The 288358-nt window shown below is 45.7% G+C and overlaps 1 protein-coding gene across 3 annotated transcripts; it reads left to right on the forward strand.

Moving 5' to 3' along the window:
- The first annotated feature begins 44595 nt into the window (after positions 1-44595).
- Positions 44596-177319, forward strand: KCTD21 (potassium channel tetramerization domain containing 21). 3 transcript variants are annotated; one of them, XM_078647793.1, is made up of 4 exons: positions 44612-44702; positions 113298-113368; positions 113684-113807; positions 175590-177319. In XM_078647793.1, exon 4 carries the CDS (start codon positions 175616-175618, stop codon positions 176396-176398), a length of 783 nt encoding a protein of 260 aa, XP_078503919.1. In that variant the 5' UTR covers positions 44612-44702; positions 113298-113368; positions 113684-113807; positions 175590-175615; the 3' UTR covers positions 176399-177319. The 3 variants fall into 3 exon arrangements, with proteins under 3 accessions (XP_078503921.1, XP_078503919.1, XP_078503920.1); XM_078647794.1 differs by lacking the exon at positions 113684-113807; XM_078647795.1 differs by lacking the exons at positions 113298-113368; positions 113684-113807 and having other exon boundaries at positions 44596-44702.
- The last annotated feature ends 111039 nt before the right edge of the window (positions 177320-288358 follow it).

Raw genomic sequence — 288358 nt, forward strand, 5'->3', positions numbered from 1 at the left:
GAGGTGAGGGCGTGCGGGCTGATGGAGTCTGCAATGGCTTTGCTGAATTGTGTGCGTGGTCCCGGGGTCTGTAGATGAGAGTACCTCCGAGGGTGGTCTTGGAGTCGGTGTGTATCTGGAAGTGGAGGTGCTCGGCGGTGGTGAAGGAGTCGTTGGAGTTGGTCGTGATGCGGATGGTGTTCCTGTGGACGATGGTGAATCCTCCTCCGGTCTGGTTGACGTGATCCCTCCGGGTGATCTTGTATCCGTCTGGGATGGCTAGGGCGATGTCGGGCGCTGAGGATGCGTTCATCCAGGTTTCCGTGAGGAAGACGATGTCCTGTCGAGGAGGTTCCAGAGTTCGACGGTGTGTCTGTGGACGGGGCGGGTGTTGAGCAGGATGCACTTGAGGTGGTTGTTGTTAGTGCCTGGCCTTTCGGGTGCGGTGCAGGTCCGGAGGCAGGTGAACTTTAAGGCTTGGCAGGTGAAGGGTCCGTGGGAGCGTTTCGGGGTGGCTTGGTAGCAGGCGGGATTCCGGTCGGGTTTGGGTGCGTTGAGGGTGGCGGTGTCGTAGGTCCGTCGTGTTGGCTGGCATCGACGGGAGCGTAGACGGGCTTGCCTTTGGCGCGCCTTCGGCACACAATCGGCGCGCCCGCTGCGCGTTCGTGCGGACTCCATATGAGGCGAAGTGGGAGGGAGGAGCAGCTGGGAGCGGGGCGGGCAATGGGATTACAGAATAGAAAAGGGGCGGGCCCGCGAGGGAGCAGCGGCGGGAAGCGGGGGGGCACACCAGGGGTACAGTACTAACGGGCACAAAATCAAATGTACAGACAGTAAACAGAGTACAATTACGAAATGCACAAAATGAGGGCAGCACTACAATAATAACGAGGCACAAAACAAAACAGAGAAGAGGGATTACCGTCATGAGATGCACAAAATGATGGCAACAGCGGGGAGAGAGGTAACGAGCAGCAGCGAGGGGCACCGAGGTCAGGGGCGAGCCTGTGGCGCCGGGGCAGAGGCGCGCACCAGCTGGCGAGCCGTGCGGTGTGGGGGGTGTCCTGGGGTCAGGTCACACTCGCCTGCGCCGCGCAGGCTCTATATGAGACCAAGTGGGAGGGAGGAGCAGCTGGGAGGCGGAAGTGGGGCGGGCAATGGGATTACAGAATAGAAAAGGGGGCGGGGCCACGAGGGAGCAGCGGCGGGAAGCGGGGGGGGGGCACACCAGGGGTACAGTACTAACGGGCACAAAATCAAATGTACAGACAGTAAACAGAATACAATTACGAAATGCACAAAATGAGGGCAGCACTACAATACTAATGAGGCACAAAACAAAACAGAGAAAAGGGATTACCGTCACGAGATGCACAAAATGATGGCAACAGCGGGGAGAGAGGGAACGAGCAGCAGCGAGGGGCACCGAGGTCAGGGGCGAGCCTGTGGCACCGGGGCAGAGGCGCGCACCAGCTGGCGAGCCGTGCGGTGTGGGGGGTGTCCTGGGGTCAGGTCACACTCGCCTGCGCCGCGCAGGCTCTATATGAGACCAAGTGGGAGGGAGGAGCAGCTGGGAGGCGGAAGTGGGGCGGGCAATGGGATTACAGAATAGAAAAGGGGGCGGGGCCACGAGGGAGCAGCGGCGGGAAGCGGGGGGGGGGGCACACCAGGGGTACAGTACTAACGGGCACAAAATCAAATGTACAGACAGTAAACAGAATACAATTACGAAATGCACAAAATGAGGGCAGCACTACAATACTAATGAGGCACAAAACAAAACAGAGAAAAGGGATTACCGTCACGAGATGCACAAAATGATGGCAACAGCGGGGAGAGAGGGAACGAGCAGCAGCGAGGGGCACCGAGGTCAGGGGCGAGCCTGTGGCACCGGGGCAGAGGTGCGCGCCGCACCAGCTGGCGAGCCGTGCGGCGTGGGGGGTGTCCTGGGGTCAGGTCACCCCCCAACTCACAGTTATTGGGTGACCCTGCTGCCTCCTCCCCTTCTGGGGCACGAGGGGGCGGTAGATATTCAATACTGCCTTCTACTCGATCATGAACTCGCGGAGCCAGCCAGGCCGCAGTAAAATGAATCCTGTAGCCCACGTTGCGACTGACCCTGACCTAGTGACTGGCATGGTCTCGGAGGCGGCTGACTCACACGTGCCCATCTGGTGGTACTGCGGCCCCAGAGCTGAGCACTGGGACCCCAGACTGAGTAGCTGAGGCCCGCGCGAGCTTGATGCGGCGGCCGGTCACCAGAGGCGGCTGGTGTGTAGGAAATGCTGCTGCTCTCACTGGCCGTCACTGCAAATTCAAGTAAGTGTGTGTGTGCCCTAAGCCCTAGAGTCAAGGGGATTATAAAATCATGGTTCGTTCAAGTTATGGGTACATTAAAGTTCTAAATTATTCATGTGCTTACCTTCAAATGTATTCGGAGCCTGCCAGCAGTATTAGCGTATCATGATGAAATATGAATGAATAAAAAAAAGGAGCGGTGGTTGGAGGGAGCTGTGAGTTTTCCAGAAACTAAGTTGAACAAAACCAGTGAGTACACTACAGTACCAGTACCATCTGTGTCTGCAAAGCCAGCACCAGCCGGCATGTCACGTGTCTGCACAGACTAGTGCAGCTTTTCTTATTATACAAAATTATTACGCACAAATGGCAATAATTAACACTTCTTTATTTAATTTGTTTAGAACAACCACATGTGCATCAGCCTCACTCTCCTGAGGCTTGCCCCATCTTTGCCGCAGTTTTAAGATCTTTAGAGTTTCTTGTTGCTCCAATGGGTTTAATTTCTGATATTTATATATGTTTCCCTCGTATTCATTGCTTAATTTTGCTGGCGGGAAAGTGTCAGAGGTAGTCATTGAAATGTCACTCATAATTACACCAAAATTATGAAAATGTCACACATAGCAATCTGAAACCTTTGCAGCCATGCTCATGGTACTGTTTGCGGCCCCAGAGCTGAGCACCGGGACCCCAGACTGTGCAGCTGAGGCTCGAGCGAGCCTGATGCAGCAGCCCATCACCAGAGGCATCCGGCGTGTAGGAAATGCAGCTGCTCTCGCTGGTCATCACTGCAAATGCAAGTGTGTGTGTGCCCTAAGCCCTGGAGCCAGGGGCATTATAAAGTCATGATTCGTTCAAGTTGCAGGTGATGGAGCAAGGACCCGTAGAAATGAGACTTGCTCGGAGGCAATCCGCTCCTTTAAGTTACTAATAAGCTATTAAATCGGGTGCGGAGCTTGCAGGCAACGAGGATGGCCGCTTGATTCCCGAGCTCCGCCAGCGCCACCGACAATCCTTAAATATCCTGTACCAAAGCACTTTGTTTGTCTCCCTTTCCGCACCGCAGTGCATCGGGAGTGCCAGGGAACCCTCCGATCAGGCGGCGATAGAGACTTGCGGGCGCACTAATGAGTCGGGAGGCGTCTGTCCAGAAGGAGGAGGTAGGCCGCAGACCGCGGCCTCAAGTAGATCCTGGGCCCGGAGTGCGTCGCAGTGCGTGCGGCTAAGGGAGGTGAGCCCACCCCCCCTGGATGAAAAGTGCCGCGATCAGAGCGGCGGAAATAACGGCCGGGGATAAACCTTCCAGTGCGGACCGTGGTGGACGGTGGGTGCACCCACGCAGATGTGTCGAGGCTGAGAGGAGACGGAAGGAGGGGGCCGTTCGAGGAAGGCGCCATTTTGAACCCCCGGAGCAGTGCACCGGAGCGGCGCCACTGCTGTGCCGAGTGAGGCAGGGGCTGGGCCGTGACTTTGCGGAGGCAGGCTGGTGTCCAGAAGTGCTGAGTGCAGCCGAGTGAGAGGCTGCTTCCCCCCCCTCCCTTGTCTGGGAACCCGGGCCCCCGGTTGCTTCGTTTGTGGGCCATTGCGGATGCTGAACCCTGCCTGTGGCCTCGGGTGCAGGGGCCTACTCGACACTTTCCAGGTGACATTCCCCACAGGCTGGACCCCACGTTAAGCCGGGGACCGCGTATCTGAGTCGGACGGACGGAGCCTATAGCTGGAGGATAAGTGCCCAGGCGCATAGAGGCAATTCAAACATCGGGCCAGGTTTGGTAGTCCACCCACCCTACGCTCCATTGGATCCTATTGAGAGAGGCAGGTGTGGATCTCTGCTGAGTTGCAGTCGGTGTCGGGAGGGGAAGGGACGTACATTGTGCTAAATCAAGAGACCACAATTGATCGGGAGGCGGCCTCCCTCACTCCCCCCCTCCTGCGAAGAGTCTGCCACTGGGAGAGAAAGGCTATCACTGACTACTGTACAACATGGGGAAAGGTGATAAAACGCAAAGTCGACTCCCCTTTTCGCAGCGGCGGCTCCCGGCGCAGAGCCCCCCCACCCAGCGCAACGAGGAGGCGAGAACGGAAGAGGTCCAGGTGGAGGATTCGGACCTCAAACCGATGCTTCGCTCAATGGAGTATCCAATCAAGTATAACAGCGCTGTGATCCAAGATGGATGCCATGTCTTACAGGATGGACTGAATGGCGGAACGACTGGATAAACATGCGGAGAAACATGACATGGCAGAGAGGAGAATCACGGAGGTGGAGGAGGCGCAAACAGAACTGGACACGGCTCACAGGCGAGTGGAGACCCTCATGAGATCACTGCAGGATAAGACGGAGGATTTGAAGGCGCGGTCCCGTCGCTGTAATCTCCGTATCACGAGCCTGCCGGAATCCACTCAGACTGGCAAGATGGAGCTTTTCATTGACCGGCTGCTCACCGCGCTCCTGGGGGACGATGTGTTCTCGGCAATGTTTGTGGTGGAGCGGGCGCATAGAACTCTGGGCCCACAGCCTAAACCGGGGTTACCCCCACAACCAATTATAGCGAAGCTACTCAACTATAGAGACAGGGACACCGCACTCAGGCTTGCTCGGGCCAAGGGGGACCTGAAATTTGAGGGCTCGGCTATCTCCATATTCCCGGACTTCACGGCCAGAGTACAAGAAGCACGTAAACATTTTGCTCCTCATAAGAAGCGCCTCCGGGAAATGGGCTTAGACTATGCAATGCTGTATCCGGCCAAACTGCGAGTCAACAGGCAGGGCCACTCGCACATTTTCACGGACCCGGCGGAACTGCAAAGGGCCCTAAAAACCTGGGCCAAGGAGAAAAAGAATGGAAAGTCGGACCAACAGCCGGACGCCGACAAGAGCCAACTGGATGAGCAAGAGTGATCTTGGGATTCCCGACAATTGGAGCGGCGTAGCCACAGGGTTTCTGATAAAGGTTGGGTCCCGTCGCCCTGTGGTGGGGATTGACACTTGAAGGCGCCCCACAGTCCGCCAGAGACGCTTCAACAGATAAGTGATGGTTGGGGTATGGGGGGGTGGAGCCGGCCGTGCTGTAGAATGGACAGTAAATGACTGATAGACGTAAGGCACCTGGCTCCCCATTAGCAGTCTAACGGTGATGCAGCCTGCTCTGTTGGTGGAAGGGGGAGACGAATACTTAATATCCGCAGAGCATAATGATGTGATGAATAACAAAGCTTTGATTCAGAAGGGGTGGTGGATGGCGGGGGGAGGGAGGGGGTCATGCCTCCGAGTAGGGAGGTTGGTACAGAGGAAGCGCAGACCTGCGACCTTTGCCCCCGAGCGCATTGCCTCTGGGAGTGTTGAGAATGTTGTTGGGGTGGGGTGGGTGGGTTGGGGACCGGCAAGGCCAAATTGGGGTGGGTCTGCTGTGGGAGGAGGGTGGGGCTCCGGGGAATGTTGTTGTTGCACTGTTGTTTTATTTGACTGCCACCGCGACAAGAATTGCTTATTTGCTCAGTAACACTATGCGAAGAACTGCCACCCGCATGCCATACACGCTGCCCGCTCGTCTCCTGACATGGACTGTGTGGCGATTGTGTATTAGCTTGAATTTTACAGTATTCTGTTCTGAAAATGGCTGAGGCTGCTGTGCCGATGGCGGAGCCGACCACTGATACCCTGAGGGCACTGACATGGAATGTGAGGGGTCTCAATGACTACCGGAAACTACGGAAGGTCTTAAGCTATCTACGCAGACACCATATAGATCTGGCACTCCTACAAGAGACTCACCTACCACTCACCAGTAAGATGCTCACGGCCAAGGGGGTAACTGGTAATAGTGTGGCGGCGGGATTCACTACACACTCAAGGGGGGTAATCACTTGGGTAAATCCGCTCTCTAAACTAAAACTGACATCCCTAGAGGTGGACTCGGAGGGACGCTATGTCATCTGTAGATGTCAGGGTAAGGGACATGACCTACTAGTGGTGAACGTATACGGCCCTAATTATGACTCCCCTGACTTTTACACTACTCTGGCCCAGAGATGTAGGACGTATAATTATTCCAGGATGCTTTGGGGGGGCGATTTCAACTTGGTATTTAACCTGGATTTGGATAGGTCGGCAGGGCCTCCACGGAAACCAACGGCGGCAGCGCTAGTCATGCAGTCCGAACTGGTCCGGCTAGACTTGCTTGACGCATGGAGAAGCCGGCATCCTTCTAGAGGAGGGTACACACACTACTCGGCCTATCATGAGCTCCATACCAGGATTGATTACTGGCTGATATCACAGCTGCTTATCCACAGTGTCAGGGACTTACTGATACTGCCGCGCACTTTGTCAGATCATTCCCCTCTCCTCCTGATTCTGGAGACGCCAGCTAAAAGAATCCCTCCATTTACATGGCGCTTCCCCCCGTACTCTCTGCTGGACGAGGTCTTTCGGGGAGAACTAGCGAATGAAATTGAAAACTTTTTGAGCTCAACGTGGGAACAGTAGACAGCTTCCAGTCAGTATGGGAGGCATTCAAGGTCTATATACGCGGAATAGCCATGTCCAAACACTCTAGTGTCCTGAAATCCATAAGGCAGAGACTGCAGCACCTAGAATCACAGCTGTTGGTCCTGGAAGCAAGGCAGAGGATAGAGCCAGAGGGGGAAGTCATGGAGCAAATTAAACAACTAGTCGCTGAATAGAATGCAGAGGCTGACAGGGAGGTGCAACATATGGGTAAATACGCTACTGCCCGCACCTATGGTGAGGGGGAACGACCGAGCTCCCTCCTGGCCAAACTCGTCCGCAATGAGCGACGTCCGCTGCTGGTTGGGGAACTGGTGTCTAGCTCAGGGAAGGTAATAACTGAGGAGGACGAGATAGCAGGCGAATTCAGGTCTTACTACTCCGGCCTTTATAAATCCAGATCTTCCGGAGTTGAGGAGGAAATAGATGACTACCTAAGCTATATAAACATGCCCTTATTGTCCAACTCACAGAGGGAGTTCCTTATGATGCCCATTCAGAAGGAAGAGATCGTTGAGGCGCTAGAAGGGATGCGGTCCGGAAGTGCCCCTGGGGCAGACGGACTGACAGTGGGTTTTTACAAGGCATTTAAAGAGCAGCTAATACCGTTCCTCTCAGCCCTCTTTGACGACATATGTATGGAAGGTAGTATGCCTGAATCTATGCGGGAGGCCCTAATTATTACGCTTCTTAAACCAGGAAAAAAACCCTCCGAGTGCGGCTCCTACAGGCCACTATCCCTGATAAACGTGGACGCAAAACTGTATGCCAAAGTGTTGGCAACGCGCCTGGCTCTGCTTGCACCGGAGCTGGTCGCGCCAGAACAGGCTGGCTTTATCTCTAACAGGAATCTTACATACAATATACGCACGGTCATGGGGACAATGCAACATGTGAAACCAGAGAACAAGGCCTTGGCCATCTTCCTAGACATGGAGAAGGCCTTCGACTCTGTCGAGTGGCCATTTATGTCGAGAGTGCTCAGAAAGTTTGGGTTGGGCGAACCCTTCTTACAGATGTTAGGTGCCTTATATTACAAACCTACGGCCAGGCTGCGAATAGGCGACAGGATAACGGACGCTTTTGACATTTGCAAGGGCACCAGGCAAGGTTGCCCCCTTTCCCCTTTGCTATACGCCCTGGTGGCCGAACCCCTTGCATGTGCGCTCCGAGAATACCATCGAAACGAAGGTATTAGTTTCCCTACGTATAAGATCTGTATTTCCACTTACGCGGATGACACACTACTGTATATTCGCGACCCAGAGACAAACCTTTCGCCGGTGCTAAGGGAAGTGGTCCGGTTTGGGGCCCTTTCGGGGCTGAGGGTGAACTGGAGCAAGTCGGTGGCGTTCCCGCTGACTCCAGTGACACGGCAATTTGACATGGAATACCCGTTACAGTGGTCCGAGGACCCGGTCAGATACTTGGGGATCCAACTGCATCCTGATCCCGACATATTGGTACGGGAGAACTATGGAGTTGCCTACACTAGATTGGTCGAGGATGTGGACAGATGGTGCAATCTAAAACTATCCCTAGTGGGTAGAATCGCCCTAATGAAAATGATAGTCTTGGCCAGATTTTTGTTCCTTTTTAACAACATCCCGGTGATTCTGTCTAAAGCCTTCTTTAAAACGCTAACACAGACTCTCATAAGACTGGCCTGGGGTGGTAAACAGCCCAGAGTGCAGTGGCTAGTTCTCATGCTTCCGTATGACCAGGGTGGTTTGGGTGCCCCAGATATGGAGAGATACTATAGAGTTGCACAGGCTGCACACCTGCACACATGGATCCACGGGGATCGCAATATTCCACATGTGATTCTGGAGCGTCTGTTTACGGACCCACTCCCTCCCCCGGCCACAGTGTTCGAGCCGTCCTCTCGCCGTGTGGGTTTACTAGACTCTATAACAACAACGAACCATGCCTGGCACGCATTGGTGAAAGACCAGGACTGCGTATTGTTATACTCCCCTCTCGCTCCGATTGAGTGGACAGTTTGGCTGGCTCCGTTTCGTGAGAAAGGGGTCACGTGTGCACTCAAACAGTTGGGTATCTCCACAATGGGAGACCTGTTTAGGGACGGAAAGGTTGGGTCCTGGGACCAGATTGCTCCCACCGGTGTCACGGTGACGCTATTACAGCGCTTTCACTTTCACAGAGTTCGGGCTGCCTTCCGGGAGCTTCTGGGTCCGGACATGGCCGAGCCCCCGGAAATTCCGGAGCTAACGTATGTGATTAATACGTCTTCATCTCGCAAGCTGATCACTCATTTATTTAAAATAGGATTTTCCCACAGGGAACAGCAACTCTCGAAAGCCCGGATGGCGTGGCAGCGCGATCTGCAACTACAAACAGATGATGCGATGTGGAAATACTGCTGCCAAAATACTAGGAAGCTATCGCTTAACGCCAGACATAGATTAATTCACTTTAAATTCTTGCAGCGTGTGTATTACACCCCAGAACGCTTACATAGATATGGGCTCCGCCCTACCTCCGAGTGCAAACGCTGTCATGCCCCTATAGCGGACTTTCTGCATCTGGCGTGGAACTGCCCTGGAATAAACACGTTCTGGGAAGACATTTCCTTAGAACTAGGACAGATATTGGATACAGAACTCCCTGTGGACCCGGCATAGGCACTGTTGGGACATTCCAGGATACTCCCGATGGCGATACGTCGCATGGCTGATATGGGCCTTCTCATGGCCCGGCGAGTAATTGCACTTTGCTGGATGCGTGGCCCCTTGCCGACGAAGCGCAGATGGGTCAGTGACATGCTATACTGCTGTACCCAATCCCAGAATTATAGTGACCTCCTACCACCCGGTAATAGGCCTAAGAATTTCTGGGGTCTGTATCAAACTTATCTATCCACCAAAGATAGCGCAGGCCCAGTTCGGGAGGAGACGGATAATGATGTGGAGCTGCAAGAAGAGGTAGTGGGCGGTGCTATGCACACCTAAGCATAGCTGCACACAGAACTAGAGGGTTGCCAGCGGGATCAGGGATTTGGGTAGTAGAGACGAGTGGGGGGAGGTGGGCGCGCGACCGGCATTAGTACTGACATGCTGGATTTGAGCACTAATCTACTTATTAATAGGACAAACAATGAGCGGGCAGGCAGTTTGGGGGGTGGGGAGGGGTTGTTTGGGAACGGTTTAGGCATTGTTACACGGGTAGAATCATTTCTGGCACACACTACTACTTACGGCCTAACGCCAACATGTACAATCAGCTTATCTCGTCTTTGGGGGCAGGGGGCGGTTTGGGGGGGCGTGGACACATTACGCAAACTGAGTCGACTGTAAGCCCTATGATTCACGCCGCCGGACCTCCGGGTTGTCGGCCTCTTGGCTGTGGTTGCTTGACATATAAAGCACGTTCATACTGCCCTGGTTTGCTGCCGGCCCCTTTGGGTTGTGGGCGGACAGCTGTGTGTGTTTGATGGTACCCAATAAAGGTTTTGAAAAGCAAAAAAAAAAAAAAATCTAATAAATCATGTTTCGTGAATAACTAATACGCACCACATAAATACGCGGGTCAGTGAAGCTTGCTTATTTGTTTACTAACGTGGATAATATGAACGACGGACTAATATCGCTTTAAACAGGGAACTATTGTGCGCATGCGTCAACTGCATCTACGTATAGTGTGAGGTATTAATGCTTGAAGGGAAATTCTGGCGCATGAGCAGAAGATACTAAAATGGAGTCTTGAAGACTCAAGTGCCTGGAATCTGCTTGCTTAAAACGAAAACACGCTATTTCACTAATGCTAATGCGGGAAAAGTATTAATAAGTAAAGGGGAATAGAGTAGAGGTGGGTGGTATACATTGTGACCACTTTATTTGCAAATCTAATATCCGTCTTTCTGACTTTATCACTAGTGCGTATTTGGGCCTCTCTCGTATAACTGAATTAAGCTGAGTCACGTGAGGACTGAGCATGACTGCTGACAGTTAACCCGGAATGATGACCTAGACATCGAACGGGAGTCAAGGACACAAGTGGTATACTCTGGGAATGGATGGTGAAAATTCAACGATGAGAACTTGCCATTCAGAATGTTAATAAAATGTTTCAAGGGAAATATAAATGCGAGTGAGAACTAAAATCATGAATAAAAATTAAGGGGATGGGTTTGTGAACAATAGTTGAATAGATATTAATGACATGTAAGCATGGTGTGATGAAGCTCCCCCCTTGCCTGACCAATCAGATTTAGTATTTTTACGATATTGAAACATTAATGGGTGGAACTTGCAGAATGAAAGATATAATTAAGATAGCTTTAGTTAGTTAGTCAGATGACGATTGCTGAGAGCTGAGAGAACTGAATGCTGTCAGATGGGGTCTTGCCGAACGCTGCAGAACAAGAGATGCAGATGACGAATGCGGGGAGAGATGCTGTGAGATGCTGAATCGAATGCAGAGCCTTAAGCAGAACCTTCTATCCTAATTTACTTGGGTTAGATCAGAAGATCGCAAAAGAAGCTCGAGGAGGAAGAGAGTGTCAGAGAGGGGTGCGGCGCAACCGTCAGTATCTAAGAGAGGGTAACTATAATGTCCTGAAGTCTTTGTCTCCTGCCCTATCCCGGGGGACTCTTACCAGCCCTTTGGCAAGGGGGTTGGTCTTTCACACCATCCTTGGGAATTATAAATTTCTCTTTATTTTACTGATGCACTTTTCTCTCTATCCTCTCCCTTTCTGAGCATTGATCATTGTATGAGTCTGAAGTATATGCTTGGTGTCTAATTAATTGAATTTTCTCCCCACTAAATGATGGTGACTGTGCTGTATTTTTGAAGTGGTTCACATGCTTTAACCCCTTCGATGCTGATGACAAAGCCAGCTCGTCATCAACGTTACCTGCGGTGCGCGGATGACGAGCTGGCTTTGTCACGATCAAGCCATTTTTGAAATTCCCGCGTACAGCGGGAAACCGCGGTACCGCGGTAGCGGTTAATTTAGATAAAGATTTAAAACTTTGTTGAGTCTGTGGTTATTTACATTGAAATAAAAGTATAGTTAATTTATGTCATTTTCACCATCAACTAGTGTAACTAATGGTCCATTGGCCAGAGGAAAGAACTTTTTGAACAGTGACAGGTTAGTTAGGAGTTTCAAATAACTAATCTTAAACACTGTGGAAATTATAAACTTGACCCCAGCGTTTTTACGCACTGTGAGTTTATGGGCCCAGGTGAGTATATGGTAGTAGAGTATTCTGTTGTTGTGTAACCGCTGGATCAGTTTTCTGGTAGCAGAGTTATGGTTATTATTGACTAGTTTGGTGATAAATATTGATTATAGATTTAAGTTTAACAAAAGAGTTAGTGTCTTGTTTTATGTTGTCTAGAATCCCGGGGAAATGAATAGCGGGGTGGTGACAGAAGCCACACTGCAGTGAGGTTACTTATCTGTTGGAATAATACTGAGAAGCTACGTAGGGTTGGCAGTGTTAAACTAGGGACTATTTTATATAAAAGCAGAGTGTGAGTGATAGCAGAGGGTTCGCTGGTGAAACTTTGGTCTTATTTCCAAGTAGGGATAACACTGAAGGAGTAACAGGTTCTTCTGAGCTTGAATGAAGAGTAAACAGAAGTTTTTACTCGCAGTAAAAAGGAGTAATTATGAAACTCAAGAATAAGTCGGAATCTATTCTTTGTTTAGTGGAACAGAAAGAGTAGTGAATGTTTTTATGTTGATACTAACAAATTTTTATTAGGTAAAGTTCAAGAAAATAAGTTTTTGTATTACCTTGTGAAGGGAGGGTCACTCGCCGGAGTTGAACTTACGTCACAAAAAAACGCGCTGGGATTGGTCGAAGCAGCGGGCGTGAGAAAAGAGCAGATTGTAAAGGCAAGGTCAGTGGTGAGGAGAAATACTGACAATCACAAAAGGTATTAGGTAAACAAACAGCCAAGCCTGAACTTTGATTGGTTGTTGGATAAAAGCTTTGTTAGCAAAGGTTGAGAAAGAAATTGTATACTGAATTCTGATTTGACTGCTCGTGTGAGTCGCACAGATAGCAGAGTTCAATGGTTTGCAGAATATTCTTTTATATATCGTTCATCTAGAATGTATGGAGAAAAGAGAAACGTTTCTTTAATAAAGAAAATTAAGAATTTCTTTAAGAAAGATAGGCCTGTGTTGACGAGAGAAGGAATTCCTAGTCCACCACCAAAAACACCTGCTTCATTTATGATGATGGAAAGAGGATATCATACTTGTGTATGGTTGGAGAATTGGATGGAATATACAAAAGGTAATGGAGTTTTAGCTTTTCCAGAATGTGGTACGTTTAATGGGAGAATTCTTCAGAATTTGAGAATGAGAATGATTGATTTAGAACCGAGACCTAAGTTAACTCAGTACCAGCCTTTTGAAGAGTGGGAGTCTGATGCATTTGAACGAGAGAAATGCAGAGGTGGGAGATATAGAGGATTTTTTCCCAGATATTTGCATCAGTCAAGCGAAGGTCGGATGAAGCAATGGAGTAGAGATATGGTATCAGAAGGTTTATACCCAGTGTTAATGGATGAAGAACAGTCGGGAAGCAAGTGTAAGGAGAAAACAAAACACATGTATGCGACAGGATATGGTGAATCAGATGACAAATTGTTGGATGAAATTTTAACTAAAAATCCTCCACCGTACCAAGAAGGACCCAGTAGAATCACCCCAAGGGCACCGGTAATGGGAACACCCTTAATTCCTTACATTTTACATGATACATCAGTTAAAAGGGTGCTTCAAGATAATGAGAGTGAAGCCTTAAATAAAACTAGAAAGGAAGTAGTCCAGAAAATAAGCCAATTGAATTTAAATACTGAAGCTTTGACAGTACCAGTGACTATAGGTTCTGTTATTCCATTATATGTAGATAAAATGAGTTTCCCAAAACCTCAAGCTGTAACAATTCTTTTGAGTAATTCCAGAAAAGAGGTAGTAATATCTGATGATCAGGTAGTGAGCGTGATTCATTCATTTCATTAATGGACCTTCCAATAAGGGAACCTTTAACTTAAACCCTGAAAAGAGTCACACCCGGAAATTCGAAAGAAAGAGGGTATATGGTACCTTTAGGAACTAGAGGCTCAACTGCGGTCACTTCAGAAGATTTGAAAAGATGGGCACAAGGAATAGAAAAACGAAGCTCAACACCAAAGATTTTAGTTATTTACAGATTGAAAGTGGAGTTGGAAGAGAGCTGGAAATGTGGGTATAGAAAGGTTGAGCCTTTATAGTGATGAGGAGTTGTTGTTTATATGTAGGAGTATAACCAGAAATGCAAATTTATTTCATGAGAGATTGACATAGGTTGCTTCAGAGATTTGAGTGGATATGGGGAGATCAAAATTATTACAGAAACCATATAAAGTGGACTTTACTGATAAGGATTTAGAGAATATGAATGTGTCCGGTAAAAAACTACAGATAAAAGAGTTAATGAACATTTTGCAGAAGTGGGGAGACATTGACAAGTGTAAGACTAGGTGGACAAGAAAGAAGGAGGGAACACAAGAAAAAGAAACATCATCTGCATTCTTACTAAAAAGAATCAGAAAAAGTAGAGATGTTGTGTCCCATGAGAGAGGTTCCTGGTGGTGGATATCTTCATGTTCCGTGGAGTAGACAGGATATTTTGTCATTTACAAATGATTTGCCTAGGTTAACAGAGAACCCCGTTGAATGGTGCAAACAGGTTGAAAGGTTTGTGAAAGTTTCGAAGGTTCTATTGAAGGATCTGGACGGTCTGTTTGATATTGTGGTACCTGCTGACTTAGGGACAGAATGTAAGATCACAGTTGCTTGGCCAAGTCAGGAGTACTTCATAATTCACTACTACTGTATAGCAGTCATCATCCCAGGTCACTTCGTAACAACCTGCCAGGCAGACAGTTTCTGCGTATTAGACGCAATTGCTCAACTAAAAAAAAATACAAAGAACATGTGACCTCTCTTTCTTTACAGCTAAAGGAAAAGCAGTATCCTAAGAAGCTGATTCATCAGTCTATGAAACAGGCATCCAATAACAATAGAGATGCGCTCTTAGAAGTTAATACGTCCAGGCCGATTACTTCTACACTCAGGTGTGTGAATACATTCAGTGCTGCATCCAATGGAATTCAGAAAGCCATTAGAAGACATTGGCGGTTTCTGAATATTGAGAAAGAAACTCTACCACCACCACTCTTTGCCTTTAAAAGAAGCTCTTACATCAAAGACAGTTTGGTGCACACACAACCATTTGGTAAGACCCTGACACCTTCAGAACACACAGTAGAATATGCCACCGGTTAAGGGGCATCAGCCCTGTGGGTCTTGTGCGGCTTGTCCGCAAACAAGTCATATGACCACGGTAGACATTGGAACTAAGAGACTCTGGTCTCAAGTGAGACATACTAATTGCAATAGCGAGAGACTTATCTATTTGATAACGTGTCCCTGCCAACCGAAATATGTGGGTATGATGACTCGAAAAATCAAACTTCGCATATCAGAGGATAAGAGTACGATAAGATGCAATAAGCAATCTACAAAACTGACCAGCCATTTTTTTACTCTCAAACACAGAGCAGATGAATTACAATGGACAGTTTTAGAACAACCTGCTATTCCCTTCGATGTCACAGATGTCACACAATGTCTTTTTCAAAAAGAACAACCCTGGGTGTTCAAGCTTAAGAGCGACAGCATAGATCTCAATTATGACATTCCCTGGACCTTGCTATAATCGCCTTTAAATTCAGCCTTCTATTTGAAAGCAAGAAGCTGATGAGGTTCCAATCTCCTGATTACCCAGTAAAAAGATTTTAATTTAAAAATTATGAAGTATCCGCCTTGGGTAGATTGGATCTGTAGTGACATCTCTGTACTTAATCGTGAATTTGACATTCAGCCTGCTATTCTGAATCAATAACCTTGTCAGGCTCCATTCTCCTGATTACCCAATAAAAATTCTGACGTATCCATCCTGCGTATACTGGATTTGTAGTGACTTCTCTGCACTTAATCGTGACTTTCCTGGACACCAAAATGCATTGGTGGGCAACACGTAGACATCATGTGAACACCTACTCCACTCTTTGCAATTTCACTACTATGCTATAAGTGTTCCTATGCGTCGTATGAACATTTTACTCCACTATCTAATAGATTTTACATTGATGCTCTGCATTATTTGAATACATGAATATGCTTTGGAATTGTTGCAACTGGGTACTATAGATTGAAGAGCTTCCATCACGTGCTCGATATCGCAGCAGTTGAACTGACTGCAAGTTCCATCTCCCCATGCGGGTGATAGCGTCACTGACGGCACAATAACGAGTAATCTTCAATTAGACCAGTTCACTCTACTAGCGTTGAGTTTGGTTGTCTGGGGCACTTGTCTGACCTGTACAATTTAGTAGAAACATTGTTCGAGTTTGAGCATCTATTTATTTACGAGGCTGATATTCCGGCCGCATAATGAACTACATTTCCCATCATTCAAAGCGCTTGTCCGCGTCATGTCCAACGCGCCTTTGTTTGTAATATCACCCTTACGGTATATAATGGCAGTTGAGAGCCTCACGCGGTGCCTCTGGTTGCAGCCTTGTACAGCCCGGGGTACCGACGGAAAGGTAAGTTCCTCAACAGGAGTGCTGTGCTTCGCGCTTTGCGTGGTTTGATTAGCACAAGTGCGCTGCTGCTGCTCACTAAGTTAGTTGGTAATTCTAATACAAAAGCACCCTGAATAGCATGTGGGATCAAATGCTGACTTCCTTTAAGATGTGTGGTCTTATCAGCACGAGTGTGCTACTGCCGCTCACAGCACTAGTTGGTTTTCCAATATAGACGCTCCATGAGGGGACTTGCTGGGATTAAATGCTGTTAACCTTAAGGGTTTGAAAAATGTTTCCTGCTTGAGGCCATTGTGGTGATTTTTTACTATTACAGCGCAAGGCTATACGTTGACCTTTTGAATTTAGTATATTAAAAACCAGGTGTGAGCATGTTCAATGCTCTCTTACCCGATAACAAGAGGTTACTCTTTGGCCCCTCTTCCAAGCGGGCATTATATTCTCATTTCAAGCTATTTAATATAGCGATCCTTGATCTAGAGGTCCCACTAATGCTTTGATTATACTATTGCAACATCAGATACAGAACACCTATGTTTAGGTGGTAGTCAACATATTATATGCTCCTTAGCTACCACTCCAGTAGATTTTTTGTATTCCACACAATATGTATTTTTGCTAATAGTGTAGTCTTTTATGAATTTGACTGTGACTATAGCGATTGGTTTGCTATTGCTGTAGGTATTTCCGCAAAATGGCCTAGATAGATCTACATGAACGCTATCGGTTTAGAATAATTAAGGCATTGTCTACTCGCGCTTATCGCTGAGTTAGGCTAATGTTCTTCTGAACATCACATTCCTACTGAGTAATGGGCCGCCACAAATAAGATTGTGGCGTTAGTCGAAGCTAGATTGCTCCACTGACTTTTCCAACATCGTGGTTGGAGTCTGCCTAAATTGTTTGAGGTACAGTTTTTTTGTATATCGAGTCTTTTCACTAGTCATTAGTTGTTGACATTAATAGAACACACAATGAGATCTGTAGTTACTCATAGTGTGGATTTAGTTACATCACTTTAATTAAATCAGAGTTTTTTCACAGTTGGATAACCTCTTTTTTCAGAGCGGTGCCTTCGCGTCCTGAGCTGTTGTCAGGTGAGGTGTTGTCCCTTACTCGCGAGAGACGGGTAAGGTTCTTTTGTACATCAGGGGAGTTGATATGATGCAATGTTCTATGTATGTATCTCACTAACATCTGATTAACTGATGTCCTGTTACTTTCTCTAAGCAGGTTCACTTGTACACAAGGAACCTCCATCTGAGATCTAGTGTGGTATAGGCTGTATCATATACATTCAAAGAAAATGTTGCTTACACTTCTTTTTTAGCACATATAACGCAGTAGCAATTTATATCTAGGTCCTACAGAAGGCTAGGCACCTGTAGGGTCATGAGAGCCGAAACATGTAGACCACGGTTGCAGTTATTATGTTAAAACTGCTCTATTTGCACTGTTTTTAATCCTGACATCAAGAGACACCCATTAAAGAATGTTATGCCTCCTGATAGTTAGTTTTAGTTCACGTCAGCACATTTTTGATTTAGTTTGCACTGCGCTCATCACTCACATTCTACAACAATAGCTCTTCATTCTGGGTTTTAGGAACCCCAAGATAGGGATATCACTAATGAAAACAGCCCTGTGCTCCTCCCTCACAGTGAGGGGGTTGTAGCCCTCGGCTGTACTAGGATGTACCGCCAGGAGGAGATCCCAGATAATGAAGCATGTCACCTCGGTGAGTGATGGGATTCCATCCTTTAAGGTAGGACTTCCTGTGTAGGTTTAGTTCTTTGGTGCACTTATAGGCACATAGGTCATCATAGTTTTAGGTGACTTTCAGAGACCCTCCGACTTGTTTGTTTTGTATATGTAGATTGGGGATTTAGTCAGAGCTGGTCTTTAAACCTCTCCCTTTGGCCCCCCTTCCTGGTTTTGTACTGTTGTTCTTAAGCAGCCACGGCCGCGGGCCTACTTTTAGCTTACAACATTTTTGGGCAGCTTTTGTTGACACTATTGTTCTATTGATTGGTATTTTGTGTGTCATTAAACAGTATATCGCAACATGGCTGACTTCATGGGTTTAGCCTTTGTTGATGACTTTGTTCAATCTATTCTTACTACTCCGAGCATCGTGGACACGATCCAGGGAACTAGTAACAATACCCGGGTAGATGATTGGGCGTTACTCCTGGTATTAAGGAAATCACATGCCAGCACCCAGATACATGGGGCGGTCATGACTGAATATCTGAGAGCTAATTGTGCCCCCCACTGGGCTTATTGGAACGAATAACCCTAGACTTTTTCTGAAGGATCAGAAATTCGTAAAAGATTGGTAAAAGATTGGTCACTAATTGCGTGGCGCTGCATGCGGGATTGGTTAGCGTTAATTATTAGCATGGCCAAACGCATAGCAGACACCTTACTTATTGAAATATAAGTCTGAGCCAGTCTTTAAACATCTTCCTTTGGCCCTCCCTTCCTGGTTTGTACTGATGAAGAAATATCACCAACTAATTACTTTTCTGAAAGGGAAGATCCCTCCTAAAGAAACAGATTGGGTAAAGATAGATAGAACAACTCAGGAGCCAAATGAGTCTGTACATGCATATTATGAATGGTTACTGCAAGTGTTTAAGCAGTATTGTGGCTTTGAGCATATTGGAGATAAGGATATGGGGCATTTTGTGTATCGGTGTGTATATGGTTTGACACCAGAGATTAGTCAGATGATTCAGCAGCACATGTTGTGCTGGCAGCGTAAGACGATCAATGAGATTTTCAAGTACACCAAGTATTGTGGAGATGACATTGAGGCAAGGCGTAGAAAACTGAAAGAGAAAATTAAGTGAGCACAAGTGAAATTAGCAGAACAGCAGGAACATAAATTAAATACCCAGACTGATAATCAGGTGAAAGAGCAGAATCAGAATGATCAAGTGGTGAATGGTGGTAGAGTAAGAGGTCGAGTGAATAGAGAGGAAGCGAAGAAGAAGTTTCCTTGTCATGCGTGTGGAAAGCTTGGACATTGGAAGAATGAGTGTAAGAATATTCAGAATAATAATGGGCCAAACCAAATTTTAAATCCACAGACGCAGAATGAAGTGGTTATGAATCAGCCGTAGCAGGTAGTTACTCCACAGTATCAGGTGCCACCAGCTCCTATGCCCAACTTTGTGAACACTCAAAAATACAGTATGAATGCTGGATTTCAAGGAGAAAGTGGTAAGAAAAATTCTGTGGTTACACAATATTTTTTACAGAATGATAATGACGAGACGGACTTTGTGCAATGACAGTGCCTGAGGGGGGGGGGTGCGTGCTTGGCGCATCCTTGCCGGTAGATCAGTCAGGTTCAATTATTGATGGGAAAGTGGAAGGGAGTGATATCACTTTTCTATTGGATACTGGTGCTACCTGGTCTACTGTGAGAACAGCAGACACTCCAAACTTACCCCTCTTGGGAGAATCTATCCAAGTTGTAGGAGTGTCAAATCAACAAATTAGAACCCCAATCACAAAACCAATAGAAGTACACTTTGGAAGATATGCATCGATTTGTAGTTTGTGATTCCAGTCCAGTAAATCTGTTGGGAAAAGATCCATTGTGCAAAATGAACTGCACAATCTACTATACACCAGATGGTGTTGCTTTCCAAAGCCCTGATGAAGATGTTATATACAAAATGTTGTTAGCTAAGCAAGGTTCTGAGGTAGATGAGATGTTTTCATTGATAACCGAAAGTGAATTGCCAGAAGAGTTGAAAACCACAGTGAAACCCAAAGTGTGGGATTTTACAGGAAAATATATTGGGCTAATGTCAAATGTAGAGCCAGTGAAAGTAACAGTGGAAGAAGGTGCAGTTTATCCAAACCCACGACAGTACAAAAAGAGTCCAGAAGTGAAAGCAGGAATTGCTCCAGAAATTGACCGAATGATTAAAGAAGGCATTTTGAAAGAAATAATGAGTAGTCCTTATTATTTGCCAATAATGGGACTTAAAAAGCCCAGCGGAAAATACAGGATAGTGCAGGATTTAAGAAAAATGTATAAAATTGTAGTGCCTTGTTTTCCAGTGGTGCCAAATCCAGCAGTGATCCTTTATCAGATTCCCCGGAATGTAGGCTGGTTTACAGTAATTGATTTATGCTAAGCCTTTTTCTCTATTCCTTTGCACCCAGACAGCCAATATTTGTTCGCCTTTAAGTTCGAAGACCTTGTCTTGGCATGGTACCGAGTTCCTCAAGGGCATACAGAGACTCCCTCAATTTTTTATCAAATCCTGAAAATGTGTCTAGAAACATGGGTCATGCCCAAAAATTCAGTTCTGGTTCAGTATATTGATAACCTACTTGTGGCATCAAAAACACGAGAAGAGTGTGTTACTGACACAATTGCATTACTGAACCATTTGGCCGAAGGAGGACACAAGGTGTCTCCAGAGAAATAGCAGTTTTGACAACATGAAGTTAGATATTTAGGCCACAAAATAGAAAGAGGAGTTAGAAAAGTGACCCCAGAGGGAATAAAGGTAATCAAGCAAATGCAAATACCCCAGACGCAAAAGGAGATGAGAATGTTTGTCGGAGTAGTTGGGTAGTGTATGCAGTGGATCATTGGGTTTCCCTGCTGGCAAAACCATTACTTCAGTTGACACGGAAAAGGGCAAAGGATCCGATTGTCTGGAATGATGAGTGTGTGGAAGCGTTTGTAAAATTGCAAAATTGTCTGTGTGAGGCCCCTGCCTTAGACATGCCTGATTATACGAAAGAATTTGCACTGTTCTGTTGTGAGAGAGAAGGTTGTGAACTTTCAGTTTTGACACAAAGACATGGATTAAGCTGAAGTCCAGTAGCATATTTTTCTGTTACTTTGGACCCTGTGGCTTCAGCATTACCCGGCTGCTTAAAAGCAGTAGCTGCTACCTGTATGAGTCTGGAGCAAAGTGAGTCGGTTGTGATGGGACATCCAGTTAAAGTTTATGTCTCACATTCAGTTGAGATTCTTTTGACAAGAACTCGGACACAGCACTTTGCCCAAAGTCGGATGACTAAGTATGAAAGAGTGATTCTGGGAGCAGAAAATGTGACAGTAATAAGATGCACAATAATGAATCCTGCCACATTATAGCCAGACCCATGTTGTGAAGAGGTGAAAGATGAAGTGGATCATGATTGTCTGGATGTGACTGAAATGTGTTCCAAGCCCTGTCCTGACATAAGAGTGCCTTTGAAAGAGCCAGATCATGAACTATTTGTAGATGGCTCATGCATGAGAACAGAAGGAGGAGGAGGACTTAGTGCAGCCTATGCTGTATGGAAAAGAACAGAGGTTATTGAACATCCTTTTTACCGGGAGTTAAGTCTGCACAAGTAGCTAAATTGGTGGCCTTAACAAAGGCATGCAAAATTGGGGAAAATTGGAGAATAACCATATTTATGGATAGTCAATATAGTTTCGGGGTTGTGCATGACTTTGGCCAACTCTGGATGCAGATTTATGACTTCTTCAGGATCTCCAATCAGAAATAGTAAAAATATAAAAGTGCTGTTGGAAGCAATACAATTACAAAAAGAAATAGCAGTGGTCAAGTGTGCTGCTCACCAGTCAGGAAATGACTATGTGGCGGCAGGTAACAGATTAGCAGACCAAATTACTCAATATTGTGAACGAAATAACATGGCCCTTAACAGAAAGATTGAAACAAGTGAAATCAGCTACCAACTTATGTTTTTCTCAGCTCTGGAAACATGGGATGAGGTTAGACAATTGCAGGATGAAGTTGAGGCGAAAGAAAAGGAAATCTGGATAAAGTCAGGTTGTGAAAGAAGGACAGAAGATGATGTATGGATATACACCAATGGCAGACCAGTCATGCCAGACTGCTTACTCTCTCAAATGGCAAGAGTATGCCATGGAACAGCACGTATTGGCAGGAAATCTATGATTAGACTATTCAGACAGAATTGGTACAATCCAAAGTTTAGGGTAGCCGCAGAGAGCCTTTTCCAAATGTGTTAGCAGTTAAATCCAGGCACAAAGACAGTGGTCAGTTGGGGGGGGAAATTGGAAAGGCAGAAGGACCATTCACGTGGCTGCAGTTAGACTTCATAGAGTTGCCTCTGTGCAATGGATTGAAATATCAATGCCATAGTGTGTCTGTTCTCGAGATGGTTAGAGGCATATCCCGCAAGAAGAAATTACAGTCTCACAGTTGCTAAATTACTGTTGAGGGAGTGATACCTCGTTGCGGTTTTCCAGTCACTTTGGAATCAGACAGAGGACCTCATTTTAATAATGAAATAATTTGATTAATCTGTGAAGCATTCAAAATGTAACAAAAACTGCACCGTGCATACTGTCCAGAGGCTTCAGGAGTGGTTGAGCAACTAAATGGCACAATCAAGTTAAGGTTAGGAAAAGTGTTAGAATCCACATCACTGAAATGGCCAGACGCATTGCCTCTTGTGTTGATGGGACTCCTAAGTATTCCTGATAGAAAAACAGGATTGAGTCAACATGAGATACTTATGGGAAGAGCAATGAGACAAGCATTTATTCCTGGACATAAATTGATGAATATAACTGATGATTTGGTATTGGACTATTGCAAAGGATTGCCTGCCCTAGTGCATTCAATCTCTCACCAGGTTGGAGAAGACGTAGTTGCCAGGCAGCCAACGCAGGCGCAGGATTTGAATCCTGGAGACTGGGTGGTAGTGAAGAAACACGCCAGAAAGTCGTGCCTAGCACCCAGGTGGGATAAACAATGTCCAGGACCACTTTTGAAAAGATAAGAAAAGAGTCTTGCAGTGACTAAAATTTCATCTGTATCAGAAGCGTTTCTACACGCTGTGAAAGCACGAAGGATTGGTTGATTTTATGTATCTAGGGAACCCATCCACCATGGTAAGCGCAAATTAACTTATAAGAGAACAACGATGTGTAGCACATAGTGGGTTAGGATTACTGGTTTACAAAGTGCTTTAAACTAATGATGAAACGAAGAAAGATATGTTTCTGACTGTGAGAGTAATCATTGTTTGAATGGTTTGGGATACCAGTCATGATTATAAAATGGATGACGTTTGATTTTAAAGGTGATGAAGTATTTAACATAGTTATACATGTCATCTAAAATGCATTCTTATATTTGTAGATGCCCCTAAAGAAGGAAATGTACTTTCCGAAATGCATTGGGCGATTTTAATAAACATTATGGAATGTGGAATCCTTATGGGACCCCCGAGCTTTTTTGAAACATTCATCGTCTATCAAACATTGAGTAAAATGAATTGACTATGAAATGAGATAAAATGAACTGAAACAGTTAAAAAATAATGATTAACAAGTAAGAGAGAAGCTAACATAACATTGATTCATTTGATTCAATTTACAAATGTGGCTGTGCAACCTGACGGAATCAGACATGGGGATTCCTTGTGAAAGTTAAACCATGTCAAGTCATACTGGTCACTACTAGAGCAGTGAAGTGTGCAGGTTTACCCAATTGGATACATGCCAGTCATACCAAAAGAGTTCCAGACCCCACTGAAGAAGAACAGCAACTAATTGAACCAGTTGAGACAGCTGAAGGTTGTGTGTGAAGTCAGAAAATCTAAAGTACTAGATTCTGAAGTGAGAGATGAGGAACAACCAAGCACAAGTCAGGGGGAATGGATACCAGTGATTGACATACCTGAAGAAGAACAAGATTAGAGAGACAGGAAAGTAGTGAGGATCAGATAGAGGTAGAAGAACATGCTCAGGAAAAAGAGGATAAAGTTGCTCGTAACCCTGAGCAGGATCAGACAGGGAAAGAAGAATATACTCAGACAAAGGGGAATGGAGTTATTCAAAGACCTGAGCAGGGACAGATAGGGAAAGAAGAACACGTTCAGGCAGCAGAAGAACAAATTGTAGTAAGACCTGAACAGGACCAGTTAGGAGAAGAAGAACAAGTTCGGTCAGAAGAACATCAATTGGAAATAAGAGTTGAACAGAATCAGATAGAGGAAGAAGAACAGGTTCAGGCAGATGAAATAACAAGACCTAAACAGGAACAGGTAGAGAGTGATTCAGAACAAGAACAGATTGTGCCTAAACACACTGAAAATAAAAGAACTTTAGAAAAAGACGGAGAAGGTGAAAGTGCAGTTTAGGTTAAAAGGGTCAGAAAGGGTGATAACTGGCCAGGTGTAGTGAAAAAATTGAGATATTATTCGAGAAAAACAGGCGAAAGACCAGAGCAAGTGAACGAGATTACTAGTCAAACTCAGTCTAAACAGTCAATTGAGAGAAACACATGAAGAAACCCAAGACTGAGAATTTTGAACAACAAATACAAGCCCCTGAGTGGACCTATGTAATAGTAGAAGGATTTGAGAATTTAGATTTGAGTACGGAAACAGAAGAAGAAGTAGATGCTGCACAGATTGATGAAAGAAAATTGAGGCCACCTTGAAACCAGAGTTTGAATTTCCAAGTGAAGAAAGAAAAAGAAGAAATATCTTCTTAGATTAAAATGGCGAAAAATGAAGTCACTAAGCAACCGAGACAAGGTTTAAAACAAAGATGTTGTAGAGCTTGCATATGTAGTATTTTATTAGTGATCTCAGTATGATTATTTCTAACAGTGGCGATACCTTTATTTATGATAACAAATAAGAAAGATGCAGTTACTAATGAGAAAGCAGCTACTTTAAAGGGAGACAGAGTAGAATTAGAAGCAGCAGATGAGACAGATTTTCATCACACAGTATTAGACAATGATACGTCTTTAAATACTTTTACAAAATTGTTATTTCAATAAGTAGATACAATGGAGATTAGTGATTGTTATGTCTGTATGTAATTACCAGCGTCAGTGTCAGAGGGTGTTACATATCACCATTTACCTTTAACAAATGGTATATCATGTAGTGTTCTAGCAAGCCTGTTCTATAAAACGGGTTTACTTCAGTATTATTATTCAGACTTAGATGTAGTATTTTCAGAACTTCCTATTCAAAAGAATATGAATCGAGTACTTAGTAGTCAAGATGTACAGTTCATGGGTGAATTCTTCTTAACAATGACATCAATAGATATAGTGAAGGCACACGAGAATAATTTAACTTGTATATTAAGTGAAGAAGAGAAAGTGTTTTTGAATTTAGTTGAGGAAAGGAGACAGGATTTTAAAAAGAAAGCTGCTGAACAGAAAACTCAAGTATCACCATGGGCTGGGAAAGAGGGACTTTGTACAACTGGCAAGGCTCATGCTGCAATGTACCTGGACTTTGTGAAGAAAGGGAAAGCCTGCCTCCATAGGTTAAAGACAGATATTATAATAATGTACTTATTGGTTCCAGTGAATGTGAACATAACTTCCTAATTTTGGGAGGTTGGGGACTAAAAGGGGGAACTGAGACAGCATTTCCTGGGGTTTACTACGTGTGTGGGAATAATGCTTATTATAAGTTGCCTGCACGGTGGTACGGAAGTTGCTACTTTGGGATAGTATGTCCGAAAATTTATCATGTAAAAAGAATCACTGGAAACAATGATAGTACTAATGGACTAACACGGAGAAAGAGAGCTAGTTTGTCAGAAACAGTAGGAGATATATTTGGTGCATTCAGTGAGAGTCATTCTGAATTCACATAGAATTTGTAAATTGTCGACAGTAGTTGATTGTCTCTCGACTGATACTGCTGGGGGTTTCTTTTTTTTTTTTGTTTTTGGGTTAAAATCTTTTATTGAGCAACAAAATCATGTGTACAGAGATGGGCCTACAACCACACGGGCTGGCCGCTAAGATCGGAGCATAACACGGTATAAAACAGTGGTCGCCACTCTGGCGGTCAGGCACAATCCGGATACAAAATGTCGCCCACAATATGGAACAGGATAAGACATTTTTCTTATTTTAAAGCACACCAAAAACAACAAACAACAAAAACAAGGCGAAGGAGTAATACACAGAGAGTCAGCCCTGGAGGGGGGGGGAAACGTCACTAAGCAGGAATACAAAGTCACAATCAGTAGGCTAAGTCAAGGCGGGGGGACAGCGGGGAGGGCAATCAAACCAAAGGACAGTATACAAAAGTTCAGGAACGCCAATCTAGGGTGACAAGGGAATATCAGGGGCCTCCACCAGGGGAGGAGCACAAATACATCAAACCAAAGGACAGTATACAAAAGTTCAGGAACGCCAACCTAGGGTGACAAGGGAACATCAGGGGCCTCCACCAGGGGAGGAGCACAAATATCCCCGCGATAGGCATTCCACTGACACCAGATCTTCGTCCATGCCCTAGGTCTGCCCCTGGCTGTGTAGACAGTCTTTTCGCGGAACATAGACCAGTCCATGTTTTCTTCCCACACGGAGACAGTGGGGGGCCTGTGCGAGCCCCAAAGTTGCGCTATGTCCCGTTTTGCCACCATATACCCCAGGGTCGCCCACCTGGTTTGGGCCACCGAACAATCGGTAGGTTCCCAAACATTCAACAAACATCTCCTCACCTCCGGCACCAGGGCAATTCCAGTCACAGCAGCCATCACCGCAAGTACCCCCGTCCAATAGGCAGCCACCCTCGGACACTCCCAAAGAATGTGAAGAAACGTGGCACTCATCCCACACCCACGCTTGCAGAGGCCATCCGGGGAAAAACCCATCACAACCAAACGAGGACCAGTAACATACACCCGGTGGAGGATCTTGAGCTGAACAAGACGGAGACGGGCCGGAATGGCGACCTTTCGGAGAAGATAGCGCCAATTGCCAATCCTCGTCATCCAATTTCAGCCCGTCGCCGACCCATGCCTCCCGAAGTCGAACGAGCAAGTCCGTGCGATTGTGAATAAGCTTCTTATAAATCAAGGAGATAGTGCTATCAGGGATATGACCGTCCAGGATACGATCTTCGAGGGGGGAGGACTCGGGGACAGCGGTACCGAAAGGCAGAACAGAAGTAAAGTAAAGTAAAGTCCACATTTGTAAAGCGCACAATCACCCGTAAGGGTCTCTAGGCGCTGGGGGGCCGTCGGGAAGATTAAGCGAGCTATTGCCCAGAGTCACATGGTGCTGGGCTAACCTGCCGCCGGAGCCGGGGATCGAACCGTGGTCCCCAGATTCCAGCGTCAGTCGCCCTGGCCGCGGCGCCACACCTCTTCCACTAGTGAGGGCATGACGGACCTGTAAATATCTAAAAAATTCCCTATCACTCAGGTCATAATCATTCCGAAGGGCCTCGAAGGACTTCACCTTTCCATTCGCACACACGTCACCCACTCTACAGATCCCAATCATGTCCCAGCGGTCAAACCCCTTCGTTGTCCACAGACGTCCCAAAAGCTCAGACGCGAAAAGCGGAGTCGCCAGCGTCAATCGTTCATCCCACCCTAAGCTCACATTCGCAGCGCGCCACACACGAACCGCGATCCTAGTCGGTCCCGTAAGGTGGAGCCCAGACGACCTAGAGTAAAGCGCTCTATTAAAGTCACCACCCGGTAGCTGGAGTCTGTCCATTTCAAAGGCCGGATCCGGACCCGGGGAATACATTGAATGGTTAATGGCAGACAGTTGCGTAGCCCAATAATATCTCCTGATATCAGGAAGTGCTATGCCCCCGTCATACCAAGGGATGGTGAGCTTCGCAAGTGCAAGACGTGGGCGCCCGTCCCAAATCAGTTGCCTTTGTAGACTCTCGACCTCTCGGAAATAAGTAGCGGGGATATCGTCATAGCAATTCTGGAGCGCGTAAAGGAATCGCGGCAAGGACATCATCTTGAAAAGGGCGGCCCTGCCCAGCGGCGACAAGGGTAATTTACGCCAGCGAGCCACGTCCAGCCTCAATCTATGAAGCGGGGGAAGGAGATTACGTTCAAATCTGAGCGACGAATCCAATGTAATAAAAAACCCCAAGTATTTGAAACCGGACTGAACAACCTGGATGGGAAATCTATTCGGCAGCGGGGGCAGAGCACCCGCAATAGCATAGACGCAGGATTTAGCCCAGTTTATAATCAAACCAGAATTCTTACCAAACGAGGCGAGAACGTCAAACAGGACATTCAAAGATTTACGCGGGGAAGTAAGATAAAGAAGAATGTCGTCCGCATAAAGCGAAACACGGTCCTCAAAATCTGGGGACCAACGTATACCCTTGAGAGAAGGTTCCCAGCGAATCCACGCAGCCAGCGGCTCTAACGCGAGAGCAAAAAGTAGTGGAGACAAGGGGCACCCCTGTCTGGTCCCCCTACCAAGGGGAAAGGGAGCCGACACTCGACCGTTAACCACGACCTGTGCCAGGGGGTCGGTATATAGCAGCTTCACCCACCCGATGAACCCCGGGCCAAAACCAAACTTCTCAAGAGCCGCCCAAAGGTAGGGCCACTCTATCGTGTCGAAGGCCATCGAGGCATCCAACGAAGCCAAAATGGCCGGCTCCGTCAGAAGCCCCGCCCTCGCGATGGCTCCATGAAGGCGACGCAGATTAAGAGCTGTGTTACGGTGCGGGATAAATCCGGATTGGTCCGGATGAATCAAGTCACTAATGACCGTTAGGAGGCGAGTAACCAGGACCTTGGCAAGAACCTTAGGCTCGACATTCAACAGGGAGATGGGTCTATATGACGAACAAAGATCCCGGGGCTTACCATCTTTAGGAATTACCACAATCGTGGCCAGACGCTGGTCATAAGGGAGAGCACCCCGCTCACGGGACTCCGAAAACATTGTTCGAAGATAGGGCGCAAAGCTGGGGGTTTCTTGATGATAAATACAGAAATGGTTGCAATTAGGTCAATGGTTTTACAAAATCGACTTGCGCTTGATATTTTATTAGTCAAAGAGGGCGGAGTCTGTAGAATGCTGAAAGCTCAACATTGTTGCACTTACATTCCTGACAAAAGTAAGGAAATCAGAGGGTATATTACAAATATTACAAGACTTCATGGAGATTTTAAACCACTGGAGGTTGACAGTGTATGGGAGAGACTAACAAAAAGTATTTCTTCAATAGGGACTTGGTTTTCTGATTTAGGGGAAACTATTTTAGGTCAAATAATTCTTCCAGTAGTTGGTATGATGATAATTGTTTTACCAATAATGATTTGGTGTAAATGGTGCAGAAAGAAAGGAAAATGAAAAAAATATGAAGTGAATGGGAAATGAAAAAAAAGAAAAGAAAGAGGGAATAAGAGGAAATTCAGCTGTGGAAATAAAAGGAAAGATATATAAAAAGATGAAAGATTTGAAAGAAGGAGAAACTGACAAAGATCAGAGAGAAGGAAAAGAAGCTGAGATGTGCTAAAGTTGGCCTCTGGTTGGGATGGGTAATTTTGTGATGGCTCAAAATGCCATCAGAGAGGGGATTGATGGAGCAAGGACTCGTAGAAAAGAGACTTGCTCGGAGGCAATCCACTCCTTTAACTTACTAATAAACTAATAAATTATGTTTTGTGAATAACTAATACGCACCATATGAATAAGCGGGTTAATGAAGCTTGCTTGTGTGTTTATTAACATGGATAATACGAACGATGGACTAATATCGCTTTAAACAGGGAACTATTGTGCGCATGCGTCAACTGCATCTACATAGTGTGAGGTATTAATGCTTGAAGGGAAATTCTGGCGCATGAGCAGAAGATACTAAAATGGAGTCTTGAAGACTCAAGTGCCCGGTATCTGCTTGCTTAAAACGAAAACACGCTATTTTACTAATGCTAATGCAGGAAAAGTATTAATAAGTAAAGGGGAATAGAGTAGAGGTGGGTAGTATACAGTGTGACCACTTTATTTGTGAATCTAATATCTGTCTTTCTGACTTCATCACTAGTGCGTATTTGGGCCTCTCTCGTATAACTGAATTAAGCTGAGTCACGTGAGGATTGCCCATGACTGCTGAAAGTTAACCCGGAATGATGACCTAGACATTGAACGGGAGCCAAGGACACAAGTGATATACTCGGGGAACGGATGGTGAAATGTTCAACGATGAGGACTTGCCATTCAGAATGTTAATAAAATGTTGCAAGTTAATATAAATGCGAGTGAGACCTGAAACCATGAATACAAATTAAGGGGATGGGTTTGCAAACATTAATGACATGTAAGCATGGTGTGATGGAGCTCCCCCCTTGCCTGACCAATAAGATTTAGTATTTTTACGATATTGAAACATTAATGGGTGGAACATGCAGAACGAAAGGTATAATTAAGATCGTTTTAGTTAGTTAATCAGATGACGATTTGCTGAGAGAACTGAATGCTGTCAGATGGGGTCTTGCCGAATTCTGCGGAACAAGAGATACAGATGACGAATGCGGGAGAGATGTTGAATCGAATGCAGAGCCTGAAGCAGAACCTTCTATCCTAATTTAAATTGATTGGACCAGAAGATTGCGGAAGAATCTCGAGGAGGAAGAGAGGAGTTTGTTGCAACCGTCTGTATCTTAGAGAGGGTAACTATCTTGTCCTGAATCCAGTCCTGAAGTCTTTGTCTTCTGCCCTATCCAGGGGGACCCTCACCAGCCCTTTGGCAAGGGGGTTAGTCTTTCACAGCATCCTTGGGAATTATACATTTCTCTTTATTTTACTGATGTACTTTTCTCTCTATCCTCTCTCTTTCTGAGCATTTATCATTGTATGAGTCTGAAGTATTTGCTTGGTGTCTAATGAATTGAATTTTCTCCCTAATGTATGATTTGGACTGTACTGTATTTTTTAAGTGGTCCACAATCTTTAATTTAGATAGAGATGTAATACTTTCTTGAGCCTGTGGTTATTTACATTGAAATAAAAGTATAGTTAATTTATGTCTTTTTCACCATCAACTAGTTCAACTAATGGTCCATTGACCAGAGGAAATAACTTTTTGATCAGTGAAAGGTTAGTTAGGAGTTTCAAATAACTAATCTTGAACACTGTTGAAATTATAAACTTGACCCCAGCGGTTTTACGCACTGTGAGTTTATGGGCCCTAGTGAGTATAGGATAGTAGAGTATCTGTTCTTGTTGAACCGGTGGATCACAGGTATCTTAAAATTCAAAATTATGTATGTGTTTTCCTTCAAATGTATTCAGAGCCTGCCAGCAGTATTAGCGCATCATGATGAAGTGAATAAACACGGGGGAGGTTTTATCGGATAGGGACTGGAACCTTATCCTTGAGCACCCCAGGAAAGTACCCAGGAATGTTAAATTTAAATGTATCCAGGTTAATGTGTTGCATAGGGCGTACCTTACCCCCCATAGGCTACATAGAATGTTCCCGGACTCTCCCCATCATTGCCCTCGTTGTCAGACAGACGAGGCTGACCTTCTTCATATGCTCTGGGCATGCCCGCGATTGCGTGGATATTGGGGGGAAGTCTGCAACACACTGCGTACAGTCACTGCCTTGCCGGTGTTGGAGAATGCGCTATATTGTTTAGTGGGGCACCATAAACGTCCTAAGCACCATAAGGCCCAACTGAGATTCTTAGATCTGGCTCTACTGATAGCAATCAGAGCTTTAACAATGAGATGGAAATCTCCCGGACCCCCCGGACCAACAGTGTGGCACTCTGACTTGCTGAAATGGGGTAGGGCAGAAGGAGCAGCCTTGCATAGAGAGGAGCAAAGAGGGCAGCGAAAACATCCAATTGCACAAGATTGGGAACGTATGCTACTAGAACTAGAAGAGATGGAATTAGGACCATCACAAGTAGTTGGGCCGTAAATGGCTGACTTAGTAATGGGTGCAGCGAATGCGATGCGAACGCATAGGATCCCAGAGCCACGCAGGGTTGTACTACATAGACTCTGCATGTTCTTTGCTGAGCCCCTTGAAAATTAAGTTATGGGATGTTACCCCCTAGCTTGGATATACCAGGAGACAGGTGGGGTGGGGTGGGAAGGTTGAGGGTGGAGGGACGGGTTAAGGGCTTGAGTTACTATGGTCAGTCCTGAATGACTTGTGCATACTATGATGCGTTGCATAATGATGATAAACAAATTGATGCCTTCCTGCACATAGTATACGGATGCATTTAAGTTTCGGTTTTTCTACTTCTTAAGAAACTGTACTTGTTCAGTCACCATCATTTGGCCTGTTGGGATATGTTGGGGGCGGAAAATGAAAATGGACTGTATTTTGTAGACAAAGGCAATGATAAGATGTAAATTATATTCTGCAGTCGCAAATAAAGAGTTAAAATAAAAAAATAATGAATGAATAAATGAAAAGAGCGGTGGTTGGAGGGAGAAATGAGTTTTCTAGAAATGAATTCAAACAAAACTACTGTGCACACTACAGTACTAGTACCAGCCGTGTCTGCAAAGCCAGCACCAACTGGCAACTCACGTGTCAGCACAGACTAGTGCAGTTTTTATTATTACACAATATTATGATGCGAAAATGACAATAATGAACACTTCTTTATTTAATTTGTTTAAAAGAACTACATGTGCCTAGGCCTCACTCTCCTGCAACTTGCCCAAGGCATTCCACTAGTTTTAAGTTCTTTAGAGTTTCTCGTTGCTCAAATAGGTTTAATTTCTGATATTTATGTTTCCCACGTGTTCATTGCTTGATTTTGCTCGACAGAGTGTGATAAAAGCTCATAAACAGGTAAGTAGTAGAAGGAGCTTTTAATAGTACAACCATCAACAGCAGAAGTTACAGCAAACTGTATTCACATCAATTGGAATGTAATCATTCTAACAGTGATGTCACTGTCCATGACACCCTTAAAGATATAGCAACATAACACATCCCCTATACATAATAAAAGAACAAATTGAATATTGATGAAAACACCAAAATAACATAAAAGGAAAAAAGAACAAAGAGAAACAGTGAACATTAATGCATCACATAATCACTGAACTTCTTGGGAAGCTGAAAAGATCTCTTAGGAGTATCCCTCTGGTAACTGGTGGAAGGAGGAACATTGGGAATACTGGGAACACAAGGAAGTTTGGGGCCATCACAGCAACGGTTCCTGACATCATTGCATGTGGACAGCTTAGACATGTTCCAAGTACAACCATTGTCTAAGGTGACAACATTTTTCTTAATGGAAACAATGGTGAAAGGTCCAATAAAGTTCGAGACACCCTTGTGACCAAATTTCGGTCTTTTCACAAGAACATTGTCACCCACATTCCATTTTCTGTGTTTGACAGCCATTCTAGTATCATAGCGTTGTTTGTATTTCTGCTGATAATCTGTCAACACAGCCCTTCTTCTCACTTCCCTTTCCACACTATTCTCAACCAACTTCTCCGGAAGCCAAGTTGGATTTAGCTTCGAACAAGCTAATCTACCTCTTAAAGCCTCAAAAGGAGACCTTTGCATAACAGCATTGGGAGTCGTGCGATGTGCCCACCACGTCTCCCTTAACACATTGCTGAATGACGTCTTGGACTCTAAAGCCCTTTGTGCACAACTTTTAACAACCCTATTCATCCTCTCCGTGAGACCATTTGCTTGAGGAGAGTAAAGAGCTGTCTTCTGATGAATAATACCAAGACCTTTTAAGAAGCTGTCCATCTCACTAGAAGTAAATTGTACCCCATTGTCAGTGAGTAAAAACTTGGGAACACCCTCAGACCCAAACACATCTTTTAGGAATTCAATCACAGTTCTTGAGTTAACTACACTCATGCATTTAGACACAACCCACTTAGAAGTGTAGTCAACCAGTAAAACAACATATCTCTCATGTGAGGGCATAAGCTCAAAAGGGCCGGCAATGTCTAGGCCCAACTTTGTCCAAACAGCCACAGGAACTTCCACAGGTGACAATGGGGAGTGACTGGTGGTACGTGACTTGTCATTAACCGCACACAAATGACAATCTTTAACCACAGTTTCCACCATGCGATCCATTCCCGGCCACCAATATCTTTCCCTGATGCGAGCCTTCGTCAAATTTCTTCCCAAATGCCCCTCATGAGCTAGGTTGACAATCCTCTCTCTCAATTCCCCAGGAGGCACAACTCTGTCACCTCTCATTAAATTCCCTTGAAAAAAAGTTCAATCATCTCTCACAGACCAAAAAGGCCTCAACACACTTTCTAGAGTATCATAACCCGGCCAACCATTCCTGATAACATTCCTTAGTAAAATAAAAACAACATCTTCATCAACCTTGTGTGACCATTCCTCCTCGGAAATGGTAGACTCTAAAACCCAATTTATACATGTGGTAACCTCCGTGACACAATCTCTAACTATGGGAAGCCGTGATAAGCAATCAGCAGGTTTGTTGTTCAACCCCGGAATATAATGCACAGAAAAGTTGAATTCTTGCAAACCTTCACTCCATCTCTTCAATCTTGGTGTCATATGATCACTTTGATGACATGAAAAAATTTGAACTAGAGGACGGTGGTCCGATTTAACCACAAATGGTATCCCCCATAAATAAAATTTGAAGTGACATATAGACCAATATACTGCCAACGCTTCTCTTTCAATACAAGAATAATTGTGCTCAGCTTCCTTTAGGGCTCTTGAAGCAAAAGCAACAACAACTTCTTCACCATTAACAACTTGGGAAAGCACAGCACCTAATCCTTTGAGGCTGGCATCGGTAGTCAAAATAGTCTTGAGTTTGGAGTCAAAATGACCCAGAGTTGGCATCTCACCAATCTCTTTCTTTACCAAAACAAAAGCTTTCTCGCAATCACTAGACCAGGAAAAATGTACGCCTTTTTTCAAAAGGGACCTAATGGGCTCCACGAGACTAGCAAATCCCTTAACAAATTTGGAATAAAATTCCGCCATCCCAAGAAATGATTTGACTTGATCCTTATCTACTGGAGTAGGTGCCTTAACAATACTCTCTGCTAGTTCTAATTTGGGCTGAATTCCGTTCCCCGAGATAACGTGTCCCAAATACGTGACAGACTCTAAGCCAATACGACATTTTTCCTTTTTTACTGTAAGCCCACTCTCGTTTAACTTATCTAACACAGATCTCAAGACCTTGTCATGCTCACATATATCCACACCATGAATCAAGATATCGTCCTGAAAGAACATCACATTGGAGAGACCCCCTAAAACCATTTTCATCACCCTTTGGAAACATGCGGCTGCTGAGGCTAAGCCAAACGGCATCCTCAAAAAACGGTACGCACCCAGAGGTGTAACAAACGATGTCAAATGCCTGCAGTCCTTATGCAGTACAACTTGATGGTAAGCAGAAGAGAGATCAAGAACACTAAATATTTTTGCCCCTTTAAGAATGCTGATACTCTCAGTTATGTTAGGCAAAGGCTGACGATCTACCCAGATCCACTCATTCAAACCGCGAAGATCCACACACATCCTAATCGATTTCCCACCATCCTTGGGTGCTAGAACCACTGGACTCAACCACTCTGATGATTCAATCTCTTCGATTACTCCTAAGTTTAGTAATTTCTCGATTTCTAGTCTTAGTGGCTCCAGCATCATGTTGGGTACTTTCCTGACTTTGTGTACACATGGTCTGGCAGATTTTTTAAGGATGATTTTATGTTCAAACCCTTTCAGACACCCCAATTTGTCAGAAAAAACATTAGGATAATCATCAAAATATCTACTAGACTCACACACAAGATCTACCTGAGAATGAAGATAATTGGAAAGGAAATCTTTCATCAACATGACTTGATTTTTTGGATCTTCAGCTCCCGGATTAAGAATAATCCCTAGATCATGTTGATGCCGCCAACCCAGAAGATTGTCACCTCTGACAGCTACATAAACTTTCCCAGATATACACATACCACTAAAAGAAATGTTAGCCACAATATAACCTAAGATCTCTATTTTTGACTTATTGTAGCTAAGGGGAGAGATATCAGAGGGCAACAATTGAACATTTTCCAACCCAACCACTTCATTAACGTAAAAGGAGAGCCAGAGTCTGCCATGAGTTTAAATACAAACTTGTCAATTTTCACATCACAGAATGGCATAAAAATACGTTCTGTGTCGACCATCGCATCATTAACATTGGATACCACAAGTGTACGTACAGTATCAGAGGTTGGCACAGAAATGTATTCTGTGTCGATCATCGCATCACTAACATTGGACACCACAAGTGTACGTACAATATCAGAGGTTGACTCACTAACTTCTCTCTTTTTCCCAGATCTACATACACGTGCATAGTGTCCTTTGATACCACAGTTATTGCAGACACTATCTTTGGCGTAACAATGGGGAAAATTAGAAGAATGAGAAAAACTCCCACATCTGAAACAGCGCATCTTTTTGTTACTTACAGGGCGTTGTTGGCGAGAGTCATGCTCCTTAGAGAAAGTGGACTCTTTGGAGGAAGAAGGGCGATTATCAAGAGTGTTTTTCTGAGTAAACGTCTTTTGGATAGGTTTGCTCTTAGAACTTACACTGACTTTAGCCACTTCATCGTGATATTCACAAAGTAGATTCTCATCTTCTAACATATGTACAGAGTCAGAAACTTTCTTTTTACCATCACTGACAGTGTGACTATCATCCTCTTTATTTTTTCTTATTTCCTTTACCCATGTAGAGGTATTCTCCATACCTTCCACAATGTCCAAAGCTTCTTTCAATGTAGGATTTTTGGATAATAACTTTTCCTGAACCCTCGAACTGTTCGTGCATCGAACTAGTTGGTCTCTAACTAGAGATTCGGATAAATCACCAAAATCGCAAGTTCGAGAGAGAGTTTTTAGAGCCGCGACATACGTGCCCACACGTTCACGAGAACCTTGGACACGAGTAAAGAACCTATGTCGCTCTAAAACAACATTGATCCTTGGACCAAAATACTGTTCCAGCATAGTCATAGACATCTCAAAAATGTCTGCAGGTTCCCCATCAGCCCCACCAACAGGTATGCTGTCCATACTGTCGTAAGTGTGTCTGCCTTCAACTCCTAAATTGTGCAGTAAAATGGCTTGTTTTCTAACAGCCGAAAACATTTCTCCTCCGATGGCAATTAAGTATGAATCAAATAGATTTCTCCATCTCTTCCAAGGAAGAATGGGTTCACCCTCCTCCGAAAGAAATGGAGGTGGTTGTGACATGCTAGACGTAGTGGCCATAGTGAAGAATTAATACAGCTACTCTAATGATGTCCTAAAAACAATCAAAGAATAAAGTCAAATAGGAAATAGAATATAGGTCAATTGAATGTTTACCACATACCTAGATTAGCAGATAACCAATAAGAATTAAAGTGCACTATAGAAACTGAGGGTGATAGAAATAAAAACTTTAGAGTGCACAGTAACGTGAAAACATTAATCCAAACATATTATATCTTTATAATTACTTTTATGCACAACCAAGTGCATCGGGTGAATAAAGATCGATGACAAAGTTTTGTTCGATGTACTGCGCAGCTGTGCGCATCAGCGTGAGTGAAAGAAAGTTCTGTTTTGGCTGTTGTGGATTAAATGGTTAATGTGCGCTGCCGTGCGCATCGGCGTAGTTAAATCCGTTGTTAGGGTAAATGATGAGCATTGCCGTGCACATCGGCGTGGTTACCAGGGAAGTCCAAAATGGCCGCTGCTTAGTGACGTCACGCGTAGGACGTCAGACGTCAGAAGTCAGAGTTCACAGCACTCGCGCAAGGTGCACGCTCGCCTTAGGCTGCCAGAGCGAGAGGGAGAAGGCTGACGGCACTCGCGCGATGACACGCGAAACAAGGGTACACGCGATGGTACACACAATGCGATTCAAATGGTAACAGGATAACGGTAAGCCTCGGGGAGGAGGTATTACCGATGGCAGTACCTGTTTTCGAAGTTATGTATGTATTCTGTTGTAGTCACAAAACCGCAGGCAGGCAGGCAGAGCAAGACGGCACAGCCGAGTCAGTCACAGCAGAAGTAGAATAAACACCATGTGATTTCAACGCAGTCCAAAACGATATAGTCAGCCAAATCAGTGCCAAAAGTCTCAAAATGCAATCCGATCTAAACAAGGCAACAAAGCCAGACTGTTGAATGATGATCCAGATGGTAGAAACCAAGTCCATAACCAGTATGCAGTGTCCAATGAGTCCAATGCAATCCAATAGTCAAAAAAACGAAAAATCCAAGTCCTTAATGAAATTCCAAAGGTAGGGGAATTGATGGTTGTAGGTGCTTGTCCCCAATCAAGCCTTGACCCTCGTCGCCAGTGATAAAAGCTCATAAACAGGTAAGTAGTAGAAGGAGCTTTTAATAGTACAACCATCAACAGCAGAAGTTACAGCAAACTGTATTCACATCAATTGGAATGTAATCATTCTAACAGTGATGTCACTGTCCATGACACCCTTAAAGATATAGCAACATAACAGAGTGTCACTTAGTCATTGAAATGACACTCATAATTACACTGACATTTTGAAAATGTCACACATAGCAATATGAAACCTTGGTAGCTATGATATCTCCCACTTCCCGCTTCAACAATGTTGGCTGCGTGTATGCAAGAGGCGTGTGAAGTGAAGGTAGTCAACAAGATGTAGAAGGTGAATATAGCATTTATTCGAAGTAATAGTAAATAACAGATGAGAGCCAGGGAAGCGATGTCCTTCTCTCAGCAGCTCTGTACAATGCCCGTTCCACATGGAACTATCAAACCATTACACTCTATGTTCTAACCTCGTGGACTTAAAGGAACAACAACATAACACATCCCCCCCCCCCATACAATAAAAGGAAATTGAACATTAGAAAAAAAGAGTAGTAAAGGAAATAAAAAAAACAAAAAGAGAAATTAACCATACTACACAGCGTAGTCTTTAAGCCATTTAGGCACAGATCTTGTTCTTTTATCAAGTAACACACTGGTCTTATTCTGGGTAACACTTGTGTCCAAACTTGTAGAAGTAGAGGCATTGATGTTTGCTTGGACCTCATGACTGCAACCTTCGCCCACTCCCCCCTCAATATGCAAAGGAAGGCTGGATTGCTTAGGTTCAAAAGAAACAGACGCAAAATCATTACCAAGTTGAGACTGAACATGACTATTCTCGAAATGATCTTCTACCCAATCAAAATTGTAGACATTGGAGTCAGGAAGCACCTCTACACAATTCTGATCAGGGTTAAAGGCAATATTCTTAAGATTCCATACCCTTCCATCCTCCAATCTCACAGAATTTCTTAAAACTTCAGCTACTTTACATGGGGGTTCAAAACGACTCACATCCTTAGGTACCTTAAAAGGTTTCTTAACCCTTACCCAATCTCCAACTTTGATAGAAACATCTTTGGTGTTGTGATGAGAGTCATAAAACTCTCTGCTCTTCTCGTGATTGGACAGTAACTTATCTTTGACATCTACTGGAGACCAACATGCAATTTTTCCATCAAAAAGCCATCCAGGATTAAATTTACATCTAGCTGTTCTGCCTCTCATCATGGTGAACGGGGACATGCCAGTGCTGTTCTGCACAGTAACCCTATATGACCAAACCGCTTTTTGTACTTGTACTTTCCAATCGAGTCTACTATGCACAGAGGCCTGAATGATACCTTTTATCACTCTGTTGAACCTTTCAACAGTGCCGTTCCCACTAGGGTTATACAATGCAGTAGTCTTATGTTTGATGCCACACCTGTCGAAATACTCCTTAGCCTGCTTGGACGTAAATTGGACACCATTATCAGACAGCACACAAACCGGCAAACCTTCCACCATGAATGTTTTATCCAAAAATCTAAGTACTGTTTGAGTGTCAACCCTTTCTACAATTTTGACAATAGGCCATTTGGAAAAAAGGTCAATTGCCACCAAACCATATTCTTTAGAGTCCCCAACAGGTCCAAAAATATCAATGGCGATGGTGTCCCAAGGAAAGTTAGGAATTAAACCATCACTCATCTTAGGCTTAAATGTCCTAAGAGTCTTGTCAGCGGACATGCAAACCACACACTTCTTGACAAACTCCTCGACTTCACTGTCAACTCCTGGCCACCAAAACATCCCTTTGACAATTGATTTGGTTCTCATAATCCCAAAATGCCCCTCATGACAAAGTTGCAGAATTTTCTTTCTCAATAACACAGATTCTATCACCTCTAAAAAGCATATCATTTTCAGAGGACAACTCCATGCGGATTTGCCAAAAAGCATCCAATCCAGGAACACTCTTCTTCTTGGGCCAGCCCTTGCAAATATATTCTAAAACATTTTTCAAAACAGAGTCTTTCTCCTGTTCAGTCAACCATTCCGTTTTACTTATGGCAGGCTCACCACAATCATGCACTAAAGCCACACAGTATTCGCTCCAGGGATCATCTTCACATTTCTCAAGAGGAGGTGGAAGTCTCGACAAACAATCAGCAATGCGGTTATCCCTCCCAGGTAGGTAAACCATTTTATAGATATATTCTTTCATCCGCATAGATAATCTAGCTAATCTCGCGGATGCACCTAAAATGCCTTCACATGATAATATGCGGATCAACGGTTTATGGTCAGTACGAATGGTCACAGGTTTCCCCCAAACAAATGCTCGGAAATGTTCCAACGCCCATGCACACGCAAGGGCTTCTCTTTCGATGATAGGGTACCTACTTTCAGCAGGGGAAAGGGCCCTAGAAGCAAACAGAATTACCTTTTCTTTACCTTCCCCATCATGTTGTGACAATACAGCACCCAAACCCTTGTCACTTGCGTCAGTTGTTAACAAACAGTTGATATTGGGGTCAAAACTGGCAAGAGCATTTACATTTTGCAGTTCATTCTTGATTAAATTAAATTCTTCTTCACATAACTCACTCCATATGAACTTAGTGTTCTTCTTCAATAGTGCACGCATATTGTAAACCTTTGCAGCAAAAATTTTTATAAACTTGGCACAATACTCGGCCATGCCAAGGAACGCTCTCACCTCATCTTTTGAAACAGGTGCAGAGAATTTAACTATATTCTCAACTAACATTGGTTTGGGTTCAACACCTTCCTCACTTATGATATGTCCCAAATATGAAACACTTCTTTGACTGAATTTGCATTTGGATAACTCTACAGTCAGACCAGCTGACTGCAAGGTTTCCAAAACTTGCTTTAACTTAGAGTTATGGCTCTCTTTGTCTTTAGCCGCGACAAGGATATCATCTTGAAAAAATGAGATATTCTCCATATCTCCAAAAAGTCTGTGCATCAACCGCTGAAAAACAGCAGCGGCTGAGGCCAACCCAAAAGGCATACGCCTGAACTGGTAACAACCAAACGGTGTTATGAACGCCGTAAGGTTCTTAGAGTCGGGATCTAACATCACCTGGTGGTAAGCGGCAGAGAGATCAACAGTGGAGAACCATGTAGCACCTTTAAGGGAAGATACCATTTCATTGATTCTGGGAAGGGGAAATTTTTCAACCACGATGTTATTGTTCAAGTGGCGCAAATCAATGCATAGACGGATTTTTCCATTGGGTTTCCGGGCAACCACAATCGGAGAAATCCATTCTGATGTTTCAACTTCCTCTATAATGCCTTTTGCAAGCAGTCCTTGAATTTCCCTTCCTCTCTTATAAGTATAGGTATTGGTCTCACTTTGTGAACTTTGGGTTGTGCGTCAGCTTTTAAAATTATCTTATGTTCAAACCCCTTCAGAACACCTAACTCCTTGCTAAACACTTTTGGAAAATTTTCAGACAGTGTTTCTTCCATTCTACTACAGTCATCTAAAATCAATACTTTATCCTTAGAATTAGGATCTAAGATGATGTGTAATTTCTTCTGATCAAACCACCCTAATACAGATGGTCCTACCTTTGCCACATACAACTTCGCTCTCGTGGAACTGCCTTTAAACAAAAAGGTAAGCCATCTAAAACCAATCATTCCAATTCTATTACCTGTAAAACTGATTGGGCAAACATCTGATGGATACAATTGCTCACCAATCTTATTTACAAACTTCTTCCGCCAAACTTCCTCATTTATAATCGTGTATGGGGAACCGGAGTCCGCATACACACTTATGACTACCCCACCAAGGGATATCTCACAAATTGGTTTTCCTTTTAGCGAATCCTCGGAAATGTTGATAACATAGTTTCCACGAACACTTTTTATGCAACATTCATCCTCAGTTTCTATTTCATCCACACTCTCAAACTCATCTTCATACACATACTTCACATTACTGCGTCTGCGACACATCTTGCTAAAGTGACCTAAAAGTCCACAAATACCACACTTTTTCTTTAACGCTGGACACAGTCTACTAAATGCTAGATGTTCTTTACTATCACATCTATAGCATCTCCTATCTTCCATGTTCTTGTTCTGAACCCTTGCAGGCTGACCAGTCCATCTCCCTTGTTGCTGCTGCTGACGAAAATTTCTATTGGAAGCCTGAATCTTACAAACAGTTCCCGAAGCCTTGGACAAATCTTTCTCAGTCTCCTTCACCACTGTGGCACACCTCCCTGACATTTCAGATTTTCTCATGATGGCTACAACATCATCAAGAGGTGCATCACCATTAACCCAAAGACGATCTTGTAGGGCAGAGTTGTTGTTGTGCATTACCAACTGATCACGTATAAGATCATCATGCAAATTGTCAAATTTACAATCAATGGCTAGTTTTTTGAGGTCATCCATCCATTCATCCACAGTTTCCTCTTTAGTTTGTTTCCTTTGGAAGAATTTGTGTCTTATGACCCCAATGCACACCTTGGGTGCAAAATATTTATCCATATTTTTTATCGCGTTTTCAAACTCATCTAGACTGGAGTCATCAGACTTACTCATTCTTGAAAATGTCTTTAATCCTATGGGACCTAAAGAATGTAATAAAAGTCTCTTTCTTTGCTCGGGTTTCATTTTCTTGGTTTCATCAACGGCTTCCAAATAATTAACGAAATATTCTTTCCATTCTATCCACTTTAAACTAGGTTGGGTACCTTTAACCCAAAATGGTTCAGGAGGACTAATTGAAAAATGTTGTTGTGCCATGTTTCTGTCCTTAACCACAGTACTTACACTGGAATCACCTTCTTCCATGCACAGTGAAGTGCAAGTTAAATTAACAAAAACAACCTTCTCCCGACCTTCTCACCTGTTATAATGTTCCACACACAAAAAAATTATTAAATAAAATATCCGTTTCACCTTACTGTGCTGTCCGGAATGTATCTTCTGTGAAATGTAAAAATTGTCTCTTTCGCGTTGCACTACACGACCTTAGACGCTTATTTCAGAATGTGCCAGATTTTTTTTTAATTTTTTTTATTACTTTCCGAGAAGTACTCGATGTAAACAATGGCTGCAAAATGGCCGCCACGTTGGGGGTCACGCTGTGTGACCTGCGTCCGACGTCAGATCCTGAGGGTATTGATGCAGTCGCGTTATGAGTGACGCGCGCAGTCCCCCTCGCAGTCGGCGCACGCAGTGGAATGGCAGGCACAGTCGAACAATGCAGGTAGACGCTGATAAGTAACGGTTGCTTTTAAGCGGCGCTGTGTTTACAATACACAGTTAGTAATTTATATAACGCGTAGTCGGCGAGTGGTGGCTACGTCAAGGTAAATGTAAAAAAATTAACTCACAGAAGTTTCTCGTTCCAGTCCGCTTTCTTTTCTTTACTTTTTTTTTTTTAAATGAAATTTCCTTCGAAATATTTCCAATAAAATAGTCTGTAAAGATGACCAAACGCCAGTTTCCCTCGTCGCCAATTTGAAGTGAAGGTAGTCAACAAGATGTAGAAGGTGAATATAGCATTTATTCGAAGTAATAGTAAATAACAGATGAGAGCCAGGGAAGCGATGTCCTTCTCTCAACAGCTCTGTACAATGCCCGTTCCACATGGAACTATCAAACCATTACACTCTATGTTCTAACCTCGTGGACTTAAAGGAACATCAACATAACAGTGTGTCGCTCTAACTTGGCCAGGGCTCCAAGTCCAGAGCTTGGCAACTCTAAAAGTATCGTCTATTTTAAGCATGCGAAACTCTGCTCTGAGAGTACCTAAAATCCATAAATCATGTGTGCTCGGTGGAAACACTGTCTGCTCCTCGTACAACACGATCAGTTGAAATCACTTTGATAAATAGGCACTGAGCACGCTCACGAAGCAAGCACTTTCTGCCCCACTCACACAACCACACATCAATGTAAACAACCCGGGCCTGCGCACCAAAGACCTGCAACGTCACCAGGTAACGTACCACGTCACACGGACCCGGCGCCGCTCATTCTGCAGAAGCCGCCTTCTCGCGGAGGAGCAGGGGAGCGTTTGCGATTGGCAGCCAGGGGGAGCTGCGGAGTTTCTAGCCCCTTCTGGAAGCAGGTGAGAGGGGCGCCCGCCGTGCATCCTGGGAGTCTGAAGGAGGGGATAGGTCTTAAAGCGCCCTGACAGGCGCGGCTGCCGCTGAGTAATTCTGTCAGCAGAAGGAGACAGTGCCGGCCGCACCGCTGCGTGTTAAAGGGGGCTGAAGCTCACTGGATGGGTCAGGAAGCACAGAGCGGGGACGTGCAGCTTGTTGTCTCCTATTCCGCCAGACAACCGCATCATCACCTGATGCGGCTTGAACAGCTGAGCGCTTGCTAAGTACGCATTATACGATGGGGCAGTGGCCTCATTTACACTGGAAGGGAAATGATTATCTAACTCATAAGTGGCCGCGGCTGCCTGAACATGAAGAAACTCAGGGACGCGCAGATTCATACGGCGAATTGAAATTATATTCAGATGAAAGTCAAATTGTGACTTTTGACTTGAATAGATTAATGTTTTGTGACGCTGAATTGATAAGGACCTATTGATAAAAATTGAATCCCAAATGTTGTAGGAAATAAAACCATATATATTCAAGTGTCCCATGGATGGAGACTCCCCACGACCACCCCAGAGGATAGGTTTGTGTGTGTGTGCATATTCACACGCACACACGTGCATGAAATGAGCAAGGCATAATCCGTGTATGCAGACTAATATACTTTTTCTTACCCAGCGTTGTGGAGGGAGTGAAAGTGTATCATGAGACACTCAAGGCTTGCCCTTTCTTATTAATGGTGCTTCCCCACACTCAACAATGCGAATCTGGGTCGGGCTAGCGCCAAGGAAACCCTTCTACCCATGGTCATTTATAGAAAAAAAAACTAACGATTTATGGGGTGAAAAAGCTTTTGTGGCTCCAATAATATTTTCTTATCTAAAATGTCCTGCTAAAAGTGTGGGCCAAATAACGCACTGTTCCCAACATTTATTTGTCAGAAATCTCTGGCACTACCAGCCAGTGACATTAGTCTTACTATTCTGCATTCCCACAAAGTCAAAAGTCAAAGTCAAAAAAGTTTATTTGTACTGGTACTCAACAGAGGACCACAAAATATGCAAATTACATATAGATTAAAATTCAACATTATCAATACAAAGATAAGAACGATTTTAAAAATTTATACAAATTAAAACAAACAAATTCATTCGGAGGTTGTTTGCAAAGAGCAATAAGTTCACTTACTGTCGTGATTCTACATGAACAATATATTGGAGCTAAAAATCTAGTACGCGCAGAAATTACAATTTGGCTCGGGCATATAAAAAGAACATGTTCCAGAGTCTGATTACCCCCCGCGCACAATGTACATAAAGCAGATCCCCCCGGGGACCATCTAGAAATAAATGCAAGTAGGGGAAGAATGCCTAGTCGAAGCATAATAATTGTTCTCCTAGCTCCATGTGTTAGAGTTAGCCCAATATAAGGCCGACTTTGCTTGAATTCTAAGGAATCAGCGAATAGTTTATAAGTGGTTAATTTGGTGCAGTGGCGGGAATCCATTTCGTAACTGAGCTTTGGGGTGAAGCATTTTAAAAACAGTTTTAGTTGTGCTGGTGACCAGTTTTGCAACATATCGACTGTAATATTTGCTACGCGAAATGCTTCTGCCATGTTCCCTCTAAAAACCTGCTTTTTAGCATCGGACTCAAAGGTTTCTTTTTTCAACAGTGACCTTAATGTGTTCTCTTTTGCATGCAATAAGTTGTAGGCCCACCTTATTACACTTGCAATAGCTACTGCATAAGAACTGGTCACTGATAGTTCTAGTCTCAGTGCTTGAACAGGAACTGCATCAGACAGTTTCATAATTTTCCTTAAAATCTTCCCCTCTTTCCGATCCATAAAAGCCCATTGTTTTGTGGGAATGTACTCCGTCGCGTAAGAAAGTACAGGAGGTATTTTTACTTTATAAATGTTTATCAGAGAAGAAAAATGTCTATTCCCTGTTGCGCTATATAGTCTCAGGAGGGCCGCTACATGTATATCTGATTTTCTTGACAGATTATTCAATTGCGTGATGTTAGATAAATTTTTTGAGAGGATCCTGCCAAGGTAGGGATAGTTCTTAACTTCTTCTATCTTTTCCCCCCCCAGTTTCCAGGTATATTTCGCACTTTGTTTCTTCCCTGAAAAGGCCAATACTTTTGTTTTTTGTATGTTTGGGACTAGATAGTTTTCTTTGGAGTATTTGTATAAAATATCTAGTGACGTTTGCAATCCGAAGGGGGTAAGATCCAACAGCACTATGTCATCAGCGTACAGTAAAGCACTTATTTTTTGATCAGCAATTTTTGGAGGTAGGTTAGAACCCAGTTGCAGGTAATGGCACAAGTCGCTTAGGTAGAGGGAGAATAGTATTGGGGCTAAGAGGCACCCTTGCTTTAGTCCATTTTCCGTTTTAATTCTTTCCGTGTAACCTCTTTCTCCCCCCATTTGAACTTGACACCAAGTGTTGGTGTGTAAGCTGATTATAGACTGTAGTAGTTGTTCATTAATGCCGAGTTTCCTCAATTTTTCCCACAGGGTTGGTCGGTCCACCCGGTCAAACGCTGTAGTATAATCTATAAAGGCAGCATATACAACCTGATTTTTCTGTGTTATATATTTGTCGATGATGGTTTGAATAACTGCGATGTTGTCAGTTACCGAATGTTTGGGCCTGAAGCCTGCCTGATACATTGGTATCCGGCCAGTCGAAAAGGCCCATTCTTTAAGACGATGTAAAATTTCTGCTGCAAATACCTTGCCCACGGAGTCCATAAGGGCAATTTGACGAAAATTGCTTGCCAGGGTTTTACTTCCCTTTTTGTGAATCGGGATGATTATACTTCCCTGCCATGATTTTGGGATATGGCCAGTATCTAAGATGTAATTAAAAAGGGGATATAACAACTGACTCCATTCCTTTGGGGCAATTTTTAGTGCTTTGATCGGGATCTGATCTGGGCCGGACGCTCCTGTTGATCTTGCTTTACGTATGTTTAATTCCACCGATGTTGCGGTAATTTTATTTAATGAGAGTTCATCTTTTTCTTTGTTATAGACCCCGCTGCTTTCTGATGAGGCTATAGAGTTTGATCTATAAAGGTCTGTTAGAAAATTTTCCCAGGCACCCGGAGGAACCGGTATTGGTTGTAGTTTCTTTTTGGATCCGGTGAGTTTTCCTATTAGGTACCAATAGTTGCGCTGGTCGTTCTTATTCGCCGCTATCTGTATATCTACCCAATTGCGATCTTGTACAGTTTTTTTATGTCTCAGATTCTCACGTCTTAGTTGATTTTTGATTTTATTTATTTCCTTTTTTATTTCTGGAGTAGGATTTATATATTGGGCGCGTATATATTTGTTTAGTTTTTTCTTTACCTCGGAGTTCTTAAGGGTACGATTATTTTTATCTTTTTTCTTACTGTTACCAACTGAATCATTTACTATCATCTGAAGAATAAGAGATCTGTACTCTATTATAATGGATTCAAAATTTTTGATGGGATTTTCTGAGAACGTTCTCGTTAAAAATTTTGAATGATCAATCAGACACATAATTTTGTCGATGGTATAAGAGTTCCAGAAAATGCGTCTCTTATCTTCATTTACAACTACATTACTTTTTAAATATGTTATATGACAAGGTGCTGATGATTTGGGTAACCAATCTGTTGTCAAGTGCATTTGGGAATGATCGCTCTCTTGGCAAAACTGGTTAAGCAAATATAAAACTGTTTCTAGCAGGTCATAGCTTGTGATTACATAGTCGATTATAGATGAAGTCCCATTTCCCCGTCTGGTATAGTGCGCATTCCCACACGTCTCTTGCGATGAATGTACCCCATATGTGTGAGTGGGCCTACCGCATAAGTAGGAATGGACCAAGGGGCAGATTTATGTTAACTTGCGCATCCCCAGGGATGCGCCAGTTAATGTGCGCCACAGCTCCGCCACCCATGGTGCGCCGCATTTACAATGCGGCGCACCATGGGGCAAAAACGGCACAGATGCGTGACGCATCTGTGCCGTAAAGGCGGCGCATTGCTGGAGTCGCGTCGCAAGCGCGACGCAGCTCCAGCAAGGCTCGGGGGTGCCCTATCTGACCAATGCTGCATCAAGACCTACGCCTGCTTCAAGCAGGCGCAGGCTTTTGACGCAGCATTGGCCTGAAAGTGACTGAGTGAAATCTTATAGATTTCACTCAGCCACTTTTGTGAGGCGCACCTGCCCCAGAACGCCCACCCTGCGCCGGAACGCCCACAATCGGCGCAGGGCTTTACAACGTGACGCATCTGCCTAGATGCGTCACGTTGTAAATCGTTCGTAGGGATGTGCCACGTTTATGCCGCCTTGCGTGACGCAACGGCGGCGTAAACGTGGCGCAAGGGCCTCATAAATCTGCCCCCAAATTTGTAATCATGCGTAGACTACATTGACTTAACATGATCTAAGTTTTGATTGGTTCCTGCCTGTACATTAGCCCTACTCTCCCATTTAGGGTAACTTGTCTAGTTAGAAAGTGTTGGGACCCTGGGGGTAGGACTTTTGTTGATTTCCCCATACATTCCAAAACTTTCCTTTTCAGGAATGTAATGAACATCTTTTATTTGGAATGTCTGCAGGGAAATCTGGGTAAATAAAAGTCGGATCCACGTAAGCTACACCACCCTGGATATGTATTTTTTTATAAATGTCTTGGGTTGGTAGATTTCCCTCCGTGCTGGCCGCCGTTGGGCCCAAATACTGCTGCCACCCATATTTTCAGAAAGATTGTAATTTCAAGGAAAAATCGTGGGTCTCCATGTTGCAATTTGGGGCCCGTCCTCTCGCAGGTGGAACACCCGCACCCCCAAGTGGGATACCATTTTTGTTGGGAGAAGTATGGAATGCTGGATGGTAGGAATTTTGTCAGTCCAGAACTTTCCTGCTCAGAGTTGTGAGGAAAATTAATTTTAGCCAAAGTTCAATGTTTTGGATAAAAAAAAAGTGGTGCCACGCTATCCTGTAATCCTCAGAGTGTCTAGTTTTCAGAAATGTCTGGGGTTAGATGATTCCACTGGGTGACGGCCCACCCTGGAGCTAAATACTGCACACCCCCAAATACATTGAAATGCCAAGGAAAAATATTTGATGTCCCCTAAGATGTCCCCTAATTGCATTTTGGGCCTTTACCTTTCATGGGTGGTAGGTAGGCTAACCCGCACAGGTGGAGTACCATTTTAATCAAGATAAGTTTGGGAATACCAAAAGGTAGAATATTTGTTGTTAACTGTAGAATTTGTCCTAATTTTTGGCTTTGAAATCTAAGCCCGCTTGCAAGAAAGTACCCATTTTACATCAAAAACTCACCGAATTACGATAGTATGACCACGTGTAAAAAATGTGTAGCTTTCCTTCAGACACATTTTGCACTTGATTGATTTTACCTTATTAAATGATGCATGATTGGTACACAATACTCTCTGACTTGCTTATTGGTTCTGGGTAGATTGTTTATGGGCAACCAACAAATATTCCTGTAAAGAATTCGAAGGATGTAATGGTATATTACTGTATATCAGTTCTAAGGGTAAAACAATTGCAGCTGAAATCATTGTCACATTTATATTTTGTCCTACTTTCTTTTTGATTTAAAGGATTAATTTATTTAAGACTCTACGACATCCATTCAAATGATCACTCGCGGAATTCAGACATGTACAGCTTTCCCAATCGTTTCACGCTTCTTTCTTCTCAATCACAAAAATAGTAAATATATTTACACCACTTAGAAAATTGCTATAACCGTGATGAAAAGAAGGGAAAATGGTGATCTTCACCCAGCAAGCCTTTTGTTGAATCCATTTTTAGAAAAAAATGCAAACTTTCTTGTATAGATTTTTTTTTAAAGTACTACTTTTTGGCTACTTTCTTAGTTCCCTCTTCTCCAAGGGAATCTACAAACCCTTGGTACCTTTAGAATCTACATCATGTGGGAAAATAACGGATGCACATTTGGACTGGATGGCTTTTGTGTAAAGAAACTTTTAAAGACGTTTGGGGTTTATTGCAAGTTTGGCACTCTGTGGACCACCGTCCCAGCGGTAGGGGTCCGATGGTGGTGAGCCATCAGCCGTATTATGAGTTGGCAGTGTTTCCTTTACAGAGACCCCCAGCACACCACCACTCTCTAGGGTCGGGAGAAGGCAGCCTGCATTGGGCGATACAGAGGCGTAACACCGCTGTCTGTTTTACACGTTGGTTTTCCCCTGAGCCGACCGCGGCAGTCAGATCGACAGCTAAAGGTCAGCGGAGGCAAAGGATTTGGGGTGCATACTTGCCCCTTTGCATTTCTTCGCAGCAGATTTTGAGGTGGATCCCTTTCTCCAGGTTCCCCCTGCACAGCATCATCTTCACCCTGAAGAATACGACCCAGTGTGTGATAAAATTCAGGTATGTGCGTTGGTGCCAGACACCCATTAATGGGACTGCCCACATACGGGTTGGACTCTGGCAACGGGTAGGTGGTATTTTTCAACATATATCATACATATGTGTGCATTCAACACATATTGTATTTATTGTAATTGCATTTATATAGTGCTTACTACCCCTGATGAGGCGTCGAAGCGCTTTTTCGGCAAGTAGCACTCTACTCCGGAACCCATAAAGGATTAGTGTTGTTAGTATAGTGAAATATAAAAGTAATTTGAGTGGTGGATAAGTTAGTCAGTTATTTGGATTCAGAAGGATAGCGGAGGGATAGAAGTGGGAAAAAAGGTTAGCATTTATATAGCGCTTGTTACCCCTAAAGGGGTGTTGAAGCACTTTCTTGGCGAGTAGCACGCTACTCCGTAACCCATAAGGATTAGTGGTGAATTAGTATAGTGAAATATGAAAGTAATTTGAGTGGTGGATATTAGTCAGTTATTTGGATTGAGAAGGATAGCGAAGGGATAGAAGAGGGAAAAGGTTTGCATTTATATAGTGCTATAGTACATCTCAAGACATAATAGGTTTCTAGATGAGAACCAAAAATAAATTACTAGGTATACATGCGTAGGTCACACTGCTATAAACAAATAAAATACACTTTGCAACAAGCAAGAAAATAATTATAGCATGCATTGTACGCTTTTAGGCATTTGCGATTAGACAGAGAAAGTAAACGTTGAAAACTCGGCTCTAATTGAAAACAGTTTTTCAGATGTACCATACTTGCTAGTTAGAGTGAAACCATTCTGTTATTAAATCAAGTTGTAATTATTCTTTATCTATATCTGGCAAAGTAGCCTGTGCTCTGCCTCTGCAGCCACTGTAATTACAGATCGAATTAATCTATCAGATTCTGGAAAATTAACAAGAGATGATGGCTAAAGATACACATCCACCTTGAAGTAGATGACCGGTTTAAATCTTACTGTGCTTTGGGTGTGGATTGCTCCTTTACCAAGGCAAAAACACAGCTTTCATCCTTCTCTGGTTCAAAGATCAGCCAGGAAAATTAGTTTATCGAGCGAGTTGGATGACCAACCGTCCGTAAATTTCACGGACTGCCCTTAATTTGGGCCTCTTGTCCGTTGTCGGTGACAAATTATATCACCTTTTGGCTGTAATTGCAGACATTGGAGAATGCTGCCCCCTGAAATGTTTCCACCCCATTCCTGTAGCAAGCGGATCACATTTACAGTTTGGCGGAACAATCGGGCACCCCTGCCTAGAAAGGCAACTAGAATTTCCCTTTCCCAGAACCGCTGCGGCCTCGGGCTGTTTTAGAAACAATTTCTAAATTACACTGCATGAGATACCTCCATTTACCCCATTGCCAATCAGTGCCTCCAAAGCCCAACACGAGGCACACTTCCCCCAATCTGGTCAAAATGCTAGCCGCAAGAACACCCACAAAGAACAACCCCTTCTCAGGGACTTCCATACGCATGGGCATTTTTCTTGAGTTCAGTCAATCCTCACCCTAAGGAACAAACGATGGAATAAATATAGGGTTCAATGACACAGGAATCAATCCTGTTCTGCTTATGGGCGTTAAATGTAATAAGCCCAAAAAAATAAAAGAAACCACAAACATTTGGTCTATGAGAACCCACCAAAAATAAAAGGGTGGTTGAATGAGATGACTGCATTATTGGCATTTTCTAACTTATAGGACTGGAAGAAAATAAATAGGAAGGCAACCAGGAGGCATATGTTGCCTTGCATGGCATACTTTATATTTATGCCATGCTAAAGCAAATAAAGTTGGCCCAAAACCACATTATTCAGAGCAACTATACTAATAAACACATATTCAGACATGTATTACTTCAGTGCAAAATGTAAAGCCCCTGCTATTAGCAGAATTCAGAGAAAGTGACACAAAAAACTGTTTACTGCATCACACGCTGCATGTTATACTTACTGGTTACATGAAAACAGTTCTGCTAATATTTCACAGCACATATGCAGTCGCATTGTACACACAGGCAGTGATATATATTGAAATACTTTGTCCACCACTGCAAGACTGCCGCAGCCACACTGCCAGTCCTTCAGCAAACTTGTAATACAATGGTCAGACGGCCAAAGGAGCAGCTGTTTCCGAGCAGTCACGGTCTTTTGGCAGTTGGACCACCAAAAAAGTAATAAGACCTTAAGCCATGAATTACCCCAAATATAAACAAGCATTGGCCAAGACGATAGGTTTCACCTTTGCGAATTCTATTGACTTTGTCAATATGTTTTTCATGTATGGCATAGCAGTTGAGCTGCTGTGCAATATGGCTTCAAGTAAAAAAACAAACTAAAAAAAACGCTATGATACGGACATTGCTAGCTACGTCATAGCACTTTAAAAAAAACAATTGATGCCATGTTGTACAGCAGCTCATCTGATGTGTGACATGTAACAAAAAACATTAACAACATCAAAAGAATTTGCCTCAGCGAAACCTATTGGCATTTCCAAATTTGTATTTTTTTTAATTTCAAACAGCTATTCTGCTGTTGGGAATTAATTAAACATTCCTCTCTTCGGTCTCCGTGGTCACCAAATATTTTTGTCTAATGGATAAAAATCCCCCACTTCTTTCCTGGCCCCGGGATTCGCCCAAGTGCTTTATTTTGGACCTCGCGGTCCACAATACTGAAAAAAACAGATGGTTCACCTGTGCACCTACCTGCTTCTAGTCCCTCTGGCAAAGTTCTCGAAGTACAGAAAATACAATTAAAATACCATGCACTCTCGTATCTGGATAAGTAGGTGTGCCAATATAGGCGACATTGAGGGTTGTGTGCTCTCCAAGTAATAGCTCAGTAAGTTAAACCCTCACTTCTGACATCTGTTAGTAACCCATAGGTCAGAATCCGTGCAAGGATAAATCAACATTTCTTACTTCTTGGTAACATTTAGATGGGCGAATTTAACATTTCGCATTTACATTTATTGGTAATAAATGGCATTCTGCAGCAGAACTAATTTTATGTATACATTTTTTTAACTTTTTTAACATAAAAGGGTGTTTCGTGTGTGTGTGTTCTGGTGAAAGGGGTTGTCTAACGTGCCTAGAGGTCTGGTGGCTGTGAAAGTTAGCCTTGTTACTCGGTTTGATGAATAAGAAAAGTATTAAAAAATAAGTCTAGCACTTCTCTGAGGATGTTAAATTAGAATTTGAGACTGATTAGCTGTAACCCAGGTTACAAAAAACAGGAGTGTAGAGCAGACAGGACTGGTTCCCTCATTCTATATGATTTGGGGGCAGTGAGTATTTACTGGAGTGCTGTCAGTCTGGCACCAGAAAAAAGGTTAAACCGAAGCCTGCTTCATAGAGCTGAAGACTGCACCAGAGGAGTCTGCACATGCTAGAGGGAGCTCAGAGGCAGCTCCTGTATGTTTTTGTTGGCATGTTGCTCAGATGCAGGTTCATAGTCCGATTCAGGGGGGTATATGCCAGAGCTCCAGATTAAATACAGAGGGAAAAAAACTATTTTTTAACCCCTTCGACGCTCATGACGAGCTCAGCTCGTCATGAGGTACCCCTCTCGTACACTCATGACGAGCTGAGCTCGTCATGAACCGCGGGTTTTTACAATCTTCAGCGCACCACAGTAAATCTGACCGCGTTGATGGTGTTAAACAAGCACAGCAGTGAACGATACACGAGGGGGGCATTGAACAACGTGCGAGGGGGGAAGCAACAAGGTGTGACCCTGGAAGAGTCTGCAAGACCACAGGAAGGAGACAGAGGGCCTGCAGAAGCACTCCTATGGAGTGCGTGTTCGTAAATGTCCTACAGAGTTAGTCGCCAGTGGAAGGACACTGGCCAGTAACTGTACTTGGTCCAATGCCCACGCAAGGCAAGGGCGGCAAAGCAGAGCAGAAGTGAAAGCGGGACATATCGGCCAATCAGAAGCACGTAAATTAGAGCATCGTTGGAATTAACGAATGGTAAGTTCAGGTAAGTAAAGGGCTGGTTCTAAGCCCCTTTTACAATTTTTGTTTTTTAATACAAGAGATTTCGCAAGCACAACACAAGCAAAACCTAAAAAGGGCTCCATACTGGGAAGAGGGAGTGGTGTTGGAACTGGCATTTAATTGGTTAATTATGTATTGTTAAATCAAGTTGTTTATTAGTATAAGTATTGTGCGTTCACGAAGGGCCCATTTAGGGACAAGTTACTGTTTTGATTCCGGGGGTATGAATTATGGTTTGTGTACGTTAACTAGCACATTTTAAGACGTTCTATGTTTTAATTTGGAACTTTACTGTCACTTTAACTTTGGTGGTGTTTGAATCTGCACAAAACTTTCAATTTAAATAGCATAAGTGCCAATTGTTTGTGTAATTGAGAACATTTTTAAATGGATTGCACGAAATTTGTATAAAATTACAAGAAATGCATCTCCAGCACCTAGCATTAAAAATTATGCTGGAGACGCATTTCGTGTTCAAAAGGTTGCCTGTTACTGCAAGCAGCATTGCACCAGTTTGCAGCCATTTTATTTATCCCAGCAGGCTCCTGCCTAGCTATACCACGTTTCCCTGTTGCCGAGGACCATCTACTCCATTCTTGTCCACCTTTCCCCTTTTTTCCACATTATTTTCACTTTCAGGTGCTATTTTTACTGCCCCGTGGGTTTATTTATGATTTTTTTTTGTCTCTGTTGACTATTTTTGTCTATCTTCCCTTGCCTTTAGTTGTCCTATATTGTCTGACTATGGCAGAGGGAGTCAATGCTGCCATGCTGCCAAGGCCTTCTGTAGTTGATGGTGGCTCAAGGAGTAACCCACCACCGCAGTTTAAATGAGGCAGAAGTTGCAGCACTATTTTGTTTTGTGCAGCACCATCTCCCCCTCATGCTGGTAGTAAGTGGCAGGCCAAGAAAAGATTACAGCCTAGCAGATTGCAGGCTGTGGTGTGAGAGAGTGAAGCATAGCATGCACCACCACACCGGGACTCCCACATCCAGCTGCATGTGATGTACCGCTGGGCTGAACTAATAGACCATGAGGAGGACCTACTTGGCGTGGAGGTGGCAGGCCTAGGTAAGTGATGTTTAAAAATGTTTTCATTTTGTATTGATCATGTATATCACAGTTAAATTTACGTGACACCTCTGTGCACTGTTCAGAACTGTAGTCTTTCTGTGTGGTGCCATGGTATGCTTCTTGCAAAAACGCACACTGCTAGCACACACATACATCATGCATGCACCGCACAACACTTAACCTTTCATGTATTGTACTTTTCTCAAGCACACTTACACCCAGCATATTGCTTTCACGTCGCATGCACTGCACTACATCCTCACAGGCATACATTCACTTACTACATGCTCTCACCATACATGGATTGCTCAGCACTGCTCTATTCCTGTACTGCGCCCTTTTCTGGCACAGATACAACCAGCTCAGAGTTACCACTCCTGCGCTGCACAGCACCTGTAATCTAACTGATGTAAGCCAGGGGAGAGTTAAGCACACATCAGGGGAACTTTTTAAAAAGGGGAGTGAGCCTGTAGGCCTCACTCTATTGACACAGTTGTAACACATTAGACCAATTACATAAATAAATGCACTTTTTGCACCAGAGTATCAGCATCCAGTGTCTTTGTTGCAATAGGAGAAGGAATATGAATTATATACAAAACGTTTGGGATTCTGTATTTGGTTTGTAAGTGGGGAATGCTTGTGGTCTACTCAAGAGTAGTGGGGCATATCAGCCTGACAAGGATGTATGACTGGACGATTGGGAGGGGAGTGGAGAGGACGTTAAGTGAATCATGCTGCCCAGGTTCTGTTCCATAGTGAAGCAGGTATGCCTAGGCTGATACACAGGTTTATATCTGGACTAGGAAGAGAATAGTTTAATATCGAGGGTGTTACTGTACCTGCATGACTCTTCTGTCACTAGAACGGTCTACATATCTGTGAGGTGCACTGCACAACAGGAGACTGAGTGCCCACAGTTTCCACAGTTTTTTAGCGTGACAAAAGAGCAAAAATGTATCAAGCAAATGGAGGGGCATTAACATTTGTGGGAAACAAAGTGTAAGGTGGGGAAACAATTTTTAGGGTGGAGATTAAAAGGAGGAATAGGATTGGTTAGAAGTAGATTTGTTTGCTCGTAAAAAATATTTTGACAGAGAGTGCTACTAAACTGTCTTCTGGTCTTTCCTTCTTTCAGGATAACCAAAAGAAACAAGGGTGTCTAGATAACCACAACAGCCCAGGCCCATGAGAAGAGCAGGGCCAGTACCACCCTCTCCATTCCAGCCATTACTACTGGTGCTGGTAAATTATGTTCATTATATTTTACTTTTAACAATTCTTACCTAGTGTGCATTATGGCCTTCTTTATGTTCTATTTTTTATCAAATTCTCCTTATTTATTTTAGTGTCTCTTAACCCTGCATATCTGCTTGTGTTTTCTTTTATATTACCTCTGTTTCCGTAGCTGACTTTCTCCTGTGTGTAGCTTTCCCACCATTTATTTATTGCTGTGTCAGGAACCTTTCCTTCACTCCTCTTAGCTATTTTCATTCCCTTCCCCTCTTTTAATCGTTTTTTCTGATCCCTTTCTAGCTGTTTTTCTCCATTAAATTTTATAGCATTGAATTGACTTAATTTATTAAAAAAATGTCAAACCTTTCAAAATGATACTACTTAGTCCAGCAATAATTTCTCATTTGTTAGGTAATGCTTTTCCAATTCCTGCACATTCTGTGACTGGCACTGCTTTTCTAAATTAGTGTATTACATTTTTGTCTAACTAAAACCTCAACCACTCCAGGCTGCTGTGATGGGTAATGGAGGACCACATTGCCCTAGGGTACGAAGCAGTTGCTGGACTAGTGATCAGTCAATTTTCTTTCTCATTGACAACTAATGCATTTGTTATGGTAATCCTTCCTTGACTCTTAGCCCAGATACCAATCCGTTTTAAATTATCCACCTTCCTGTGTTTCTGTCCCAGACTGTCTTACATTGAAAGTAATCTGGAGAGGAACAGGTATGTTTCTCACGTGCCCACTCATACCTATCACCCACTTCCCCATTCAGTTCCATCTAGTCCACAATCCCATGTATGCAATTATCACTTTTCTCTGATAGTTTCTGCCTAAGTGTCTTTGTCTCATGACTTCCATTACACTGTTCCTTCTTCTACCTTCCATTAGCCACACTATTAAGCCTACTACAGTTTATTTTACGCAAACTGCCCATAGCCAAACCTAAATCTAGCCCAAGCCCTGATGTTTTATTAGACCAATAATCATTTGCTCCGTAGCTCAGGAATAAAATATTTGTTGCACATTTACTTAATTTATGGAGGTTGTAGTTGAGGTTGTAGTGTGGGACTCGGTCTAGAGACTCGGGGTGGACTAAAGAGAGATTAGGATAAGAGCAGGGCCACTAGAATTCTTATGGCATGCCATTAGTTGTCCCCCCCAAAAACTGCTGCTCTCCAGGTTGGTTCAATGAATGTTGCAGAGTATATTTCAGTGAAATAAACTGTGAGGCATAAGCTTCATGTGCCATTTTTTTAATGTCGCAATATCTATGCATATTTTACCGGTCAGTGATTTTTAATAACACGTTAAGTGTGTGGTAAAAGTGTTGTCTCACAAATTAGTTTAAACTTTTCATACATTTTAACAAAAAATCTATTTTTGAATTTGGTGGTATTCCTGCATTATGTGATTTCTTTGTGGGGGAATAAAGTCCCTGTGACAAAGAATCACCCGAAAAATTCCAGAGTCCCTGCGGGACCAACAATGTTCTGTTACTGTCTGATTATATAAAACAAATCAGGGCTTGAACAATCCACTCTCCCACAAGCAATGGCAAGCCAGATTTAAGCAGGATGAGCAATTTCTAAATCCTACTCGCCCAGTACTGACATCAGGTGTTCTGCTTGCTCACATAGCGAATGAGCAATAAAGATGCCTTTAAATCTTGTTATCTTGTGACATTTGCTTCACTTTGATACAGAGGTCAAAAGTCAGTTTGTCTTCCTACATTTACTTTTCTTTCTGTGACTGAAGTTAGAGGATTTTGTAAAATGAACTGTTACTGTTTCACTGTGCAAAGCATGTGAAATGAAAGGCTGCAAGATTTCAGGATTCGTTTTCTAGCAAAACACTGAAATACCTAATAAGTGAACTGTTCACAAACATTTCAAATATATTTCACTAGTTATGAAGATACATTTTTGAAATTCTTTGGCGAAAAAAGATTGTTATATGTTTAAAACAAATCAGAATACTTTACTTGGGGATGTGCAAATTTTACCTATTCTTCCTGAAACCCAATTTCCAAACATTGTTTATGCGCTATGTAGTTTCATCAGTAAAACTACATGTTAGTGGAAAAGTTTTGTGGCCATTTCAATGGAAAATGTGCTATCTGTAAAGGACAATGCACTACGACATTGTGCTTTAGTAATATATTTATAAAAAGTGAGTTTTTAAACATGAACTGGGAAATATTCCTGCATGCTATTAGTGAACTAAGAGGCACGCCAGGGTACATGTGTACGCTATATGTGGGCTCGATTCTTATTATACATGGAGCAAACTTTCAGTCTAGTAAACACGAGGTTTTTTTGTATAGCAGAAATAGTGAACTTGTGTATTTGAAGGTGCTCTCCTATGTGATAATGAAGAAAAGGGCAGCTCCATAAGACAAAATATTTACCTAAGATCACATAATTTGAGACCAGTTCATGCTCAAGTACATTACAGTTAGGTCGAGTAGAGTATTCAAATGACTAGATCTGCAGTTCTAGTAACATTTATATGAAATTTCCAGCCCTGCAAATGTTTGTAGTGGAAACTAATATTGGTGTTCTTTTTTTTTCTTCTTCCCTTAAATCATTCCAGAGACTAGGCCCCAGAGTCCTGGGAAGGGATGGTGCTCGGCTGCCCCTCCAGGAAATGAATTCCACTCCGGTGGAATATCGCTGGCTTATTGTCCTGGAAAGGGAGGAAGCCACTGCCACCATTACCGCAGCTTCCTCAGGACACCAGTTGGGGCATCCTGGTCACTCCATCACCACCACTGAAGGCAACTGAGGTGAGACTCCACAGCAATCAACCCCCAACCACAGAAACCCAGCTTCAGCAAGTCATCAACTGTATGGAAAATATGAAGGAGGTCCAGTGGACCCTATAAAAGCACCCAGAAAGACATTCTAAGGAGGCTGGATAATACAGAGAGATATTTCTTTTAGAGCGGTGTTGGGGCTGCTGTGGGAGGTATAGGTGGGAAGAACATTTGGGGCTGGGATAGGTAGTTTAATGGGTTGTTGAGGGTAAGCCTCAGGGAGAGGGGTGGTGAAGGAAGCTGGCTCTGTATATACTATACCAAAATTAGGTGTAGTGTGCGCAGAGTCCAGGGTGTCCCCAGGGGTATAGAAGAGGCTAAATTAGGTAAGTACTAACAGTTCTCTTTGTGGTAGTGGGTCGAGAAGTTGGGGTTATCCAGAGGTTGTGTTAAGCATTTATTGTATTTATTCAATCAAGGACTGATAACACACACTCGGAGATCGAATCCAGACCAATTAGGGAAGTATAAAAAGATACACATATGTTTTATTTTAGAACCGAGCAGTACTTGGCAAAGGTAAGTAAAATATACTCTAAAATGCAAGAAACTACAAGGAAATGTAGTTGTGATTGAAGTTGCAATAGTTACAGGTTTGTATATGCTTTGGAAACAGTTTAAATTACACAGTAATTACTTTCAGATCACATTTTAGTTACTTTTGGATTACTTTGAGTACTGAGGATGGTATGCCTAGATACCACACCTTAAGATCTCACCATATAAGGTAAGTAAGACTTTTTATACATTTGCAGTTTTGGTATCTTTTTTACATACATACCTCGGTTCACCACAACATTTTAGGCCCCAAAATCCTTTAACATGGATTCCTATGGGAGAAAAGTGGTAGCGGTTTCTCAGGTAAGTGCACGACTTACAAGCGGGAGTTTTGGGGGTTAGCAACTAGGTTCCCCAAGGTCTAGATGGGCACTCAAGTTGCACCACCAGTGGCATTGGGGCAGCCGGGTGCAGATTGTAGGGGCCCAATGATAGCCAATGGGGCTAAGGGGGCCTCCGTATAGGGACTGCTGACGGGCAGGCCACTCAATTGTGGGAGCAAAGCTCCTGGGATTAAGGTCAGCACTGCAGGGGCCAACAACCAACACAGGAGCTGCACCACAAGCGGCCCTGGTTCACCTGGGTGTAGGTTGCAAAAAAGGATGTTGGGGACCCTGGGAGTTTCAATGGGGACCTTGAGTTGTGCGAAGTTGCTGCATGCTCAGCCAGGGAGACTTCCTGAAGGCGACCACCAGCTGGAGAGGTAAGTTGGGTTCTTGGGGGATGGCTGGACACCGTTGATTGGGCCACTCAATCCGTGGGGCTTCGGGTGCAGGGTTGTCTTCTGGCTTTGTTAGGTCTCGCACCTGGCGAAGCAGCGCGATGCGCTGTCGCCAGCGAGACCTATTGTCGCTGACTTGGCTCTCAATGGAGACAGGAGATGGGCATGCGCAGGCTGCAGGCCGGACTGGAAATGTGGAGGCGCGCATGAACACGCGCTAGCATCCACTGTGACTGTGAGCCGTTGCTGTTCATTAACTTTCACTTTCATTGTTAAAGATGTCGAGTTGGCGCTTGCTATCTGCTAGATTTACGGCCTGTACTTTCTTTTGCAACAAGTCCTGCAAGCCTCACGCAATTGTGCCGTGGTCGGTACTAACTAGGCGCCTAAAGAGCCCCCTAGTACTTCTCCTGCAGGGCTTCCCTGGACTCCTGGGAGCCCGACTCCCTCTGTGGCAGCAGCACTTCTCCTGCAGGGCTTCCCTGGACTCCTGGGAGCCCCGCACTGCCGTTGGCGGCCTCGGCCACCTTCCTTGATTCACCCGGGCTCCCTCCTGGGACCCGGGGCTCTCCTCCATCCGGCCGCCACCGCGGGGCTCTCCCTTGAGCATGGGAGCCCCGCGTCACTGCTCACACCGGTCTCTTCCGGCTTGGTTGCAGGCCCCGTCCACATCCCGGGCGGACCTGCCTGACTTCCAACTGGGCTCAAGAAGAGCTCACATTACTGCCGACATGGAATAGTAAATGTGCGGAAGTGGCCCACACGGCCATCGAGAGGCTCAGGAGTGAAACCTTCAGCTGACCCTCACAGCACGGTAATCCTTCTTGTTCTATTTGACATGCTTATTGGAGGTCCTACGTGTTCTCTGCTCTGGGCCAGACCCTCAGCATCACATTGTTTTTCTTCTCGTAGCTGTTTGTATGGTAGGTAGGGCAGCTGTGTGTGTGTTTGTGTGTGGGGGGGTTGTTATGGTTGCCCGGATACCCAGGGAAGGAGCACAAGTCCTGTGCCCACCTACGCTGTTCCTCACGTTGCTTACCTGCCTCAGATGTTCACAAGGGGTAACAATGGAAGCTTTCCACTCTGCCTATCCGTGCCAGCTTTTCTCACTACCCACCACTGGTGACTTCTCGCGCTAACGCCTCCCGTACTTCACTAATGCTAACTTGAATTCAATGCCCATTCATTCGTTGGCCTCTCCGCAGTCAGTGTTTGTAAACAGGTGCAATCGTTTTTAGGTCTCGCCTTGCATAACAATTACACACGCCCCACCATATCCAAGCCCCAGTCCCGGCTGCGCACGTCGCCCTGCTGGTAAGACGGTATTCCACAGGTTTCCTCTTAGAACTAATATGCATATGTCAAAGAGCACATGCATACATAGAGATGTTGAAAGTCCTCTCAAATTTAAGAAGTGCCATACGTTACAACTACTTACAGCTGCAGTGAACAGAACTGGAAAATAAATGAAAGAAAGAAAAACCAGCGGATAATAGCAGAGCAGTAGCCACCACCCAGGCACATATGATACTGGGGGGTAAAGGGAGGGTCGGGCTCCGCAATGATCCTCAAGGAGAATGGTCTGCATCTGGTGCATCCTCAAAGAGCTTTATAGTATTCTCAGGTTGTACTTATGTTCATTTACTTCTCTGCATCTAGCTGCTCAGCCTTTGTGAGTGTTCCGGTTAGAATGTTAGTGTGAGTGGAATGTTTGGGTGCATGAGTATTGTCAGTTGAGGATGGGCTGAGCAGCTAGGAGGCTGCTCCTGGTGGGGCTTATTATATCTACACCTAAGAACTTAATAAATATAATCTACTTTTACCTGGCCACGTCTACAGCGTCTACTTATGACACCTGAACATGTGGGACCAGCCCACTACATTTATGGCAGTGATCTGGAGCTAAGAACCTACTACATTTACAGATTACAGATGAAGAGCTTCAAGACTCAAGTAACTAAAGGAAAAGATACCTGTCAAGCAAGAAACCAGTCAATCACGCCTGTCTACCCCACCAGTGTCCACTACAGCAGACAGCCCAGTCAAGGCATGCTGGGTCTTCATTATGGTATCTTATGACCTCGTCAAAAAAGTTAAGAAAAGTTACCAACAGCTTTCAGAGGGTCCTGTGCCACATGATCCGACTGTCTGAAGAAGCAAGGTAACCATTTTCTGTTCAAGATGCTGCAAAGATCCTTGGTTTCTACTAATGGCTACAGCACATCAGACGTCCACAACACCACAATAAGAGTATAAAACGCATCTACAGTGCCTCTTCAAGTAAGGTTATATGTGGCTGCCTGTTTTCTAACTACAGTGAAGCTGACTGCACTCTGTCTGTTTTCTGGATGTAGCTAGAGGAAACTGAGCATAGCTGAAGGCGAGTGATATAACTTAACTGCTTGCTGCTTTAGCCTGGATAGCTTCTTTTCTAAGAGACCGTACCTTTCAGGTTTTTTCTGCCTCTGCTTCCTCAACAATCTGTCCATCGGCGTACGGCGTGCCCCAGGGGTCTATACTTAGTCCCCTACTATTCAATATCTACGTAAGACCCCTGGCCACTATTGTGGAGGAAGCCGGTCTTACCTTATACTCCTACGCCGACGACACACAAATAATTTTTTCTCTCTCTAATACAGAGGGCACTGATACCTCTGTTTTGAGAGAAGGTCTGATGCGTGTCTCCAAGTGGATGAGGAACAATTTCTTGAAACTTAACGGTGACAAGACCGAGGTTGTGATACTAGGCAGGGGTAAGGATCTCTGTGGCCCCCACCATTGGCCCAATGATATGGGACCTACCCCTCAGCCTGCAACAGTAGTACGCAACCTCGGGTTCCTCATCGATGAGAAACTCACAATGAGACAGCAGGCTGTAAAGGTAGCCTCTATCTGTTTCACCACCTTGAGATGGCTTCAAAAAATCCTGTGGATGCTGCCCCCCTCCGCACAAAGAACGGTAGTCCATGCGTTGGTTGTTTCCCGCCTGGACTACGGTAACGTTCTTTACCTTGGAGCTGATCTGGCAACCATAAAAAACTTCAGGTTGTTCAGAACGCAGCTGATCGGCTGCTTCGCAATGTCCTGAGGAGACTATCTGCCTCTCCAGCACTCCATGACCTGCACTGGCTCAGAATCCCAAATAGAATCAAATTCAAAGCCCTTTGTCATGTCTTTAAAATTAAACAAGGCTCAGCTCCTAAATATCTCCAGGGCCTCATCCAGGCCTATAAGCCAAATCGGATCTTGAGATCCTCCGGGAATGGTGACTTTTCCGTTCCCAGATTTAGGCTAGCAAAAATGGGAGGCCACTCTTTTGCCTATTTGGGTCCTAAACTTTGGAATGTTCTTCCGATCACCCTAAAGACAGAAACCAATCTTTTTCGCTTCCGTAAAGGACTTAAAACTTGGCTCTTTCAACAGTAATTGGAGCTTCCTTTCAGTATAATCAGCATACTAGTTCTTCTTCTTTAGTCTGTCCCTTAGTGCCGGGAAACCCACTGCGGGTTGCTGTGCGCTTTATAAGCTTAAATAAATAAATAAATAAATAAATAACTCAAATACAGTTGAAAATAAATAACACAGCTAAATACAGCATAAGTGGAATAATTGAAAATAAACAGCCGAGCAACTTAGTGTGAAAGAAATGAGCGGCTAAGTGGAAAGGAGATTGACTGTGCACGCATTTCTCTATATTTGAAAATAAACAACGCTCGTGCTGCAAGTAATGGAAACGACGATGCCACGGAGTCTCTAATTAAAAAGTAAAAACAATCCACGTCAAGGGAACAGCAAGTAATGTTTACTGCGTCTACCGAACCAAGGTATTCAATGTCCGACTGTATTTATGCCCCAGTGCGAAATTCTTTGACTTTGTTTTACACAAAATGTTGTATTGCTGACTGTCTTTATGTGCTCTCCCTTGTGCGAGCGTTGCACCTGTGTGAGGATTACTTGAGCTTCTGCCTGCTTTATTTGTCTTTTGACACATTGAAAGTTACAGATGATCTTAATTTAGATCCCAGAGTTTCTGCAATATTTAGTGTAAAAAGACATTTATCAAACTGGAGTCCAAAATGTATTAATTGTTATGTTTTTTTAAGCCCAGTTGGAAATGTCAGTTACATTTCGAATTCAAATATAAAATTAGCTCACGCAACTTGCCTACTCCATCGTGTCGCGCTGAGCTTCTCAGCAATCTGCCATGACGTCTTCAGCTTTCATTGTCATCGATGCTGCTTATGGACGTTTAGGAGCTGGAGCGCGTCGTGAGCCTTCCGGCATGCGTCTCCTGTACGGCCCGTCATCTTCAGTTTGGATATTTCATGATGCAGGAAGAAAATGTATCTTGCGATGGGCTTTGTTTGCTGCTTTTCCGGTATTCACTGATTCAGAAAAGGGGGTGGTGATGAACAGAGTGTCTGAATTAAGCAGACCACTCTTACCCAGTCCAAAGATCAGGGCTTGATCCATCACCGTTATTTAGCTCACTGCCCCATCCCAGCTCAGAACCTGGCTATATGCAAATTAGTCTGTCCCTGGCCCAGTGCATCATGGGAACAGGGCAGACCAAACTACCAAGCCAATTCTTCACCAGAAAGGAGACAAGCTTCCGGGGACCGGTTTCTGCCATTTCAGGCGTCGTCGGCCCGGCTTGCTTGAATCCTGATGGAGCAGTGAGCAAGGGACTCATGTCTGAGTATACCCTTCCACGCTTATGGTGGACAAAATGATTCACTGCCATGAATCTTGCCACGAGTGTCTCGCGATCAGTATCTCTCATCGTTCTCGAAGTAACGCTTTACACATAAGCGCATTTTCTGATCTTTCCTGAATCGTTGTGTTGGTTGATTTTATCCTTGGTGGCGATTACTTATCAAGGACTTTGGACTTTTCTACAAGCCCGTGTGGTGAGTTGTCAGTGTTCTCATAAGTCTTCGATCTTCTGTGGACATGTTGAAAGCTGCAAAGTTCTTACGTCTGGTGCAAGTTTCCTTGGTCCCACAATAATTTCACCAACGGAGCAATTTTGGATGTGTTGGTTGGATGCTCTGCAGTAAATACATGCATTTATGTTGGTTTTTATACAGATGGTACATGTGTATTACGATAATGCGATCTTGGTACACATGCACGTATATATTTTCATGCATTTTGGTATTCACTATTCTGTTTTATACTGCCATCTAGGTTTTTTTTTTATTGTGGGAAATGTTATACTTACAGAGCATATCTTAATGTTTAGAAACTAATTTTAAGCATATTATATGTATGTTATTAGCTTTCAGTGCATTCAAAATGATTGTTGTTGCACATTCTTTAAAAAAAAAAAGGGCATTGCGTTTTTCTAATAATTTAAAGGTTGTCTTGATTCCCATTTTTCTTTTCAGACATTGTTATTTATCCCTGCTTAGGGATGGGAGTGGTTTTTAAGTCCCATGACCCCATTTTACAGATATTTTATCCCTACTTAGGGATGGTAGTGGGTTTTTAGTCCCATGACCCTGTTCACATATTTTATCCCTGTCTAGGGATGGGAGTGGGTTTTTAGTCCCATTAACCCGTTCACATATTTTATCCCTGCCTAGGGATGGGAGTGGGTTTTTAGTCCCATCACCCTGTTCACATATTTTATCCCTGTCTAGGGATGGGAGTGGGGTTTTAGTCCCATCACCCCACGTTCTCAGTTATGTACCTTTGGGATGGGTATTAGTCCCACTTCTCTTTTTAAAGGGGGTTTCAGTCCTACCTTTGTTATATTGGTGTTGGGTGTCAGTCCTTTCACTTCAATGTTTGTTCTCATGTGTGTGGGTAGTAATCTTTTCATGCCACATTATGCTGCATTCTGTTTTTCATGCTGCACAGTCCTTGTGTGTCAGTCCCATGCAACGTTATTTGTACATTTGGGTGTCAGTCCCAAACAATTTTTCACTTGGGTTTTAGTCCCACAGTGTCCCTCACATGAGGGGTGGCGTATAGGGTCTTCGTCACAGTCTTCTCACGTGAGAAGTACTTCCTTGGGTGTCATTCCACTCATTGTATTTTAGTCTGGGGTTATGTTTTCCCCTCACTTCTGTCATATTTGTCTTGCTCATTTGTAGTATGTGAGCTCTTCATTCACTACTTACTTATTTTATTTGTTCATTATCAAAGGAGGAGGATAGTGTTAGTGTTTTTCTATCTCTATCGCTTTCTTCTTTCTTTCCTTTCTTGGTTGTCTGTTTTCCCTCTTGCGATGTGTTTTCACACTCATCCCTGGGTTTACAGATTTCTTGCTACAATTGTATATTTTTACTGTGTATAGTTTTTTCCCTTCATTGTTATTTTCTCTTTTGTTTTTCGTTTCGCGAGGAAGAGGATAATGTAGTATCCTCAGGCTGTACTTATGATCATTTACTCCTCTGCATCTAGCTGCTCAGCCTGTGTGAGTGTTCCGGTTAGAATGTTAGTGTGAGTGGAATGTTTGGATGCATGAGTGTTGACAGTTGAGGATGGGCTGAGCAGCTAGGAGGCTGTTCCTGGTGGGGCTTATTATATCTACACCTAAGAACTTAATAAACATCATCGACTTTTACCTGGCCACGTCTACAGCGTCTACTTATGACACCTGAACATGTGGGACCAGCCCACTACAAGCTTGTCCAACCGTGCATCCCACGTATCAGACATTGGATATTTGCGGAGACCCTTCAACTTCGCCCTATGTAGCGCTGTGCTTTATGCCTGGATAACATTCACACTGAGGCAACTGGGGGGGTCGTCACCTTCCATTTGTGGGTGATCAGTCATTTTGCCAAAATAAGGGCCGATTCCACAAATCGTGTCTCTGCATTATATGTTTTAGCATGACGACTGAAACCCAGTATGTACACTTCCCAAGTATACTCTACAGTGGTGCCCATGCATCACTTTAAGTGCGTGGTGATCTCCCTCCAGTGTTCTGTTAGTAACTGGCAGGCCAAAAGCATGTGTATGAGTTCTACATTAGGGGTAAGGCAACGGGGACATTCAGCATCAGTATGATATAAGTAGCGATCAATCTTGCTAGGTGTTACAGGGCTCTCAAAATCCACTCGCCCGCTTGCATTTGCAAGCTAGATTTAATTTGGGCAAGCTATTTTTAGGTCTTACAAGACAAACTGACTTTTGACCACTGTCTCTGAAAGCAGAGCAAATGTGACAAGATGGCAAGATGTAAAGGCATCTTTATTGTTCAATAAGTGAATGAGCAATAAAAATGCCTTTAAATCTTGTTAACTTGTCACATTTGCTCACAAAGGTCAAGTGCATTACAGTTAGGTTGAGTGGATTTTATTTAGTTTCTAGACCTGCAGGTCTAGTAGCACTTTTTTGATTTTTCGAGACCTGCGTTAAATAAGCTTTATGTAAAATTGCATCAATTTAAAAATGGCATTCTTGGATACTAGTGTGGGATATGCCAAAATAGTGTGCCACTCACTATCTGTACAGTTGCGCCCAAGGTCTGTGTCCCAGTGTCTACGCAGTTCAGTGAGTGGGGTAGCAGTGCGTGTGTACGTAAAGAGCTAGCCAGCCATCGAATTAGGTGGCTACCTGTGCCCAACACATGCAGATTCTGCACGCTGAGCTGATAGGAGGGCTCCTGCTGTATGTCTCCCCAGGACTGACCCAGCACCCCACAAAGGAAGCGTGCAAAAGGAATTGGCCCGATTGAAGCTCAAAATCAGTCAATAGGTCTTCCATTGATAGGAGGGTCCCAATACCATATATGTCCAATATACTGTGCAGTCATGCCAAGGTTTCAACTCCCTAAGGGTGGTTGATATACGCCCCAATGGCATGCCAATTAGCGGCAATGCTGGTGAGTAATGCATAGATGAGCAAGTGGTGAATAGGGCTCTACGGGAGCATCGACATGCAACCTGAAAGAGGGGCGCGCTCTGATATTTTATGATATCGCTCGGTGCCTTGGCAAGTAGATGAAAAATGGCAAGTAACCGTTCAGGTCTCAGTGGGGCACAAGTGTTGTAGTATCCTCCAGATTGCAACCTGCAAACTAGCGCGCCACCCACTGCAATTACGAGGCCAGCACCACCAGGTTGTCCTCCAAAAGGTCTTTAGGCACATAATGGATCCTTATCCCCAAATAATGAAATCGGGATGGTTCCCACGTGAGTCGGATGCCAGTCACATAATGCATCAAGTCCAGAGTATTAATATTAAAGGGGAGTAGACAAGACTTAATCCAATTTACTTTCAGGCCTGATACAGTGGTAAATGTTGTTATCAAGTGTTCAGTGGTGAGGGGTATGGCCTTGACATTGTTAAGATAAAGTAACATATAATCTGCATAACGGGAGACAGGGTCCTGAGTGTCTCGAAGGGGAATCTGCTATTGTTGGCCGTGAGCCCACAGAAGGTGAAGCAAGGGCTCCAGCGCCAACGAAAATATCAGTGGGGACAGCAGGCACCCTGGCAGGTGCTCCTTTGTGCCGCTTTGGGACCTGATACATGGGATACTATTTTAACTCTGGACGTAGAGATAGCATACAATTATTTAATCTGAGGAAGTGAAATCCTAAACCATTACCGGGTAACTACTTCTAATAAGATGGGCCATTTAAGAGAATCGAATGGCTTGTGTAAATCCAGAAGCAGGCAGCCCAAATGTGGATGTGTCTGCGGGGTGTATGTCATCACCTGGAAGAAATAGCGTAGATCCAGAGAGACGTTTCTGGCTGCCACAAAACCACTCTGATTGGGGTGTACGCTGTGGAATCAAGTCGGTCTGCCAAGATGGTCATCAGGACTTTGTAGTCTGTGTTAAACAAAGCAAGACACCTATAAGATATCATCCCTGCCCTGTTTAGGTAGCGAAATGAGTAAGGCATCAATCAGCGTAGGTGGCAGTGCTGATACATAAAGAACTGCGTCATATATTGCCTCTTGCACCTCACAAATTGTAATATCCCCAATAAGCTCCTCCCTCAATGTCAGACAAAAACTCACCTATACCCTGGCATCACCGCGCCCACAGATGTGTACAATTGTGTGTAATGGCATGTAAAGGTGCCATGAGTAAACTTTTGTGTGTAATAGTTGCCTCTCGCCTGACATACATCCGTATAGGATGTCTAAATGAGTCCTAATTTATCAGCTACGCCAACAACGACCCCGATCAGTCTGCCTCAGCGCGTGTCCTTTTAGTGTGCACAGTGTAGTTAAGAGACCTCAGTCTTGGCAGCAGCACTACGCAATGATGCCAGGCTTCCTATAGTTGCACCTGTGCGGCGTCCGAAGACAGAGCCAGATGCTTGAGTCCGAGCAGGCGACCCTCTGATTGGGATATGTCATTGGTTATATGCCGATGCATGTTTAACACTGTCCTCTGATAGATACAACAAAGGTGTCCCATTTGATCAATGCGAAGGAAGCTGTACTGTTATTTATTTCAAAGTATTCCATTATACTGTTGCCTATAGAGGCACGGAATGGGGGGGTCTTCTAACGCGGACGCCTGTAATCTCCAAGTGGGTATCCAGGGTGGGGGATGGCCCTCTCCCAATATAGCTGCAGATGTAGTGGGTTGTGGTTAGAGTTAGTGCGACCTAGGTAGTCCATGTATGTTATGCAAGGGATAACGTTATGGGTACAGACACACCGATCAATATAGACATGGAGCGCATGGACCAGAGAGTGAAACAAGTACACCTTTGTGCTAGCATTGCAATGACGCCACACATCCAGCAATTCCCAGTGCTACAACCATGTGTTGAGTGTATGTGCGTTAGAAATAACTACTGTTTGGAGCATAGGTGGAAAGTAACAGTCCAGCTCCACATCTAGAACGCTCTCAAAAATCCCTCCCAACAACCAGGGTATGCCGCTCCATTGTGCTTGCATCTTTGACAGTGTGTTCAGGAACAGGGCCTATTCTATGTTCTGTATATAAATCGCACCAAAGAGCAAGTCTACCATCTAAACCGCACTCTACTAAGACTTACCGTCCCTCTGGTTCTAAGACCGTGTGTGTGTGTGTGTGTATGTGTGAACAAAAGGGACCCCTACTTGAATCCATATCAATACCCCCTCAGACAAAAGGTAGAGTAATTGGTGGAGAATATTTGCCCCCTCCACCTCCTCTGCAATCGGGATGCTTTGCACTCCTTAATGTGTGATTCCTGCAAATATGTGTTTGCCTCTGATGTAAGTATGAATATACCGTATAGCTCCAGAAGGGAGTGTGAATGCCCTGCACATTCCATGTAACAATGTTAGTTTCAGCCCTAGTGTGGGTCAGAAAGAGGCCCCCTGTGCACCCCGAGTGGGCAACCCCAGCTTCCTCTGTTAGTGCAATGAGTAAAGATCATAAAAACGATAAAATAAAATGCAACATATATGCATCGAACACACAATACCATCACTCACCACACTTGTGATGTCAGACCAAGTCCCGTCATCCACAGATGTGTCTTTGGAGTCTTATCATTTTTGGGGATGAAATGTTATTTTCCACGTTTCGAGGAGAGAGACTGATCCTTCTGACTGTGACAATTGCCCCAGCTGCTCTGAAAATGCTCCAAAGACATGTAGGCTACTAGACATGCTACATACTTTACTGGTAGTCTCTGAGTTCTGGCCACTGATCCTTCTTCCCAAGCCAGTAGGTCAATGGATCTGGATCCAGGTACACCTGGGTCAATTTCGATCTTGCTCGGAATCTGTAACTCATCCATATGAGTGGAGGATACTTGTGAGGATATGGGTAATTCTTTATGCAACAATGAATTGAAAACTTGAGAATTTGATTGTCTTGGAGCTTTGGAAGACTATGTTTTGTATACTGAGATCCCTGATGAAGTAAGGTGATGAAACGTGTTGGCTGGAGCATGATTGACTAGGATGGAAGAATTTCATGGCTAAGAGCGAGATCCTTGAATAATGAATACTTTGAATAACTAATGATCTTAATGTGTGCGGGAGAGATACAGTTGTATTTGAGACCCATGTAGGCTTGTTAATAGTTGGGTGACCACTCTTTTATGTCTCTTGAAGCACCACCCAACAAAATAAGGGTTTTTTGAATATGTGCCCCTTGGTCGTGCACCGGTATTGCATGGCCACCTGTGTTTGATGCTTAGGGCAAAGTTTACGTGATGGAAAGTGGTAAACCTTTGCTTGGATGACACAAACAGAGAGCATAGGGAATTGTTTTATACCTCAATCGTCCGGAGCAGGTGATGGTAATGGGAAGTAATGACGTGGATTAATAGGTTCAGAAATTTCACAATCTTTTTAGTGGAAAGCTAGAGTGTTTGAAGAAATTCCACCATTGCATTCACAAGGTATGGAACATTCCATTGGTTTTGAGGAAGTTTCTGAAGGAAGAATTGGATATGTTTTGCACTGCCAAAGTGATTCGAGCACTAAAAGCTTCAGAATACTTGAACCCTGTTGTAATCCCATGCAAAGCCAAAGGAAATATGAGGATGTTTGTGGACCTGGGATACCTCAATTACAGTATTTGGGTAGACAGGCATCATTGGCAAAATAATATTGAATGGTTGACAAGTGTCAGAGGTGTTGAATTGTTTACTTCGCTAGACCTTTCTAATGTTTACCAACAGATATTTATAGAACTTGAATCTGGGTATTTGACCTCCTTTGTGATGTTCGTGATTCTGAAGGAAGCATTTCATTTTTTAAGAATGCTATTCAGTTTAGCCATAGTAACAGTGATTTTTCAATGGACCATACAAAGACTTTTGGGAGGCTTGTAAAATGTATTGTTTTCCCAGGTATTTGTGTGGTGAAAAACATAATGGAAAATTATGAATTTCTGAATGAAGTGCTTGGTAGGTTGAAAAAAACAGTTTGACAGTGGAAGTGGACCAGTGCAAGTTTGCTGTTTATGAGGTAGGTTATTTAGGGCATAATCTGTTCAGAACAGAAGTGAGACCTAAAGTGAAGATTTTGGAAGCAAATAATGCTCTTAACACAAACAATACAGATCAACTTAGTTCATTCTTACAACTTAATAAATATGACTCCAAATTTCTGGATAATTTTTCTGATCACACAAGGGCATTGAGAGTGTTAATGAAGAACAAGATGGAGTTAGCATGAGTCCACGCCACTCAGCCACTCACGCTGGGCACAACAGCCATCGGTTATGCGGCCTGATTTGCGATGCTGATGCCAATTCAGAAAGCGAGTGGACCTTTAGTGACTGGTCTGTACCTTCAGTCAGCTGCGATCGAATTACATGTTGAGCACTCCGAAAACCCCAAAAGTGATTGCGGGGTGCTTGTTTCCGCAAGAACGCTTCGGGGCATATTCATCTGTTGGCTGGTGTGCTACATTGTTGCACTGGTGTCCGCCTCGGCCTCCATTAAGCTGGTGATACGGCCGTGTGAAAGAAATCAGCGGCACCGGAACCGGACCATGATGACCAGGGGCGCTAAAGCAGGCAAAGGCAACAAAACGAGAGCTTCCCAAGCAAGCATCGATTTTGGAGACGTTGGACCGACGGAAAACCTGCCCAAAGGTAGACAGGAGGTTAGTGTTAAGAAGACAACAGGGAGACGCAGGGGATGGAGCCCAAAAGGAAGCTGTAGGATTCCAGCCCTCAGTAGCCAAACTGTTTTCAGGAGTTAAGGCACCACCAGCTGTGATAGATTCCAAGCTGAACCCCTCCTTGCCCCCACCAAGAATTTTCCTTGAAGGCCCGCCATCGGATAAATAAGGCAACCCGATTCTCCTGCAAGCGATAATTACACCAAACGAAAACTACACAGCTTAACCGGCGGAGATGGGGACCCCAAGTGGGTAACGGGATGTCCCGGTAGAATTCACAATGCCTGCTTATTTACTGGAAGGAAACATCGGGGTTCAACCAATCAGGGAAACCCGACATCTTTGGCCCTCATTGTCCAAACGTTTGAGTCTGCTTATACATCTGGTTTTCCGGAGGAGGCTCCTAAACCCCACGCAACTGGTATAGACAATTACATACGGAGCCTGGAAGCCAATTCTGGTCCCCAAGTCCCTTGGGCCTCGGAGTTAGGTGGTGAAAGTTTTTACTCGGTGTCGGATGGCTCAGGGACTACCACTGACGAGGACGGATATAATGCAAGTGAAGACAACAGCAATGACTCACCTATAGACACAGGAACTGTGTAACACCTAAAGAATACCAGAAACAAGGCAAAAAGGCACAGCCAGCTTAAGTGGGATTATTCAGACTCACAGATGTCTTACCACCTCGGTGAGGACGCCGCTCGTACACCACTCTGGGAGAGCGTAACTATCACAGAAGATACAACAGGACCCTCCTTAGCTTCCATTCTAGCCTCAATAAAGGAATTTCAAGAGGAGGTTTGTTCTGACAATCGCTCAGCTAAAGGGGCCACAAAATAATTACAAGGGGGTATGAGGAAACTGAACAAAATCTGTACTGACATAAGTGATCGCGTCACCATGGTTAAAGACCGTACCGAGACTTTGGAAACTGAAGTCTCCCTTGTAAAAGATCAAGGTTCCTCTAATGCTGCTTGTCCGACGGACTTAATGACGAAAATGGAAGAACAGGAAAACCTACAACGTAGGAACAATCTCCGTCTACTTGGTATTCCAGAAGGAGCGGAAGGGGAGGATCTAAGGTGCTACATAGTGAAACTCTTTCCTGACCAACCGAACTGGAACTGGGACCGTGAAGTACAGCGGCACATCACTTTCCTTTCAACCTAAAATAACGAAGCAACAGCAGCAGTTTTTTTCGGAGGAAACCCAAGGGCTTTCCTGGTGTACTTCGGAAACGTACTCGGGCAGCTGGTCTATTACCAAGCCCGTCCTAACTCCCAGAAAGGGTCTAATGGTGTAATGTTTTTTGCTGAACCTGACTTTTGCCACCATACAGTAGAGCGGAGATGGCGTCTGCATCAACTAATTCCCCCCTTCCAACAGCTCGGGCCCAAGTGTATTTAATGAACCCTGCCAGACTGAAAGTCATTCTGAATGGGGCTTCCTGAATCTTTCTGTCCGAGATCAAGGCTGGGGAATATTTGGGGGAAATCAAAGCAAAAAAGGGCACGAGTTGAATTGTAGTTGATTTTCCTCTGCTTCTGAGAAAATGCCAAAGTCACTGCTCTTTCACTTTATTCTTTTTTTTTTTCTCTTTTTCTTCTTTTTTTCTTGTTTTGACTAGCTTTCCCTGGCATTAATTACGTAGTTATTACTCGTTTCATTAGGTGAACTCATTGCAGGTTTATGTAAATAAGGTTCTGAATTTGAGTGTGTATTTCGTTCACCTTGTTTTTTTTGCTTTTTCTGTATGAATCGATATAGCAGCAAATCTATATACTTGTTCTAACGGCGTGGCCTAGCGGCAGGATCTTATTCATGAATACCATCACTCAGGGTTTTCCTGATTGTTCTAAGTTAGGGGGGTGGGCTGGGGAGGGGAGGTCAGGAAACTGTTTCGAGATGGACGGACCAAGGGCACTTGTTTTTATTGCATTGTCACTTGTTAAAGCTAATTTATATTTAAGGATGAGTGTTTTTGAAAGGGCTAAAAAAGGAAAATAAAATGCACAAAATGGGTTAGCTAGAGTGAGGAAAGCCTTAAATTTTTTTTGTATACTGATTGAAATTGATTGCATCTCTGATTACGTGGGGAACACAATCTGCATTTTGTTTAAAACGGCCCAATTGTAAAAAATGTTCAAATGAATAAGTTAAGTACCCTCAGAATTGTTTCAGTCTACATCTGTGGGCTGAACAATGCCCTGAAGAGACAGAAAGTAGCACAAGGTCTGCGCTCATTGGGGGCTAATATTGTTGGCCTTCAGTAAATGCACATCGAAGGATCGCAGAAACATCTAGTGAATTCACTAGGATAAAAAAGTCATATGGGGGACTAGACAAGGTGCAAAAAATTAAAGGCGTAGGGGTCATGGTTGAAAACAGATATCCATTAAGATCTACCTGTGTGAAATCCGACTTTCTGGGAAGATGGGTGATTGCGGAATGTTGTCTACCTCCAAACTTTTCCTTAACCTTATGTTCCATGTACGGGAGTAACATGGACGACCCGGGGTTATTAACTGGGTCACAGGAGAACTCGCCCATTGGCACTCCCCAATTGTTATCTGTGGCGACCTTAATATTAATCTATCCTGCAACTGGAAAGCTGATGACCAATGGACCTATGTTGGTAGGAAGCCCCAAGTATACCAAGCAATATTAAATGTAATGCAAATTCATGGGCTTAGCGATGTGTGCGCTAGCCTCAAATCTACCCTGCCCTGATGCACCTATTTTTTCTGCCCCGCATCGTTCTCTAGCTAGGTTAGATTACTTTTTGGTTTCATCCTCTTTACTCCGTGATTGCTCTATTGACATTGCCCCGCGCTTTATGTCAGACCAGAACGCACTCATTTTAAATATTGGAGAATTTGGAAATTGGAGGGAGACCCCACATTGGAGCTTTGAGAAAGCTTTACTGCAAGATGCTGGATATCGAATGCACATGCAGGCATGGATCCAAGAGTTCCTCGAGTTAAATTTAGGATCAGCCTCAATTATGACGGTTTGGTATACATTAAAGGCAGGCATACAGGGAGAGACCCTCAGGTTTTCAATAAGAAAAAAGAAAAAATATGGATATCTGAACTCCAAGATAAGTTAAAAATAGCAGAGGAAAAACTAATTCAAGCAGTACAAATAAGGGCGTAAATAGAACCTGCCCAACTTGAAGTGACAGTCCTTAAGGCTGAAATTGGTTCTATCTTAGCGGAGAAGGTAGCCACTAAGTGGGCCTCGACACAGGAGAAAAACTATGAGTAGAGTGAACTCATCTGCCATTATCTGGCTCTTAGAACCAGACAGCAGGCCACAGCCAACGAAATAGATTAAACTTTCAACTGGAGAGGTGACCAATGACCTGATTAAAATCCAAAGGGCATTCCGAGAGTTTTATCTGAATCTTTATTCTGAGGAGAACTATCAGCAGATCGGAGAGAGGATGAGATCAGTAAATATCTAGATGAAATTACTCTATTCCAACTTAGCCCGGAAGATCGTGACCAACTAGAGGATCCTCCGACTTGGGAGAATTACTGAAGCTTTAGCTAGTTTACCAGATGGGAAGGCTGCAGGAGTCGACTGTATCCCCGTTAAGTTTTATAAAATCTTTGCTCCCCAAATAAAGTCTATCTTCACCTCATTGGTAGTCTCCATTTTTGATGGGGCTTCCCCACCTGCCTCCTGGTCCATTGCTAAAATTGCTATCTTTCCTAAAAAAATATAAATCACCACTAGAAATGGGATCGTATAGGCCAATCACTCTCATTAATTGTGATTCGAAGTTATTTTCTAAAATTTTAGCAGCTAGACTTTCTTCAAGAATCAAACCCCTGGTGTTGGAATGGCAACATGGGTTCATTCCCAAGAAAGGTACTACCGACCACATCCGACGGACCATCACATTATTTGGCGCTGCTCAGGTAACAGGAGAACCGATGTCGCTAATCTTACTAGATGCTGAAAAAGCATTCGACCGGGTCTCCTGGCAGTTTCTCTGGGGCGACATGAGAAGGATGTGTTTCGGGCCAAAGCTAATTCGAGCTATTGAAGCCCTTTATATCAACCCTACAGCTAGTGTATTAATAAACGGGAGGCTAAATTCAAAATTTCACGGGGCACCAGACAAGGGTGTCCTTGCTCCCCATTGCTTTTCGCCCTATCTATAGATCCTCTGATTAAAAAAACAGAAAACAACCCAGCAATCCGGGCAGTGAGTAGTTCTGGGTGGGATACTAAAATCATGGTTTATGCCGATGATCTGGTTGTAGTAACGCTGGAGCCCGAGAGTGCCATTTTGGCCCTGGAACTGGAGGCTCAAGAGTTCGGGAAAGTTTCGGGTATGCACTTAATAAAAACAAAACCTAGATTATTTTAAACAAAGAAGTCAACTGGGAGGATAGGCGGGTTGTCCCGAAAGCGAAATACCTTTGGGTGACTGTGTGCTGCAAACACTGATGTGATTGTGGCGGAAAATCTAATCCCATTGGCAGCAGATACTAAGAGGGCGCTCAATCGGATTAACAACATGCATTTGACCATAGTGGGGCGATGCAATGTCATCATGATGACCTACTTCCCTAAGCTACTTTATATCTTCCGGGCAATCCCTCTAGAGTTCAATAAAGGTATGCTACAGAAATTTGAACAATGTTTTACACAATTTATTTGTGCATATTCTCAGCCTAGACGAGAGTTCAAGCAACTTTCTCTTCCCAGGGAGAGGGGTGGCATGGAATTGTTATATGAACATTCCTTTACTCCAACCATTGGGCTCCCGTCTCCCTTCCAACTCCTACTTGGGGAGGAGGCTCGTGGATTGCTTTGGCAACAAATTTCCTTTGGGTACTACAAACTGGTCAGATTAAAAACTCTGATGAGTGTCTTTGAAGTCTTTTCTAACATACATAGGATTTATGGGCTGGGGAGATTGAACTATTACTCCCCTATCAACATGAACTCCAATTTGCCTGCTATTTTTGGGAGATCTTATCTCCAAGACTTGTATCAAGCTGGAATACTAAGATTGGGAGATTTAATCACCATCGAAGGAATCAAGCCATTTACTGACCTTAAAACTCAATACAGCCTGCGGGACCAAGATTCTTTTAAGTATATCGCCATAAGTGATATTTTTTGTCTTTAAAGGCTGGTTGTTCCGCAGGGTTCGTGAAAATAGACCTTATCGACAAACTAAACGCCCCTGTTTTACCCCGGATAGGTCTTATCTACTCCGCACTGAATAGTCAAATGCCTGATGACCTGCCCAAAATAGCAGACAAATGGCAATCAAAGTTGGAGGTTCCTCACAATACTTTTTATAGCGCTTTGAGGTCTGCCCAGAACGATTTGCTCTAGGCCAAATTGCAGGCGCAATTTTTTAAAACTGCTTTTTTCCGTATATCATACCTAGCACAGTTGCCAAATGGGGAACAGACAAGGGGACGTTGTGTCCTAGATGTTCGGAGTTTAGTGTAGACTCAGTACACATGTTCCTCACCTGTCCGAAACTCACTCCACACCTTGCCAAAATACAGGATTTTTTAAGGATAGTTATCTCTCAGGACATCGAGTTAACCCCCATGACTATCCTGCTAGGGACCCAAGACAAGGTTAGCAGAAAGAGCGGTGGGGCACTTATCTTTTGTAGCCTTGACAGTTTTGTGAATCTTTATAGCCTCTGCGTGGATAGATGTAAATCCTCCATTGTTTTCTCAGTGGTTGGGACTTGTCATCTCGAGAAGGCTATCTATGCTAAAAAAGGCATCAGGGTAAAATGGAAGGTCCTAGTCATTTGGGAACCTTTAATCGTATGGCTTAATCTGACAGGGCAATAGGGTTCATGAAAGCCAGCTCTCCTTCCTCCTTTTTTAGATATTTAACTGCACAACAATGCTGCCAGTGTTGGAGGTAAAAGCTATAAACCGTTAGTCAACTTATAGGCTCTTCTTCACTGATTAAGTTTAGCTCATTTTGGCTGCTAAGAAATTCTTTATTTCTATGTGATTCTCGTATTTTGTAAATCTCTTAAATCATGAAAGTTAACCAGAGAAATAATTTAATGGGTTTGTTCCATCTAGCGTTTAACCTTTTTTTTTTTCTATTGATTTATGAACAGGGTGGTGGGGGGGCGGGTCTAGGGTGGTATTACATTGTCTCATCTCTGTATTTTTTTCTCTGGTGTGTAAAACTTTATAAATGTACATTTTTCAAAAAAAGAGTGTTAATGAAGATATGCAAGAGATTTCTGTGGTCGAAGCAGTGCCTGTGTGTGTTTGAAAACCAGCAAGACAATTTTTGTAAATGCTGTGTAGCTGACGCCTCATGTCACTTGGTTTGGGAGCAGTTCTAATACAGTCTAAAGATGATCATGAAAGATTGGTGTCAAGAACTTTCCATGGTGCCGAAGCAATTTACTCAGCAATCGATATAAAGGCTTTAGTTTGTTGGCAAGCTACAGCATTTGATAAAATATGTTAGCAAATTTCCATTTGAGTTGACAACTGATCATAGACTGCTCAATGATCTATTTTCAATTAAAGACTCAGGAACTGTTACTCTCTGCAATGCTAAGTAGTTACTTAGACTGCAGGAATACACGTTTGAGATAAAGTATGTGCAAGGCATATAGAATGTACATGCAGATTGTTTGTCCAGATTACAGCTGGACAACAAAAGTTGGGAGGAGGTTGATGATTGTTTGGTGATGTAAATAAGGCAGACATGTCATGGGGCGATTATGGAAGAAAAATGGAAGAATGAGAGTGCTAGATTTTTGGGGTCTGTAGTTGGCAGAGATAGGTACCTTTGACAAATAGGGACCCCTTTGTCTAGTCGGAGTAAGGGGGTACACTCCTTTAATAACCCCTGCTCACCCCCTTGGTAGATTGGCACAAGTAGGCAGGATTATCTCAGAGGCAGTGTGTAAAGAATTTGTGAACTCATACAGTAACCCAGTGACAACACTACAGATGGACACCACACAAGTTGTAGTATAAAAATAAGTATTTTTATATAGACTTAACACAAGACCACAAACAACAAAAATCCACAATTCTGTACTGTAAAAATGGTAGAATTCGCTCAGTTCTCTTAAGATGTAAAATTCGACACTTGAGTTCAATGTATCTTCGGATGCATAACGCTATACAACGAAAGTGTTGCAGAGAAGGTGTCGGTTCCTTACATGCAAGAACGGTGATGCGTCGGGTCCCTACTGATGAGCAGGGGATGCGTCGTTTCTTCCCAGCGTTGGGAGGTGATGCATCGGTTTCTTACTGCGCTTCCGTGGCGATAGGACCAGCAGCGCCATGTTGCACTTAAGATCCGATGCAATGAAACAAAGATGGCGTCTTCTTCTGGATGCGACACGATGCGTGCACGCCTGACGGCCGTGCGGTGACTCAGTGATTCTTCGGAGCCGCAACAGGCCCCTCGACACGCTTCCCGGTGATGCGGCGGCATCTGACGCAACGTCGATCCTCTTCTCCGGCGATGCGAGGCGCTTCGACGATGTGATGCGACAGCTTCAGAGGCTGCGACACGCCTCTCTGTTGATGCAGCGGCATCTGAAGCAACATCAATCCTCTTCTCCGGCAATGCGACGATAGTGGCTGTGGCAGCGACACGTTTCTTCTTCGTGAGTTGCGCTTCCAGCTCCTCGCGACACGCCCTCCCTCAGAAAGCCCAGCACCACAGCAGGCACTTCCAAAGAACTCTTGGGGAGCTGGTTGGTGAAGTCTGCTGTCCCTGAGACTTCAGCAGGAGGCAAGTTCAATCTCAAGCCCTTGGAGATCCTTCACAAGTTGAATGAAAGTAGCACAAAAATCTTTCCTCTTCCCTTTGGCAGTCAGGCAACCACTGCAGGCCAATCCCTCACGCTTAGGGATAGTCTCTCCTCAGTCTCTCTGGTTCCTCTACTCAGCAAAGGTTTCTTCTTGTTTCCCATAAGTGATCTGGGGTCTCGGTCCCCCCTGTTAAACTCATTTTCTCTTTATTCTCTGAAGGCAGAGAGACCTTCGCCTAGTCCAAACCAGTACTGGTCAGTCCTGGAGCACTTTGTTGACAAGACTCCTTCTTTCCTTTCACAGTGCAGACCAGGTACATCAGACGCACCACAGTAGGTGGAGCCAACATTGTGGAGGGAAGGCACAGCCCTATTCAGGTCCCAGGTGCAACTCCTCCCTCCCATCTACATGCAGATCTCTCTATTCAGCCCTGTGCTGGCTCACCCCGTCTCCTGGAATCCCCCAGCCCCTGTCACTCAAACTCCAGACAAGAAATACACAACCTAGCAGAGGCAGGCTTGGATGGCTAGACACAAAAATTCCTACTTTCTAAAAGTGGTATTTTCAAACACAGAATGTTAAAACCAACTTCACTAAAAAATGTATTTTATTCTGATTTCAGGCATACTAATCTCGAATTTCTACCTAGTTCCCTGAGTCAGTTAGGATTATAAGATGTAATAACCAAACTGCCCATTCTGGCCTATGAGGAACAGGTAGCCTTGCAATAGTGAAAAACGAAAATGACTGTAATTCACTATTAGGACATGCCACACACACCGGGGCATGTCCTACCTTTTACCTACAATGCACCCTGCCCTTGGTCCTACCATTGGGGTGACTAATATGCAGAACAGGGAAGGTTTAGGGACTGGCAAGTGGGTGCATGGCAGTACCAGACTGCACACAGGCTCTGCAATGGCAGACCTGAGACACACTTTACTGGCTGCTTCTGCCCACCAGCAGCATTTGATTTACCAGCCCTGGGCACCTGCAGTGCACTGTAATAAGGTCTGACAGTAAATCAAGTCATGGAGTCACTAATCCATACATCAATTTACAATAAGGAGAGCATATGCACTTTAGCACTGAGCAGCAGTAGTAAAGTGCCCAGAGTCATAAAACCAACAAAAACAGGTCAGACAAAATACAGGAGGAAGGCAAAACGTTTAGGGATGACCTTCGAAAAAAGGGCCACGTCCAACACAACCCCCTTCCAGCCAAAACGCAGGGTAGACCAATCACTACCTTGATGGGCTTCTCTGCTTTGGGCGATAGAACATGGACCCTAGCCCGCAACAGCAGGGGCATATTCCAGTTCTACGCCAATCTGAACCTTTTTGGATCCCTCTGTCCATACTCTCAGGGCCCACCATGCTAACCCATGGGGAACCCTTCTTCTCCCCTGTGGACACCATCTGTGCAGCACCTTACCTTAGCTTGCTCACAGGTGTGTCCCAACAGACAGACAGCAAGCCACAGTGGCCACTGACAGTAGTCAGTGATGAGACCCAGGCCTTATGCCTCTCAGGGCTCTCAAACTTCTGTGGCGTCAGAGAGCGGGGCAGTAGCCCCAGGTGCTTGGCACCCTTTGTCCACTCTCCCTCCTGTCAGGTCAGGTATGACATCCTGACACTGACCCACCAGCCCCGGGCTTGTACCTAGAGGCTTGACCGGAGACTGGGGTGAGCTTTCCAACACCAGCTCCTCCTCCTCGGGACTCCGTACCCTCCCACTTGGAGTGGTACCCCCTTCCAGAATTGTCTGGGTGCCTGTAGCAGGTGTCCCGCACTATTCCCCCACCAGTTCAGGGGTCCTATCCTGCAACTGGGCTTCCAGGTCAGGGGGGACACCCTGAACCTGACCCTCCAACCTAGGATCTAAACCCTCAGGCTGCACCGAGGTCAGAGGCGAGGACTCCCTCCCTCTGCACCCCTTTCCAGAGCACTGCACTCTCCCAACTGGAGTGGTACACCTAGAAGCTACATTGGTTAGGACACTGATTACAGTTGCCCCTTCCTCCAGGTCAGACAACACCTGAACCTGGCTTCTCAACCCAAGGACCATCCACTGCGGTTGAACACTTGCCTGGTGTACCAGGACTTCCTTGGGAGCACATATGCCCCCCGAGGGTGACACATAACTCATGTGTTGTGTAACAGTCTGCCTGGCGCAGATCTCCCGACCCCTGTCCATCCGACAGCGCGTGAAGATCCCCCAGGACAGAAGTGGTATCACCATGGTCATTCACCAGTGACTCAGACCTTCTGGCTGGCCCCTGACCCACTGGTTCTTCCACTGGGGACTCTTTCCCCCCATATACCGAATTTTTCAGAAGAGATTATAACATAGTCAATCAGTGTAGCCGCCCTCCCATTGTCAAAGTAAACTGGGCCTGCTGGTCACCTGCACATGTGCCGTTAATAATAGTCATATTTAGGCTTTCTAACAGTGTGTCTAATTGCCTACCAATACTCCCCCCTCCCCAGTGGCAAGGCAAAACCTAACACCGAATCCACAAAGTGTTTTCTTTCTCCAATTATAATTTGTCCTTCAATAGATTAGGAGGAATCTTTGCATTAAAATTGCCCATCAATAAGATTGGCACATTAGGGAAGGTCAGGTTAACCTTATCTATTTGTAATCCCAGCTCTTTTAACTGTTTTCCCTGACTTTTTTTCAAGGGGAAGTACATATTAATTAATATTAAATGTGGACAACCGTTTTCTCCTTTGTTTTAGTGACAAACCAGAAACTGACATTGTAAAAAAAAGTAAATTCCATAAATAAAATTCCCCAATAACTTCATATTTAACAAACATCATGACAGCTAAACACCTCCTCCCCCCCCCACTGGATGACCAAATTGCCTCATAACTTAAACTCTAAAAACGCTATATCCGCTCAGCACCACATCCTCCAGTTCCACAGTTTCTTGCAATGCTATAATCAAGACAAAAAAGATTCAAATGTACTTTTAAAACAAGGGATAGTCCAGGAGAGAAGATTCACCGCATCGTCATCAGGATCTACAGAAGGGGGGCGTGGCTTGGAAGCAGATGAAGGAAGCCGCGTGAGCAAAGAGCTCCACCGATAAACCCGCATTTATCCTGCAATAATGATGCGTTGAACCCCCTGACGCCACCAACGCACTGCAGAGAGGAGAGCGCATATCTTGGCGCGATTTCGATGCAGAATGGAGCGGGTTTCCAGTGCCTTTTGCAGATCTCCCGGCTCGAGGCGGTGACGGGAGGCAGCCACAAAATGGCGGCGGTGCTGCGGCGAGAGCCCTGAGGACGGCGATCGCGGCGGCTGCCACTTCCCAGCGGGGAGCCGCCGGCACAGTGAGACAGTGAGACAGGAGACTGTGGCAGCTGAGAGCCCCCGACCTGAGAAGCGGAACGGAGGTGGGGCACGGAGCGAGCTGACAGCCCGCTATAATAGCGATTTACTTGTAAGTCGCCTATGGCGCCGACATGAGGGAGACGGCACCGGGAGAGTGGAGATCACCACGCCTGGGATTCCAAAAGAAAGCCAACCCGCCGAAGCGGCGGATGCCGCCGGACCGGGGGCATAGGAGAGGCCCGACCTTGCACTGGTGAGTGGGGCGTGGCGGGTCCTGGGCCCGCAAATTACGGAGGTGGGCGCGAGGTCCCGGGGACCCCATGGTCTGCAAACCGGCGCGGGAAGATACGAGTACCTGTGACAGCCCATCGGCCCCTAGGGAGAGCTCTGGACGGGATAGAGCTTGAGGGTGTAGAGCCGGTGCACGGGACGCAAGCGATTGGAGGGTGGAGCGGCAAGGGCCACGAACCTGGAGGCAAGGGGAGCGGCAGCAGGCCCAGGGGTGCAGTGACACTGGCGGACTAGCCCCCCATGCGAGGAAGCACTATTCAGGGCTGACACAATTGGGGATTGACTGAGCCCGAGAGCGACCGAGTGCCGCTTAAGCCCACGCCTAAGACTTGGAGGGGTGCATTTGGAGTTGATTGGACATCGACGAGGAATGCGGGCTGGTCCTGCACGGGCCCCCGAGTTCTGGTGCCGTGGCGTCTGTGACTGCACTGAGTGCTTTGTTGACGGGAGGTGGCGGTTGGCACGGAATGCGAGAGTGGCGGCACCCGAGTAGGCACTCAATTAAGGAGTGACATTGTCGACCCTTTGATTAGATAGATCTTGTGACAGCCACAGGAATATAGTGGATGGTTTATGCCCCCGCGCTGGGCTCTGGCGGCACCTCTAAAGGACAGTAACTATATGGTTGAACCCCTGAAATAAAGTGAGATAACAGTGCAACATTATTGCTGCAGACTGTACAACTTTGGCCAGACCCCTGGTGGCTGACAGCATCCCCTCTAACGGACATCAATATGGGGAAATTGAAGGGGAGGAAGGACGGAGCGCAGCAACTGTCAGATGGCGAACCCCCTGGCCAGACAGAACCAGATGAGCCTGAAGTGCTTCGGGAACCTAACATGCAGCAACAATTTGACAAAATCCTAGCGGCAATTGCAGATTCCCGCACTGCTCTTCAACAGGATATAGCACAACTAGCTACGGGGCTGGAACTCCTATGGGCAGACCACTCTAAACTGGTGGACAGAGTGAAACTAGTGGAGGGAGCGCTTCAGGTAGTAGAGCCGGCGCAGGCTGCGCTAAAGGCCACGATGACAAATGCCTTGGATCGTATTACTGCGCTGGAAAGGCGGGCTGAGGATGCCGAAAGTAGGAATCGGTGGAATAACATCCGTATAGTGGGTCTACATGAGAAAGCGGAAGGGTCGGACATTGTTCAGTATCTTGAGAGCTGGCTGAAATCAGTGGTGGCACCGGAAGGACTGTCATCCTTTTATACTTTAGAACGAGCGCACAGAGTACCAGCATGACCGCCGCAGCAGGGGCGGCCGCCTCGACCGGTGGTAGCCCGCCTGTTACACTTCCGAGACAGGGATCTGTTGCTCCAAAGGGCGCGCACTGATGGCCCCTATCACGTTGGGAACAGTAAGGTCAACCTGTTCCCAGACTATACATTCGAGACCCAGCGACGCCGTTCATCCTTCTTGTCAATCAAAAGAGAACTGAGAGAGGAGGGGCTTCAGTACTCCTTGTTGTTTCCAGCCAAATTACGAATAATTGTAGTTTGTAAGTCATGCTTCCACGAAACTCCAGAAGAAGCATGCGTATGGCTGGAATCCTACAGAGCCGGTAAGGATGACCAAGGACAGAGGACCCACGACACCTCAGGAGGGCTACCACAGTGCAAATCGCAAAGACTGCGACAAAGGCGGTGAGGCTTGAGGAGACCCTCTGCGTCGCAAACTGAGGTGGAGCGGCAGGGGGTGTTGGAGGCGGTCTCTGCTCTCTCGGGAGATCAGAAGCTGCATTTTCCGGAAGGCACTGACTCTGAAAAGGACAAGGAGCACTCTGATACTGAGAACTCAGAAGCGGATAGTATACGGTTGCCACCGATCACACCAGCGACAGTGGATGGGATATTGTACGAATGAAAAATTTAACTTGGGGAGGTTATTACGATGTTGCTGGGGATGGTGAGAGGTATTGTGGACACGGCTGCTGGGGGAGGTATAACAATGTTGAATGTTGTGCGGGGAGGGGAGATGCTTTCGCTCCAGATGGTCTGAGATACGATTAAACTATTAGCTGATGCTCACTGAGACTAAAGGTGGCAATTGCGGGGTAGACATGCATGATGCATTTCTTTATTTGGGGGGGTTTAGGGGCGGTATGAGCACAAAGTATAAACGGTGGCACGTTGGCACTGAGCTCCCCTCGTTGCCCATAAGGCATGCCCTCAGATACTGCTGGTGGGCTTAGATGTGTGCTATTTGTTGCAGTGGTTTGGATGGGGACTAGCTGTTTAGTACTAGGTCCTGTTCTTGGGGGGGTGGGGGTGTTGGGTTGTTGGGAGGGAAGTTGGGTTAAGGGGCTCACCGGTGTGGTTGCTGAAATACGACTCGAGATGCATATATTGCATGTTAGAGATGGGGGCGGTAGCTGATTTACGTTGCATAACCTGGAATGTGAGGGGACTTCACACGATGACACAGCGCCACAAGATCCATGCATATTTAGTCAGAAGAGGAGTCCACATAGCGCTGCTTCAAGAAACTCACCTCACTAAGGCGGAGGGTATAGCTTTACAGAGGAGATGGAGGGGACAGGTATTTAACACCACATATTCAGCGTTTGCACAGGGAGCACTGATATGCATTAGAGCTGTAGTTCCGTTCCAGGTAACGAAGCAGACAATAGACCCTGAAAGCAGGTTTGTGGCAGTGGAAGGGAGGCTCTGAGGGAGGGAAATAGCGATTTGTACCATTTACGCACCAAACATTGACCAACCGCGCTTCTTAAGAACGTTTATCTGGCACGTTAGCATATTACTTCACGGGCTCTGTGGTGCTGGGAGGGGACTGCAATTCCATAGCGGACGTATCACTGGATAGATCGCACCCCCCACTAGCGGAATCTCCTGTAAACAGACTGACTAAATGTAGGCTGGACTGGCAGAATAGCTGGAGCCTAGTGGACGTATGGCGCACGCACCATCCACACGACCGGGATTATTCATACTTTTCTGCGATGCATCATCTGCACGTCCGCTTAGATGCAGTCCTATACTCGACAATGATGGTGCCCTCCATCGTGCATACTGAATATCTCACCAGAACACTGTCTGATCACAATCCTCTGCTGTTTACTATGCACTGGATGACGGCGGTGTCTGTCATCCCCACTTGGCGTCTATGACATGAAACATTGGAAGACCCAATTTTTCAGAGGGAAGTGAGTGAAGGGATAACACATTATTTTACTGATAATGCTGGCACGGCCTCCACAAGGGAGATGGAATGGGACGCTTTTAATGTAGTGATACGGGGGCTCTGCATTGGTAAACATGTAGGGGTGCGGAAAGTACTACTACAAGACGTAGACCGGGCTGAGAGTAGACTGAGAAAGGCGGAATTAGCAAAGCCTGGGCATCGCGAAGTTCAAGCAGAGGTAATGGCAGCGAAAGAAGGGGTGGCAGTGGAGATGGAGGCGGCACATAACGCTGGAGGAAATTAGGAGTGCTATCAAACACATGGCCCTAAATAAAACGCCAGGAGTTGACGGGCTGCCGATAGAGTGCTACTGGAAATATGTGGACTTATTAGCCCTGAGGCTCTTGGTTTACAAGGAGGCAAAAGAATTAGGTCAACTCCCTAACTCCATGCGGGAAGCACTCGTGATCTCGCTCTTGAAAACTGGCCGAGTGGGGACAGACACAGCCTCCTATCGCCCGTTATCAATGCTAACTGCCGATTACAAGATTTTGAGCAGGGTTCTTGCGACGCGCCTCTTGCAGCATATGACGGCTCTGATCCACGAAGATCAGTCTGGGTTTATCCTGACAAGGAACAGGTCCTCTAATGTTCGGAGATTAGTAAGGATATTGGAAGAGGAACAGCCGGGAGCACAACAACCTGTGGTGTTGTCAGTGGACATTGAGAAAGCCTTTGACAGCTTAGAGTGGCTGTATCTGTATAAGACGTTGGGACGCTTTGGAGTAGGAACTGACTTTGTGGCCTGGACCAAAGTGCTCTATACTTCTGCGGTGGCTAGGGTGAGGGTTGGAACACTGATATCTCAATACCCGGTGGCCCGTGGGACGAGACAGGGATGTTTGCTCTCCCCCTTACTGTTTGCCCTAGCCATAGAACCATTGGCGGCGAGGGCCAGACTGCGTGAGAAATATGACGGCCCATGGTACAGGGGAGATCGGCAGTATATTTCGCTATATGCCGACGACCTGTTGATGTTTCTGGAGGATGCAGGGAGGGCACTGGAGGGAGCTGCGAACTTGCTCTCAGAATTCAGAGATATTTCAGGCCTGCGAGTGAATTGGTCAAAAACATGTCTGTTTCCGACGAAGCCGGGGGGGCTACCACCCATTAAATCTAGGGAAGTGCGATGGGAACCGACCTGCCTGGCATACCTGGGTGTACATGTCTATCATAGCGCTAATGATATGCTGGAGGGGAATGTGGGGAGATGCATGAGGGCACTGAAGGGTAATATGGCCTTCTGGGCTGCCCTCCCACTGTCTGTGACAGGTCGAATAGCTTTATTAAAAATGGTAGCACTGCCCAGGCTGTTATACTTCTTCAGAACGCTACCTGTCTGGATACCGTGCTCGATATTTAAATTATTGAAGTCACTGATGGTGGGATTCTTGTGGGGGTCTAGCAGACAGAGAGTAGCTCAAGCAACGCTGATTAGACCAAAGGCGGAGGGCGGGCTAGCGGTCCCTGATTTTGAACTGTACTATTTGGCGGACCAACTACAGATATTGACGCAAGCAGTAGCAAGGGAATTTAGGGGCCCCGAGCACATGAGAGGTAGGGGGATCCCACGCCTCTCCTTTATAGTCATGCAACAAAAGCTGGACCTTAGGGATCTTTCTATGGAGGAAAAAACACTGAGACTGTGCTGGAACAGATCACAGCGTAGGGCGGGAGTTTTACATCCTTATGCGCCTGAAATTCCGTTGGGGATGGCTACCGCGCTACCCCACGGAGGCGACTGGATGCCCTTACAGGACTGGGAATCGAGGTAATTGGAGATTTATATGAGGACAGGGATATGATAACCTACCAAGCGTTGCGTGAGAGGTACGATCTGCCTAGAGGAGGATTTTTGATGCACGCCGCACTAGTTCGTGCACTGCAAGCACAGTGGAGAGAATGGATAGAGCCTAGGACCACAATGGCATGTCAGTACACAATGATGGCGGCTGGGACTTTTAAAGCGGTTACTTGCCTATATTCTAGAATGCTGAATGAAGGGCTAACACCCTTGGACGCCTTGAGAGCAAAATGGGAAGCTGGTATAGGGAAACCCATACCGGAGACACCCTGGGGACAGATAATGCGGAAGGATTGGAAAAGTATGAGGAACGCAAGATTTCAACTGGTGCATTTCAATATACTACATAGGGCATATTTGACACCGGGAAAAATTAGGAAGTATTTTAAAATAGAAGAGGCAGCGTGCCCCCGGTGCGCGAGTGAAGGGGTAGAGCTTGAACACATGCTATGGGAATGCCCTAAATTAGGAGACTACCGGGAAGAAGTGGGAGACACACTGACCATAACAACGGAGCGACAGTTACCATTTCACATAGCAACATGCATACTGCACTGGTTCCCTCACACGTCTAAATCCAAAGTGACATGCAAATTTGTAGACATGGGGCTACTGCTAGCAAAGAGAGAAATAACGAGGCACTGGAAGTCGAAAGATGGCCCTAATGGTAAGAGATGGAAGGCTGAGTTCTTAAAATGGGCAGGTAGTGAGGGTGAAATCAGATATCAGCAGGCGAGGCGACTTAATAATGAAAAGGCATTAGAATCGGCAAATGCATGGGAAACACTGGTGCAAGCGCTACGGGATCACCGGATGGGGGAGGAGTAGGTGGAGGGAACTGGGATGGGTGGGGTCCTCTGTCATCTACAGGTATATTGAAGGATGTTGTCAGTTGTGGCTGCTTCGTGACATGAAACGGAATAAAATGTTTACAGTTACACACACCGGTGGGGAGGATCATGGAGGGTTGGGGGTATGTTACCTGGCAATTAAGGTTAGTAGCTCAAGGTTTATAGCATGACCATGTATAAACTGTCACTGTAATATGATATGGCGTTAAGATTGGACGGCTCATGTGCTGTATAGAGGGGGAAATTTATTGAGGGGTTTGATTTATGTTGATAGCCTATGACTATGCATGGTGTATGATGAACATATGAAACCAATAAAATACGTTTAAAAATAAAAAAAATCAGGATCTACAGAAGAGGGGTCTTGAAATCACCTTCAAACACCAATTGTTGTCATGCTTTTCTGATAGTTCTTCATGGTTAGTAAAGGTTTGCCTCTCCTTCTCTGATTTAACAATGAAAATCCTATCAGACCCAACCACCTTGTTTCCCTCCAAACCTGGTAGCAGTGAATTGTTGTTGAGCTGATTGAATTGTGTCCCCTTGCTCTCCTCCAAAACGTTATCATAGGTGAACAACTCCCTAATAAATGCAGGCTGTTGGGTAAACGAATCATAGATATTGAAGCCTGCCCAACGTAGCTCATCCAGTGAGTTCAGAACTTCACCTGCTACTATCCTAGAATAAAAATGGACCAATACTAATGGCCAGGAAGTGGCCAAAGCATTGGATTTGGGAAGAACAAACAGGGAGATGTTTTTCATTTATATTTTGTCCAACAGAGGAATTTATTTAAAAAGAGATAAGATGCATGATATGTTTAAGACTCATTCTGTATCTGCGTCAGCAAAAATGTCCGCCAATTGAATAACTCAATCAGCTTCCTCCTAGGGATTAGCTAATATTCCCTAACCCCACCGTTGATCAACATCTGGCCTAATGGTCTCTGCTCAAACAGCCATAAGAAGTATGGCCTTACCTCACCATTTATCAGCCTCCAGCCAAATGGTCTCCGCTCCAATAGCCATAGAAGTCACGTCCTTACCATATCAGGGCACAGGTATATCCTGGCCCATCTGCACATGCTTATGAAAAGGGCCATTTTTCACCAATACTGATTTATTTGAATTTAAGACCGATGGTAGATAATCAGTCCCTACAATCAGACTACTACCTACACATGTAATCTGAGACAGATATCTGTGTGGGAAGGCCAGTCTCTCCCCACACCCTACTACACAGACCTGTCATCTCTCAGTGGAGAGGATAATACATCCCACATTCTACTATTTCCCTACAATTGTGTTGTGATTCCGCAAGATTAGCTCACAAGCTTCAGGGAGTGAAGCTTGCTGCATGAACACGTACTACCCCCAAGAGACTCACAACACCCGCTTAGAACACACCAGGATCTCCAACTGCGCAGACAAGCTCGCCCCGCTACGCAACCCCGACAGACAGCACCCCAGGAAAGCCGCCTGGTTCACCACCGCTCTCCAAGAAGCCAGATGTACCTGCAGTCGCCTGGAGAAGAATTGGAGAAACACCAAGACAACCGAAAATCACACCACCTACAAGGACACCATGACGGACTACCACAACCAGATCAGAGCCACCAAGAGGAACTTCATCCACAACAAAATCCTGGCCAATTCCATCAACTCCAAGGAACTTTTCAGTGTCATTCAAGAATTCACCAACCCACGCAGCAAAGCCACAGACATCACCCCATCCCAAGACCTCTGCGACAATCTTGGAACCTATTTCCACCTCAAGATCAAAAACCTCTGCGACAACTTCATCGACCATCCACCAGGTGCCACAGACTGCCCCCGCCCCCTAGAAACACCAGCCAGCCCACCATCTCCAACTGGACACCGATCACGGCCGAAGACACTGTCTCGACCTTGAAAAGCGTCCACTTGGGGGCTCCCACCGACCCTTGCCCCCCTCACATCTACCACAGAGCCACGGCCGCTATCGCACCTGAACTACAACGCACCATCAACACCACCTTCAAAACAGGCACCTTTCCAGACGACTGAAAGCACGCAGAAGTCAGACCTCTGTTCAAGAAGCCTAAAGCTGACCCCACCGACCTCAAGAACTATCGGCACATCTCGCTTCTCCCATTCTCAGCCAAAGTTGCAGAGAAAACAGGAAATTGACACGATTCATTCAAGAGAACGCCGTCCTCGACCCGTGCCAATCGGATCCCGAACCAACCACAACACAGAGATCGCCCTACTAGCCGCCATAGACGACATCCGCACCCTCCTGGACCAAGGCCACTCCGCAGCCCTCATCCTACTCGACCTATCAGCGGCCTTTGACACCGTCTCCCACCGCACACTAGTCACCAGACTACATGACGCAGGCCCTGGCCTGGATCCGATCATTCCTCACTGGAAGAAGCCAAAGGATCAGACTCCCACCCTTCCTTTCTGACCCCACGAAAATCACCTGCGGAGTCCCACAGGGTTCATCCCTGAGCCCCACCCTCTTCAACATCTACATGACCCCCCTCTCAGCCATCGTCTGACAACACGGCCTCAACGTCGTATCCTACACCAACGACACCCAGCTCATCCTCTCCCTCACCAAAGACCCCACCACTGCAAAACTCAACTTCCAGAAAGGAATGCAAGATGTCGCAGTCTGAATGGCCAACAGCTGCCTGAAGCTCAATGCAGAGAAGACAGAAGTCCTCGTCCTCAGTACCACCCCTTCTGCATGGGACAGCACCTAGTGGCCGACGCCCTCGGAAGCTCACCTACCCCCTCAGACCACGCCAAGAACCTCGGCATCGTACTTGACTCATCACTCACCATTAACCGACAGGTCAACGCCATCACTTCCAGCTGCTTCAACACCCTCCCCATCCTCCACAAGACCTTCAAGTGGATCCCCCATGAGTCAAGGAAGATAGTCACCCACTCACTCATCACCAGCAGACTGGACTATGGAAACGCACTGTACGCCGGCATCAACAAGTCCCTACTCCACACACTCCAGACAATACAGAACACCACCTCCAGACTCGTCCTCGGCATCCCCCGACACAAACACATCAGTCAACACCTATGAAGTCTCCACTGGCTCCACCTGGAGAAAAGATTCACTTTCAAAATCCTCACTCACGCCTACAAATGCCTACACAACAACAGACCCAAATACCTCAACGACAGAATCAACTTCCACGTACCCGAAAGAAACCTCCGATCTTCTTACCTCGCACTGGTCGAAACCGCATGCATCCACAGAGCCAGAGCAGGCGGAAGATCCTTCTCTCACATTGCAGCCAAGACCTGGAACGAGCTACTGGCAGACATCAAAGGTGCACCCTTCCTGAACACCTTCAGGAAGACACTCAAGACCTGGCTATTTGGCTAAACAGATCTGCGGACCCCCCCCCCCCCCCCCCACCCCCCCAGCGCCTTGAGACCCTCATGGGTAGCGCGCTTACAGTTCCCTGATTGATTGATTAGAAATCTACTGAATTGCCACAAGTTTTTTTAAGATCCCACGAACCCCATAAGGAGGTGTCTGAGAGAGAGGGGAGTATGTCCTTACATTCAAATATGGAGACTGGTTGTTCAAGACAGTTGTCAACAGAGAGTATACTCCATATTATACTTTTACTAATGACATTCATTTATCATAAAGAGAGGTATGAATAGAGAGAGCAGTCTCTACCCACAGCCTATTGTGCACAGGATTTACTGCAGGGAGATGTCTGAGCTAACCCAGAAGTCTATCTATACCGTCCATCTATACCTTAGTCTGTATGCTTGTCATCCAAGAGAAACTTCTCTGTATAAAGTTTAATTTCTCTCTGCACCATAGTTGTACACCTGTCATTCAACAGAGATGTCTCAGCAGCAGACATACTAACACATTACTATGCATAGTCATCATCCAAGAGAGAAGTTTAAGGATATGGGCCAGTCCATCCCCAAACCCTTCTTCGTGCACCTGTCATCCCAGAGAGAGGTCTCAGCAAGGAGGCCAGTACCTCCCCACACCATACTACTTACACCTGTTATCTGAAAGACGTCTCAGTGTAGAGGCCAGTTTCTTCCTACATCCCAGTATGCACACTCTTCATCCAAGAAAGAGTTCTCAGTATAGAGACCTGCTCTTCCCCACACTGCATTACGCATCCTAAGTGTCCTGGGAAGAGGTCTTAGTGGAATGGCCCGTTCCTATCATAACCTACTATGTAAAGTGGTTATCCTGTGGTGAGGTGTTTCTGAAGAGTCAAGTCCCTCCTCACCCCCTACTATATACTGCTGCCTTACTGTGGGAAGATGGGACTGGTGTGACAGCTTATTTTTTCTAAAATCCTTGGAGAAAGAAGTAAAAAGTTGTTAGTAATGAAGGCGAGTGTACATCACGTGACTGAAAAAAGAAAAAACCTTTACAATCTCGCATCAGTCTCGCAAGAACTTAAAAAAAAAAAGTTGCAAAAATCTGGTCAAATAAATTATACCTATTACAACAGGATATGTTCAGTAAGAATTTAAATTCTTGCATGGTGCAGAGGACTGTTCACCTGACTCACAAGAGGCTTGTTGTGAGAATCAGAATCACTCATGCTATGTATGTTGGACAAGTTCTCTGTGCGGGGGGGGGGGGCATTCCCATTTCAGAGAACTATGAGTTGTGACTACCACTTTTGTAGATCTTGTAACAATAGACTGGCAAAGTACTTGGCCTTATTATCCATAAGAGCTACTGAATGGTAATTGCCAGGTTGGGGGTTTTCACCAGCCTTAAAAATTGGATGAATGATCAATCCCTTCCACTAGTCGGGGACCTTTTCGCTTCTCACAACCGCCCTATAAACCTAACATAGCCTAGACTACCAGAAGTCAGCATATACTTTGAAGAAGGCCTGAGGGAGGCCTTTTGGGCCTGCTGCTCCTCTGGCTTTAGCTTTGTTGCTCACCTTCACAAGTCCTACTTTTTTTTAATATATATCTTTTTGTGACGTTTCTCAAAACAAACAAGTCAAATGTGTTGCATAAGCAAGTAATAAAAAAAAACATGAAAGAGAAAACATGTCCGGTAGGAGCAGCTAAGGAAAGAGAAGTCAACAGGAAAACAGTGTCATCATCATTACTCATGGCAAGTTTGGTTCTATTGGACTCATGTGTACACGGCCTGTTAAGTTCTGTAACGGAGACCCCCCAGTGTCGTCCGAGTCTGAGGCGCATGACCATGATCCTCCATTGCCGAAGGAAAGTCACACCCCCATTTCTGCCCGGCCATCCCACACTCAGTACAAAATTCAGTCTCCTATCAATCTACGTGGATGTCCTACATCCAACCCTCCGCAGGAGTTCCATGGGACTGTAATGGCATCCTACAGACCAAGGTTGGCGTTGAAGGGTGAGCCTCCGCCACCATTAGCATTCCTCAAGCATCCAGTCTCAGACATGCCGCCAATATAGCATCCCTTGAGAGTAGGATGTGGCCTCCTCCCACCCCATGCCTCTCTCTCGCAGTCTGCTCACTTAAATCGGGGTCGTCTACCGACTTCCAAAAATCTCGAGTTGCCACGTAACGAGTATTAGTGCTAGATCTATGAAAACTGTCCGTCACCTTCTGAGCGTCACTACGCAAGTGTAAATCCAGGAAGCATTACTGCGGGGTGCAATCGAGGTGTCTATTAGTGGCTCGGCTTACCACCTGCAGTACAGCGGCCCAACACGAGGTCAGAATCAGGGAAGAGCACAGCATATGAAAACATCCCGCCTCGGTTGCATGGCAGCAGGGGCAGTCCGACAAGGCAGCAGGAAACATGGCATGTAATTGCCAAGTGGTGTAGAACACCTGGTGCAAGAAGTAAAACTAGATGAGCTTAAAACTGGATTTCCGAGATACCTTGGGGGTAAATGCCAGGATCCTCTCCCAGGCAGTGTCTTTGAGCACAAGACCCAGATCTGTATCCCAATGGTGGCGCAATAGCGATAGATCCATCTGGACCCTTTTCACTAGGGCATGGTTTAGCAGGGAGAGCACTGTCGTTGTTCCCGTTTTAAAGAACAGGTAGCATAAGGATTCATGCTCCAGGGATTCGGAGAAGCCTGCCCTCCACCAGGCGTAAATCCTGCCGGTCAGCTCTCTGTGGAGCAGGAAGTATCCTGCCGGGACTTTATATGTCTCTCTGATCTCTAGGAAAGAGCTAAGTTCACCCCCGTATACAGGTCCTCCATAATGGTGATATGGGCCACACATCCTAACCAGACTAGCCTCCCAGATGTGGCTTTTAGCGGGCCATCAATAGGATAGCTCACATGTGTAAGGGGCTCTGTTGCAAGTTCTCTGCAGGGCCTTGCCTACGCATATTGCGCTGTACAGATCAGGATATTCGCATCCCCAACCACCAGGGCAGGAGTGGGGTGCAGCAGAATGCAAGTTGGGAGAGATCAGGAGGGTGTCCCCTGCTCCCCAACAACCACCACCTCCCAGAGCAGTGTACACTGGACGGCTAGATAAAATAGCTTGAAATCCAGGGCTGCCATGCCTCCCTCGTCTGCTGGTAGTCCTAGGGCCAGATGTAGAAGCCCAAATACCGGTCGGTAACGGCCGATTTCGGCCGTTACCGACCGGTATTTAGGAATTGGCATGTAGGGGGCCAATTTTACCGATTCGGTAAATTTACCGAATCGGTATTTTTACCGATTTGGTAACTTCCAGATGTAGGTGGGAATCTTCTGAGTCCCAAAGGCCTTTCAGATTCGGTATTTTACCACCCAATCCAATTGGGTGGTAAAATACCGAATCCAGGTGTGCATGCACATGTGTGCATGCACACCTATGCCATGTGACAGACAGATATGCCCTTAGGGCATGTCTGTGTGCCACATGGCACACATGCCTGTATTCGGGGTGCTAGAGGGTGTCAAAGTGACACCCCCTGCACCCTTGCTGGATTTGGTATTTACCGAATCGGTGAATACCGATTCGGTATTGCCTATTGATTCCTATGGGCTTCAAGGCCCATAGGAATCAATGGGCAATACCGAATCGGTATTTACCGATTCGGTAAATACAGATTTTTACAGATTCGGTAATTCAATTACCGATTTTACCTAAATCTCCCTCCTTCTATTTTACCGATTCATAAATACCGAATCGGTAAAATTCGGTATTTATGAATCGGTAAAATAGAATTACCTACATCTGGCCTCTAGTTTCCTCAGTGCTACCCTACATTTGGAAGTCTCCCAGTAAACTATAACAAGCACACTATCCAGGTCCTGAAAGTAGGCTTGAGGGACTGTAATCAGAAGCTGCGAAAAGATAGTCGTCGAGACAGTAGGACTAACTTGAAGATGGCTCTCTGCCCATTAGCCAGGTATATTAGCCAGGTACCCTAGAAAGAGACCAAGCACTGTGCAGCCGACATGGCTCACATAAAGTTGCCGTCAGATAGTAACTCCGGGATACTATACACGTCTACTCCTAAGTAGCGGATGGATGCATGTTCCCATCACAAAGCTGGTTTGATAGTGGGCATGCGTTCCTCCTCTGTGTTAGCATGCAAGGGGAAAGCGCATGACTTTTGCCGATTAGCTGCTAGTCCAGACAGTCGCCCAAAGCTGGACAGAGCTCATACTGCTCCCTTCAAGTCCGTAGGTGTAACCATGCATATATACAGGAGCATGTCATCCGCACTTAGCAAAATCTATTGGTGGTCTCTCGACACCTGCAGCCCTTAATAGTGGCCACCTTGCCATATTGTTAAAGCAAAGGGTTCTAAAGCCAATGCAAATAACAGGGGGGATAAAGGGCAGCTCTGTGGAGTGCCTCGATCAAAAGCACACACCTCGGTAATTGTTGTTCCAGTTCTTATTCTAGCTGTCAGTTGGGAGAGGTCTGCTAGGTAGTTCAATACCTCTGCCTCATTGATCTCGCCCCGTCGCATACAGCGCCTTGTAGTAACACAGAAAACCATATTAATGCCCTCCTGCGCAAACATGAGCTGGTCTTCAGCGTCCTGAACCTGAAGGATGGCATGCCCTGCACTCTGTCCCCTCCCGGAGGAGCCAGGCCACCATTCTCCCTGATTTGTCCTTCTCTGCGTGGGCGCATGCAATGTGTGCTCTGTAATCATGTTGGCACAGGCGGTCCACCGTGTGAACAGTTTTTCTCGGGCAATCAGCTGTTTCCTGACCACGGGTGATTCGCCCAGCTCCAGGGGCAGCCCCTCGAGAACTGACTCTTGCCCGCGTATATCTGAATGCAGCTGAGTACACACTCCCACCTTATTGGCAATACAGTAGCCACGCACCACTATTTTAAAAGTCTTCCACTCTATCCCTTCTGTGAAAGCCGAGCCCTTGTTGTCAAGCCAAAAAGTCGTGATCTTGACATGGAGGAGGGTTTGGATGCTTGTTCCTCAAGCCAGGGCGGATCCAACCACCAGGTTAGGATGCAGGCCCTATGAGAAGACCACCAAAATGTGCTCAGTAGAGGGCAATGATCAAAGTACATCTGCAGAAAATATTCAGCACCCACCACCGTTTTGCACGCCGCAGTACATCCCAATACCCTGTCCAATCTGATCTCTATGTCATGCAAGCCCAAATGGTATGTACACACCTGAACGCCGGGGTTCATCATCCTCCAGCAATCCACCAGGCCACAGTGTCGTGCCCAAGCAAAAATATCCTCCGCCAGTCTAGATGCAGGCGCCTGTCGTAACAGATGGTGGGATCTGTCCATATAGATGTCCACAACACAATTAAAGTCTACCCACAGTGCAGAGATATGGTAGCATGGATTGAAGGAGTAAGGCCAAACTGCCTTGCATGAGGCTGGATCCATATTGGATGTATCCGAAACAAGGGTTACCCTTCTCACAGGGAACCCGAGTATCAATCATATAACAGGGAACAGTGGTTCCTGTGGCCTATATATTAGATGCCTGATAAATAAAACGCCCAATGGCATATATTTGTGTGGGAAGTGAATGTCCGAAAAAGACACAGACTCACACATTGGGTAAAGTTTTCAAAAAACACTTTTACTGGGTTGGTGATATTTTACAACAAAAATTGCAAACAAACAAGTGCGCTGTGTTCCAAGTGAAATAGGGCCTTAGAAAAAAGGGAAAGTGTTATTAAGTGGTATAAAAGGTTTCTATGTATAACAAACGACCACAACACAATATGTTTAAATAGAAAGTCAGTCTTCTAGTACAGTGCTAAAGGGCTGCAATGGTTGTTCGTTTGTAGAGTGTCGACGACGTTTTGACCCCGAGGGCAATGGGGGGTGGGGGAGGGGGGTCTCATGAGGGCTATATGATATGGAACACCTGAAATAAAGTGATAAGAAAAAAATTACTTGAACTGCCAAAACAGAAAAAAAGAGGAAATTATACATGGCTCAGTTGGCGCTTGTTTGAAAAAATACCTGGATAATGCTACTGGACTACTAATGTGATCGGTGGAAACACCAGGGAAGTAATGTGGCTCAAGACAGGGTTAAGAGAATCAAGGAAAAGGGATACCCACAGCGGGGCCCAGCCAGGCACTATTGGTGGGAGAGAAAAAAGCACTTGGTCAAAAGAGATGTTTTCCCAAACTGTTTCAGATAGATTATTCTCGCTTCAAAAACATACTCCCCATGATGAGGTGGACGTGAATTTGTCCTGTGCGGTACAAAGAGATGGTTCCATTCGATCGTGGTGTGGGGTCAGTCTTTTCTTAGGTGGTCACAATTCTTCCCTGGGTCAAAACCACGCACGTTTCATGGTGTTTTTCACAAATTTCTTCGGGTAGCCACTACTGGTCAATTTTGTTTTCAGGACTTGGGCTTCTCGCATATAGTCTTCCTTTCTGGAACAGTTTCTGCGTAGTCACAGGAATTGACCAAAGAGTATACCATCACGTAATGCTCTGGGATTGTTACTTGAATAGAAAAGAAGGATATTACGATCAGTTAGCTTTCTATGAAGGCTAGTATATAGTTTGCCCTCCTCATGTCTGATGGTTAAATCAAGGAAGGGAATTTCTGATATCTGTATGGTAGCAGTAAAGGCAAGATGTTTCTGAACGTTCTTTTTTTTTTTTAAATGTCATTGATTTTTCAAACACAACCAACAACATACACAAAGCAGTAGTCACAGCCAGTTTTATATAGTAGCAGCACATGTGGTTTGCGTAAATCGTGCAGATATGCAGAGCATCATGGATAAAACACAGGTAACATCTGGTACAGATCCATACAATTAAACCACAACAGTAATAATGTTACAAATATTACAATGTATCTCCCCATCCACTCTGTAGAGGGGGGCCAGGTGCCCACATCCTCATGATGATCCAAAGGAAGAACAGACCACTTAGTTGATATACCACTAGGTGTGCCTATACCACCCCTAAGCAATACACCAATGATATGTTACCCTGTTCCCGGAAGATTAGTTTGGATCGGTTTGTGTCTCCCTCGCCCCCCCTGCTGTAAGCGGGCTCAAGTCAAGAATGGCTCCCAAATGTCTTTCGACCTAGATGCAGATGGCATTAGCTCCCAGAAGGTAGTTAATTGTGTCTGACCTAAGGTGACATCCCGCAATCAAGCTTCCACCGTGGGAGCCACGGACCTGTCCCAATGTATGGCTACTCTGCATTTGGCAAAGAGCAGAAGCATCGCATGCAACCTTCTGTGTTCCGCCGCCGTGTCTCTCACGTAGCCCAATAGGCCAATGTGGGGTTCAGGGTTGACTGTTGTACTAATAATATCATGAATTGTGGTGAATATCTTGGCCCAGAATATTTCCAGCCGAGTACAATGCCAAGCCATTGTATAAAATTAGCCTGCCTGCAACCACATCTCCAGCAGCTATCATCAGCACTGACCCCCATTCTATGTAACTGAACAGGCGTTCTATAAAATTGGTGGAGGAATTCGAAATGGATTAAGCATAATTTATAGTTGGGCCATAGAGCAGTCAGCTGCCCAAAGCAGAAATTCAACTGGTCGTCCGTAAGGGGAACAGGTAAGTCTGAGTTCCATCCCTGGATTGCTTTCGGCGTGATTATGGGAGCAGTATTTTGCATTGTGCTGTAGAGTAGTGTGATGAGCCTGCGAGGTGAGGTCAGCTTGGTGATATTTTAAAGCTCCTGCAATGTGGGTGGGGGGTGGCGAAGGTATTATGCATTTGCTTGAATGTAGCCCTTAGCCTGTTGTAAAAGAAGAGCTCTGAAAATGACCTAGGTCTACCATCAGAGGTCTTCGGCGGATCTCTAAAAGTGTCTCAAGGATAATGATCCACGAACGTGTGTAGACCTAAATCTCTTGCCAGGGATCAGTTGGTGCCCTCTGTCATCAAAGAGAGCGTGGGATTATGCGCTTGGGGTTGGAAGGGGCGTATAGTGTCAATAGTTTGGCTCTGTCTCGAAACCTTTCCCATGCCCATCTCAGGGTCTCAACCGTATCAACACCATCACACGATCGTTAGTAAGCATGGCATATCGCCACTTGGAGGGGGACCGCCGCCGCCACATCTATCTCCACAGCAGCATGCGGCTGGAAAGGGATAGGGTGCACCCACAATTGTAGAAATTATGCCTGTGCACAGAAGGCGTACAACTGAAAGTATGGGGCACCCTTTCCCCCCTGCGAGAGGTAGTGTTAGGAGTTCCCAGGAGATCCGTGCTTGCCCGCCTGCCCTACTATAGCTATTAGTAAAAACCGAAGTTTGCTAAACAAAAGTCCTGAGTTAGTGAAATCAGGATATTAACGAATAAGTATAAAAGTATCGGTAGGACCACCATCTTGGCCACCGCAATCCTCCCGGCTAGAGAGAGAGGGTGTTTAGCCCAGGTATTAATTCTCTCTTCCAGCCATGTAATGACAGGCCCGAAATTCATGGCCCAGATCTCTTGCACATCCCTACTCAGCCACACGCCCAGGTATTTTAGCGGGCCATTGGCCCACTGTAGAGGGTAATCAACCAAGAATGGGTAGTAGCATCAGTGAGGGGAAAGATAGTAGATTTACCCCAATTCATGGAAATACCAGAAATTCCACCAAATTTTGTAAGCACGCGCAGCAGTGGGGCCACATTAGTCTCGGGATTTATTATGTACAGCATAATGTTGTCCGCATATAATGAGATTAGAAATCCCCTTGTACTGAATCCCAACCCTCTCGCAGCATGATGTTGCCTTATCCGAGGTGCCAGTGGCTCCATAGCTATAGCAAAGAGTAGGAGGGGGATTAAGGGCAGTCTTGCCTCGTACCCCGAGTGATATGAAAGGGTCTGGAAAGCATGCCATTGAGACAAATTCTGGCGGACGGTGCCGTATATAATAGTCGTATGAGGCCCAAAAATAATGGGCTAAAGCCCATCCTTTCAAGTGTTGCGAATAGGTATCCCCATTCGAGCGAGTCAAACATTTTTGTTGCGTCTAAAAAGATGGCGGCTGCTTTCGTATCTGGGTGTAGATAATGAAGAACAGTGAAAAAGGTGCGAATATTATGTGCCATGGATCTGTCAGGAATAAATCCAGACTGGTTGGGGTGTCCTATAAGCGGTAGCAGAGGTTGAAGTCTAGTGGCAATAAGTTTGCAAAGATTTTAACGTCTACGTTAGTAAGAGATCAAGGTCTGTATAAGTCAATTTTATCGCTTGGTTTCCCACGCTTTAGCAGCGTAATTATAATAGGTTCACGCATGGAGGGCGGGAGGATTCCAGTGATTGGTGCCTCTTCCTATACTGCAATGAGGTGTGAGGAGAGCCCCTCAGCATAAGTTTTATAGAATGTAGTGGTCAGGCTGTCCGAGACAGGAACTTTATCAGACGGTAGCCCGCAAATGACTTGAGCTACGTCTGCTACTGTGCACGGATTATCGAGGTTGTCCCTATGTCCCCTTTCCAGCCATAGAAGTTCTTGGGATTCAACGGTGATTCTGTAAAAATTTGGGTCTAGTTCAGTGAGAACCTGATCTTCTCATCGCAGGTTAAGAAACTGGCGGGCTTCTGCTTTAGTGTCCTTAAGTCTCTGAGGAAGTTCCTTCCTCTCCTCCCTAAGTCTGTGAAGGAGTCGGTGGTTCGTGCTTTAATTCTCTCGCTCCTCGATTACGCTAATGCACTGTACGCTGGCATTCCGGGCTACCTGTTGGTTAAATTGCAGGTGATTCAAAGCTGCCGGCTCATTTTGGGTCTTTCCAGCAGGTGCTGTGTGCGCTCTCATCTGCGATCTCTGCATTGGCTTCCGGCCAAGGCTCGGATTAAATTTAAAATCTTGTCCATTGTTCACAAAGCCCTTTATGGCTGGGTCCCATCTATTTACCGAATAGGCTGGCTTTATACACTCCGGCAAGACAGCTTTGTTTGGCTTCCCAACTCTTGGCGCAGATTCCTCGTTTTAAGCGCCAAAGGCTTGGCGGGAGCTCTTTTGTACGGCTGGCGGCGCAGGCTTGGAATGCTCATTGGCTTTGAGGGGTGTTAACCGCATGCGTGCGGGCGGAATTCCGCCCGTACGCTGGGTTTTGCGAAAGCGCATGTTACGTGACGAGCTGGGCTCGTCATGAGCGTGCGAGGAGGCTACGCCAGAAGGGGTTAAAGACCCTCTGATCTTAAAAAAAAAGCTGAAAACTCATCTGTTCTAATTCTCCTATTTGCTTCTATTTTAGACCCTTGCTTCAGGCTCGCTCCGGGACACTCCTTAGAGTATCTGCTCGCGGTACAAATGCATAAATAATAATAAGGTATGGCTGCAAGCCCTCTGGTTGTGTATGGTGTGTAGTCGTGTAGAGATCAGAATAAAATTGGGTAAATCTATCTGGGATCTTTGGCAGGTCTCTGATCAATGCCTGGTCTCCCCTCCTGATCTCGGTGACATATGCGGCGTTGAGCGGTGCCCTAAGCATGTTCACAAGTGTTTTGCCTGGCCTGTCCCCCTCCCCATATCATTTAGCCTGTGTATATTTTTCCATAAACTTCACCTCCCGATGTGCCTCTTCCTCAAACTCCTGCATGCATTCCTTTAGTCGAGCAGTCAAGTCTGGGCATCCACTATTATAAAATTGAGACTCAAGGTCTCTAATGCACTCCTCGAGGGAGGCGAGTGTAGTCCTTATTGCCTTCCAGCTTGTCTCGCAATGCATTTACACCTGATGACTACTTTGAATGCTTCCAAAAGGGAGGACTGGGTAGTGATCGAGCCTGTGTTTAGATTAAAGTATTCGACAATGTCTCCACAAATCTCCTCCTTGAAAGCCTTGTCCAGCAAGGCGTTTGGAGGGAGCCTCCAGCTGAACAGTCTGTTGGGGGTATTGGGCATGACTAAGCGTAAAAGGCAAGGTGCATGGTCCGAGGAAGGTGGCATACCTCTCGCATCCATGTCACAGCATTTCTGGACAGCAGCCAGAAGTCCAGTCTGGACCACGCTCTGTGGTGGTCTCATTTACATGTACCTTCCATTGTGCTAGGGTTAGATCTTCTAAAGACATCCATCAGATGGCCATCTGATATAATGGCATTAAGTGTGGCGGTGGAGTTAGGGTGTAGAGAACGGGATATGCCCTTCCTGTCTAGTGCATCATCAAGCACAGCGTTAAAGTCCCCTCCCCAGATCACAGTGTCACAACCTGTGGAATTGCTTTTCGCCCATATATCCTGAAAGAAATCTGGTTTGTCCGTATTTGGGCCATATATTGCTGCTAAAGTAACCAGTGCACCCCCAAGTATGCCTAGTAGTATAACATGTCTCCCTTCAGGATCAATCATGGACTCGCATAATTTCCAACCCAGACCCTGCCTGACAAGCACGGCTATCCCCCGCACGTAACTGGAATAGACTGCAGAATAAAGGTGACCCCAGCTCCTATGCTGTAGCCTGGTAGATGGGGCGCAGTTCAGGTGAGTCTCCTGTAAAAAGCAGATATCTATATGGTGTCTAATCAAATACATGTGGACAAGTCTAGCCTTCCTGTGGTCATTCAAACTCCGAATGGTCCATGTTAAAAGGTTCAGTGTCGTCATGATACAGTGATGACAATTGTAGTGGGTGAACGATTGACTAACGCTCTCCTTCCTGCCACTGGACGAGCGGTGCCAACCTGCAGGGAACCTCACTCTTGGCGGTAAGTGCCTATCGTGCACCCACGCGGGTGTTCGCTGTCTCCATCTGTCCCACTCCGTATTAGACAACACCACCTCCGGCTTTCAGAGGCGCCCCTGCCCGCAGCTTGTGCTACCCGACCCGGCTGGTAGCAGAGCGCCATGCTCCAGGGCCTGCCCCTTTTTCCAACCGACGCCCTTGCCATGCCCAGGCCGGCAAGGACTTCTGACACTGCTCCCCCCTGGGAGCTCTGCTTACTTCACCCACACGGGCCGGCCAGGCCTATTGACATGTCATCATCTGGGAGGTGCCAGTTCTTTTGTCAACATGCCACCATGCCCCCACCATTAACTCTCTCACGGGCCGATCACGGTTGTGTGTCACACGCCAGTTGCACACCCGCTACCGGTAAGGCCCCGGAACCCTTTCATTCCTCTCACTTTCCCTAATGAGCTCCGCCCTCCGTGAGCACCTTCCTCCGCAGTTCCATCATCAGGTCTGACCCCCTGGCTGCTACCCTGCCAATATTCTGCCAGTTGCAGGGGAAGGAGACACTGAGTGCTGTGCTTTGCTTCCATATCTAACGTGCCTGTCTCACTCGATCCTGGTTTTGGTTTTTGGTTTTCAGTTTGTGGCCATAAGTCATTTGTGTCATAATTAGCTCAATTGTGCATCTGCTCTGCCGATGGCGACTCTCGCACTTTCTATTTTTTCTTGCCCTTACCTTGCTCCCTTGTGCTTTTTTGTTTTTTTCAAAATGCTGAGAATCTCTTTCTACAGGTTGTAGCGCCTGTACCATTAGGCCAAGTGGCCGTGACAGATGTGGTGAACTCTGTATACCTCACAGGGTGCGACACATTTCTCTAATATAGAATTGTGATGAGATTGTTCTAATGCATGGAGGATACAATTGTGTACTCATGATATGGATATGTGCATACCTTTGTGACATGTCTCCATTTGTCTACATTTTAAGGTATACGTCGAACATACTGAACAGTGAAAACTACCCTGGTTCAGTATTGTTTTACTTCTTTTCTATCAACGTTATTACACTCATTTTTTACTTTTTTATGCAGTAGCTACATCACCAACCCTGAAGAAAGCGGTGACACTAATCAAGGTCCATCATGCTGAAACATGTTGGTCTTGTAAGAGCACAGGGGCCTTGACTCCTGGCACCTGTACTACAAGCGATATTCTGGTTTTAATCCTGACACTGGGCAGCTGAATTAAATAGTTGCGTTATAGCTGACCCCGTAGCCAGTTTTAATCACTTTTACTCACTCACAATATGACACTGCACGTTTTTCAGTACACACCGAGCCTTCATGGGGTTTTAGTATACCCACCTTCCATTTGAAAAACATCCCTGAGCTCTTCCCTCGCAGCGAGGGGGTTGTAGCCCACGTGAGGACTAGGTTTTCACGTGAGGAGGTACCCCCATGAAGAAGCATGACACCACTGGTGTGTGAGGGGAACTGTCCTTAAAAAAGGAATCCCCAGTTTACACACTTACATATCCTGAGTCACATGCTAGACCTCCCTACGAACCCGGGGCTTCTTTTGTGATGTGTGAATCATCTACTGCTGCCATAAGTATTTCTGCTCCCCCTCCCGCTCTGCTGACCATGTAGTTATTCATCTGCCTATGTTTGCTGATAACTATTTCTAAAACGTGTTCTTCCTATTTCTGTTTACATGCTTACACTGCAACAAAATGATATAAAAGGGGCACTGGTTTGTGAAGCCAGTGAACTACCTCCTTGCAGCACTTGAGAGTGCTGTGTGGACGTGGTCCCACTCATGAGAGATTAATAAACTTGTTATTTATTCTTACTTCAGTGCTGATCTCTACTTTGTTGGTTTTTGAACCTGTGGACAAAAGGGTGACCCTGCACCAGTGTACCCCTGAAAAGTACATTTCCACACATCTACCAACTCAGAGGCTGCCCATCTCCATGGTCCTCAGGCCCGGCCTCACAAATATGGCAAAGCAGCTTTTTCAGTCATGGGCCCTCCCATAAGTGTAATTAAAGACGAGGGTGGCAGCAGCGTCGCAAGTCTTGTGAAGCATCTTGGGTCCCGAAAAGCGGAGAGGTCTCACCCTATCTGCCTCCCCCCAAAGCCAATGCTGAGCTTTATGGCAGAGGATGCTGCTCTCCGTAGCAAGAGGAGCTGGCCAATCAGTGCCTGGCTTCCCTGGGGCCTCCCCTCTTAATAATGTGAGGGAGCCTCACTAGGGGGTCCCATATTGCCAGCATCCAGTTTCAGCCAGGAGCGCAGTGGTCAGGAGTACGAACCGGACCGCGCCCGCCCATAGCGCTGCTTCGGCGAGCTCTGCAGCCCAGAGCTGGCTATTGGGCTGCCATCTTGTTCACACGAATGGGCCGACCGTCTCCTCCTTGGCGTGGGGCTAGCGGCTCTGCTCCAGTAACGCCTCTCAACTACTGGGATTTCTGTGTTTGCAGCTCCCTGGGGGGTCACAAGCTGTCTCAGCAGGCAGGAGTGGTGGCCGAGGGAGGCCGGGAACGCATGGTTCGGCAAAGAGCTCAAGCTCCAAGCAGCCTACGGCATGGCGGCTGGCTCCGTCCCACCTCACAAGTTCTTCGTTAATTGGCTGTCTTAGCATGACTGGAAGAAACAACCTCAGTCTTTGGGACTTCTGTTCCCTTTGCATTTGAGAGAAGCGTTGCTTCTAAACTTAGAGGCATTCTTGGGAGGCTTGCTGAACAATCCTGCAATTTGTAGCAGATGATATCATCCGACATACCAGAGGTAACCCCTTTGAGCGTGTTCTTAAGCCAAAGCATGGTGGAACCCTCAAAATTCGAAATGGAGCCATGCAGGAGCTTAAAGGTGTGAATCCCCAGTGAATTCAATTGTATTTCTGCTCCTGCCAGTTCAGAATTTTCCAAAATTGCTGGGAGTTCAGATTTTTGCAAGCTCACAGTAATTTTACCCAGAACTTCCTGATCATTTCAAGATGCCCAGTTACGAGGTCTCATTTGCTTTGTCAGTTTCTCTTCTTCTGCGGGAGACCTACACTGTGAGCTGTCGTACTGCGATGATCCTTAGCATCCGTTGGGTGAGGGCATGCCATTAAAATATACTTTGTTGGGTTGTTCCAAGAAGTAGTTGAGTTCCCCTCATCGAACCTGTGCTCTGCACAGAGATGTGCGTAAAGACCTTGTTATCAGGGTACCAAATCCTCCTTCCATTTTAACCTCTATAGATTTTCTGTATAGGCGTCTTCAAACAGGATGCTGGCCTTCTGCTGGAGGGTTAGGGAACTAGCGAGATTTAAAATTTGTAGATGATGGATACTTTCAAGGCAGGGTTCGATAGTTGAATTGACCTATGTATATTCAATTGTGGAACTTGAGTTTTCCGAGAAATATATCCGTGCAGGAGCTATATCTCCCAAACAATCATTTGACACTCTCAAGCCTGCTGCCAAGAAATAATTTGCTCTCCCAGTTTGTCTCTGCATCTAAGCAGGGGGACATTTCCCATTGTGGAATGTTCCAGAGGAAGTCCATGGGTATGTTAATCATTTAAGTTCCTTTGAAAAAGGTTTAGATTGAAGTCCCCTGTGATTAGCATTTGTGCATACGGATGACTGGCCCTTAGTTCATTGTTGCTATGCAACATTGCAGCTAATAAAGCCTTCTTGCCCAGCCACGGTCAGTAGGGGAGTACCTGCCGGGGCGGTGACGTGGGGAGGGGGAGGGGCAGGGTGGGGGATAGTAATGTATGGATAATGGAGGTTTGCAGGTAAGTAAACATTTAAATAAATCAAACAAATTTTGTTGCGCGCATTGCATTTGGGGATGCAGTGCGCGCAACGAAATTAGGACTGAGGGTGTTTGTTTTTGTCTAGTGGACCAACCTGCAGCAAGCAGGGCTTGTAATAATCTGAGCTCGTCATGAGCACCGGGGCGCTGTGCACACCCCCCTCCCCCAGCACGGCAGGGGAATGACCCCAGCAGCCAAGGGGTTAAGATGCATAGTATGTCATCGGCAAAAAGTTCCAATTTGTACATATTGCCATTGACTACCATGATACCATGTATTGATCGATTAGCCAGACCCCCCAGGATATTGCAGCATATATTTTCAAATTATGCAGCACAAAAATTGGAATTTGGCAGCACAAAAATTGAAATTTAGCTGTATTATTGCCACTCTTTAGTTTACTCGTAATCATTCCTTTTCAGTCTTAAATCAATGGAAACTATTTTAGCAGAGTATTCCACTTTCAAATAAGAATGTTTAAAGTGTCTGAGAGTATTTGTTTGCTATGCTAAGTCTTCAAGTCCTGTAATGTCTGGCAGCTACATTTTTCTCATGTTGCTGGCAGCCAATCAGAGAGCGTGCGGGACTTTGACTTCTGCAGGAGCGGTATGGTCCTAAGGAAATAAAGATCCCAGGGCCAATCATAACTCTCTACTTTTGAATTGGCGTGCCCATGAGACTCTAAAACACTCTTGCAAGCCTAAATGCACCCCTGCTGGGTCCAGAAACAAGAAGAGAGGGGATGTTTTGGTGCCCACGCTGAGCCCCGCTTCCTGTCGCCTATCACCCCAGAACAGGGTGCAGGCACCCCTACCCTGACCAATGGCATCAACCTTTCCACTCTCCCGCCACCGACCCTGATTACAAGCCTACACCACGCTTTGCTGTAATTCGATTCTCTCCCGTTTGCCCATGCACTTAAAACTGCACAGTAATCAACAAGTTGCACACATGATTTACTGACTTACCCCCCTTGCCCCCACCTACCACCACCCCCTCCTCCATGGTACAAGTCCTAAAAAAAACTAAAAAAAACTCCTCCCCTGCTCCATCAACAGAGCAGCCCCGCCCCACCTGGCAAAGTTGCCCTACCCGCAACAGGAATAAAAATTAAATGATACTAATTTTCAGTTGTTATCATTTTATTTTTCCTTACACTGTTGAAAAGCAGTGCGGCGCGCTCTTCCACCTTAGTGGAGGAGCCGCCACTGCTTGTTACATGAGTAGGAATGCCTGCCTTGTTGATGTAGGTAACCTTAAAACAATAAAAATTATTGAAATTAAAAACAGCACTTAGGAGTCTAAAGTTAATAGTAAAGTGTGCTGGGGCTGCAATACATTCCGCATGACTGCCCTCCTCTCACCTGTGCTGCTGACAGAAAACAAAAATGTATGTTATCTCATTATATATAAGACAATTTTATAGCATTACAATGTCATGTTTGTGCCCCTGAAGGCAGTCACACTGATACAGGCTCAGGCAGCTGGATAATACAAAATAATCACAGCTGAGTGGAGGAGAAACACTTTTTTTCTGTCGAAGCACACAACTTTTGCCTAATCAGAACATGTACTCCTTGTCGTATGTGACCCTGGAGCCTTTGTAGGACAACAGGGGGGTCGATAACTGTTGCGCGGGGACAGGAGCGCGCAAAGGGAACACAGAGACCACACACCAGATAACAGGTCGGAAGTGACGACCTCGAGTGCCCGCCCTCCTTTTATTCTAACCCGGCAGGCCACGCCTGGCCTGCGGATGTGGTGGGTGCACGAGTGTTGGCCACTAGACCGCCAACTGTTACATCCCTATCCAACTCAGTTCTTTTGTTGAATCTTTCTAAACACACACACAAATTTCTTAAAGATGTCACTAAGTCCAAAGCATAATTTCAGTACTTGCGTGAACCTCAGCCGGCGATATCCGGACACCTTCAGCAGGCATAGTCCCTCAGACGCTGGCTCGGGTGGGGGTTCGGCCTCAGGCTGTATCTCTGGGTGCCGGTGCACCCGCCCATGCTGTCCAGGCCATGGGACCTCGGAGCGAGCTCCGTGCCGAGGTGAGGGGCTTACTCCTGGGTTCTCACCGACTCTGTCACTTTCCGATTCTTCCTCCCAGCCTTCGGGCGCAGCAGCGGCCATGGGACTCGCTTGGTCACTTGAGGTCTCCTGGGGATGTTCTGACGGAACCTCCTTGAACCATTAGATATTTCTGGATACCTCTTCTTCTCCTCTGCGCGCGGTTACCATGGTGCCGTGGCTATCAGTGACCTTCCAGGTGCCTGGTTCGTAGTTTGTCCGGAACTTTCCTCCCTGACGTCGGTTTCGCAGGATGACTGTCGCCCCCGGGCTGATCGTTCTTGGTGTGGCACATCGGCAGATGCTTGCGTCATGGTTGTGTCTTGTTTTCCTCTCTTGTACTTCTTCGATCTCCAATCGAGGTGACGACCACATGGGGTGTGAATAATATTTTATTCATAGTGGCATTTATGGTATTTTTAGCCATTAGAAGCTGTTCCCCAAGCAACTACATCAACAGCGAGAGACGATTTCATTGACATATTTACTTCAGGAGGTATGCGAACATGTTTTGTGCCCGTCAGCGAGAAAGCACTTTATGCCTGTAGGCATGTAAGGCTAAGTTGAGTTAATTTATGTGTTTATTTCACGCAGAAACAACTATTGGCAATCAACACACAGATCAGGCTTACATATTGAGGTTTTCCGACTGTTACAGGTTAGTGACAGACTGCACTTTTCATGATTTGTCCATGCTAACAGATAGCATTAAGAGACGTCTGTTGCCATAATGACGAAGTCTATGTATGATGCTTGCCATATTAGTATACAACAGGGTACATTGCTTTCGTCTTTATTGAAGGGAATCATATATTGTACTAATGGTGCCAGGCAGTATTTAGGTGTATTCTATGAGTTGTGGAATTTACACAACTGTTGATGCAAATAAATAGAGGATTATATACCTCTAGGAGCTGATAGTAGTAATTCATTGACAATCTGTTCTTCTTACATAGCACCCTCTGACGTCCGCAGTAGATTTGAGAGCTGAAACCCCGAAGATTGCTGTCGGAGTGTACGTATGCAGGTATTGATCAAAGAACAGTTATGTTTTACTGGCTGGAAAACTCGAAAAATGCACATTATGGGCTGCTGTTGAAAGTATTTATCGTCAGAATAACACAGTCCACTCGAGTTTTTGTACCAATCGGTATCAGTTCATAGGACAGATAGGTCTTAGTAGATGTTTTGTAGTTTGTAATGGACAAGACTGTCATCCCCATAATGCTTAAGATAGTAGGTTATCAGGTATGCTACATAGCATCAATTCCCCCCGTGTCTATCTACCATGTATACGTCATGTATATGTCAGATGGTTACCCCATTTTTCTGTATCTTTTAGGCATTTGCCCCTGATGAAGGGAATTTCGGTTCCCGAAATGCATTGGGCGGCGCTTCACCAGATTCGAGTTGATGAGCACACAAAATAGAAGATGTTATATGACACTCATCATTTTGTAGAGAATGTACAGTACAAATTCTTATGTTGATAGTATCCTGTCATGATTTTGAATGTATAGAGATACCTGTATAGTTCCATTGTAAAGAGTAACATGATTGTGGCGAACACAACTGTATTGTGATACATGTTCACTACTTAAAAAGAATTTGAATTCACACAAGACTAGTCTGTTTTAACTAACTTGTATGATTATTGTTTAGATATTGAGAATTTTTTCTCCATGAACAGTGCACACTGCATGTAGGTACATTCCACTTTGGTGCCCCTGAAGGCAGTCACACTGATACAGGCTCAGGCAGCTGGATAAACAAAATAATCACAGCTGAGTGGAGGAGAAACACTTTTTTTCTGTCGAAACACACAACTTTTGCCTAATCAGGACATGTACTCCTTGTCGTATGTGACCCTGGAGCCTTTGTAGGACAACAGGGGGATCGATAACTGTTGCGCGGGGACAGGAGCGCGCAAAGGGAAGACAGAGACCACACACCAGATAACAGGTCGGAAGTAACGACCTCGAGCGGCCGCCCTCCTTTTATTCTAACCCGGCAGGCCAGGCCTGGCCTGCGGATGTGGTGGGTGCACGAGTGTTGGCCACTAGACCGCCAACTGTTACATCCCTATCCAACTCAGTTCTTTTGTTGAATCTTTCTAAACACACACACAAATTTCTTAAACATGTCACTAAGTCCAAAGCATAATTTCAGTACTTGCGTGAACCTCAGCCGGCGATATCCGGACACCTTCAGCAGGCATAGTCCCTCAGACGCTGGCTCGGGTGGGGGTTCTGCCTCAGACTGTATCTCTGGGTGCCGGTGTGCCCGCCCATGCTGTCCAGGCCATGGGTCCTCAGAGCGAGCTCCATGCTGAGGTGAGGGGCTTACTTCTGGGGTCTCACCGACTCTGTCACTTCCCGATTCTTCCTCCCAGCCTTCGGGTGCGGCCATGGGACTCGCTTGGTCACTTGAGGTCTCCTGGGGATGTTCTGACGGAACCTCCTTGAACCATTAGATGTTTCTGGATACCTCTTCTTCTCCTCTGCGCGCGGTTACCATGGTGCCGTGGCTATCAGTAACCTTCCAGGTGCCTGGTTCTGGTTCGTAGTTTGTCCGGAACTTTCCTCCCTGACGTCGGTTTCGCAGGATGACTGTCGCCCCCGGGCTGATCGTTCTTGGTGTGGCACGTCGGCGGATTCTTGCGTCATGGTTGTGTCTTGTTCTCCTCTCTTGCACTTCTTCGATCTCCAATCGAGGTGACGACCACCCTGGACAGGTAGGGAGGAGATCACGGCGGAGTCCATGGAGCATGAGGGCCCACGGACTCCGCTGGGTCGTACAGTGAGGTGTGCTCCAGTATTCTCTCAAAAATTCGTGGAGTCTCTGTTCCAGGTCTACTTGTTCCACGACCGCTATGCGGAACGTCTTGTTCAACGTGCGCATGAAACGTTCAACGTCCCCGTTGGCCTGGGGCCACTGAGGCGTGATCCAACAGTGAAATATGCCTCACTGCTTGAGGAAGGTGGCAAATTCAGACCCTTGGAATGGCGGACCATTGTCACTGCTTACTTCTTGGGGAAATCCAAACATAGCGAAGATCTTTTCCAACACGGGCCCGACGTGGTTGAAAGCCGTGGACACAACGGGTTCGACTATGGGGTACTTTGAGTATGCGTCTATGACCACCAGCATGTGTTTTCCTCCCGGGAAGCTCCCGAAGTCTATGCTCACTTTGGACCACGGGACAGTGCAAGCCTCCTCGGTGATGACTGGGTCGGGTTTCTGAGGGCCACTTGTTATCTGGCACAATGAACAGCGTTGGGCATACTCCTCCACCATATCTTCTAATTCTGGGAACCAGACTTTCTCTCGCATTCGCGCTTTCATTTTGGTTACCCCTTGGTGTCCTCCATGGGCTAATTGGACTGCCCGATGTTGGAGACTCCGCCGGATTACTAATCTGGACCCTCTCAGCAGGATGCCGCCGCCGGTGGCGCTGAGTTCATGACTGACCCGCCACATCTTCGTTAGGGTGTCACGATCTTCTGGGGTCCACGAGTTGGCCTGACGAAGGTAATTTGTCCACGACCCTTCTTGCACCGCCTGTAATGTCCGGGTGTAGACTGCGTCAGCCGCGGCAGCTTCTCTCACGTCGTCTAGGGACATGCTCTGCAGACATGCTGCAAGAGATATCATCTGGGCATATTGTTCGACATCGTCAGTGTCTTCTTGCTTTTCATGCTGAACGGGGTGTCTCGAGAGGAAGTCAGCCGGGTTCTTGGATCCTGGGCGATATACTACCTCCATTTCATTTGGTTGCAGCTGGACCGCCCAGCGCTCAATGCGCGGAGGTAGGTGAGGTGCCGTCCCTTTAAAAAGAGGAACGAGTGGCTGATGGTCGGTGACCATGGTGAATGGTTGTCCCTTGAGGTACAGATGGAAGTGGTAGCAGGCCCACTTGATGGCGAGGGCCTCGCGCTCGATCTGAGCGCACCTTGTTTCCGTGGAGGTGAGGGACTTGCTGGCGAACGCTAAGGCGGCCCACCACCCCGGTTCGTATTTCTGAGCCAATACCGCTCCGAGCCCTACAGGACTTGCGTCAACCAGTACTTCCGTCCGCTTTGCGGGGTCAAAGTAGGCCAGCGTAGCTTCTCCTAGGAGGGCATCTTTTATTCCTTGAAAGGCCTCTTCTTCCTTCGCGCCCCAGTGCCAAGTTGCATCCGCTTTCGTAAGGGCCCGCTATGGCTCTGCTCGGGTGGCCAGACCTGGTATAAACCTTCCGCAGTACGTGGCCATCCCCAGGAAGCTCCGTACTTCAGTTAGTGTCGTCGGTGCGGGGGCATCCTTGATTGCCTGCGACTTCCTTGGGTCTACTTGGATGCTTTCTTGGTTAAACACATAGCCGAAGAATTTGAGTGATGGCTGGAAAAATTGGCACTTGTCTTTATGTAGGGTTGCTCCATACTCGCTGAGGCGTTTCAGTGTGTTGCGAAGGTGCTTTTGGTGATCAGCGGCCGTCGCTGAGTGGATGAGAATGTCGTCGCTCACGTTCAACACCCCGGGTAGACCCGACAGTAGCTCTCGTATGGTGTTCTGGAATACCTCAGCTGCTGAGGATATCCCGAAATTCAGGCGCTTGTATCTCCTCACCCTGAGGTGGGTGCTGAACGTGGTGAGCAGTTGAGTAGGCAGGAGCAGTTGGTGGTACCCGGCATTCAAGTAGATTTTTGAGAACCACTTGGATCCATTAACATCCGCGATGATGTCGTCCATTGTCGGCGTTATGTGGCGCTCTCTGTGAATAGCTTTGTTTGGGAGTCTCATATCAATGCAGAGGCGTATGGCTCCAGGCTGCTGCGGCTTTTCGGCGAAGACCATCGGGGATACCCAGGGGGTGGGCCCGATACTTTCTCGATGACTCCCTGCTCTTCTAAGGCTTCTAGCTCTTCTTCTCCACCAGTGACCGCAGGTGGAACGGGATTCTCCTGTGCCGAAAAGCGACCGGGACGACTGACTTGTCTATGTGGAGCTTGATTGGGTCACACTTGATGCACCTTAGTGTAGAAAAACAGCGTTTCTCTTGTAAATACCAAAGCTACCCGGCGCAAAACGCATCTAATTCACTTTAATAATAGTTACCAAAATAAAGAGGCAGGTGCTGGAAACTGGAAGGCAAGAACAGGTTTATTACTCCAGAGGAGAACACGACAACTCGGACACGCAGAATGTCTTTGGGAGGTGCTCTAGCTGCATCTCATTTTGGCTCTTCCTTTTATACAGATTTTACACAATGCTTTGTTGTCATGTCAGCCCACCTTTGTTATATCAACATGTTTATATAACATTTGAGTCCCCGCTCCGAGCGTGTTGTCATACAAGCCCCACTGTTATTCTCCTCCCACCCGGGTCAAACAGACAATATTATGGTATAACAGGGCCTTGCTTCAGGGTCTAAAACATGGCGAGACCGGCCAGATCTAAGAGTCTGTTCCGTTGATAAAACAGGTCCCATTGTTGGTGAAAACAAGTCTTGCTGTTTGTGGTGCAATAAACCATGTCTGCAAGGGTCATCTTAGTATCTGAAATCCTTGGTTAGTACACAAGTGTGGGGAGGGGAGAAGAATGCAAAAGTTCATAAGTTCATTAGTTAACGAGGACAGTAAGAGGTGGTGGTTTAGACAAAGGGCGCTAAGGGTTGTTGTGGCAATAGAATGTCTCTTTGAAGATACCATCAAAGTCATGCCTGTTAGTTATGGCCTCAGCACACTTACCAGGTTTGGTCAGAGGGTCATATGTGTGCTAGTGAGGGCAGGGTGAGAAAAAGGTGACCATTAGAATACAAAAGGGCTGCGATATCTAAAATGGTTGCTGCTTACGCACACGCAGAGGCCCTTGCTACGCAAAATGGCGCCGGCAATGTTTCACGATCTTCACTTTGCTCTTAACAGTGGCTGTGGTGAACATAAATGAATGCCGCTTATGTATACCTAAAGTTTATCGATTTCCACAGTCCCCAGTTTTTATCATAAGTTAGTTCATTTCTGTTCATATCTGTTGTGATGATGTACAAGTTGACATTATTATACACAAAAGCTAAGTATGCAGTTGGGCTGTCCATTGCAGTCTTTGGTGGCCTATATGTTTTACAGGCAGATGAAAAACAATTCTGCTGTCAATACAAACAGTTTCGTCAATAACCTATGCAGTCAATATAACAAGCGGAGAGACAGTGCATACAAAATGACATTTGTCGTACCATACGTTTAGACCTGGAGATGAGCATAATTCTTAGATGATGCAGTAAATGCATTCTAATAAAAAAAATGTATCATACAAGTTGTTCTGGTAGGATAAGGACCATTAAGTGCATTATTTGAGGTCTACAGTCCATGGGGATCCAAACTAGAAAGCATATTCATGAGGACAACTGGTGTTCTACAATTATCATTATACACAGTTAACTCTTTCTTCTATATTTCTTTGTTACTTATTCATACACAGTAAAAGCGACCAATGTAAGGTTTCAAAGGAAAATCTTTTTTTTTTCCCAATTGGGGCATAATCAATACGAAGTGATTGGGAGAGAAATTCAACCTAATATAAGTGGTGGTCAGGGAGTGATAATGTTCTAAGGCTCTTCTTTCCAGTGTCTTTTACAGCGAGCCATCACTGGTAGGCTCCCATTGTTCTCTTCTTTTGTTGGCGCTGTTGAGCACCGGCGGTGTAGCCAAGGGTCCGGCTCTGATCCAGATTCCACGTTGCAGGGAGAGGTCGTTCTTTGCTCTCGGACCACAGTCCTTTTTGCCCTGTTCCCTAACTAATCTATCATAGGTACCTTAGACAGGGTACCCGCACCCTATTCTTGATCCGTGAAGTCCATCCCTACTAACCCTGTTCTATCTTTATGCTGTGTTTCTTCATCAAGTCAATTACAAAAACCCCATATGAAAAGGGGTGAGGGGGTGTTTGGGGAGGTCAAGGGAAGAGAGGGTGGAGTGGGGTCAGATCTGAAATGGACCAGGGGGGGGCAGAAATTTCACTCAAGTGAGCCCACCAATTAGGCTCAATGGGCTGGGACTTCCGGCACAGGTGGATCAACAGGTTGGGGGCTTCTGGACAGCCCTTCTTTCTTTCATTTTCCTTGTTGGGAATGGTGCCTCGTTCAGCATCTCTTTGCTCTGCGGCTCCACCTTGGTCGTGGTCATAGGTGTCCCATGATCTGCAGCCAGGCTGTACGTTGCGTCCGACCCCTCTCTTCCGAAGACTGTATGATATTTTCAATCTAGTAATAAGTATAAAACAATTTTTAGAGAACTGGCAGGGGAAGACGTTTACGCAATTCAATTTCTCTCCCAACCCCAAGTAGCTGGGGAAACATTTATCAGTTACTCAAAAAATTATGATAGCATGGATACTCTTAATCCTTACATCTGTGCATATTATTTACTCATGGACCATTACTGTTGTGCTGGTCTGCAAGCATTTCTATTAATTTCCACCATCATTTTTATCTTCGGTGTCCATTCCTTTTACGTTCGTGGCAAGAAATCTAATATCTATCAGTTATATAGTCTGTCAAATTCGAACCGGCTCCTCCGGCAGATACTTATCGTAATAAACTAAATCCTGTTGAGCTATATTTTCTTCAAGGTTTGCTAACCACAAAAAGTGTGATGTGCTATTATCATGGGCATACAGGTACCCTTCCTAGCTATTGTGTACCATAAAATACACAGGCTAAGCATTGTTCCAGCCTGTCAATGTTCCTTACTTCTAGCTAAACATTTTGACTTCAGTACCCTTTCAGCAGGGCTTACTACAACATTCCTTTCACTTTAGTTCAAATCATGTTTTATAAACATCATTCTTGTTTCTGCATTATCCTTTACAACCTAGCCACTTCATTAGTTAATGAAGGACTTGCGGTGTCCATACAACTTATATGTAGGGTGACCAGAGTCTTGAAGTCAAAACAACCGAGGACATTTCACGGAATTGGAAGAAGGACTACGATCTTACTTCAAGCGATGAGCACGTTCCTTAGCAGAGAGTTGCAGAACGGTCAGTAAGAACTTACATAAATTTCGATTTTTAAACCTGGTAGCTTGCTTGTTAATTAAATCTTTTTTCGAAACAACTGCTAACTCCTACCAATTTTAGTCGATGTATCCTTAAAAACTAGGACATGAGCTATATTTCTTGACATTTTCTGGGACAGCTGGTACAAAACTGGGACCATTCTGGCAAAACGGGGACGTTTTGGTCACTCTACTTATGTGCAATGTGCGTGGTAACATGAACGATGATGGTTGTGCCACTAAGGCACTAAAACAAAAGCCATTGACATATAGCTCCCTTTTAAGGGCCAGATTAGGGGGCATCAGTCGTCTTACCATCCTTTCATTTTTAGCAAATTAAATTCCATCATTTTACAGAAAGGAGGGGTAGTAATATGGCAAAATATGGTATTTCATCTCTGTCAATTTGTTCAAACACTATTGTGTTTAAAGCCAATTAGACGTGTACCGGTGAGGTACAGTGTCGTAATTTATTCAAAAGTAAGTTCACAGCATTCTGTGAAGTGAACCGCTAAGGGTGAGTCCACCCAGTTGTCTTATGGATAGGGTCCCAGTATGGTCATTCCTGGACAGTGTAGTTAAGCTCACAGAGAGAGAGAGAGAGAGTGTGCACAACAATAGGCTATTCAGTACACGTACAACATAGAGAGAGAGAGAGTGTGTGCATGTACAATAATAGGCTATTCAGTACACGTACAACATAGAAAAGTACAGGACGATTTTCATATTAAACACACAAGCCAAGGAAAAACATGAATGCATAGTTTACATACACACAAATACCGAATAGGACGCGACAGTACATGCACCAAGTACAAAAACCGAAGACAAAACACAGAGTTATTTTGGATAAAAGGAGTTTTTCATGCACGTCACATATCTAAAAAATGTCATTTAATTTTACTCGGGGGTCAGGCTCCTTCCTTCCCTCCTTCCTAACAGTCGATCATTTAAGCAGGCGACCTATTTTGAAAATACTTACTCCCTTTAATTGGTCGGACACTAGCCCAGTCGTACTGATACTTATGGTGGGGTCCCCCAACATCTAGCAACGATGGTCCTAGCTGAGGTAAAGTTGGGATGCCAGTCAGACGTGCAACGGTACGGTTCTTATCTTTCTATGTGGATGGAAGAAGGGGTAAATCTAAAACATGACAATATCTCTAACTTCTGGTTGGAGGAGGATTTGGATGAATTTCAACCCAGGGGACTCTTCATTTCTCGATTTGGTCAGTACATAAATCAACTCACTGGTGCGCATTACTTTGGTCTAAACAGGATGGAAAGTGTTCCTAGAAAAGGGTCGCACACTTGGGATATCGGTTGGAGTCGGCCCGTTGTACTGCAATAGTCCTTCAAGCTCCTGATGTAGGCTACCCTCCCATTCACTGGCTTCTGAGAAATACTTGTTTCTAAGTAAGGAATGTGCTATATTTCAAAACATGCTATTCGTCTTTTGCATGTTGACACCATGTTCAGGCCTATTTTTCCCATCCCATTGACCACTCGATCAACACCTCAGTCATACAAAAAGCATTCTCATATCGACCCAGGCGCACATGACACATACGCATTCATACTATACAAATATTTCACGCCCCCAGAGATAGCCTCTGCATACAACGTACTATCTCACAGTACTAGCTTATTTCCGCGTAGAATACAGTGCGCTAGGCCTTCTCCATTTCTTCAGCTGAAACTCCGATGTAACCTAAAGAAAAAGAAAAGAGGGGGAGGGGCAGCATTTAAAGCACATCAACGCGCGTTAAAACGAAAATATTTTTACTTACCATGTATCTGACTTATTTCCTGGGATGCAGTCCTTGGCATCTTGACATTGAAGCCCAGAAGGACTGTTAGTGCGGTAAAGATAACTAATGGTAGAATGATCACTACATAGATCATTTGAGTGTGGTATTACGGACCACGTGTGGAGAAAAAAAGGGGGTCAAGTGCCAGAGGTACTCAGTATAAGGCGAGGGGGGGTGATGGATCAGTGCTTTTACGAAAGAAAATAATCTACAGTGGCCTGGGGCTGTTCCTATTCGCGAAGCAGGGAAACTATAGGAGGTGGCGAGTTTCATTGGGTGCATTCGGTTTTCCAATGGTATGCCTTCTTGCTACACGGTAAGACCACTAACAGACTTGTCTAATGTCTGCATGGAGATCAGTTTTGCGGGTGGGTGGAGGACACAGCGCAGTTCTAGTTCGATAACGCAGGAGCACAGTTGTGCCAGAAAATCACAGATTCGTAATTGCTAAGGCTGGCAGACCTGTTCATGGGGTCCACAAACACGGACTAGGCCATGCTTGAAATGTTTGTGTAAGGCATACCAATCTATAACACACAAAAGAAACTGTGCCTTTCTAAAAAACGGTAATATGTATTTGTGCTCGACTGCTAAAATGCAGTGCCTAGAAATGTTTTTCATATATAATCTAAACAGATGACCGCTGCGTTAGGAGGTTACGAGAGGTTAAAACAGAGCAGGACTTTCCTAAAAATGTTCATTCTAATCATATAACTTGTGCAAGGACATAAAACGCCAACATTTAAAACGAGCTTTCTTGCGATGTTTTTCGAGCCCTGGCTTTGGCCATGCAGGCAAATATGTTTAGAGAAGATTTTTCTCTCCTTTTTACCTAATACGTTTATAACTCACTTCTGCCTAATGTTAGACTGGATGGCATTCCTTTGGTGAGGCTCAGGAGCATTTGAAAAACTCCTCTGAAACACATGGTATGCAAAACAAAGATTACAATGTTTTAGGACTCCAAGAACCAGAATGCACTTGGGGTTCATAGCTAACCAATTTCGGACTAATGTACTTCTTTGGGAACCTTACAACTGTAATATAAACAAAAATTCCTAGTTTTAAAAAGGCGCGCTTTTGCTCCTTCGAGGGAGCTGCTAAGTAAAAGAGGTTCGATCTTCTGTCCTCTTCATTGATATATCTAAATGTCAGGATCTTTACCAATTGCTTACGTTGTAGGAGTGCAAAATAGACAGATCTTGACTATTCTTATGGCATTGTCGCTGCGTACGGTATCTTTTTAACTTTTTAGAATCGAGTTACTTCATTTAACTGGCCATTTAAATTCGAGTTTCTTCTTTGCGTATTTCTTCCACAATGGGTCATACATTATGGGACAAATACCATACTTTTTATTCGACAAACGATTCAGGCTTAAACAACCATTTTCCGATAACTTCAGAAAAGACAGGCATGATGGATATCGGTCAAAACAAAGCTCTCAATTAATCCTAAATTCAGACAAGAAGTCTGCATTACCTGTCCTTTAATATTTGCAAATAATAACCATTGTTCAAAACTACCAATCAATCAATATTTACGATGCTAATTCCATGTTTCTTGTGAAGGGCTATTCCTAGCGTTTCCATTTTAGCGGGGTCAAAAGATCCCATCAGTGGCCTACTGATTTTCCTAGTGAGTTTTATGCCATAGTTTGCTAAAAGCTACAGTGATTAATCTGTATTTCACATACATGTCCTTTTTATTAGGGATGCCCTCCGGTGGAGCCGGATGACTGACCTCTAATAAACGGTCCGGTCCAAAACAATCAAACAATTTTGAGAAGACAGGCATGACGTGCAAGCGGTCAATATAAATATCTCAATAGGTCGTGGACAAAGGTCCGCACTACCTGCCCTTTGCTGTCTGCAAAGAGAGAGAATATTCCTATTCTTCGTTGTTTGCAAGCAGGGAATGTCTCAAAGAACCAAATAACCAAAGAACCAAATAACCAAATAATCAAAGAACCAAAGAGCGCAATACTAGTATTCAATCCAAACAATTCCAAGACAATCAATCAAACAATCAAATATCAGTTGTTTTTCACGACCTTACCCGGACCGTATGGACAGTTCTTCGCCTTCCCCTTCCAGCGCCCGATCGTCCTCTTACTCCAATTTTACCGCGGCACTCCTGTGGGATCCCAGTCAGGACCGCAGGTCACTCGAGAGAGGTCCGTTCAGAACCGGTGAAGTTCAGGTTGATCGGCAGCCCAGACGAGGGTCTTTTTCGGGCAGGTGCACTCCAATCATTTAGATGTTCCCTCCGTCGTTAGGACCTCTCTACCGGACCCACGTGTCTCTGATGGATGCCACATTGGGACGCCAATTGTAGAAAAACAGCGTTTCTCTTGTAAATACCAAAGCTGCCCGGCGCAAGACGCCTCTAATTCACTTTAATAATAGTTATCAAAATAAAGAGGCAGGCGCTGGAAACTGGAAGGCAAGAACAGGTTTATTACTCCAGAGGAGAACACGACAACTCGGACACGCAGAATGTCTTTGGGAGGTGCTCTAGCTGCATCTCATTTTGGCTCTTCCTTTTATACAGATTTTACACAATGCTTTGTTGTCATGTCAGCCCACCTTTGTTATATCAACATGTTTATACAACATTTGAGTCCCCGCTCCGAGCGTGTTGTCATACAAGCCCCACTGTTATTCTCCTCCCACCCGGGTCAGACAGACAATATTATGGTATATCAGGGCCTTGCTTCAGGGTCTAAAACATGTGAGACCGGCCAGATCTAAGAGTCTGTTCCGTTGATAAAACAGGTCCCATTGTTGGTGAAAACAAGTCTTGCTGTTTGCGGTGCTAAACCATGTCTGCAAGGGTCATCTTAGTATCTGAAATCTTTGGTTAGAACACGAGTGTGGGGAGGGGAGAAGAATGCAAAAGTTCATAAGTTCATTAGTTATCGAGGACAGGAAGAGGTGGTGGTTTAGCCAAAGGGCGCTAAGGGTTGTTGTGGCAATAGAATGTCTCTTTGAAGATACCATCAAAGGCATGCCTGTTAGTTATGGCCTCAGCACACCTACCAGGTTTGGTCATAGGGTCTGATGGGTGCTAGTAAGGGCAGGATGAGAAAAAGGTGACCATTAGAATACAAAATGGCTGCGATATCTAAAATGGTTGCTGCTTACGCGCACGCAGAGGCCCTTGCTACGTAAGATGGCGCCGGCAATGTTTCACGATCTTCACTGTGCTCTTAACAGTGGCTGTGGCGAACATAAGTGAACGCCGCTTATGTATACCTAAAGTTTATCAATTTCCACACAGGCCTTTGGAGGAGTTCAGGGAATTGGTTGAGTAATTCATCTACTTGGTATGCCTGGATCCTCCTAGCGAACGAGATGAGTCTGAGGTCTTCCGTGGTGTGGCTGCTCAGGAGGGTGTCCGCTTCTCTGTCAATGATATGGATTGTTGTCATTACTTCAAGGTCATCTGCTTTGATGGGTACAGATATCTTCCCTTTTAGTGGGAGGGGTGTGTCAGCTCCATATGCATAGATGCCGGTCTTTGATGGCACCACAGGAGGGCGAGGTCGTAAGCGCCGGTACTGTTGGAGACCCATAACGTCACTGTCGCTCCCGTGTCAATGACGGGTTTTATTTCTGTCCCTGCGACGTGAACTATGCATGTGGGTTGTGGTCAGCGGCGTTGTTTGAGTTCTCTTGCGAAAGACACCAGATATACTTCTGCTTCTTCGTCGTCTGAGGAATCTTCTACCGTTGGCAGGTGTTTCGCGGGCCATCTCTGTGTGTATTCAGGTGGCGCGGCGTCTGTCACTGATAGTTGCCGGACGGCTTGCGTTGGGGGCTTCTTCCCTCGGAAATCTCAGTTTTTGTTGCGCCTTCTGCAGACAGATGCAAAGTGATTTGGTATCCCACAGTTTGTGCAGGTCTTCACCTGGGCTGGACAGTCTTTGGCGGCGTGCGGCTCATGGACGCAGTACCCATATTTTGAGCTTGAGGTGTCTCCCCTCGGTCCTCTGAATGTGTCTCCTCTGGGTTTGGTCCGAACGGCATCGGCCCGTTCTGTCTTGATGGGGTCAGACTTCCCGTGGGATTTGGTTAGAGCTTGATCCATCTCATTTGCTCTAGCCGTGGACAGGTCAAATGACCTTGCTAGTATCAGCATGTCCTCCAGCACGATTCTTGGTTTGCGCAAAATGAGTCCTCTCAAGGTCTTGTCGCGGCATCCTTGAATTAGTTGTTTCCTGATCTGTTTTGGCTGGTCCTCGTCAGTGCACGTGCTGGCAAGCTCTCTGAGACGTGCGTAGAACATGTCCATAGATTCTCCCTCCCTCTGGCGGGCTTGTCTGAGCTTGAAGACTTTGAAATCAGTGTTTAGTTGCAGATCAAAATGGCCATTTAGCGCCGTCACTGCTGCATCGTAGTCATCCGCCGCCCCTGTGTTGGGTACATGCTTGAAGAGCTTGAAAATCTCGTCCCCCGCATAGTGTAGCAGCAAAGACCTCTTTACCGCATTGTCCGTCTCCCTGGTCGCGACAAAATAGTTGTTGAGGCGTTCGATCCATATTCTCCAACTGGGGGAGGCTGATGCGGGATCTTCTAGCTCATTGAAGGGAGATAGGACCCCTGACGCTGCGTGCAGGAATGTGATGCGGGCTGGCGCTGATCTGTGGGTGCTCGTGAGTGTGCACAGGCTGGTGGCGCGCCACATGGTCTGGTGGGGCCTAGGGGAGGATGGCGCTGGGTGGCTCGTGTGGCGCTCTGCACTGCTGTTAGTCTTTCCCTCTTGGCCCTCCGTCGTAGGCCGGACCCTCTCTTTCTCCTTACTGTTTCATGAAAGAAAAACACGTGGTGACCGGTGGGGCTTGACAGAGCCTGTCTCTGTCGTGATCGTTTAGGCAGGAGAGGCCTCGGGCGGCTCGGCTTCTTTGCTGGGCCCCAAGCAGCTCTGCTTCGCAGGGGCGTGGTCTCCTTCTCTAGCCCGGCCAGGACACAACGTCGGGGCAGCAGCCCGGCACACGGACCCCACCGAAACCTTCCACGGCAGGCGCGGTCGCTGCCGAGGTGAGGACGGGGCACGTAGACATAGCAGGCGTCCCGCCGCACTGGTTTCACGCGGCTCGCTGGGGCGTCGGAGTCCCCTCGAGGCGGCCGCGGTGTGGAGCAGCGTAAGGTGCGAGCGAGGGTTGGGCCCCCTCCGCTCGTCGCCAGTGTCGTATGTGACCCCAGGGCCTTTGTAGGACAACAGGGGGGTCGATAACTGTTGCACGGGGGCAGGAGTGCGCAAAGGGAACACAGATCACACACCAGATAGCAGGTCGGAAGTGACGACCTCGATCGGCCGCCCTCCTTTTCTTCTAACCCCGCAGGCCACGCCTGGCCTGCGGATGTGGTGGGTGCACAAGTGTTGGCCACTAGATCGCCAACTGTTACACTCCTGACTACCAACATGTGGGTGGATCCAAAGCCCCTATCTTCAGTATTCCTAAAAACTCTTTAAAGTTTCATCACATTACCTATGGCGGCAGAAGCAGCGCTGTGAAGCCAGGCTTAAAAAATGTAACGCATTCTACTACTGAAATAAAAGTAGAACCTGAAACTACGAGGCTTGTATCCATTCCGAAAAGCTCCTTCGTTTTATTTCTTCTCCACCACAACGCAGTTTAAATCCAGCTAGCATGTGTTGTCTTGTTATGTCTCAAGAGACGCACATGCCCCTGTTACAATCTATAGATTCGGAGTAAATTAATGATAAAAATACCTTTTGGGACCCGCAGATTGATTGGCGCAGACTGCTCCTTGTGCTCCTCGGCATGCTCCCCGGCTGCAGACCCAGTCACTGCACAAGGTAGACCCCCCAGTGTCAGACGAGAACCATCCAGCTCTTTCGTTCTTCACTGCAAATGCCTGCATGTTGTTGCTGAGAACGCAATGCAGGAATTGCCCTGCATACGGGGCTGAGCTCTTCTTGCAGGAGACAGGCCTGTTAAAGCATCCTGCAGCCCAGCCGCCAAGCCCGGATTTCGCAGGCACTTGTGTAAAAAGCACAGCCTTTTTGCAAAGTGCTAATTTCGCAATTATTTTTCAAATCACAAAATCCTGGAGGGTCTGATTAGCTGTAATTATCTGGACTAATGGCTCCGTAGACAGTTTGAAAATTAAGGGGGGACACTGGGCGTCCCTACCCCATCCCATGGGTACGTCTGATGTTATGCAACAGCTCTCCCATAATTTTGATGCCAGCTTTTGGTTGATTATAGTTAACTGTGTACAGTTATTTACAGAAATCTGTGAATCTTTGTAGAATATCAGCGGTATGCAATACTACCATGCCATCAGGGTGTTTCAGCTTTTGTACTTAGTTGTGTATCTGGAGAGTTTGTAACTTTCAAGGCTGGGATCGAATCACCTAATAGAAATGTTGTCCCATAAATATAATTTTCTTGATTATCTCACCCATTAAGATCTGTTATGTTATTAACCTGCTTTGCATAGGGCTTGAATTGTGCAAGGAGGACAGTTAAGTCTTACGCTGCTGTTTATGTACATGTATCTGTGAATCAAGGTCCTGTTTCCATGCCTTCTCTAGCCTCTAGCTCGGTGGAGATAAGCTTCCCTCTTAGTACCACCTTTGTGGAATCCCAAACTGTGGCAAGGGAGAGTTCACCAGCGTTATTCTCTAGGAAATAGTAGCTAATTGCATCAGCTATTATGATTCTCAGGTAGCTGTCTCCAAAGGCATCTCATTCAAGCTCCTTGTCTGAGTGGCTTCTGGACTGGGTACACAGAGGCAGAGGGACAGTGCCACTGGAGAATGGTCTGAGAGGGTTCAGATCTGATCTTCCCTGACAACACTTTCTCTGTCTGTTGGTCAGGTAGAAGTATATTCTGGAGTGTGTTTTATTTACACTGGAATAGAAGGTTTAATCTTGTTCGATGAGGCCCAGCCAGGCCTCGCTCGATGAGGCCCAGTGATTCAATACCTTCAAACAGTGTCTGAGATGTTGCATATATAGCCTTCTGTAAGAAGGCTATGTCAAAAGTTTCATTTAAAAGTGCATTGAAACCGCATCTGATAATCAGTAACCCCTGTGAGAAAAGTTTGGCACAGGGAAAACTGATCGGTAGAACTCATAGTCATATATCGCTTTATTCGGTGTCATGAAAAAAAAAACATCCATAAAAGCAGTTATACAAATAAAAACATAGCCTAATTACATTTCATTTCCAGAAATAAAAAATTAAAAATACAATCCAAAACAAAAATGTACTGCTTCCTTTGTGGAGAGTAAAATTTACACAAAGAACCAAGCGCATAGTGTTTTGAGGCATCCTGCTATCGCATGGGCAGTTTGTCAATTTTGTGGGCCAATTGTTCATAATGGGAAAAGTGCATAGTCGATGGAATATATCTAACCTTAAAAGTGTAAGGAAAAACCTATGCCGTGAATTAAAAACAGATTTAAGATATGGCTGCATATTAAAAGTAGTTAAAATCAATTAATTATTTAAAACCGTAGGTTTTGGGAGTTCGGATATCAGGTCAAGGTTCTCCAGATGTGCCATAGCTTCCCTTTTCAAAGATTTTCTGCTTATTGTCGCCAGCGACTCTGGATTCTCAAAATATTCGGAGTGATCCATATCATTGAAAAACGGTTTGACATACACCAACCATGGAATAGACCGATGTGAGGATAGTTTAAGAAACTCAGCTATTATCAATCTGTTCAGGTCTGTATACTCTGATGTCCAGATTTTATGCCAAAGTAAAATAGGTTCGAGTTTAATTACATTTGTAAGGAGGGGTGCTCCATCACACAGAGGGACTATTCTGTCCCTTTGCCTTTTGTGGGTGGGAATCTCGGTGGGTGATGGTGGGTTGTGGGTTGAGGGTGGGGGGGACAGGCAAGAACAAGAGCAGAGTAGAATTTATACTAACAAGCAGATGTATTAAGATGATGATTAAATATATATGCATTTTGAAGACTAGCAGTGTGATTCATAGAGGAAATTTAATATGTTATGGATTACTTTTGTCAAATTATATGACCTTTGATAATGGTTAAGCTAAGGATTTTTTCATGGAACATTTGTGGATTAAACGACAGAAAGAAAAGAGGAATGGCGGCACAAATTATACAGGCCTTGAAATGTGTAATAGACATCTGCTCATGGATTTGGGTATAGAGGTGGTAGGTTGCAATAGACAAGGCTCTACAACTAGAGGAGTAGCAATATTGAAGAAGAGGGGGAGTGGCAACTGCAAACGGTTTAAAACTGATCCCTATGGAAGATGGGTGATTACGGAATTCTGGATAGGGGATAAGTCTTGGACTATTTATGGCTCAAACTTGGACGATCCAAAAATATTAAATTTTCTCAGTATCGAGCTGCCCGATGGCCTGACTTGCTTATATTATGCGGAGACTTTAATATACGTCTGGAGGGACAATTTGACGTAGGATATTCAGGCAGGAAAGTCAAAGTTTATAAAGCTTTGAGAGGATTGGTTAGGGAATTCTGCCTGGTAGATGTCGGTCATGCTAAAAGTATGGGTGCCCCCTGGATACACGTTTTTTTCAGCTCCCCATCAGAAATTCGTACGATTAGATTATTTTTTTATAACTCCTAGAGTTGTTACGGACCTTAACTATTACATCTATCCTAAAATAATATCGGATCACAAACCGATTATGATAGAATTGGTGGCAGATGGTATAGGCATTTCTGCACGCAATTCATGGACGTTCGAACGGAAACTATTGGCGGACACGCGCTATATAGAACATATGAGGAAATGGACTAACAATTTTTTAGAACATAATCGTGGTTCCACTTCACCACAAATGGTTTGGGATGCGTTTAAGTCAGGGGTACGGGGTGAGACATTGTCATATTCCATTAATAATCAAAGACAATCCCGTGATCATATAGCAGCACAATTTAAGATGCTACAGGAATGTGAACTTAAGCTTATAACAGCTATGAGGCTTTCCCAAGACACAGAAGATATAATGTCAGATTTAGTCATTCATAAATCAAGGTTATATGAGAATTTTGCAAAGAAACTAGCAGAACAGATAGCCGTTAATCAGGCGAAAGTTTATGAGGTGGGAGAAAACACAGGTCGAATTTTAGCTAAAATAAATTGTCAAAAGGAGGCTATCAACTTAATAAAATGTATTCAGGACCAGACAGGACAAACCTTCGAAAAACTAGATGAGATATTGGAGGTCTTTAGACAGTACTACAGTAAATTAAATAAGGAGGAAATAATCAATTATTCATAAGAAAGCTTCTTGAACTTTAAAGATAATAGAACCATGACTAAACTAACATCAGAGCAGATTTTATTTCTTGAGAAAGATATAACTTGGGAGGAAACGGAAGCTGCAATTCTCTCCCTCGCACTAGGAAAGGCCACGGGACCTGATGGCATCCCATTAGAGTTTTACAGGATGTTCCGACACATTTTGAAACAAGATCTACTGCTTACATTTTTAGAAGCACAGAAAGGTAGAGCACCAGAGTCATGGAGACATTCAATAATTATGGCCTTTCTGAAGAGAGATAAGTCACCTACTCTACCGGCTTCTTATAGACCAATATCTTTAATCAATGCCGATAGCAAGGTTTATTCGAAGATCCTAGCCTCTAGGATATCCGGCATAATACCATCTATTGTTTCAAATTTTCAGCATGGATTCATCCCTAATAGGGACACTACAGATCATATTCGTCGGCTTATTGCTCTTATGGACTGGGCCCAGGCGACCTAGACGGTCATGGGAATTACCCTGTTGGATGGCGAAAAGGCATTCGACAGGGTAGCATGGCCGTACCTTTGGAATGTGTTGAGTCAGAAGGGTTTTGGTCCAAAGATGATTCTGGCGTTGAAAGCACTATATGTCTCTCCAACAGCATCCATTAAACTAGCAGGGCTGGAGTCCGTCTCCTTTTCGATACTTCGGGGAACACGGCAAGGGTGCTCATGTTCCCGTTATTATTTGCCCTTTATATTGACGTGTTCCTAAATAAATTGAATAGCGCTGATAATATAGAACCAGTTCAAGTTTCCCGGATGAATTATAGAGCATTGGCATATACTGATGACATTGTAGTAGTAACGACAGATATCCATAGGACAATCCCAACAATAGAAGATTTAGCAACTGAGTTTGGATCTTTTTCAGGCTATAAATTGAACATTTCAAAAACACAAACATTATGTAATGTAATGTAATGTATGTATACTTGTAAAGCGCACTGTACCCTCGTTACGTGGTGTCCTGGCGCTGTATACCGTTGGGGAACCCGTCCTGGCTTTCCCTGTGAGAGGGCACCCCAAGGTGAAGCCAGGCATCCCCAGCGTTGCTGGGGCCGTTGTGGAGATTAAGCAAGCTATTGCCCAGAGTTGCAGAGTGGGACCCATGGTTAGCGTAGGCACCTAAGCGAGAATTATCGTGTCCGCAGACATTGACCCAAGACCCTGCCGCGTCGGGAATTGAACCCTGGTCCCGGGCCGTCCTCTGCTTCAGGGTCTGCCACTTCTAACCAGTGAGCTACATTTCTCCACTTAGCACAAGACCTTCCTCCTCCTTCACAAATAACAATGGTGACAGAGGCCACATATTTAGGTATTAAAATTGGAATCCCAGGAAGAGCTACGATCGCGACCAAGATGGCGTGAGTCTTGGGCTCCCGAGACCCCCACCGCCCGAGTCCTATCCTGCTAAAAATCCTGAGCTCTGGGCATGAGCAACGACAGGGAAAGTGAAGCGTTGCAGGACGCTTTAATCGGTTCTCCGATCGGCCGCGAAATGTAGAAGATAGAGGCCATTGAAGACTGCGGCCTAAGTACTCCAGAAGCAGGGGCCTGGAGTGGCAGTAGAGCCCCGGCTGCAGTAGATCAACATCGGGACCGAAACCGGAAGTCTCCGGCTCGGTCCCGTGCAAGTCGCGGTATCTCTCTGTGAGCCCCCCCTCCGGACTATTGTTACATGCGACCCTCCCCTGAAGTATACGGAGAGCGGGTGCAAGGCCGTGGATGATCCAGTGCAGTGGTGCGCCTTGGTGGGGGAGATTGTGACCTCGTTCTGTGCGGCCCCGTCCGTACTGTCGTCAACAGCAGCTCACCCCTGGAGTGTGAAAAGAGCGGGTGCAGGGCCGTTGGGGACACAGCGCAGTAGCGCGCTCCGGCTGAGAAGGCCCCCCCCTTCTCCTGTATGTGAAGGTTGCCAGGATGGAGAACGGGGAAGACAGGACTCACCGGGGACTTGGCTGGCTCTCCTTTTGGTGCGCTGGAGCCTACAGGACCTGGCTTTGGTCCATGCAGCAGCTGTCCCCTATAACCACTTGCTTCTCTTGTGTGGCTTTACTGTATCGGCCCCCCGGGCAGAATATTCTTGGCCCCTTCGCCCCATGGAGACATAACACAGTGACTGGAGCATTGGGCGCCTGGACGTGGGTGGCACTCGTTTGTATTGTGGCAGGGGGCCCCGGTGGGAAGCAATGACTCAGCAAGTGTCAGACCCCGAATAAAATTGTGTCCGATACCTGCCTGGTTTGAATCAACTCCATCGCAGTCTGAGCCGGCGCCAGCGAGAGCCTGCCCGTCCTTGGATTTACCGTGCATTGAACTGTGTTTGGAGCTGGGCATACTATGCTCCAGGACTGGGTTGACTTATTGTATCGGTCACGCAATGAATATTTTGAGAATAATCCTGAGATCTCGTCCTGAGTGGTGGGAGAGATACAGAGAATTGGATTGCTTTACATGGCTTACAAAATGGTGTTGAAACCCGAGACGGAAAAACAACAAATGAAGGCACCCAGGGGTAATAGATATACCCAATCCAACAAGCTGGACCGCTATACGCAGCCTAGGGGATCACCATCTGGATCCGGGAAGTCTCAGGATGTCGGTGCGGAGATGTTGACCTCCGCGGTGGAGCCTACGCTGCAAGATGTGATGGCGGCGATTGAGGGGGTGCGTACATCCCTCGGTAAAAAGATGGAGTCCTTGGATCATAAACTGGACACGGACCTCACTAAAACCAGTGAAAAGGTGAAATCCCTGGACATCAAAATGACCAGTCTCACAGATGATGTGGCCTTGTTGCAGCAAGAGGTTCGTGATCTCAAAACCGCCAGTGAGATCGCAGGTCGCAAGTTGGACGAATACGAAGGGAGGGCCCGAAGAAACAATGTGCGTATTATTGGTGTGCCTGAAAAGGCTGAGGGGCAGTCCGCTGATCTCTTTGTTGAAGATATCATCCTCAATCATTTGAAGCCCCGCGGTCTGGGGAATTTTTTCACAGTGGAAAGGGCTCATAGAGTTCCGGGTGGGAGACCGCGCCCTGGGTCCCCCCCCCCGACCAATGATCACGAGGGTGCTTAACTTTAGGGATAGAGACGCTATCCTGCAGGCTTCCAGAAATGGAGGTCCTCTTCAATATGAAAACTCAGCTCTCAGTTTTTTCCCGGACTTCACGCAGGCAGTACAAAAACAATGGCAGACTTTCACGGGCATCAAGAGGAGACTCTGGGAAAAGGGATTGAATTATGCCATGTTGTATCCTGCCAAATTGCGAGTTGGACACGAGGGGAGGGCCTTTTTTTTTTACATTCCCGAGGTTGCGGCAGACTGGTTGGACACGGTTTATCCCCGGGATGAGCGACAGCGACGGAGCGGAGATGAGGAAGAAGGCACTCAAGAAAAAGGATGAGAACTGTTATTGCCGCAGGTGTGGTCAAAGTGGGTTGGGGTGGGGTGCATGTGGGTGAGTACAGTAACTAAGTTGATGGTCTAGGTTGCTCAGATGGGCTAATAATATTGTTGGGGCTGGGCGGGTAAGTGGGGGCCGTACTTCTCCTCAAAGTTTCTCTTTGATAGTTAAGTAGATAGATTATGGGGTGACAGGCACACTGCAAGTTGGGGGCAGATCAACACCGTGGGCAGGGGTGCAGGGTGGGGGGTGGTGAGCGGGGTTTGGTTTCGGGTGGACTTATGTGTTGTCTTTTTGTTTTGTTTGTTGTGAGTATTACATTCCAAGACGTCATTCAGAATTGTAGCGGGTTCATGGTGCAGGAGCTGGAGAGAGAACTGACTCCTTTCATGTTTCATGATGGGGGGTAGGGATCTGAAGGTGTTAAGCTGGAATGTTAATGGGTTAGGGGACAAAATCAAGCGTAGTGTGGTTCTTCAGTATCTTGGACGTCACACCCCGGATGTAGTCCTGCTTCAGGAGACCATTTAGTGGGTAACTCATGTAGGGCTATGCACAGAAAGGGGTATCGATTGGTTGCACATGCGGGTTTCAGGGTCCAGAGGAGTGGGGATTCTGGTTAAGAAAACGCTTCCGATGGTGATTGACTCTGTGACTGAGGATGACAGGGGTAGATATGTAGGAATATCGGGCCTTTGGGAGGGGCATATCCTATCCATGATGTCAGTATACGTCCCCCCCAGGTATGCAGATGACCACGTTTGTAGATTTAGGGAAAACCGTGCTGGACTTCCAGAGGGGTCTTTTGATTTTGGGGGGTGACTTTAATGCTGTGGTCTCAGGTACTATGGATAGATTTCCCCCTAGGGATACGGGGCGAGCGCAAAGATGGCTTCCCGAGTTTATGGATGCATTGGGTTTGATTGATGGAGATTGCTTCATCCGGACCAACGACAGTTCACCTTTCACTCTGGTGCACATGGCAGTCTTTCACGTATAGATCACTGTTTGGTGCCGGCGGCTCAGGCGTACTGCATCACCGAGGCTACACACGTATCTAGAGGCATATCAGATCATTCGCCACTCTGGGTCAGCTTTGGCTTCAATTTGGACTCGAGCGGCAGGATAGCTCCCATTATTCCCTGGTATATACGTACTCCTAGAATTTGTAAGGACTTGCTAAAGGCGTTAGAGCATTATTTTCAGGAGAATGAGGGGTCGGTGTCGTCTCCTCTTTCGCTGTGGGAGGCTTTTAAGGTGGTCATACGGGGTCAGGCTTTGTCACTGATTGCAGGGGCAAAGAAGGATCGTATTGCAGAAGTGGTGAACATAGAATCTGAAATTGTTAAGATCGAGGCGGACTTGGAACAAGAGGTAACCCGGGCCAAATTACATGACCTGCATCTCAAGCAACTTGAGTATAAAGCGTTAGTCACTGACAGTGCCAGAGCCCTAAGTAGAGAGCAGCATATATACGATGTCGGAGATGAGGCTGGGAAACTTATTGCTTAGCTACACAAAAAAGACATGGCTGATCGGGTAGTTCCGGAACTGGAGACGGCGGAGGGCACAAAAATAACAGACCCCAAGGGTATAGTGGACAATTTTGCAGACTATTTTTGTACAATCTACACATCGGTAGCGGGGCGACCTGAGGAGGACTCCCACATGCTATTGCGAGATATCCAACTCCCGCGCCTGACTAAGGAAGATCGTGAATTTATGGATAGCGCTCTCACTGCGGATGAAGTGGCCCTGGCAGTACGCTCCTTGAATTCGGCGCTAGGCCCTAATGGACTCCCGATTGAGTTGTATAAACTCAGACCAGATAGAATTGCGCCCTATCTTAAAGATGTGTTTGTAGCGGCTCGAGAGAAAGGGATGTTGCCTTATGATCAGAGAGTGGCATCTATAGTTGTTATTCATAACGAAGGGAAACCGAAAACCGAGTGTGCCTCTTATAGGCCTATTTCTCTATTAAACGCAGAGCCCAAGATTCTTGCAAAGTTATTGGCTAATAGGCTTGTCAAGGTTATTAGTGGCTTGATACACGCTGATCAATCTGGTTTTATCCCCCATAGAAATACGGCGTTAAACCTTCGTAGGTTACACGGAGTTTTAGCCAGGGCACATACCCTGGGAGAACAAGCTATTATAGCATCGCTGGATGCGACGATGGCCTTTGACACGATAGAATGGCCTTATTTATGGGTGGTTTTGGCAAAGTTTGGATTTGGACGGGAATTTATTAGTTGGGTAAGACTGTTATATACTGAGCCTCTTGCACAAGTGGTAGTTAATAATCGAGTTTTGGCAGCATTTTGTTTGGGTAGAGGCACCCAACAGGGGTGTCCACTCTCCCCCCTCTTGTTCTCACCGGCACTTGAGCCTTTGGCAGCCTGGATCCGCTGGGAGCCTTCCATTCGAGGTATACGATGGTCCCCTGAGATAGAGGACCGGATCTCTCTATATGCGGATGACATTTTACTCTATTTAACATAACCCAGAAAGTCCTTAATTGTCGTCTGTGATGTTTTGGCCTCCTACGGTTGGAATTCGGGACTCACTATAAATTGGGGGAAATCCTATTTGTATGTTCTGAATGGCGATACCCCGATTCCCCCACGAAATTGCCCGATTCAAATTGCCACAGATGGGTTTAAATATCTGGGGATCTTTATTTCCCTGGATCCCAAACTTCGCTATGAACGGAAACTTCTTTCCCCATTGGTTAGATTAAAGACCGACGTAGACAAATGGAGGAAGTTGCCTCTCTCCTTGTTGGGAAGGGCAACACTCTTTAAGATGATGTCCCTACCTCGCTTCCTTTACGCCCTTCAGAATACATTAGATATAGTTCCAGACAGTTATTTTCGTGAGGTGGAGGGGATGCAACGTAGACTATTATGGGAGGGTAAACCACGTATCGCTTTGGCTAAATTGACGTTACCATGGTATGACGTTGGTATCGCTCTTCTTGATATTAGGCGATACTACTGGGCTTCTCAATTGGCGGCTATAAACCTGTGTACATATGGGCCTGGTTCAGACCCGGGATACGCAATGGATAGATGGCAACTCCCAGGTGGTAATTACAATAGAGCTTTGTATGCCAAGACGGCGAGGAAAAGTTTGCCAGAGCCCACCAGTGTGGCAGTCAAGATATGGCACAACGCCACCAATTCTTTGGGATGGAAAGGCCGGCTTACGCTGGCCACTCCATTATTTGATTCGGAATGCCTGGGTAAACTCTGGAACACGAAAGGTTTCGATAAGTGGAATTTAATAGGGATAGCTAGGATTGGTGATATCTGGGTCAAGGACAGGATTAAGTCATTTGACGAATTACAAAAAGAGTTTGAATTGAATGGGATGGAATATTTCCGCTATGTGAAGGTCCAACATGCCCTGCGAACGGCGTTGCCGTTGAAGATGGATTTGCCTGAGGCCTCACCATTGGAAGATAGAAAATTAGACGGTCATTTGCCAGAGAAAACTACTTCCCTCATTTATAGGAAGTTGATCAATCATAGAGCGGACCTCCTGTTGAGAGATAAATGGATGAGGGATGGTATTGAGCTAGATGACGAGGGGTATGCAGTCAAAAATCGAGTTTTTAATATCGATTTGCATTAATATCGATTAAAAAATATAGAATGGACACAATATCGACTGGACAGAATATAGACTACAAAAATATCGAATAGGATAGCATTAATATTGAATCAAAAATATAGAATGGACATAATATCGAATGGACAGAATATAGACTACAAAAATATAGAATGGACAGAATATAGACTACAAAAATATCGAATTTGAGGTAAGTAAGTTAATATCAATTTTTCAAGTGTTTTTGCATGTTACTATATGTTTGAAAAGTGTATATTTATTTTATTATTTATATTAATTAATTATTTTTATGGTATTTCAATTTTGCGTAATATAATTCTGTAGCGGGTTGTGGGTTTATAGGGGAATAGGGAGGGAAGTAATTTAAATATAATTAATTAAATATGTTAATTTATTTATTGATATTTATTTTGAATTAATTGTTAATTAATTATTAATTGGTAATTAATGAAAATATAATTGGTAATTGGTAATTAATGAAAATATAATTGGTAATTAATTTTAATGAATTGATTAATTGATAATTATGTTAATTTTAGTAATTTATTTTCTGTAGCGGGTTGTGGGTACATAGGGGAATAGAGTGGGAAGTAATTTAATTATAATTCATTAAATATGTTAATTTATTTATTGGTATTTATTTTGAATTAATTGTTAATTAATTATTAATTGGTAAGTAATTAAAATATAATTGCTAATTCATTTTAATTAATAGATTAATTGATAAATATGTTAATTTTAATAATTTATTTTCTGTAGCGGGTTGTGGGTTTATAGGGGAATAGGGTGGGAAGTTATTTAATATTAAATAATTAAATATGTAAATTTATTTATTTGTATTTATTTTGAATTACTTGTTAATTAATTATTAATTGGTAATTAATTAAAATATAATGGGTAATTAATTTTAATTAATTTATTAATTGATAATTATGTTACTTTTATTAATTTATTTTCTGTAGTGGGTTGTGGGTTTATAGAGAAATAGGATGGGGAGTAATTTAATTGTAAGTAATTCTATTTTTAAATTCTTTTTTTAATCTAATTTTAATTCTTTTTTAATTGTTAATTAATGTATTGTTAATTGGTAAATAATTTGTATTAGTAGGTAATTATTTGTATTAATTTTTATTTGTATTTTTAATTGATTAATTAATATATTATATAAAAGTGTTAATTATTTTAATTAATTTGTAATTGGTATTAATATTTATTTTATTTTTATTTATATATGAAGTATTTACTTTCCCTACTGTTGCACTCACTGGTGTGGGAATAGTAATTTTTACCCTCCTGCTATCCAACGCTTTCCCTACTGTTGCACTCACTGCAGTGGGAATAGTAATTTTTACACCTATGCTATCCAACGCTTTCCCTACTGTTGCACTCTCTGGAGTGGGAATAGTAATTTTACCCCTACGCTATCCAACGCTTTCCCTACTGTTGCACTCTCAGGAGTTGGAATAGTAATTTTTACCCCTACGCTACCCATCGCTTTCCCTACTGTTGCACTCTCTGGAGTTAGAATAGTAATTTTTACCCCTACGCTATCCAACGCTTTCCCTACTGTTGCACTCTCTGGAGAGGGAATAGTAATTTTTACCCCTACGCTATCCAGCGCTTTCCCTACTGTTGCACTCTCTTGAGTTGGAATAGTAATTTTTACCCCTACGCTATCCAGCGCTTTCCCTACTGTTGCACTCTCTGGAGTGGGAATAGTAATTTTTACCCCTACGCTATCCAGCGCTTTCCCTACTGTTGCACTCTCTGGAGTTGGAATAGTAATTTTTACCCCTACGCTATCCAACGATTTCCCTACTGTTGCACTCTCTGGAGTGGGAATAGTAATTTTTACCCCTACGCTATCCAACGCTTTCCCTACTGTTGCACTCTCTGGAGTTGGAATAGTAATTCTTACCCCTACGCTATCCAATGTTTTACCTACTGTTGCACTCTCTGGAGTGGGAATAGTAATTTTTACCCTTACGCTATCCAACGCTTTCCCTACTGTTGCACTCACTGGAGTGGTAATAGTAAATTTGACTCTTTCCGCTATCCTACGGTAAAAATATTGTACATTTTTTATTAATTTTACTTTTATATATATATATGTATTAACAAATCAATTTGTATGTTTTTTTTACTTACATTAATTATTTATTAATTTTAAGGTTATTTAAGTATTTTAAGTATGTTTAAGTTAATTATATTTATTATTTCATTAATTTTTAATTATTTAAAGCATTTTAAAAAATTCAATATTTTGACGAACTATATTTTTTACATCAATATTTTTGATTCAATATTTTTGTACATACCTGTTTGGAGATAGGAGGTCGATATTTTGGTATTCTATATTTTTACCTCCATATTTTGGTAGGTCCACAGTGTGCATAACCGGGGAAATGGTACTGATCGGGGTAAAATCAGATGTAGTTCCTGAAGAGAGGAAACATTTTTTGTTCATTTGTATGGCACTCATACGCTCCTGTATTACGCGCGAATGGATTAGTGCTGCCCCCCCTCTTTTGAGATTTGGCGTGCTGGGCTACTTGCCAAGTACAATTTAGAGCTGGCTATATACAGGACCAAGGGCAGAAGGAAAAAGAGAAAGGGAATGAAAATGTGGGCACCTGTAATGGAATGGTGGAAAGTGTAAAACTTGCTATCGCTTTCTTGCTTCACTTCTCTTTTTTTTTTACTTAGGGCCTTTTGTTTTGATTTGTTTCTTATTATTCCACATTATGTATATATATTTCATCTCTTTTTTTTCTGTATTAATGTATAATATGCTGCCCTGTTTGTTTTTGCAATATATGTCATAAGCTGCTCTGCTTGTTTCTTGTCTGCATAAAACGAGTAAATTATTCAATAAAAATATTATTTAAAAAAAAAAAAGGAGGGGTGCACCAAGTTCAGAATGTAATACGTGTACTGAGGTACTTTTGGGAGTTGCCAGTAGGTATCTAAATAATTCATTTTCTACTGTTTGCAGCTCTATACATGTCTTGTGCCCCATATGCCGGCCCCATAAAGTGCTTTGCTGGTGCATTTTGCTTTATATATCTTCATTATATCTGCCAGATTGGTTCTCAGACACCTCGCAAAGCACCTCAGGGCCCAGCAGGCCTTAATAAGAAGACTCTTTCTATTTTCAATGGCCTTTCTCCACAATCCCTCCTTATCGAACAGGGCTCCAAGATAGGAGAAGGTATCTGTAAAATGAAATTTAGGTCCATTTATAACTATGGTTCTACACTTAGCACTATTTTTGCCACATTTCATGATAATTGTCTTGTATTGGTTAACATGTAGTCACAGATTCTTCATGTAATCCACAAAATTATTAAGCAGTGACTGCAGAGCCAGTGGGGTGCGGGCCATAAGAACAGCGTCGTCAGCGTAGAGGAGGGCAGGGACTGGACGCATATTAATTTGTGGCAGATCTTTTACTGCTGCAGGAAGCTCCTCCCCCACACTGTTTATATGTAAAGAGAACAGGAAGGGGTCCGGACACACCCCTGTCTCACCCCTCTCCCTACGCTGAAGGTTTCAGTGCATTCTCCGTTTACATCCAAAACTTACCTTGGCTCTGCACCCTGTACACAAGTCTCTTAGAAAACCAATAATTGGCATTTCCACCCCCATATCTTTCAGTTTTAACCATAGTTTATCGTGCATAACGCAATCGAAAGACGCTGAAATTGATGTTATCTTCGTAAAGGTCAATGGGAATGGCATCTGGTCCAGGGCTTTACTGCTTTTACTAGCATGGATTGCGTTAATAACTTCCTCTAGTGAGAAGGGAGAGATAATAGAGTTTTGAGACATAACTACCTTCTCGTTATTATTATGTCCTTGTTCTTGTACCTTAGCTGTAGGAGGTGCTGAATGAATATTAACAAAGTGGTTGATCCACTCTTCCTCCAATATTGCTGCCTCTATCGTGGGGTACCCCTCTGAGCTCATTGCTGAAGAATTGATTATCTTCCAGAATGATCTATCGGCCTTGCTGATACTGGCCTCCTCTAAAGAATCCCAAGTGATCTCCCTAAAATAATGTTTCCTCTTAACTGCCATTTTATACTCAGCTCTACATCGATGGACCTCACTCTTGATTCTAGGTGTTTTATGCAGGGCAACCTGAAGGTGTTTATGGACTTTACTACATACGGAATCAAACCAGCCCTTTTAAAAAAAAATTTACTTTCCTCTTTTTGCAAACAGAGTCTCTTTCACACCGTGTGTAATGTCCAAGAAGGCCGTAATAATTTCTCTTGAGGTGTGTTTTCGCGTAAACATACACTAAATTGTTCTTTCTTGTTGGATATTAGCTGACTAACAAGATCTTTTGGGTTTATTTGAGTCCAGCGCAAAGTATATCCATTTAAACGGGTGAGTTCGATCCTTTCTACTTGTGGCATCACTTTGTCCTACACTTGGATAAAAAAACGGGACCATTGATAATTGCAGGCTCATAGGATAATGATCGCTTAAGGATATTGAATGGTTTTGAAAATTAGAGATAAACCCCAAGCAATTATTTGACAATAAAATGTGATCAGTGATTCATTTTTCCATTAAAGGTCCTCCTACGGTATGCATAAGGTGTTGAATTTTGTTAGCTAATGAAAGATCATATTTACATATTACTTCATTTAACTTGTTACCATATGGACTGTGTGTGAAATGGGGTTGCCCTACATCCTCGTTATTTGTCACTCCGCATGTGTTACCCGAGTGGGCCATACACAGTTGCTTGTTAAAATCCCTCCCCATAAAATTGTCACATGTTTTTCACTACTCACCGCTATGCGCTGCAGGTCGTTATTTATTGTTTGTAGGACCTCCATTATCCCTAACATGGATGCGTTGTTATAAAAATGTATTATAACCAGACCGCCTGCTCTTTTGCACTGGAAACCAGTAATTGGTAATAAGGGTTGTCGGTCACAAAAGCAATGTTGGTAAATTGTAAAGTATTGGCTACATAAATGCACAGACCTCCGTTTCGCTCTCCCATGATTAGATGGAATAGCCGAAATTAAGTATGTCCTGTAGCCATTTAAATGGACATTCTCCGAGAGCCATGTCTTTTGGAGACATATAACTTGATATCTTTTTACAAGTTCTAGCCACTCTGTGTTCTGTATTTTATTGCATAGTCCTACCATGTTCCAAAACAAGCATCCAAATGATTTAGTTTCTAATGTGTCCCGTTTTTAGGTCTCGCCCTGGAACAGGGACGGAGACTTATAGTCGGCTGATGCCGGGGAATGAGGGACACAAAACTGGCACGATTTTTAGCAGTCGGATTTGGCTGCGCGAACGCGCACGTTCCGTCCTGCGCCGCCCTCCCAGCCTACTGCGCATGCGCCGCCCTCCCAGCCTACCGCGCATGCATGCATGCACACAAACACAGACACACACACACACACACACACGTCGCAGACAGACACTCGCTCACACACACACCCCCTCCCCCACAGTCACACACACGCACTCCAAGACACATACACACACGCACACACACACATACACAGGCCGCCCCCCCCCGCCTACATGCTCCTCTCCCTCCGCCCGCCCGCCGCTCAGCAACGCACTCACCGGCTTCCTCTCCTCAGCTGCAAGGCCCGGCAGCAGGACTCTTCTTCCCTCCTTCGGCACCGGGGCGCAGGGTAGGCTCCTGCCTGCTCCGGTGCTCCCTGCTCCCAACACGGCTCCAATCGCGGCTCTTCCGTGGGAGGCGGGGTAGGCTCCCGCCCTCCTACTTCCTGTTTCCGGGTGTCGCGCCGGCCTGCCTGACTTCCTGGTCGCAGGCCGGCAGAGTAACGAGGATGTTTTGCGGTATGTATTTATTTATTTAATTATGCATTTTTATATAGCGCAGACTTTACCCGAAGGCGGTATTTATTTATTTATGTATTTATGCATTTTTATATAGCGCGGACTTTACCCGAAGGCGGTATTTCTTTATTCATGTATTTATGCATTTTTATATAGCGCGGACTTTACCCGAAGGCGGTAATGCTTGCCTTAGCGTAATGGTGTTCCTTCTTAATTTATTGGTGGTGTCCCTGTTAGAATTATTCCCACTTTTAGTCTAGCAATGCTTGGCATGATGTTGGCATCTTTGGCATTATTGAGCCCATCCCTGGTATAATGGGACCACAACGTATTGTGGGCATTCTTGACCCAATTGTGCTTCTCTTCACCAGCGGTGATGGTCATCCCTGGCATGCGATGGGTGTTCATGGAATTGGATGTTGATATGTAGACATGTAAAGCCAGACTCTGTCCATGGGGCAGTAATATTCATGAGTACTTGATGACATGGAGATCAAAGATACAACTAAAACTGAAAAGCCATTATTTTGAGAGACTGTCATATTTGTTTTTGGGAATCAGAAATATTTATTAAAATGAAATGCTTGTAATAACAAGCCAATGCATGATTACCAGCTGTGATCGTGTTTTCAAAATGTTTGTAAAGTTGATATTAAAGTGATAATTCATGCTAATTTCTGTAGTCTTATTTACATCTTGTTTACAATTATACTATACTACTAATGTATGTTTACTAGCCATAACTGTACTGTTATATGTTACATTTTAATTACAGTGTTTGCCTTTTACAATCATTTTCTTACAAAGTACCTCGTAAAACAAAAATATTTATGGCTAAAATATTTTGCACTGTTTGCACAATATATTTGTGATGTTTACACTTACCTATTTGAAATTAAAATGTACAAATGGACATTTAGTCAATTACCATTAAAGAGTTTAACTTTTTTGCTAAGATATTCTTGTAATCTTTTATGCAAACAAATTTAAATACTGCATAAATAATTTTAACAACAAATACTTTATATGTAGCTTTTTACGTACATAAGAAAACTATAGCATAAAGCAAAAAACATTGCCATTTACAATAATAATAGCTCAAACTTAAATAATGCGAGACCTATTGCATTGCAAATGCTTGTTGTGTATGGGTGTCTGAGAGGGGGGTCTCGCATTGCTATTCGCCACGAGGGAATTTATTTGTAGTTTGTGTGTAGTTTCCTCATGTGGAATTTTAACAGGGGTACTTATGTCAATGGTCACCAAATTTTCAGTGCCATGTCTTCTCTGCCCGTTCTCCTCTCCCATTAAATGGGGCCTTAGATCTAGTCAATCTGGACCCTCCAGCGACGTTGAAACCTATTGGAGGTTGGAACTGGGCAATTAGTCGGTCTTAGTCTCTGTTGGTGGTTTGGGGGTGGGCTCATCAGCTTTCCTAAATATGGGGGGTAATAGAAGTCGCCCAAAGGTCAGATGTTAATGCTTCTACCACCGCTAGCTGAAGACCCAGACCTACTCAGGACTTCGTTCACCAGCTAAGAAAGTCAGGATCACACAGTCACCACTTTGATTTTTATTTCCTCTCCCAACCCACTTTAGTCTTCTAACCATTTTAAAATTATAAAATAGGTAATCTGTTAAACCCGTTCTGCCACCAAACCAGTTTAGGGATTTATTCCTCAGCGAAATCCAGTTTTCCCTCCTATTTGTGGGGAGAGGCGGAACATTAGTTAGGACTATTACATATGGAGCTGCAGCTGGTGGGAGATCCAGTATGTCGTCTCTGCGTTCTGCTTGGTCCCCTTGGTGGTTATTGGATAGTGGCGTTAATGCTAGGGGTCTACTATCTATGTTATTCCTGTCTCCTTCTCCTATCCATGACCTGTCAGCCTTCTGTCCTCTAATGATTTTACCACCTACATTGCTGCCTGAGTGAGTAGTTAGTTCTTTAGCTGTGGTATTGCACACTAAGGGCTCTGCTAGATGTTCGAAGGGTACTCCAGATAATGGGAGGACCAGAGTTTTTGGGTCTGAAGACACGATTGTCAGCAATACCAGGCAAGACTCAGTTCTTATTTCGACTTTCGCCAGTCTCGATTGGATTGTTCCCATTATATCATTCACATGGCTGTGCAGACTTTTAAATGCCTTGTTTAAGTCGTCTAATTTCCCAATGATTCTATTATATTTGGGGTCTGAGAGAATTTCCGTTGTACTTGATTTTATTTGGGGTAATCCCTGCACATGGGTGTTGTCCTTTTTGGGAGCAACTAGATTTTTGCTCGCGGGGTTTCCTGCACAGCATGTGTGAGGTTTTTTTCGCCCGTTTGGGTGGGGGAGAGTTGGATTTAGCGGGAGAGACATGGTCATCTTCTATGTATTGAATACAACCATTTACTTTATTAACCGTTCCCCCTTTGTTCTCCCTTTGTTCACCCTCCCCTTTATTCACCCTCCCTGGTTCCTTCCGCACTACTGTTCAACCTGGGGAGCCAGGGCCAGGGACTCCCAGGAATCCCCATCAAGGGCAGCTCTCGCAAGCTTGGTCAGAAAACAATAGAGTGGTTAAGAGGTCAAAATGGGACGGAAAGGACCACTGGGTGAAGTGGAAGGCCCAGAAGAAGAGGTTGCTGAAACCCATTCCAGAGTCCATGGAATGGGGAGCAAATATCAGGTCTAAAAGAGTCAGTCATTGTCCGAAGATGCTAGGTAGGCTTCTCTGTTTCAATGTTTCAATGGTGCCAATTGCCAACTCAACACATCTAGAAGCTGAACATCCTACTCAAAGCTTTGGAGGTCTGTCCAGTGCTTTAACAATCACTTAGCATCTCCCTTGGGGTAGGTGAGCCATCCCCCTGCATTTGCAGGTACCAACTGCACTTGTCCAGTAATTCGTTTTCCTGGTCATCAGGCCCACCGAGGGACCATCCCACCAGGAGGAGATCACAATGGTTCCAACAGTTCAGCCCTGTCCTGCGAGTTTCAAGACAGTGGACACTCCAGGAGCCCCCCTGCACCAATACCCTGGGTACTAGGGCACTTACAGCAAGCAAAGCTTGTTGAGTGTCCAGTCCTGACACCACCACTACCAAAATACACCTGCCCACCGAAGGACATCTGGACCGACAAGGCTCACACCAGTAGTGGCCCTGCGGTCTGTTTTCTTCCCCTCTTTAGGTCAAGACTGAGAACTGTAAGAGCCTCCAACGCACGTGGCGAGCCAGCCAAACACCTCTGCATCCGAGTCCCACAGCCTGGGTTCACAGAAACAGGCTGCATCCCTTTGCTCTGAAGATGCTCACGAGCTTAGCCCCCGTGTGGGTTCTGCTTAATTTCTCCCCAATACCCCACTTGCACCCTTTTTGTTACAGGTATTTTGGACTAAACCATGTAGCACTCAAGGCTACTAAGGGGACCAGCACCTCAGCAGCCAGACACACCAGGGCAGGTAAACTAGAACTGCTTGTGATTCTTTGGTCATTAGCCCCCACGCACATTGAGTCCTAAAGGGCATCCTCTACAACTGCTTGCAAGTATATGCATGCAGAACATGTCTTTCCTCCCATAAGATACCATTACTGCAATCTGATAAAGACATCTAGCCGCAGATTCCTTACCTTTGAACTTTCAGGCGTCAGGCTGGATCAGGAAGATTTTTGATAGCCGCACCTCTGCAACGGACGACTCCGCGTGACGAAGTAGGCGTCAGGTTTGTCGTCATGACTTCTGCATTGTCTATATAGGTGCCACCCCAGCGTGCTGACGTCAGCTCTTTTCCTTCCGTATCTGCATGCGTAGATCGGTCGAAGAGAGCTATCCCCTGTCACTTTTTAACAGACTTTTAAAACTTTTTGTCAAGTCCTTTTGGTGTGTAGGCATGTCCAGTAAGAAGATCTCGGCGTTCAAGCCATGTCACTGCACCATGTAGGTCTTGGACCCCCGCTTGGTGTGTCTTTGGTGCCTGGAGCACGACCATGACACAAAGTCGTGCTCCGACTGGTGGTCCATGATGCCTAAGGCTTTAAGGGAGCAGTCCCTAAAGCTGATCATGGCCTGGTGTATGGTGCCACCGAGATCGCCCTCGCCGAATCGCTCCCGGTTTCAGTCGAGAGGAAGGTCAAAGCACCGCTCCGGGGTCGATGTTTTCTTTCTCCAAGTCAAAATTGTCGAGGTCAGGTAAGAAGCACAAGAAGTCTGAGCATGCTTCGACTTCACCCTGTCCGCCACACGTCAAGACAGAGAAATCTTGACATTCAAGGCACCGCTCCGCTGAGCAGGCGCCTGTGCCTGCTCCTCATTTCTCTCCCTTTCTAGGGCTCGGAGTGACCCCCACCCAACTTTAAAAATTCGATGACGCCATGCGTGCCATATTTGGGCTGCCTGACCCTGCTGACACGGCTTTGGACCCTGCAGGCCCAGTTGAAGAAGTCCACATGAGTTCCATGCCTTCGGCTCCAGCTCCGGCACCACGGGCTCCTCCTTCTCCGGCACTGTGTCTGATGTTGTGACCCTCTGCGTCGCGGGCTCCCACAGCAGCCCCTACCCCATCGTCATTCCAAGTGACACAGAGCCGGTTGGGCGTCAACCGACACCAAGACTGGCACCTACGGAGCTGTTCAGCTCTATACCATGCACTTTACCCTATTCTGAAGGGGTAGGGATAGATGATGATGATTGGGAGCGGCAGTAGAATTCCCTAGAAATCCTGCCTACAAATGAGGAACTGGAGCGGTATGAGAACCTGGGTGATGCCATCAGCTGGATACCTTCCCAGAGTCTGACATGCTGTCTCCCCCTAACCTGGCTACAGAGGAGGGGGCTTCTTTTACAATGTTGTTGGGTAGGGCTGCGGAGGTCTTGGACCTGCAGCTTCCTTCAGTGGCAGTCAAAACTAATGTCTTGATGGTGGTCCTGCAGCCTGGTGTCAATCTCGGAGCCCTTGCTGTCTTTAATGAGGCCTTGAACGACGTTCTACTGGGCACCTGGTCCAAGCCCAGCACAAGGGCTCCTGTAAATAGAACTATTGCCTGCCTCCATTGCCCTGCACTGGGTGACCCAGCTTTCCTTTCCGCCCACCCCACCCCACAGAGCTTGGTGGTCCAAGTCTCTACTTCCTGTGGCGTCTTCCCTTCTGCACGCCCGGACAGGGAATTCAAAAAGCAGGAGAGCTTTGGTAAGAAGTTAGTTTCTTCCAGCCTAGCATTGCAGTCGGTAAACACCACATGCCTCTTCGCCCATTATTCCCATTCGCTATGGGGTACCGTTGCACAGGTGCTGCCAAGAATCTTGCAGGAGGACCTGGCTCTCCTCTTCCAAGCGGTTACAGATAGGAGACATGCCATATGATGTGGCTTAGACACGACAAACTTGCTAGGCAGAGAGATTTCCTCGACGGTGGCAGTTAGGTGCCACGCCTGGCTGAGGATGTCAAAGCTAACCTTATGGACATGCTCTCGTCTCTTCGGAGACATGGCAGATGCAGAGTTTGAACGCTTCAAGGACTCGCGGGCTACGGCCACGTCCTTGGGCCTCTATGTGTCATTCCGGCCTGTGTCTGCCTTTCACCCCTATCGTGGCAATGGAAGGTGCTTCCAACCCCACCAACTCTACCCCAGCCAGAGGACCCTGCAAGTCTAGCAACCTCTGCGGGCCGTGGACACAGTTAACCAAGACCTCGCGGGTCAGGTGGCCAGCAGTCAGGTCAAGCCACAAACCCCTCTTCACCATAAAATCTTCTTAGTCCGACCCCCCCCCCCCCAGATCATGGCCGTCTAGCTGGTGGCAGGATATGCCATCACCTTAACCACAGGCGAGATATCACCTCGGACCTGTGGGTGCGGCAAATAGTCTGAAGGGGCTACCCCCTCCTCTCTTCAACTACTGCTCTATCCATGTCTCCAACTTACCTTTCGGTAATGGAGGATCACCTTGCCCTGCTCCGGGAGTAAGTCAAAACTCTTGGCCAAGGGAGCCATAGAGAGAGTTCCCGGGCCAGAAATACGCTGTGGTCGCTATTCCCGCTATTTTCTGGTTCTAAAGAAAGACGTAGGCCTTCGTCCTAGCCTCTACCTCCGAGCCCTCAACTACTTCCTCAAAAAGGTGAAGTTCAAGATGCTGATCTTTGCTCAGATGCTGTCTGCCCGGGAAACAAACTTTACAACGCAACTTTTACAACGCACTACCATACAACAAACCTTTTACAACGCAACATCCATTACATCGCATGCCATTACAACGCAACCATTACAACGCATGACACTACAACGTATGTCATTACAACGCAGTCATTACAACGCATACCATTACAATGCATACCATCACAACGCATAGTACCCTTACACTATCCAACACTTACCCTACTGTTGCACCCCCTGGAGTTAGAATAGTAATTTTTACCCCTACACTATCCATAACTTACCCTACTGTTGCACCCCCTGGAGTTAGAATAGTAATGTTTACCCCTACACTATCCAACACTTGCCCTACTGTTGCACCCCCCTGGAGTTAGAATAGTAATTTTTACCCCTACACTATCCAATACTTACCATACATGCAATGTAATGGTATGCGTTGTAAAGGTAGTATGCGTTGTAATAGAATACGTTATAAAGGTAGTTTTAAAAAATTTGTTGTAATGGCATGCGTTGTAATGGAATGCGTTGTAATGGATCTTGCATTGTAAAAAATGCGTTGTAAAGGTATGCGTTGTAAAAGTATGCGTTGTAACGTCATACATCCGTCTGCCCTGGACTCAGGAGACTGGATGGTAGCGTTGGAGTTGCAGGATGTCTATTTCCATATTCCCGCCCTTCCTGCCCGTCAATGCCACTTGCAGTTTACGGTGTGCCATAAGCACTTTCAATTTACCCTGCTCCCCTTCAGCCTCATCAGTGCCCCTCGGGTGTTTACCAAGGTGAAGGCGGTGGCCGCAGCCCATCTGCAGAGATCAGGGGATTCTGTTTTCCCCTATCTTGACGACTGGTTGTTGAAGGCATGCTCTTCCCAAGCAGTCATTTCCCACCTCTGGACTATGGCAAACCTCTTGCATTCGCTAGGGTTCTCTATCGATGAGCTGAGGTCACACCTGACTCCCTCTTAGATTCTCCCTTTCATTGGAGCAGCTCTGGACACGGTGCAGTTTCGGGCCTATCCTCCCGAGCGGCGAGTCCAGGATATTCAGGCTAAGGTACTGATGTTTCAGTCTCTATCCTGGATTTCGTGAGAATGACTTTAAGGCTGTTGGACCTCTAGCCTCCTGCATCCTTCTTGTGGGCCATGCCAGATGGCACATGCAGGCTCTGCTGTGAAACCTGAAGTTCCAATGGGCGTAGAATCTGTGAAATCTCACCGTCCTGGTTCAGATATCGGAGGGCACAGCGAATGTCCTCCAGAGTTGGCTAACGAACCGTGATTGGGTCTAAGGCAGATCCCTCTCTCTTTCCCACCCGGATCCCACAGTAGTGATAGATGCGTCACTTCTGGGATGGGGTGGCCATCTGGGAGAGATGGAGATCAGAGGACTCTGGTATCTGGCGGAAGCCAACCTCCATATCAACCTGTTGGCCCTTCAGGCAGTCCGTTTGGCACTGAAAACCTTCTTACAATCCCTCAAATGGAGGCTAGTTCAAGTGTTCACAGACAACACAACCGCCATGTAGTACTGCAACAAACAGGGTGGGGTCATGGACCCTCTGTCAAGAGACCCTGCATCTCTGGAATTGGCTAGAACAACAGGGCATTTCCCTGGTGGTTCAACATCTGGCCAGTTCTCTGAATGCCAGAGCAGACAAACTCAGCCGGAGGTGCCAACCGGAGGTGGCGCAAGGTCTCTTTTAACAGTGGGGAGAGCCTTGGTTAGATCTGGTCGCCTCCAAAGAGAACACACAGTGTCAGCAGTTTTGCATATTGGAGTTTCCAAGGCCGCTCTCGCTCGCCGACGATTTTCAGCGCGAGTGGAGCACAGGCCTCCCGTACTCCTCTCTGCCCATACCACACCTGCCCAGAGTGCTCAAGAAGATCAGGAGCAACCAGGCCCAAGTCATCCTTGTGGCTCCGGATTGGGCTAAGAGAATGTGGTATCCTGAGCTTTTGCAAATGAGGATCGATGCTCTGATCAGGCTGCCCCTTTGGGAGGATTATCTGTCACAGCAGTAGGGGAGGGTCCTCCACCCGTACCTTTCCACTCTTCTTGCGTGGAGATTAAGCAACAGCAGTTGACAGCTTTTGATCTACCTGCAGAAGTCTGTGAACTTATTATGGCAGCCGAGCAGCCCTCTACAAAGTCAGTATACGCCTGCAGATGGCAAAGATTTTGTAAATATTTTACAGACGGTCTGTTGACCCTTTCTCCACCTCCCTCTTAGACATTCTTCTTTTTATTGTTTCTTTGGTCCAGCAGGGCTCTGCTCTGGGCACTTTGAAGGGCTACCTTTCTGCCCTGTCTGCTTTTCTTCGGTTGCCAGATCAACCATCTCTTTTTAAATCACCTCCTGGACAGAGACTTCTGAAGGGGCTTACTCATTTGTTTACCCCTCCACCTTTATTATGTCCCAGTGGGACCTTAACTTGGTTCCCACCTTCTTGATGTGTGCACCATTTGAACCACTGCACAATTCCCCCCTCTGACTGCTCACTATTAAAACAGCCTTTTTAGTGGCAATAAACTCTGGCAGGAGGTTGAGCGAACTAAAGACTCTGCCTTCTCGGCCTCCTTACTTGACCATCTTTCCGGACAAAATAGTGCTCCACACTAGAGCTTCTTTTTTGCCTAAGGTAGTAAGGCCTTTCCATCTGGGACAATCTGTTACCCTGCCCACCTTCTATGCACCTCCGCATCCTTCCAAGAAAGAGTAGCGTCTCCATCGTTTCGACCCAAAAAGAGCATTATCGCTCTACCTTGATCGCACTAAAGAGTTCGGGGTGTACGAACAACTCTTCGTAGGATACGTACGTTGGAGCGAAGAAGGGGCGTGCTGTTCAGAAGAGGACCATTTCACACTGGGTCATCCTCTGCATAAAAATATGTTCCGCCTTGGCAAAGACACAGCCTCCTGAAGGCACTCGGGCCCATTCTACCAGGGCAAAGGCAGCCACCACGACTCTCCAGCGCGGTGTTCTGGTTTGTGACATCTGCCAGGCAGACACGTGGGCATCTCTGCACACATTCACCAAACAGTACTGCCTGGACAACCATGTCCACAGGGAGGGCCTTTTTGGCTGTTCCGTCGTGCAGGACTTTCTGGTTTCAAGCTTTTCCACGGTCCCTGCTCCTGGGATGGTATTGCTTGGGTATCTGTTCAAAGGTAAGTAATCTGCGGCTAGATGTTTCGATCAGTTGGACTAGTTACCTTCGGTAATGCCTTATCTGCTTATATGGTAGAAACATTATCCAGCCGTAGATTCCTTACCAACCCACTCATCCTCCACGCACTGTGGATTAGTTTTAGTCTCATGGTTTTTTTCTCCGTCAGGGTCCTAGTTGTGTAATGACACACCACGGTCAGATGCTTCATGGCTCCGTGCTTCTTGCGTGGAAAGTTGTGAAAAGTACTGATGTCATTGCGCCTGGTTGGCGCCTATATAGGCGATGTGGACATCATGACAACGACAAACCTGACACTTACATTGTCATGCGGAGTCGACTGCCACTTATCGGTGCTTAGGGTACTACTATCAAAAATCAAAACTAAGGAATCTGTGTTGTTTTTATCAATTGGTCTCGGATTTCTTCTTGAGTGTGTGCACCATATATTGATTCTGTGAGTGCAACAAATGCATAATACTGCCCTCTGATAAGCCTAAGCTGCTTGACCACACTACAACAAATAGAGCACTTGGGATTATTAAAGTAATTCCTGTAAACCAATAGGGTCATCTGGACTTTTTTCATGATGTGTCCCTACATGGGCGCACTACATAAAAAGCCAGTGTCCTACATTGGTGGTTCAGCAGTGGGATACAAGACTTTGCATTTGCTGACACCACGTGGTCAATAGGTGATTCCATTAAGTAATCTACAATTTTAAATGTTTTTCTTTTCCGCAAAACGTTTCTAATTTGAACTGTTTGGGCCTTGTGAAAAGTTCCACAGTCCATTGCTGTTAGAAATGTTTTAAAGTGTAACAGTTAGGCCCTAAAAGGCTTTTAGATTTTTTTCTTGAGTTTCTAAAAAGGCCCTAACTCGTCTAAACACAGGCACAGAGTGGATAGTGCAGGAACTCAACCTGACCCCTTATCTGTACACAGAGTATGTAGCAGTTAAGGAACCTCTGTAAAGCCAGCATCTTGAAGAAGAAGTGGCCAGTGACCACGAGATGGTTATCAGTACTCCAGGGTTTAGCTCCCTTACTAATACCACAGAGAATGAGGTACTAGACAGACCCTTCTATCCTAAACATGTACCTTGAGCGCCTTCCCCATCTGGAGGTAGGTCAGGCCATTCCAAAACAGTCGAGGAAGTGAAGAGGTGTTGACAGAATCACCCTCCAATCAGATATGTATAAACAAAGAGATTCTATCAAAGTGTAGTGATTTTTATTATTTTTATTGATTACTGTGGGTGATAAAGACTAATAAATGAGCTCTCTCTTAGGATGGTAAAGATGAGAGCACAATGTGCTTTTTAAAATACCCCTCACACACTAAAAAAATCCAATAGTGTCATGCTTCATCATTGGGGTCTTCCCGTCCCTCTACGGGGCGGGGCGTGCTACGACCTGACCGACTACGCAGGAGCACTAGTATAGTGACAGGACTATGTGACTGTGCAAGTGTGAGTGATGTCAGTGAAGTGTAGGGACCTAATCATGTGTGGAAATAAAAAGGTTAAAAATCCTCTGGCTAGTGGAAAAAAACAATTTATTCACTTCCCTAGCTGGGGACGTTAAGAAGGGGGTTTTGAGGTAGAGCGATTCGCTACAACCTGGTCTACATGTTTCGTAGGCAGTCCCCTACTGCCTACTCATCAGGACCTTCTAGTGGTCCCTACTGGAACAAAGCTCAGTTGCTAAATGTAATAAGCCTGTCGTCCTAGAAACCAGCAGTAAAAATCCGCTGCTAGTTTCTGCTTCAGGGCATGAGCTGGCCCTATGTAAGCAAAAGGTATCAAAAATAATGACCTAATTATGGTCTCTGTAAAGTAAGGAGGAAAAAAGGGGAGAGAAACATACAGGATTATACAATGATACTGTAGTCCGTTTGTGAATGCTCATTATTATTAGCGCCACAAGTCCCACGTTTTTGTTGCAATTGCCCATACCACAACTAATGCATGTTAAAATTTATGGACAGAGTGATGGTTCAATCCGCCATCCCCTAAGCGTTTATTTTATAATGAACATTGTCACGCCCCTTGTAATTTAGGCTGTTTTGTATGGCTAGAATGATAGTGCAATCTCCCATCCCCTGTATGATCGTTTTTTTAGACGAACATAGGGAAGCCCCTTGTAATTAGGGCTATATTCATCTTCAACATACACACACTCTCACGACTCAATACACACAACGGAATTCTGCAGGATAAAAATAGAGGAACCCGACTTGATCAATGTCAGTGATGATCTGGTAAACGATCTTACTAAAAAACCAAAGGGGCACACCCCAATCGCCAAGTAATGTTCAATACATACTGCTGTTGCGCAAATGATATGCCCCATGAGCTGGCACTTGGTAGGTATTCACCGCGGCGTCCTGAAAGAAAAGGACCGCGCCCTTAGCAAACTAGTCAATATACACCCATGTCATGTAGCCCTCATCTCGATTAGCCAAGTGTTTAGCGACTTTTGGCAAAGTCAAATACTCACATTGACCGCTTTATCATTAAGCCTTACTTCTACCACGAGGTACCGCTCCGAGGACTGATCGCGTCTGCGGCTCAGTGGTCTTATGAGCTCTGCTTCAGCGCCGGTGTCGCGTAAGGGGTAACCGGCAAACACTAGAACGCTCAACCCAAAATGGCCGCCCTGAAATGGACCAAGCGTGTGCTAAAAACGGAAGTCTGTCTTCCGTGTTCATTAGGTAAACAGTCGTGTTCGACTATGAAGATATCTTAAGGGTTGCAATACATAGAGGACACGATAATTTTAACCTGGCTCATTGCATTAATACTAAGTTTGTTTAAGAAACGAACAGTATCTTGCTATATTTTAGAAAACGATGTCTTCTGAAATGCAATGTAATAAAACCGGCTCCTGAATTCCTCAGGGATGAATTTCATGGCCGAGCCATTATATTACCCATATTTACTACAGATAATTTAGAATACAATCAATATGGCAATATGTTGCAAAAAAACACACATGTTATCTGAAATACAATATTATAAGCGTCTCCTCAATTTTTCAGGGGTGACTCTCGTGGTTGGGCAATTATATTTGATACACTTTCGATCCCCTTGGGAGGCATACATGTCCGGGTATCTAGTCAGTTCCATTGATGGAATACCTCAAACCACAGGGTTGGGACATGTAATCCCCAATGTTTAACAGGATGTGAGCAATGGGTTGTAGAAGGCTAGGATGGGTGTTTTCAGTGGGTCACTGACAGGACGCTGGGGGTCTGCTACGTGGCCATGGATGAACTGCCTCTCAATGGCATGTGGCGATAGGTGGCTTATAGCTGACCCCACGGGATTTCGTCGTTCAATCCATGTTTATTTGACTGGACACGAAAAACCCATCTCTGTTCTTTCTCTAGTAGGTGTTTCTCGTTGTCAATCTGTTCGATGACCGTCCAAGTAATATCCTCAGGCTTATGCCCACTTTCCAGGAAGTGGTTTGTTAGTTTCGTACTCGCCTTTTTACATTTGATAGTGCTCTTATGTTCGCCTATTCTCAACTTCACTGCCCTGCTTGTCATACCAATGTATTCGAGATGGCAGGGACAGGTGATGAGATAGACGACGTTCGAACTATTGCAGTTGCTAAAGGCTCTTTGTTCCCATGAGGTCCCGTTGTTAAAGGTTAATTTCTTGCTCTTTTTGGTCAGGCAGCATACCTTACATCCGCCGCACGGGTAGTGCCCTTGTACAAAGTTGGGATTGGTTAGGGTGTTGGCTTTACTGTCCTTGGGTCTGGTGTGTACTAGTATGTCTCTGACACTTTGTGCTCTTTTGTGTGAAAACATGGGTTTAGGAATGTCGAGACCTCCACTGTTCAGAATCTTCCAGTTCTTGTTGATGATCTTGCTTACTTGGTTGGAATTGGTGTTATATGTTGTAACACATATTGGTCTCTGCACTTCCACTGTTTTCACTTTGTCTTCCAGGAGGCTGTCTCTGCAGTTATTTCTCGCTCTTTTGTAAGCTTGGTCAATGATTCTCTGAGGGTAATTTCTCAGTTGTAACTTTTTCTTTAGGTCATTCGACTGTGCTTTGAAATTAGCGATTTCCGTACAGTTCCTACGGAGTCGCAGAAACTGACCGTAGGGTAGATTGTCCCTCAGATGCCTTGGGTGGAAGCTCTGATACAGCAAGAGACAGTTCTTAGAGGTGCTCTTGAAATGTGTCGTTGTCATCAGTCTTCCATTTTTGGGAAAGATGTTTAAATCCAAAAATACCAGATTGGTTTTGGTGGTGACACTGGTAAATTTGAGGAACTCGTCTTGATAGTTGAGCCACGTGAGGAACTGCTGGGCGGTCTTATCATCTCCATCCAGATGATCAGGATATCATCAATGTACCTCTTCCAGGTCAGGATCTTTTGTCGGAAAGGGTTGCTGGTGCTTAGTATCTTTGTTTCCTCAAGATGGTGAACATAGAGACCAGCTATGCTTGGAGCAAATGTGCTTCCCATGCTGGTCCCATGTTTTTGGAGGTACAGGGTCCCATTGTGCGCAAAAAAGTTCTCCTTAAAGTGCCAAGGAGCAACACTCCATAACCACGTTCCGTGGGGTCTGATACTCCCAGTCGTCCGCAAATAGTACATCTTCGATTATTGCCAAGGTGTCGTTGTGTGGCAAACTGGTGTACAGACTTTCCACATCACAGCTGATTAAGAGCTGTGTTTCTGGGTCGAATGACACCTCCTCAAGTAGGTTTAACACATCTTTTGTGTCTCTCAGGTAAGTCGATGTCCTCTGTACCATTGGTCTTAAAAATGCGTCTGCAAACCTAGAGACTGGTTCGAGGACTGACCCAATCCCTGATACTATGGGTCTCCCCGGTGGGTTCTCGAGGTCCTTGTGAATCTTGGGTAGGATGTACAGGTAAGGGGTTCTAGGGTTTTTTTGGCACAAGAACTCTCCTTCCTTGTTTGTGATCCAATTATGCGACAGTGCCTCCTCTACCATTGTTTTGATCTTAATTGTTATTTTCTCAGTTGGATCGGTCAGTAGGACTTCGTAGTTCCTTCTGTCTTGGAGCAGTCTGGAGCACTCCTTGTCGTATTGTTCCCTATTCATTAGTACAGTTGCACCCCCCTTGTCTGCTGGTTTTATGACAACCTGTTTGTTGCTGCTCAATTCGCGGAGTGCCTGTCGTTCGTCTTTAGAAACGTTTTGAAAAACCCGTTTCTGTGCTGGGTCAGGCCACTCAAGGCACATAGAAGAACTAGATGAGCAAGTGGAATATCTTGAAAGACTAGCCAGAAGAGCATGCTGTTAAGCCATAGAAAGAGAAATGGCTGAGATGGGTCTAGCACCCTATCCTACTGGAAAGATTAAGTCAGCTTGGAGTCTGGGGTGTCTCCTGGATTCGGTTCTATCTTGAATTCCACTCCCAGCAGGTTTTTCTCCATACATTTCAATCCTTACTAAAACCACTACCGTGAGGAGTGCCTTTGGGCTCTGCCCTGAGCCAGCAGCTCTTTAACATTTACCTTGCTCCATTATCTAATCTCATTGCATCATGGAAGGGTGTAGGTGGTTTCCTATGTGGATGACACTCAGTTGGTGTTTTTTTTTAAAGAACCATCGGCTGCTTCCTTCCACAAATTCAAGGAGTGCCTGAAAGATATCGCTATGTGGATGGATGGTAACTGCTTGAAATTAAATACAGAAAAGACTCAGGTCTTGTTTTTTATTCAGGCACTTCCTCCCCCGTCGTGCCTGTGGTGGCCTGTTCCGACGGACTCAGCAAGAAATCTTGGCATCAGGTGGGAGACGGATCTATCTTTTACGGTGCAAGTCTGGCAGATTTCTTCAGTGTGTTTTGGGAAGCTGAGAACCAGTTGTTGAACTTGTTCTGTTACATTGTTGATTCTCATGTAAAGCGCTCTGATACCTTTGGGTCTAGCCAGCGCTATATAAAACTCTTTTAAATAAATAAATAAATTAGTAAATTCCTTCATTGCTGCTGGAGGAGAGCTGTAGGATCACAGTCTATGATCTGGTGACCTCACAGTTGGATTACACCAACAGCCTATACCTGGGCTGGGCTTTAATCAGGAAGAGCTATTTTTAGGGACTACTCGCCCTTTCTGGCAAGCCGAAAATCCTCTAACTTCTGTGGAAGAAAAACTGACTTTTGACCTCTGTCTCAGAAAGTGGAGCAAATGTGACAAGATAATAAGATTTAAAGGCATCCTTATTGCTCACAAAGTGAAAGAGCAATAAAGATGCTGTTAAATCTTGTCTTGTCACATTTGCTGGCTTTCAGAGAAAGAGGTCAAGAGTCAATTTGTCTTTCTACAATTATTTTTCTGTGTCTGAAGTTAGAGGAGTTTGAAAAATGAACTGTGTTACAATTGAGCTGTGCAAAGCATGTGAAATAAAAGGCTGTAAGATGTCAGGCTTTTTTCTAATACAACACTGAAATAGCAAGTGAACTGTTCAAACTGTTCAAATATATTTTATGAGTTCTGAAGAGACATTTTTGTAATTCTTCTGTGGAAAAACATATTTTTAAAGGCTCAAAACAAATTAGAACACTTTACTTGGTAATGATATTTTTGCTGACACCCAATTTACAAACGTTGTTTATGCGCTATTATCAATGAAAAAGAGTTTTGCGCCCATTTCAATGGAAAATATGCTATCTGTAAATGGCAGTGCTCTATCAAATCACGCTTTAGTAATATATTATGAAAAGTGAGTTTATAAACATGAACTGGAAAGTATTACTGTTCTTGCCAAGATGACAGTGCTATTAGTGAACTAAGGGCCAGATATACGTCCATTTAATTTTGTTAGTCGCAAATTGCAACGTTTTGCGTCTCGCAAAATGGAACGTACAACAGTGTCTGAGACACTGTTGGCGATTCTCAAATGGGTCACAAGGGACCTTCCTCGTTAATATTCATGAGGCAGGTCGCAATTTGTGACCCATTGGGAATGGTCTGCAAATAAAGGGATGGTGGCCTGCTGGGTACAGCAGACCCCGTGTCTGTGTTTGATTTTTCAATAAAGCAACTTTTTTTCTCAAATGCCTGGGACCACTGCCTACTTTTATAAATATTTTTGCATATGAAAATAACAAGGACCCCTTGAATAGGGAATATAATTCCTAGGACAGGGAAAATAATATATGTGCAACAATTCCTAGGCAATTACAGTTGTAACAAAAGGGAACTAGTTTAAAAAATTTTAAAAAGTGGCAAGATAATGTATTTAATACATTATCTTGCCACTTTTTAAATTGTGTACCTTCTTTTTATCTTTTTATTGATTGTAATTATTGTGAATTCGTGTTATGTTATGGTTTTGTTTTTAATTTTGATATATTTAATATGTTGAATATGAACATTATTTGTATAATTTATGTTTATTTAACAATATATGACTTTATTATTATGTTTATCCTTTATGTCCTCCTGTTTTAACTAGTTCCCTTTTGTTACAACTGTAATTGCCTAGGAATTGTTGCACATATATAAATATTTTTGCACCCATTCACAAAGGGGAAGTGATCCCGTTGGAATCCCTTCCTGTTTGCGAGTGGCTTACCACCTACTTGAAGAAGGCGGCAAACTTCAAATGTTTTGTGACCAAAACAATGGTACATATCATTCTGACTCGCTATTAGTAAGGGACGCCCTGGACACGCCCCTTCCTAATAGCGACTCGCAAACACTATTTTGCAAATCACCTAGTCGCAAAATAGCGTTTATACATACCACAACTCTTTATTCCGGTCTCAAATGGGCCAATTTCTTGTTTGTGACTGCAAAAAACGGTCGTAGATCTGGCCCAAAGAGGCATGCCGTGGATCATGTGTACCATATGTAGGGGCTTGATTATTGTTATACATGGAGCAAACATTTAGTCTAGTTAATAAAAAGTTTTTTTGTACAGCATAAATAGTGAACTTGCATATTTGAAGGTGCTCTCTTATGTGATGCGAAAGAAAAAGGCGGCTCCATAAGACAAAATATTTGCCTAGTATAACACAATTTGAGATCAGTTTAAGGGTCAAGTACATTACAGTTAGGTCGAGTAGATTATTCAGGTTACTAGATCTGCAGGTCTTGTAACATTTTTATGATTTTTCGAGCCCTGCCTGGGGTTACCAGCCTACCTGACTCATAGACTTCAGACGGTCCAGAATGCAGGGGCAAGGCGAATTTGCCGAATACGCTTCTGTCACTATATCTCCCCTCACCTGAGACAGTTACATTGGCTCCCGGTGTCTAGGAGGATGGAATTTAAGGCGCTGACCCCTGCTTTCCGAGCCATGTGTGGCAGGGACCCAGGCTATCTTAAGCTAAGACTCAGCCCATATCGACAAGAGCGGACACTGAGACCCATATACCAGTGACTGCACTGCGTCCCATGATCTGTCAAGACCCGACAAGGTGACAGGTCCTTCTCAATTAGGACCCCAAGACTGTGGAACTCTCTGCCAATCCATTTGCGCCAGATAGAAACAGAACAGATGTTTAGGTAAGCCCTTTTGGCTGTTCTTCCGCAGTAGTCTGCATAGCACCAGGACACCTCGGATTGAGGTAGCTGCGCGTTGTATAAATGGCTATTGATTGATTGATTGATGGTGGTAGCAAAGTAAATAGGGAGAGAGAGGAAACATTTGCCTCTAATATCCCCAAAGGTATTGTCCTCCAAATATGTTAAGGGTGATGACATCACCAAGTGGTTTACAGCCTTAGAACGTGCTTGTAAAATGGGAAGTTACACCAGAGACAATGGGGCTCTCTACTGTAGGAGTGATCCTCAGGAAAGTGTAGGAATAAACTCCTGACACTTAATGATGAAGATACTGAGTCCTATGACCTTATGAAGGATACCTTGATTGAGGGTTTTGGACTCACCACTGAAGAGTACAGAATCAAGTTCATGAAGACATACAAAACCTCGAGTCAGTCCTGCCTAGATTTTTTTGACTTCTCAGTCAAAACATTAGGAGGCTGGTTGAAGGACCGTAAGATGCAAAATTATGAAGGGCTTTATAATTTAATAATGAAGGAGCATCTGTTAAGTAACTGTACTTCTGAAAAACTACATCAGTACACAGTGGACTTAGGGTTAGTCTCTCCTTAAGAGTTGGAGAAGAAAGCTGACCATTGGGTCAAAACAAGGGTGTCCGGAAAAACTCTGGGTGGAGTGAGCAAAGAAAAGGGATTTCTGCCCCCCACCCCGGTAAAGATGTGGGAGACAAAAGGGAAACACCCAAAGAGTCTTCTAAAGACCCCTAAAAATCTGCTCAGGAGGGTGGGCCCCTAGACTATTCCCAACTCACACTGGGGGCTCTACGTGTCCCAACAGGGTCACCCCTAGTCCAGCACCCAAAGGAGTTTGTGGTCCCCAGATGGGATCCTTGGTGTCCTGACCAGGTCAGAGAGCACACTGAAGCTATTTTAATCTCAGGGGTGGGGTGGATATGGCTACCCAAGCTATCTGGTCCAGTAACCTGGAGTAATACAGACAGAAGCCACTCATAAGTGGACACAGACACATCAGTGCAGCTAAACCCAAACTGCTGGTGGTTCTTTGGACCTTGGGCCCTAAACGCCTTAAGTCCTAAAGGGCACCCTCTGAAACCGCTTGCAAGTACATGTATTGTGATACATGTCTTTCCTCCCATAGGAGCATTACCGCTTTCGAGGCTCATACTGTCAAAACTGTTATTTGAGCATTTTACTCTGTATTTGTAAAAATCATAACTCTGAAAGTACTTATCTGATTCTGATGATCTTGATGTGTAAAATCATAAAAAATGTGTGTTCTTTTTTATAAATTAGTCTTGGATTTCTTCTTGAGTGTGTGTATCATTTATTGACTCTGTGTGTATAACAAATGCTCTTTGTATACACACAAATCAAGCTACCGAGAATTATGTTCAGTATGTTAGGTTAGTGTCCCTCTTAGCACTACTTAATAGGAGTGCTGGGCATACAAAAAATGTAACGGGTTGTCCTCACACACCACCAGGTGTCATGCTTCATTATAGGACAAGTAAACATAAGAGAGAGTACCCCACTTTCACCAGGAAACAGGGTACAGTGACAACTTAGTCAAAGAGGATTCCTCTTTGACTAAGTTCATTATAGGACAACCCTCGCTCTCCAAAAACCCGGTTTGCTGGAGTGCGGGCCTAAACCTGAAGACAGGGAGGCACTTCTAAGTTAGAATGGGCCCGCATAAATAGCTTTCATGTGGGCCATTCTAATTTAGAAGTGCCTCCCTTCACGGGTAGCTTGATTTGTGTGTATACAGTAGGTTGGAGGCCACCAGCTTACCCTGGAGACCCTGTAGCCTCTAGTTCCCTCCCCTGGATACCTCTGAGGGCGTGTGTTGAAGTATAACAAATGCTTACACTCCCCTCTGATAAGCCTAAGATACTCGACCACACTACCACACATTGAGCACTTGAGATTATCAAAGTAAGCCCTGTAAACCAATAAGGGTCGTCTGAACTTTTTGCATAGTGTACTCCTACATTGGTGCACTACAGAAAAAAAACAGCTTCCTTCTGGATCTTTTATTTAACTACGAGGCTTGAAATCGTTTCCTTACTGTTCTTTTGAAAGAATTCTGTTATCAGGCATTTTATGCTAATGTTATCACAAATCCCTGTATGTGCCATCATTGGTCTTCTAAGACAAATGTACTATGAAGTGTTTGTATCTCATGAACTGTGTAATCTAGTGATCCCACTATTTGCCATTGGCATTAAATGGCATTTTTGTTTGTAGTTTACCTCTTATGTTCAAAGACCATCAAAACTATTACTCTAAATTGAATGCTGCATTTGGGCATTTGGGGTTCTCAAGTTAGCGAGGGTAGGGCAGATGTGATAGGGAACATTCAATACCATTAACTCCGAATCAGTACTATAACCTGTAAGAGGATGAATATGAGGTTTAATTATAGGTAGGAAAATTGAGAAGTTATTCAAAAGAAACGCAAAAAAAGAGCAAATTAACCTCAAACATATTTATTGCTCTTTTTTGCTAGGTGCTAGATTTTTGTAACATTGGCCCTTTGGCCATTCTTATCACATTGAGAAGTACTTGGATTGATAGACACTCAAGACTTGCATATTAGTTACCTTAAATTTTTGCTGGGTTGTTTGAGGCTGTAGCAATGGGAAGTAATGCTAGAACATTTTTTAATAAGCCTGCCTATATTTCTTTGACTGTCACCCTGGGTGCAAGTCTTGATATCTCAGTGTGTCTCAGTTGCTAAGTTTCCAGCACAAAAATGGTAGAGTTCCTGAACCCTCTCAACATACCCAAATTAATAAGGAAGCCACCAAGTGAAGTCATTGATACAGTTCAGGGTTATCTCACAGCCTCGAATTCCCAAGTCAATGGTTTCACATGGCTGCAGCATGTATTGTGTCACCCATGGGAGACCACTCAAACTGTGACTGCAGGCCTGTCATTGCAGCCTGTGTAAACTAGTGCTAGCACCCCTTACAACAAATATGAGTGTCCTTATATCTGGGGTCATTATATTTAAAACCTATGTCACCCCTAAGGCAGGCCTTTTAGTCCGGAAGACAGGGGGTTGGGTTATAAGTGTGAGGGTGCCCCAGCATTAACAGGACACCCCTACTAACCCCGGAGTCAATTCTCCAGGCTTTGTAAGTGCAGACAACCATTATGATACATATAGTGGTCATCCGTCATTAAGCGATGGCTAACTATATATTAGCTGTGCTGAACCTGGGCATGTTTGGTATCAAACATGTTGGAATCAATCCCCGAACACTGTTGTTGGAAATATGATTCAATGCACTAGGGGGCGCATGCGGGAAGCCCCCAGTATTCTCTGGTTCTTGACTTCCGACATGGGACATCTCCTGCTTGGCTCCTGGTCTTCCTCAGCATCTCCTGGTCTTCCTCAGCATCGCCTGGTCCTCACAGCTACATCAACAAGTTCACCATCATCACTCCTGCTTTTTTGGTCGTCAGTGGCCATTGCTCTTCCGTCCCTCCTGGTCACCTCGGAGTGGCCTAGACTCTGTCTCCTCACTTGCAGGTTCTTCTCTTCAAGAATCCACCCTTAGATTCCACTGGACTCTTGCACAGCCTTCGCCAGTGGCATCCTTACTGAAGTCCTCCATTGTGATCTACAGCAGTTGCTGACGTCACTTCGCACCTATGCACCCTGCATCCCTGGTGTAGGTATCCTTGTTCATTGGATATCCACGGGTGGGGTGACTCATCAACCTTCTGTCTTCCACTGGGTTTCTTCAGGATCCACTGGGAAGGGTCCTTCTCCAAAACTGCAACCTTGACTTTCTCATTGACTTCTATTGAGTACGCGGCTGTGTTTAGACTCTGCACAGAGCCTCCATGGGTTTCTTGAATACTTACCTTTGGTAGTTCCTTGTGTCCCGAGCTCTTCTGAGTAGCCTGGTTGAAGTCCTGACTTCGGTTGCAGTTCGCATTCCACTTTCTTAGTATATGGTTTGGTCTCCCACTGGAGACCATTGTGCTTACTTACGTCTTGCGATTGAAGTATTTTTGTGTATTTGTGTTTATATCTCCGGATAGGAGATATACCAGTGTGTTAGTGAGTGTTGTGTAATAAATAGACATATTTTTATAACTACAATGTGTGGTTCTTTTTCGTTTAACCCATACTGCATGATGGGATCTGGTAAAACAAGCTCCCTAACACTCCTGGACTAAGCCTGAAGGCTTCTCACCACAGCTACCACTTAGAGAGCTTTATAAGGTTGTCTAAGACCACTAAAGCCACCATAAGGGTTGTCTTGATTAGTGCAAGGTGCTTCACTTAAATAAGTGTGCACCATTTACTATGCCGGCCTCCTACACCAGGCATGACAAAGTCTATTGTTTCAAATACCAGTTTTGGACAAACTGCTTTTCCGTCTTGAATGGGGGGGAGGCAGGACATGGGTAAGGGTTGAATAGTGAATCAGCGCCAACAATAACGTCCCCTCAAATGACTATTTGGGAAATTGTATCACAAAATGTACCCATTCTGGTTGAGACATTGCAGTGGCATGGAACCCATAAGCCCTAGCATACCCACTGGATCCCAAGGCTTCATCAGTTCATCCTGAAATTAGAAGTTAAGTGTAGGATCCAAATATGACTCAACAGTTATGGATTCAAGACAACCTTCATAGGCAACGGAATTGTGTAGGAATGCTTTCTCTTTGGCCCACAGTGAATTGGAGAGGGGTGATATGGTTTTTGATGGTCAGAAATAACTCCAAGCGTAACTGCTCAGTGTTGCAGAGTCTGTGCTGGAGCTTCACAGCCAAGATGATGTGTTCTTTGTTTCGTCTTCTAGTCCGCTGGACTTCAAAAGCTTTGGGCTCCTGGTTGGTCTTAGTTCACTGGATCATTATCCATGCAGATTCTTAAGCAGTTCATTGAGGAATTCATGGTTGTATTTCTCACTATAACTTGGACAGTATTTTTTTAGCTTTTTGATTGTAATTGTTACTTTTCCTTTCAAAATATTTTTGTTTTAATAAAACTGTAAGGTACTTATTTCCATGCTTACCAGTAACGTAGTTCAAGTAGGTATTTTTGCTATGATGTGCTTGAACAAGTGAATGCCAATCCCATGTAGCCCTGCCCTCTATGCTGATTGGCCACATGGCGTGGCATCTAGCAACACATTGTACCCATTTCGCCTGGTGCCACAGCCTACAGGACAGAAACTTTAGTTGTTCTCAGTGGGCTCTATGCACAGAGCTTGACTATTGACTATGCATTGTGCCCAATTTGCCCTGCCTTTTGGTCCCAGTGGGGGTATTGAGACAGAATATCGAGTTGGAAATGTCGACTTGCACAAATATCGAGTTGGAAGTGTCATGATTCAGAAATATCGACAGCAAGAATATCGTGGTCAAGAAAATTGAATTTAAGGTGAGGAATATTGCTTTTAAAGATATAGAAGTCAATAATATTGTTCGCAAAACATAGCATAAAATATCGATTTTTAAATTAGTGTTATGTATTTTAGTTTATATTTTAAATGTATGTGATGTATGTTTTCTGTATAATTATTGTTTGTTTTTTAATATATGTGTTACATTTTTAGTAGTTATGAATTTTATTTTAATAAAATTTTCCATTTTTTTGTTCCTTAGCGGGTTGTGGGATTTATAGGGGTAAAGGGTGGGACGTAATTTATGTTTAATTAATAATTAGTTTGTAATTTATATTAACTAATTCATAATTATGATAATTGTGTGATTTGTATTTTATGTGTGGGTTGTGGTGTTTATGGAGTAAAGGGTGGGAAGTAATTTATGTTTAATTAATTAATTAATTAATAATTAGTTGTTAGTTAATAATTAATTGACAATTAAATGTGGAATTTGTGGAATTAATTTCAGGTGTAGGTTGGGGGGTTTATAGGGGTAAAGGGTGGGAAGTAATTTATGGTTAATTAATTATAAATTAGTTGATCATTAATATTAATTATTATATATATTTAATTAGGTTATTCTTTTATATTTTTTGTGGGGGGTTTTACTGTTTAGGGGTAAAGTATGGGGAGAAAATTAATTTTACTTTATAATTAGTTGTTTAATACTATTAGTTTTTTAATTGAAAATACGTTTTAATTGTGTAATTAATTTTTTTACAGTTTAATTATAGCTGTGGGTTGTGGGTATTATAGGGGTAAAGTGTGGGGAGTTAAATAAGTGTTATGAGTTTTAATTTGTTTGTTAATAATATTTCTTTAATTGGTAATTAATTATGTTAATTAAGGACGAACATTAAAAAAATAGATGTGTGTTGTGAATTGTGTGGTGTTATAGCATAGGAAATAAAAAAAGTAAATGTATGTAATATTTTTGTTTCTAAATAATTTCTAATTAAAATATTTGTTTGGAGATTATTTTTTATTTTAATTAATATACTATTTGTAGGTATTTGTCATATGTATTTAAAATTATAATATGTTTTAATAAAATGTTCAATATTAAATATTTTTGTATTTGAATTTTTAACATTTATATATTTTTTAATTTATTTTATTTTAAAATATGTTTGTTAATATTGTGTTTGTTTTTAATTTTGAACTAACTAGAGTGAGAATATTAATTGTTACTCCTCTGCAATCCAACACTTTCCCTACTGTTGCACTCACTGGAGTGGGAATAGTAAATTTTACCCCTCAGCTATCCAACAATTTCCCGAATGTTGCAGTGATTGGTGTGAGAATAGTCATTTTCACTCCTCCGCTATCCAACACTTTTCCTACTGTTGCACTGATTGGAGTTGGAATAGTAAATTGTATCCCGCCACTATCCAACACTTTCTCTACTGGTGCACTCACTGGAGTGGGAATAGTAATTTTTCCTCCTCCGCTATCCAACACTTTCCCTACTGTTGCATTGACTGGTATGGGAATAGTAATTTTTACCTCTCCGCTATCCAACACTTTCCCTACTGTTGCACTCAGTGTAGTGAGAAATATAAGTTTGAAGGTTTTTAAATAGTTTAATGTTTTAATTTATAATAGAATGTTTTTTATATTAGATTTGTATGTTATTGGTACATATATATATTTGTAAATGTTGATATAATTTTATAATGGTAAAATAAATTAAAATTAATAGTTTATTATTTGTTTTAAAGTAAATATATATGAATTATTATGTATGTGTGTTCAACTTTTTTTAAGGAAGTTTATTTATTATATTGTTTTAAGTTTATATTAAATCTACTTAATTTTTTATATTTATTTTATTATTTAACATTTAATAAAGGGAGTTGATATTTTTGCATTCTATATTTTTTCATCGATATTTTTTACTTCAATATTTTTACATCAATATTTTGGCAGTGAACCTATAGTCGGAACCGCGGAAAGAATCTCCTCTTCGGTTTCCGATTACAAGGGGCAATGCCTTTACTCCTGGATGTGGAGAATAAAAACGCTGCTAAACGCGGTGTCTCAAGCAGGAACGGCCAGAAAGAGGAGATTTTTTCCGCAGTTCTGCCTTGATCCAAACGTACTTCTCAGTGTATCCCCACTTACAGGCTCTCTCCTCCGCGGAGAACTCTTTGATAGCCCGAGCCACAATTGCCGGCTATAAGGATTTTTTACCTTCTTCAACCGAAGCTGCTCAGCGGAATAATTATTTTCCGTCTGTACGCTAGAGGACATTATTTTGGTCCTGGCACGCCATCATTGCAGGCATGCAATCTATCTTTCAGGCTCATAATTTCAGTCCTGATGATGATCCCATTATTTGTTGTTTAGGGATTGAAACGCCGTCGACCAGTTAAATAGTTACACACCTGTTTTCCAATGTGTTTCACCCGTGTGCTAACTATGTATGGATAGCTTTGATATGCTTTATTCCTAATTATTAGCATCCAATTTGTTTCTTCCTGAATATTTCCTTGTGTTTAAATGTTTATTTCTATTTCTGTATTTCATGTATTGGGTACAGGAGTGTATCCCACTATATTCTTTGCCCTTAGAAATTCCTTTATACCACTATACTAAATAAATATCTTGTCCGGCTGGACACTTTTTTTGCCCTATAGTTCACATTGTTGACTATACTTTATTGAATTGCTGTTACTAAATGCGTTAAGTACCATTTTTATTTTCATAAATTGCTACCCTAGGTCCTTAACTACCTAGAGCCGTGGTTCCCAAAGTGTGCGCCGCGGCGCCCTGGTGCGCCGTGATGAGAAGCCAGGGGCGCCGCGACGCCGTGCAGGATGTGGGTCGTGAAAACTGCAGCCACAAGTCCTCCCCCTCCTTTGTGCTGCCAGGTCAATTGATCCCAGCCCTCGCCTTCTGCATCTGAATGGCTCCAGGGCTGCGCTCATCAGCCCCAGCGCCGCACACTTTGGGAACCACAGGTTTAAGGGGTACATCCTTTGGTGAGTACCAGCAGAATATTGCTGCTCACTGTTGATCCCTGCCATTTAGGCACCAGGAGGCTCGCCATACCAGCATTGCGGTTCCGTGTTGTAGAGATGCCCCCTCATCGAAAGTAGGACTAGGAGTGGGATACCTTAGTCTGTGTGTTGGCCGCCGCCCCCCTCCTTTCGGATGACAACCAAGCTGCGAGGGTGGAGATGGCTGTTTCTAGAGGTGTGGCAGTTATCGAAGCCCTGGCCGTGTTAGTAACGCTTGCTCGCACATGGCAGGGTCAGATAATTTCTTCTCTGCCTTCGTTTATCGTAATGTACTGTGCTCTCGCCCCTGCTCTCCTATTGATTTTCCACCGTGCCTCTTTCCCGGCTCAATGCTGGGGATTGGGGGCAGGAACAGGAAAATGTGACTGAATTCTCCGCATTCCTGCACTGTCCCTGGGATTGTGTATGAACAGCAGGGCCTGGAGCAGTGTAGTGGACGGAAGGCTGCTTGCCAAAACGAATTTCACCTTTTGTGCAATTTAGCAGCATCAGACCTATAGCTACGGTTCTTTGGGTGGATGATATTAACTCTGAGTCGACTGTCTATACAACGCACCCCAGGAACTGAGTTACTTCTTGGCACTGTGTGACAATATGCTCCTGCTGCCCCAGTAACGAGCTGCTAATTACTGGACTCCCATTGTCTGTGCAGATAAGGCCGGCCAGGGCGGGGGCTCTGTGATTACAGCTAATGTCATGTGTGCATTTTACCAATTTGCAATTGCCGTTGAATGAACTTTCTGTCCAAAACCGGAGAGATTGCACCCAGGAGGTGAAATGATGAAATATTGGTTTTCATGTTGGAACATTAATATGAACACATTGTTCAAGATATTGCAGACACAGGAGTGATGTTGCTTTGTCATGAAAGACTTTGAAAAACATTTCTTTCGATCATGTAACAGAATTAATTCAGCAACGGACTTTTTTTAAGGCTCAGTGGTAAACATCATGCACTCGTGAAATATTATATGCACTGCACTAACTTTGTCAGTTCAAGTGGTGATTTATGCTTGAAATACTGCTTTGTATAGAATATTAGCATTTCAGTTCACCAGGACGGGGAGCATTAGTTCGAGTGTAACTTTATCTTTTGTTTGGGGCATTCTGGGTAATGGAGTTTGGTGAATTAACTGCATTGGAAAAGCCAATGAGCAATCTTAAAAATCCGGTGCTGAGTTTAGCGTGTACTGGTTGGCACGTGACAATTCACCTGGGGCGAGTTGGTGGGATAAAGGAAAGGTGACGTTTGATGTAGTTAAGATGTTTCTATGCATAAGAGGAGCGGGAGCATTTCGCGGGTCTTCATTATAAAATGGACGGCAATAGAGTGAAACACGAGAAGATACATTTTCTTTTAAATATGGTCTCGCTTAGAGACAGATCAGCATGTTACGGTAAGCAGTTTTGCAGGGAAAATGAATATTGTAACTCAATGCCAGATTAGAGGGGTCACACACTTGTCAGTAAGAAAGCTTGAATTCTAGTAAAGCGAGGTGGTTGGACAGCAAGAGAACTGAAATACAGGCTCATGTTTAAAGTGCTGTCAGCATAATTGGTGACGTAGTAGGAACTGTGAATAGTAGCGCTTTTTGGGTTGAATAGCGCTATAGAATACAAGTGTATTTAGTACGGTTTGTGTAATATGTATAACACAAATGAATTAATGAAGGTGAATCTTTTTGTATTATAGATACCCCTGAAGGTTTTTTACCGAAATGCATTGGGTGACTTTTTAATAAAGCGTGACATATAGAAACATCGTCATAGCTACATTCGCCTTGGAGTCATGTCTTTTCATAATACACATATAACACCCCTTTATCTGCAATTGCCATTCAGTTACCTCTTTCTTAATATGTATCCCAGATTCAGGATGCCTTGTGTTTGGAGACCCTGTGAGTAAACAGAGTTATGCTGATAACCATTTCCCCTTTTCCACGCTCGTCTCTGACAAAATTAGGTTAGATGTGGTGACAGAGAAAACAAAAGTGGAATTTCTGCCTGCAAATGAGAGAGGTGATCTATGTGACCGTGTAGTACAGTGTACAGATTATCAATATGATGGGCATTCTCCAAGATGGTTTTGGCATCTTAAAAGGGAATGCTAGTGATTTTGAGAGCTTTGGGACCCCGATCTGTTCATTGTTCTAAAATCGCACACAAATGTTTCCACATTTGCATTGCTAATTAAGGCCACCAGTATTCCCCTGCACGTCACCTGGAAGGAAGGTATCCTTGGGAAATGCCAACTTGTCATTTTGCTGTTCCCACAGCAGTCTTTGAGAGGATGCGGCAGTCGGTGATGGAGGGGCTTAGACTTTGCGAGTTCGTTTCATGTGCTGTGTGATCACTGTTGGCCTGGGAGAGCTGCCTCGCCCCGATCAAGTTGGGCTCCAGTTGCAGATCTGAAGCAGCGTCTCGACTTGCCCAGTGCATGCAACTCGAGTACACCCAAGAGCATGAACGTTGTATTTGGCACGCCCAAGAAATGCTATCTTCCTTCCGTACATGACGACTTGCTACTCTATCATGGTGTTGTATGCATTGCGATGTACTTTATAAGATCTTTGTGATTGCAAATAAAGTTTTAAATGGTGATGGCTACTCTGAATCCTTCATCACGGCTAGGCTTGATTCTTCATGTAGACCAGTGGTTCCTAAAGTGTGTTCCGCGGTGCGCCGGTAAAAAAATGGTAGGGAGCCACGGCCAACTGCCAATTAGGTCAAGGGAGCCACGAGTCAAAAACGTTTGGGAACCACTGCCATACATTAACCCCTTGCCCCATTTAGCCATACTGTTTCCATCCATCCATCTGTCATTGCATGTGTGCCTCCGTCCTATTACACATCCGCCCTCTTTCCATATATTCCCTAACGCTGGTGTTTTGACTTGCAGGCACAAGAGGCCCACAAACAACGTATTCACTTTTAAGTGGGGAACAGTTCGCCAGTCAATTGGGTCAGTGCTGCCTCTGCTATGCTACTGGAGTTGGGGGTTCCCCATACCACAGGGGTTATAGCTGAGAGAAGCAGTGAGCTCTGCAGAAAGGAGTATATTAGAGAAGCGGGGGAGGGGCAAGTGTTAAATTAAGGCGAAAGGTGAGGACTTCTGATATCAGGAAGTGATGAAAGGTGACGGGGAGGCATGGGTTAATAGTATAAGGTCAGTGGGGATGAAAAACACCAAGAGCAGAAATGTAAGAGGCGATGCGGGAATCATTGAGGGAAAAGGTGGTATGATAGGAAGTATCAGGAGTGCAGGGCCTGTGAACAGATGCGTGCTGGTGAAACAGGAAGGACAGGACCTTTTGAATAGGGCCCGGGCGGGGCGGGTGGGGGGGTTAGAACAACACGGAGTGCTGGAGGGAAAGGGACAATTGAGAAATGCAGAGAGAGTAGGGGGGAGAGGCAGAGGAGAAACGCAAGGGAGCAAGGAACACTGGAACAATAGGTGATAGACTCAGGGAGAGTTAATGAACCAGTGGAGGGGTGAGAGGTGCAGAGTAGGGAGCTCTAAAGGGAGGGCTCGACACATGAGAGAGATGTCCATGAACTTCAGAAGAGAGAGATGCGGAGTGATAGTAGTAAAAGGGAGGTGGCGGCATTTTTCTATTCTCGCCTAGGGCGGCAAAACACCTAGAAACAGCCCTGGTACCTAGCAGGCTTTAATGGAGGGTATGGCCATCCACTGCCCCATAGCCTAACAGTCATGTCCAAAAGCTAGCGTCTGCACCTAGCCCCATTTTATCAGAGCTTGTATGACGTGGAAATAAATATGCATTTCTACTGCCAGCAAATAGATGCTGCGAAGTTACCACCTAGCAATTGGTTACTGCTTTAGTGGTGTTATTGGTGATGTAATGTAACTGTTGAGAGATGTAATCTCACCATTGATCTGTTCAGTTTAGTGCACACATTCATTACTGATTTCGTTTCTGAATTCATTGGTGGGTGTTTATATATGTAGTAAAAGCTCCTGCAATTACACTTACTGACAATGCATAAGCTCATTGATATTAATGAAGGTTTGCAAAGCAGTAGTTACACTTTTCACTATTAGAAGTCCCTGAATTTGATGCATACCAGAACAGGGGTGTCTACTGCTAGATGCAGGCTCAATAATGTCTCTGCCCTCTATTTTTCCCCGCATTAAATTGATTTAATGTTTTGCGTGTATTTCTGAAAATGACGTACAGTAACACGTTCATGCTTTGTAATGTTTTCTTTTAATAATGTTGCTTCATATGTAAGTTGTTTTGACCTCATCTTCTATCAGATTTGTTTTGCATATAAAGCACAATGGGGTATACTACCATTAGATGAATGTGCGAACAGTAAATGTCTGAAAAAATAGCAGTTCAGAATGACTTGAATCTTTAAATGAATGTAGGAGCCTAGGATTCCAACTCTTCATTTTATCAAATAAAATGTGTACTGTGGGTAATCAACGTGAGGAAAATTATGCCACATCATAAAAAAGAAATTCGTTTGATTATTAACAATGTGTACAAGAAATGTGTCTTTCATAAGAGGTTTTTCATGAGGTCAGACGGATTTCTGTATATAGTCATAACCTCTGATAATTTTATCGCAAGGAGCAAAACCACCATCTGTAAGCGCATTTGGAATTGTTGCCTGTTAGTAAAAATATAAGTATATGGTGCATTGCTTGATACTAATGCTGCATGTTAGCAAATGTACAGGTAGCTGCTGTATTGCTTGCTTAATAATATACGTTTGTTAATTCGTGTACGTCTGACAATAATGGCTCTTGAAAACAATTTCCTCAAACTGTAGAAGGTGATTCATAAAACCGAAGTTATAATGTGTAGCTGCATATGTTTAGCACCCTATGGCTTTTCATTGCTTCATATTGTACAATTCCTTCTGTGTCAGTTGAAATGTAAACTGCAATAAAGCTGTGCTTTGTTTTTCTCAACAGAATACATAATACTGTGGCACCTCAAGATGTCTGATCCTATTACGTTGAATGTGGGAGGGAAAATTTACACCACCTCCTTGTCTACTCTAACTAGTTATCCAGATTCTATGCTTGGTGCTATGTTTAGTGGGAAAATGCCAACCAAGAAGGACAGCCAAGGTAACTGTTTTATAGACCGGGATGGTAAAGTATTTCGATACATCCTGAATTTCTTAAGAACTTCTCATTTGGATCTCCCTGAGGACTTTCAAGAAATGGGATTGCTTAAAAGAGAAGCAGATTTTTATCAGGTTCAACCATTGATGGAAGCCCTGCTGGAAAAGGAGGTCGAACTTTCAAAGGCTGAGAAGAATGCTATGTTAAACATAAGTCTAGAGCAGAAGAAACAGACTGTGCATTTCACTGTCCGAGAAGCACCTCAGATATACAGCTTATCTTCATCAAACATGGAAGTCTTCAGTGCTAACATTTTCAGCACATCTTGTTTATTTCTGAAGCTTCTGGGATCTAAACTTTACTACTACTTTAACGGCAATCTTTCATCTGTTACAAGTTACCTAGATGACCCAAACCACTTAACTTTGGGTTGGGTTGCAAATGTGGATGGTCTGCCTGAAGAGGAGTATACACGACAAGACTTGAAGAGACTCTGGGTCATTCCAACTGGCAAGCAAATTAATAGCTTTCAGGTATTTGTGGAAGAGGTGCTAAAAATAGCCATGAGCGATGGTTTTTGTGTTGATTCCTCCCATCCCCATTCTTCTGATTTTATGAATAACAAGATAATTCGACTACTCCGTTACAGATAAAATAAACATAACTCCTCCACCTTTATCGTGTTCAACATCTCTATTTTAAATCAGGTCACCTGCAGCTCCAGTGTAGGCCTTAAGCAGCAGCAACAACTTCCAGAGATGTTATGGGTATACAACAGACTACAATCATAAATTTAAAAAATAACATAATTTGAGCTGTTCCTCCCAATTCCGTCGACTTTAAGTGCTGAATTTCAATCTACCTCTTGCTAGAAGTGGTAGAAGCGTACTCTTACAAACAATTCACTTATGATGTTCTTCGTTTCATGGAAGTGTTTCAAGCTGACCTCAAAAGCGCACAAGACACTATAATGAAGACCGTGCTGATACAAAACGGTTGTCTTGTATGTATATGTTCGGACTCTTCCATTTATCCTTCTGAGATAAAAGACACGGGTACCTGTTCCAGTTAGGTGTTATTTGTGTATGTGCATTTTTCAAATCATGTGTTGACACAGCAGATTATTGAAATGATTTCTAATTATATGTCTCTTGACTATTTATGCTACTTCAAAGACTCGTTTGAAGAATTGGCACCTTATGCACTTCTCACCTTTAACCTTATTATATGATAATCAGTGGTTGGTGGACGTTTATGGGAAGGATGCCTTTCCAAATGCAGGAAGATAAGCTATTTGGGGTCTACTTGCAAACACTGCCTCACATCTTGAACATTGATTAAAGAGTTTACAGGTTGGACAACATTGCTAGGGAAGCAAACTACAAAATTGTGTTTCCTAGGATGATATAAATAATTTTGACCATGTTTTAAACTAATGTCTGTAATAAAGTATATGTTGTTTTGCATAAAAAGAGTAATAGTTTTTTCGTTTTTTTTGGTACGTAATCTGTTGTGTACTTACTGTGCATGTCTTCAGTAAACGTAGTGTTAACTGAAAATAAAATGTGGATAGTTATTCAAGTTGTAATTGCATTGATTCCCTCTGTGGGAAATAGAAAGTGTATTATGTTATGTTAAGAGTTTAGCTTGATTTATCCTGTTAAATGTTTGTCTTGTATCATACATGTCAGATTTTAGGATATCATATATATCTTAACACCCTTTGACTCCTCACTCAGAATACAGTTGTCAGGGTGATGGCTTCCCCTGGTGCAGCGGCACTGGACCTAGTATTTCTGAGGGGTACACTGAACCCTGATTATTGCTGTATTTCCAAATTCCAATAGCAGCCAAGGGCCCATTTCCTTCCATGCACTGGGACCCATGTCACACTTCCTTAGCCATTTGATGTGTTGGAAACAGGTTTTTTATACCAACCGAGAGCCTCAGCCTCAGACCGTCGTAGAATCCACTAATTATTCCTTTCAGTAATCCTTTTGCCAAATAAAACGACGCCCCTTTTCCGATCAAAATGACTACATTGTGTGTAAAAAGGATTTAACGGAATGTATCTGCAATAGCCAGTGCATAGCTAATGTTTTATGCAAATGGCAGCAGAAACTACTTTTTTGTCTTCTGCTCATGACATGTAGATATCTTGTTGATTTTCTTTTTTGTTAGCAGTTTTCTGTTGCATTTCGTTGATTGGTACAGTGCACATTTACAAACTCCAACTTAATGACCTAGATCGCAAACAGTCCACAGAAGTGTGCCGGCTCCAAGTTCGTTAACATGGAGTTACTAATTAAACGTGTTTTCAGCATGCCAAAGCCTGCATTTCGTGTTTTTAAAATGTTTACTAACTTTGCAGTGCTAGCTATTTTTCATTTTAAGATCAGTGTTCATGTTGTTCTCCTATGAATGTGTACAATTGTATGATTGAATTCCGGATTCCATCTTTGTGAAGAAGAAAAAGCTTTTGTACACATTCGCCCAAAGGAGCTTTATTGGACAAAGGGCAAAAAGAGAAATGTTGTAATGTTGCAGAAACCTACTGTAATTTGATTATTTTTTTGTTGAATAAATGGTTCTGTATGAAAAAGAAAAACACTTGAAATAAAGATTGATGAAAATGTTAGTTCATAAAAAACAAATGGGGAATAAGCAGAACTATTCATAACTGTTCAAAAGGGTTTACACATCTATATATTCATTGTTACGACTTTTTAAACAAGGGGGTGGGAGGGCCCAATGCATTGTTTTCAAGACACTATTGAGCAACAAGATACTGAACTGGTGCCAAAGGAATCAGAATACCGCCCTAAGACAAGCCTTAGTGGCTCATGTTAATCAGAATCTATCCTCTGTACCTTCAGGTACACTACGATTTAAAGAAGATCTCATAGGTTGTCCATCTGTGGGCCACACACGTGGTAACTGCATCTGACCCTAGTATGGATAATTAAACAGTCTTTTTTTGGATCAGTTTCACGCAATGTTCAGAAGGCCTGGTTTGGAATATTCTGCAGCAGAAGCACTTTGCAACATCCAAGAGAGGGACATATTATCAAGAACGGGTGATAAATTATTGCAGCTTTAGCGGCAGGAAACTGCCGCCTAAGCGGCGATAAGGGGCTTGATAATATGCCCTATCGAATTCCAATAGAAGCCCAGGTTTGATGTCCTCCACACCAGAACCTGGGCTTCCATTGGAATTCAATAGGGCATATTATCAAGCCCCTTATCGCCACTGTAGCTGCAGTTTCCGAAAATGTTATCGCCCGTTCTTGATAATATGGCCCAGAGTTTTTAGGATGTCAGGTCCTATGTCAACAGGTTCAGACAGTTATCAGTTAGTGACCAAGTGGATGCAAAGGACCTTGATGACCCCTTTTGTAGAGGATTTAAGGTTGACATTTATGATCAGTTGGTTCACATACAGTGTCCAGCCACTTCGAATGAGGCAAAAGAATCAACCTTGCACATTGTGTATCAATTGAACAAATGTAGGAGGGAAAGAAAGGCTAGTCGTGCAGTACCCTGTGCATCATTAACTAAGTGCCTTATTGGTCCGTATTCTTAAAGAGGTTAAGGCTAGTCCTGCTGAAGACTAGGCAATGCAGATAAGATCTACTCAGGGCCCTCTGTCTGATAGCTGGAAACCGAGACTACAAATGGAAGACCCCTGTCCATATTGTGGCCATTAGGGTCAGTTGATTCAACAATGTCTGGTGCATCTCAACAGGAAGTCTAGAAATGCTTAAGCCATATTCATTCAAGGAAAGAGGAATTGTGTCATAATTCTCCTCAGACCACCCCTTTAAGTTCCTCTTCAGAGGATAGGTATGCCCTTTTTATTACCTGTTTCTATCCGTTTTCCAAGGACCTCCACCTAGAACTCTGGAGATGTATATGGATGTCGATAGGCCAGACAGGAATGCTATTAACACACTACCTGAAGAAAGGCAAAAGTGATGAAGGCAGATGATGGAACTCCAATAACTTCTGCCCTGTAACTGAATGTGTTGTAACTTTATAATGGACTCTTCCTCCCTGCTGTATCTTTTCCCCCCCCAATTCCTTCTACTTGGTTTCTCCCTAGTTGTCAGCCTGGAGGCAGCTTTAGAACGTTCAGATTGTTATGCCGCCCAGCTGGGTGCACTGTAAGATTTATAGCTAATAAAGCTTATTCTTCTTCATTACTGTGTAGAGCCTTCTTACTACACTTTTTGGCGACGAGGACAAGGAGCTGAGCCAGGGTCAGCGTGGTGCACCCCCCTGGAGTATATTTTGCTGTGGACGGAAGATCGTAAGGAATTTCCCCTACCTGATTTGTGAGACTCTGCCTGGCATTCCCGCCGCTGATTTTCGTTCTGTAACACCACGCTGTCAGTAAAACTTTGTCGGAGTACAGCGCTTCCAATTCATCTTCAAGTACTGTGGTATCCAAGTTTTAAGCTGGTGTTGGCGGATGAGAGGGCTGAGGAGTTACGGACCCGCTGAGTTGAAGGTTCGTCTTTGAGTCACAAGACTTTCATGAGGTGAGAGGCGGTATGCTGAGGGGCGTCTGAGTCAAACGCAATCTTTTCTTAGCAGCTTTAATTAAACAGCCAGCGGGACGTTTCCTACATCTTCTGGCCCCCGCCGAGTTCCGTCTAGCGTTTCATGGTGAGACGGACTCTGCATGTTGAGAGGAAACGCCGCGGTGAGAGGATCGGTGAAGAGAGATGAGCTCACGTCGGACAGTCTCCGTTTCCTGTTTCCTGAAGGGGACGAATTTTCCGCATTTGTTTAGTTTCTCTCAGCTTCTTGGTGGGTGAAAGCGGCGCACAGAGCACCGATCTTATCAAACAATTTGACCCTGCTCTGTTTTCCAAGGGCGGCTTGGCGAAGAAAAGCGCCGCTCTGGGTGTTGTACAGCGTCAGAGCGAGTACTTCACGGCGAGGCTGGGAGAAGGCTGGGAGAAGGAGACGGCGCTCACCACAGGAAGTTCCCGCCCATATCAAGTGACAGTGTTTAACGAGGAAACAGAAAGGGGACTCGGAGGATTTTTATGGAGACAGGTGTAAGGGGAACAAATAGGAAGTACTGGGTTGAGTAATATTTTAAGGTGGAAAATAGGTAATGTTATCATTCTTTTCTAGGTTTATGCCCATGTAAGAGTGCCTTTATTAACCCTTTCAGTAAGGTATATATTTACATGATCTACAACTGTGTTAAATTTGTTCTAAAGCAAGTTTATTGTGCCTTCAACTGTATGGCCATGGCAGGTGCAGGTATGAGCCAGCCCCCACCTTTCCTAAATGAGCTGGGGGAGCCGGAGATACCTTGGAAGAGATGGGAGGGAATTTTCAAGTCCTATCTCATAGCGATAGGGGGGGCAAATTATAACAATGTTAGGAAACAACACATTTTGTTACATAATTTGGGCATACATGGAAGAAAAGTGTTTGAAGATATAACAGGAAGACTTGTAGATGATGAACAAGAAGAGGTTGAAGGGGTGAATGTATATGACTATACCTTGATAAAATTGGAAGAACACTTTAAAATGAAGATCAATGTAGTGTTAGAGAGGCATAAGTTCTATAAAAGGGGTCAGAAGAAAGATGAAAAAGTCACCAATTACGTTGCAGTTCTTAAAGGTTTAGCTGCTACATGTGAATTTGGGGCTTTAACTGACTCGATGATAAGGGACCAAATTGTGAGGTGCACCAATGATTCAAGGATTCAGGAGGAGCTCCTTACGAGAAATCCTGATCTGGAAGAGGCTTTGAGCATAGCTAAAGGGTTGGAGCATACAGCTTTGTGTATGAAAGAAATGAAAATACATGAAGGAGCTTTAAGAGAAAAGAATGAGAGTAAAGGGGCACAAGAGGGGGAGACCATTTGCAAAGTAGGAGAAAAAGCTAAGGTCAGTCAACGCAGTAACCCACAAGGTTTGTTTTGTTTCAAATGTGGTAGCCCAAATCATCTGGCAAACAATTGGAAGTGTCCTGCCAGGGATACTCTGTGTAGGAAATGCAACAAGAGAGGGCATTTTTCTAAAGTGTGTAAAAATATTATTCAGAAAGTACATATGGTGGAAAATGTAGAAATTGAGGATGTTAAAGAGAAAACGTATATTTTCCAGGTGGGGGATAAGGAGGAAAGTGAATGTAATGAATACCCTAAATGTGAGATTGCCTTGGATGGTAAAAGTTTTGATACTTATGCTGATTCTTGCTCTCGCTACACTCTCATAGACAAGAGGGAGTTTGAGGAGAAGTTTGCAGGACGGGGAGTAATTTTAGAGAGAGCTGATATAAACCCAGTAGGATACTACAAGGAGCGCATACCGCTAGAAGGGATGACGAAAATGCGAATAACTTTCAAAGATAGGCACACAGTAGGGACAGTTTATGTGGTCAAGAGAGGTTCTAATCTGTTGGGTTGGAAACATCAGAAGGAACTCGGCATCAAATTGGATCCCAACAACAAAGAACAGGTGCTCTTGGTAGAACCCTCCTGTGTAGCAGAAGATGTCATCCAGGAGTTCAAGGTGGTGTTTAGCGAAAAGCTGGGTGTGCTAAAGAATTATATGCACAGGATTACGCTCAAGGAGGGGGCAAGGCCAGTGATACACAAAACACGTTCCATACCTCTACGCATGAAAGATCCACTGAAAATCGAGTTGGACAAACTGATTAGCCAAGGAGTGATCAAAGAAATAGAGACATCTTCATGGTTGGCTCCTGTCGTGATCACGACCAAGGATGGAGGAAAGAACATCAGGTTGTGTGTGGACCTGAGAGACTTGAATGCAAACATCTTGGTGGATCGGTACCCCCTCCCGAGAATTCGAGAGATGTTGACTACCATACAGGGGGCGCGGTATTTTAGTGTGCTGGATTTGTCTTCGGCCTATTATCAGATAGAGCTGCATCCAGATTCACAGTCTCTGACAGCGTTTACGACTCCATTCAGAAATTTCAAGTTTTTAAGGATGCCATTTGGTTTGGCTTCGGCTGCAGCGGCTTTCCAACGGGTGATGCAGCACATCCTAAGGGAATGCAGGAAAACCATGTGTTTCCAAGATGACATCCTCACCTATGGCTCCAGTGAGGAGGAACACAGCGAAAACTTGAGAGGGGTCTTAAAGAAGCTGAAGGAGGTAGGATTCACCACCAGGCTGAGCAAATGCAAATTAGGTGTGAGCTCCGTGGATTATTTGGGCCATACTATCTCCGAAGAAGGTATTAAACCAAAATGCGATTTGGTTAATGCAGTCAGAGATGCATCTACGCCATCCAACAAAGAGGAATTGTTGTCATTTCTTGGTCTGGCAGAATACATGGCTAAGTTCATCAAGGACTTTGCCATCAGAACACATGCAATGAGAGAATTGGTGAAGAAAGGATCAAGGAAAAGAAATAGTAATAACCACAGATGCGAGCAACAAAGGAATAGGAGCAACACTATCTCAGAGAGTGGAAAAACAACTTAAGGTGATTGCTTTCGCGTCGAGAACTCTTACTTCCCCAGAAGCAAACTATTCTACAGTGGAGAAAGAGGCCCTGGCAGTATACTGGGCCATCAAGCATTTCAAGTTCTATGTGTGGGGAGTACCATTTGAGGTGCACACGGACCACAAGCCCTTGGTTCCTCTATTCAGTAAGAAGAATATGGAGGAAATGACTCCACGCATAGCCAAGTGGGTTTTGGGCCTACAGGGGTATAATTTTCGAGCAGTGTACATTCCTGGACAACTAAACAGAGTGGCGGACTTCCTCTCTAGAGCTACGGTTCCGGATGAAACTGTTGAGGAAAAAATGCAAGAGACTATCTTGGAAATAGGGGTAACTGCTGTGATGAAAGAAGAGTGGGAAGAGCACATGGAGAAAGATGAGATTTTGAAGAAGGTTAAGGAGTACATTGTCAAAGGGTGGCCAAAGAAGTGCAAGGAGTTGGAGAGTGAAATCCAACCGTTTTGGAATGTAAGAGAGGATCTCTCAATCAATGTTAACTTCGTAATGAAGTCGGGAAAAATTGTACCACCAGAGGGAGTGAGGCAGCAAGTCATCAACTTAGCCCATAAAAAAAAAAAAGTAAAGTCCACATTTGTAAAGCGCACAATCACCCGTAAGGGTCTCTAGGCGCTGGGGGCCGTCGGGAAGATTAAGCGAGCTATTGCCCAGAGTCACATGGTGCTGGGCTAACCTGCCGCCGGAGCCGGGGATCGAACCGTGGTCCCCAGATTCCAGCGTCAGTCGCCCTGGCCGCGGCGCCACACCTCGCCCATGAAGGCCATCTTGGCAGAAGTTTGTGCAAGAATAGATTAAGAGCAGACTATTGGTTCCCGGAGATGGACCGAGAAATGGAGGAGAAAGTTCGCGACTGTTATGCGTGTAGCATCAGTGATAAGTCCAAAATTACCAAGCACTCTCCGTTAATTCCAGTTAAGGTACCCGATGCTCCATGGAAAAAGCTGGGATTTGATATCACGGGACCCATTCATGGAAGAGGCTCACAGGACATGTATCTATTAGTGCTTATAGACTACTTTACCAACTGGATCACTCACAAATTTGTGGTAAACATTAACACCAGGTCTTTGATAGACTTCTTGAAAGAGGTGTTCACAAGAGAGGGTATCCCCACGACGATAATAACAGACAACGGGGTTCAGCTGACTTCAGAGGAAATGACGGAATTCTTAAAAGACTGTTCTATTTCACACATCTGCACGCCGTTGTACTGCCCAAAGGCTAATGGCAAAGTGGAAAGGGCAAATAGATTACTTAAGGAGTGTATCAGGTTGGCAGGAAATTCAGGAAAAAATATGGAAGAAGCTATTCTGGAAACTTTGTGGGCATATCATACCACCCCTAACTCGACAACTGGACATTCACCTTTCGAACTAATGAGAGGGAGAAAAGCGGGATCAAAACTGTCCCCACAGTGGATGGGTAGAGGAGGTCGTCTAGAAATAGATGCTGGAGAGGTGATGAGAAGAATTGAGGACAAGCAAGACAAGTATAAAGAGTGGTACGACAAAAAATGGGGAGTTAGAGAAAAGAACCTGAGTAGTGGACAGATGGTATACATCAGGAAGCCAGACAGATCGGGGAAGAGTGAGGAAAGGTTCTACCCCCCAGGGAGGATAAAGGAGGTAAAGAGCAATGTAGTGGTTATGCAAGATGGTAGAGTGTGGAGTCAGGACAGGGTGGTACCAGTTACCAGCGAGAGAAATTTGTCAAGGGAAGATAGGGCAGTTTCAGGGGTCAGTGCAGGGGAGTTGGGGCACCACAGGGAAAGTTTTAGAAAAAGGACCATCCCTTCCTGGCACCGACAGTATAGTATGAGGTAACTCTTCTGGGAGTAAAGGTCACTCTTATTCGCCTCACCCAGAAACTACACTTTCTGTAGAGTCCAGTCACCTGGTCATATGTTCTTAATTTGCACTTGTTTTTTCTCCCTTTCCTTTGTTCCCTTAGGGAAAAAGATGTGTTGTAACTTTATAATGGACTCTTCCTCCCTGCTGTATCTTTCCCCCCCCCAATTCCTTCTACTTGGTTTCTCCCTAGCTGTCAGCCTGGAGGCAGCTTTAGAACGTTCAGATTGTTATGCCGCCCAGCTGGGTGCACTGTAAGATTTATAGCTAATAAAGCTTATTCTTCTTCATTACTGTGTAGAGCCTTCTTACTACAGAATGCACCAGTAATCTTGGAGAATCCATGTGCAAACAGCAAGAAGCCATCAGTTTTTACCTTATTTCCTCACTCAGTCATCCAGTTATTCTGGGATGGCCCTCGTTATGCCGCCCTACATCAACTGAGTTACTAGAAAAACATCACTAGGTTTTGAATTTTTTTAATAGGAACTGTTTAAGAAGTTCCAAACTCCGAAACTCAAATAGTTCAGTCTCAAAGAAGAGAGTGTATTTCCTTAGTGTCTTCTTGATTTCAGAGCACTATTCACAATTTTATGACTTTTCATCTACTGCCACCTTGGCCATGTGATCCTTCTGCCATATGTACACCCTGTCACAAACATAGAAGTAAATCCTAAGGGATTATTTAAATGAAAACTTCAATAATGGTTTGATTGTAACATGCACTTCTCTGACAGGGGCTTCTCTATTCTTTGTTTCTAAAAAGAATATTGAATTAAGGCCTATAGTTTTTTTTTTTGCAGAGTTTTATATAGCGCGAACTACACCCGAACCGAATCGGCGAATCGGGTATCAGAGCGCTTTACATAGCACCAGTTACGTTACATGTGGACACGCACATAGCACCAGTTACGTTACATGAGGACACACAATAGTTGACTTTCGTTGACTCAATTATCCCCAGCCCTAGATTTAGGACATATTGGAGGCTGTTTGAGGGACTCAAATGTTCACTAAATTATTTTTAAGAGGGGTGTATCATTTGCTAAGGATCAAGGAAGGAGATGAATGGAAAACTGCCTTTTGAACCCTATGTGGCCATTACGAATATCAGGTAATGTCATTTAGGTTGAGTAATGCTCCCACTATCTTCCAGAGATGCATAGATAATTTATTTTAATAATCTCTTAATATTTTCAAAGCCCCTCGAAGATCATCAAATTCATGTCTCAGAATTTCTTTATTCAGTCAGAACTCAGCTTTCATGTAAGCCAAAGAAGTGGCAGTTTGAAGTTCAGGGACTTGGCTGTTTGGATTATATCTTAAACCCCAGGGTTTAACCATGAAACCTAAGATAGTTTGAAGTGGTTCGAGATAAGCAATTACCTACTTCAAGTAAGGAAACACAATGCTTTCTTGGCTTTTTCAACTTATTACCATCACTTTACTATATATATATATATATATTCACTGAAAAAACCATAGGTTTCACACCAGTTATAGTTAGGTGGAAATTTTACTCGCATAAAACCATTGAAATTCCCACGGTATAGTTAGTTGGACTCACTATAACTTGCGCGTGCAATGCACTGCTGATGACGTCACATATTACATCACTCATGACATGGTCAGTGACATCACTCATGACATCACTGATGACAACATCCTTGTGACAAAGTGGCAGACCTCCTATCAGCATAAAATAACCTTTGACACACATTCAAAAATAGAAACTAACATTTTCTTAAAAAAGGAGAAACCAATACCAATTACAACAACTTATTAGGTAATTCCAACATCTACATACACATCCACTCATTCACCAACAGTTCTATATAGTCACTCATGCATGTACTTACTCATCATGTGTACTCATACACCTATACATCCTGTTACACACTAATACTCATCCATATAGTTACTCACACACAAATTCACACATGCAAATAAACTTTCAAAAAAACATTTACTTGATTATACTGCTATATGCACACCACTACACATACTTTTACAGAAACGGAAACATATTTACTCTCTTAAACAATCAATTATAAAAACACATACTCACTAACCCACCCATACACACAATCATCCACCCATACAATCTTGCACACATGCTGTCTTCAAAATACATACAAATAGTGAGTCACTCATTCATGCATCTGTGCTCTAAGTAATATCCCCCAGCGAACCATACAGACACTGATACTGATACTCAAAAAAACAACTAATAACCCATATACACACTCATGTAGCTACTCACCAACCCATGCAGCCACTTATACACAAAGTGAGACACAGATACAGATATTTAAATATTTAAACATTACTCGCTAATATATGTATTCACTAAGATACATTTAATAAGTCAGTTAACCAATCAATTTTACACAAAAAAAAATCCATTTAGACATTTATTTACCCATTTATTCTTCCATCAACCTTTAGATATACATATATAAAAAATATTTATTTTTCAGAAAGATACACATTCACTGGATGATGTCATCAGTGATGTCATTTGAGATGTCATCAGTGATGTCATGAGTGATGTCACTGACCATGTCATGAGTGATGTAATATGTGACGTCATCAGCAGTGCATTGCACGCGCAAGTTATAGTGAGTCCAACTAACTATACCGTGGGAATTTCAATGGTTTTATGCGAGTAAAATTTCCACCTAACTATAACTGGTGTGAAACCTATGGTTTTTTTCAGTGAATTTATTAGGTTTTTTAAATGCTAATTCCTAACTATAACTGGTGTGAAACCTATGGTTTTTTCAGTGAATATATATATATATATATATATATATATATATATATATATATATATAAAATTTTAATGGCAAAATGAAACCCCTCATTTTGTTCCTTTTCAAATTAAATGTATTAAGTGTTACCACTTTATTCCAATCAAGATGACTTCAGGTGTGCCATACTTTTGTCATAAGTAAGACTGTTAGCGTTCTAGTTGTTCTTTAGAACACTCTGGGACATTCTGTCATTGGGCTATAGTTGGGCTACATCTGGCTGATATTTGGGCTACATTTGGGCTCTTTTGTCTCTAGTGGCCATCTTGGGAGACTGTATATCAGAATTTTTTTAATGAAATATAAGAGGATTTGAGAAGTCACTCAAAATGTGCCCTAATTTTTCTTTCTTCAGCACTAATCATAATTTCTATGGCAAAATGAACCCCCTCATTTTGTTCCTTTGCAAATTAAATGTTTTAAGTGTTAACACTTTATTCCAATCAAGATGACTTCAGGTGTGCCATACTTTTGTCATAAGTAAGACTGTTAGCGCTCTAGTTGTTCTTTAGAACACTCTGGGACATTCCGTCATTGGGCTATAGTTGGGCTACATCTGGCTGATATTTGGGCTACATTTGTTTTTTTTTGTCTCTGGTGGCCATCTTTGGGCTACATTGGGCTACATTTGGGCTCTAACATATATATAGCCCAATGTAGCCCAATATATATTTTTTCAAAGTTAATTTTCGTAAAAACCACTGGAGCATATATCTTGAGACATAGCAAAGGCACATCGGGGTACCAGTCCCTACAATTTTGCCAAGTTTGGTGGAAATCCATTCAGCCGTTCGGGCTAAAAGTGAGTCCAACCGCCCTATGGAAATTAACATGGGGAAAACACGTTTTGGGACCCCCCTTTTATCCCGGCCCCCGCTAGACGGATCCCCCCGAAACTTTCAGGGAAGGAGCGGAGCGCAGCGGGGCAAAGTTAAGGAAAATTACAGGTAGATCACTCATTCAGCGCCAACGTTATTCCCAATAGAATGTTGCGGATTTCCTATGGAAAACGATCCTAACTATAACTACCTACTGGCGACCGCCAGTAGGTAATACATATATATATATATATATATATATATATATATATATATGGTCACTGAAAAAGCCATAGGCTTCGGGGCTGATATAGTTAGGAATTAGCATTTAAAAAACCTTAGAAATTCACTGAAAAAACCATAGGTTTTAGGGGTGTTATAGTTAGCTGGACATTTCACTCTTACAAAACCATTGAAATTCCTCCGATGTAGTTAATTGTACTAACTATATCTCGCACACCCGCAATCCACTGCTGATGATGTCACATATTACATCATTCATGACATGGTCAGTGACATCACTGATGACATCTCAAATGACATCACTGGTGACATCACTGATGACATCATCCAGTGAATGTGGTTTTCTTCGTTATTTAAATATGTATTTATATATATAGCAATTTGCATTGAAGAATGAGTGAATATCTATACTAATATTATAAAGAGAGAGCCCAAACCTTTGAGGCGGGTAATCTCAGGAACCACAGCACCAATCACATTACCCAATACAGCATTGGAAAGGGCAGTTGCAGCAGAAGGACATAGGCTATACAGATGCCCACCATATACATCTGAAAGGTAAAAGAACCTTACCAGCAAAGTAGTCCCTTGTGGGCATGGGCGGGGCGCGGCATGACGACAAAAAAAAAGCGTTCCTTAAACGTGGGCATTGTGCTGGGGGCGTGAACAAGGCCAATAGGTGCGGCAGTTGCGCGGCAGCATGGGGTGTGGCCAATGGGCGCGACAACCGGCAACAATCGCGCGGTACATCCCCCCAGAAAAAAGCATGCCTTGAGGGCATGTGGAAACCAAATGTGTACGTTGGGCCGGGGGCGGGCCAAGGCCAATGGGTGCAGCAATTGCGCGGGAGCAAGGGGCGTGGCCAATGGGCACAGCAATTGCCGAGGCTTAAGCTGGGGCAGACGCGACTGATCGTGCCTGCGGGGACAATAACTGCACAGTATCCTGCGCGCTGTCAGCCAGTCAACTCTCTGCATAAAGGACCGTGCCTGCGGGGACACTAACTGCAGCGTCTCCTGCGCGCTGTCACACACTCAACTCTCTGCATAAACGAATTGACACCAGGCGCACAACATCAACCAGGGCTGGAGCCGGGCTCAGGCGGCGGATGACGCGACTCAGCGCGCCTGCTGGGACACTAACCTTTGAACTGACTGCACTTTCCACACACGCAGCGTCTCCAGCGCACGCTGTCACCCACTCAACTCTTTGCATCAACGACTTTACACCACAAGCACAACATCAAACAAAACTGGAGCCGGGCCTCAAGCGGGGGATGACGCGATTCAGCGTGCCTGCAGGGACACGAAATTTACAACTGAATGCACTTTCACACACGCTTACCTACAGAAGTGGAGTACATACACACTAGAGACATCTGCTAATACTTCTTACTCCGAGGTACACACAGTATCTGCACACATATGCCTAACTATTGTGACACTTCATGCTAAAAATGTTCTCTACCGCGAGATTTAAAAATAAAAAATCCCTTGCCTATTACACACATTCTATTTCATACTCAGACAACGTCGGGACCGGCTGCTAGTATAAATATAAATATCTGGATGGAGGATTTAGTAGCAGTGTGATTGACTGTCCACCGACGCTGTAACTGACTCTGGGGCTGATTGTTGTCGCTTGCTGTGCCCACTGTTTCCTCACTCGCGGCCGGGCTTGGCTCCGCCCCCAGCATCACGAACGACCGGCCGGGCTTTGCTCCGCCAGTCCAACGACGGCCTACAACCCCCAGGATCCCTTGGGGCAAACGCCCACGCCACCACTGATCGCGCCAGGAGGCGCATAAAGCTGCGTCAGGGGCCGAGTCCCCTGAAGTCCACCGACGCTGTAACTGACTCTGGGGCTGATTGTTGTCGCTTGCTGTGCCCACTGTTTCCTCACTCGCGGGCGGGCTTGGCTCCGCCCCCAGCATCACGAACGACCGGCCGGGCTTTGCTCCGCCGGTCCAACGACGGCCTACAACCCCCAGGATTCCTTGGGGCAAACGCCCACGCCACCACTGATCGCGCCACGAGGCGCATAAAGCTGCGTCAGGGGCCGAGTCCCCTGAAGTCCACCGACGCTGTAACTGACTCTGGGGCTGATTGTTGTCGCTTGCTGTGCCCACTGTTTCCTCACTCGTGGCCGGGCTTGGCTCCTCCCCCAGCATCACGAACGACCGGCAGGGCTTTGCTCCGCCGGTCCAACGACGGCCTACAACCCCCAGGATCCCTTGGGGCAAACGCCCACGCACCACTGATCGCGCCAGGAGGCGCATAAAGCTGCGTCAGGGGCCGAGTCCCCTGAAGTCCACCGACGCTGTAACTGACTCTGGGGCTGATTGTTGTCGCTTGCTGTGCCCACTGTTTCCTCACTCGCGGCCGGGCTTGGCTCCGCCCCCATCATCACGAACAACCGGCCGGGCTTTGCTCCACCGATCCAACAACGGCCTACAACCCCCAGGATCCCTTGGGGCAAACGCCCACGCCACCACTGATCGCGCCAGGAGGCGCATAAAGCTGCGTCAGGGGCCGAGTCCCCTGAAGTCCACCGATGCTGTAACTGACTCTGGGGCTGATTGTTGTCGCTTGCTGTGCCCACTGTTTCCTCACTCGCGGCCGGGCTTGGCTCCGCCCCCAGCATCACGAACGACCGGCCGGGCTTTGCTCCGCCGGTCCAACGACGGCCTACAACCCCCAGGATCCCTTGGGGCAAACGCCCACGCCACCACTGATCGAGCCAGGAGGCGCATAAAGCTGCGTCAGGGGCCGAGTCCCCTGAAGTCCACCGACGCTGTAACTGACTCTGGGGCTGATTGTTGTCGCTTGCTGTGCCCACTGTTTCCTCACTCGCGGCCGGGCTTGGCTCCGCCCCCGGCTCAGGCGGCGGATGACGCGACTCAGCGCGCCTGCTTGGACACTAACCTTTGAACTGACTGCACTTTCCCACACGCGCAGCGTCTCCAGCGCACGCTGTCACCCACTCAACTCTTTGCATCAACGACTTTACACCACAAGCACAACATCAAACAAAACTGGAGGCGGGCCTCAAGCGGGGGATGACGCGATTCAGCGTGCCTGCAGGGACACAAAATTTACAACTGAATGCACTTTCACACACGCTTACCTACAGAAATGGAGTACATACACACTAGAGACATCTGCTAATACTTCTTACTCCGAGGTACACACAGTATCTGCACACACATGCCTAACTATTGTGACACTTCATGCTAAAAATGTTCTCTACCGCGAGATTTAGAAAAAAAAAATCCCTTGCCTATTACACACATTCTATTTCATACTCAGACAACGTCGGGACGGGCTGCTAGTATAAATATAAATATCTGGATGGAGGATTTAGTAGCAGTGTGATTGACTGTCCACCGACGCTGTAACTGACTCTGGGGCTGATTGTTGTCGCTTGCTGTGCCCACTGTTTCCTCACTCGTGGCCGGGCTTGGCTCTGCCCCCAGCATCACGAACGACCGGCCGGGCTTTGCTCCGCCGGTCCAACGACGACCTACAACCCCCAGGATCCCTTGGGGCAAACGCCCACGCCACCACTGATCGCGCCAGGAGGCGCATAAAGCTGCGTCAGGAGCCGAGTCCCCTGAAGTCCACCGACGCTGTAACTGACTCTGGGGCTGATTGTTGTCGCTTGCTGTGCCCACTGTTTCCTCACTCGCGGGCGGGCTTGGCTCCGCCCCCAGCATCACGAACGACCGGCCGAGCTTTGCTCCGCCGGTCCAATGACGGCCTACAACCCCCAGGATCCCTTGGGGCAAACGCCCACGCCACCACTGATCGCGCAGGAGGCGCATAAAGCTGCGTCAGGGGCCGAGTCCCCTGAAGTCCACCGACGCTGTAACTGACTCTGGGGCTGATTGTTGTCGCTTGCTGTGCCCACTGTTTCCTCACTCGCGGCCGGGCTTGGCTCCGCCCCCAGCATCACGAACGACCGGCCGGGCTTTGCTCCGCCGGTCCAACGACGGCCTACAACCTCCAGGATCCCTTGGGGCAAACGCCCACGCCACCACTGATCGCGCCAGGAGCCCCATAAAGCTGCGTCAGGGGCCGAGTCCCCTGAAGTCCACCGATGCTGTAACTGACTCTGGGGCTGATTGTTGTCGCTTGCTGTGCCCACTGTTTCCTCACTCGCGGCCGGGCTTGGCTCCGCCCCCAGCATCACGAACGACCGGCCGGGCTTTGCTCCGCCGGTCCAACGACGGCCTACAACCCCCAGGATCCCTTGGGGCAAACGCCCACGCCACCACTGATCGCGCCAGGAGGCGCATAAAGCTGCGTCAGGGGCCGAGTCCACTGAAGTCCACCGACGCTGTAACTGACTCTGGGGCTGATTGTTGTCGCTTGCTGTGCCCACTGTTTCCTCACTCGCGGCCGGGCTTGGCTCCGCCCCCAGCATCACGAACGACCGGCCGGGCTTTGCTCCGCCGGTCCAACAACGGCCTACAACCCCCAGGATCCCTTGGGGCAAACGCCCACGCCACCACTGATCGCGCCAGGAGGCGCATAAAGCTGCGTCAGGGGCCGAGTCCACTGAAGTCCACCGACGCTGTAACTGACTCTGGGGCTGATTGTTGTCGCTTGCTGTGCCCACTGTTTCCTCACTCGCGGCCGGGCTTGGCTCCGCCCCCAGCATCACGAACAACCGGCCGGGCTTTGCTCCGCCGGTCCAACGACGGCCTACAACCCCCAGGATCCCTTGGGGCACACGCCCACGCCACCACTGATCGCGCCAGGAGGCGCATAAAGCTGCGTCAGGGGCCGAGTCCCCTGAAGTCCACCGACGCTGTAACTGACTCTGGGGCTGATTGTTGTCGCTTGCTGTGCCCACTGTTTCCTCACTCGCGGGCGGGCTTGGCTCCGCCCCCAGCATCACGAACGACCGGCCGGGCTTTGCTCCGCCGGTCCAACGACGGCCTACAACCCCCAGGATTCCTTGGGGCAAACGCCCACGCCACCACTGATCGCGCCACGAGGCGCATAAAGCTGCGTCAGGGGCCGAGTCCCCTGAAGTCCACCGACGCTGTAACTGACTCTGGGGCTGATTGTTGTCGCTTGCTGTGCCCACTGTTTCCTCACTCGTGGCCGGGCTTGGCTCCTCCCCCAGCATCACGAACGACCGGCAGGGCTTTGCTCCGCCGGTCCAACGACGGCCTACAACCCCCAGGATCCCTTGGGGCAAACGCCCACGCACCACTGATCGCGCCAGGAGGCGCATAAAGCTGCGTCAGGGGCCGAGTCCCCTGGAGTCCACCGACGCTGTAACTGACTCTGGGGCTGATTGTTGTCGCTTGCTGTGCCCACTGTTTCCTCACTCGCGGCCGGGCTTGGCTCCGCCCCCGGCTCAGGCGGCGGATGACGCGACTCAGCGCGCCTGCTTGGACACTAACCTTTGAACTGACTGCACTTTCCCACACGCGCAGCGTCTCCAGCGCACGCTGTCACCCACTCAACTCTTTGCATCAACGACTTTACACCACAAGCACAACATCAAACAAAACTGGAGCCGGGCCTCAAGCGGGGGATGACGCGATTCAGCGTGCCTGCAGGGACACAAAATTTACAACTGAATGCACTTTCACACACGCTTACCTACAGAAGTGGAGTACATACACACTAGAGACATCTGCTAATACTTCTTACTCCGAGGTACACACAGTATCTGCACACACATGCCTAACTATTGTGACACTTCATGCTAAAAATGTTCTCTACTGCGAGATTTAGAAAAAAAAAATCCCTTGCCTATTACACACATTCTATTTCATACTCAGACAACGTCGGGACGGGCTGCTAGTATAAATATAAATATCTGGATGGAGGATTTAGTAGCAGTGTGATTGACTGTCCACCGACGCTGTAACTGACTCTGGGGCTGATTGTTGTCGCTTGCTGTGCCCACTGTTTCCTCACTCGTGGCCGGGCTTGGCTCTGCCCCCAGCATCACGAACGACCGGCCGGGCTTTGCTCCGCCGGTCCAACGACGACCTACAACCCCCAGGATCCCTTGGGGCAAACGCCCACGCCACCACTGATCGCGCCAGGAGGCGCATAAAGCTGCGTCAGGAGCCGAGTCCCCTGAAGTCCACCGACGCTGTAACTGACTCTGGGGCTGATTGTTGTCGCTTGCTGTGCCCACTGTTTCCTCACTCGCGGGCGGGCTTGGCTCCGCCCCCAGCATCACGAACGACCGGCCGAGCTTTGCTCCGCCGGTCCAATGACGGCCTACAACCCCCAGGATCCCTTGGGGCAAACGCCCACGCCACCACTGATCGCGCAGGAGGCGCATAAAGCTGCGTCAGGGGCCGAGTCCCCTGAAGTCCACCGACGCTGTAACTGACTCTGGGGCTGATTGTTGTCGCTTGCTGTGCCCACTGTTTCCTCACTCGCGGCCGGGCTTGGCTCCGCCCCCAGCATCACGAACGACCGGCCGGGCTTTGCTCCGCCGGTCCAACGACGGCCTACAACTTCCAGGATCCCTTGGGGCAAACGCCCACGCCACCACTGATCGCGCCAGGAGGCCCATAAAGCTGCGTCAGGGGCCGAGTCCCCTGAAGTCCACCGATGCTGTAACTGACTCTGGGGCTGATTGTTGTCGCTTGCTGTGCCCACTGTTTCCTCACTCGCGGCCGGGCTTGGCTCCGCCCCCAGCATCACGAACGACCGGCCGGGCTTTGCTCCGCCGGTCCAACGACGGCCTACAACCCCCAGGATCCCTTGGGGCAAACGCCCACGCCACCACTGATCGCGCCAGGAGGCGCATAAAGCTGCGTCAGGGGCCGAGTCCACTGAAGTCCACCGACGCTGTAACTGACTCTGGGGCTGATTGTTGTCGCTTGCTGTGCCCACTGTTTCCTCACTCGCGGCCGGGCTTGGCTCCGCCCCCAGCATCACGAACGACCGGCCGGGCTTTGCTCCGCCGGTCCAACAACGGCCTACAACCCCCAGGATCCCTTGGGGCAAACGCCCACGCCACCACTGATCGCGCCAGGAGGCGCATAAAGCTGCGTCAGGGGCCGAGTCCACTGAAGTCCACCGACGCTGTAACTGACTCTGGGGCTGATTGTTGTCGCTTGCTGTGCCCACTGTTTCCTCACTCGCGGCCGGGCTTGGCTCCGCCCCCAGCATCACGAACAACCGGCCGGGCTTTGCTCCGCCGGTCCAACGACGGCCTACAACCCCCAGGATCCCTTGGGGCACACGCCCACGCCACCACTGATCGCGCCAGGAGGCGCATAAAGCTGCGTCAGGGGCCGAGTCCCCTGAAGTCCACCGACGCTGTAACTGACTCTGGGGCTGATTGTTGTCGCTTGCTGTGCCCACTGTTTCCTCACTCGCGGCCGGGCTTGGCTCCGCCCCTAGCATCACGAACGACCGGCCGGGCTTTGCTCCGCCGGTCCAACGACGGCCTACAACCCCCAGGATCCCTTGGGGCAAACTCCCACGCCACCTCTGATCGCGCCAGGAGGCGCATAAAGCTCCGTCAGGGGCCGAGTTCCCTGAAGTCCACCGATGCTGTAACTGACTCTGGGGCTGATTGTTGTCGCTTGCTGTGCCCACTGTTTCCTCACTCGCGGCCGGGCTTGGCTCCGCCCCCAGCATCACGAACGACCGACCGGGCTTTGCTCCGCCGGTCCAACGACGGCCTACAACCCCCAGGATCCCTTTGGGCAAACGCCCACGCCACCACTGATCGCGCCAGGAGGCGCATAAAGCTTCGTCAGGGGCCGAGTCCCCTGAAGTCCACCGACGCTGTAACTGACTCTGGGGCTGATTGTTGTCGCTTGCTGTGCCCACTGTTTCCTCACTCGCGGCCTGGCTTGGCTCCGCCCCCAGCATCACGAACGACCGGCCGGGCTTTGCTCCGCCGGTCCAACGACGGCCTACAACCCCCAGGATCCCTTGGGGCAAACGCCCACGCCACCACTGATCGCGCCAGGAGGCGCTTAAAGCTGCGTCAGGGGCCGAGTCCCCTGAAGTCCACCGACGCTGTAACTGAGTCTAGGGCTGATTGTTGTCGCTTGCTGTGCCCACTGTTTCCTCACTCGCGGCCGGGCTTGGCTCCGCCCCCAGCATCACGAACGACCGGCCGGGCTTTGCTCCGCCGGTCCAACGACGGCCTACAACCCCCAGGATCCCTTGGGGCAAACGCCCACGCCACCACTGATCGCGCCACGAGGCGCATAAAGCTGCGTCAGGTCCCTCGTCCCACGAGGACGTGCGCAGGACGCGCGCAGGACGCGCCGGACGAAGCCCGGACAAAGGGCGGACAGTCTGAGACAGTCCGAGACTGACCGTGACTGGGCTGGGCCAGGATCCTTGTTTGTTGCTGCCGTGGTCCATTTCTGGTATCCCTCTAGTAAGACTTATCTTTGTCAACATTCTTTTGGAACCCGTGTGTTTCTATTTCACTGGCAAGCTCTATTTATTGCTTGCCTTTGGGTTACCAGTGCTAGCCCATTACCATCTCAGTGTGTGCAACATGTCCAAGCAAAGGTCTTCTTCTGTATCTAATACTATGGACAATTACCTGATGCAGGTTGTGAGTAAAATTAATAGCACAAGAATGATATCGCTGGGCCTGAGTTCACCACCTATTATCCCCATACCGAGCTCTCTGCTAGAACCCACTATGGTAGAAGTCCCGATACAGGTGCATTGCAGTGATGCCCCAGATATTGAGTTTCCCCCTGATGTCAATCTTGATCTAAATATATCTACTGTTGTTAATCTTGACAATGATCCAGCTGACCAGTCAAACTCAATAGAAGATAATTCCCCCTCCCCTGTGTCTGTGCCTGTAACTAGAGCTGTCAGAGCATGCAGAAAGGGCCAGAGCAAACGTGGTGGGTTACGCTCTAGCAGGAAAAGAACAGCCTCTCCACCTAAAAATATGGCTACAATAGAGGCTAATGGGGAGCAAGGTGGGAAGGAGATATTAGAGGATGAATTGATTAAAAAGCTAGTGAGTATGATCGATTCCAAGATTAAATTTATAATTAAACCATTGGTAGCCATAATTGACCAGCTAACAGCTGAGGTAAATAGGCTAGGGGGACTGATAAATAAGACAGTGGAGGAGGTGGGTACTGTGATGACCTGTCTCTGTGTGGTGGTCTGGTTCCATGCTAGAACTTAGAGCTTGGACCATCTTTCACCAATGTTCATCTATTGTGAAAGTTCCATATTTGTCAGTTGTTAGCTGACTGTTGGTTGGGGCTGAATAAATACTACATGTTAACCTTAACCTGGATGAATCCTACTTTGTTACACTGGCGACGTTTGAGGAGGAATCTACATGTGCAAGTCGGCCTCAACAACAGGAGTATAGCTAAAGAAAAAGAAGAAAACTCACTTGGCTGCTGTGTGGAAGAAGGAAGGTCAAACGTTCTCTTCCAGGAATAGGTGTGGCACAGCGAAGGAAACGCGATGAAAAATCGGCAAAGGTAGACAATTTCAGTGATTTGTGAAGGAAAATATGTAAAAAACGGAGTTTTGAACGTGACGTCGATTTTCGAGGGTAAATTCCCATAGAAAAAAGACTATTTGTTGGAAGAAAGTTGGCTGACATCTTTGAATGGGAAAGTTTTGAGAAGAGGAAAAATCAAGCGAGATTGGTCAAAGAAAGAAGTGCAATGGTTGCGTGGCGGCCATTTTGAGTCGATCTAAAAAAAACAAGCTCGAACAACCAAAGAAAGAAGTGCTAATGTTTTGTGGCGATCATTTTGAGTTGGTTTAAAAAAAAAAAAAAGAAGCTCAATCTACTTAAGAAAGAGGACCGAATGCATATGAGGAATTAGTAACGGCCATCTTGAGAGAAGTTTTTTTTTGTTTTTTTTCTGTTAATTCGAGAAAGAAGACAACAGGAAAAGCGGGGGTTCGGCGTGTGGCAATGTCGAAATTCGAAATTGGATAGTAAAAGGAGGACTGAAAGGCGTGTGGGGCACAAGGAAGAAGGAAAAAAAGTGGTCTTAGAAGGAGTGGAAAAAACGGAAGGAGGAGTGAAGTCGGAGGAGTTTGTTGAACAGAGAAAAGCACACAAACTGGAAGAGGTGGCAAGAAGTACTTGAAAAGAGAGTCAGGCTCAACTTATGAAAACTGGACGGGAAACTTGGAGCCTGTTAACGGTGATGGGCACACCTTTTGGGGGAAGAGAGGAAGTACATTGATGGTTAAAGAGTATAAAGGAGAATAAGGATAAAGTGTGTTAAGAGGAAAATTTAGCATAAGGGTAGCAAAATGCAGAATGTAACTGCGCCTCCTTTCTTTCTGATGGAACCAGGGGAGCCACTGATTAAGTGGAAAAAATGGAAGAAAATATTTGAGAACTACGCGAGGGTGTGTGGTGCGAATTTGAGTGGAGAAAGAAAGCATGCCTTATTAATGCATTGATCTGAAAGAAACAGGTTAGTATTAGATTCCTTACCTTAGAATATCCCCAGGCGTCAGTCTGGATCCGGAAACTTTTGCGTAGCAGTACCCCTGCGCGTCGGTAGGCGTCGTCTGCAGGCGTCCCCTGCGGCTCCGCGTCCGTCGTCGTCGTGCGCCGTGATGACGTCGCTGGAGTATATAGACGCCGCCTCCGCGCGCTGACGTCAGGTCTTCTTTTTTCCGCGCCAGTTAGCGCAGATCCGAGAAGTGCAGTACTCCGGTCTTTTGACCAAAGTTTTTTGTGAATCCTTGATTCTTCTTACGGTGCCGGTAGGATGCCCGGTTTTAAGAACTGTGACGACTGTGACCGCACGATGTCGGTCACGGATCATCACCGACTCTGCCTCCGGTGCCTGGGCCCCGACCACGCCGTGGACGACTGTGTCGACTGCCGGGCCCTGACGAGTAAAGCTAGGCGGGAGCGGTCCCGCAAGCTACTCGAGCTGCGGGTGTCGGCCCCGCGTCGAGAGCGGTCCCGGTCCGGCCGGAGGTCGAGGGAGCGGTCGAGAGAGCGGTCGCGGAGCCGCCACCAGCGCTCCGGCAGTCGTCACCATTCCTCTGGTTCCTCAGGTAGGAAACACAAGAAGTCGGGGCGTCGTCATCGTACCCCCGACTCCCCCCGCGATGCGGCCGGGGGTTCGGGTGGCCCCACCCCCGCGGCTCCGCGTGAGTCGCCGGCGCGGCCTGCTCCATACCCTACGGTCCCTGGGCAAGGCGCGACGCCCGGGGAGATAGAGGAGTTCCTCATGGCCATGAGGGCACTGTCTCCTCCGACGGGGCCTACGGCGCCTTCGGGCCCTGTGCTTCCGTCCGGGGGCCCTAGCGGTTCGGGTGCTCCTGCCTCGACGCCGTCGGGTGCTCCGGCCCCGGTGCCGCCGACGGCTCCGACCCCGGCGCCGCAGGGACCCTCAGGGTCGACGCCGGCTGGTCTACCGGCCTCTTCGGCGCCACCCCCATACCCTCTCCGACTCCGGACGCGGAGTCGGACCGGCGTCGCCCGACGCCGAGTCCAACGCCGATGGGGCCTGTGGACCCCGGGGAGCCGGTCTACATTGTTGATCCCGAATATGGTGAAGATGTAGATTACTGAGAGGGTTGGGAGGGGTCTGAGGACCCTCTGTCACGCGAGTGTCAGTACAATGTGGACTGGACAGGTGATTTGGGTGACGCCAGTGGTCTGGACGCCTCTCCTAACCCTGGCTTTGTCTCGCCTCCTACCGTGGCTTCAGAGGAGGGGGCTGCTTATTCAGTGGTGCTGATGAGGGCTGCCAAGGCCTTACACCTTGAGCTCCCCGTCGCGGCCGTGAGGCCTAACATCCTCACTGAGGTCTTCAAACCGCAGTCATGCCCACAGGAGCCACTGCTGCCGTTCAACGAAGCCTTGTCTGACGTTCTTTTGGGCACGTGGTCCAGGCCCGCTTCAGGTTCGCCTGTTGATAGGAACGTGGCCAGACGCCACCGTCCGTGTAAGGATGACCCCAAGTTCCTGTCCACCTATCCCACCCCTGAGAGTCTGGTGATCCAGGCCTCGACTTCCCAGACCGCATTCCCGTCGGCCCCGCCCTACCGGGAATCCAAGAGGTACGACCAGTATGGAAAAAAGGTCTTCTCGTCCCTGAGTTTGGGACTGCGGTCTTGCAACACCGCATGCCTCTTGGGCCGCTACTCCCACTCTCTGTGGGATACGGTCGCGGACCTGCTGCCAGAATGCCCGCAGGAGGTACGGGCAAAGCTCGGCAAGGCTATGATTGAAGGCCGAGACGCAGCAAAATACTCCATCAGGTGTGGTCTTGATACGACCGACTCGCTGGGCAGAGCGATGTCCACGACGGTGGCGATTCGTCGCCACGCCTGGCTGAGGTCCGGCAACTTTTCGGCAGATGTCCAGAATGCCTTGATGGACATGCCGTTCGATGGCAGTCGCCTGTTTGGCGACAAAGCGGACCACGCGCTGGAGCGCTTCAAGGACTCCAGGGTCACGGCCAAGTCCTTGGGTCTCTCGACCCAGCGCCAGCAAACGGGTTCGTTTCGCTCCTTTCGTGGCCAAGGAAGGGGCGGTCCCACACGTGCTGCCAGCCACGCGCCGCAACACATTTCTCAACGCTGTGGCGGCCGCGGAGTCCGCCGTGGAGGCGGTCGGGGACAACGGCGAGGTCAGACCACACCTCCCCCAGCAGCATCGGCCTCCAAATCCTCCTAGTCCGTGCTTTCAGGCCCATGTGACGCCAGTGGGTGGCAGGATTCGCCATCACCACTCCCGCTGGCGCGCAATCACATCGGACAGGTGGGTGCTGCAGCTCGTCCGAAGGGGCTACTCCCTCCCCTTCGAGACCACTCCTCCAGCCATGCCACCGCAGAACCACCGTGTGTCGGGGGACCACTTGACACTTCTGCAGGAGGAAGTTACGGCCCTCTTGGCCAAGGGGGCTGTCGAGCACGTTCCTGGGCCAGAAGTAGGGCGTGGTTGCTATTCCCACTACTTTCTGGTACCCAAGAAGGACAAAGGGGGCCTACGTCCTATCTTGGATCTACGGAACGTCAACGGCTTCCTCCGGAAGGAGAAGTTCAAGATGTTGACTTTGGCTCAGGTCTTGGCAGCTCTAGACCCGCTAGACTGGATGGTAGCGTTGGACTTGCATGATGCGTATTTTCACATCCCCCTCCTGCCGGCCCACCGGCGTTACCTGCGGTTCACGGTAGGCCACGAGCACTTTCAGTTTATCGTGCTCCCATTCGGCCTTACCAGCGCCCCACGGGTGTTCACAAAGGTGATGGCGGTGGTCGCAGCCCATCTGCGCCGGTTGGGGATTTCAGTCTTCCCCTACCTGGACGACTGGTTGTTGAAGGCGGGCTCGCCCCAGACAGTCGTCCACCACCTTCAGATGACGGCAGACCTCCTGCACGAGCTGGGGTTTTCCATCAGTGTGCCGAAATCACACCTGTGTCCCTCTCAAAAGCTCCTTTTCATCGGAGCGGTTCTCGACTCGGCGCAGTTTCGGGTTTATCCTCCGGAACGGCGAGTCCGGGATATACAGGCTTTGATTCCCATCTTTCAGCCGTTATCCCGGGTTTCGGTCAGGTTGACGCTGCGGCTGCTGGGGCTGATGGCTTCCTGCATCCTTCTGGTGCATCACGCCCGGTGGCGGATGCGGGCTCTGCAGTGGGACCTGAAGTTTCAGTGGGCCCAGCATCAGGGCAACTTGTCCGACCATGTCTTGATCTCGGAGGGCACTGCGAGACAACTGCAGTGGTGGCTTACGGACCGCGATTGGGTCAGAGGCAGATCCCTCTCCCTTCCCCAAACGGAGCACGTGGTTGTGACGGACGCGTCCCTCCAGGGCTGGGGAGGCCACTTGGGAGAGGCGGAGATCAGAGGCATCTGGTCTCCGGCGGAGTCCCGGCTCCATATAAACCTGTTGGAGCTGCGGGCGATCCGTCTAGCACTGAAGGCATTCCCCCCCTTTGTCAACGGGAGTGTAGTGCAGGTGTTCACGGACAACACCACCGCCATGTGGTACTGCAACAAGCAGGGCGGAGTGGGGTCGTGGACCCTTTGCCAGGAGGCTCTGCGTCTCTGGCAATGGCTGGAACGTCAGAGCGTGACTCTGACGGTTCAACACCTGGCAGGTTCTCTGAACGCCAGGGCGGACGAACTCAGCCGTCGGTGCTCGGTGGATCACGAATGGCGTCTGAACTCGGACGTGGCGAAAGGCCTCTTTCTGCAATGGGGAGAGCCTTGGTTAGATCTATTCGCCACAGAAGAGAACGCGCAATGTCATCAGTTCTGCGCGTTGGAGTTTCCAAGACGGCACTCGCACGGCGACGCCTTTCGGCGCGCGTGGAGTTGCGGTCTATTGTACGCCTTTCCGCCTATACCACTTCTGCCCAGAGTGCTGAAGAAGATCAGGCGCGACCGGGCCCAAGTTATCCTTGTGGCTCCGGACTGGGCTCGAAGGTACTGGTATCCCGAGCTACTCAGCATGTCAGTCGGTCCCTCGATCCGCCTGCCCCTTCTGGAGCACCTTCTGTCGCAGCAGCAGGGGACGGTCCTCCACCCGAACCTGTCCAGTCTCCACCTCCATGCGTGGAGATTGAGCGGCGACAGTTGAGGCCATTTGACTTGCCTCCTGAAGTTTGTGATGTGATTCTGGCAGCCAGGCGTCCCTCCACAAAGTCGGTATACGCCTGCCGGTGGAACAGATTTGTGGCATGGTGCACAGCAAAGGCTGTGGACCCTCTTTCTGCCCCTCTCTCCGAGGTTCTCCTCTTTCTTCTCTCTCTTGCCCAGCAGGGCTCTGCTCTGGACACTATCAAGGGCTACCTTTCTGCCCTTTCGGCCTTTCTAAGGCTGCCTGATCAACCTTCTTTGTTCAAGTCCCCTATTGTAACGAGATTCTTGAAAGGCATCACGCACATGTATCCACCTGTTCCGTTTGTATTGCCTCAGTGGGACTTGAACCTGGTTCTGACCTTCTTGATGTGTGCTCCCTTTGACCCACTTCATTCCTGTCCTCTCCGTCTCCTGACTTTAAAGACGGCCTTCCTGGTTGCCATCACCTCTGCCAGGAGAGTGAGTGAGCTCCAGGCTCTTTCTGTCAAACCTCCTTTCATGTCCATTCATCCAGACAAGGTGGTTCTGAGAACTAGACCTTCTTTCCTGCCCAAAGTAGTCTCTGCTTTTCACATCGGGCAGTCCATCACCTTACCCTCCTTCTTCCCGCCAACGCATCCTTCAAAGGATGAAGAGCGGCTCCATCGTCTGGACCCAAAACGTGCGCTTTCATTTTATATGGATCGCACTCGCCAGTTCCGGGTGGATGACCAACTGTTTGTTGGCTACGTGGGTGCGAAGAAGGGACGGGCGGTGCATAAACGGACCATCTCTCGGTGGGTCGTCCTGTGCATCAAAGCGTGCTACTCTTTGGCTCGGAAGGAGCCTCCTGTTGGGCTGAGGGCCCATTCCACTCGGGCCACGGCGGCTACTACTGCCCTGGGCCGGGGAGTCCCCTTGCAGGACATTTGTCAGGCGGCTACGTGGGCCTCGCTGCACACGTTTGCAAGGCACTACTGCCTGGACAGTCAAGTCCGGAGGGATGGCTTCTTTGGCCGTTCTGTCCTCCAGGACTTTCTGGTGTAAGCTGTATTGGTTCGCAGACCCACCACCGGGGTTGGTATTGCTGGGGTATCTATTCTAAGGTAAGGAATCTAATACTAACCTGTTTCTTTCAGATGAACAAGTTACTTACCTTCGGTAACGATATATCTGTAAGAAACAGTAGTTAGTATTAGATTCCTTACCGCCCCACCCATCCTCCCCGTTCTGCGAACTGATACATAGGGTTAAGGTCATCCCCTTCAGGGCCCTAGTTTCGCATGGCACCAGTGTTGGTTCTTACATGGCTCTGCGTGTTCTGGCGCGGAAAAGCTGTGTGCAAAGAACTGACGTCAGCGCGCGGAGGCGGCGTCTATATACTCCAGCGACGTCATCACGGCGCACGACGCCGACGACGGACGCGGAGCCGCAGGGGACGCCTGCAGACGACGCCTACCGACGAGCAGGGGTACTGCTACGCAAAAGTTTCCGGATCCAGACTGACGCCTGGGGATATTCTAAGGTAAGGAATCTAATACTAACTACTGTTTCTTACAGATATATCGTTACCGAAGGTAAGTAACTTGTTCTTTGGGTGGAGAAGGCCAGGAGGTTTTGGAGAATCTTCCACTAATTCCACAAGCAGATCAAAGGGGGTTGAATGAGTTTGAAATATGTGTTAGGCAGTTGGATTTGCATTACTTTCCTAAAGTAAGTACCATCATGGAAAGGTACTATTTCGGGTTACAAAAGCAAGGTAAGGAAGAGAGTGTTGAGGAGTATATTACTGCACTAAGAAAGCTGGCATCAAGTTGTAAGTTTGGGGGTTTGGTGGAAGAGAGAATAAGGGATCAGTTCGTTTTGAGATGTGTGAGCGATAAAATAAGGGAGGAGTTGTGGTTAAAGGATGAACCTGCACTTGAAGAAGTGATAGGTATTGCTAAAAGGGTTGAACACATGTTAAAATGCGTTGGAGAACTGAGCAAGGTGAAGAAGGAAGAAAACCCAAGTGGTAGTTCTGCACAAGAAGTGGTGTGTCAGGCTGTGAAGAAAGATGATGTGATGAAAAAAAAAGAAGGGTGCGAGGGAGAAAAATTGAAAGGGGAGGTTGATGAAGGTAATCAGAAAATACAGACAAGTAAGAAATTCACAACGCCTTTTCAAGGAAATTGCTATAGATGTGGGAAATATGGGCATATGGCGAATGCGAGAGAGTGTCCTGCCCTTAAGTTCAATTGTAATGTGTGTGGAAGAAAGGGACATATTGGTAGAAATTGCAGATCAAGGGTTGGGAGAGATACGAGGACAGAGACTAAGTTGGTTAGTTTTCAAATTAATGATGATGTTGTAGAACATCCTTCTGATTATGTGTTGGTTGGGGAAGCAAGTGTGTTGATGAAATTTGATTCTTGCTCACATGTCACTTTCATTTCAAAAGAAGTGTTTGAAAATGTGTTTGAAAAGAAAAAGACTTTGTGTAAACCGGATATAAGACCAACAGGTTATCAAGAACAACCCATAAAAATAATGTGTTACTTTTTTGACTGCATTGAATATAAAGGGAGGTTTGTGGAAGCAAAAATTTATGTGGCAAACAGGGGAGACAACTTGTTGAGTTGGTCTCATCAAGCAAGGTTGGGTGTGAGTCTCAACCCAAATGCTCATCCAGTTATACAAGTACAGTCTGTAGATGATGAAGAGAATAAGTTTATAAAGGATTTTGGGGAATTGTTCAGTGAAAAACTTGGATGTATAAAGGGTTACAATCACGATATCAAACTGAAGTTGGGTGCGGTGCCTGTTGCTGCTAAAGTAAGGCGTATTCCAATTTGTGTACAGGATGCTATAGGAAAAGAGATTGAGAGGTTGTTGTCGACTGGGGTTATACAACCAGTAGAAGCAACTGAATGGCTCGCACCAATTGTGGTCGCGAGGAAGCCAAATAATGAGATTCGGCTGTGTGTTGACCTTCGTGCATTAAATAAGGAGGTAATAGTTGACAAGTACCCTTTGCCAAACATAGAGGAGTTGGTTTCTACATTAGATGGGGCATGTTATTTCACCACCTTGGACATGGCTTCGGCTTATCACCAGGTCCCGTTAAAGGAAGAGTGTCAGGAGCTTACTAGTTTTATAACACCAATGGGGGCTTTCAATTTTATAAGGATGCCTTTTGGGCTGGTTTCGGCTGCCTCGGTATTCCAGAGAATTATGGAAGATCTGTTCAAAGGAATACCCGGGGTAAGATGTTATCAGGACGATGTTCTTATTTCTGGAAAGAATGAACATGAACATGATGAAAGGGTTCGTCTTGTGTTGAAGAAGATGATGGATGTTGGATTAACTTTACGGCGGAGCAAGTGTAAGTTTGGATTCAGTGAGCTAGATTATTTGGGCCACCATATTTCGAGGAAGGGCATATGTCCAAAAAAAGAACTTGTGGATACAATTGAAAAGTTGAAGGAGCCATGTTCAAAAGAAGAGGTGTCATCATTTTTGGGCATGGCGGAGTTTTACAATAAATTTGTGAGAAATTTCGCAGATAAGACTGTTAATCTTAGGAAAATCATGTGTAAGAACTCTGTGTTTAATTGGACAGAAGAGTGTAATAGAGAGTTTGCTCAGGTAAAGATGGATCTGAGGAATGCACCAAATTTGCAGGCATTTGTTCCAGGGGATCTGACGTTTATTGTAACAGATGCTAGCAGTAAGGGTCTGGGTGCTCTGTTGTTACAGGTGAGGAAAGACAAAGAGGTTCTCATAGCTTGTGCTTCGAGATGTTTAAAGGGGGCGGAGTTGAATTACTCTGTCATAGAGAAAGAGGCATTGGGAATATATTGGGCTGTGAATAAATTCAGGAAGTTTGTTTGGGGTTCCTCCTTTACCATCAGATCTGATCACAAGCCACTAAAGGAGGTGTTTGAAAAGAAGGGGTTGGACTCAATCTCGGCGAGAATTAGGAGGTGGGTAATTTCTTTGCAGGAGTTTGTGTTCAGGTTTGAGTATATTCCAGGGAAAACTAATGTCTCAGCTGATTGTCTGTCAAGGTTGGTGGACGTCGTGGAAAATGTTGATGAAGCTTTGGTGGAGGATTTTGAGTGTGAATTAAAGGTGTGTGACGTTACTTTGGGTGCGGTGAAGGAAGATGCTTGGAAAGAAGAGTTGAGCAAGGATGAGGAATTAAAGGAGGTCATTAAATTGTTGGAAGGAAATATGTCTCGTTCTCTAAAGAAACCTTGGTCAATGGTTGCTGATGAGTTAGCAGTGGTGGATGGTTTGCTTATGAGAGGTACTAGATTAGTCCCACCTGTTAATCTCAGAAGTGTTCTGGTGGACATGGCTCATGAAGGACACTTGGGCATTTCTAAGGCGAAAGAACGCATACAAATGAATTTCTGGTGGCCAGGGATTGATTTGTTGGTGGAACGTACAGTTAGGGATTGCTCTTCTTGTCAGGCTAGTGACAAAGTTTTGAAAACTAGGTTTTCCCCAATGGTTTGTAGGAGGTTGCCTAGGTCCCCCTGGGATGAGATTGCAGTTGATATTGTGGGGCCGTTACATGGTGAGCATCAAACTCCGTTTATGTTGGTTTTGTTGGACTTGTATTCAAGATGGGTGGAAGTTAGTTTGGTGAGGGAGATTACAAGTGATTCTGTTATTTCTTTCTTGGAGTCTGTCTTTAAGCGCGAGAGTTACCCGAACTCTATTCTTTCTGACAATGGGCCACAGTTTTGTTCTGGGAAAGTTGAGGATTATCTCAGTAGGTGTGGTATAGTTCACAAGAGGATTTCTTTGTATCATCCTGAGGCAAATGGTGCTTTGGAGAGACTTAACAAGACTTTGAAGGAAAGCATTCAGTTGGCAAGGGTTAACAATTTGGACTGGAGAAGGGAGTTACAGAACAGAATTTCTGCTTATCGATTCTCTCCACACTGAACTACAGGAAAGACTCCGTTTGAACTCTTCAAGGGTAGGGGGCCAAATACTTGTTTATGTCCTGCCTGGATGGCAGCAGACAAGGGTGTAAAAAATAATGATGTGGGTGCATGGAGAGAAAGGGAATTGAAACTACAGAGGCAAAGGAAGATTTATGTAGATAGGAGGAACTCTGCAAAAGAATCTAAATTCAAGGTGGGGGAAGAGGTAAAGATTAGGGCTCCTGTGGGTTGTCAAAATTGGTCAAAGTTTTCTGTTCCTAGAACCATCATAAATATTTTCAAAAATGCTGTAAAGACGGAGGATGGTCGTATCTGGAACAATAGTCGTGTTTCTCATTTTGGGGGAAAAGGGAAATGTGAAGATAATATTGTTGTTCCAGATTTGTATACAGATTCTTCTCGTAAGAGTGTGAGAGTACGCAGGCCTCCTGTTCACTTGCGTGATTACGTTTAGGAACCCTTTCTATTGTTTCTTCATATGTTTCTTTTGCTTATTTTATTGCTGGACATGTAAACCTGTTTAGTGTTTAAGAGGGAGAAGTGTGATGACCTGTCTCTGTGTGGTGGTCTGGTTCCATGCTAGAACTTAGAGCTTGGAACCATCTTTCACCAATGTTCATCTATTGTGAAAGTTCCATATTTGTCAGTTGTTAGCTGACTGTTGGTTGGGGCTGAATAAATACTACATGTTAACCTTAACCTGGATGAATCCTACTTTGTTACAGGTACCATACCAACTCTAGTCTTAAATAGAGTTGAATCAACTGCAAATATCCTTGGGGATGGGACAGGGGGTAGGGATAAAGTGACATCAGATCCACCCCCTATTCAGCACTCAGTAGCCAATGATGCTCAGGTAACAGTCAATGAAGACTTTCCATCAAAATCCACAGGGATGGGTATAGAGAAAGGCCCGGTTCAACTCATTGTAGAGGCCTCCCCTCTTGTTCTCGTCCTGGCCAAAGTACCTCCCCTAAAACCAGGGCAAGTGGAATCTACTTCTTCTTTGATCAGCAAAGCATTCCATTGGCTATGTAATAACATGATGATATCTCCAAGGGGTAAACAGCAGCTAGCTGGGGAAATTACCATGGCAAGAAGGATGGACTGGATAGGGAACAGTGTGAAAAAACTTAAAGGAGATTGCGTAGTTCTGCATTTTCTAAGTCCAGAAGTACTCCCTGATGTCTTAAGAAACATATTTCCCCCACAACGTAGGAGCACTGAGATTATTCCGCTAACTTTGGATTTTTTCTACCGTAGAGGTAGTACAGTGAATCCAAGCATATTAAGGACAAAGTGGAATTCGGTGACAAATAAGTGGGGTAGGGGTGTACAACCCAGCGAATGGGGAATCAGCCTTGAAAATAGATTTGCGGCACTGTCAGACTTGAATGAATGTGATTGACTTGAGAGGGTAGGCAGTGTTGTGCTTAATGATCCGGCTGAGCTAAACAGAACATATATTCCTATAGACGAGGGAATTGGCTTCACAAATGGTACTTCCATGACCCAAGGTAGATTAGCAGATGACACAATTTCTCTAGTAAACAGTAAGGAGTATAAATACACCGAGCTACCGTCCAATTCCATCGCGATGACTGAGTCTGAAGTGTGTGTTATTGCATCTATAGTAAGCCCTAACTTTGAGAATGCCCCTGAGAGGGTAGATGACATTGTTGTTGTTAACTGTCACGAAGGTTTCCTAAATGTAAATGAACAAGAATTGTCAGAGGATAACTATGCCAACCCTCTATTGAAGGACCTGGATGGTATCGTGGACAATGTGGGGAAACTGTTTTCATGGAACATTGCAGGGCTGTGCTCTAAACTGGATTCTGGAGAGTGGCTTCGATTTGTTAACTCTTTTGATCTATGTATATTTCAGGAGACCTGGTTATGTGAACCATCCTTTGCGCAGGGATATTTGAACTACTCTGTGCCTGCATTAAAAGGTCCAAAGGGGAGCCCAATGGGTGGTTTAACCATTTGGGTTCGTCAGTCCCTAAAATTAGATGTTAAGGTAACAGAGACCAGCCACAGAGACATTCAACTAATCAGAATGAATTCAGACATTTTGGGATCACTAGACATCTACAATGTCTATGTGAGGAGTAGCAAGGGTGGGAGGTCAGAGGTTTTAGCGGCCTTGGGTTCCCTCCTTGATACTTACTCTCAAGATAAAAATATTGTCATTGCAGGTGACTTTAATCGAACATTTGAACCCTTAGCCACAGACGATGATTTCCTTGGGGATGGAGAGGATTGGCATTGGAGAGTCCCGAAATTAGAGTTGAAACCAGTTGCACGCTGGACCGAGGATGTGATTAGTATGCCTTATGTTTTGAAAAAAGTTTAAGAGCACTAAACGGAAGGACATTAAGTGACAAAAATGGGTCTATGACATTTGACAATGGGCGGCATAAGAGTAGAATAGATTATGTACTCTGTAGCTTGAAACTATGGCCGTTGGTATGTGACATGGAGGAGGATGCGAGTGATGTGGAGGAGCGAGAGTGACCACAACCCTTTGTGTACAGAGCACCTTCCAACGGGCCCAGAGGCCCTACTGCCCTTGTTCCACCCTTAATTGTTCCCGCAAATGATATGCGTAGGTTGAGATGGGTAAACGTAGCGACCAACCAACAGGCCATTGCTAACATCAACACTGAAGCCGATAAAGCGATATTAGCCATGGAACATATTCATTCTTCTAGTTCTGGGTTGAGTAGCCTGGTTGAAATTCATGATACTCTCTTTTGTGCAATTAAAAACCACTTCTTGAAGCCTGTGAAGGGCAAGGGTGAGAGAGTCCCTAAGAATGCAAAATGGTACAATGCCCATTGCAGGGATGCACGAAATGCCCTAGGTATCGCTTTAAAGGGTAGGGAGACCATGGCTATCCAATCTGCTAGAAAGGAATATAAAGCTAGTATAGCGAACGCAAAGAAAGCCTGGGATGAGTATCACTGGTCCGAATTAAAAAGAGCAAGTGATAAGAAAGATTCTAGACTGTTTTGGAGCATTGTTAAGTGGGGTGGTGAGGGGATACCTGAACCCCCAAATAACAATGTTCCGGAAGAAGAGTGGGTAAAATTCTTTAGAACACAGTATGCTGAGGCAAAACAGGTTACATCTCCAGCGGACATACATCAAACCCACTTCAAAGATAATTCCTTCAGTCTCCAAGAAATTCTGGGGGCTTTGAGTTCCGTGAATAGCGGGCGCGCCCCTGGCATAGACGGTGTTCCTGCCGACGTTTTTATTAATGACAAAGAACGTTGGTGTAAGTACATTTACCTTCTTATTAACAATATTGCTAAGGGTGCTGAGGTACCGACATCCTGGCAGGGAGCAGTAATTATACCAGTGTTTAAGAAAGGTGACCGATCCCAGCCCGGCAACTACAGGCCGATAAGCCTTATTGATACCATTCAAAAGATAGTAGGGCGTGTGATTGTGAACAGGCTTCTTGACTGGGCTGAGGATAATGACGCTCTGTCACCGTTTCAAGCGGGATTCCGTAGGTCCACAAGTACCGTGGATCAGGTTTTCCGCTTTTACTTGCTGCAATGGAGGACCGTGGTGCTGGGCGGGGGTAGCCTATATGCGGCTTTTGTCGACTTACGGGCTGCCTTCGATCTAGTACCACGGTCGAAGCTGTGGTCTGTTCTCAAGAACCTGGGTGTACCAGATGATCTATTGACACTGATAATGCGGCTCCATGAAGTAACCTTTGCTAGAATCCAGTGGGGGGGGCAGGGCATGGTGACAGCGGATTTCCCGGTTGAGCGGGGCGTCCGGCAAGGCTGTACAATGGCTCCCACTCTTTTTACACTGTTCATTAACGGTGTCGTATCCCGCATGTTATCTGCGAAGTTGGACGCTCCTTCATTAGCTGGTATAAAAATACCTATTTTAATGTTCGCTGACGACACGCTTATCCTATCGAAAACCCCAAGTGGCTTACAGCGTGCACTGTCTATCTTTGATCTATTCTGCGGGGAGCACGGCCTAGAGGTCAATGTGACCAAATCAAAACTTATGATTTTTAATCCCCATCGCAGTTTTAAATCTAAAATTACCATGAATGGTCGTCCTCTAGAGGTGGTGGACACTTTTACGTATCTGGGTATCCACATCTCAAATAAGAGCAGATGGTGCCAACATATAGATATTGCTACATTGAGGCACAGGCAACTATCAGGTGCTATTAGTTCCGAGCATAGAAAGTCCCTGACGAAACCTGTAAAGCCTGCTCTGCAGGTATATGAAGCAAAGGCTCTTGGCTCCGCACTATACGGTGCTGAGCTATGGGGTTTCGAGAAGGTAGCTGCCCTACAAATTTCGGAAAATAAGTTATTTCGGGCAATACCTGGTGTCCCTAAAAGTACTCCCTTGCTGCCCCTTAGGTACGATCTGGGCAGAAAAGCGGTTACAGATTTGGCCAGGCTTCGACCGATTCTGTACTGGAGAAGGCTCTTGACCACGCCTGAGCTTTCCCATTATGCTGAGGGGTTTTTAGATATCATTAAAGCAGATATATTCCATGAAATCGGGTGGCTCAAATCGTTGAAAGCAATTTTGATTGAGCTTGGAATGAGTTCGCTTTGGATAGACCCAGCTGGAGCAACATTCCCTACTAAAAGTGCTCTAAAAGAAATTTATTGGGAAAAGGTAGCCTCCAGGGGTTGGAGTAGCTCTAGTACAGGATCTATGACTGAAGGATTCTTAGAGGCTAAGTTCTATCCTTATTTAGAACCCTACTGGGATATCATAACTAGATCTGGTGATAGAAAACTTCTTTTCCAATTGAGAGCAGGTTCACTCCCCCTTAGATTTTTGACAGCTAAATGGGAAGGTGGGTCGAGCGATAGTTGCCCTGCTTGTGGTTCCACCAAAGAAACAACGGGCCATTTGTTATTTTCATGTACAGCCTATTCGGACCCAAGACGCGTATGGTTAAAACCGAGGTGCAAGAATTTAGGGACTACCAGTAGTACAGTTGCCTTGCGTATTATATGCACTAGCACTGTGATATGGATATCAATAGCCACTGCCAAATATCTTGGATGGGCATGGTCGATTAGACAGAGACTGCTAGTCATTTGACTATTCTCTGTATGGATAAACTGTCAGCATGTTTTATCTACGTTTTTATTACAAATTTGTTATATCTAGGTGTTTTTTAACTTTTTTTATTATTTTTAAAAATGGCTAATTTTGCATTGTATGAAAACTTTCAAAATTGGAACTGTATATCGAGTCATAAACTGTCAATATTATGCTTTAGTTTTTAATATAATTGATTGTAAATTTAATTGTACTTTAAAATTTAGAATGTTCTTGCTTTTATGAGTGAAATCTCGAATAAAGCATACTTTGACTTGACTGTTTACTTGACTAATTTAAAGTGTCTCACTAAATATATTGGATATTGATTAAACTGTGTGAACATCTGTATCACTTTGTCAGTTGTTGTGTAAACTACTTCTCCAGTTGGTTACTAGCTATTTGAAAGTCTATATTAGTTATTGATTAGTTAACTGAGTATTTGTATGGGAGAGTGAGTGTGTGTGTGGTTCGGTGGGAGGTGTGTGACTGCCCAAAGATGTGTGAATAGTTTATTTAGTAGATAAATGACGTTAAGACTACATGTTATAACAGTTGTTTGGGTGAGTGAATATCTTTATGGGTGTGGTGATGAGCAAATATCTCTCTCAATGGTACATGTCCAACAAAGTAGAAAAATAAAAGGCAATGTATGTGTCAGTTGTTGTTTATAAATAAGTATACATAAGACTCAGTGATTCTATGCGTGACTGTATGGATAACTGAATACTTGTAATAGTGATTTTATAACACACTAAGTATAAGTTACTATCTATATGAATAGATAAAGTGGTGTTTGTATAAGTGTATAGCTAAGTAAATGTAAGTATGATCCATTGTTTGCATAAGTGAATAGGATGACTTCATAAGTGAATAGGATGTGTGTTGGTGTGTAATGTCGATATAGGTGTATAAGTATATTTGATAGTGTTCTATTGATCATTGACTGCATGTATGAGTGAATCTGTAGGTAAGTGATTAGATGTGTGTATAGATCTAGGAATCACTGAGTGGGTTTTTAGAAACTTGTATTGGTGTGTCAATGGATTCAAATATGGTACTCTGTATTTTACAGTGAGTGATGAAAGGTTGTACTAGTGCATGATGAGGTGTATCTGATTGTCACGTGGATGATGTAATCAGTGATGTCATTTGAGATGTCATCAGTGATGTCACTGACCATGTCATGAATGATGTAATATGTGACATCGTCAGCAGTGGATTGCGGGCGCTCGAGATATAGTTAGTACAACTAACTATATTGGAGGAATTTCAATAGTTTTGTGCGAGTGAAATGTCCAACTAACTATAACACCCCATAAACCTATGTTTTTTCAGTGAATTTCTAAGGTCTTTTAAATGCGAATTCCTAACTATATCAGGCCTGAAACCTATGGTTTTTCAGTAAATTTCAAAGGTTTTTTAAATGCGAATTCCTAACTATGACGTCGATTACGATGGAGGACGTGGCAAAAAATTCATTTTAATTTTACCTGCGAGTTGACAGTCTAGGTTTGGATACAGGTATGAATTAATAAGGGTGCTGCATCTATGGAGTCGGGTAAGAGAGGGGGGGGAAACAAGTTAGTGCTGTGGTCATAGCCGCCTTCATTCGTAAAGGAGTTAAGACGTGCTGAAGGCAGGTCTATAGGTGAACGCTTACCAGCGTGGCGTTTTGACCACGAGTCCGATGGGGTTCTAGCGATCGGAAGGAACGGGGGTCCTATATCCACATTTTATGTGTGGTAATAGCGAAACCACCGAGGGCCCTGTTAATGGGAGAAAACCGGTAATTGGAACGGGTCAGTACTTGGCCATCGAATGAGGGCGGCTATGACCACAGCACTAACTTGTTTTCCCCCCCTCTCTTACCCCTCTCTTAAATTAATTTTCTACCATAGCACGGCAAAAGACCATCTGCCAGCACGTTAATTTTCACCTTTTCCCTTATGCACCATAGCAAAGCCAAACCCCTGAACTGTGCCGGCAACCAGCCGCACCGACACCACCTTTGCTCCCACCAAGAGTTGAGGAGCGCTATAGAACCACTTATCTACGAGTAAGTGCAACTTGACAATTTCCCCGCAGACACGGTATGAATGTACACGGGTGCATGCTCGCGGACTCTTCTTACGACATTTTGTACTACGATGATTGTGAGAAGTTGGCCTGATGTGCAGTGTTCACTATTCTAGTGATCACTATATATCAGTCCAAACAACCCTTATTGATGATTGGTTGTAAGTCAATCTTATAGACCAGCTATCCTAGTAGCATGGATACGAGCAGTCTAAGGCTAAGACTCTAGAGGGCGTGTTAAGCCAGCTGTTTTACCATCACATTACCCCTTGAACACCCAGTGAAAGGACACCACACAAGTTATTATGAAAATAAACAGTGTATTTATTTATAACAAGACTACCCTGGCTCTTTATGAGACAGGGAGCTAAGCACACAACAAAACTCTTATAAAAATACTTCAAGTCGCCCAATTTACACAAATGCCCGAGGGGCACGAAAAACCATATACTACAAAAGTGGAATGCGAATTACTAGCAGGTAAGTAACGATTCTCAGAGGCTTTGGGATCGCTAGGGCTGGACTACTGAACCTTTAGATTACTAGCAGGAGGCCTAGGGAACTCGGGTGCAGAGTGTGCACTCTCACGCGTGATGCGGGACAAAGTCTATGGAAACTAGAATTCACAAAGTTAGTGTTCTCGGGCGAACCCGACTAGGTAGGTCAAAAACGAAAGTGGATCTGGACCCTTGGATAGTGAGGCTATGCTGAGGCACCGAAATGCCGAAGTTACCTAGCCCAGGGGCTGCAGCTGCATAGGTCTGAAAAGACGTCGGGATTCTCCGCTGACGAACCAGGAGCCTGAAGGAAAGGAGTTGCTGGCAGGCGACCAGTGAAGATTGTTCGAGTGATCCAAGCCTGGATCGAAGACAGATGACACCTGAAAGCAGAGGGGACCAAGTTCGTGACTACTAGCCAGTAGTCAGGGGGCACCAGGAGGGCACCGGATGGTAGTCACCTCGACTAGGTGAGTGGGCGACGCTGTGCTCTGCAGTCTCACGGACCAGGAGGCGTTGTCGGCGACCAGGATGGAGGTACGAGCTGTCCCACGATGGATGATGCTGTCGACGTCGCTGGACCCAGGATTGGGGCAACAAGTCTTGGCAAATTCAAGCCCACGCGGTGGACCTAAAATGGCGTCTGGAGTGGACCAGGAGGGTCCGGGGTGCTCCTCTCTTGGAAGGAAGCAAGGGCCAGTCTGGAGCAACCAGACCAGCAGCAGTGATGTTGTCGGGCATCGTTAAGAAGGCCACAAGCCAGCGGGCTAGTAGCCAAACAACGCGGTGAGCAGCAAAAAGCAGAAGGGCCCCACGCAGATCGTGGAGATGCTGGGAGGCTGAACTTCGGTGCTGGAGCTGCTCAGGGTCGGGGCTTCTCGGACCCCAAAGCACTCACCAGAGGATCCCTCGGCGGTCGTGCTGGAAAGAAGTCGTGCAGTCTTGCAGATGGCCGGTCCCTCGAGGTCTCGTCGCACCCACGGTTCTCAGCTTGGCTGTAGAGGTGGGTAGAGGTCAGAGGTGCCAGGGAAGCCGGTTCTCGTCGAGCTGGGCAGTCAGATTCCGGAGGAAGGACTTACAGCAGACCGCAGTGTTCTTAAGATGGTGCCTGCGGATGCAGGGTGACTACTCCTTAGTCACAAGGGAGAATCTTGAAGAAGAAATCTTGAGGTCCTTTCGTAGAAAGTCGTGTCTTGATTCCAAAGATGATCTAATTTGGAAGGGGGCCTGCTCCTACCTTTATCTGGGAAAAGGGGGCTGGCACGCGACTAAGTCCTGCCCTATGGGTGGGACCAGGAGGGGGGTGGTTACACCCCTCTCCTTTGGCGGGCTTTCCCCAGGCCAGGGGCTGGAGTGCCCCTGGAACTGGTTTCAGCCAGCCTATGCACAGTGAGCACCGGGGTGCCACTTGCAGTCACCTTCCTCTGAAGCCCTGCCTACCTAGGATACACAAAATCCTGTCTGGGACGGTGCTAGCACCGCCCCTGGCAGGAAACCCTTTGTCCTTGCCTCCTGCTCTGGGAGGACTCTCAGCAGCAGGAGGGCAGACTTGTGTCTCGGTGGCAGCATCCATTTTGTGGAGCTAAGGCTCTGTTGGACTTTAACCGGGGTTACAGGTTACATACATGTCGTGTCCCTCTAGAAGGGTGGAATGCTAACCCCGTCGCCAGAATTGGCGAGGGGTTAGTATTCCAATTCGTATGACACCTTACTCGACATGTTTTGATAAAGCGGTACCAGAGTTGGCATATAACCGCGAGGATTATAATGCACTTAAGAGTATATGGTATGCGATATCATGGAAACGGCTAAGGGATAGATCCCGAAAGCCGCAGACAGGCTCAGCTCATGCCAGAGCACCATCTCACACGATTCCAAGCACTCTGCCTTCAGGATTGTTAAGGCCTGCCATAGGAGTGACTGATAGGAGATCTGTGTGTCCATTTTAGGGTTAGATATAGGTATACTATATCTAAAGCAAAGGGTGAGTACACCACCTTGCCCCAGCTGTCGTGCAGCCAGTTGTGTCAGTTTAGTTAGTCAGTCCAGGGGTGGCACAATACATGCTTCAGCCCCTGGGAGACTTCTGGGTGCACCTCAGCCCTGGGTACAGGGACTTGGAGAGGGCCCAGTGCCAATTCAGTACCTGAGTACAATTTGGATAGAGAGAACAGCTAGGCTGTGGGTCTGATTAGCAGGCCCACAGCCAGGGAAAGTCGTAAACCAGTGCAGCAAAAAAAGCAAAAATCTGGGTGATCATAGGATTGCAGACCCTACTCTCCTACATGACCCCCCCCCCCAAACTTTGGGACAATAAACTAACCTTGACCAGGTGAGTCTTCTTGCTCTAAGTGGAAATACCTGGAGAGCCCATCAGCATTGCTGTGATCAGTACCAGGTCTATGCTCCACTGTAAAATCCATCCCCTGTAGGGAAATGGACCACCTAAGCAGTTTGGGGTTTTCACCCTTCATCTGATTTAGCCACAAGAGGGGCTTATGGTCGGTCTGAATGGTGAAGTGAGTGCCAAACAAGTAGGCCCTCAGCTTCTTCAGGGCCCAAACCACAGCAAAGGCCTCCCTCTCAATAGCTGACCAATTCTTCTCTCTGGGGGTCAGCCTCCTACTAATGAAAGCAATAGGCTGATCATTACCATCAAAATTCAGCTGAGACAGAACAGCTCCCACACCCAACTCAGAAGCATCTGTTTGGACAATGAATGGCTTGGAGTAATCTGGACTCTTAAGGATAGGTGCTGTGCACATGGCCTGCTTTAGGTCATTGAATGCTTTCTGACAGCTTGCTGTCCACTGAACTTTCTTTGGCATCTTTTTGCTTGTCAGGTCATTAAGAGGGGTCACTATGGACCCATAATTTCTGACAAACTTCCTATAGTACCCAGTCAGGCCCAAGAAAGCTCGAACCTGAGTCTGGGTGATTGGAGGAGTCCAGTCCTTGATGGCCTGTATCTTACTCTCCAGTGGCTGAACCTGGCCTCCACCTACAAGGTGGCCCAGGTATACAACCTGTGTCTGCCCTATCTGGCACTTAGTGGCCTTGATAGTGAGGCCTGCCTTTTGCAGGGCCTCTAACACTTTCCTCAGGTGGACCAGGTGATCCTCCCAGGTGGAGCTAAAGACAGCAATATCGTCAAGATATGCTGCACAGAAGTCATCCAGCCCAGTGAGGACTTGATTCACCAACCTTTGGAAGGTGGCAGGTGCATTTTTCAAACCAAAGGGCATTACCACAAATTGATAATGCCCACCAGGGGTAGAAAATGCTGTCTTGGGTTTGGCCTCCTCAGCTGACCTGATTTGCCAATACCCAGCTGTCAAATCAAATGTACTTAAGAACTTGGCAGAAGCCAATTTGTCTATAAGTTCATCTGCTCTTGGTATTGGGTGGGCATCAGTCTTAGTAACTGCATTGAGGCCTCTGTAGTCTACGCAAAACCTCATCTCTCTCTTACCACCCTGGGTGTGAGGCTTTGGCACTAGAACTACTGGGCTAGCCCAAGGGCTATCTGAGGGCTCAATGACTCCCAGTTCCAACATTTTCTGCACTTCTGTTTTGATGCAGTCTCTAACATGATCAGGCTGTCTGTAGATTTTACTCTTGACAGGCAGACTGTCTCCAGTGTCAACATCATGGGTACACCAATCAGTTTGGCTGGGTGTCAGAGAGAACATATGTCTGAAGGATTGCAGAACTTGCCTGCAATCCTGTTGCTGATGCTCAGTGAGGCTGCCACAAAAGACAACACCATCTACTGATCCATCATCAGGATTCTGAGTGAGCAGGTCTGGGAGAGGGTCACTCTCTTCCTCCTGTCCCTCATCTGTGGCCATGAGCAAGCTCATGTCCTTCCTGTCGACATATGCCTTGAGCCTGTTTACATGGAGCACTCTGAGAGGGCTCCTGGGAGTTCCAAGGTCCACCAAGTAGGTAACCTCTCCCTTTTGCTCAATGATGGTGTGGGGCCCAGACCATTTGTCTTTCAGAGCTGCTGGGGCCACTGGCTCCAGTACCCACACCTTCTGTCCAGGCTGGTACACAGTCAGGACAGCCTTTTGGTCATGCCAAGCTTTTTGGAGTTCTTGGCTGGCCTCCAGGTTTTTAGATGCCTTCTCCATATACTCAGCCATCCTGGAGCGGAGACCAAGTACATAGTCCACTATGTTGGTTGCAGGCTTTTTGAGAGGTCTCTCCCATCCTTCCTTCACCAAACACAGGGGTCCTCTTACAGGATGCCCATACAGAAGCTCAAAAGGGCTGTAGCCAACCCCCTTCTGTGGGACCTCTCTGTAAGCAAACAAGAGGCAGGGGATCAGGACATCCCATCTTCTCCTAAGAGTTTCAGGTAGCCCATGAATCATCCCTTTGAGGGTCCTGTTGAATCTCTCAACAAGCCCATTGCATTGTGGGTGGTAGGGTGTGGTGAACTTGTAGTTCACACCACACTCCTTCCACATTGCAGTCAGATATCCTGACATGAAGTTTGTACCTCTGTCAGAAACAACCTCCTTAGGGAAGCCCACTCTGGAGAACACTCCAACTAGGGCCCTTGCCACTACAGGTGCTGTAGTGGTCCTAAGTGGAATAGCTTCAGGATACCTGGTGGCATGATCCACCACCACCAGTATAAACGTGTGCCCTGATGCTGTCTGGGGTTCCATTGGACCAACAATGTCAATCCCCACTCTTTCAAAGGGGACCCCCACCACAGGTAGTGGTATGAGGGGGGCCTTTGTTGTGCCACCTGACTTACCACTGGCTTGGCAAGTGACACAGGAGCGACAAAACTCCTTGGTATTCTCATTCATGTGGGGCCAGTGAAAGTGTGAGACAAGCCTGTCCCACGTCTTTGTCTGACCTAAATGACCTGCAAGGGGAATCTCATGGGCCAAGGTGAGAAGGAAACCTCTCAGAGACAAGGGGATGACCAGCCTCCTGGTTGCACCAGGCTTGGGGTCTCTTGACTCAGAGTACAGGAGTCCATCTTCCCAGTATACCCTGTGGGCACCGGTGGCATTCCCTGCAGCCTCAGCAGCAGCCTGCTGTCTGAGGGGTTCAAGGGAAGGGCAGTCTAACTGTGCCTTCCCCAGGTCTGCTCTGGAGGGTCCCCCTGAGCCCAGAAACTCAACTTGATCAAGTTCAAGCTCTTTAGGCTCAGTTTCCCTCAGTTCTCTCAGATCAGCCTCCTCAGAGACTTGATCCTCAACCTGGGGCAAGGGGGAAGGCAAAGCCTTAACCCTACTGCTCTTCTTCTTGGAAGGTGTCTGGTCCATCATTTCAGGATCCAGCACCTGTTCAGTGGGGCATCTTCTGGCCTGTGACCTAGTCACAGCAAGCACATGTGCTGGCAAGCCTAGCATCTCCATGTGAGTCCTCTGCTCCACTTCTGACCATAGTGATGACTCCAAATCATTGCCCAACAAACAATCAACTGGGAGGTCTGAACTGACTACAACTTTCTTTTGACCCTTCACTCCACCCCAGGAGAAAGCCACAATTGCCATACTATGACTGGTAGTGACGTTGCTGGCATTGGTCACCAGGAAATCTGTGCCTGGCATGATCTGTCCAGGGTCCACAAAGTTAGGTGTCACCATGGTGACACTGGCACAAGTGTCCCTATAGGCCTGAGCCATCTTGCCATTAATCAAAGGTGTCTGCCTGTATTTGCCCAAAGTATTGGGACTTATATCAGGGGATATATCCATATCCCCTGTACAGACAAGGACAGCCTGAGTGAGTGTGCCAACTAAGTTGTCAGACCCCTCAGTTCCCAAGGTTAACCCAACTAATGCCTTGGGAGGTACACTACCACTACTGACTGTACTAGGGGTTGCAGTTGCCTTAGGGGCTGTAGTGCCAGGAGTTTGTCCTCCTCTTTTGGTGCACTCACTAAACCAGTGAGACTTACTTTTGCAGTACTGGCACCACCTTTTTGACTGGCCTTCTTGAGTCTTCTTCTTCTGGGAAGCCTGACCCCCACCCTCTTTGGTTTGTTGGGGACCTGGTGAAGACTTCTGGTAATTGTGTTCACTCTTAGCATTACCCTTCTGGTCTGCTTTCTTCTGACCACCCTGGTTCTGGTTCTGGTTCTGCTTGATCCTTGTTCTGACCCATTTGTCTGCCTTCTTTCCCAATTCTTGGGGAGAGGTCAGATCTGAATCAACAAGGTGCTGGTGCAACAACTGGTTCTGACAATTATTTAAAATTTGTTCTCTCATCATGAGATTGTACAACCCTGTGTAATCAGTAACCTTGCTACCCAGCAACCAGCCCTCCAAAGCCTTAGTGGCACAATCCACAAAGTCAGACCAGTCCTGAGACTGAGTTTTCTGGGTGTCTCTGAACAGCAACCTGTACTGCTCAGTGGTTAAACCAAACCCATCAACCAGTGTATTTTTCAGGACCTGGTAATCATTAGCATCCTCCACTCTTGTAGTGAGGAGCTTATCTCTACCTTTACCATCAAAGGAGAGCCACAGTATAGCTGCCCACTGACTCTGGGGAATGCACTGCACAGTGCAGGCCCTCTCCAAAGCAGCCATCCATTTCTGGATGTCATCCCCTTGCTTAAAGGGGGGCACTATTTTAGTCAGGTGTTTAGTATCTAAACCCTTCTCTCTATCTCTTGGGAGATTGCTGCCACCAGTGGGAGCTAACCCACTCATCTGCTGCTCTCTAGCAAAGGCAAGCTTTTCTTTGGCCAGGGCAAGTTCTTCCCTTTCAATCCTCAGAGTAGCCTGTCTCATCCTAGCTTCATGCTCCTTTCTCTGAGGGGAAGTCAATCTCCTCTGGGGAGAGTTCCTTCTCCTCTGAGAAGAGGCATTAGAGTGCAGAGATCTATTGGAGTCCCTAGAAAGAGATCTATCTCTCCTAACTCCAAGGTTAGGCCTACTCAGGGTCAGTACTGGGGGTCCCCCAGATCCTAGCCCAAGCAAGTCTAAGTTGGCCCTGGTTAGCCTTCTGACTACCTCAAGACCTTTGTCTACCTCGTCCCCAGAGAGTTCCTCTTGATCCTCCTCCTCAACTGCATTGGCAGTGTTGGGGAGGTCTGGATCACCAAGGTGCCCCTCTAAGTCTGGCATATTCCCATCTCCCTGAGATGCTCTCCTAGCATCATAAGTCTCTAAGAGACCTAACAGAAAGGGAGTGGTGGGGTTAGACCCCTGTTTCAATTTCCTGGAGGTACACAAGTGTCTCAGCTCCTGGAAATTGAGAGCTGCATATCTTGAGCTGACCTGTGGAGGGTCAATCACCACAAGGGGAGTCTCTGAGGACTCTCCATGTGTAGACATGCTTTTCTAGTGAGGTGTAAGTGGTGCACTTACCTACACTATATGTTTACCTACTGATCCCTTGCTAGAGTTGTAGTTTAGGGTGTGCTAGGCCCTAGGAGCTACAACAGCTGGTTCAGTAGAACTCAGAGTATTCTAAGCTAAGTTATATGTACCTTTAGTACTTATGTGATCTTTCACAAGATATTCTTAGGATATGTGTGGTAAAACAACAGCAAGCTCAAATCCCAACCGCTGCTCACCAATGTGAGAAGTTGGCCTGATGTGCAGTGTTCACTATTCTAGTGATCACTATATATCAGTCCAAACAACCCTTATTGATGATTGGTTGTAAGTCAACCTTATAGACCAGCTATCCTAGTAGCATGGATACGAGCAGTCTAAGGCTAAGACTCTAGAGGGCGTGTTAAGCCAGCTGTTTTACCATCACATTACCCCTTGAACACCCAGTGAAAGGACACCACACAAGTTGTTATGAAAATAAACAGTGTATTTATTTATAACAAGACTACCCTGGCTCTTTATGAGACAGGGAGCTAAGCACACAACAAAACTCTCATAAAAATACTTCAAGTCGCACAATTTACACAAATGCCCGAGGGGCACGAAAAACCATATACTACAAAAGTGGAATGCGAATTACTAGCAGGTAAGTAACGATTCTCAGAGGCTTTGGGATCACTAGGGCTGGATTACTAGCAGGAGGCCTAGGGAACTCGGGTGCAGAGTGTGCACTCTCACGCGGGATGCGGGACAAAGTCTATGGAAACTAGAATTCACAAAGTTAGTGTTCTCGGGCGAACCCGACTAGGTAGGTCAAAAACGAAAGTGGATCTGGACCCTTGGATAGTGAGGCTATGCTGAGGCACCGAAATGCCGAAGTTACCTAGCCCAGGGGCTGCAGCTGCATAGGTCTGAAAAGACGTCGGGATTCTCCGCTGACGAACCAGGAGCCTGAAGGAAAGGAGTTGCTGGCAGGCGACCAGTGAAGATTGTTCGAGTGATCCAAGCCTGGATCGAAGACAGATGACACCTGAAAGCAGAGGGGACCAAGTTCGTGACTACTAGCCAGTAGTCAGGGGGCACCAGGAGGGCACCGGATGGTAGTCACCTCGACTAGGTGAGTGGGCGACGCTGTGCTCTGCAGTCTCACGGACCAGGAGGCGTTGTCGGCGACCAGGATGGAGGTACGAGCTGTCCCACGATGGATGATGCTGTCGACGTTGCTGGACCCAGGATTGGGGCAACAAGTCTTGGCAAATTCAAGCCCACGCGGTGGACCTAAAATGGCGTCTGGAGTGGACCAGGAGGGTCCGGGGTGCTCCTCTCTTGGAAGGGAACAAGGGCCAGTCTGGAGCAACCAGACCAGCAGCAGTGATGTCGTCGGGTGTCGTTAAGAAGGCCACAAGCCAGCGGGCTAGTAGCCAAACAACGCGGTGAGCAGCAAAAAGCAGAAGGGCCCCACGCAGATCGTGGAGATGCTGGGAGGCTGAACTTCGGTGCTGGAGCTGCTCAGGGTCGGGGATTCTCGGACCCCAAAGCACTCACCAGAGGATCCCTCGGCGGTCGTGCTGGAAAGAAGTCGTGCAGTCTTGCAGATGGCCGGTCCCTCGAGGTCTCGTCGCACCCACGGTTCTCAGCTTGGCTGTAGAGGTGGGTAGAGGTCAGAGGTGCCAGGGAAGCCGGTTCTCGTCGAGCTGGGCAGTCAGATTCCGGAGGAAGGACTTACAGCAGACCGCAGTGTTCTTAAGATGGTGCCTGCGGATGCAGGGTGACTACTCCTTAGTCACAAGGGAGAATCTTGAAGAAGAAATCTTGAGGTCCTTTCGTAGAAAGTCGTGTCTTGATTCCAAAGATGATCTAATTTGGAAGGGGGCCTGCTCCTACCTTTATCTGGGAAAAGGGGGCTGGCACGCGACTAAGTCCTGCCCTATGGGTGGGACCACGAGGGGGGTGGTTACACCCCTCTCCTTTGGCGGGCTTTCCCCAGGCCAGGGGCTGGAGTGCCCCTGGAACTGGTTTCAGCCGGCCTATGCACAGTGAGCACCGGGGTGCCACTTGCAGTCACCTTCCTCTGAAGCCCTGCCTACCTAGGATACACAAAATCCTGTCTGGGACGGTGCTAGCACCGCCCCTGGCAGGAAACCCTTTGTCCTTGCCTCCTGCTCTGGGAGGACTCCCAGCAGCAGGAGGGCAGACTTGTGTCTCGGTGGCAGCATCCATTTTGTGGAGCTAAGGCTCTGTTGGACTTTAACCAGGGTTACAGGTTACATACATGTCGTGTCCCTCTAGAAGGGTGGAATGCTAACCCCGTCGCCAGAATTGGCGAGGGGTTAGTATTCCAATTCGTATGACACCTTACTCGACATGTTTTGATAAAGCGGTACCAGAGTTGGCATATAACCGCGAGGATTATAATGCACTTAAGAGTATATGGTATGCGATATCATGGAAACGGCTAAGGGATAGATCCCGAAAGCCGCAGACAGGCTCAGCTCATGCCAGAGCACCATCTCACACGATTCCAAGCACTCTGCCTTCAGGATTGTTAAGGCCTGCCATAGGAGTGACTGATAGGAGATCTGTGTGTCCATTTTAGGGTTAGATATAGGTATACTATATCTAAAGCAAAGGGTGAGTACACCACCTTGCCCCAGCTGTCGTGCAGCCAGTTGTGTCAGTTTAGTTAGTCAGTCCAGGGGTGGCACAATACATGCTTCAGCCCCTGGGAGACTTGTGGGTGCACCTCAGCCCTGGGTACAGGGACTTGGAGAGGGCCCAGTGCCAATTCAGTACCTGAGTACAATTTGGATAGAGAGAACAGCTAGGCTGTGGGTCTGATTAGCAGGCCCACAGCCAGGGAAAGTCGTAAACCAGTGCAGCAAAAAAAGCAAAAATCTGGGTGATCATAGGATTGCAGACCCTACTCTCCTACAATGATGCATGGTGAAGATCCAAAGCAGTTGACACCTTTCACTGATGCACTTAGGTATGGAAGCTCCCGATACCGGCACACTGTTCTTTACACACCTATTATTACACGCTAAGCCGATTCCGAATAACTGTTAGTTGTACAAAGTGGATGGACTGTTTGACCTGTTAAAAGGATATTTTCTAATTTAGCCCTTGGCTATATTTTTCCTTTTCCTTTTTATTCCCTCTTCCTCCACAACAGGCGGTCGTATTGTAAATACAAACAGGCAAATGTTTTTTAATGTTGTCCTGATGATGATCCCATGTAATTAGAGCTAAAAGGGATCGAAACGTCAACTATAATTAGTACTCCCACAACCTAGCCATTGCGTTGAACCTTGTTGTGTTGTAGTACTAACTGGTAAAAACTTTAATTTAACACTGATGTAAAAGTGGCCAGTATTGCTCTTCTTTGCCTGTGTAAACCTTTCCATGTGTTGTTTGTCTTTCTTGAGTAAGGTACAGGACTGTGCCTTAAAACTATTCACATATTTGTTTCTGATTTTGGTTAAAATAAATACCCTGTCCGGCTGGACAGAGGATGAATATAGCTTCCTATTATGGCCTATATTTCATTGACTTTCCGTATTCTGATAAGCTTAGGACCCTTGTCTTCTAAAGCATAATTTCCCATGGTCCTCAGCTAACTGTTTGGGTTCCCTTGTTATATTGAGAAACTTTAGCACAATCACTAGATTGCAAGGGATTTTTTCATAGAATCCTGACCCTCAGCCGAGGGTAGGCCCCCCTAGTACCCTCTCTCCCTTAACTCTCTCTAAACCCTTATCCCCTAAAAACACCTTAACCTAACATGTCCAAACACGCACCTTTGTACACCGATGATTATATAAAACAACTCTGTCAAAGACCTTCTCCTCCTCTCTGATACCCCAGAGACACCTGATGTAATCACAAGTACATTACCAGAGCAATTAGAGAAACTTCGCAAAAAACAGGTGCGATTAGAACTAATGATATTGATGCTAACCGACTATTTAAAAGCCGAAGTGATACCAGTGGGACTCCAGGTACAGAACGTTCCCGGAATTTTTACCGATAATCCTAAATACATAACCAATTTCAGTTATATAGGGACCACCTGCTCCCGACATTGGTTGGTCCTAGGGATCGATATAGCCACGGAAACATTAAAATCGCTGGAGACAGAAATCCAGGATATAGAAAAACAACTATCAGATTCAAACCCTTCCCCTGACTGTAAAAAACTCCTTGAACAACTGGAGAAAACTATATCAGACTTCCATCGCATAGGGTAGAACAAAAAATCAAACAAAATAAAAAAAGACATTAAATCTTATAACGTTGAGAATAACTACCCATACCTTCAGAAGGATTTTTATACCAATAGAACTCACTCTTTCCCACAAGCAAATAAACCTTGGGGACGTTATAACCGTCGCCAAAACTTGGTAGGCTTCTCGGACACCTCGGCCGAGTCATCTGACAGCTCAGACCCAGGCGAAGGTTCAAGTACAAACGCAAGACGAGGAGGTGGAAATAAACCTTGGGGACGTTATAACCGTCGCCAAAACTTGGTAGGCTTCTCGGACACCTCGGCCGAGTCATCTGACAGCTCAGACCCAGGCGAAGGTTCAAGTACAAACGCAAGACGAGGAGGTGGCCAAAGTAATTCTTTAGCCAGAGGCCAGCCCAATACTCCCCAACGCGGGCGCGTAAAGAAACCACAGCGATGGTACAACCCCCCAGGAGAGAGGAGAACCAGGAACAATTACTACCAATGGTGATGGAGAAATCAACAGAGGTTATACCCATTTTTAATCTCTCACAGCACAATTTGTTAGATGTAGAGCTCCAATTACTGAAAAAGGGCCTATCTTTTGTGCCCACCATCCGCCCCAACTTTATGGAATTGCACACGGAACTATTAAGATTCTTCAGAACAGTCCGCTTAAAAGCATTCTTCCAATTACATCCGAGCACGGATGTTATCAAGAATACCCCTTTCCGACCACCATCCTCTTTCTCACCATCATCTTCGATGATACCCCCGGAAATGACAGCATTCGAGAAACTAGTCTTAAAAGATCTCAATACCATACAGAATAGCAAATTGTTTATTCCGTATAACATCTCTTTTCAAGAGAAAAAAGCAATTGAAACCCTCAAAAATAATAGAGATGTAGTGATTAAGATTGCAGACAAGGGAGGTGGGATTGTCATTCAAGAAACTGAAAATTATAAAGCAGAAATCATGCGTCAATTAAACAACCCTGAGCATTATTTAAGACTCCCAGGGAACCCCACAAAGCAACTCCAAGAGATCATTACTAAACTTACATCTCAAGCTTGTACAGAAGGTTTTCTAAGTAAAATAGAATACCACTTTCTCAATATTAAATCGCCGAGACTACCAGTCATATATACATTACCCAAAATTCACAAAGACCTAACGAACCCCCCAGGCTGGCCAATTGTTTCCGCATGTGGCTCCATCTTGGAACCCCTCAGGGCCTACGTAGACTTTTTTTTATCAAAGAGTTTGTTCCCACCACGACATGCTATGTGAGAGATAGCATGTCGATGATCAATCTGGTGGAACATCTCGAATATGATCCCTTACTGGAAACACTTTGTACATTAGATGTGGAATCACTGTACACAAACATTCCACAAACGGCAGCACTATTGGTCATTCAGAAAATTCTAGACACTCGCCCACACCCACACAGGGTGTCCCACTCTGTTTATTCTCCAACTACTCGAACTGTGTTTGACGAGAAATTTCTTTTTCTTTGATAACACATATTTCCAACAGATTAAGGGGACATCCATGGGGGCTATTTTTGCCCCCAACCTGGCCATATTGTTTATGGACCAATTAGAAGTTGGTTCAATACTAACACCATCTAATCCCTTCGTCACAGGTATCAAAATGTGGAGGCGGTATATAGACGATATTTTTCTAATTTGGAATCAGACCACTGAAACATTAAACAGTTTCCTACATTGGCTAAATAACAACTGCTGTGGGCTCACATTTACGCTAAACCATGATAAATCGTCTATATCCTTCCTGGATCTCACCATCTACCATTCAGAAGGTGAACTCCTTACCAAACTCTTCAGGAAACCAACTGAGCGAAATACGCTTCTAGATTACAGTAGTAATCACCCTAGGGCTCTGAGAGACTCCTTACCATACTCACAGTTCCTTAGGATCAGACGAAATTGCTCCTATAAAACCGATTATTTCAGAGAGGCTGCTGTTCTCTCGAATAAATTGAAAGACCGAGGCTACCCAAAGAAAATAGTTAAACAGGCCCTCAAACGAGCATGGTATTGCCCTCGAGAGGTCTTACTGACGCCAAAAGATAAGAATCTGAATGAAAGAATCGCATGCGTCACAACTTTCTCTCCAGTCTCTAACCAAATCAAAAAGTCAATTCTGAAACATTGGCATACAGTAAACGCAGGGTCAGTGCACATTGACAAACCTCTTTTTGCATTCCGCAAGAGTAAAAACTTAAAGGACCATCTTGTTAGAGCAGCATTACCAATAACATCAGGAGGAACTACACTCGAGGCAGCCTGGGGCCTACCACCAGTGATAGGCCATGTCAAATGTGGATGTTGCAATGTTTGTGAATACACGGTGGAGGGAAAATAATTCACTCACAATGACACCACGGTTGTAAGACGCTCATTTTCTAATTGTAACACTCCAAATGTAATCTATGCAATACAATGTCCCTGTCCAAAACTGTACATTGGCCAGACCACACAAAAGACCAAGACGCGCATAGGCCAACACAGGAGCCGTTTAAGATGCAAGACAACCAATGCTCCTCTGGTGGATCATTTCGAGGAAGCAGGACACAATGAAAATGATATAAAATGGACAATACTAAAAGTGGTCAAGCTACCAGCAAGAGGCAGAGACATTGCCCAAATACTGAATCGAGAGGAGCTAAATACAATGATCCAATTCGACACAATAAGGAATGGTCTGAATCGAGCAGAAGACTGGACCACCTTACTATAAATATAAACATAAACTCCCTTGCTCCTGGCTCTGCAATCAAGCCAACAGACCATTTCCGTGCCCGAATAGTGGTTTTTCAATCGGTTTTCTAATCTGTTTTTTCTTAATTTTTCTTATTGTTTTCAAATTTTTTTCTAATCTTTCTCTAATCTGGTTATTTGAAATTGTTATTTCTAGGTCCTTGTGGCAAAATCATTTCAAGCTCTGTAATTGGTAATCTTTAAGTTTTCCAAGAAAAGTTTTATATGTCTCCATATCGGTGCAATTATTGTCACAAAATGCACCTACACTCGAGCACGCATGAAATTAGTATGCACTTCCCTCACCTCTAGCACTACCACCTGTAAATAATCACAGCCCAACTACCAACGCTTTGGCCCAAGACAACCGACCCACTCCAAAATGGCCACCATTGTGGTTGAATGCCAGTTCCATGATGGCCGCCACGAGCTGGCCCGTTTCTATTTCCCTTAACATGCAGCTTAAGGCAACACGGATGTAACGCCCGGCGAACTGCTATCACGGCAGCGGACAGACAGGACATCGTTCCTTCGTCCCCACTGAATCCCAAATTCACTACGGAGCAATCGAAGCTCAAAGGTAAGTCATACCCCATGCGTTATCGTTTTTAAAGAGAGGCCAATGTGAGGCTTAAACCAGATGGCCAAGTATTGACCCGTTCCAATTACCGGTTTTCTCCCATTAACAGGGCCCTCGGTGGTTTCGCTATTACCACACATGAAATGTGGATGTAGGACCCCCGTTCCTTCCGATCGCTAGAACCCCATCGGACTCGTGGTCAAAACGCCACGCTGGTAAGCGTTCACCTATAGACCTGCCTTCAGCACGTCTTAACTCCTTTACGAATGAGGGCGGCTATGACCACAGCACTAACTTGTTTTCCCCCCCTCTCTTACCCGACTCCATAGATGCAGCGCCCTTATTAATTCATACCTGTATCCAAACCTAGGGGCCGATTAGGATGGAGGATTTTCCGCCTCCTCCGGGCCGGTGGAAGCCACCTCCGGCCCGGAGGAGGCGGAAAATCCTCTGCGGAGTCACCAAAGACCCACCGCCGCATTACGATGGCTGGTGGGTCTTGGTTTCTGTCCGCTGCTTTTCCGCCGCGGTCGGATTACAACCGCGGCGGAAAAGCTCTCATTTGGCTGGCAGTGTCTATCAGACACCGCCAGCCAAATTAGGATGCATTTGTAAACATGCTTTTCCACGGCGGTTTTTCCGCCGTGGAAAAGCATGTGTACTTTTGAATTTGGGGGCCCGTTGGGGCCCCCAGGGTGTAGGCGGGTGGGGGGTGCACATGGGGGGTACCTATGGTACCCCCCATTATTTACATGCACAAAGCGGCAGGCACCGCGCGGTGCCTCCCGCTTTGTGCATGTAAATGTTAAACATGCACTTTTAACATTGCGGCGGGTGCTGCTTGAAGCAGCACCCGCCGCAATGTTAAATATCCAGGATGTGACCGCCAGGTTGGCGGTCACATCCTAATTAGCACGGAGGGACCGCCGCAGCCCATGCGGACGGTCCCTCCACCTCTGGGATGGCGGACGGACGCAAGTCCGTCCGCCATCCTAATCGGCCCCATAGACTGTTAACCCGCAGGTAAAATGAAAATTAATTTTCTACCATAGCACGGCAAAAGACCATCTGTCAGCACGTTAATTTTCACCTTTTCCCTTATGCACCATAGCAAAGCCAAACCCCTGAACTGTGCCGGCAACCAGCCGCACCGACACCACCCTTGCTCCCACCAAGAGTTGAGGAGCGCTATAGAACCACTTATCTACGAGTAAGTGCAAAATGACAATTTCCCCGCAGACACGGTATGAATGTACACGGGTGCATGCTCGCGGACTCTTCTTACGACATTTTGTACTACGATTAGCATTGTATAAACTTTTTTTTTTCAAAACTTTATTTTGTCAGCAGAATGAACAACAGAATCCCCCAGCATTGTATAAACTTTAACCTAGAGTCAGTAAAAAGAATTGATGCATGGTGAAGATCCAAAGCAGTCGACACCTTTCACTGATGCACTTACGTATGGAAGCTCCCGATACCGGCACACTGTTCTTTACACACCTATTATTACACGCTAAGCCGATTCCGAATAACTGTTAGTTGTAAAAAGTGGATGGACTGTTTGACCTGTTGAAAGGATATTTTCTAATTTAGCCCTTGGCTATATTTTTCCTTTTCCTTTTTATTCCCTCTTTCTCCACAACAGGCGGTCGTATTATAAATACAAACAGGCAAATGTTTTTTAATGTTGTCCTGATGATGATCCCATGTAATTAGAGCTAAAAGGGATCGAAACGTTGACTATAATTAGTACTCCCACAACCTAGCCATTGCGTTGAACCTTGTTGTGTTGTAGTACTAACTGGTAAAAACTTTAATTTAACACTGATGTAAAAGTGGCCAGTATTGCTCTTCTTTGCCTGTGTAAACCTTTCCATGTGTTGTTTGTCTTTCTTGAGTAAGGTACAGGACTGTGCCTTAAAACTATTCACATATTTGTTTCTGATTTTGGTTAAAATAAATACCCTGTCCGGCTGTACAGAGGATGAATATAGCTTCCTATTATGGCCTATATTTCATTGACTTTCCGTATTCTGATAAGCTTAGGACCCTTGTCTTCTAAAGCAGGACCCAAATTTGAAGGCCAGGGCTCAAATTCACCCACCATGATCAACCACAAATGTAGCCACCTACGTTCCCAGGCTTGCATGTGGCCAAGAAGCTAACACTACAACTCCCTACAGGCCCCCATGTCTACAGGGAGGGTGTGTGTGGGGGTGTGGGTCCTACACTACAACTCCCAACAGGCCCCCATGTCTACAGGGAGGGTGTGTGTGGGAGTGTGGGTCCAGCACTACAACTCCCAACAGGCCCCCATGTTTACAGGGAGGGTGTGTGTGGCGGTGTGGGTCCAGCACTACAACTCCCAACAGGCCCCCATGTCTACAGGGAGGGTGAGGGTGGGTCCAGCACTACAACTCCCAACAGGCCCCCATGTTTACAGGGAGGGTGTGTGTGGGGGTGTGGGTCCAGCATTACAACTCCCAACAGGCCCCCATGTCTACAGGGAGGGTGAGGGTGGGTCCAGCACTATAACTCCCAAAAGGCCCCCATGTCTACAGGGAGGGTGAGGGTGGGTGTGGGTGTGGGTCCAGCACTACAACTCCCAACAGGCCCCCATGTTTACAGGGAGGGTGTGTGTGGGAGTATGGGTCCAGCACTACAACTCCCAACAGGCCCACATGTTTACAGGGAGGGTGTGTGTGGGGGTGGGGGTCCAGCACTACAACTCTCAACAGGCCCCCATGTCTACAGGGAGGGTGAGGGTGGGTCCAGCTCTACAACTCCCAACAGGCCCCCATGTCTACAGCACTACAACTCCCAACAGGCCCCCATGTCCCATCCCAGAGCAAGTTGGACTCCCCCTACCAAGTGCTGACCACTGCATCTCACTCTTCAAACTTACATGTAGGTAGCCATCTTCACAGGGGCACCATCCAATAGCAGGACAGGGCCACACATATCCAAGTATTGTCTCCCCACCTCCACATCACCATAATGCCCAGTACTGTGTACCACACCAATTTGATGACACCAACAACCATGTCCTGATTCCCTAGAAAATTGAAATGTAACAACAACAAACCTGTCATGTCCACAGCATTCATTCTTAAATTCTTGTTCCTCAGGTGACCGACACTTGACAGGAGAAGACACCAACCGCCAGCACCAGTCCGCCCCCTCACAGTCTCGACTCTCCGGTGATGATTCCCTGGACAACTCTGGTGCGGAGGACGATGCCGGTCCAACTACACTCCCAGGGCCATCAGGCTCCGCAGACATCCCTGCCTCCACCACCTCGGCCAGTGGAACAACAGCAACTACTGCCATTGTGACCTGTGCAGCTAACACCACCACCACCACCACCACTCCTGCCAGTGCCTTCCTGCCTGACCCATCGGACGATGATGGTCCATCTACATCACAGGCTAGCAGGGAGAGTGGACGGGGGAGGACACAGGTGAGGCCACAACTCACGAACACGAGGGCAGGTGCAAGGCGAGGTCGGGGACAAGACCCACAAAATCCTGGGACCGAGACCCTGGATGTCATTGCAAGTGTGCAAGCGTCATACGAGCGGTCGCAGGCACAGGCGGATCAGGAGCACCAAGACTCTCATGACACCCGCCAGCTGTTGCGGTCCATGGACCACCGTATGGGCCAAATGGTGGACCTCATGGGGCAGCAAACAACTCTTTGGAGGGAGTGGTTATCCCGCGCCACCTCCCCCAATTGGCCAGCGGGACAGGACACCACCACCACCACCGCCAACATCACCTGAGGCCACTGACAGAGAGGTGTCCCCCGAACAACCTGCCCCCACAGCTGGCCCCACTCAGGCTCCAAGACGGAGGGGCCGTCCGAGGCTGGAGCCAGGACTGAGCAGTGGCAAAGCACCAGACACCCGCACGAAAAGGGGCCGGCACTGACTACACCCTTCCTTGAGGCTGCCACTGACTCTGCGAACTATCTTGCCCCACATTGCCAAGCATTGGCACACGTCTGTTGGACTAGGTGTACATCACACAATGTGCTGTCCCCACGATGGTGTCATCTGACATGACCTTCAACTCACACTTCCCCTCCACCACACAATTGTAAATATCTATTAACACCAATGCACACCCTGTAAATAAAACTCACGGAAACACTCAAGGCTGTGTGATCTCCATGTTTAAACACAGGTTTGTCTTAGTTGTTGACATCAGCAGGTGCAGGGATCAATGTTGTTTGGAATCATGGCTCTCTGTGAGTGACCTAGGGACAATCAGAGAACAACAAGCACAGGTCAGGAAACTGAATCACACCCATCACAATACAAATTATACATGTTGCAGACACTGATTGTATGTGTGAAGTGACAGAAATATAAGGCACTACAGATAACTACACACGCACTGTTCACCCACAAACAACATCCTGTGTGCAAACGTGTCCAATGCTACGTGCACACATGTTGAAAGAACAGCCAACATCACATGACTGAGGGCCCATGTGTGGACATGCATCCCCACAGACACACATGGATGTGCACTCACAACACGAACAATGAACACACCCTCCTTGTCTTCATGCACCCATGACCCCACAAACAATGCTGTGCATCCTCACATGACAGGCATGGCCATACAACAGACAACACACAGACGCATACACAGAAAGCATGTATACCCCCATCATTGCTAATTGCACACACAAAACACACACTCACGACTGCTTCAAAATGTTGGTACACAGCCTTAATGGACTGTGTAGATGTGTACAATTACAAACGTGTGACCTCAAAAACAATATGTCACCACATTGCCATGCACATCTGACGCAACTTGGGCTCACATCACTGTGCTTTGTAAAGCACTGGCAAGGTCATTATCATGATCACGCATGCAACAAATGGACATTAATGTGACACGTGGACATAACGAGTATTGTCGTTTTCCGGACATGGCCTGGCACACATGTACACTTACAATCATTACATGTGTGCGGAGACATGCAGTGTGTACACACGGCATCCGGGTACGCCTTCCACCATCACAGAGCATGATCCTTGATACTGGAATTCTGCGTACCATTGTCAGCATGGTCAAGGTCCTTCACGGTCACACACCGCCAACCGCATGTGCACGCTACCGCGATGGGGCATCATTTGAAATTCATCACTCACTGGCGTCGCTATGGCAGAGCATGCATTCCGCGTGGGCGGGGCAGGCTAACGCATACATTTGAATGTGCAACTGGAAATGGCAGTTGGTACCCCCCCTTTCAGTCACATTGCAGCACCCACCGCCGACCGCCGGGAGCGGTCGGTCACCCCCCACCGGGCGCGGGCGAGTGAGTGACCGCCCTCTGTAATGATGTCACCCTGGCATGGATGTCCATGGCCAGTCACCCCCCGCTGGGAGTGTTCAATCTACACCTTCAGTAGGTACACATCATGTCACGACATCCAGGTGCTCCAACGCTTCGCAGAGGCAGTACTGACGAATGTCCCGATCACCCCTCCACCGGTACCCTCGCTTCAAGAGCAAGTCCACCAGCAGTAGGGGAAGGGGAAGTGGACAGAGAAGAGAATACCTGTACTTCGACTGGCACCCTACTTCTAGTGACTGCTATTCCTCACGCTGCCATTTCTGTAGGTGCCTAATACAAAGAAGGGGGAAAGAGAGAGAATATACCACAACCTTCTTATACTGTGCTGACTTTTCGTAAATGATAAAAGAAACTTGTCCTACCAGTTTCTGCCCAGGTATTTGCCTCTCTTCTATATTTAGGAATGTTATCTGACTGAACTTCCTGCAGTGAAGACATATACGAACATTAGTGTTTCTACCCAGATTATTTCTACACTCGCACTCACTCTCTCTATCAACCTGAATTGTACCTGGGAAGTTCTTCGTCAGGCTTTGTCTTGGGGGTTCTGTGCAAGATATCCTCTGGTCAAAGGTGCCAACAAAGTTCACAGAGTCTCTGAAGCACGCAAAAAGGATAAAGGAAGGTATAAGGGGAAGGAAAGGCAAGGAGAAGCGCAAGGGGGAATGTCCTGCGGGGAAATGCGAGTGGAAGCAACACAGTTTGGATATTTGCTGATTGGACGAGAAGATGTAACACCTTACTTGTAGAGTTTAAGTTTCTCTTCAGCTGAATACTCCACTACGTCGTGTCTGATCAAATCCTCCTCGACACTCGCCTTCTCCTGAAGAACCACAGGGTATTGGGATGACAGCTGTCACAGCCCTGAGACAGCGACTGGGAACTTCGTCAGACCAAGGTGCCTCTCTGAGCAGTGAGAGCGCACGACAAGGATTACTCCCATGAAAGGCTCTGAAAACTCTAATACTATGATACTTAGAACGCCTTTGATAATTGTTGTTATTCTCCCGTCATGAATTGTTGACGCGGAGCAGCAACCGGAACAAGCTTCTCGAACGGAATCTTAGTTGAAGTGCGCAGTTAGGAGCGCGCGCCTTCCAGACGTCCACTAGAGGGCGCATCTATCGAATACAGTAAATGGAACATTGAGCGGCCATCTTAGGGAGGGCAAATATATACAGTCTTAACAGTACTTTCGTTCAATGACTCGGATTACCTCTGGAATCTCTCAGTCTGCCAGAGGAACAAGGAAACCACACATTAGATCGTGCTGAACGGGGCCAGGACAGGGAGCTGACCAACAGTCTTGAGGTAGTTACAGTGGCTACTCGGTGAATCCTGACAGTACCCCCTCTCAAGGACCGATTCATCGGTCCTGGTTTGTGTGGAAATCTGGAGTGAAAACGTTTCAACAGTTGTGGAGCGTGAAGGTTGCTAACCGGTTCCCAAGACCTTTCTTCTGGGCCAAACCCTTTCCAATCCACTAAATACTTCAATTTCCCTTTTACATACTTAGAATCTAAAATATCCTTAACCTCATATTCAGGATGCCCTTGAACATTAAGTGGATCTGGAGGATTTGTAAGCCGTATAGGCGATTGAACCTTTTTTAGCAAGGATACATGGAAAACTGGATGTACACCTATCTTGGCCGGGAGTTTCAGTCTTACAGTAACTGGTCCTAACACCTTTTCGATAGTATAGGGACCCACAAATCTGGGTTGGAACTTTCTGTTTCCCTTCAAATGTAAATTTTTAGTGGACAACCACACCTGATCTCCTGCTTGATACTGTGGGGGCTTTTTCCTGTGTGAATCTGCAAACTTTTTATAGGACGCCTTAGCTTTCTCTAGATTCTTTTTAGCTGATTGATGCAAAGAACTCAGATCTAAAAGGGCCCTCTTGGCTGCGGGGACATCTAACTCCTCTTGTAACACCATAAAGTTAGGATGTCTACCAAGGTTCAAATAAAACGGAGAGTAACCAGTAGATGCACTCTTCGAATTATTGCAAGCGAACTCAGCCATCCACAACTTTTCGGACCATTCCCCACCCTGCTCCAATAGGAATAACCTCAAGTACTGTTCTAATTCTTGATTGGTCCTCTCTGTCTGCCCATCGGATTCTGGGTGGTAACTAGTGGACAGTCTTCCCTCTATCCCCATCCCCTTTAGGAAGGCCTTCCAGAAGTGGGAAATAAATTGGGGACCTCGGTCTGAGACCACTATTTTAGGGATACCATGAATTTTGACAATATTTTCGCTGAATACTCTAGCTAATTGGACTGCCGTGGGAATTCCTGACAACGGGACGAAATGACTCATCTTCGTGAATGTATCTACCACCACCAAGATGGTATCAAATCCCTTGCTCAATGGTAGGTCTACGATGAGATCTAAGGAGATGGTATGCCAAGGAGAAGGGGGAGTGGGCAAAGGCTGTAACAACCCTTGGGGAGCCTGTCTAGTGGGTTTACTCCGAGCACAAGACTCGCAAGACTGAACATACTTTTTGATCTGATCGGACATTCCAGGCCACCAAAAATAACGTTGCACCAATTCTTGAGTCTTGGCTATTCCTTTGTGACCGGCTAGAGGATGGTCATGACAGTTTCGCAAAGCCTTCTCCTGAAGCTCAAGGGTTGGAAGGTATAAGGCTTCGTTGACATATGGTAACTGCTGTCGACACTGACGCTCTTCTCCTAGTAGCACCCACTGTTGAATTTCTTCTGAGGTTAAACTCTTACGGACCTCATCTTTGAAATTGTCCAATGTAAGCGCCCCCACGATCTTTGTCTCTGGAATGATTGGTTTCGCTTCTACGATGTGCTCAGATTCTTCGGTCTGTAATCGAGACAGCGCATCTGCTTTCCCGTTCTTGGGGCCAGGTCGGTATGTAATCACGAAGTCGAAGTCAGCAAAGTAAAGGGACCAGCGCAACTGACGAGGAGTCAAGGTCTTAGCCGTCTTCAAAAACTGCAGGTTCTTGTGATCGGAATAGACGGTGACTGTGTGTCGTGCCCCCAATAGATAGTGCCTCCAGTTCTCAAAAGCATCCTTTACTGCCAATAGCTCTTTCTCTGTGATGGTATAATTTATTTCAGCAGCGTTCAATTTTCTGGAGCGGTACGCCACGGGATGCAACTGTCCAGTCTTTGGATGGCGTTGAGAGAGAACTCCCCCGATGGCCTGATCTGAAGCATCAGCTTCCACGTAAAACGGTTCGGCTGGATCCGCATGCAGTAAGATGGGGGCCGAGGTGAATTGTTTCTTCAGATTCAAGAAAGCGGAGTTTGACTCATCTGTCCACTCAAACTTTACTCCTTTCTTCAAGAGACCTGTGATGGGAGTTATCAATTGTGAAAATCCTTGAATAAATCGCCTATAGAAATTGGCAAACCCCAGAAATCTTTGAATTTCTTTCACATTCTTGGGGGCTGGCCAATCTTCCACTGCTTGCACTTTTCCTGGGTCCATGGTCACTCCTTGAGGTGAAATAACGAATCCCAAAAATTCCACTTGTGACACATGAAAAACACACTTTTCCAATTTAACAAATAGCTGGTTTGCTTGCAATCGTTCTAGGACCAAACGTACATGTTGGGTGTGTTCCTGAGGATTCTGCGAGTAAATCAAAATATCATCCAGGTAGATGATGGGGATCTTATCCATTAAATCGCTCATTATGTCGTTGATAAAGTGTTGAAACACTGCAGGAGCATTACAAAGACCGAATGGCATGACACAATACTCGAAAAGACCAAACTTGGTTCGAAAGGCGGTCTTCCACTCATGCCCTTCTTTCATTCGAACCAAGTGATACGCTCCTCGTAAATCCAGTTTGGTGAAAATTTGTGCTTCTTTAATCTGATCCAAAAGAACAGAAATCAACGGCAATGGATACCTATTTTTTGTGGTGACCTGATTTAAAGCACGATAGTCTATGCAAGTTCTGAGACTACCTTCTTGCTTCTTCGGTATGAAGAACAGAGGTGAAGAAACTGGGGACTGCGATGGCCGGATAAATCCATTCGCCAGATAACGATCCAGGTATGCTTTTAAATGCACATTTTCAGCTTCAGTCAACGCATAAATTCGACTACAAGGAAGAGCGGCTCCCGGTTCCAAGTCGATGGTGCAATCATAAGCACGGTGGGGAGGCAATACTTCAGCTTCCTGTTCACTGAACACCGTCTTGAGATCTCGGTACTCTGGAGGAATTTCTTCCGTCACTATCGCTCCAATGGACTGTCCGCCAAACGACAACAACATGGAGGGCGTAGGTTCCTTCTCAATATTCTTAGTACCATAACAGTGGGACTGGCAAAACTCTGAGTGCAGACTGACTGTCCGGTTTTCCCAATCTATAGTCGGGTTGTGGAGGGTTAACCAGGGCAGTCCCAGGATCAGTTGAAATTGGGGGGCATCGATTAAATTGAACTGCAACACTTCTCGATGTCCCTCTCCCTGAGTAATTTCCAATTCTTCGGTATGACTAGTAATTGGTCCGGAGGTCAAATTGGTCCCATCTACGGCACGTACAGGTTCGGGATGATTTTTTGCGATTGCCTTAATTCCCATCTGTTTAGCATAGCGGATATCACAGAAGTTTCCAGTAGCACCGGAATCGAGCATAATGGCCACTCCACCAATCTGATGTTCACGGAATTGCATGGTTACATGAAGGATTACATGAGGAGTCATGGTCTGCAGCGTATTTAAAATCAAATGGGACTTTGGAGTCGTCTTATCTTCTTTTACCACCAGAGCGACCCCGGCTACTGGCGGTTCACCTCGTTTCCCTTAAACGGAGTCTTGGGACGCTTCAAACAATCTTTTACAAAATGGCCGGCAGTACCACAATACAAACATAACTTCTTTTGTCTCCGTTGTTCTTTTTCTTCGTTGCTTAAAGGGCCTCGAACTGTCCCAATTTGCATGGGTTCTGACTCCGAATTCCCTCCGGGTCCTTTTTCACTCTTCGCTCTGTCAAAGCGCGGGAAATTTATCTTCCAATCTTTCTTCTTCTCACCTTTGCGCTCTGAGTTCCGAAAATCCAATTCCAAAACCAAATCTACCAAAGCAGGCAACCCGGTGGGTCGATTGGGAATCTGAGCCAGGGTGTCCTTGATTTCATCTCTTAAACCCCGATAAAACAAGGCAGCTCTCTTTTCTTCTGGCCAGCTAGTCTCCAAAATCAGTTTATTAAACTGTGTGAGGTAAGTAATCAAATCTTTAGATCCTTGACGCAACTCCAATAATTCGTTATCGGTGGCCTGAGATATCCTTCTCCGATCAAAAATTCTAAGAAACTCAGCCTTGAATTTAGTGAAATCACTAAGCAAAGGATCATCCTCACTAACTAAAGGCATGGCCCAATTGGCAGCATCTCCACTTAAATATGACAGGATAAATGCTACTCGAGATTGGGCGTCTGGGAACAATGTGGGTCGGCACATGAAATGAAGGGAACATTGGGTCAAAAAATATTGAGCCTTTTGAGGATCTCCCGAAAACCTTTCAGGAGTTGCCAATGGGATCAACGGGGATACCGAATGAATTACCTGAGCTACAGACTTTGGATCCACAGCGGCACCACTAGTGACTGGTACCGTTGAACTCTGTACAGGATTCCCCATAACGAACCCATCTACCTTTTGTGCTAACAACCTAGCCTCTTGACGGGAAGCCACTAACTCTGACCTTAAACTTTGGTTTTCATCTCGAACGGCTCCCAAATCTCTCTGAATCCCTACTAAGATTGCGCCTAATTCCTTCAAGTCCATCCCCTCAGCCATACTGCCCGGGCGAAGGTAAAATACGTGGGCACTTCAAACTGTCACGACATCCAGGTGCTCCAACGCTTCGCAGAGGCAGTACTGACGAATGTCCCGATCACCCCTCCACCGGTACCCTCGCTTCAAGAGCAAGTCCACCAGCAGTAGGGGAAGGGGAAGTGGACAGAGAAGAGAATACCTGTACTTCGACTGGCACCCTACTTCTAGTGACTGCTATTCCTCACGCTGCCATTTCTGTAGGTGCCTAATACAAAGAAGGGGGAAAGAGAGAGAATATACCACAACCTTCTTATACTGTGCTGACTTTTCGTAAATGATAAAAGAAACTTGTCCTACCAGTTTCTGCCCAGGTATTTGCCTCTCTTCTATATTTAGGAATGTTATCTGACTGAACTTCCTGCAGTGAAGACATATACGAACATTAGTGTTTCTACCCAGATTATTTCTACACTCGCACTCACTCTCTCTATCAACCTGAATTGTACCTGGGAAGTTCTTCGTCAGGCTTTGTCTTGGGGGTTCTGTGCAAGATATCCTCTGGTCAAAGGTGCCAACAAAGTTCACAGAGTCTCTGAAGCACGCAAAAAGGATAAAGGAAGGTATAAGGGGAAGGAAAGGCAAGGAGAAGCGCAAGGGGGAATGTCCTGCGGGGAAATGCGAGTGGAAGCAACACAGTTTGGATATTTGCTGATTGGACGAGAAGATGTAACACCTTACTTGTAGAGTTTAAGTTTCTCTTCAGCTGAATACTCCACTACGTCGTGTCTGATCAAATCCTCCTCGACACTCGCCTTCTCCTGAAGAACCACAGGGTATTGGGATGACAGCTGTCACAGCCCTGAGACAGCGACTGGGAACTTCGTCAGACCAAGGTGCCTCTCTGAGCAGTGAGAGCGCACGACAAGGATTACTCCCATGAAAGGCTCTGAAAACTCTAATACTATGATACTTAGAACGCCTTTGATAATTGTTGTTATTCTCCCGTCATGAATTGTTGACGCGGAGCAGCAACCGGAACAAGCTTCTCGAACGGAATCTTAGTTGAAGTGCGCAGTTAGGAGCGCGCGCCTTCCAGACGTCCACTAGAGGGCGCATCTATCGAATACAGTAAATGGAACATTGAGCGGCCATCTTAGGGAGGGCAAATATATACAGTCTTAACAGTACTTTCGTTCAATGACTCGGATTACCTCTGGAATCTCTCAGTCTGCCAGAGGAACAAGGAAACCACACATTAGATCGTGCTGAACGGGGCCAGGACAGGGAGCTGACCAACAGTCTTGAGGTAGTTACAGTGGCTACTCGGTGAATCCTGACACATCACACTGGGCCCACACTGCCACCAACTGCAACAAGTACTGCTTGTGCTTGCCAGAGTAGGGGGAGCAGAGTGGCCTTCGGTGCAGGCACCGCTGCTCCTGCCCCTGTGACACAAAATGCCCTTAGTGCTGAGGCGGTTGATCTGCTGCAACAGCTGTGTGTAGGGCAGACAAACATGATTAATGCATTCCTGGACCACGATAGGAAGTTGGGGCAGGTGGTGGCATTCATGGAGGGGATGCATGGCGATGTTGCAGGTCTCCACAGAACAGTACAGTCATTAACCAACACAGTGTCTGCAGCCATTCAACAGTCGCATAGACAAGGTTCTACTTCAGTTCCCCCATCCACACCACTTGATTTCTCTGGGGAGAGTGACATTTCAGAACAGGACTCATTTTCTGGGTATTGCACTAGAAGCAGGCACAGGCAGCAAGCCAGGGCACGGAGGCCACAGACACCATCCCCTGGAACAGGGAAATATTTCACAGAACAGGACACCAGCTACCCTGGAGTTGACACACAGGATCCTCCAGGGGTGTTGGGGGACAGGGATTCACATGGCACACAGGCATCCCCCTCAAAAGGTACTACCAAGGCAAAGGCACCTCCCAAGGCAAGGGCACCTCCCAAGGACAGGGACACACCCAAGGACAGGGCACGTCACAAGGACAGGGACACACCCAAGGACTGGGCACCTCCCAAGGACAGGGACACACCCAAGAACAGGGCACCTCCCAAGGACAGGGACACTCCCAAGGACAGGGCACCTCCCAAGGACAGGGACACACCCAAGGACAGGGCACCTCCCAAGGACAGGGCATCTCCCAAGGACAGGGCACCTCCCAAGGACAGGGACACACCCAAGGACAGGGCACCTCCCCAGGACTGGGCATCTCCCACGGACAGGGCCCCTCCCAAGGACAGGGACACTAGAATGGACAGGGACACAACAAAGGACAAGTCAACTCCCAGGGACAGAGCCCCGCCCACGGATAAGGCACATTCCAGAGACAGGACACCTCCTACGGCCAAGGCGTCTCCCACGGCCAAGGCACCTCCCAGGGAGCATGCACCTCCCAGGGCCAAGGGTTCTCCCATGGACACGACATCCACCAAGGACAGGCATACATCACCCCTGCATCCCCTGAAGCTGGTGTTGGTGAAGGAACATAAAGCAGAGGAAGGAGTACACTGTTGTAGCATTCCCCATTACACATGATGCAGAGGGCAGGAGGCAGGGCCACAGCAAACGTCAAGCAGGGCCCAGCACGTCCCCAGAGAGCAGACCCCCAACAGCACATGATCCACCTTTGATGGGTGATGTTTCTGATGATCCCGCACCACTTACCAGTCCAGTCATGTCCAGGGTGCCCTTACATATCCCTAAGAAACGGAAAAACACACCGGTGACACCTGACCACCCCTATGTCGCTCCAGTACAGCTGTCCCCAGCTCCCAGAGCCACCCTGCCTCCTGGACCATACAGCCCTGTAGCTCATGATTTCAGTGGTCCTAGTGGGTCAGTTGCAGTTCACTCTCATGGGCCAGATATTGGGACTGTGTCAGTTGTGCCCTCTCCTGTTTCGGGTACTGCCACTGTGTGTGTCCGCCACTCTCATGTCTCAGATGCTGGCATGGTTTTTGTTGGTCACTGTACAGGGACATGTCCTGGCAGTGTGTCTGGGTCTATGGCTCATGTGTCAGTCACTAGATCTGTGGCTGTGTCTCACACTCCTGTATCTGGTGCTGACAGTGTGTCTGGGTATATGGCTCATGTGTCAGTCACTAGATCTGTGGCTGTGTCTCACACTCCTGTATCTGGTGCTGCCAATGTGTCTGGGTCTATGGCTCATGTGTCAGTCACTAGAGCTGTGGCTGTGTCTCACACTCCTGTATCTGGTGCTGCCAATGTGTCTGGGTCTATGGCTCATGTGTCAGTCACTAGAGCTGTTGCTGTATCTCACACTCCTGTATCTGGTGCTGCCAATGTGTCTGGCTCTATGGCTCATGTGTCAGTCACTAGTACTGGGCCTGTATCTCCCATTCCTGTATCAGATCCTGCGACTGTGTCCGAAGCTACGGGCTCACACAGTCCACCTAATTCTGTGCTGTGAGGTGCAGTTCACATCACTGAAATGTGATTGTAATTGATGTCCGGAATGTCCATTGTAACCACCCTTGCATTATTATTGTCCATGTGACGGTGCGCATGACACACGTCCCATTGCTGCCTCAGATGTACCTGCTCTGTTATGAACACTGCCCTGTTGCTGTTATGATACTGCATTGTGCCCTCTCATGTGCTGCCTCGGATGTACCTGCTCTGTGCCATGGACTGTTGATGCACTTAGCCCCTCTCATGTGCTGCCTCAGATGTACCTGCTCTGTGCCATGGACTGTTGATGCACTCAGCCCCTCTCATGTGCTGCCTCAGATATACTTGCTCTGTGCCATGGACTGTTGATGCACTTAGCCCCTCTCATGTGCTGCCTCAGATGTACCTGCTCTGTGCCATGGACTGATGATGCACTTAGCCCCTCTCATGTGCTGCCTCAGATGTACCTGCTCTGTGCCATGGACTGTTGATACACTTAGCCCCTCTCATGTGCTGCCTCAGATGTACCTGCTCTGTGCCATGGACTGTTGATGCACCACTTAGCCCCTCTCATGTGCTGCCTCAGATGTACCTGCTCTGTGCCATGGACTGTTGATGCACTTAGCCCCTCTCATGTGCTGCCTCAGATGTACCTGCTCTGTGCCATGGAATGTTGATGCACATAGCCCCTCTCATGTGCTGCCTCAGATGTACCTTTTCTGTTATGAACACTGCCCTGTTGCTGTTATGATACTGCATTGTGCCCTCTCATGTGCTGCCTCAGATGTACCTGCTCTGTGCCATGGACTGTTGATGCACTTAGCCCCTCTCGTGTGCTGCCTCAGATGTACTTGTTCTGTGCCATGGACTGTTGATGCACTTAGCCCCTCTCATGTGCTGCCTCAGATGTACCTGCTCTGTTCTATCCAGTGGCCATGCTCTTGGCTACTCTTGGAGTCAACCTCTATTATGTGCAATAAAGCAAGTATCTCCTGTGTAGTGGTTTCTCTGTGTCATTCCTGGTTGTCTCCTTGCATTGTTGATATATTGTTGCTGTCGTACATGCTGTGTCTGCCACTTTCACATTACCATTGCCCAGCACTGTTTCATTTACTTTGGCTTGGGGGATCATTGCAATGTGGCTGTGGACTGTGTAAGGGTGGAGGAGGCACTCAGAGTCTCATTTGAGGACAACAGTGGCTTACCATGCACTGCAGGTTATGTGGATGTTTTTCATTTGGTGCATGTGTCACACTCATGATTTGTGGGTACACAGTAGGTTGTTCAGTGTCGACTTTGTCAGTGTACATGTCAGGGCTCATCGTGTGTGTGTTGGTTGTTTATGTGTGTGCAGCAGTGTTGTTTTTGTGGTGTGTGGTGTATGGGCCTCTGTCTGTTGGTGGGGTAGATGAGGGGTTTGCCTGAGGGTGGGCCAGCATGTCTCCTTATGTGTGGTATGCCTTGTGTGTTGGTGTGTGTATATGGGCCTGTGAGCTGTGTGGCCTAGCCATTCCTGCCTGCCTGCCAAGTTGATTGTGGGCATGGTTTCCGTCGTCTGCTCTGCTCCGTAGCGTTGTCCGTGGTGTGGGTGATTGTTAGCGGTGCGTGTGTGTTTTGGGTGTGTGGGGTCTGTTGTGCCCAGGTGGTTTTCCTGGTGGTGCATGATTGTGTTTTCATCTCCAAAGCTGGTGTTCTGTTGTAGGCAGGGGCTCCGACACGTGCGTGGTGTGTGTGTTGCAACCGTGGTCAGCAAGGGAGTACCTGCCGGGGTGGTGACATGGGGAGGGGAAGGGGCATTGGGGGTTTGTGATGTATGGATGATGGATGTTTGTAGGGAAGTGAACATATGTGTTGCTCATTAGATTATCTTGGTGTGCACTGCATACCCAAATGCGATGCAGGGGACGCTAAGTTATTCGTACGATTCATTTCTATGTTTACTTACCTACATACATCCGTTTGCCATACATTATTGTCCCCCAACATGCCACTCCCCCTCCCCACGTCACAGCCCTGGCAGGTACTCCCCTTCCGACAGCGGTTGGTGTGTTTACGTACCTGCGTCGTCGTTGGCGACGGTCCATGACTTGCTGGTGGTGGAGCACGAACAGTATTGGAAATGCGTGTAGAGCTGGGTCCATGGCGATGGCCTGCCTGCGGTGGGTATCTCTGCAATGTTTTGCCTCTTCGCTGTGGTGAATCCGCCGTGTTCAGGCTTGTTGTTTTTCCGCAGCGATTTGCTGTGTCGTTTCAGCCATCGTGATTTCTAGGACGGTCGGGATGTCATTCCGTCGGCGGGGTTTCTGGATTGGTTACGTCCGCCGCGGGGTCGGGTGTATTTCTGCGGCGGTGCATGTTCTTCCGCGGCGTACGGAAATTATACAGTGCTTCACATCCTAATATGGCGGACGGACTAGCCGCGGCTGCCGGACGGGAAAAGCATTTTGCGCATACTCCAGCCCGGTGATCGTCCTTCCGTCCGCCACTGTAATCGACCCCTAAATCAGGACTGAAACCTATGTTTTTTCAGTGAATTTCAAAGGTTTGTTAAATGCTAATTCCTAACTACATCAAGCCTGAAACCTATGTTTTTTTCAGTGAATTTCGAAGGTTTTGTAAATGACAATTTTTCAGTGTATGAATTGTTATGTTTTTATTTTTGATACTGATTTACTACATTTTTTAAACTATTTATTTTTAGATATTTTATTTTTTAAATTACATTGTAGTTACATTATACATCACATTACAAAATATACTTTCTCAGAATGAATTACTTTAGTTTAAATACTTTGCAAATAGGCAATAGACTTTTAAGTACAGTAGTTACAGCTGTTGCAATGGGCAACACAATTTCAAACACAATGCAACATGGACCTCAATGTGTTTTTCTAGTTAAATGCAATTAGTTACTTTATGGATTACTTTTCTAACCACAGGACTGGATCCTAGATTCAGTCCTTGAACATTTCCTCTAAACGGTTGTGTAAAAGTGTTTTAGTCACAGTAGTGATTTTTAAGGAATATTATTGTATTTTAAAAGTTGACAGAAATTTTTTCACATAGAATCACCAATGTTATCCTATGGGAGGAAACTCACTTAGCAGGTAAGTAGTGTTATCATTACTTTTTCTTACTCAGTGGTTGATCCTGGATCCAGCACTGGTGCATCTCCTTTAAACAGTTGAAAGAATGCGTTTAAATCATATAGGTGATTTTTAAGGACTATTTTTAGTTTGTGAAAATAGACAGAAACTTTTCTGGTGAAAACCAGACAATAGATTCCTATGGAAGGAAATACAAGTTACTGGTAAGTATGGTTAGAATTACTTTTCAGGGTCAGTGCTGGGCTAAAAGATGCAGCACTGGGTTCTCTCCTGATAACAGGTGAGTAAATCGGAATTCGTAGTTCGGATGATTTTAGGTGATTTTTTTTAAGTTCCAAAACTCCACACTTAAAAGAATTTCCAAGTGAAAATAGTCAATGTTATTCTATGGAAGGAAATTCAAGTTACTGTAAGTATGGTTAGAATTACTTTTCAGGATCAGTAGTGGGCTGAAAGATGCATCACTGAGGTCTCACCTGATAACAGGTGAGTAAATCGGAATTCGTAGTTCGGCTGATTTTAGAGGAATATTTGTACGTTTCAAAAATAGACACAAACTTTTCTGGTGAAAACCACACAATAGATTCCTATGGAAGGAAATACAAGTTACTGGTAAGTACGTTTAGATTTACTTTTCAGGGTCCGTACTGGGCTTAAAGATGCAGCACGGAGGTCTCTCGTGATAACAGGTGAGTAAATCGGAATTCGTAGTTCGGCTGATTTTAGAAAAATAGTGAAGGAAGGGGGCGGGCCTGAGGTGACATGTGTGCAAACACGCCCTGTGGCGCGTTTTAAGTTGGGGAATTAATTCCTCTTCAATCCTGAGGTCCCCTGTGGGCCAACTAGCCCACCAGGTACCTCCAGTATGCGCCAGGGAGCTGCAAAACCCAGGCACTTATAAATTCACCATGAACTGTCCTTGCACTTCTCAAATCATCCAGTCAGTAACCATGTACTTATGCAATGACCCAGGCACTGACACATGCACTGCTACAATCCTCTGAGCACTACCCATGCAGTCCAGCCATCACCCTGTCAGTACCCATGCACTCTTTCAATCACCAAGCCAACACCATGTACTTATCCAACCATTCCACTAAAACCCAAGCACTTATACATTCACCATGCACTGTCCTTGCAGTACTCTAATCTTCCAGTCAATACCCATGTACTCATGGAATGACCCAGACACTAACACATGCACTGCTACAATCCCCTGTGCACTACCCATGCAGACCTCTATCCACCTACATAGTAGTGATTCACTCCTCCAATTATCCAGGTTGTACCCATGCACTCCAGAAATCCCTCTGTCACTACCCATGCACTCCTCAAATCAGCCATCCAGCACCATGTACTTATCCAATCACTTAGCCAAACCCAAGCAGTTATAAAATCACCATGCACTTTCCATGCAGCACTTTAATCATCCAGTCACTAACCATGTACTCGTGCAACGACCCAAGCTCTAACTACAGGCAAATACAGAGGAGGTCAAGCTAATTACAAGGGTACCACAACACATAGTGTTCCCTAGTGTATGTAGGTGTTTTTACTGTAGTCTAAGTGTCTTTTAACATAGCACTGGCTCCGGTCCTGGTTAGTCAGAGTCAGTTACTACCAGTACCCATCACTAAAAAGCTGGGGGTACAGGAGGACTTTCTGCTCCTCTGTTGGTTCTTTCTGCACATCTCTTGCTTCTTCCTGCCGTTTTCTCCGTCTTTCTGGACTTTTGCCTCTTTCTGCATTTGTCTTGCTTCTTTCTGCGCTTTTCTTCCTCTTTCTTCACATGTCCTAACTTTGTAGGCATAGTTAGAAATTAGCATTTAAAAAACCATTGAAATTCACTGAAAAAAACATAGGTTTCAGGCATGATATAATTAGAAAATAGCATTTAAAAAACCATTGAAACTCCCTGAAAAACCATAGGTTTCAGGCACGTTATAAAAAATTAGCATTTAAAAAACCTTAGAAATTCACTGAAAAGACCATAGGTTTCAGGGACGTTATAGTTAGTTGGACATTTCACTCGTACACAACCATAGAAATTCCCCCATTATAGTTAGTTCAGCTAACTATAACTTGCGCCCCCGCAATGCACTGCTGATGACGTCACATATTACATCATTCATGACATGGTCAGTGACATCACTGATGACATCTCAGTGGAATTTCTATGGTTTTGTACGAGTGAAATGTCCAACTAACTATAACGTCCCTGAAACCTATAGTTTTTTCAGTGAATATATATATATATAAATATTTATATATATATCTCATCCAGCACATCAGTAAGCTGGTTGCTTCCTGTCTGCCAATACGGATGCCCTGATGTAAGTAATTTATTGATAATAAGAATGAATGACTCGCTTTAGCTACCTCAATAGCCTTTTTCTGTTCGTGAAATGAAATGAAATTACCCCTCCAAGCAAAATTCGGCGTGGGGAGAGAGTAGGCGGTATCTTACTGCCTGATAAGAGTGCTAACGGAGGTTTAAGCTGGAAAAACAAACCTGGGAGTGGTATGGAGGCACACAGTCCAGCGCCATGAATTTGGGACACCACCTGGTGTTTTGGTTTACCCCATCACTGTATGCGGCACCACGATGGACTCCAGTTCCCACCATGCACCACTCTTTGAGTCACAAGTATCCACCCAAGTACCTGCATTAAGGAGGAGGAGCCGAGAGACTGCTACTTAGGGGGCAGTCTCTGCGTCCAGGACTTACTACCCAGCCTGTGAAGCCGGCACTGATGACGGCCATTTCCGGCTAGAAACGCGTCTGCCATAGCGTTTCACGGACTGCGAGGACAAAGCTGTGGTTTGCCTAAATAAATCCTCTGTTAGCACTCGGAGCTGTGTCCTGCTTACTTTCTTTGGAGGTGAGCGTTTGGTTTGGATATATATATATATATATATATAGGTTCAAGGTTCAAAGAAGCTTTATTTCAATATTCAAAGTAATATCATAAAAGCAGACATTGTTAAAAACAAATATATATCACAAAGTGCCAGTTGCATTACCATCACGAGTACACCATAATTTTCAAAAACAGAGGTATGGTCTCAAAGTGCCAAGTGCATTAAAAACAAAGAATAACAATAAAACAACAAGCAAAAGGAATCATGTAGGTTAAAATGTGAAAGGTTAAAAAGGTCTAAAATACATAAATATATATCATATATTACATCGAGTTCCTAAACTTTACCAAAAGTTTCAAAAATGTTGCTAGGGTGTGGACCACTTCCATATTTTCTAGTCGTTGCAGTCTAAGGAAAGCGTTTCTACAAGACCGGAGGCCCCACTCCTTAAGAATTGGTTTAAGTAGGATCTTTCTTGGAACCTCACAAAATTTACAGAATAAAATACTATGCATATTTGTTTGGGGTGCGAGATCATCACAGGGACAGGGCGGTAAATCTCTCGACCAGTCGTTACAGGCTGGGAAAGTAATTAAGCGGTAAAAGGATCCCAGTCTAAACCTTGAGAGGAGCATTCTAAAGTAACAATTAAGATCACTTGCAAGGTACAATTGGAGTCCCGGTTCAGAGGTGATTTTCTGATAAGCTAAAACAGAATGTTTAAGTTTTTCCGTAGACCATCTTTTGTTCGCTAGATAGTCCATTGCCAATTTTCGCAAGGCTTTCCTAGGCATTGTTTCCATACTAGATGGGTTCTTAAAATACTCAGGATGACCAATCTCGGTCAACATTGTTTCCACATAAGACAGCCATTTAATTTGCCTTATGCCATCAAGGTTTAGGCAGTCAGAAATTATATTGCGGTTAAAGGCTGTCGGGAGTAACCCACAGCTTATGCCATAGCAGGATAGGCTCAATCTTTATAGTATCGGAGATATAGGGGAGACCCAATTCTATATGTGTAAAATAGCTAGGTGAGGATTTAGGAACCCCCAGAAGATATCTGAGAAAGCAATTTTCAGATTGCTGAATTGAAATTGAAGTATCAATCCCCCAGATACCAGAGCCATAGATGGCCGTGGATACACATTTAGCCTTATATAGCCTTATATATTAAAATCAGCTCCTTGACGGGTCTACCCCCAATTTTAGCCGCAAAGTTCTGCAATGCTCCAATCGCCCTGGAGAATGCTAATTTTCTAGCTTTAATTGCTGTGTGCCATGAGCACTTCCTGTCAAACGAAATCCCAAGATAGGGGAATTGGTCTGTTGTCTCTACCCTACTACCCTCGAGGAAGATGGGACAAGGTGCTTTCTTTGTTCCACGGCCACAGGACATGGAAAAGGTTTTTGATATGTTAACCTTAAGTCCCTTTTCCATCATAAAAAGTGTAAATTTTGAGACAGCCCTCTGTAAGCCCAACGTGGTTTGCGACATGATGGCGACATGATGGCAGTGTCGTCCGCATACAAGAGGATGGGGACGGGGTTACCCCGGACTGAGGGGTAATCGTACTGAAAGCCCTTAAGGTGGTCGCCAATAGAGTTAATATAGAGGGAGAAGAGTAAGGGTGCTAAAATGCACCCCTGCCTCACCCCCCTCTTGATGGAAAATCTTGACGAGCACTCCCCTCGTTGTCCAAAGCGCACCCTCGCCCCAGCATCTCTGTATAATTCCTTAATAAAGTTAAGAATTGAAAGGTCCATACCCAGGTCCTCAAGTGTGGACCATAACTGATTATGGTCAACACAGTCGAAGGCTGAACTCAAATCGATAAAAGTAATAAAAAGATTCCCTTTCTTGGCTTGAGTGTGCTTAGAAATTAAAAAATACAAATTTAGACTCTGCTCAACCGTTCCCATACCAGGGCAGAAGCCGTACTGGAGTATAGATAAAATGTTACCTTCCTCAGTCCATTGTTGCACACGCTTAAGAATAATGCGGCCAGCTACCTTCATTAAGGCATCGAGGAGGGAAATTGGGCGATAGCAAGATGGATCATGCCTGTCCCCCTTTTTAAATATGGGGACAACTATCCCCTCCAACCACGTTGCGATAAGTCCATGAGTATTGGCACAATTCATCACAATGGTTAATAATGGGGCCCAGAGATCAATTTCAGCTTTAAAAACATCAATAGGTATCGCATCCGGGCATGGTGCCTTGCCTGATGGACTGTCCCTTATAGCCAAAGTAACCTCCTCACACGTAAAAACGATATCCAAGGGGAGAATTATATATAATATTATACAGTGGCGGTCACTAGTCTGTAGTTATAGTTAGGTCAGAGTTCCCTAAGGAATATCATTTTTTGTTTTTTTGTTTTTGTCTGATGAATCTTCATGGAAATTTCCAAAAAGCAGTTTATTCACCTTGGCCCCTTTGTGGAAACTTTTGAGAGGATCCATAAAACAAGGGCCGAAAAAAGTGTGTTGGGGCCCAAAACATTGCAGTCTTTAATAGGGAATTCTACACAGTGCTATGGTCAAAAAGAATGAACAGCATATTTGGCAGTCAGCTAGATCTTTACACAGAAAGCATGTTTTGGTATAAATTGGTTCAGGAGTTTTTGATGAATTAAGATACAAAATGTATAGCTATATTGACAGTTGAGCTGTAATTCAAGCTTCTAGCATTCTTATTGGCTGAGGGGGCTTTTTTGGAGAGAGTGCTCTGATTGGCTGAAAGCAATATGAACAGAAATGTGGTGGTGGCCATTACAGGACATGGGCTCTCAGTCTCTTGTTATGAAAATGTTTTTTGAAAAAGGAGATAAGGAGGCAGTGTTGGAATACCCTGACGTTCCGCCCTGATGCCCTGAGGAGATTACTGTAGATCGTCGTGCATAGGGTGGCTACTAATGCAGTCTTGTCTGATGGGGTCACTACTACAAAACTAATAATATGAGAAGCTTGGGATCACGGTCATTGAACAGAAGTAGCTTGTATTACAGGAAATGTTGGCGAGCCTTGTGTTAGAAAAAGGTTTTGTAAAGTACCATTCTAGTCTAGTTTGAATATTGCAGGAAACATTCCTATAATTATAAGTAATTGAAACATATTTGGAGAGATGGTTTGTCAATTGTGAAGTGATAAGCCATTTAGTTATTTTTGAAGTAGAATGTCTGAAAGGAAATCAAATTCATCTCACTTAGGGGGTGATAAGGATGGCGGACGAGCAGATCGCCGGCCCGGCAGTGGCGATCCGCCCAACCACGTACAGTGTTTTACCCCCGATGGCGGGGGTATCGCTGCGGACGCGAAGTGCGTCAACCGCTTTTCCGCCAGTCGGCAATCGTTCCGATTGCCGGACGGGCAGACTTGGGCCGCAATAGGCACCGCCATCCATATTATGATGAGTGCGGTGGAAGGCCTTTCCATGGCGGCATTGCTGGGGCAGTGCTTTTTGGCCTATTGGAGGTACCTGAGGGGGAGATGAGGGGTGCACTTTGTTTCCATGCACAAGGTGGCAGGCACCGCACGGTCTGGTGGCCGGTCCCAGCACCGCGAGGATGGCGGGCGGACTAAAGTCCGCCTGCCCTCCTAATCACCCCCTAACTCCTCGAAATGGGAAAGGGAAAATGAATAGAACTTCTATAGAAATGTATTTACAGAAAGCAACAGGGACCTTCAAAACACACAATTATTGTTGATACTGAATTATTAATTAAGTGGGTGTTGTTGTCCCAGAATATTTACCTGTCTGGGTGGAATGGCTGTGATACAACGGTATCCTAATAGTATTTAATGAAACTCTTTGAAACATGGATTCAAGTCAAATATGGGCGGAAGTGGTAGAAATAGGTCAAGAGAAAAGTAGAATACAAAGAAAGGTAGTGCTAAGGAAAACTAGCAAAATTCTTGACATACATCAACAAAGAAATAAATTATGTAGCATGTGTTAAACAATATGAAGGTCTGGCTAAAGGACATCTTGGTGGAAGGTGCTACTTTTGAGTGTCTAATTCCCTTAAGATAATGGAATCAATTATATTGACAGTAATTGAAAGAGTTTTAAAAATTGAGACTGCATTTAGCATCACCAAAACAATGTTAGAAGGGTCTTGCTGCAAGGTAGGTGGGTACCTACGCATATCAAGACTTGCAATTGAACCTAAAAACACAAGTCGCTAAAAAATATTGAAAGGAGGGACTTGAGGCAGATATTCGTATGTAAGTAAGGTACAGTAGGAAGCTGCAAATATGTTTAATGTTATGTATGTTAATAATTTTGTAGAGCGTTTGAATGCCAGTAGGCAACTTGGGAGCTAGTGTCCGAATGATGTCTTGGAGCGAAGACAGAGAAGGAAATTAGGCGGTAGAGCAAAAGAGTCAAGTTTTTAGTTGTTTCTTAAATTTTAGGCGATTTGGTTGAGCTCTAAGGTGTTCAGACATTGAGTTCCATCATTTGTATGTAGAGTAGGAGAAACTTCTTTCTCCACAATGTGCTTTTTTCATTCTGGGAATGCTTACCTGTCTCTTTGCACTGGACCGAAGGATGCTTGTGGGTGAGTACAATTTAAAAATTTCTTGAAAAAAGAGCAGACCCGCCTGGTGCAAGGCTTTGAGCCCAGTATAAGGCTTTAAATGAATTTGTGCCCTGATTGGTAACCTGTGCAGTTCCTTGATAGTTTAGGAAACTGAACATAATTTTGGGAGGTCATCAGCACCCTAGGGTCAGCAATCTATTTTGTATGGGAATTTGAAAGCCTACATATAAGACATTGTAGTAATCTAATTTAGAGATTACCAGGGCCATATTTACTATTTTCCTTAACTCAATTGTAAGGAAGGGAAGAATGTTTTTTAATATTCTCAGTGTGAGCAAACTAGAGGATGTTACCTGTTTTATGTAGCTGTGAAAGTTAGCTTGTCATCGAAGATGACTCCCAAGTTTCTTGCTTTCTGGACTGGCAACTGGATGGACCTGAGGTTGGGGGCCACCAAGTGGTGTTCCAGAAGGAGGTGTGGCTGCCAAACAGCAACACCTACATTTATTCACTTTAGTTTTAAACAATTCTTCTGCATCCAGTCAGTGAGTCTTCCCACGCAGATATTGAATTGTGAGGCAACTTGCTCTGGCTCATAGGAGACAGACACTAAAGTGTGGGTGTCGTCAGCATAAAAGAATACTGAGTAGCTGCATGATTTAATGAGTTGGATCCGAGAGGTGATATATACATTAAAAAGGGTAGGACTCAACGAGGATCCCTGGAGGACACCGCAAGGAAGAATGAAATGTCAAAGGTAAAGTCCTTCAGAGCAACCACTTGCTTTCTGTTAGATAAAAGGGACTTAACACATTTTAAAGCCATACCCTTAATGCCAATGCTTTCAAGACAGTTGATCAGAAGAAAGGTCAGCCATGTCGAAAACGGCAGTCGAGATCAAGGAAAATCAAGGCCACCTTGCCCTTCTCAGTCTACAATGGCTCTAAATATTTCTGTGGCCACCACTAGGGTGGGCTCTGTACAAGGGTTGTGTCTGAATCCATGTTGTGATGGATCAAGGTGGTTACTGATTTTAAGAAAGGTCATGATTTCTTTTTTCATGGCTTTATCGAGAATCTTGGCTGGTAGAGGAAGGCGTGAAATTTGCCTATAATGCTTCACTTGGAGGGTATCAAGTGCAGGTTTCTTTAAAAGAGGCAAGATGGATATCTTTTTCCACATAGCTGGAAAACAGCCTGAGGAAAAAATACTGTTAAAAAGCAATGTAAGGTGAGCTGGAATGGTCTTTGACACAGGTTAGGGAACCTGAGGAGGGCAGAAGTCCGAGACTGCTCCCGATTTAGAGGTTTTAATAACGATTGCTACCTTCTCTTCGGTCAGTGAGGTGAAGGTGATCAGTGTAGGAGGGCATTGATTTAATTTAGCATAGATGGTTTTCTCAGCCATCTCTGCCATTGATGACAGTTCAGTGCTCTCTGATATAGCGGTGAATTCTGAAAATATATTATTTACTTTAGTACGAAAAAAGTCAGCTATTTTTTCACATAGTTGTTGATCTGGAGTAACCATGCATTTGTTACAAAAATTAGATAATGACTTCACTGTGCTAAAAAGTGCTTTAGTGGAATTACTGCTCCTTTAATTTTTTGGGAATGGGAATGCTCTTTTAATTGTAACTCAACCCTTTCCCGTTTTAATAAAACTCAATTGTAAATAAAATCATAGAATCAGTTCACTTCCAGATCAGGTCACTCCATATGTTTTGGTTCCAGCAAAATGGACATTATGAATCAGCAGAAAGGTTAATAAATACATTCAATACTGAATTAAAACGAAGTTAGAATTATTTAGGGTGGATTTAGCTACAATTTTGATAGTTTGTCATTTTAATTGGATTGTTTTTTTACAAAATGACCTACTGGGACAAGGTGAACTTAAGACTCAAGCATTGATGCTTGTCAATGGTACTAATTTAGGATTCTTCATGGCAAGGTCTAAGACACCATGGTTGTATTAGTTGCCTTCAGTGTTATGATGTCTAGGGGACCAAAAATGTCAAATCCTGCCTACCAAAGTTAACTCCAACAACTGGATTTGTAACTAGGGGGCGTTAGGTCTGTCCTCATGGATTGCCTGTCATCTGACAGATCGGTCAGGTCTGGCAAAATGATCTGTTTCCACACCCATTGTAGGCTAATGGGATTGCTCTCTTTTGGGTCATTGTGACCTCAAGTTTTCCTTCTAAGTGTGTGTGGGAAAGTAGGATCTGCTTTCATGGTCACCCCCGCATTTTGCAGGTGTCATTATTTTTTTCTGACTGGGATCCTGCTAATCAGGACCCCAGTCTCTGTGCTTCTCCCCTAAATTGGACAAGTTGAGTACTTAGGTACACTCCAGATTGGCTACTGGTTTATCCTTGTAAGTTCCTAGTATATGGTACTAAGGTACCCCCGGCATAGGTACACCAGGGGTCCCCCATGGGATGAAGCATTCATTATGCCACCCCTGATAGACCACTCAGATTGTGAGTACAGGTCTGTCATTTCAGCCTGTAGAAGCCTAAAAGTCAACCCTAAGTGTGAGGGTGCCCCTGCGTGAGCAGGACATTCCTACAATCCACGGAGTCCATTCTCTTTGGTTGTAAGTGCATCAACCATTGAGACATATAAAGTGGCCATGCATCATGCGATGACCATCTCTAAACTGGCTGTAACTAACCCTGTCATGTTTGGTACCAAACATGTTGGAATCATACCCCACACCATAAACAGTGTAAGAGGTATGACTTCATGCACAGTAAAGCTCCTCCGGGAGGCCCTCAGTGCTCCCAGTACCAGTGTTCTAGACCCAGACATCAAACTATGGCTGCTGCCAACCAGAGACATGCCCTCCTGCTGCTGAGCCAAACTCAATCAGAGGAAGGCAGGAGATTAGGTATGCTGTCATCGGAAGGTGTGACCACCTCACAGACAGGACTTGGTGTATTGGGACAGGGTGGGGATGCTTGCCAGCTGCTTGAAGGGCACATTTGGTGCCCTCCTTGTATACGCCAGTTCAAGCCAGTTCAGGGAGCTGTTGGCTTCCACTCTGGTGTAAAACTGGACAAAGGACATGGGAGTATCCTCCCCACTGTCCACCATCTCCTCTAGGAGGGACCCCTGAATTATTCCAACCCTTTCCTTAGGGTACTTAAGGGCTTACGTGTGGTTGGGTCCCTAGATTTGTTGTAGGACAAGATTCAGATCCAACACCACTTCAACTTTAACTGTCTGGGCACTCTGAATATCACTGGAATTCGCTTTTGGGAACCGAGACTGCAACTGGGAAGAGTCCTGCTGCTCCTGGTCTCGTTGTCCTGCAAGTCTGCTGCGACGTCTATGCCTTTGCTCCATACAGGTTCTTCACAAGGCCTGTGGACATCCAAGACACCTGAAGGAATCTCCCTTGGAGTGAAGGAGTCACTTCCCTGCATCTGCAGGTACCGCAACAAAGCTGACCAGTCTGCTGTTCCTGAGCTCCTACGGTTTCTCAAAGGTTCAGCAACACAGGTGGTGGCTCTGCAACTCCCTCGCGACCTGCACTGTCTTCCTAGCAAGGTGGGGGCCAGTATCCCCTGTCAGAACCGCTGGAGCAGTACCCCTGTGCACTGCATTGACTTGCCGTTGCCAAAGCTTGTTGAAGCAGTTCTCCAAGGAGCTCCCGGCTCAAGCATCTCCTACGGCCAAGAACTTCGCCTGCACCGCATCCCTTGCACTTTGTGCCTTCATCCTTTGGTGAGCTGCTCGAGGTCCTCTTGCGACTCCTGTGCCTCTGTCCTGTGGGTCCTCTTGAGGATCTTCTTTGACTCCAATGGGCTCCCCTGCTTGCTTGGGGCCTGCTCTGACTTACCTGCTTCTGGTGCATCACTTGGACCTTGCTGGTCCTGACACTGCACCTTTTCCAACCAATGCGTCTCTTGCCGCTGCCAATGTTTGTAAGTGCCCCTGCCGGACACTGACCTCTTCGCTCTGGACATCCGATGTGGGGCAGCTCATGAACGGCAGCTCCTGGTCTTCTTCAGCGTGGCCTGGTCCGTACAGCTGCACCTTCAGGGGCATCGTGAACTCAGTTGCATTCCCGGCATCTCTAGGCATTCATCTTCCGTGCCTCTTGGTCACTCCTGAGTGAAATATACTCTGTCCCCTCTGCTTGCAGGGACCTCTCATCTTGAATCCACCTTTGGGTTCTACCGGACACTTTAACCTTCCTTGCCAGCGGCATCTTCCTGGAATCCTCTATTGTGGTCTACGGCGGTTTCCAACATCACATTGCACCTATGCACCCGGCTTCCCTGGTGTAGGTATCCTGGTTCCTGGGGTATCCCCGGGTGGAGTGGGTCTCCAACCTTCCATTTTCCACAGGATTTCTTCAGGGCCCCTGGCCAGGGTCCTTCTTCTTTAAAATCGCAACCGTAACTTACCCATAGACTTCCATTGTGTACACAGTTGTGTTCACACTCTGCACATGGCTATGTGGGGTTCCTAGATACTCACAGTGGGTGGTTCCTTGGGTCCGAACTCTTCTACATCTTCTGGGTCCATTCTTGACTTAAGTCGTGGTTCGCAATCCACTATTTTAGTATAACCTATACCATAAGATTAAGTACTGATAAAAGCGTGAACTATAGCACATGACAAACATTAGTTGACATGGGGCCGAATTCTGTGAACTGTTGAGTTTGTCCATATTACTTGACATATAAATAAAAACAGCAAGACTGATGTGCATTACAGACTGTTGAATGTGTCTATATTTCTAGAATGCTGCTCCCAACATATATTCGATGACACACACAGCCCACTATATAAACTGTAAATGTAGTGTTACAATTTATGAAGGAGTTGATTGTGTATTCCCTATAAGTATTATCTGAGAACTTTGCCATTTTGTTAACACCCATATGGCATAAACAACAGCTGTATAAAGCCTAGGTGGTATTCTTGGAATCCATATTTTTTAGGTTCTTTTGCACTTTTAACATAGATGGGGCATAGCTTATTACTCAAAGTGTGGCCTTTGCGATGTACCACCTTAGGTTTGCTTTTACAGTTCCAGCTGGCATGTACTTTGAGTTAAGTAGATGCCAGTTCTTTCTCAGGATGTTATATACATGACTACGCTATGCATTATACAGCATGAAGAATATGACTTCCTTTTTTTGTTCTTTGTGCTTAGGTCTGAGAAGATTATGGAAAAGAGTAGATTTTCTATCCAATTTATTGGCTCCAGTCTAAGCCTTGGCTAAGCATTTTTCATCATAACTCCTTTCTATGAAATTCTGTTTTATTTTCTTCACATTCTTAATGAAATTCCCACCTTAACTGCAATTCTGTCTGGCCCTGAGCATCTCATCGTATGGTATGTCCTCTGTTGTTGTTCTCAGATGTGCACTAGTAGCGTGTAGGACATGATTACTATTTGTCTGTTTCTTGAATATGTCACTTTGTATAGTGTTAATATAAGCAAATAATCGCAAGTCTATGAAATCAATTTCTTGTCTGGAATATTTTATGGCTAATCTTACATTAAACCAATGCTTGTTAAAATAACAGTGATAGGCAAGAAGAGCTAGAGCACTGCCATTCCAAATCAGTAACACGCCTTCTATGTATGTATTTTATGTATTTTAATGCTTATTGGCGCTGAGATCAATTCAGCCATCTGGTGTATGCTTAGACTGCTCTTGGAAAGAGATATGTTTTGAGATCCCTTTTAAACGAGACCAGATCTTGTCTGCTCCTCAGTGTCAGAGGTAGAGTGTTCCACATTGAGGCGGCTGTGAAGCTAAAGGCACGGCCGCCCATTCTCACTCTATTTATCCTCGGAATTCTCACTAGGAACGCCGATGCGGATCTCAAAGGTCTGGCGGCCTGGTACCACGAGAAGAGATTTTGCAGTGGTATTGGTCCTTGACCATGCAGAGTTCCAAAAATAAGGCATAGAGCCTTATAGGAGATCCTCTGCTGGACCGGTAACCAATGCAGGTCAGCCAAAGCTCCGGAGGAGGAAGCCGAGCGTGGAAGGGACAAAGCTAATTTAGCCGCCATATTTTGAATCCTTTGTAACTTAAGGATCAGGGTCTTTGGAGCTCCCAGAAGTAGTGCGTTGCAGTAGTCCAACCTACTGAGAATGGTACTACGCACTACTTCTGCTCTAGCTTCCAGAGGAAGAAGCGGCAATATCTTCCGAAGAGCACGGAGCAAACCCATACAAGTCCCTACAGTCCTGTTCACCGAGACGTCAAGTTGTAAATTTGATTCGAATACGACTCCCAAGTTGCGAGCCGATTTTGCAGCCTCCACCGAGCCTGGTATGGAAGTAGGCCAAAAGTCTTCCGGCAAGGGACGAGGGAGTCGGTCTAAGGAGCAGTGCAATATCTCCGTCTTTGCGCCATTGAATTGGAGTGAGTTGGCTTGCAACCACTCTGCTGTGGCCGACATACACTGATGAAAAGCGTCCCTCAAAACTGCCTCAGAACCCTCAAAAGAAAAAATCAGTTGAGTATCATCGGCATAGTTAATGACTAGTATGCCGAATGACTTTATTAGTTGTATCAAGGGTTGGAGGTACAGATTAAAAAGAATCAGACTTATCGCAGAACCCTGGGGGACACCTTGATTCACCTGACGTATGTCAGAACGAAAAGGTGGTAATGCTACTGCCTGTTGTCTATTGGCGAGATATGATGTTAACCAGGATAGAGCCAAGCCAGTTATTCCCGCATTACGGAGACGGCCCAGTAGGATCTCGTGGTTCACCGTGTCGAACGCGGCCGACATGTCAAGCAGCACTAAAAATGCTGACTTGCTGTATCTTCCATAAAACATAATGTTACTCCAATCACATGCACTGGTGCCCCAGGCATGCTCCATGTCATACAGACCCATAAAAGGGTTTGCATACGATGGAGCAAACCTGGAGCCCATTGCTGTCCCTTGCTTTTGCAGTAGCAGGTTATTTAAACAGAGTGGCTACATTGACTCTGTTTCATCTCACCACACATTGCTATACGATACACGGTCTGGAGCACTCGGAGCTCAGAAATGTAAGTACACTATATCAATTGCAATAATTTTTGCAGCACAGATCAAGGTACATATATTGATCCACTTTCTTAAAGTTTAGCTCTGTAACGGTCACGATTTAGAAAATACATCACCAGGCTTATAAGCATTTTCATTTACACTTGCGCGTTATCATATATTTCGCATTTTTTATTTTTTATTCTAACATTATATAAAGAGGACATAACTGACTTCACAGCAAATAGTGCGCTGTACACATCTTGAGGCCCGATGGCGTACGTGCTCCATTGATACAGATAGGTCGGAAATGAGACGAGTATTTAGCGATTACAACCAATGGTACCTGACGTGCATATTGGTTCGCATTCGCAGCTTTGAGCACCGGTTTCTTTAAATATATAGATCCCCCCACCTCGTGGAGGCTGACACAATGTCATCAACATGTTGTTACATCTGCAATGCACATCTGTCATGCTGCATGTATTTATATATCTAGTAATATGGACACATTCAACATTCTGTAATGCACATCAATCATGCTGTATGGATTTAAATGTCAAGTAATATAAACAAACTCTACAGTTCCCTGAATATTGGAGTTCAGCCCCATGTCAAGTAAAGTTTGACATGTGCTATAGCTCGTGCTTAGAATTTGATGGCACACACAGCATTGCAATTCAATATTTGGCTTCTTCAATATCTTTATGCGTCTTGAAATCCCTTTGACTCTAAAGAACACCGCAAAGTATCTGCTCCAACTCCATTTGTAACAATGACTGTCGTACAATGAAGATGTTTTGGAACATGTTCAATCAAACAATAAAGATAATGACCTTCTACATTAAATATTTGTGCTAGTATGCATGATAAGATGTTTAAACTAACGCAATATGGAGAAAGATTGCTACTAAATAATCTTCCCTACAAAATGACTGCTGCTATTCGATCGAATAATAATGGCTAACCATATTAAAAGATAATTTATTTTATTTTAAACAAAAAATGTTAGGTAATACTCTATGAGAAAACTCACCAATGAGCAAGGACAACATTATCAGCGCTTAGTTCAAATTGCTCACTTTTGAAACGGAGTTGCACCACAGGTACGAATAGAACATACATGTCATTTTCACTCCCTCTCTATTTTATCAGTTTGCATTAATTAAACCCAATGGATGTAGCTTGAATGTTGGCTTCTCCAATTTTCTGTAGGGATCGAAAGGATCAGTCCTTTCATGGAAATTGACCAGTTGTACATGAACACTGTCTTTAATAGGAACCTATTTCTGAATAGAGGTATGCGTTCAATTTAGGTACGGTAAATACAATTGGCTCCATCCATCTATCTGTAAATAAACTGTCTCATGAGAATCCTCATCACAAAATCATTGCAGTATACCTAGAAACAGCCCCATGACAGTTCACTCTAATTGAGAAAATTATGCTATGTTACAAGTTTAATATCTGAAAAAAAACGTTATGTTCAATCTCTATCTTTAACTCGTTCCGTGCTCAGGACGGCTCCCGGCCGTCATGAGTCACCGTAATCATGTGCTCATGACGGCCGGGAGCCATCCGAACGTTTGCCGCTCCGCCCAAGCGCGATTAATTCCCCACCTGTGCGGGCGAATTAATCAGTGGGCGGGGTTCGGACAGCTCCGACTGTGACTCATGACGACTGGGAGCCGTCATGAGCACAGCGCCCATACACACCCTCGCACCGCGGCAAAATGAACACCGCATCGAAGGGGTTAAATTGAGGTTTTGGGTCCTATTGTCTATGTTGTGTATACCCATGGCAAGAAACTCGAAATTTGAACCCAATGTGCAATATGTTCGGTATATGTAAGTTAATGTATGATTAGGTTTTTGTACACGTTGTAAATAAGGCTTTGTGTTATTTTGTATTTATGTGTATCTGTATCCCTGAGAAGCCCAGCTGGACGAAACGCGTTGGCTACTGTGATTATCCTTTTTATTACACTGAAGAAGAATGTGAACATAAATAAAAAATTGTCTTCCAAACTCAACTATTGGAGAATATGAATTATTGAAGTTGTGCATAAAATTTCATGAGCTTGTGCTAAACCACTATGACTAAGAAGTAATACTATTTTGAAAAGATTGCTAAACCACTGCAATTGTCTGGTATTGGAATGTTTTCCTGTTGAAAGTTGAAAGAGGTTGAACTTTCGGTTCAGGGCACCTTTATAAGTATTTTAATAATTTTGCTGTGGTAAGGTTGGTTGTGGTAGTATATTGCCTCAACCTCTTTTGTAAATGTATCTAATCTCTGGAACCAGTATTGATGGCCATACATTTTAAGGTTTTCAAGTGTGGATTAGGGCTGCTTTAAATATGGTGGCACCACTGAAAATTAAACTTTGTAGCAGAATAAATCTATGGTGCCTTTGTTCTCGGAAGAACTTAAGAGCCTTAGACAGAAAACCTGGAGACAGTAGCGAAGATGGCAAAGGAGAAGCATAACATTCTTTTTTTGCACTATAAACATGCTTTAGGTGAAGCTAAGTCGTTCTCCTACACTGAGAAAATTAGATTAGGGAGTAATTCATCTAAGGAACTCTTTAAAGTGGTTAAGGAATTGTCTGACATGTTGAACAGAAGCTGATGAATTTAATAGACACTCACGATATCCTGGACCCATAACAGAATGGGTTTAAGAGTGGACATAGTAGACAGACTACGCTTACTGCAGCAGCAGCTTGTATCCGGTGCCAGGTAGATCAGTTTGGGGTGGCTATCTTAGTGCTGCTCGACTTGTCATGGTTCAACAGTAACAGCATATTGTAGTAAGTGGTACTCGTCTTAATCTTCACTCCTTTCTCACTGATAGGGTGCTTTGGAGGATTCAAGGGTAAGCTTTTAGTCTTCCATGCTGAGTGCCGCAGGGCTCATCCCTTAGTCTCACCGTTTTAATCTATATGTCCACTATAAGTCTTTCTTCTTGCAAAGTTGGAACGATCTTTCAGCTTCCAAGTTTTTTTTTTTTTTTTTTTTTTTTTTTTTTAAAAACCTTTATTTGAGCAAGCAGAAATGTACAAGGATGGGCCTACAACCACACGGGCCAGCCGCTAAAAAGGAGGAGAGACATATCACATAAGCCCGCAGAGGTAACCGTCAATCAACAATGCAATACTCCACATTGTATACAGGACCAAAACAGGTTTTATATATATGAAAGAACAAACATACAAAAAAGGCGAGAGTGTATCACTGAAGGTCAGCCCAAGGGACGCAAGGGGGGGACAGCAACGGAGGTGCAATAATAATATCCTAAGCACTAAGGAGTATAAAGCGGGGGGGGGAGGGGGGAGGGGGGGCAGAGACCAGGAAGAAGAAGGGGGGAAGAGCCGGTGACACCAGCTCAGTCCCTATATGAAGATTCCAGGAACGCCAGCCTAGGGAGATAGAGTAATCTCGACAGTATCCACAAGGGGAGGAGTACAAATGTCGCCACGGTATTCGTTCCATTGACCCCACACCTTCACCCATGCCCTGGGTCTACCCCTGGCCACATAAACAGTTTTCTCACGGAACATGGACCAATCCATATTATCCTCCCATTGCGAGAGGGCAGGGGGCCTGGAGGCCCCCCAGAGTTGCGCAATATCTCGCTTCGCGATCATATAGCCCAGGGTGGCCCATCTAGTCTGTGCCACCGAATAGTCCGTGGGCTCCCAAACATTCAAAAGACAGCGACGAGGTTCCGGTCGCAAGGATATCCCCGTCACCACAGTCATCAGATCAAGCACGGCCACCCAATAAGCAGCCACCATCGGGCACTCCCAAAGAATATGCAGGAAAGTAGCACGCAAACCACATCCACGCTTACACAGTCCATCGGAGGAAAAGCCCATCACCATCAATCGCGGTCCCGTCACGTACACCCGATGAAGGATCTTCAATTGGACCAAACGGAGTCGAGCCGGTATAGCCACCTCCTTCGGAGAGGAGAGGGCCGATTGCCAATCCTCATCATCAAGTTCCAACCCATCTCCCATCCACTGTTCCCGAAGCCGGGCCAATAAGTCAGTCCGATTGTTAATCAGCTTTTTATAAATCAGGGAGATAGTGCTATCAGGAAGATGTTCGTCAAGGATACGGTCTTCAAGTGGGGAAGAGTCAGGCGGAATCTCACCAGGAGCAAACACCGAAACCAAAGCGTGCCTGATCTGTAAATAACGAAAGAATTCCCGACTACTCAGGCCGTAGTCAGCCTGGAGGGCCTGAAACGGGCGCACCGAACCCTTAGAATATACATCCCCCACTTTAGAGATCCCAATCAAGTCCCAACGGTCGAAACCCTTGGAAGACCAAAGACCGCCCAGACGTTCTGAAGCATAAAGCGGCGTCGCCAACGTCAAGCGATCCTCCCAGCCCAGGCTCACATTCGCAGCACGCCACACAGTCAAAGCAGTCAAAGTAGGTCCCACAAGATGGCGCCCAGCGGAGCGAGAATAGAGCACTCTATTAAAGTCACCTCCCGGAAGCTGAAGTTTATCCATCTCAAACGCCGGATTACGACCCGGAGAGAACATAGCGTGATTAATAGCGGACAGATGGGAAGCCCAGTAGTATCTCTTAATGTCGGGGAGCGCCATGCCCCCATCGTACCACGGGATGGAAAGTTTAGCGAGAGCAATGCGCGGTCGCCCATCCCAAATAAGTTGCCTCTGAAGGCTCTCAATCTCCCGAAAATAGGTCTTGGGGATAGGATCATAATAATTCTGGAGAGCGTAGAGAAACCGCGGTAGTGACATCATCTTAAACAGGGCCGCCCGACCCAGTGGAGACAGGGGAAGTTTGCGCCAGCGGGCAACGTCCAAACGGAGCCTAAGCAACGGGGGAAGGAGATTACGATCAAAACGAAGGGACGGATCCAAGGTAACGAACACCCCCAAGTATTTGAAACCATCCCGGACCACCCGAAGAGGAAGTCTACTCGGCAACGGAGGCAAGATACCAGACAAAACGTATACACAGGATTTAGACCAGTTGATGACGAGGCCTGAGTTAGCGCCAAAGGACGCAAGAACGTCAAATAAAACAGATAGAGACTTGCGAGGGGAAGTAAGATACAAGAGGATGTCGTCCGCATAAAGCGAGACGCGGTCTTCGAAGTCCGGGGCCCAACGAATACCTTTAAGGGACGGTTCCCAACGGAGCCAGGCCGCCAACGGTTCAAGAGCGAGCGCGAACAACAGAGGGGACAAGGGGCAACCCTGACGGGTACCCCTGCCCAAGGAAAAGGGGGCCGACACTCTACCGTTCACTACAACTTGCGCCAGAGGTTCCGCGTACAACAGCCTAATCCAGCTAATAAACTCGCACCCGAATCCGAATTTCTCAAGTGTCGCCCATAAATAGGGCCACTCCACAGTATCAAAGGCCATGGAGGCATCTAGGGACGCCAAAATGGCCGGTTCAGTCAAAAGCCCCGCCCTCGCCAGCGCGCCGTGAAGGCGACGTAAATTCAGAGCAGTGTTGCGATGCGGGATAAAGCCAGACTGATCCGGATGGACCAACTCTCCAAGAACCGAAAGGAGACGGGTCGCCAAAAGTTTAGCCAACACCTTAGGTTCAACGTTTAATAGGGATATGGGCCTATACGAGGAACAGAGGTCACGTGGTTTACCCTCTTTGGGAATGACGACGATTGTCGCCAGACGCTGATCATAGGGAAGCATGTTCCGCTCACGAGATTCTAGAAACATGGCGCGGAGATACGGCGCCACCTTATCGGGGCATAATTTGTACAACTCAATAGGCAAACCGTTCGGGCCCAGTGCTTTGCCCGAACGGAGCGATCGAACTGCATTGGCTATCTCATCATTCGTAAAAGGGGAGTCCAAAGCAATACGGTCCAAGTCGGTGACACAGGGCAAAGCGATATCACGCAGAAGAAGGCGGGAGTCGTCAACATCCCTCACAGACACGGGAGCATATACCACACGGAAATATTCCGCAAAACGATCAACAATGGCGGTCGGATCTATCACTTTCTCACCACTCGCAGACTGAATCACGGGCACCACACGATTAACCCTTTCTTTCTTGTCCAACCACGCTAGGAGTTTTCCCGCTTTGTCACCCACATCATACAATCTGCCCTGCTGCTCACGAAACATCACCTTTGCAGCGTCAGTGACCAGAGATTTATACGCAAACTGTTTGAGACCCAGGGCATGGAGTTTGTCAGGCGTGACACCAGATTCCAACTCGTCCTCCAAAGCAGAAATCTCCCCCTCAAGTTCCACCACCTCCTTCCTCCCTGCCCTCTTAGCTTCAACAATCAAGGAAAGGGCCTGTCCACGAATCACGGTTTTGAAAGCCTCCCACAGGGACACAGCCGAAGAGACCGACCCCTCATTTTCCAGGAAATATGAATCCATGGACTTGAGCAAGAGGGTACGAGTCTCAGGGGAGGAAAGATACCAAGGGTTAATGGGAGCCACTCGGCCCGCCGCCTCTACCCCAACCTCAAAACGAAGCCAGAGCGGCGAGTGATCAGAAATACCCCTCGGCAAGTGTAAAATCTCACGAACCGCCGATGATTGGGCTGCGGGCATCAGGAAATAATCCAGCCGGGACAGACTGCCATGTGCCCCAGAATGGAAGGTGTATTGGAGTTGAGTAGGATGCAACAGTCGCCAGCAGTCCACAAGGCCAAAGGTATCTAAAAACCCACCCAACCACTGCTGAGCCTGCGGGGTATCTCTAGGGGGATGGCGATCGTGAAGGCCGGAAAGCACCGAATTAAAATCACCGGCAAGAAAGAGAGTGCTATCAGGGAGATCCAACAGAACACGGCCCAAGTCAGTAAAAGTAGAGGCCTGCAAACCCGGGGGAACATAAACATTGAAGAGAGATAGGGTGCGGCCTTCATATCTACCCACCAGGACAGTATATCTCCCACGGTCATCATGAATCACCTCGTCAATAGCCAAGGGGAGGGAGGTTCGAACAAGAATACCCACCCCCCTAGATCCGGAGGTAAACCCTGAGTGCGCCACAAGGCGGTAGCCCCATCTATTCATCGCATAACAAACATTACCAATCAAATGGGTTTCTTGCATGAAAACAATGTCCGGTGACAAACGTCGAATACATTTTAAGACCACACTGCGCTTAATACGATCACCCAGGCCATTAACGTTCCAGGAAAGAAATTTCAACCCTCTACCCCCCATCCCAACCACCCGAGCCAAGACCCCTCGTCCATGAGCTAGACATCAGAAACAGCAGCAAACACAGGAGCAAATCGCCTTGAAAACAACACACAGAAAAGAAAAAACTTCCCAACCCCCCTCCCCCAAACTGAAGAGAAACACCCCCCACCCTGCACCCCTGCAAAAAGCTAAAGAGCCACCCCAACCTGCAGTGTGCCTGTCGCCCAAGAACCCCTATTCTACACAAAGACCCCGGAGGAGGAAAGGTCTCCGTTCCATCCACCCCCCGACCTCAGCAAGAACAAAAATAACAAACGAAAAGACAGAATGATCACAATGTGGAGGGACGCCGGCCAACACCCCTGAGAATGTACTCAAAATAAGACATAAGAGCCGAACAGTTAGATCTCCACACCACCTTCGGCACCGCCAGGGTGAGCGGCGGAGTCTGTCTCAGGAGGACGGTCAGGCAATGAGTCCAGCCAGTCATTAACAGCATCTGGCCGATCAAAGAAAAGGGTGCGTTCATTGTATTCAACCCGGAGTCTAGTGGGAAAGAGCATGGCGTAACGTAGGCCCCGATCCCGGAGACGTTTCTTGGCACCACGAAACTCCATACGTTGTCTCTGAACCTGTTGGGAAAAGTCCGGGTAAAAGTTCACCGTAGCGTTCTCAAAGGCCACCGGGCCCTTCACCCGCGAGGCCTGCAGGATAGCGTCCCGGTCTCTATAATGAAAAAGCTTCGCTACAATGGGTCTCGGCGGGGCTCCCGGCTTGACTTTGCCCCCTGGAACACGATGTGCACGTTCCACCGTGAAAAATTTTGTGAGACCAGAAGGGGCCAAATGGTTCAAGACCAGATCCTCAACCAGGAGATCCACCGAGTGGGGTTCAGGGTTTTCCGGTACACCAACCAGGCGAACATTGCAGCGACGCGCCCTATTTTCAAAGTCCTCCAGGCGACGGGTCATGAAGTCATTCCCCCGACGGAGATTTCCAATCTCAGTTTGGAGCTCCGAGACGTCATTCGTAAGGCTAGAGGATTTAATATCCAGTGATTGTACCCTCTCATTCGTCTTGCCGAGATCAGCACGAATCAGATTCACCTCAATAGCCACGGTGTCAAGTTTGTGGGCCAAGGCCTCGTACTGTAGGCCGATGGATTCTCTCACACCCGAGATGGCTCCCATGATATCCTGTAAGGAGGGCTCCGCCGATTCTTCCAAAATCCGTTCGGACGCAATATTAGAACCAGGCAGGGCAGCTCCGGGGGACCCCTTAGAATGGGTATAACGGTCCATGACATTCGATTGAACCGGAGCTCCGCGCAGAGGTGTTTTCGTCTTGCGCGTCTCTCTGTCCCCTCTGCCCGCCATTTTGAAGATGCGTCACAGGACGAGCCACCAGGTTCGACGGGCCCGACACCCAAAGTACAGGATCAAAAGTACATAAAAAGGGGGGCACGACTCGGGTGGAGGTCGCCAAACCAGCAAATAGGTCACATGAAAGCCCAACAGCCGATCTGCCTCCAAGTCTCAGTCGCAACACGACATCCACAGCCGTGGCCCAAGTCGGAACAGAATCGAAACCGAAACCTAGGAAGGGGGGACCCACAAGGCCAGATCTCCTGCCGTTGTTGTTCAATTGCAGGACGGCTACAGTACCGCACCCCGTCCCGGGCGCACCTCAAGGGCGGAGCCCAAAAGTTCAGAGCACCATAACTCAGGAATACGAGATCCAAATCGATTCCTGAAAAGTGCCAGGGTAATCAGCCAAGCGTCCCCTACACGAATTCTTGCAAGAAATCAGGATTCAGCCAGGATAAAATGTCGGGAGCGGCGAGGGTCCGGAGAGCGCTGTGCTCAAGCGGCCATCTCGGATGCCCACCAAGCTCCTCCTCAAGCTTCCAAGTTTTATCCTCTGTGGACAGCACTCAAATCATTGTGCCTTTTGTGGCTGGCAACTTCAAACGGTGTATGTCCAGCATCAGCTTCTGGATGAAAGATAGTTTCTTAAAGTTGAATGCAGACAAAACGGAGGCGCTGGTGTTTGGGGCTGAGGATTCTCTCTGGTCCGATGCCTAGTGGCCAGAGGTTTGTGGGGCCCACTACCAATGCTAGTGAATTCTGTCAAAAATCCCGGAATCTTTTTTTAAAAGGCTCTCAATTTTGAATGGCAGGTTAGCTACACCATAATCACTTGTTTTTATATCAGTATTGCCTTAAAGAACATTTTTCCTTGTATTCCTTCTGAAATGTATCATTCAGTAATCATCGCTTTGATTACTTCGTGTGATGACCTGTCTCTCTGTGTGATCTGGTTCCATGCTGGAACTTAGAGCTTGGAACCATCTGTCACCAATGTTCTTATAACATGTTAGTTCCATAGTTGTCAGTTGTTAGCTGACTGTTGGTTGGGGCTGAATAAATATTACTTGCTAACCTAATCCTGGATAAACTCTACTTTGTTACACTGGCGACGTTTGAGGATGGGATCTACATGTGCAAGTCGGCCTCAACAACAGGTGTATAGCTGAAGGAAAAGAGAAAAACTCACTTTGCTGCTGTGTGGAAGAAGGAAGATCAAACCATATCTTCCAGGAATAGCTGTGGCTCAGCGAAGGAAACGCGGTGAGAAACGATAAGAAAGAAGAAAACGCGACGAAAATCGGCAAAGATAGTCAATTTCAATGGTTTAAGAAGGAAAATATGTAAAAAAACGGAGTTTGAATGTGACGTCGATTTTCGAGGATAAATTCCCAAAGAAAAAAGACTATTTGTTGGAAGAAAGTTGGCTGACATCTTTGAATGGGAAAGTTTAAAAAAAAAACAAGCGACATTGACCATAGAAAGAGATACTGTTGTTGTGTGGTGGCCATTTTGAGTCGGTCTTTAAAAAAAAAAAAAACAAGCTCGACCAACCAAAGAAAGAAGCACTAATGTTTTGTGGCGGCCATTTTGACTTGGTTTAAAAAATAAAAAGCTCAATCTACTTAAGAAAGAAGACCGAATGTATGTGACGAATTAGTGGCGGCCATCTTGAGAGAATTTTTTTTCCGTTTTTTTTCTGGTAATTCAAGAAAGAGGTCAACAGGAAAAGCGGTAGTTCGTCGTGTGGCATTGTCGAAATTCAAAATTTAATGGTAAAAGGAAGACAGAAAGGCCTGTTGTGCACAAGAAAGGAGGAAAAAGTCGAGTGAAAAACAGAAGGACAGAAAGGCCTGTTGTGCACAAGAAAGAAGGGAAAAAGTCGAGTGAAAAACGGAAGGAGGAGTGAAGTCGGAGGAGCTTGTTGAACAGAGAAAGGCACACAAACTGGAAGAGGTGGCAAGAAGTGCTTGCAAGGAGATTCAGGCTCATCTTGTTAAAACTGCACGAGAAGCTTGGAGCCTGTCAACGGTGATGTACACACCTTTTGGGGAAAGGGAGGAAGTACATTGATGGTTAAGAGTATAAAGGGGAATAAGGTTAAAGTGTGTTAAGAGGAATTGGGGTAGCAAAATGCAGAATGTAACTGCGCCTCCTTTCTTTCTGATGGAACCAGGGGAGCCACTGATTAGGTGAAAAAAAATGGAAGAAAATATTTGAGAATTACGCGAGGGTGTGTGGTGCGAATTTGAGTGGTGAAAGAAAGCATGCCTTATTAATGCATTGTTTGGGTGGAGAAGGCCAGGAGATTTTGGAGACTCTTCCACTTATTCCATTAGCAGATCAAAGAGGGTTGAATGAGTTTGAAATATGTGTTAGGCAGTTGGATTTGCATTATCTTCCTAAAGTAAGTACCATCATGGAAAGGTACTATTTCGGGTTACGAGAACAGGGTAAGGAAGAGAGTGTTGAAGAGTACATTACTGCGCTAAGAAAGCTGGCATCAAGTTGTAAGTTTGGGGGTTTGGTGGAAGAAAGAATAAGGGATCAGTTCGTTTTGAGATGTGTGAGCGATAAAATAAGGGAGGAGTTGTGGTTAAAGGATGAACCTGCACTTGAAGAAGTGATAGGTATTGCTAAAAGGGTTGAACACATGTTAAAATGCGTTGGAGAACTGAGCAAGGTGAAGAAGGAAGAAAACCCAAGTGGTAGTTCTGCACAAGAAGTGGTGTGTCAGGCTGTGAAGAAAGATGATGTGATGAAAAAAAAAGAAGGGTGCGAGGGAGAAAAATTGAAAGGGGAGGTTGATGAAGGTAATCAGAAAATACAGACAAGTAAGAAATTCACAACGCCTTTTCAAGGAAATTGCTATAGATGTGGGAAATATGGGCATATGGCGAATGCGAGAGAGTGTCCTGCCCTTAAGTTCAATTGTAATGTGTGTGGAAGAAAGGGACATATTGGTAGAAATTGCAGATCAAGGGTTGGGAGAGATACGAGGACAGAGACTAAGTTGGTTAGTTTTCAAATTAATGATGATGTTGTAGAACATCCTTCTGATTATGTGTTGGTTGGGGAAGCAAGTGTGTTGATGAAATTTGATTCTTGCTCACATGTCACTTTCATTTCAAAAGAAGTGTTTGAAAATGTGTTTGAAAAGAAAAAGACTTTGTGTAAACCGGATATAAGACCAACAGGTTATCAAGAACAACCCATAAAAATAATGTGTTACTTTTTTGACTGCATTGAATATAAAGGGAGGTTTGTGGAAGCAAAAATGTATGTGGCAAACAGGGGAGACAACTTGTTGAGTTGGTCTCATCAAGCAAGGTTGGGTGTGAGTCTCAACCCAAATGCTCATCCAGTTATACAAGTACAGTCTGTAGATGATGAAGAGAATAAGTTTATAAAGGATTTTGGGGAATTGTTCAGTGAAAAACTTGGATGTATAAAGGGTTACAATCACGATATCAAACTGAAGTTGGGTGCGGTGCCTGTTGCTGCTAAAGTAAGGCGTATTCCAATTTGTGTACAGGATGCTATAGGAAAAGAGATTGAGAGGTTGTTGTCGACTGGGGTTATACAACCAGTAGAAGCAACTGAATGGCTCGCACCAATTGTGGTCGCGAGGAAGCCAAATAATGAGATTCGGCTGTGTGTTGACCTTCGTGCATTAAATAAGGAGGTAATAGTTGACAAGTACCCTTTGCCAAACATAGAGGAGTTGGTTTCTACATTAGATGGGGCATGTTATTTCACCACCTTGGACATGGCTTCGGCTTATCACCAGGTCCCGTTAAAGGAAGAGTGTCAGGAGCTTACTAGTTTTATAACACCAATGGGGGCTTTCAATTTTATAAGGATGCCTTTTGGGCTGGTTTCGGCTGCCTCGGTATTCCAGAGAATTATGGAAGATCTGTTCAAAGGAATACCCGGGGTAAGATGTTATCAGGACGATGTTCTTATTTCTGGAAAGAATGAACATGAACATGATGAAAGGGTTCGTCTTGTGTTGAAGAAGATGATGGATGTTGGATTAACTTTACGGCGGAGCAAGTGTAAGTTTGGATTCAGTGAGCTAGATTATTTGGGCCACCATATTTCGAGGAAGGGCATATGTCCAAAAAAAGAACTTGTGGATACAATTGAAAAGTTGAAGGAGCCATGTTCAAAAGAAGAGGTGTCATCATTTTTGGGCATGGCGGAGTTTTACAATAAATTTGTGAGAAATTTCGCAGATAAGACTGTTAATCTTAGGAAAATCATGTGTAAGAACTCTGTGTTTAATTGGACAGAAGAGTGTAATAGAGAGTTTGCTCAGGTAAAGATGGATCTGAGGAATGCACCAAATTTGCAGGCATTTGTTCCAGGGGATCTGACGTTTATTGTAACAGATGCTAGCAGTAAGGGTCTGGGTGCTCTGTTGTTACAGGTGAGGAAAGACAAAGAGGTTCTCATAGCTTGTGCTTCGAGATGTTTAAAGGGGGCGGAGTTGAATTACTCTGTCATAGAGAAAGAGGCATTGGGAATATATTGGGCTGTGAATAAATTCAGGAAGTTTGTTTGGGGTTCCTCCTTTACCATCAGATCTGATCACAAGCCACTAAAGGAGGTGTTTGAAAAGAAGGGGTTGGACTCAATCTCGGCGAGAATTAGGAGGTGGGTAATTTCTTTGCAGGAGTTTGTGTTCAGGTTTGAGTATATTCCAGGGAAAACTAATGTCTCAGCTGATTGTCTGTCAAGGTTGGTGGACGTCGTGGAAAATGTTGATGAAGCTTTGGTGGAGGATTTTGAGTGTGAATTAAAGGTGTGTGACGTTACTTTGGGTGCGGTGAAGGAAGATGCTTGGAAAGAAGAGTTGAGCAAGGATGAGGAATTAAAGGAGGTCATTAAATTGTTGGAAGGAAATATGTCTCGTTCTCTAAAGAAACCTTGGTCAATGGTTGCTGATGAGTTAGCAGTGGTGGATGGTTTGCTTATGAGAGGTACTAGATTAGTCCCACCTGTTAATCTCAGAAGTGTTCTGGTGGACATGGCTCATGAAGGACACTTGGGCATTTCTAAGGCGAAAGAACGCATACAAATGAATTTCTGGTGGCCAGGGATTGATTTGTTGGTGGAACGTACAGTTAGGGATTGCTCTTCTTGTCAGGCTAGTGACAAAGTTTTGAAAACTAGGTTTTCCCCAATGGTTTGTAGGAGGTTGCCTAGGTCCCCCTGGGATGAGATTGCAGTTGATATTGTGGGGCCGTTACATGGTGAGCATCAAACTCCGTTTATGTTGGTTTTGTTGGACTTGTATTCAAGATGGGTGGAAGTTAGTTTGGTGAGGGAGATTACAAGTGATTCTGTTATTTCTTTCTTGGAGTCTGTCTTTAAGCGCGAGAGTTACCCGAACTCTATTCTTTCTGACAATGGGCCACAGTTTTGTTCTGGGAAAGTTGAGGATTATCTCAGTAGGTGTGGTATAGTTCACAAGAGGATTTCTTTGTATCATCCTGAGGCAAATGGTGCTTTGGAGAGACTTAACAAGACTTTGAAGGAAAGCATTCAGTTGGCAAGGGTTAACAATTTGGACTGGAGAAGGGAGTTACAGAACAGAATTTCTGCTTATCGATTCTCTCCACACTGAACTACAGGAAAGACTCCGTTTGAACTCTTCAAGGGTAGGGGGCCAAATACTTGTTTATGTCCTGCCTGGATGGCAGCAGACAAGGGTGTAAAAAATAATGATGTGGGTGCATGGAGAGAAAGGGAATTGAAACTACAGAGGCAAAGGAAGATTTATGTAGATAGGAGGAACTCTGCAAAAGAATCTAAATTCAAGGTGGGGGAAGAGGTAAAGATTAGGGCTCCTGTGGGTTGTCAAAATTGGTCAAAGTTTTCTGTTCCTAGAACCATCATAAATATTTTCAAAAATGCTGTAAAGACGGAGGATGGTCGTATCTGGAACAATAGTCGTGTTTCTCATTTTGGGGGAAAAGGGAAATGTGAAGATAATATTGTTGTTCCAGATTTGTATACAGATTCTTCTCGTAAGAGTGTGAGAGTACGCAGGCCTCCTGTTCACTTGCGTGATTACGTTTAGGAACCCTTTCTATTGTTTCTTCATATGTTTCTTTTGCTTATTTTATTGCTGGACATGTAAACCTGTTTAGTGTTTAAGAGGGAGAAGTGTGATGACCTGTCTCTGTGTGGTGGTCTGGTTCCATGCTAGAACTTAGAGCTTGGAACCATCTTTCACCAATGTTCATCTATTGTGAAAGTTCCATATTTGTCAGTTGTTAGCTGACTGTTGGTTGGGGCTGAATAAATACTACATGTTAACCTTAACCTGGATGAATCCTACTTTGTTACAGGTACCATACCAACTCTAGTCTTAAATAGAGTTGAATCAACTGCAAATATCCTTGGGGATGGGACAGGGGGTAGGGATAAAGTGACATCAGATCCACCCCCTATTCAGCACTCAGTAGCCAATGATGCTCAGGTAACAGTCAATGAAGACTTTCCATCAAAATCCACAGGGATGGGTATAGAGAAAGGCCCGGTTCAACTCATTGTAGAGGCCTCCCCTCTTGTTCTCGTCCTGGCCAAAGTACCTCCCCTAAAACCAGGGCAAGTGGAATCTACTTCTTCTTTGATCAGCAAAGCATTCCATTGGCTATGTAATAACATGATGATATCTCCAAGGGGTAAACAGCAGCTAGCTGGGGAAATTACCATGGCAAGAAGGATGGACTGGATAGGGAACAGTGTGAAAAAACTTAAAGGAGATTGCGTAGTTCTGCATTTTCTAAGTCCAGAAGTACTCCCTGATGTCTTAAGAAACATATTTCCCCCACAACGTAGGAGCACTGAGATTATTCCGCTAACTTTGGATTTTTTCTACCGTAGAGGTAGTACAGTGAATCCAAGCATATTAAGGACAAAGTGGAATTCGGTGACAAATAAGTGGGGTAGGGGTGTACAACCCAGCGAATGGGGAATCAGCCTTGAAAATAGATTTGCGGCACTGTCAGACTTGAATGAATGTGATTGACTTGAGAGGGTAGGCAGTGTTGTGCTTAATGATCCGGCTGAGCTAAACAGAACATATATTCCTATAGACGAGGGAATTGGCTTCACAAATGGTACTTCCATGACCCAAGGTAGATTAGCAGATGACACAATTTCTCTAGTAAACAGTAAGGAGTATAAATACACCGAGCTACCGTCCAATTCCATCGCGATGACTGAGTCTGAAGTGTGTGTTATTGCATCTATAGTAAGCCCTAACTTTGAGAATGCCCCTGAGAGGGTAGATGACATTGTTGTTGTTAACTGTCACGAAGGTTTCCTAAATGTAAATGAACAAGAATTGTCAGAGGATAACTATGCCAACCCTCTATTGAAGGACCTGGATGGTATCGTGGACAATGTGGGGAAACTGTTTTCATGGAACATTGCAGGGCTGTGCTCTAAACTGGATTCTGGAGAGTGGCTTCGATTTGTTAACTCTTTTGATCTATGTATATTTCAGGAGACCTGGTTATGTGAACCATCCTTTGCGCAGGGATATTTGAACTACTCTGTGCCTGCATTAAAAGGTCCAAAGGGGAGCCCAATGGGTGGTTTAACCATTTGGGTTCGTCAGTCCCTAAAATTAGATGTTAAGGTAACAGAGACCAGCCACAGAGACATTCAACTAATCAGAATGAATTCAGACATTTTGGGATCACTAGACATCTACAATGTCTATGTGAGGAGTAGCAAGGGTGGGAGGTCAGAGGTTTTAGCGGCCTTGGGTTCCCTCCTTGATACTTACTCTCAAGATAAAAATATTGTCATTGCAGGTGACTTTAATCGAACATTTGAACCCTTAGCCACAGACGATGATTTCCTTGGGGATGGAGAGGATTGGCATTGGAGAGTCCCGAAATTAGAGTTGAAACCAGTTGCACGCTGGACCGAGGATGTGATTAGTATGCCTTATGTTTTGAAAAAAGTTTAAGAGCACTAAACGGAAGGACATTAAGTGACAAAAATGGGTCTATGACATTTGACAATGGGCGGCATAAGAGTAGAATAGATTATGTACTCTGTAGCTTGAAACTATGGCCGTTGGTATGTGACATGGAGGAGGATGCGAGTGATGTGGAGGAGCGAGAGTGACCACAACCCTTTGTGTACAGAGCACCTTCCAACGGGCCCAGAGGCCCTACTGCCCTTGTTCCACCCTTAATTGTTCCCGCAAACGATATGCGTAGGTTGAGATGGGTAAACGTAGCGACCAACCAACAGGCCATTGCTAACATCAACACTGAAGCCGATAAAGCGATATTAGCCATGGAACATATTCATTCTTCTAGTTCTGGGTTGAGTAGCCTGGTTGAAATTCATGATACTCTCTTTTGTGCAATTAAAAACCACTTCTTGAAGCCTGTGAAGGGCAAGGGTGAGAGAGTCCCTAAGAATGCAAAATGGTACAATGCCCATTGAAGGGATGCACGAAATGCCCTAGGTATCGCTTTAAAGGGTAGGGAGACCATGGCTATCCAATCTGCTAGAAAGGAATATAAAGCTAGTATAGCGAACGCAAAGAAAGCCTGGGATGAGTATCACTGGTCCGAATTAAAAAGAGCAAGTGATAAGAAAGATTCTAGACTGTTTTGGAGCATTGTTAAGTGGGGTGGTGAGGGGATACCTGAACCCCCAAATAACAATGTTCCGGAAGAAGAGTGGGTAAAATTCTTTAGAACACAGTATGCTGAGGCAAAACAGGTTACATCTCCAGCGGACATACATCAAACCCACTTCAAAGATAATTCCTTCAGTCTCCAAGAAATTCTGGGGGCTTTGAGTTCCGTGAATAGCGGGCGCGCCCCTGGCATAGACGGTGTTCCTGCCGACGTTTTTATTAATGACAAAGAACGTTGGTGTAAGTACATTTACCTTCTTATTAACAATATTGCTAAGGGTGCTGAGGTACCGACATCCTGGCAGGGAGCAGTAATTATACCAGTGTTTAAGAAAGGTGACCGATCCCAGCCCGGCAACTACAGGCCGATAAGCCTTATTGATACCATTCAAAAGATAGTAGGGCGTGTGATTGTGAACAGGCTTCTTGACTGGGCTGAGGATAATGACGCTCTGTCACCGTTTCAAGCGGGATTCCGTAGGTCCACAAGTACCGTGGATCAGGTTTTCCGCTTTTACTTGCTGCAATGGAGGACCGTGGTGCTGGGCGGGGGTAGCCTATATGCGGCTTTTGTCGACTTACGGGCTGCCTTCGATCTAGTACCACGGTCGAAGCTGTGGTCTGTTCTCAAGAACCTGGGTGTACCAGATGATCTATTGACACTGATAATGCGGCTCCATGAAGTAACCTTTGCTAGAATCCAGTGGGGGGGGCAGGGCATGGTGACAGCGGATTTCCCGGTTGAGCGGGGCGTCCGGCAAGGCTGTACAATGGCTCCCACTCTTTTTACACTGTTCATTAACGGTGTCGTATCCCGCATGTTATCTGCGAAGTTGGACGCTCCTTCATTAGCTGGTATAAAAATACCTATTTTAATGTTCGCTGACGACACGCTTATCCTATCGAAAACCCCAAGTGGCTTACAGCGTGCACTGTCTATCTTTGATCTATTCTGCGGGGAGCACGGCCTAGAGGTCAATGTGACCAAATCAAAACTTATGATTTTTAATCCCCATCGCAGTTTTAAATCTAAAATTACCATGAATGGTCGTCCTCTAGAGGTGGTGGACACTTTTACGTATCTGGGTATCCACATCTCAAATAAGAGCAGATGGTGCCAACATATAGATATTGCTACATTGAGGCACAGGCAACTATCAGGTGCTATTAGTTCCGAGCATAGAAAGTCCCTGACGAAACCTGTAAAGCCTGCTCTGCAGGTATATGAAGCAAAGGCTCTTGGCTCCGCACTATACGGTGCTGAGCTATGGGGTTTCGAGAAGGTAGCTGCCCTACAAATTTCGGAAAATAAGTTATTTCGGGCAATACCTGGTGTCCCTAAAAGTACTCCCTTGCTGCCCCTTAGGTACGATCTGGGCAGAAAAGCGGTTACAGATTTGGCCAGGCTTCGACCGATTCTGTACTGGAGAAGGCTCTTGACCACGCCTGAGCTTTCCCATTATGCTGAGGGTTTTTTAGATATCATTAAAGCAGATATATTCCATGAAATCGGGTGGCTCAAATCGTTGAAAGCAATTTTGATTGAGCTTGGAATGAGTTCGCTTTGGATAGACCCAGCTGGAGCAACATTCCCTACTAAAAGTGCTCTAAAAGAAATTTATTGGGAAAAGGTAGCCTCCAGGGGTTGGAGTAGCTCTAGTACAGGATCTATGACTGAAGGATTCTTAGAGGCTAAGTTCTATCCTTATTTAGAACCCTACTGGGATATCATAACTAGATCTGGTGATAGAAAACTTCTTTTCCAATTGAGAGCAGGTTCACTCCCCCTTAGATTTTTGACAGCTAAATGGGAAGGTGGGTCGAGCGATAGTTGCCCTGCTTGTGGTTCCACCAAAGAAACAACGGGCCATTTGTTATTTTCATGTACAGCCTATTCGGACCCAAGACGCGTATGGTTAAAACCGAGGTGCAAGAATTTAGGGACTACCAGTAGTACAGTTGCCTTGCGTATTATATGCACTAGCACTGTGATATGGATATCAATAGCCACTGCCAAATATCTTGGATGGGCATGGTCGATTAGACAGAGACTGCTAGTCATTTGACTATTCTCTGTATGGATAAACTGTCAGCATGTTTTATCTACGTTTTTATTACAAATTTGTTATATCTAGGTGTTTTTTAACTTTTTTTATTATTTTTAAAAATGGCTAATTTTGCATTGTATGAAAACTTTCAAAATTGGAACTGTATATCGAGTCATAAACTGTCAATATTATGCTTTAGTTTTTAATATAATTGATTGTAAATTTAATTGTACTTTAAAATTTAGAATGTTCTTGCTTTTATGAGTGAAATCTCGAATAAAGCATACTTTGACTTGACTGTTTACTTGACTAATTTAAAGTGTCTCACTAAATATATTGGATATTGATTAAACTGTGTGAACATCTGTATCACTTTGTCAGTTGTTGTGTAAACTACTTCTCCAGTTGGTTACTAGCTATTTGAAAGTCTATATTAGTTATTGATTAGTTAACTGAGTATTTGTATGGGAGAGTGAGTGTGTGTGTGGTTCGGTGGGAGGTGTGTGACTGCCCAAAGATGTGTGAATAGTTTATTTAGTAGATAAATGACGTTAAGACTACATGTTATAACAGTTGTTTGGGTGAGTGAATATCTTTATGGGTGTGGTGATGAGCAAATATCTCTCTCAATGGTACATGTCCAACAAAGTAGAAAAATAAAAGGCAATGTATGTGTCAGTTGTTGTTTATAAATAAGTATACATAAGACTCAGTGATTCTATGCGTGACTGTATGGATAACTGAATACTTGTAATAGTGATTTTATAACACACTAAGTATAAGTTACTATCTATATGAATAGATAAAGTGGTGTTTGTATAAGTGTATAGCTAAGTAAATGTAAGTATGATCCATTGTTTGCATAAGTGAATAGGATGACTTCATAAGTGAATAGGATGTGTGTTGGTGTGTAATGTCGATATAGGTGTATAAGTATATTTGATAGTGTTCTATTGATCATTGACTGCATGTATGAGTGAATCTGTAGGTAAGTGATTAGATGTGTGTATAGATCTAGGAATCACTGAGTGGGTTTTTAGAAACTTGTATTGGTGTGTCAATGGATTCAAATATGGTACTCTGTATTTTACAGTGAGTGATGAAAGGTTGTACTAGTGCATGATGAGGTGTATCTGATTGTCACGTGGATGATGTAATCAGTGATGTCATTTGAGATGTCATCAGTGATGTCACTGACCATGTCATGAATGATGTAATATGTGACATCGTCAGCAGTGGATTGCGGGCGCTCGAGATATAGTTAGTACAACTAACTATATTGGAGGAATTTCAATAGTTTTGTGCGAGTGAAATGTCCAACTAACTATAACACCCCATAAACCTATGTTTTTTCAGTGAATTTCTAAGGTCTTTTAAATGCGAATTCCTAACTATATCAGGCCTGAAACCTATGGTTTTTCAGTAAATTTCAAAGGTTTTTTAAATGCGAATTCCTAACTATGACGTCGATTACGATGGAGGACGTGGCAAAAAATTCATTTTAATTTTACCTGCGAGTTGACAGTCTAGGTTTGGATACAGGTATGAATTAATAAGGGTGCTGCATCTATGGAGTCGGGTAAGAGAGGGGGGGAAACAAGTTAGTGCTGTGGTCATAGCCGCCCTCATTCGTAAAGGAGTTAAGACGTGCTGAAGGCAGGTCTATAGGTGAACGCTTACCAGCGTGGCGTTTTGACCACGAGTCCGATGGGGTTCTAGCGATCGGAAGGAACGGGGGTCCTATATCCACATTTTATGTGTGGTAATAGCGAAACCACCGAGGGCCCTGTTAATGGGAGAAAACCGGTAATTGGAACGGGTCAGTACTTGGCCATCGAATGAGGGCGGCTATGACCACAGCACTAACTTGTTTTCCCCCCCTCTCTTACCCCTCTCTTAAATTAATTTTCTACCATAGCACGGCAAAAGACCATCTGCCAGCACGTTAATTTTCACCTTTTCCCTTATGCACCATAGCAAAGCCAAACCCCTGAACTGTGCCGGCAACCAGCCGCACCGACACCACCTTTGCTCCCACCAAGAGTTGAGGAGCGCTATAGAACCACTTATCTACGAGTAAGTGCAACTTGACAATTTCCCCGCAGACACGGTATGAATGTACACGGGTGCATGCTCGCGGACTCTTCTTACGACATTTTGTACTACGATGATTGTGAGAAGTTGGCCTGATGTGCAGTGTTCACTATTCTAGTGATCACTATATATCAGTCCAAACAACCCTTATTGATGATTGGTTGTAAGTCAATCTTATAGACCAGCTATCCTAGTAGCATGGATACGAGCAGTCTAAGGCTAAGACTCTAGAGGGCGTGTTAAGCCAGCTGTTTTACCATCACATTACCCCTTGAACACCCAGTGAAAGGACACCACACAAGTTGTTATGAAAATAAACAGTGTATTTATTTATAACAAGACTACCCTGGCTCTTTATGAGACAGGGAGCTAAACACACAACAAAACTCTTATAAAAATACTTCAAGTCGCCCAATTTACACAAATGCCCGAGGGGCACGAAAAACCATATACTACAAAAGTGGAATGCGAATTACTAGCAGGTAAGTAACGATTCTCAGAGGCTTTGGGATCGCTAGGGCTGGACTACTGAACCTTTAGATTACTAGCAGGAGGCCTAGGGAACTCGGGTGCAGAGTGTGCACTCTCACGCGTGATGCGGGACAAAGTCTATGGAAACTAGAATTCACAAAGTTAGTGTTCTCGGGCGAACCCGACTAGGTAGGTCAAAAACGAAAGTGGATCTGGACCCTTGGATAGTGAGGCTATGCTGAGGCACCGAAATGCCGAAGTTACCTAGCCCAGGGGCTGCAGCTGCATAGGTCTGAAAAGACGTCGGGATTCTCCGCTGACGAACCAGGAGCCTGAAGGAAAGGAGTTGCTGGCAGGCGACCAGTGAAGATTGTTCGAGTGATCCAAGCCTGGATCGAAGACAGATGACACCTGAAAGCAGAGGGGACCAAGTTCGTGACTACTAGCCAGTAGTCAGGGGGCACCAGGAGGGCACCGGATGGTAGTCACCTCGACTAGGTGAGTGGGCGACGCTGTGCTCTGCAGTCTCACGGACCAGGAGGCGTTGTCGGCGACCAGGATGGAGGTACGAGCTGTCCCACGATGGATGATGCTGTCGACGTCGCTGGACCCAGGATTGGGGCAACAAGTCTTGGCAAATTCAAGCCCACGCGGTGGACCTAAAATGGCGTCTGGAGTGGACCAGGAGGGTCCGGGGTGCTCCTCTCTTGGAAGGAAGCAAGGGCCAGTCTGGAGCAACCAGACCAGCAGCAGTGATGTCGTCGGGCATCGTTAAGAAGGCCACAAGCCAGCGGGCTAGTAGCCAAACAACGCGGTGAGCAGCAAAAAGCAGAAGGGCCCCACGCAGATCGTGGAGATGCTGGGAGGCTGAACTTCGGTGCTGGAGCTGCTCAGGGTCGGGGCTTCTCGGACCCCAAAGCACTCACCAGAGGATCCCTCGGCGGTCGTGCTGGAAAGAAGTCGTGCAGTCTTGCAGATGGCCGGTCCCTCGAGGTCTCGTCGCACCCACGGTTCTCAGCTTGGCTGTAGAGGTGGGTAGAGGTCAGAGGTGCCAGGGAAGCCGGTTCTCGTCGAGCTGGGCAGTCAGATTCCGGAGGAAGGACTTACAGCAGACCGCAGTGTTCTTAAGATGGTGCCTGCGGATGCAGGGTGACTACTCCTTAGTCACAAGGGAGAATCTTGAAGAAGAAATCTTGAGGTCCTTTCGTAGAAAGTCGTGTCTTGATTCCAAAGATGATCTAATTTGGAAGGGGGCCTGCTCCTACCTTTATCTGGGAAAAGGGGGCTGGCACGCGACTAAGTCCTGCCCTATGGGTGGGACCAGGAGGGGGGTGGTTACACCCCTCTCCTTTGGCGGGCTTTCCCCAGGCCAGGGGCTGGAGTGCCCCTGGAACTGGTTTCAGCCAGCCTATGCACAGTGAGCACCGGGGTGCCACTTGCAGTCACCTTCCTCTGAAGCCCTGCCTACCTAGGATACACAAAATCCTGTCTGGGACGGTGCTAGCACCGCCCCTGGCAGGAAACCCTTTGTCCTTGCCTCCTGCTCTGGGAGGACTCTCAGCAGCAGGAGGGCAGACTTGTGTCTCGGTGGCAGCATCCATTTTGTGGAGCTAAGGCTCTGTTGGACTTTAACCGGGGTTACAGGTTACATACATGTCGTGTCCCTCTAGAAGGGTGGAATGCTAACCCCGTCGCCAGAATTGGCGAGGGGTTAGTATTCCAATTCGTATGACACCTTACTCGACATGTTTTGATAAAGCGGTACCAGAGTTGGCATATAACCGCGAGGATTATAATGCACTTAAGAGTATATGGTATGCGATATCATGGAAACGGCTAAGGGATAGATCCCGAAAGCCGCAGACAGGCTCAGCTCATGCCAGAGCACCATCTCACACGATTCCAAGCACTCTGCCTTCAGGATTGTTAAGGCCTGCCATAGGAGTGACTGATAGGAGATCTGTGTGTCCATTTTAGGGTTAGATATAGGTATACTATATCTAAAGCAAAGGGTGAGTACACCACCTTGCCCCAGCTGTCGTGCAGCCAGTTGTGTCAGTTTAGTTAGTCAGTCCAGGGGTGGCACAATACATGCTTCAGCCCCTGGGAGACTTCTGGGTGCACCTCAGCCCTGGGTACAGGGACTTGGAGAGGGCCCAGTGCCAATTCAGTACCTGAGTACAATTTGGATAGAGAGAACAGCTAGGCTGTGGGTCTGATTAGCAGGCCCACAGCCAGGGAAAGTCGTAAACCAGTGCAGCAAAAAAAGCAAAAATCTGGGTGATCATAGGATTGCAGACCCTACTCTCCTACATGACCCCCCCCCCAAACTTTGGGACAATAAACTAACCTTGACCAGGTGAGTCTTCTTGCTCTAAGTGGAAATACCTGGAGAGCCCATCAGCATTGCTGTGATCAGTACCAGGTCTATGCTCCACTGTAAAATCCATCCCCTGTAGGGAAATGGACCACCTAAGCAGTTTGGGGTTTTCACCCTTCATCTGATTTAGCCACAAGAGGGGCTTATGGTCGGTCTGAATGGTGAAGTGAGTGCCAAACAAGTAGGCCCTCAGCTTCTTCAGGGCCCAAACCACAGCAAAGGCCTCCCTCTCAATAGCTGACCAATTCTTCTCTCTGGGGGTCAGCCTCCTACTAATGAAAGCAATAGGCTGATCATTACCATCAAAATTCAGCTGAGACAGAACAGCTCCCACACCCAACTCAGAAGCATCTGTTTGGACAATGAATGGCTTGGAGTAATCTGGACTCTTAAGGATAGGTGCTGTGCACATGGCCTGCTTTAGGTCATTGAATGCTTTCTGACAGCTTGCTGTCCACTGAACTTTCTTTGGCATCTTTTTGCTTGTCAGGTCATTAAGAGGGGTCACTATGGACCCATAATTTCTGACAAACTTCCTATAGTACCCAGTCAGGCCCAAGAAAGCTCGAACCTGAGTCTGGGTGATTGGAGGAGTCCAGTCCTTGATGGCCTGTATCTTACTCTCCAGTGGCTGAACCTGGCCTCCACCTACAAGGTGGCCCAGGTATACAACCTGTGTCTGCCCTATCTGGCACTTAGTGGCCTTGATAGTGAGGCCTGCCTTTTGCAGGGCCTCTAACACTTTCCTCAGGTGGACCAGGTGATCCTCCCAGGTGGAGCTAAAGACAGCAATATCGTCAAGATATGCTGCACAGAAGTCATCCAGCCCAGTGAGGACTTGATTCACCAACCTTTGGAAGGTGGCAGGTGCATTTTTCAAACCAAAGGGCATTACCACAAATTGATAATGCCCAC

The sequence above is a fragment of the Lissotriton helveticus genome, chromosome 6 (assembly GCF_964261635.1).
Source record: "Lissotriton helveticus chromosome 6, aLisHel1.1, whole genome shotgun sequence".
Lineage (NCBI taxonomy): Eukaryota > Metazoa > Chordata > Amphibia > Caudata > Salamandridae > Lissotriton > Lissotriton helveticus.

Bases quoted from the DNA above. Each gene is read 5' to 3' on its own strand.
- KCTD21 (XM_078647795.1), top strand. From the start codon at position 175,616: ATGTCTGATCCTATTACGTTGAATGTGGGAGGGAAAATTTACACCACC.